Genomic DNA, 286,233 nt, shown 5'->3' on the forward strand with positions numbered 1-286,233 from the left:
ACTACTTGGGTCAGCCCACCCTTGTAAAGGGATTCGTGACCTAGGAGATGGAGTGAGGTCTTGCAGAAGTGAGAATAAGATCTTAGAGGAGTGCAAGCCTTGGGGGCTGGAGAGATGGCTCTGCTCGAAAGAACACTTCCTGTTCTTGCAGAGAACCTGAGTTCTCTTCCCAACAGCTACATTATGGAAGGCTCACAATTGCCGACAACTCCAGTTTGAGGGGATCCAGTGTCCTCTCTTGTCCTCTCTGTCCCCACAGGCACACCTGTGTAACTGTGGACTTTTCCACCTAGCCTCTGTTCCCTAAAATAACGACTCTGAGACTTAATTACACATGAATAAATGCCTAGGCCAATAGCTTTAGCTCATTTCCGCTAGCTCATAACTCAACAATCCTGTTTAAACTAGTCCAAGTCATGCCACGTGGTTAGTTACCTCTCCTCAGGTTCATGCAGCTGTCACCATCAGTGTTCAGGGGGTGGGGGCTAGGCAAATCTCTTGCCTATTTCCCAGAATCCTCTCTTTCTCTGCCGCATGTCTTGCCTTCTAATCCTGCCTCAGCTCATTGGCTATAGGCTTTTGTTTTTATATTCCACAGAGTACATCTTACAAGAGATTCTCTCTACATATCAGCATACTCCCATAAACACGTACTTTAAAAGTGAATATAATATTTTGGAAGTAAGCCTGATCCCTAATATCTTCTTTCGCATTGATCTCTGACTTGCTCTGCCGTGATGTGTCACCTCCCACGTCGGTCACCTTCATCGTGGTCCTGCCTGGCCTTGACTTTCAGCATCCCAGACTACTAGGTCGATAAATCTGTTTGCTCTGGGAGGTGTTCAGTCTTGTGTATTTTGACACAGCAACACTAAACAAACGAAGGCACAGGAGATCTCATAACAGACTGTGGTTGCTAATTCTCCTATCCATGATCTCCTGCCCATGACCCTAAACACGTGGTCACTCCCTGGGTGACTATTCTACATCCATAAGGGGAACCTCAGGTGGGTAATGTTTTAACAGTTTGTGCTTGATTCATGCTTCAGTGCAATAATATATTTTTTTTCAATTTTTGTATGCATTTGTGTTGACAAGCCCATGCACGCCACAGGACGTGTGGGAAGGAGGGAGGCCAGCCTCCACTAGTCAGTTCTTCCCTTTCTACTCTGCGGGAGTTGGGGAAGTTGAACTTCAATTGTCAGGCCAGGTGGCAAGCTCCTTCAGCCAATGAGCTATCCCCCTGACCCTGTTTCTCCTTTGGAGGGGCTAGATAGGTGTTGACGGGATTTCTCTGTGTACTAGCCTTGGCTGTGCCAGAACTGACTTTACAGTTTAACTCACAGAACTCCACTTGCCTCTGCCTCCTGAGTGCTGGGATTAAAGAAGTGCGCCACCACTGCCAGCTCCACCTCCTCCTCCTCTTCCTCCTCCTCCTCCTCCCCTGCCTGCACGTGTCTGTGCATCGTGTTGGTGGTTCATAACCACCTATAACTGCAGCGCTAGGAGATTTGCTTCTTTCTTCTGGCCTCTTTTTTTTTTTTTTTTTTTTAAGATTTATTTAATGGTTGTATGCTGTCACTCTCTTCAGTCACACCAGAAGAGGGCACCAGACCCCACTACTGATGGTTTTGAGCCACCATGTGGTTGCTGGGAATTGAACTCAGGACCTCTGGAAGAGCAGTCGGTGCTCTTAACCGCTGAGCCATCTCTCCAGCCCATCTTCTGGCATCTTAAACACACACACACACACACCACAAATAAATCTTAATAAAAGTCCAGCCGAGCAGTGGTGGCACACGCCTGTAATCCCAGCACTCTGAGAGGCAGTGGCAGGTGGATTTCTGAGTTCGAGGCCAGCCTGGTCTACAGAGTGAGTTCCAGGAAAGCCAGGGCTACGCAGAAAACTCTAAACCCTGTCTTGTTGGGGAAAAGTCCCTGTAATGCAAACTCAACTGCTTCTGGTTTTGGTTTTAAGAAAAACTGGGGATCTCATCACTCGTGAAGAGGAAAGCTAATAAGAGTCTCGTTACCCCAAATACCCCAACCACCCCCCACCACCGGGAAGGGCTCAGGTGCTAAGGAAGGATGTTCTAGAAGGCCAGCTATGACTAAGAGCTAAGTGGAAGCTGCTTCCTCTGGGAACTGAGATGGATACCATCCAGCAGAGTGAGGCTAAGCACCGGGTGCTCTCCAGTGTCAACGCTGCTCAAGTATTTTTAAACTGCAGAGACTTTTATTGATTTAACCAGCTGAAGACGGAATGAAGGCGGTGGAAAATTGCGAAGACGTCTCTCATTAGATGGGGCTCCCCACCCCCGCCACTATATATTTAGAAGGTTTTTGTTCAATATGGAACAAACCCCTGAGCTTCTATGTGTGTTACGGGCAGAATGGTGTCCCTTCTTCTATCCCCAAAGTCAGGGTGAAGTCCTAATTGTGGAACCTGATAATAGACTATATTTAGGATTTCCTTTCTGCCCTCACCCCTCTTCCCCCTCCCTCCATCCTTCCTTCATCCTGTGTTTTATTGTGTGGGTGGGTGGGAAGGGGCACGTGCGCACAAGCTAGCACACAGGGGTGGAGGTCAGAGAACAATTCGTAGGAGTCTTTTCTCTCTGTAGGTCCCGGGGATCAAACTCAGGGCACCAAGCTTGGTGCTGGCACGTTTACCTGCTGAGCCATCTTGCAGCCTGTCTTTATTCTTGATGTGGGCTCTTGCTGCCTGGGCTGGCTTGGCCTGAAAATGAGTCCCTTTGCTTCAGTTTCTAGGGTGCTGATCATTCTCCCTCATCCAGAAAAAGCCTCCCAGGGGCCTCATCTAAGCTACAGATCTCTTAAGAAAAGGTAAATGTGTGCACAGGAACATAGGTGCCCACAGAGGCCAGAGGCCAGTGCTGTTTCACCCTGGAGCTGGAGTCCCAGGTGATTGTGAGCGGCTCAGCGTGGGTGTCGGGATCTGAACTCAGGTCCTCTGCAAAAGAAGTATGTGCTCTTAACCAATGAGCTATCTTGCCAGGCCCCCAGAGTTCATTTGTTCTTTTTAAACTGTTAAATTTTAGCTGGGCAGTGGTGGTCCATGCCTTTAATCGCATTTTGGAGGCAGAGGCTGGCAGATCTCTGTGAGTTTGAGGCCAACCTGATCTACAGTGTGAGTTCCAGGACAGCCAGGGCTACACAGAGACACCCCATTTTGGGGGGGGGGGAAGAACCACCTTGTGGGTGTGCTGCATATGTGTGTGCTGGTGTAGTGCTTGTTTAGGTGTCATCCTTAAGAATAGCATCTACCTCCTTTAAAACAGGGTCTCTCCCTGGCCTGGACTCACCAATTAGGCTGAAGTAGGCTGGTGTAATACCATTGAACCATACTCCTAGTCCCTCATTAAGGGACTGGAGGGCAGGACTCTACCACTGAGCCACGCCCCCAGCCCCTCCCTGGAGGATTCCAGGCAGGAGCTCTCTCCTGTTGAACCACACCCTCCACCCTGTGCACATGAGCACTGCAGTTTCTCTTCATATTTGCCAGGACTTGATATTATCAATGTTATTGCCTTAGTCTTTTTTTGTTTTTCAAGACAAGATTTCGCTGTGTATCCTTGGCTGTCCTGGAACTCGCTCTATAGATCAGGTTAGCCTCGAGCTAGGCCTGTGTTGCTACCACCACCACCTAGCTGTCTTAGTCATTCTAACAGAGGCTTAGTGTTACCTTATTATGACTTTACTTGGCCTCTTCCCAATGGCCAATCATATTAACATTGTGTATCCACTTTGTGTAAATACCTCATCAAGTCTTTATTACCTTGACTCCCCTCCATCCTTCCCATCCCCTCCCCTCCCCTCCCCTCCCCTCCATCCTTCTCACCACCCTCTGTTCTCCCTTCTTTTTCCTTCTCTTCTCAGGATTCCACTCAGGGCCTTTCCACACGCTGACGTGTGGTGCCAAGCCCTTGTGGGATTGTCTGGCACCGTTTCTGTCACTGTGATAAAAATGATTTGCCAACCTTATTGTGGTGGTGCATGCCTTTAATCCTAGCGGGGGGTGGGGGAGTGGGGGGGCGTGGGGGGTAAATGTAGAGGCAGGAGAATCTCACTGAGTTGGAGCCCAACCTGGTCTACATTCTACATAAGAAACTTCAGGCTTTTCTGGGAGGCAGAGGCAGGCAGATTTCTAAGCTCGAGGCCAGCCTGGTCTACAGAGTGAATTCCAGGACAGCCAGAGCTATACAGAGAAACCCTGTCTGGGGGTGGGGGGTGGGGGGGTGGGGGGGGGAATCCAAGCAAAACAAAACAAAAATTTCAGGCTAGCTAGAGCTCCATAGGAGACACTATTTCCAAAAAAACAAAGAAACCCCAACCCAACCTAAACAAAACCGCCAACAAAAGGTCACTCAGGTTAAACTCAGGTTAACTCAGGTTAAACTGGCTCAAGATTTCAGGTGACAGCCCTGACAGCCCGTCGCAGCAGGCGCACGTACGTAGAGGTCAGAGTTGCTGCTACATAATCTAGGCTGACTTTGTCTTGCTCTTTGTGATGGCCTTCAACTCTTCCTCCTCTGGTCTCCACATCTTGAGCAACAGAAGTACACAGGCTTGGCTCAGAAGTATATAGGCTCCATGCGGAATTCTGTAGTAGTGGGTGGGGATGGAGTCTAGAACTTCCTGCATGCTAGGCAAGATCTCTCGACTGGGCTACAGTCGAGTGTTGTTGCTATGTTGGTCCCAAATTCTTTAGCTCTTCAGTACTGTGGATGGACCTTTGCACATTGTAGGTAATAAGTGCACCCTACCCCAGAGGCCAATTCCCCAGTCCTTTTATACATTCATTTTGAGAGAACTCTACTTGGGAGACAGAGGCAGGCAGATCTCGAGTCTGAGGTAAGACTGATCTATAGAGTCTCAAAGTTACATAGTGAGACCCTGGAGAGAGAGAGAGAGAGAGAGAGAGAGAGAGAGAGAGAGAGAGAGAGAGGGGCTGGCCTCAAACTTTGGCTCTGGAGACCTGGTATCATGGCTTTGCACCACCATGCTTGGCCCTTAATATTTCTTCAGATATGAGCAGAATCCCTCCATGAAGCTGTCATGCCGGGAGATTTCCTTTTGAGTTTGAGGCTAGAGTTAACAGAGCAGGGTTTGTTTTTTTTTTGTTTTTTTTTCTTCCTCTGCACAGTTTCACGTATCTCTGTAGCCATGGCAATGATCCCTGGTCAAATTCTAAGAACTAAACTAGAATCCTCACAGAGAGATTGGTAAGACGTTCTTTTCTGCGCCCAAAATAGAATCAAGAGGGATCAGGCTATAAACCAGTACTGAGGAGTACACCTGTAACCTTAGCCCTTGGGAGGTGGAGGCAGGAGGATGAGATCATTTGAGCGACATAGTTTGAGGCTAGCTGAGCTCCACACAACCACGTGGCAGAAAAAGATGGACTGAGGGCTGGAGAGAGGGTTCAGTGGGCAAGAGTGCTTGCTATGCAAACGTGGGGCTCCTAGTTAAAATCCCCAGCATGGTGTACAGAGCTAAGCATGGCTGTTTGCACGACTATGACCCCAGGATGGTGGGGGCAGGGGGCAGGAGTTCGTAGGGGCTTGGCGGCCAACAGTCTAGCTCTCGCATGTAATGCAGTGAGACAAGGCAGTAAGGTGGGACAGTCGATGTCCTCTCCTCATGGGCATGTGCAACTGCACACACGTGAGCGCATACAACAAACACATCTCCAGGAATTTAACAAAACAATGAACTAGGGTGCCTCAAAGCTCTGGTCTGGGTCTGGGATGTCCTTAGAGGCTCACATGTTTAAGAGTGGGAGCCGATGAACTTCTGGAGGCGGGGCCTGGTTGGAGGAAGTCCATCCTTCAGACCTCGTGGAGCACCCGCTGTCCACACTGCACGAGGAGAGCGCTTTGTCCCCTACCTGCTTCCTGGCGTGAGTGACCACTGTCTCAAACCAAAGCAGTCAAGAGAAACCTGAGCTTGAATACACTCTTCCAGTTGACGGTCTCTGGTATTTTCTTGAAGTAACAAAAAGCTAACACAGCAGGTTTACTTAAAATTTGTGATGTGTGTGTGTGTGTGTGTGTGTGTGTGTGTGTGTGTGTGTGATTGTTTGGCTGTGCATGTAGGTCACAGGACAATTGGAGGCACCAGGTTCTCTCTCTCTCTACCATGTGGTCCCAGGGATCAAACTCAGGCCACCAGGCTTGGTGACAGGTGCCTTGACCTGCTGATACTTCTCACTAGTCCTTTGTATGTGTATACAAATGGCTGTGTACCCACATTTGCAATGCAGAGAGCCCTGCTCGACCACTTTCAGCCTTTTGCCGTGGAGACAGGCTGTCACTGACTCTGGAGCTGGGCTGGCACCTGACCAGCCCCAGAACTTGTCTCTACCTCCACAGCACTGGGCTTACACACTGGGTTACAGTGTGCCCTTGACTGTGTTTATGTGGCTTCTGGGGATTTGAACTCAGATCCTCCTGCTTTTGCTGCAAGCACTCTTACCCATAGAACCATCTCTCTAGTCCTACAGCATGGTTAAAGAAGACATGAAGAGATACTATACTCACTTATGGCTTTGTATGGGACTTTGGTGGTCACATAACAGGCACAGGACCAACTCCAGTGGAGAATCTTGACTCTAGGACTCAAGTGACATTTCCAGGACAAGGACATCCTGAACTAGCCCCTGCAGTGTGCACTTGACCCCAGCACCCTCCAGCCATTTATGTCTTTCCTGCTGTCTAAATTGAGTATATCTGCCGAAGTAATCATAACTGTGAAGCTACTTGCACGGGAGTTTTGTGTGGGGGGGGGGGAGAATACAAAAACAGAAAAGACATTGAGGGAGGGGAGGGGAAAGGATCGCCTGAGCACACGAGCGTGTGTACACACACACACACACACAGATATACTATTGTCCTGGGACAGGAGAGGTGGCTGACTGGGTAACAGCACCTATTGCTTTTATATGGGACTGAGGCTCAGCTGTCCACGCCTGCGCCGTGACCCACAACCATCCATAATTATAATTCTAGGGAATCCAGCCCCCTCTTTTGGCCTCCATGGGTACCAGGCAGTGGTTATACACACATGCAGGCAACAAAACACTCACACACACAAAAGTCTCTCACAAAAACCATATAAAACGTATTCTCCCAGCGAAGACACAGGTACTCCTCAAATGGTACAGACACACAGGATAGTTCCGAAGGCACCTGCTGGCTTCAGGGAACTTTGTAGATGACAGAGAAAGGCATTTGTTTTCTGGGAAAAGCTTAAAAAGAGAGGAGCAGCTGATACTTATTTTTCTCATAATTTCACGGAAGCCTGAAAAGGGAGGCACAATGACCAATGTTATATTTGGTGTCTGTCACAGCGCTATTTCCAGAAGAGACAGAAAGATGGGACAGTCTGGGCATTGTGGCAGTGTGCAGAGGTCTGCGAAGTCTCCACTCCCGAGACAGCCATGTCACATGACCTAGCGGCATTGTTGTATGATGCATCAAAACCGAAATCTCATTTGAAATTAAGTTTTGCATCAAGGGTCATTATCGAGAACATGATTTCTTTCTTTTATAAACAAAATGGTTCCAGGAATACACTGTGGATAAAAGAATCATAGCTTAAAATAAAAGATTGTTAGACTCTGTCTATACTGGGATTTTTGCGCAGTTCCTGATGTTAATTTTTGCTTAGTTATTATTAATATTTCAATTTCTCTCTCTCTCTCTTTTTTTTAGGTTTCTTTCTTTCTTTTTTTTTTTTTTTTTTTTTTTTTTTTTTTTTTTTTTGAGACAGGGTTTCTCTGTGTAGTCCTGGCTGTCCCGGAACTCACTCTGTAGACAAGGCCGGCCTCGAACTCAGAAATCCGCCTGCCTCTCCCTCCCAAGTGCTGGGATTACAGGCATGAGCCACCACGTGTGGCTTTTTTTGTTGCTTTAATTATATTATGTTTCATCCTTTTTTAAAGTCTAGTATCTTGTCCCTGTGAACAACTGGTCACAAATAACAGCTCACCAAGATTATTTTCAGCCTCGGAGCGACTCTCATTAGCTCCAACTTAGCCGCCTGTTTTTCACTGTGTGAATTTTGAAACAGTAAAAGGGAGAGCAATTGTATCAGATAACAAAGCAAATTACACAGTAAAATAATTAGACATTGGAGCAGGTTCAAGTAGATTCAAGGAAAGTAGCCAACTCGAACAGGAATTTAACAATGAAGGCAGAATTTCAAAATAGTTGGAAAGAGGTACTCATTAGATGGCGTTGAAACAATTGGATAATCATGGGAGAGAGGGGAAGAGTTGATACTTCTACTTGGATCCAACCCAAAGCCTTATATATACTAATTATGTGCTCTACCACTGAGCCACGCCCCAGCCCCACACTGAGGGATTCTAGGCAGGGGCTCTACCATTGAGCCACGCCCCCAGCCCCTCACTGGGGGATTCTAGGCAGGAGCTCTACCACTGAGCCACGCCCCCAGCCCCTCCCTGGGGGATTCTAGGCAGGGGCTCTACCACTGAGCCACGCCCCCAGCCCCTCACTGGGGGATTCTAGGCAGGAGCTCTACCACTGAGCCACGCCCCCAGCCTCTCCCTGGGGGATTCTAGGCAAGTTCTTTAATAAAGTTGAAAAAAATGTTAAATTAATCAAAATAGTGTATGAAGGGATGTGAGCATACGCAGGGAAGGCTGGGCAGGGCAGCACATACCTGTCATCTCAGCGCAAAGGAGCTGGAGGCAGGAAGAGGAGGCTCTAGGGCAGCCATTGATGCTCGGCTGGTGAAACGCCTGTGCAAGCACGAGGGTCTTGGTGTGATCCTTAGAACCCTGGTGACGTTCCTTGTAAATCAAGCAGAGGCGGGCAGATCCCTGGGGCTGCCTTGACCATCCAGACTGGTCAGCTCGGTGAGCTCCAGACTGGAGAGAAACCATGACTCAAGACCCAATGTGGACAGGGTTGGAGGAGCGACACCCACGGTTGGCCTACCTGTGCACACATTCATGTACACACACATGTACCCCCCAGAACCCTCCGCAAAAGGCCAAACACATTTTTAAAAGAAACAAGTATGGCCTACATCTTGAGTCTGGATCAAATTTATTCAATACTACAGTGTTTGTACTAGTGGGAACAGGCCAAATATATTATTTAGAAGAAAGATTTCTTGCCAGGTGGTGGCGGTGGCACTCATCTTTAATCCCCACACTTACACTTGGGAGGCAGAGGCAAGTGGATCTTTGTGAGTTCGAGCCCAGCCTGGTCTACAGAGCATGTCCTAAGACAGCCAGAGCTACATAGAAAAACCCTGTCTCAAAAAAACCAAAGCCAGCTGGGTGGCGGCGGCGGCGGGCGGCGGCGCACGCCTTTAATCCTAGCACTTGGGAGGCAGAGGCAGGAGAATTTCTGAGTTCGAGGCCAGCCTGGTCTACAGAGTGAGTTCCAGGACAGCCAGGGCTACATAGAAAAACCCTGTCTCAAAAAAACAAAAACAAAAACAAAAACAAAAAAACCCATAATAAATAAATAAACAAACAAATACAAAGAAAGGAAGGAAGGAAGGAAGGTAAGAAGTGTGGCTGAGTCCGGATCAAGTTTATTTAACATTGTAGCACTTGTACCAGCAGGAACATCGACTATTATGAATACAAGCCAGTTTCCTAGAGGCTCCCCGCCTGCTTTTAACACTGCTGCAACATCCCAGAGGGCGTGGGAGGAGTCAGCTAGCATCCCATGCACCCTGGCTACTTCCCTTACAACAGAAATCTACCAACAACAGTGACCCCTTGAGGGCTTTCAAGACCACGAAACTCATTCAACGTCAGAGAATTCACACTGGAGAAAAGCCCTATGCTCGCAAAGGTATGTCAATGAATCCCTTTCCCAAGCGCCTCCAAGAACCTTTGGTCAGAATGCTAACCTACCGACAGTCTCAGTTCATTCATTTCAGAAGGGATCAGCTAAGTCATCTGGCCCCTGAATTAGTTACAAGGGACGGCCATAGCAATGCACAAGTCCGGGGTGAGCTGAATGTTTGCTCGGAGAGAGAGAGCTACAAGAGAAACTGGCAAGAAAAACCACGCAGAGGTGGCCCAGTGCTTCTCATCAGAGAACACACAGAAAAGAAATGCACCCATAAAGGTTGTGGGAGAGGCTTGACTACATCACCCCATGGCTGAGTGGTGTAGCGCCCTCGTGTGGAGGAACAGGGAAAAGCTGCTGTTCTCTTCATTGGATTTAAGAGAATACTGAGCTAAGATCTCTATAGGGAGGTTTTCTGGGGTTGGGGAAGACTGGTTTAAAGGTATTAGCTGTAGCAGTAGCACAATGGTACTTGGTACAGTGAGTGGGACAAGTCTATGATCCCAATGGCTCAGCAGGCTAAGCAGGAGGAAGAATGTGAGTCCAAGGCCAGTCTGGGCTACAGAGTGAGATTCAGGCCAACCGAGGCAATTCAGTAAGACCTAGTCTCAAAATCAAGTCAATCTAGAGAGCTGGGGATGCGTCTCAGCAGTAGAGCCCCTGCCTAGAGTCCCCTATGGAAGGGCTGGGGGCGTGGCTCAGTGGAAGAGCCCTTTCCAGAATGTGTGAGGTCCAGAGCTCAATCTACCGCACCTTACATACAAAGTCTGGTGATGGTGGGGTGGGGATGTCATTCTTTAACTAGGTACACATTTAAACGTTTTCTTTTTGCCCCCAAGCCCATATTTCATCACCATGATTTTTTTTCTCTCGGGAGGCACATCTCCCTCATTCTCTTTACAAGCTGAGACTCGCTTTGCTAGGGAGCTATTAGCCCTAGCGTTAGCCATGTACCATGTGGGGCACACAAGGTATTGCACTGAGGGCTGCTGTCAGAACCTGCGTCACCGCTTCTCAGTGACTTAACACATCTGTGGCTGGGTCCCGTGTTATTCTGAGACACAGCAGAGGGAGGGCAGCTTTCTCTAGTTTGCTTATAATGGGGTAATGAGCATTTGTCAGCCTCACTTCAGGCACCAGGAGAAGCCTGGATAATTTTTTTTTTTTTTTAATTTAGAAAACTGTTTCCAAGCGGAAGGAGCAAAGCCTTGAGTTCAGCTGCTCCAATGATCTTGGATTTATCCTCCAGCCTCCACTTCCCAAGGGTAGGATGGATTACACGCATGCGCAGGCGCCACCACTCCTATGGGGTACTGGGGATCTAAGTGTGTGTGTGTGTGTGTGTGTGTGTGTGTGGTGCCTGCAAGCGCTCTGCCAGCTGAGTCCCACCGCCAGTCTCCTTGTCCACCCCCCCTCCCCAATGCTTAGCTGCATGAAAGGAACTCGGGTTGGTGGTGTGAGCCTCTGGCTCCTGCCTTCACTTGAACAAAAGGTAGAAGAAAAAAGGGGGGGGAGGGGAGGGGAGGGAAGGAAGAAGGCCACGCCCCGAGGGCAGAGGGAGGCAGCAGGTACGGGTTAGCACCGCCTCCTCCCAAGGGGACCATTTTCAAACAACGCCTAGGCTGTCTCCTGAGTAGCACCCCTTGCACCTACTGGCTCGGGCTGCAACAAATTGCTCCAATTCATTGTTCACAGCAGCCAGGTAGAGACACGGTCTTAGAATTGATAGACATCCTGCCTAACCTGGCTTCTCGCTCTTTGGGCATTAATACTCCACTCTACTGAACCCCCACCAATGTTTTTTTTTTTTTTCCTAAAAGTTATTCCTCAGCTCTGTCTGAGAAGACCTGGGCATATGGAAATTTCTAGAATTATTTATCTTTCCTGGTCTGGGCCCCCTGGGCCTGAGGGGGTCGGGACTAATCACTGGGGTTGTCCTTTTGGCCCGTGAAGGATCCTGCCTTTTTGTTGTTGTTGTGACTCCTGTCCATTTCCTATCATCTAAGCAAGATTTCGAGCACCAACACTTAGAAAGAAAAGCAACCTGGGTTGTTTTCTCCATTTTAAGCCGAAAGAAAGATCCACAGGGTAGCAGTGAGGGCAGGGACGCTTTATGAAGAACTTAGGAATGTTTCAGGCCCCAAGAGAAGGATGGAACCTAGGAGACAGCAGGCTTACACAGCAATCAGACTGGAAGGCCATGGTTCCAGTGTAGACATTGTGACTCAGCGGTGCCACCAGGGACCCTAGGCTCCTATCCCCTATCCTGTCATCCCCAGTTGGTTGTCTCCCCTGGGTCTTGTGGGCTCATGGATTCAAGGTGGTCCCAAACATCTCTCCATAAGTGTATTAGCAGGATTGAATCACATGACTACCACTGGGTCAATCAATAGCAAATGCAAAAAAAAAAAAAAAAAAATACAAGCTTGGGACAGTGCTACATTGCATCACTGCGAAGATGGGCTCCCCTGAGCTCCAGGGCCATAGGAAAGCTTAGTCCAAGCACTCTCTTCTTTTCCTCTGTTCCAAAGAAAGGTTTATCTTCTCTTCTTCCACAGTAAGTGGATTTTCTCCGTATCATAACTTTCTCCTTCATTGTGATTTTGCCCAGAACATTCAAAGCTCCAGTATCGTCTTGTTACATACTATCAATCTGTCTGATTTAGGTTCAGACTTCAAAGTGGGACAGGGGCAGGAGGAGAATCTAACTAGCCTGACTGCATTTCCTTCCATTTTTGAATCAAATGACTTCAAAAGTTCCTGGCCAGCCTATATTAGATTCAGGTCCACAGACTAGTAAGCGCATACGGAGGTAGAATCTTGTAGTACACGGACGGTCCACTGCCATCTAGGTAGCACTGGTTAGAAGTAGAATAGGGAAAGCAGAGTGCAATGGAAAAGAATATAGATAGTGTGGGCTGGGATTGCCCAGATGGCAGAAGCTGAGGCTGCATTTCTGAAGAGAGTGGACACACAAGAGAAGGGGCCTGTGTGCCACTGCAGACATCTGAGCCCCGGATAACATCACAGGGACAAGAGGAACCCAGCTCGCACACAGAACGGAGGCTCCAGACAGAGCCCGACTTGGACCATGTCCACTATTTCCAGCCAATCTAGTGGGGGTCCCAGACGTGGTGGAGCAGAAATCAGCCATAGCAGTGCCAGAGTCGATGGCATAACCAGAGGCTCCTGCATCTGCCCTAACTCAAGAATCCCCTCAATTCCCACAGCAGATATGCTAGTGTCTGCTGGCAGGAAGCTCATGTCTCTCATGGGCACATATGTTCCTGGAGAGCATTAGATAGGTTTGGGCAGACCGAAGATGAGATTGTGGAAGCAGTACCATCTTCAAAAGGCCACAGAGTCCAGAAAGCGGGCTGCTTACCCCAGCAGACGGAAGTGAAACTCCTGCAACCCAACACTAGGACTTTTGAGGTCACAGTTGCGGGGAAGGTCTAGATTTGAGGCCTGGCTCCTCGACTCGAGTTGCATGGATCTGAGTGAGCTGAGCCAAGCTCTCTACATCTACTTCCCTCAGCTGTAACAGGAAGCCACAGAAGACTTATTCCAAAGCTTGTTGAGAAGATTCAATGAGACACCGCCAGGGACCCACAGGTCACCGTGAGCACTTCCGGGTTAGGTACTTGTAAGAGAGTCACACAGATGGGGGTGGGGGGGTGACAGAATGACAGTCAGGGACCTCAATGAAGACACAGCTGGCTCAAAGGGACAGCCTGGAACCCTGCTGTAACCTCAGAAAGGGAAGTCGGGCAAGGAGAAAGGCAGCCTAGGGTCTAGATGGTTTGTTTGTTTTGAGAAAGGATCTCAACTATGATGCCCAGGCTATCCTCAAACTCACTTTGTAGCCGAGGATGACTTTGAACTCTTGAGTGCCCTGCCTCACCTCTATCTCCTAAATGCTGGGATTACAGGTGTGCGGACAGCAAGGGGGAGTGTTTACAGCTTTCTAGCCTAATGCCCTGAGTGCCAGGTGCCCAGGAGCCTAGTGCCCCCTGCAGAATGGATGTAGGATTACCGTTCATCCCAGGCCTTGGTTCCTTCAAGAGCCCACCCCCTCTCCACTTCTGTCTCCTCTACCTGTTTGCGCTATTTCTTGTTGAATGTGGCTTGGGACAGTCATTATCGGTCCAACTGGAGGCGCTGTTCTAGAGACTCAGCACAGATCACATCCTAGCAACACTTTTCCAGGGCCAAGGTACAGAACACTGGAGACAACGGATCCGAATGTGGCCTGCCAACATGTTCCCAAGTACTGGGATTACAAGAATGCACCACCACGTCTGGTTTGTGCAGACGGGAGCCAGGGGTCCTCTGCGCATGCTAGGTAAGCACCTTACCAATTGAGCTACGTCTCCATCCCTTAACATACTTGTTTTAAAAGAAGGTTGAAAGGGGGCTGTGGCCATAGGTGAACTCGGGATTTAGAGACATTAAGGAATGTTCACAGCTGATGAGGAAGGGGGTGGTTCTATCCTTGGTGGGACCCAGAACTCAGCTGTATTTGGAAAGGAAGGGATGTGACCTTCGCCTGGGGCCCCCTCAGGGACAACTCAGTGTCCCTCCTTCATGTCTCTGTGTTACCTTCATAAACTGTCTGCCTACTAAGTTTGGAAGTTACTGTTTCCCCGACAGGTTACTGTTTCTCCTGCTACAGGAACTGAGCCTGCAGACCTGAGGTCACCCTGAGGGTGGTTCGTGAGCCAGCCTCTCCTGCAAGCTGGGTGTGGTGAGTTGACACAGCAGTGCCCATTCTTGCTTAGTCACCAAGTGCCCCTTCCCAAGGTCACTCCTATGTCCCAGCACAACTCTAACCAGTGACATCTTTGAGCAGAGGTGAGGGAACAGGGGCTCCTGCCCCTTTATGGATTTCTGAGCTAATCTGGCTGGGCTGCCTGGTGGCGAGGCTCAGGGCTAGAGTGGAAAGTGTAGCAATAAGAAATCCCCTACCGCCCTGTGTGAAAACCATCTGGAAAAGGAGAACTTTCAGAGGCAAATGGCTAGAGCCATCTCCCGACACCAGAGTCCGTAGTGACACGCGGTTACCAAGGCCGGCCCTTCTCTCAGTGTGTCGCACTCGAAGGCTCCGTGGAGAATGCAAACGACAAAACATGGCTCTCCTTCAGATATTGTCTGTCAGAGAAGAAGAAGAAGAAAGCAGGTATAAATAGACCATAGATGAAGAGAGAGCTTCTGTAGACACCAAATCCCCACAGAAATGTGTCAACACCAAATCCTCACAGAAATGTGTCAACGCATAGGTTCATGGAATCCTGGAGGGCTTTCGGGAAGAGATAGGCTTTGGGCAGGTTTGAAACATAGAGAGGCATTTGCCTCTTACCTATCATTCCAGCAAGCAGTAGGCTGAAGCAGGGGGACCAGTCTGGGTTATATAGGGGGTCCTAGGCTATATAAGAAAGGTAGCTGGTGGCTGGAGAGATGGCTCAGCGGTTAAGAGCACTAACTGCCCTTCCAACGGTCCTGAGTTCAAATCCCAGCAACCACATGGTGGCTCACAACCATCTGTAATGGGATCTGATGTCCTCTTCTGGTGTCTGAAGACAGTGACAGTGTACTCACATACACGAAATAAATAAATCTTTTTTTTTTTTAAAGAAAAGAAAGAAAGAAAAGAAAGGCAGCTGAACAAACCAAAGGAAACAGGCCACGTCGCTTCAAGGTCTCTGTGTCAGTTCCTGCCTCCAGGTTCCTGCACTGAGCTCCTGCCCTGGTTTCTCGATGATGGACTGAGCCTGTGGGACAAATGGTCTCTTTGGTTCCCCAGTTGCCTTTGGTCATGGTATTTATGACAGCGACAGAAAGCTAACTAGGACTCAGCCCCGTCCTCACGCTGGGCCACACTCTGCCCAGACATTCCGATCGGACTCAGCAGAAAACCAACGAATCTGCGCAGCAGTGGGAATCTTTGTACGCTATGAATAAGGGAAAATTTCCATTCACTCCGTAATTCATCCTGGAGCGACTCCCAATGAATGCAGGGAGGGAGGAAGCTCCTCGGAAAAGGCAAGCAGGCACAGAGAGGAGAAAATCACAGGGCGGATGCAGCTCCCGAATAGGCTCGAACCCACGTCAGAGCTCATCGCCCTGGAGCGCATCACTGGAGAGAACGCACGCACATCCTCCGCGTGTGGAAGCGGAGTTCCGAGGGGGCCCCACTGCACCCAGCGGCGTCAGATGTGCCATTTGGAGAGAGAGCCTTTGAATGGAATGAATCGGGGGTGGTAATGGTTCAGGGGACAAATCAAGTCTTATTCATCAGCTGAAGGTTCCGGTTGGAATGAGGGCGGATGCGAATCACCCATCGATGACGAACCTCCGGGGGCGCTCCGATCTCACAAGACGGGTGGGCACCAAAGAAGCACCTCCCCTCCCAGGACAGTGGGGAGCACTTATGACCTACATGACAGGGGAGGCCGACTCAGGTAGTCTTGAGGGCCCCCCGTGCTTGTAGCAGCAGACAAGACACACACACACACACACACACACACACACACACACACAGAGAGAGAGAGAGAGAGAGAGAGAGAGAGAGAGAGAGAGCCAGGTGTGGTGGTGCAGGCCTACAATCCCAGCACTTGGGAGACTGAGGCAGAAGGGTCGGGCTGGTATGTGGCTCGGTGTGAATGCAGGGAGGGAGGAAGCTCCTCGGAAAAGGCATCTTGCCACTATGAAGGACCTGAGTCCAGTCTCTGGGTCTCACCCGGAGGAGAGAACCAACTCCTACAAGATGACCTCTGACCCCCATACCCATACAGTAGGATGTGCCCTACCCCCAAATAAATAGCTGTAATATTTTTAAAAAAATTGTTTAAGTAAATAAATAAACTAGTTACTATGAAGAAAGAGTTTGGGTCAAGCCTGGGCTACATAGAGACCCTGCCTCAAAACTGGGAATGTAGTTGAGTTAGTAGAGTGCTTGTCTAGCATGCTAACCCTCACAGAGCCCAGGCTAGCCATGCACTTTCTGGAAAGCTTTTCCCTGCTTTTCAGCGAGGACACCTTCCCAGAAGTCTCGTGGCTTCCATGGTGTCAGATGATGTCATTCTTCCCTCTGCTCCCCTAGGGCCCTGCCTGCCTTCTAGAATGGGAGCCCCGGGAGGGAGAGCCTGGGCCCGGCTTGTCTGTCCATTCCACAGTGCCACGGCGCCTGGCTCCCCTGCGAGGCTCAGGATCCGGGGTCCTGGGTCCTGGGTCCCATCTGCAGCACCACATGAACCCAGCACAGAGATGCATTCCCGTGATCTCAGCATTGGGGGGTAGAGACAGGAAGGCTGGGACTTCACGGTCGTCTGGGACTGTATGTTAAATGAACACAGTCTGGGTGATGTGAGACCCAAGGCGGGAGGCAGGCAGGGAGGGAGGGGAGAGCAGCAACACGAAGGCTAGACTTAAGGAGTACTGGTGCCTTTAGGACACAGAGCTCCAGAGGATACACAGGCCTGCACAGGGGACCCTTGGGGTCCACTAAGAGCCCCCAACCCTGCACATAAGTGGAGAATCTAGGCTTGTGCTTCCCGAAGTTTCCTTCTCCCTCTGGCCACAGGCTCTCTTCTTAGCCTCTCTCCTCTTCCTTACTCAGTAAAATCTCGATCCTTTTGGTGTTTTTTTTTTTTTGAGACAGGGTTTCTCCATGTAGCCCTGGCTATCCTGGAACTCCATCCACAGACCAGACTCTCCTTGAACTCAGAGATCTGCCCGCCTCTGCCTCCCGTGTGCTGGGATTAAAGGGGTGTGCCACCACTGCCCGGCTCTGGGTCCTTTCTTTAGTTCCTTGCCTTGGTCTTGTGAGGGCTCTTAATGCCCATCTCCAGGAGCCCTGCTTGCCTGTGACAGGCCCAGCCAGCCGCGTGTTCCAGCACTGCTGTGGAGGGTTTACCTGCAAATATCTTCAGGGCAACTGTGCTATCCGGTGCTGGGATACAAGGCAGAGAAGGAAGGGTCAGTTACAATGTGGCCAAGTGCTCTTGGGGTCCTAGGGGGTCCCTGTGTCCCAAGGTTTCAGCAAAGGGTTTAAAAGAGAGAACTGCAGAAGAAGCTGGGCCTAGTGGCCCGCACCCGTGCGCCAGCCAGGCTGCGCTTGGTTTCTCTGGAAGCTCAGAGAAGGACTTTCTACATATCGGAAATAAAACTCGGTGTGGTGATGCAGGCCTGTAGTTCCAGCACTGTGGAGGCTGAGGCAGGAGGATCTTAGTTCCAGGCCAGCCTAATACAGCTAAATGTGGTGGCTCAAGACTGTAATCCTAGCATTTAGGATGGTATTGGGAGGAGGATCAGGAGTTCAAAGCCAGCATCAGCTATGTAGTGAGTTTGAGGCTGGCATGGGTTATGTAAGGTCCTATTTAAAAAAAACAAAACAAAACAAAACAAAACAAAACAAAACAAAACAACAGAAAGCAGACACAAACAAAGGCACAAAACAAACAAACAAAAGAGGAATATGCATAGCTTGTGGGAGGCAGAGCCCACACGGGAAGTTCCTGAAGACATACCTTAGACTAAGCCACATGGTCTCTCAATCACCACAAGGGACAAGGAGCCAGAACTGGTAACACCTCTACTCAGGATGTGTTTCTAGTGACTCTGGGGACATTGGAAAGCCATGTGAAATGGGAAGGTCAAGGCTGGTGCCTGGGCGGCTGTCTGAAGCAGAGCGATATTCATGGACAAATATCGCCCTCTTGTGGCTCAGAGCAGTATTGCCCAGAAGAGCAAGATGGCCGGCTCATAAATACAGGCAAAAGCTCTTCTCTAGTAACCCCATTCAGGGGTTGTAAGGCTCTAGTGGCCTAAGAATCCTCTTTTTAGGGTGATCAATGGGAAAGATACATAAACACACACATGCATTTCATCTGTTCAGCAAGTGTTCCACGGGTACTCAAATGTCACCCAGGATTCTTGTAAAATAGCAATAATAAAAAGTTTTCTCACACTAATATTTTAGCTTTTGTTCACAACAGGGAAAATGCAATACAAAAGTAACAAAGAAGAAAAATGGGCTGGCGAGATGGCTCAGCGAGCAAAGGTACTTGCTGTGAAAAGTCTGATCCACAGTCAGAAAAAGCCAACTGCTGAAAGCTAGCATGTGCAAGCCTTCAGACACACACACACACACACACAGAGAGAGAGAGAAAGAGAGAGACAGACAGACAGACAGACAGACACCCTTTCCAAACATACAAAGATAAGAAGCAATAGATCAGTGGCCGGAGGGGGTACCCAGGAGGAGCCAGGCTGCTGTGAGCCCACCAATCAGGCGGCTCCTGGTTTCCTTCCACACCAGGCTGGTCACAAAGCTACAGGGGGCTGGGGATCCACACTAACGGTCACCCACTGGTCCTCTCCGGTTGGTTCCTTGGGTTCCTTCAGCTCACGACCTGCTGAGGGGCGGGGCTGCCTTTCCTACCGAGTATGTAAACAATAAAGCATGTATGGTTGCAGCCAGGTGGCGATCGCACAGCCTGTAATCCCAGTACTCGGAAGGTAGAGGCAGGCAGGTCTCTGAGTTCCAGGACAGCCAGGGCTATAGAGAAACCCTGTCCTAACAACAACAAAAAGTGCTGTTGCAAATGTGTATGCGTGTGCGTGCGTGTGTGTGTGTGTGTGTGTGTGTGTGTGTGTGTGTGTGTGTGTGTGAGAGAGAGAGAGAGAGAGAGAGAGAGAGAGAGAGAGAGAGAGAGATGCATATGGAAATACATAAACAAGCTCTGAATAAACAGGCTTGTCCTAGTTCAGCTGTACAGAGACTCCAGTCTAGATTAGGAAGGTGAGTCAGAGCCTTGTCATGCCCGCAGGGACCTGGGGCCAAGGCTTCCATGCCCAACCCTGGCTAACCCCTATCAGCATATCAGCTTGGTCATTCAGAGGGCATCTTCTTAGATCAGAGGACATGGGTCAGAGTCAATCTGCCATCAGGGTGAACCAGCAGTGGCACAGGGCCAGGTACAGTACAAGGGACAGGGACTTCTGATGCTTGGGGTCCTGTCATCTGAGGTGTCTAGTCTGTGGCCTCGTCCATGCAGCTGAGCCCTTCAGGGAATCTTTGACTTCTCACCGTCTCATCATTTGGCCCAGGAGGGCCTTGAACTTGTGGTCTTCCTGCTTCAGTTGCCTGAGTTCCGTGATTTACAAGTGTGTGCCATTATGCCTGGCTTCCAGCAAAATCTCAGTCTGTCAGTCTGTCTGTCTCTGTCTCACTGTCTCTCTTTTCCTTCTCCTCCTCCTTTTCCTCTATTTTTCTCTGAGGCTGGGACATCCCATGGCACTCTGGCTGGCCTAGAACTCACTATGAAGATCAGGCTGGCCTTGAACTCACAGAGATCTACCTTCCGGTTTCCTAAGTGCTGGGACTGCAGGAACGCACGCCACACCCATCTCCCAGCAGCCAGCACAGCCCTGGCGATGGTCTTTTTACAGTCTCTCTCTGAAAGTTCCCTGCGGAACAGGTGCATCTTCAAGTCAAGCCTACAGCAAGCCTGCGGTCTCCGGATGGGGTGTTCCAGGGACCGGGCCCCAAACATGTTGTCTCCGCGACTACAGCACCTGTGGGTTACTCCTAAGGGTGCTTTTCTGCTGGGTCAGACAGCGGCAGGGGAGAGGGGCTTCCCACAATCTGTGGAATTACTGCTTGAATTGGAGATGTCCTCACATTCTGAATGATCGGTTCCTGGCTTGGGCTGCTGTTTTTAGATCCACTTTTAGGTGCTGTGTGTGAGGGCAGGCAGGACACATGAGTGCTGGTGTTTGAGAAAGCCAGAGGAGGACATCAGAGTGCCCATGAGCTGCCTCACGTGGGCGCCAGGAGCCAAATTCAGGTTCTCTGCAAGAGCAGGAAGTGCCAGTCAGTGCCAGGCCATCTCTCTAGCACTTGGCAGTGCTCTGTTGAAGGCTGTGGAGATTTTAGTTGGAAGGACCTGGTCTGTGGAAGTACATTACTCCGAACAGGCCTTTGAGGATTCTCCTCACATCTGGTCCCAGTCTATTCTGTCTCTTCCTTATCTACCACTGTGAGGAGTCTTTGCCACACTCCTCTGCCACTGTGCGCTCTGCTGTGCTCTCCCTGTTTGGTGAATTGAACCCTTGAAACCAGCAGTTCTCAGCCTTCCTAAGGCTGCCTGGGACCTTTGATACAGTTCCTCATGATGTGCTGACTTACCCTGGACCATAAGGTTATTTTCATTGCTACTTCATAACTGTAATTTTGATACTGTTATGAATAGTAACTTAAATATTTGTTTCTTGATGATCTTAGGTAAGCCCTGTGAAAGGGGTCATTTGACCCGAGGGTTTACAACCCACAAGTTGAGAACTGCAGCTCTAAACCACTAGTCTAAAGAAACCCTTCCTTTCTGTAGCTGTTTTCTGTCAGACAGTACCTTTTTAATCTCTCTCTCTCTCTCTCTCTCTCTGGATTTGTGTGTATGTACGCCATTGTGTGTGCGGGTGACCCCAAAAGTGAGAAAAGGGTGTCAGATCCTTTGGAGCTGGGACCCAAACCTGGGTCCTCTGCAAGAGTGTCAAGTGCTCCTAACCACTGAGCCATCCCACCAGCCCCCGTCAGGTTTTGGCTGTGGGGACAACGGAAGTCATTCACACTCATGGCACAGCACTTTCTCTCAGGCAATGGAGGAGCAGCACTGTTGAGAGGCAGAGCCTGCCTCTCCTGTCCCCTGGCAGCCAAGCCGTCCAGCAGACCCCTCCGCACCCTGCTAATACGGAACCCCTCCCTCAGACCCTCTCAGGCATTAGGCACATGTGTCATACAATGGGTCTTCTGACTGGAACGAGGGACTTACCTGGTCTGGAAGCTGGGTCGCTCTTGCCTCCTTCAGAGCTCTTCCCTCTTCTTTTCTGCTTGGAGTTAGTTTCCCTTCCATGAGATCCCGAGGCCAACAGAAGGTAGAAGACCATGCAGGGGATGCTCTTCCACAGGGGCGCTGCAAGACTTCCCCAGAGGGTCTGCTTGAGGTCCCCTCACAGGATTAACTTTCAGACAGCTGCCAAGGTGAAGTAAACTCTTAAAAACATAGAAGATTCTTTTTTGTTTGTTTGTTTGTTTTTTGAGACAGGGTTTCTCTGTGTAGCCCAGGCTGTCCTGGAACTCACTTTGTAGACCAGGCTGGCCTCGAATTCAGATGTGATCCTGTTACCTCAGCACAGAGACCCACGAAGAAGCCTCACCCCGGACCCAGAGGACCTGCTGCATATAGTATAAAAATGACATCTAAGTTGTATAATCATACGGGATCAGGGTTTTTGTTGGTTTGCTCGTTTATTTGCTTATTTACTTATTTAAAGATTTATTTATGAAATGTATGTAAGTACACTGTCACTATCTTCAGACACACCATTAGAGGGCATCAGATACCATTACGGATGGTTGGGAGCCATCATGTGGTTGCTGGGATTTGAACTCAGGACCCCTGGAAGAGCAGTCAGTGCTCTTAACTGCTGAGCCATCCCTCCAGCCCCCTTATTTATTTAAGACAAGGTCTCCTGTAGCCCAGGCTGGCCTTTAACTCTGAACAACTAAGGAGGAAGCATGCTTTTTTTTTTCTTTCTTTTTTTTTTTTTTTTTGGTTTTTTGGATTTGGTTTTTTGGAGACAGGGTTTCTCTGTATAGCCCTGGCTGTCCTGGAACTCACCCTGTAGACCAGGCTGTCCTCGAACTCAGAAATCCGCCTGCCTCTGCCTCCCAGAGTGCTGGGATTACAGGCGTGCGCCACCACCGCCCGGCTCTTTTTTCTTTTTTAAGACAGGGTTTCTCTGGGTAGCCCTGGCTGTCCTGAAACTCACCATGTCAACCAGGCCGGCCTCAAACTCAAGAGATCCGGCTGATTCTGTCTACCAAGTGCACGACCATGCCCAGTACCGAGGATGCTCTTGAGCCTCCACTCCTAACCTCAGGACTGCAGGTGAGTACCACCCTGCCCCGTTCATGTACTACATGGGATAGAACCCAGGGATTCCCATGCTAGACAAGCACTCTAGACTGAGCTCTAGCCCCAGCCTGTAGTTAGCGGTCCATCATCCTATGTCACAGCCAAAGCAAGAGATGGACACTTTTTTGTTTTGTTTTGTTTTTGTTTGACACCAGGTATCACTGTGTAGCCCTGGCTGGCCTAGACCACTCTAGATAGACCAGGCTGGCCTGGACCACTCTAGATAGACCAGGCTGGCCTTGAACTCCCAGAGATCTGCCTGCCTCTGCCTCTGAGTGCTGAAATTAAAGGCACAACCCACATAGCTTTTTAGAAACAAACTATTTTTAAAAATGATTTATTTGTGTGCATCTGTGTCTGGGTATCTGTGTAGAGGCAGGGACTGGGGCTCATGACGTCTCAGCTAGGCTGGGAGCTGACAAGTCCCAGCAATTCCCCTGTCTCTGAGTCCTTCCTTGGGGCTAGGGTTGCAGGCATGAATGAACTTGGCTTGTTGTGCAGGTGCTGGGCTCTGAACTCTGGTCCTCATGACTGAATGATAACTCTCAACCACTGAGTTATCTTTCCAGGTCCTTTTTTTTTTTTTTCCCAACTCCTAATCTTCCTGCCTCAGTCTCCCAAGTTACAGGAAAACACTGGGGCAGTACCACACCCGGCTGAGGGTTAAAAAGCAGGTTGTAAACTATGACAGTCTTAGTAAGATTACAACTTATTTTCATTTTCTTTTCTAGGCTCATTTGATGTCTTTTTTCACACACCTGGTGGGGGTGGGGCAGTGGAGATAGGGGATGAGGAAGGAGGAGAGCTCTGAGGTAAGGGAGGTGTGAGGGGTTTGGGAGGAAGACATTGAGCTCTGCTGTGGAAGGTGTGGCTGGCACGTGCTGGGGAGGCTGCCTGATGGGGTGCTGATCAATGACCCCCCCAAGGGCAGAGTCCTACGAGGCAGTCAGGGAACAGCTGCCCCTGTGAGACAGGGTGGAACACTGCTCATAACTTAGGAGGACTCTGGTGGCTGCGGTGGAGAGGTCTGGGTCAACTGCAGGATCATCAAGGGTGTGTATGAGAGAGGGCAGGGGTGGGGTGGGGTGGGGGGTGGGGGGGTGAAGCTGGGCTTGATTCTGCTGCTGGGCAAAGAGCGAATACAAATCATATATAGGAATGAACTGAGTGTGTGTGTGTATGTGTTTGTGTGACTCACACTTGTAACCTCACACTTCAGGAGCTGAGGCAAGATAATTACAAGTTTCGGGTCAATCTAGTCTACACAGCAAAGAAACAAACAAAGAAACAAACAAAAAACAAATAGAAAGAAACAACAAAAACAAAATCACACGTAAATTATAATAAAAAACAACTATGTGTTAAGCACTCTGTAATTCACAAAGTTCTTTTAAACCTACTACTTATTTAATATATTTTCTACGCATCAAGATCAAATCCATGGCTTTGTGTGTACTAGGCAGGGGCTCTACCACTGAGCCACGCCCCCAGCCCCTCCCTGGGGGATTCTAGGCAGGGGCTCTACCACTGAGCCACACCCCAACCCCTCACTGGGGGATTCTAGGCAGGTGCTCTACCACTGAGCCACACCCCAACCCCTCACTGGGGGATTCTAGGCCCACTGAGCCACGCCCACAGTCCCTCACTGGGGGATTCTAGGCAGGGGCTCTACCACTGAGCCACACCCCAACCCCTCACTGGAGGATTCTCCGCACATGTTCTATCCCTGAGCCACACCCACAGTCCCTCACTGGGGGATTCTAGGCAGGGAGGGGCTCTACCACTGAGCCATGCCCCCATCCTTGTCTGTTATTTTATCTGATACTCATATATAGAGAAACAGAGGCTCAGCCAGTGGTGGTGGCGCACGCCTTTAATCCCAGCACTTGGGAGGCAGAGGCAGGCAGATTTCTGAATTCGAGGCCAGCCTGGTCTACAGAGTGAGTTCCAGGACAGCCAGGGCTATACAGAGAAACCCTGTCTCGAAAAAAACAAACAAACAAACAAACAAAAAACCCAAAACAAACAAACAAAAAAAAAAGTAGAGAAACAGAGGCTCAGAGAAGTTCATGGACTTGTCCCAGTGTGTTCAACCCTGCCCAGGGAGCCAGAGCCCGATCCTAGCTAGTGGCTGTGCATCACTGGGCTGGGCAGGTGGAGAGAGGCTCTGGTCAATGACATGAAAGTCACTGAGAAGCTGGAGATTTCCACACACCCAGTGACTAGTACAACAAATGCTGCTCCAGGACTGGAGAAAAGTCCTGGCTACATTATGTGTTGAACCACAGGTTGGTCCCGATGGGGTGTGGCTATGGTGGCTCTCATCTAGTTTTATCTCTGTCAGAGTTTCACTATATAGGTCAAACTGACCTCAGACTCCCACCAATAAATACCTTTGCATCACCTCCCAAAGTGCAGGGATCACAGGAGTGAAACCCCACACCTAGCTAGAGTCTACTGTGTCCAACCCCCCCCCCCCCATCTCTCCCTGGAAAAGGCTTTCTTGTGTATTCTTGAGAAAGGAGCTAGCTGGCTAGCACACAGGGAACTCACAGAGGACACAGCCACATAAAGAGGACAGACAGGAGAGCCTCCACACTCCGGTGATCACATCAGGACCAGGCTCCACACAGATGTCCAGCATTTGGAGTGGGTGGGTGGGGGGTTCAACTGATTTTCAGCCTAGGGCAAAGGGGGCACAGACTCCTGTGGGTCCTGCTCTTACCAGGGTTCTAAGAACACATCTGAAGCTGATGATGCAGATCTCGTTTCTATTGTAGAGGTGCAGCTGTGTTCCAGAAGCTTCCTGAACTGGAGGCCATGAGGAATGGTAGAACCTCAGGAGCTCTAGAAGAAACAAGGATCATCGGGTAGACTTGTGGCCCCTTTCGTCTTACCTTTCCTCCTCTTTCAAGATTTAGCTGGGCAAGTCCTTGAATTACAGGCTAAGGACCCTGAGGGGGTTTTGTTTGTCTTATGTAGTCCAGGCTGGCCTCAAACTCACTATGTGAGTCCTGATCCTCTTGCTACATCTTCGAGTGTTGGAATCACAGGCAGGCACCGTCTTACCCCGCACATGCGGTGCTGGAGGTGGAACCTGGGAGTTCTGTGTATGCTAGGCAAACATTCTAACTGCACCACATCCTCAGCCCTACTTTTAAATTCTTGTTACACCCACACATAGACCAGGCTGGCCTCGAACTCAGAGATGTGCCGGCCTCAGTCTCCCGAGTGCTGGGATTAAAGGTGTGCACCGCAACGCCCAGCTTGTTTTTGGTGTTTTTGATAGGGTCTTTCCACAGAGCCCTCACTGGCCTGCTTCTTACTTCGATAGTCAGGCTGATCTTGAACTTAACGGCATCTTCCCACTTCTGCTTCTGGGCTCCCCGCCCCCAGCCCCCCCCCCCCCCGATGTACTTTTCTTTATTGAATATTTCCTTTTCATTACTTTGTGTGTATGGTTGTGTGGGCATATCCATGTGTTTAGGTAGCCATGGAGTCCAGAAGAGGGTGTCAGATCCCTTGGGCATGGAATTACAAGGGGTTCCTAGCCACTCATTGTGGATGCTGGGATCCGAACTCAGGTCTTCAGCAAGAGCGGCCCAGAAGGGGGCGGGGGGGCGGGGGGGGGGTAGGGCACACCTTTAATCTGGACAGGCTGGGAAGATGTCATGTAAGTGATCTCTGCATATGAGGCTAGCTTGGTCTACAGAGTGAGTTCTAGGACAGTCAGGGCTACACAGGGAAACCCTGACTCAACAAATAAAAACTACAAACCCAAAACACAAAGAAAACCAACCAAACAATAAAACAAAAAACAGCTTTCTGGCTAGATAAGAAATGTTAATAGACTACAAATACCTACTACTAAATAATAACAAAAATTATAGCCTTATATAAACGATCAAAGACAGGGCTCCAGTAAGTTTAGTAGAACACTTGCTTTGTATGTGAATATCCCTGGATTCAATTCCTACCCTGAGAAGGGGTGGGGTGGGGAGATATAAAGGAAAAAAAATCCTTCCTAATCTTATCTCTCAGACATAATCTAAATTAAATTATTCAAAATTTAATATTATAGCTTGAAAAACTAGAGAGCTTTAAAGGAAATGTCATTTGCATACACATTAAGGAAGTGCATTTGGTCTGGGGATGGGGTGCGGTGGGATGGTCTCTACAAGCGGCTGAGGTGGAGTTCAGAGCCCACGGACAAACGCTGGCCCTTGTGTAACTGCAGGGGCCAGAAGTTATTACTCTCAACTTCATTCCCTAGAGTCTCTGAACTTGAAGGGAGGCTAGGCGGGCGGCTCCAGCGATCCTTCCTCGCTAGGGTCTCTGATCACACAAGTGGGTTGTGTGTCCGTGCTCCCTTTTTGGGGGAGGGAAGTGTTCCCGGGGATTCGAGCAGTTCATGATTGCACAAGTTCTCTTACCCCTAAGTTATCTCTCCAGCCCATGGACAGCATCTAATTACTCCAATCGGACCCCTTCTATGGATTCGCTGACCTAGGATCCATTCTGCTATCGGACCAAATGAAGGAACCTAGACGGTTAACCCAGAGGCACATCACCGGGGTTTTCAGGACCGGAGAAGTGTCCTGCGCGACGCCCGGTTCAAGGCCGGGCTTCCTGCGCATCCAATCCCGGGTCTGATCCTGATTTCCCCTCCTGAAAATCCTCACCGAGGAAGGCTGATCCGAGCCACGAACACCTGCGGAGCCACGGTTCCCGCCGCAGACTCCCAAGTAACGGCAGCTTGCTCGTGCCTAACTACATTTCCCAGAGCTCTAAGCGGCAAGCCCGTTAGCGGGCCGGCTGGCTGGGCTCGCGACAGAAAATTCATTGGCTCCGCGGTGGCCGGTGACCAGCAAGGTGAACAAACGCAGATCTGTCGCTAACCCTTACAGCTTTCACCCTGTCCACGCGCTCACCACCACCTGACGCTCACTTCTGATAGGAGGAGGCAAAGCAAGACAAGCCCTTGCCGGTAAGGGAATCAGAACTACAATTCCCAGAATGCTTCGGTATGCACAGCCTCCTGCTTCGCGGAGTAGCTGCGGTAGGCAACCGTTGTTGCCAGAGACTATTCTCAGATTATTTGGGCTCCGGAAGCCAGCGAGTGAAGGAGCAGAAGCCAGATTAGGGGTACGATAAAGGACAGAATACAATATTTGACTTAAATAATTCTGACGGATGCAGTGCCATTTTTTTCTTCCCACGGATGCTTAGGGCCAGAGCAAAGGGCAAACAGCCCTTTAGGAAATGAAAGAGAAGCTGCCACAGGAGCTATGGGAAACGTAGTCCATTGATTACTAGCCACGCCTTTACGGAGAATTCAAACACAGAATTTGCCTTATAAGTACTTAGAGTAAATACTCCTACAGTCCCTTTTTATATTTACCCTCGGAGTCGTTTCAGACACTGCATTTCCTAAGTGGAGCTTGTACCTGGCTAGCCTGTCTTCAGCCATCTTCCTGTAAGGTTTGTTGTACACAAAAGTAGGCCAAAGGAACCTGTGGCTAATACGATTAATACAAACTTCATAACCTATACTCTGGTGCTCTGGTAGGATATCTTAAAAACTACTAACGGCTTGTTCTGAGCTAACCTTCAAACTAGATGGCCACTCCAAAACACAAGAGGAATACAAGGTCTGGTATGAATCTTACACATTGAGAGATGGTTATTAAAGAGACTGGGATCCCAAGAGACAATGCCAATCACCTGACCAGAGGGGCAAGACTGAAGTTTGGATGACTGATGGCCTTTGTTCTAAGATCTGCTGGGTAGCCCATGGGATCAGATGCCCTCTTCTGGCCTGTGTGTGCAGGCCACATGCTTGTGTGTGTGTGTGTGTGTGTATACACGTGTGTGTGCAGTCCGGAGACCCACACCACCAGCTTTCCTCAATCACTCTCCCCTCTATACTTTGGAAATAGGGTCCCTTACTGTATCTTTAGCTCACTGGTTTGCTAAACTGGCTGGCCAGCAAGCCACTGAGGTCCTCCTGTCTCTGCCCCCCACCCCCAGGAGTGCCTCAGTGCCTGGCTTTCGTGTGAATGCTGGGAATCCAAACTCTGCTCCGCAGACATTTTAGCACTAAGCCATCTCTCTTCTCTTTGTCATTCACACACACACACACACACACACACACATACATTTAATGAGACTCATCGTGGCTGTGGGGACCTGTCCATCTCTGACATTGCAGGCCCACCAGCCACCATCACGCCACGCTGCTGCACATCGAGGATGTGGATCTGAACTCAGGTCCTCATGCTCTCACAGCAGATGCTGTCTTGACTGAGCCATCTTCCCAGCTCCCGAAAGGATATATACTCTTGATGTGTAGTTGAATCAGGTTTCTACTAGTAGAAACTTGACACAGAACTCTGGTTAGACTACAGATGTAGAAGATGAGGCTCATTTTGATTTTCACAGGTTGAGTATCTAGAATCTCTAAGTAGACCTGGCCTGAAGAATAAGTCCACATCGAGGCTTTGGAAACAAGAGGCATGTTTGCAAAGTCTGTATAAAGAACTGCATAGAGACCCTCAGCTTTGTAGGCAGAGCACTTGGCTAGCAGGAAGACCTGGAGCCCATCTGCGGTGTCACTTAAGTGGGGCGTGATTGTGGCGGCCTGTGAGAAGTGAGGGCAGAAGGATCAGGGATTCAAGGTTATCCTCCGCTACATAGGGAATTTGAGATCAGCTTGGGCTACACAGGACTCAATAAATAAATAAATCCCAAAGCCTGAACTGGAATGAATTGAGAGAGAGCAGAATGGATAAGGTGTTTGTCATCTCAGAACGCCAGGAGCTTTCCCTTCTGCAGTGGGAACAGTTGACTGTAAGTGCAGCAGGAAAAACGATTCCCATCCTAACACATGGAGTGCCATTTCACTGATAGCACAGACACATCAAAACCATAGATGATTATTTATATTAAAGGCAAGAATGCCTTCCCTCCTTGTGTGTGTGTGTGTGTGTGTGTGTGTGTAGGCAAGCACTTTACAGCTGAATCATTTGTCCCTACTTTGTCCCTCGGCCCGCACTGGCGGATTCCAGGCAGGCACTCTACACTGAGCCATATTGTTAGCCTTCCTTTGGAGACAGTATCTCACTTAAGTTGGCCAGACTGGCTTTGAATTTTCTCTGTAGACCAGGTGTTCTTTTCCTTTCTCCTCCTCCTCCTCCTTCTTCTCTCTCATGTGTAAGAGTGTTTGCCTGTGTGCATGTATGTGTAGCACATGGGCACACTGCCCACAGAGGCCAGAAGAGGCATCAGCTCCTGTGAAGGTGAAGTTACAGTTTGTGAGCAGCCAAGAGGCTGCTGGGGACCAAACTCAGGTGCTCTGTAAGAACAGCAAGCATGGCCGACTCACCAATCCATCCATTTAGTTTTGGTTTTTAAAATAAGAGACCTAGGGGCTTCATTGTCATGCACCACACACACAAACACACACACCTTGGGTACAGTCTGTTAAAGTAATTTAGCTGATCTTATACATAGAATATAATGATCTCCAGGGTCTTTGGCTGATCAACTTTAAGAAATGGACATTTGGGCTAGAGAGATGGCTCAGCGGGTAAGAGCACTGAGTGCTCTGCCAAAGGTCCTGAGTTCAAATCCCAGCAACCACATGGTGGCTCACAACCATCTGTAATGAAATCTGATGCCCTCTTCTGGGGTATCTGAAGACAGCAACAGTGTACTTACATATAACAATAAATAAATCTTTAAAAAAAAAAAAGAAATGGACATTCAAATTAATGTGTAAGCTGGCCATCATTTTCTATACAAAGGTCAGTGATTCAGAATACCCCCCCCCATCACCTCATTGGTTCAAAGAAACATGATGCTACTTTTCCTGGAAGATACTTATAAACCATTTTCTGACTGGGTTCTTATTCACTCTGCTGCTTTTCCCAGTGGTGTCAGTCAGTTTTCTGTTACTGTAACAAAATACCCGAGGTGAGGTTAAGTTTAAGATAGAGAAGGTTGCGCTGTGGCTCATGGTTCCCCAGGTTTCATTTGGTGGTGGCTTGCTTAGGCCTGTGCTAAGAGACACACCATGGTGGAACCAGGAGGTGGGGCAAGTCTCCCCCAGTGGCCACAGAAAAGCACACGAGAGACCGGTCGCCCATGATCCCCTCAGAGGACATGCTCCTGTTAGGACTGACCTTTCAAAGGTGTCCGTCGTCCAACAGCACCAGGCTGATGATCAAGCTTCTCTAACACTCGGTCCCTTGGGCCATTTAAGGTTCAGATTATAGCACCATGGTGGCTGCTGCCTTAGTAGTTCTGGCCTCTCAGGGTGACACTTACAATCCATGTCCATTGGATCATAAGAGTGTCAAGGGCAGAGGTCTGGGATCCAATCCTATCCCTGTCTCTCTTGCTAGGTCTCCTTGGACTAGATGGGTGGTGTGGCCACAGACAGAGGAGGGCAGGCAGCCAGGAGAAGCCAACAGTAGTGGGGAGAGGGTCTAGTGCTGGCACACACCTTTAGTCCCAGCACTGGGGAGGCAGAGACAGATCTCTGAGTTCATGGCTAGCCTGGTCTATAGAGTGAGTTCCAGGCTAGTCAGGGCTGGAGAGAGAGAGAGAGAGAGAGAGAGAGAGAGAGAGAGAGAGAGAGAGAGAGAGAGAGAGAGAGAGAGAGAGATCTCAACAACACTTCTTCCCCCAAAGATTTGGACCCAGTAGGTGTCAACTTTGAACCTATGGAGTAGTCTCAAAATGAGACAAGAGATAGACGTGGAGTTCTTTATTTTATTTTTATTTTCTGTGTCTCTGCGTATGTCCGTGCATACTTGTGGCCATGCTGAGGGTGTGCGTGGGGTGGGGTGGGATGGGGTCGGGACAGTTTGCAGGGGTTAGCTCTTTCCTGCTGCTCAGGTCATCAGGCTGGCCAGCACCCGCCAGCACCCACCATCACCCGCCAAGCCATCTTACCAGCATTGCTTGTTACTGTTAGTGACTCCATCAAGTCACAAGAACGGGAACTGCGGGAATGCGGAGCCCAATCTTGGGGACCTCTGTCACAGTATTTTCACCAGTGGATCTCATAGATCCTGGTTTTTGCTTAAACGAGCAAAAAGTTTCTAAACAGAAACTTCCAGGGTCTCATGTAACCCAGGTCAGCCTTGAAGTTGTTATGTAGCTGAAGCTAACGTGAAGCATGTATGTCCTAGCAGCCGTGAGTACAAGCATGTGCCAATATAACCAGTGTCCTTTTGTATGTGAGTGCATGTGTGTGCACATGCATGTGAAGACCAAAGGACAGCCTTGGTAGTTGGCCATTCAGACACCACATTTTTCTGTGTATGTGCCTCGGTGCGTTTGTGTGTGCACACACGTGCCTTCAGGGGCACACTTCATGTTTAAGTCACGGTCTCTAGCTGAACCCAGAGCTGGCCTATTCCAGCTCGTCTGGCCAGCCAGCTTGTCCTGGGGATCGTGTCTTTGCTTCTCTCCTACTGGGATCACAGGCAGCCACCATCCTTGCCTGACATTTTGTGGGTTCTGGGACTCTGAATCCAGTCCCCATGCCTGTGCGGCCAGGAGACTGGCCACTCAGCCGTCTCACCAGACTACATCTTTATTTCTGAGAAAAGATCTTGCATGAGCCAGAGGCTTACAGAACAGCATAAGCTGGCTGGCCAGCACGCCATGGGATCCGCCTGTCTCTGCCTTCCAGGCTGAGGGCATGCCACAGTGCCCAGCTTTTTCACACAGGTTTGGGGGACTGAACTCCAGGTCCTCAGGCTAGCGAGCCAAGCGCTCTACCAACTGAGCCGTCCCTTAGCCCCCAGTATTCCTTTTTAAAGACACTTTGGATTGACTTTTTTCTTTTCAGTTCTAGAAATGGGATCGAGGGTCCCCTACATGCTAAGCCAGTACTGTTTCTCAAGCACACTCCTAACCGAGTGGGTTCTGAGCACGGGATCTACCGTGGAGCCACATAACTTGCCCCACTCCTTTGTTGTTTTTTTTTAAAGTGATTTATGTTTGTGCGCAGTGTGAATGTGATGTCCCTCAGAGACTTGGGCTCCCAGTTGATGGCACAGTTTAGGAGGTTTAGGAGGTGTGGTCTTGCTTGAGGAATTATGTCAGCAGTGGTGGGCTTTGGGTGTTCAAAGACTAATACAATGGGCACTCGCTGTTTGTTCTGTCTGGTTGTGTTTGTAGTTCAGTGCGAGCCTGTTTCCTGTCCCTGCTGCCACACCTGTCTCTTGCTACCAAGGCTTATCTTGATGGACTACCACCCCTCTGAAACTGTAAGCCTAATAAAGTCTTGGATGGGCTGCCTTGTCGGTGTTTTATCACAGCAACAGAGACGTGTCTAATACAGTATGTGTGAGCTGTATGTGGGAGGGACCCTGGGACCAGAGGAAGGCACTGGATCTCCTGGAATCAGACTTAGGATCACAGCTGCCCAGTGTGGGTGCAGGGATCTGAATTCACGATCACATAAGCAACAAGTGCTCTTTACCACAGATCCCCCTTAAACACTCCATATTGTGTTTGTGTGTTGTATGTGTTATGAGGGTACCGTGTGACCAGTGGAGACAGGACAGCTCTGTGGGGTCAGATCTCTCTCCTTCCGCCTTTAAGTGGGTTCTGGGGGTTGAACGTGGGTTGTCAGACTTGGCGGCTAGTGAGCCACCTCAGTGTCTCTGTTATCAATCCTTTTACAGCCAAGCCCAAAAGCAGCAGCTCTATCACGTGTCCCCTCTTCACTAGGGGACACCAGAGATCAAGTCACCTGTCTGCTTTGGGCCACTTCATCCCACTAATCACCAGTAAACAGCTCAACTTGAAAATACACGGAAGGATACGTTTATGCATGACGGCTGAGACAGGGAAGCAGGGCAGCTGTTTGCTTCTGGAGAAGGGATGAGATAAGGGCTCCCTATGTAGCCCAGGCTGGCCTTGAACTCTCAACCTTTCTCCTACCTCAGCCTCCTGAGAGCTGGGATCACCGGGCATATGCCACCAGGCCTGACTCTTCCTGAGATCTTCTGAATGATAAGGAACACTTGTGCTGCCATAGGAGAGGGGCGTGTCAGCGGCTGGGTGGGGTGTCAGCTCTGCCTGGGGACATCAGTGTCCTTTGGGAGGCCGTGGCACACACGCACAGGGACACTAGGTGATGATTAGCATCTCCTCGCGGTCTCTGCTCTCCGACATGGAGTTGATGATGCTTTTTAAATACTTGATGAATTCCACCCGGACCTCCTCGGGGTCTTCCTCCAGATTTGAGTGCACCAGCTTCAGCTTGTTCAAGGGGGGAGCTCCAGGGGGAAAGGAGGCTAATTAGGCTTGAAGGTTGACCAAGGGACACTTTCTAGCTGGTGGCGAGCCAGGCCAACCAGGCTTCTGGAACACCGCTTTTCTGCTTCTTCTCCCTCCTCCCTCTTCCTCCTCCCCCCCTCCCTTGCAGGTCTTGCAATGTACCCTGGGCATGCCCAGAACTCCGGGTCCTCCTGCTCAGCCTCCCAGTGCTGCGATTAGACGCTTGTGCTAGCACATGCAGTGATGTGCTGACCGTCTCAAGTCTTAACCTGGTTTTAAGAAACTGCCCTTAGCTGGGTGGTAGTGGTGCACACCTCTAATCCCAGTGATTGAGTAGATCAGGAAGTGGAGGCAGGTGGATCTCTGAGTTCGAGGGCAGCCTGGTCTACAAAACAAGTTTCAGGACAGCCATGGCTACACAGAGAATCTGTCTCGGAAAAAAAAACAAACAAAAAAACAAAACACAAAACCCCTGCCCCTTTGCAATAGGAAAGCAGGCACTGGTGGGTCCTTGTTTTGGGTTTTTGTTTGTGTGGTGCTAGAGAAGGAAGCCAAAGCTTGTACATATTAGAAAAGTGCTCAGTCACAGAGCTGTACCCTGCCACATCACTGGGGGATCCTAGGCAGGGGCTCTACCACTGAGCCACGCTCCCAGTCCCTCACTGGGGGATTCTAGGCAGGGGCTCTACCACTGAGCCACGCCCCCAGTCCCTCTCTGGGGGATTCTAGGCAGAGGCTCTACCACTGAGCCACGCCCACAGCCCCTCACTGGGGGATTCTAGGCAGAGGCTCTACCACTGAGCCACGCCCCCAGCCCCTCACTGGGGGATTCTAGGCAGGGGCTCTACCACTGAGCCACGCTCCCAGTCCCTCTCTGGGGGATTCTAGGCAGGGGCTCTACCACTGAGCCACACCCCCAGCCCCTCCCTGGGGGATTCTAGGCAGGGGCTCTACCACTGAGCCACACCCCCAGCCCCTCCCTGGGGGATCCTAGGCAGGGGCTCTACCACTGAGCCACGCTCCCAGCTCCTCCCTGGGGGATTCTAGGCAGGGGCTCTACCACTGAGCCACGCCCCCAGCCCCTCCCTGGGGGATTCTAGGCAAACACATTACTGCTAATTCATGCCTCTATGAAAACCTGTCCTGTGGGGGGGGGGAGTAGGGTGGGGGTGGGGGTGGTGGTGGTGGTGGTGGTGGTGGTGGTGGTGGTGGTGGTGGCACACGCCTTTAATCCCAGCACTTGGGAGGCAGAGGCAGGCGGATTTCTGAGTTCGAGGCCAGCCTGGTCTACAGAGTGAGTTCCAGGACAGCCAGGGCTACACAGAGAAACCCTGTCTCAAAAAACAAAACAAAACAAAACAAAAAAACCCAACAAAAATAAAAAATCCAAGGTGAATGGCTTTCCTGAGAATGACACTTAAAAGATCGATCTGTTGTCTTTAAATACAGGTGGACCTATGCTTGTGCTCACACATATGTGCGCATACACACACACACACACACACACACACACACACACACACACACGCGCGCGCGCATACAAGCTTCAAACACTGAAGACAAAAAGCAGGAGAAGAAAGTCCAGGGTGCTTACACAAAGCCAGGCTGCCCTTGTCTCCTGCGGAGCCCGGTTTGTGGTGGGCCACAAGCATGCAGTGACTGTCTTGGAGGAACTGCTGCTGGACAAAGCAGGAATACCACATTTCTATTTCCTTTAGGTGGCTTGGAATGTCAGCGTTGAAGACGATCACCACTCCATGAGCATCCTTCATCAGGGCTGGCCAGCAAGATTCAAACCTGACATGTGGAACGGAAGTCAGGAGAGAGCTGTAGGGCACCCTTGATTCTCAATGTTTATTTTTGTTATTATTGTTAATATTATTATTACAGCATTAGGGGTTTTACACAGTGCAAGTGCTCTACCACTGAGCCACGCCCCAGCCCCTCCCTGGGGATTCTAGGCAGGGGCTCTACTACTGAGCCAACCAACCCTGACCCTGATTTTTGTCAGTCACCTGTTAAATCAGAGCTGTGTTAAAGGAAACTCACTTAGAGTCACCACCACAGTCCCAGAGCTCGAACTCGCAGCCCGTGCCTTTGTTGTTGCTGGTGACGTGTGGGTTCTCAAACTCTAGGATCCTGAAAGTACAAACAGCACAGCAGGGCCCCCGTGGTGAGGAGGCGTGCTTCACAGCCCCGGAGGGAGATGGAGGATGCTTCACAGCTGCTTCCGGGACTTGTGGCGCAGGCTCACCTCACACCTTGTGTCGGGTTATATTCAGTGATGTCCGAAGACTCGGTGAGAAAGTTGGCCAGCACCGTTTTGCCGCTCTGTAAAAACAAGAGCAGATAGCGCTGAGAGCGAGACCACACAGGTGCCTAGGGAGCAGGAAGGCAGGTTCCAGGCTAGCGCTGGCTGCTCGGTGTGGCCGGATACTGGCCCTGACTCCTTGCGACCCCGAGGACAGAGAGCAGGCTGTTTTGCCTTAGCACAGCGGGAGCAGCTTGGATTGGGACCTAGCATGCCTTTCCTTCATGGTACATGTTAGCTTATCTGAGGACAGACAGCCAGAAACCACACAACAGCAGCCACACCCGGGGTGAGTGTGTGTCCCCCCACCTCCCCTGCTTCTCTCCACAGCTTCAGCCAGTCAGTCTGTTAGAGATACGAGGTTGTGAAGAGAATCAAGGTTAGCGCTGAAACCTAGGTTTTTTGGACTCTTGGCTGACTGGGTTAGCAACCCACTTCTCCTTATGTATTATGTTAGTAATCATCTTTCCTATAAAAATCATCTTTCCTATAAAAAGTCAACAGGGCAGTAAGACAGCCTCTCTGAGCCCTCTACTCAAACCAAGTTTCTACCTGTCTATCCATCCTTCCGTCCAACCACCCACTTACCCTGCATCCATCCATCCATCCATCCATCCATCCATCCATCCATCCATCCAACCACCCACTCACCCCATCCATCCATCCATCCATCCATCCATCCAACCATTCAACCACCCACTCACCCCACCCATCCATCCATCCATCCATCCATCCATCCATCCATCCATCCACCCATCCAACCACACACTCACCCCATCCATCCATCCATCCATCCATCCATCCATCCAACCATTCAACCACCCACTCACCCCCATCCATCCATCCAACCAACCACACACTCACCCCATCCATCCAACCATTCAACCACCCACTCACCCCATCCATCCATCCATCCATCCAACCACCCATTTACCCCATCCAATCATCCAACCACCCACTCACCCTCCCTCCATCCACCTGTCTACTCAATGACCCACTCACCTCCATCCATCTATCCATCCATCTGCCCAATTCAAACACCCACTCCCCCATCCATCCAACCACTCACCTCCTCCACCCACCTATTACTCAACTACCCACTCATGCCCATCCATCTACCCACCGTAGCTATCCACCCCCCACCCATCATCATCCATCATCACCATCCATCCATTTTACCCATCTTCTCAACCACCCACTCATGCATCCATCCACCATCTCTCATCTCCCATCTCCCCCTCAGAGCAAGGATCTGCTCTTAAGATCTTCTCTGTATTTGCACCATCCTGATATGCCTGAATACTCCTGGCTATAAAACAAGGGTCCTCTCTCCTCAGAAGTCAATCTCTCAAACTTGAGTGAGCCCTGGTAAAACTCTACAGGATGGGAGAAATGGATGGGGTGAAGAATAAAAGGGAAAGAAAAGGAGAAGGGGTGGAGAGGTTGAGGGGAGGCAGGAGACTCAGGAGTCCAAGATCATTCTAAGCTATACGAGATCCTGTTTCAAAAAACCCCCAGGCCACCAAGTAACCAAAGACAAAGCACAGAACTCTCTGCAGTTATACTCTGTTCTTGAACCTGCTTGCTTAGAGGTCAGGACTTGCTATGTAGCTCAGGCTGGGCACCAAGCTCCCTGCTTCAGGCTTAGAAATGATGGAATGGAGTGTGTATCGCCAACCGCAGCCTTGTAACATATTCTGGAAACTTTCTCCAAACTACAACCATGCTCTCCATTTTATTTTATTTTACTTTATTTTATACAGGGTTTCACTGTGCAGCCCTGGCTGGCCTGTAACTCACTATATCCGTCAGGCTGAGCCTCAACTCAGATTTACTTGTCTCTGCATCCTCAGTGCTGGAATTAAATGCACACAGCGTGATGTCCAGTCTGTGTGTGGGTCTGTGCGTGTTGAGTGCCCGTGCCCATGGAGGCCAGAGGTGTCAGGTCTCCTGGCACTGGAACCCATAGGCAGTTGTGAGCCAGCTGGCACTCCGAGTTCTGAACCAAGCCATCTTTCCAGCCCCTCGTTTCTTTTAAGCCTTCTCCTCTCTGCCCCAGGCTAGCCTCAAGACCACTATGTGGTCCAGACTGGCCTCAAACTTGTGGTGACCCCTCTCTTGCATGCTGGGGTGACAACCCCTCTCTTGCATGCTGGGGTGACAACCCCTCTCTTGCATGCTGGGGTGACAACCCCTCTCTTGCATGCTGGGGTGACAACCCCTCTCTTGCATGCTGGGGCGACAACCCCTCTCTTGCATGCTGAGGTGACAACCCCTCTCTTGCATGCTGAGGTGACAACCCCTCTCTTGCATGCTGAGGTGACAACCCCTCTCTTGCATGCTGAGGTGACAACCCCTCTCTTGCACGCTGGGGTGACAGGCCTGCACCACCACACATGGCTCAGTCCTTCTGTGCACACTTAGCAATTTCCGTACCTCAAGATTATATATATATTTTTCTCTGACAGGTTTCACGTATCCCAGGCTGGCTTCAGACTTGCTATTGTAGCGGGGGTGGGGGGAGCGGTGGGGTGGGTGGGATGGGTGGGGTGGTGGCCTTGAACTGTCAATCATCCTGCCTTTAGCTTCCAAACGCTGACACTGAGGTATGTATCACCATGAAGGTTTTATATGATGAAGAGGATTGAACCCAGGGATTCCTGTATTCTAGGCAAACATTCTATCATCCAGCCACACCCCCAGCTCCTATTAAAAACATATCTTCACCATATAGTCACCCTTATAGTACAGTGGTTCTCATGTTTGGTCCATGGGCTAATTACCTCGGATGAAGATCGTATTATTAAAAGTTACTGTGTAGGACTGGAGAGATGGCTCAGTGGGTAAGAGCACCGACTGCTCTTCTGAAGGTCATGAGTTCAAATCCCAGCACCCACATGGTGGCTCACAACCATCCATAAAGAGATCTGATGCCATCTTCTGGTGTCTGAAGACAGCTACAGTGTACTTACATATAATACAGAAATCTTAAAAAAAAAAGTTACTGTGTACAAAATCTGAATTCTTATATTCTTCCCAGACCTGAGGCTGAAGTCGGTGGATCTGGAATTCAACTCCCAAGTCCCCATATTGAAAACACCCAGTTGTCTAATTCCATGGACATATTCCTTTTGCACGGAAGGTTCGGAGGGGGAGTCATGGGGCGCCTCTCATTCCTGCAGGCCTTGAGATCTGGGTACCTCAATATTCTCCTCCACTACTTGGGTGGGACGAACTGGATAAAGGCCTGGCAGCTCCTCTGGTCACGGTAGCGCCCGCTGTCGCCCTCAGTGGGCTCGCTGGTACCAAGTTGCACCTCCTGGGAACAACCCCAGTTCTAGGGAGCCCCCAAACCCCGGCTCACCTCGCAGGGGCCCACGAAGAGGATCTTAGCCTTCAGCATCGCTGTCCGTTAACAAGAACCCGGGGAAGGCCACCGCCAAAGCGCTCTGAGCTCCCCGCCGCGTCCGCCAGTCTGGGCCGCACGCTCTGATTGGCTGACCGGTTTCCACGGCGACCGGGAACAGCTGCGCAGAAGTCTAGGAAAGCCTCTAGTTCCGGTAGTCTGGAAAGCTATGGAAGCTGAGGAGGACCAAAAGAGAAACCGCAAAGCTGGGTCAGCTGACTGCATCCTGAGCATTCTGAAAGGGATAGGGGAGTCAGGCTCTAATCTGCTTCATTTCTCCCGGTCTTCCTGAACCCTCCTTGGATTAAGGGAGCTGCTAAGCGTGGCTGGAAAACAGGACCGTGGTTTTGTTTTCCTTTTATTCCCGCGGGTGGATGGTGGAGATTGAACTCAGGCGTTCATTAATTCTAGGCAAGGGCTCTGTCAATGTAGATCCACCTCGCTATGTAGATCTGCTGGCCTCGAACTCGCAGGTATCCACCTACCTCTGCCTCCCAATTTTAATACCACTAAAAGCATGTGCCACCGCTCTCGACCCCCAACTATCTATCTATCCTTCATCTATCTGTGTGTATGTGCGTCTGCCATGATACATATGTGAAGATCAGAGGGCAAGCCTTAGGATTCCCACCCACCATCAGGAGTCTAGGATCCATTTCAGGTGGTGGCTCCGGCCTTTACCCGATGAGCCACTCTCCAGCCCGGCCATCATTTATTTTGATGGCGAGATTGTTCTTGGCCATGGGGAGCTTCTTCAAGCCAGTGTCCGTGTTCTTTTGACATTTCGATCATTCTCTGAGTTTTTTCCATATTAAAAAAAATGGGCTGGGCAGTGGTGGCGCACACCTTTAATCCCAGCACTTGGGAGGCAGAGGCAGGTGGATTTCTGAGTTCGAGGCCAGCCTGGTCTACAGAGTGAGTTCCAGGACAGCCAGGGCTACACAGAGAAACCCTGTCTCGAAAAACAAAAAAAAAACAAACAAACAAACCACATATGCCCACATGCACACACAAGGGTGTATACAAAAGTGCAGGTGGTTGTGGAAGACAGAAAGAAGTGCCCCGGAACTAAAGTTATGGAAGGTCAGTTGCCCAAAATAGGTGCCGGAAACCTAACTCAGGTCTTCTCCGAGGAGAGTAGTAAGTGCTCTAACCGCTGATCCATCTCTCCAGCCCCGTCTTTCATACTTTTTAGTGCCATTGTATTAGTCGCGGGTGGTTAATTTTGTTCTTGGCCCAGAGTGGCAATAATATATTATATACATTCTTCTGCATGCATTGAAAAAAAAAGTTTCAAAAGACAAGAGACTCCCTCAGAAAAATCATTTCTTTGCACAACCTGGAAAATGTGAAGGGAACTTTGTGCTCCTGACTCTGAGCTTTAGGAGAAGTTGGTGTCAGGTCGCTGGGCAGCACTGTGTTCAGTGTCTGTGTTTAGACACTGCTGAGCTCCTTTCCCACCTCAAGTCTCCTTTTCAGATGAGACACAAACTATACAGTGTGGAAACCTTGCCGGGTATATATTCTTATAGAGTCGTGTGCGTGCGCTGTGTGTGTGTGTGTGCATGCGTTTGTATGTGCTTGCATGTGTGTATGTGTGTGCATGTGTGTATGTGCGTGCATGTGTGCATGCGCGCGAGCATGTGTGTGTATGTGTGTATGTGTGTGTGCGTGTGCATGCGTGTGCATGTTCGTGCATGTGTGTATGTGTGTGCATGTGCGCGCGCGCGCGTGCGCACACACATATGCTCCCCTCTCTGTGCTCCTGTGGAGGACAGAGGTTGGCTTTGTCTATCTCCCTATCACTCTCCACCACCACCGCCCTCTTAGATAAGTCTCTTAGTGAGCCTCGAGCTCACTGTGCCAGCTCCCGGGATCCCATCGCCTCTTCCCCCTCCAGTGCCGCCGCTAAGTTTTTATATGGATGGCAGGGATTAGAACTCAGATCCTCATGCTTGTACAGAATCTCTGCCATCTCCAGAGTCATGGAGCGTCTAAGCTGGTACTCGGAGATAAAGTGTGTGCTTTAACTTTAAGGAAGAGAGAATAAACGAACACAGTGTAAGGAGTCTGTGTCCAAATCGATAGCTGTAAGGAAACGAGCCACAGGCGTCGTCCAGTGCTCCAGCCCCCCTCCCTTTCTCCGGTCTTTCTCGGGGTGTATTCACGAATGTGTGTATACATGTTTGTGCATGTGTGTGCCTGTGACGATACATATACATGTGAGCCAGGGGTAAGTGTCTGGTGTCTTCTATCGCTCTCCCGCCTATTTTTTCCCCCAAGATCTTTTATTTTGCTTGCTTGTATGTCTGTGCATCATTTGTATGCAGTACCTGAGAAGGCCAGAGGAGGGCGACAGATTTTTTTTTTCCCACCTGGAACTGAAATTACAGCGAGTTTGTGAATTGCCATTCGGGAATCAAATCCTGGTCTTCTGGAAGAGCAGCCAGTGCTTTTAACTCTTGAGTCATCTCTCGATTCCCGTCACCTTAAGTTTTGACATAGAGTCTCATACTGAACACAGAGCTTACTGTTTCTGCGATCTCGGCTGATCAACAGTCACTGATCTCACTACCTCCCTAGTCCTGAGACAAAGGATGTTTGCCCCTCTGCCTGGCTTTCACACCCACACTAGGATTGAACCCAAGTCCTCATGCTTGTGTAGTAAGCACTTACCCACTGGTCCACGTACCCAGCCCTCCCATCTCCCCTCTTATGCGCAAAAAAAAAAAAAAAAAAAAAAAAAAAATGCACTGTCTCCTTTGTGTACAGGGATGGCGTCCACTCCGGTTCCGGCTGGTCCAGAGCAAGCCCAGGCTGCTTCATCCTGGGTGTTTATTTACACCCAGGGAAGAAGTTGCAGTGTTTTCTGTCCTTTAACGTTCTAGAAAAAGTCAGGCATAGTGTGCATGCCCGTTCTATTCTGGCACGCAGAGGCAGAGGCAGGAGAATAACCATGAGTTCAGAGTCTTAGCTATATAAAAGTTCAAGGTCAGCTCTGGGTGCGTTAGACTTCATCTCTAACAACACACCCACAAATGGGGTTGCAGAGGTGGCTCAGTAAAAATGGTCATCACAGAAACAGGAGAACCTGAGTCTGTCTCCTTAGCACTCGTGCGAAATGTCAGGAGTGGCGGCAGGCGCCTGTGACCCCGCTGCTTGGGAGGCTGAGGCCACAGATAGATCCCTGGGATCGAATGGCCAACTAGTCTTGCTGAATCAGTGGGTTCCAGGTTTCTTGAGTGGCCCTGTTTCTAAAAATAAGGTGGAGGAGCTAGAGAGATGGACCAATAGTTAAGAGGGCTTGCTGCTTTTGCGGAGGACCAGATTTTGGTTCCAAATGTGGTTTTCTGTCGCCTGTAATTCCAACTTCAGAGCATTCAGCACCCCTTCTGTCTCCTCAGGCACCAGCACCCGTGTGCATGTGTGTGTCGTAGTTTGCTTTTCTTCCTTTCTTTCTTTTGGGGGATGGGGATTGGGGGGAGGGTTCAAGAAAGGGTTTCTTCTCTCAGTAGCCCTGGCTATCCTTGGAACTCTGTAGCCTCCAGTTCAGAGGTCTACCTACCTCTGCTTCTTGAATTAAAGTTTCTATAGCTGTGGTAAAAACCAAGCCGGGCGGTGGTGGCTCACGCCTGTAATCCCAGCACTTGGGAGGCAGAGGCAGGTGGATTTCTGAGTTCGAGGCCAGCCTGGTCTACAGAGTGAGCTCCAGGACAGCCAGGGCTACACAGAGAAACCCTGTCTCAAAAAAAAAAATAAATAAAAATAAAAAAATAAAAAAATAAAATGCCTTGGCTACCTCCGTGGCTGAGCACACCTAAGCCTTCCCCTGCTACCTCAGGCCCAATCAGGGAAGTGGCCAAGGGCACTTACACAGTCTCAGAAGGATGGTTGGCTTTATCTCCCGCTGCTCCTGCTCCCATCCTTCTACGCCGATTCTGCATCCTCGCCAGAGCAACGCTAAGGGTCCCGCCCTATGCCCAGACATTGGTCGTTGGCATCTTTATTGATTGATCAAAAAACCGATTGCAGGCAAGGCCCTTTAGCATTTGGACATGCAGATTCCTGACTGAATCAAAGCATTGGAACCAATGTCCAGCACAGTACTTAATCGAGTACCTCACAGGCGTGGCCACAGGTCAGTCCGATGTGGACAACTCTACAGCTGAGGGTCTCTTTTCCCAGGTGACTCTAGTTTGTGTTAAGTTGTCAAAAACTAACCAACACACACAGAGAGATTGAGACAGAGACACAGAAACACAGACACAGAAAAAGAGAAGAAGGGGGAGGAAGAGGAGGAGTAGAAGAAGGAGAGAATAAATCTTTAAAAAGAAATAAGGTGGACGATGGTAGAGTAAGACCCTGGGCACTACATTTGGCTTCCACATTCATGCATGCTCACAACACCTGCATACACACATGTACTCATTTACACAACACACACACACACACACACACACCCCAAACCAAACTTGGAAAAATAAATTCCAGTTCTTTGAAGGGCTCCATTTATGTTTGCTACACAATAGGTACTTAATACAAATTAATTCTTTTTTCTCTTTCAATACATACCATTGCAGAAATCCCTTGCATATATCTTCATTGACTCCAAAGGCTTCTTTTAAAAGGTTTGTTTATTTTATGTATATGAGTACACTGTAGCTGTCTTCATATACATTGGAAGAGGGTGTCAGATCCTATTACAGATGGTTGTGAGCCACCACGTGGGTGGGTGCTGGGAATCAAACTCAGGACCCCTGAAAGAGTAGTCAATGCTCTTAACCACTGAGCCATCTCTTAAGCCCTGACTACAAAGTTTTAAAATATGTTTCTATGTGTACATGTGTGAGTGCAGGTGCTTGTGGAGGCCAGTAGAGGGCGTCAGAGCTTCTGCGGTTTACAAGCAGTTGTGAGCTGCCTGTGGTGGGTACTGGGAACTGAACTCACGTCCTCTGCAACAGCAATAAGTGCTCTTAACTGCTGAGCCATCTCTCATCCACTGGCCCTTTATATCAATTTATATAAACGTTTAAGTTAATGACAGTGAATGTTACTTTAGTCTTGCTAAGGTGTTTTGGTTTTTGTTTCCAGGTGGGAGAATTAAAAAGGTGAAGTGTTTAACTTTTCTTGGCTATACACACTATTTGAGTTTGGGATTATTATTTCATTAGAAATTAAGATTTTCATTTTGTTCAGATGAGGTTGACTTCCTGTGTGTGCTACATGCCTTGGTCCTGAGGGACACTGTGGCATCAGCAGGGGCAAGGGTTGGAGGGGTTCAGCTTTGTTTCCCTGTGATTTTGTGATCAAAGCCATAAAGTCTCTCACTTGAAAAGAAGGAAAGAAGTTTGACGTATTTTAAACCCTTTCTATGAATTGTTGAAAAGACTTATTATAACCACCAGTCATAAAATTCTGTCATTTGAGCTGACCCTTCATGGTCCAAATGACTGCACGTGCGGTTTTTACAAGCAAAGAAAAGACTGTGGATTTCCTATGACTTGTGAGGATTAAAATGGCCTTCAAGAATTTCTTTGTACAGCACAGAGGTATTCAACCTATTCACTTCAGCTCTCAAAGACAGAGATGGCCGTGTAATGGTTCTGTAACCTGGATCTGTTTCATTCTGTAACTATCTGTCATTCTTTAATGGGCTGGAGAAGATGGCTCAGTGGTTAAGAGCACCGACTGCTCTTCCAGAGGTCCTGAGTTCAATTCCCAGCACCCACATGGTGGCTCACAACCATCTGTTATGGGATCTAATGCCCTCTTCTGGTGTGTCTGAAGAGAGAAATGGCATACTCATATACATAAAATAAAAAAATAAAAACAATAAAAAGAAAGTGGGAGGGGTTGCGGGCATGGCTCAGTGGTACAGCATCTGCACTACCACTGAGCCACGCCTCCAGCCCCTCCCTGGGGGATTCTAGGCTGGGGCTCTACCACTGAGCCACGCCCCCAGCCCCTTCCTGGGGGATTCTAGGCAGGGGCTTTACCACTGAGCCACGCCCCCAGCCCCTCCCTGGGGGATTCTAGGCAGGGGCTCTGCCTGTGCTATACTCCTAGCTCTCTTTTCAGTTTAAAATTAATTAAATTAAATTAAATTATTTATTTTAAGACAGGGTCTTACTATGTAACTTTGGCTGTCATATGACTCGGAACTATGTAGGCAAGGCTAGCCTTGAACTCACAGAGATCTACCTGCTTTCATGTGCCACCATACTTGTCTTTATTCTTTATTTAAAAACAGGATTTCTCTAAGTTGCCTAATTTTGACCTCTAACTTTGACCTCACCCTATAGCACAGATTGGCCCTGAAGGTTTTTGTTTGATTTTGTTGCTTTTGGTTTTCAAGACAGGGAGGGTTTCCTAGGTACCAGCCCTGGCTGTAGACCCTGTTCTGTAGACTATGCTGTCCTTGAACTCAGAGATTCACCCGCTTCTGCCTCCTGAGTGCTGGGATTAAAGCTGTGCACCACCACTGCTGGCCATTGGCCTTGAATGGTAGGGTTGCACCACCAGACCCGGATCAAATGTCTTCATAGAGATATTGTTTGGCTGGGCAAGATGGCTCCTCCCACAAAGTCGCCAAGTCTGATGGGCTGAGTTCCATCTCCAGGACTCAGATGATGAAGAGAGAGAACTGATTCCTGAGAGTTGTCCTCTGCCCTCCACGTGTGCACGCCCTTATTCATATATACCCATACAAAAATAAGACTTAAAACAAAACGAAATATTTTAAATACAGAACTTGCGCAGTTGTTATTACTAATATTATCACATTTGATGTATTTGTGTACGTGTGGTTGTGCACACTGTGGCACTTGTGAGGTCAGAGAACACCCTGCAGACTCAGTTTCCATCCAGACCCTGGGGGTCCAGCTGAGGTTGTCAGGCTCAGTTGCGGTGCCTTTACCCATCTTTAGCCATCTCATTGGCTCCTTGTTTCTGTCCCAGTTAGGCTGCTCCAATTTTCTCTCTGCTGGATTGTAAAATCTTGATCTGATGATGACTTTTTCAAAATGTAACTGTTGCTTTTAATTATCTGCTACTTGCTACAAATTATGGTCTCTTTTCATCTTTTTTTTTTTTTTTTTTTTGGTTTTTCTAGACAGGGTTTCTCTGTGTAGCCCTGGCTGTCCTGGAACTCACTCTCTAGACCAGGCTGGCCTCGAACTCAGAAACCCACCTGCCTCTGCCTCCCAAGTGCTGGGATTAAAGGCATGTGCCACCACCGCCTGGCTCTTTTCATCTTTTTAAAGACCAGAGTCACTGTGCGGAGCCCTGACTGGACTGGACAGGACGGTGCTCCACAGGCTGGACTCCAATTCACAGAGATCACCTGCCTTTGCTTCCCAAGTGTGGGGATTAGAGGTATATGCCACCATCTCACCCAAAGTCACTGTGTTGAAAACTACCTACAGAGCTGCATTTCACGGACCAGTGCGTGGATGAAATCTCTTGAAGAAAAGTCCTGTTCCTTATTGACCAGCCAGGCTGAAGGAAGACATACTTGGGTGGGGGGCAGGGCTCAATGGGTTGGTTTTGTTGGTCCCTGGAAGAGAGAGTTTGTAGGAAATGACTCCTTTCCCACACAAAGGCATCCAACCACCTGAGCAGCCTTAATTCATCAGCCTTAATCTCTGAGAAGCCCCTGGGAACCAACCCAAACACTCAGCGCTTCCTGCTTCCCGAATCCCTATCTTCAAAGCCTTTGCCCCTTCGCTGCTATCTGGTCTACATTCACAATGGGGTTTGGACAGGAGACAGGTTTCCTCATGCCTGAGGCACATGGTAAAGGAAAGTCGAGCCAGGGGCTGGCAAGCCTGTGGCTTTGCTCCACTGGCGGCCCCTGGGAAAGGCACTTGCTAGGCTGTGATCCCTTCTTCCTCCAACCTCTGTGAAGAGCTCAGTGGGAGGTTAAGGTTCAGTCATGCCTCTAGTCTGCAACCCAACGGAATCCATCTTCAGCTCTGGGCAGTTTTTACTTTATTGTTCTGTTTTCTTTCATTCTATTTGATTTCTTTTTCTTTCTTTCTTTCTTTCTTTCTTTCTTTCTTTCTTTCTTTCTTTCTTTCTTTCTTTCTTTCTTTCTTTCTTTCTTGTTGTTTTTTTTTTTTTAATTTGCCTCCCCCCTCCCGAGACAGGGTTTCTCTGTGTAGCCCTGGCTGTCCTGGAACTCACTCTGTAGACCAGGCTGGCCTCAAACTCAAAAATCCACCTGCCTCTGCCTCCCAGAGTGCTGGGATTACAGGCGTGCACAATCACTGCCTGGCTTCTATTTGATTTCTGTTCTTTTCAAATTTTACTGTATTCCAAGGGTTGTTTTTGTTTTTGTTTTTAACTGAGACAACCCTGGCTACCCTGGAACTCACTCTGTAGACCAGGCTGGCCTCAAAGGCAGAGAACCTCTTGCCTCTGCATCCTGAGTGCTGAGATTAAAGTCATGCATCACCATACCCAGCATATTCTTATTTATTGCATTTTTATTACTTATCTGTGTGTGTGTGTGTGTTGCACACACACATACATGCTGGGATACACATGTGAAACTCAGAGGACAACTTGTAGGAGTGTGTTCTCTCCTTCTTCTACATGTCATGCAAATCGAATTCAGGCAGCCAGCCTTGGCAGCAAGTGACAAGTGCCCTTACCCACTGTGCCATCTTGCCGGCCTCAAGTTCACCACATAGCTAAGAGTGACTTTGAACTCCCGATGTTCCTGTCAACACCCCTCAAGGGCTGGGATCCCAGGGTTATGCAGTCCTGGGGATAGAACCCTACATGGCAGGCAGGTGTTGTGTGAAATGAGCCACAGCCTAGGCCCTGTTTTCTTTCTTCTAAATGCTAGACTTTGGGCAAGGGCAAGTCTATCAGAGCCTTTGTGAACCTGGGCTAGTAATCCACGGGTCAGAGCTTGGGTTCTACGTATGGGTTCCAGGCTTGAGCAGGACGCAGGACTCGTAAAATGAGGGTTGGAGTTTGAACTCCAGTCCCCATGACTGCATAGCAAGCGCTCTTAGCCAGCCAGGTCTCCACTGCCTTAGATATTTAAAAAAGTTTTTTTTTTTGTTTTTTTTGTTTTTTTTGTTTTTTTTTTTCCGAGACGGGGTTTCTCTGTGTAGCCTTGGCTGTCCTGGAACTCACTCTGTAGACCAGGCTGGCCTCGAACTCAGAAATCCGCCTGCTTCTGCCTCCCAAGTGCTGGGATTAAAGGCGTTCGCCACCACAACCCGGCAAAAAAGATTTTTTAAAGTCTTTTTTTGACTTTTGAATCATTTGTATTTATGTGTGTCTCTGTGTATCTGTATAGGTGCAGGTACACAAGAAGGCTACAAGAGGGCGTCATATTTCTCCTCCCGCCCTCCCCCCCAAATCTGGAGTTCCTGAGAGCCACCTGACAAGGTGCAGGGAGCTGAAGTCCTGTCCTCTGCAAGAGCAATATGCACTTTTAACCACCAAGCCTTCTCTTTAGCCATTCTGCATTAGATTTTTACAAATGGGAAATTTTGGCCCGAGTCCATAATAGCATACAGTTTGTATTCCCCGGGCCACTCTTTCTGTAGAAGAACAGAAAACCCCAGAGGAAAAGCGTGTAGGATTGTTGTGAATTAGAAGCTTGGAAGAGCCAGGAAGTGGCTTGATTGCGCTGTGTGTAACAATCAAACCAATTAACGAAATACGCTGCAAAGAGCTGGTTGCTCCAGGGAGGTTTCATATGTTAGGAGAGAATCTCTTTGAACATCCTCCGTTCTGTTCGTGGTCCAGCTGCAAGGGTGGACAGGATGCGGGGCTCCAGGATGCCAGACAGATCGTAATTCAAGGCATGCTCCCCTCGAAACGGACTTTGTAAGCAGAGCGAAGGATGCAGGGACAGACGGACACCTTTGGCCCCCTGCGAAATGACCCACCGGAAATCCAGGTCCCTGCCATGCCTGCTGTCAGTCGGTTCTAAGAAAAGAGGCTTGACAGATTGGGATTCCTTAAGTGAAGACTTTTCTTCGAGGCTGTGAAAAGGATTCGTCAAATTGCTTTTGACAATGACCGGGAAAGCAAGAGAAGTTAATTTGAATATGAGGAGTAGACGAGGCAACGCGGTTCTGGCCAGATGGCTGCAGGCGACTCTTGCGTTCATATGGGACGTGTTATGGGCTCCGGGGAGAGGCTGGGATGCAGGCACTCCCGGGTCACCCGAGTGTGCACGCTGCGGCAGCTGAGCCCGTGTGCAGAATTACCCGTGTAACGGCCATGAGAGCTGTAAAGGGTTTTGCAACTTCACCTGAACTTCATTGAAAGAAAGAAAAAAGAAAAATAGTCCGGTAGAGTTGTACAGAGCCATTTTGAGGTATCGTGTCCCATGGTAGGAACTTGACATTAGCCAAGGACAATTCCTGGCTTTGGGCAGGAATCTGACATTAGGGCCTAATAGGGAAGTAGGTTACAGCAGGAATTTTTATCCTAGGGTGGAGTGCTAAGGTGAACTTCTCCCAGCCTTTGTTGATCCTGCTCTACCTAGGGTGGAGAAGCTCAGAGTGAAGGTTAAGTTCCTTGTTCCTCCCGGTATACCAATTCCTGAATAAGCAGGTGACCCACCCAGCTGCCTGAGCAGTCAAGCCAAGGACCTTCAGGCAAAGCCAGCCAACTTCTGGGGAACTCAGCCCTGAGTCTGGGGGGAGGGGCTTGCCCAAACTGTTAAAAGGCCTGACCCCCATTAAAGTTGGGGCCTCGATCCGTAAAATATCGTCCTGGCCTCCTTCTTTCTCCCCTTCCCCATCCATCCCTCAGCGTCTGTTCCAGGAACCCAGTTCGTAGTAGCTGCAGGCAGCTACGGAATACAACATGGAGTGGCACACACCTTTTTTCCAGCACCCCGGAAATGGAGGCAAGGGAATCTGAGTTGGAGGCCAGCTTGTTCTACAGAGTTCGTTCCAGGACAGCCAGTGCTGCACAGAAAAAATCCCACTTGAAAACAAATAAACAAACAAACATACAAAAATGAAACAAAAATTTTAAATACTGATTTGTGTTTGTGTGTGGATGAACGCATGTGTGTACAGTGGTGTATGTGTGGAGGTCAGAGGACAACTCATAGGAAATGGTTCTCTCCTTCCTCCATGTGGATCATGAAAATTTAACAGGTTGTCAAGCTTGGCAGCAAGCCCCTTAACCCTCTGAGCTATTTTACTGGCCCCTCATTTAAAACAGCGTAGGCAGTAGGTATCACTATTGGTGCCTGTGTGTGTGGTTGTGGTGTATACACATGGAGGAGTCAGGGGAACATCTCAGGCCTTGTTCCTCAAGTGCAGTTTAAAGAATTGTGTGTGTGTGTATGTGTGTGTGTGTGTGTGTGTGAGAGAGAGTATGTATGAGTGTGTGTATGTGAGTGTATGTGTGAGTGTGTGTGTGAATATGTGTGTGTGAGTGTGTGTATGTGAGTGTATGTGAGTCTATGTGTATGTGTGTGTGTATGTGTGAGTGTGTGTGTATGTGAGTGTATGTGTGAGTGTGTGTGTGAGTATGTGTGAGTGTGTGTGTGAGTATGTGTGAGTGTGTGTATGTGAGTGTATGTGTGAGTGTGTGTGTGAGTATGTGTGAGTGTGTGTATGTGAGTATGTGTGAGTGTGTGTATGTGAGTATATGTATGAGTGCGTGTGTGTGAGTGTGTATGTATGTGAGTATATGTGTGAGTGTGTGTATGTGAGTATGTGTGAGTGTGTGTATGTGAGTATGTGTGAGTGTGTGTATGTGAGTATATGTATGAGTGCGTGTGTGTGAGTGTGTATTATGTGAGTATATGTGTGAGTGTGTGTGTGAGTGTGTGTGTGAGTGTGTGTGTGTGTGTGTGTATACATGCCATGAAGCACATGTCGGGTGAGAGCATAGCTTGCAGGAGCAGGTCAGGAGTTTGTCTCTCCCTCTCCAGATGGGGTCCAGTTACTCAGGAGTCGGGCATCAACCTTGGTGACCAAGAAGCTTTATCCATTAGGCTATTTTGCCAGTCTTCAACTTAAAAAAAAAGTTTTTTTGAAACAGGGTTCCCCAAACTCTGTAGACCAGGATGGCCTGGAACTCACCTGCCTGTACCCTCCAAGAGCTGGGACTAAAGCCATGTGACACCATGCCTGGCTTCTTTCTTAAAAAAATTAATTAACTGACTAATTAATTTTATATGTATGGGCGTTTTGCCTGTATGTGTGTCTGTGCAGTGTGTGCAGAATCCAGAAGAAGGCATCAGATTCCCTGGAACTGGAGTCTCAGACAGCTATGAGGTACCATGTGGGTGCTGGGAATTGAACCAGGGTCCTATGGAAGAGCAGCTACCAGTGCTCTAAGAAAAAAAAAAAAAAACCAACCCCCCCCCCCAAAAAAAAAACCCAAAAGAAAACAAAGTAAAAAAAAAATTAATGACTGAGCCATCTCTCCAGTCCCACCTGGCTTCTTTTTACTTAAACATATTTTATATTATTATCATTAGTGTGTGCATTCATTCATGTATGTGCGTGTGTGTGTGTGTGTGATCCTAAGCATCTGGCTGTTTCTCATTTGGTTTTGATGGTGTCTTTTACTGACCTGCAATTCTCAAGCAAGTGATGGTGGCCAGCCAGTGAGCCCAGGGAACTGCTTAGGAGAGAATGCACCTCTTACACGCAGCGGACAGCTTCCCCCTCCCTTGTTCTTTCTTCACTGGGAATGTGAACAACTGATTTTCACCTCTCCAGCTCTGTGTGTGTGTGTGTGTGTGTGTGTGTGTGTTTATTTCAATTTTAATTAAGTGCATTTGTATGTATATGTATGTGGCTATGTGATACTGAGTAACATTAAGTTATCAGTAGCCATTTTATTAAGTGTGATAGTGATGTTGTACTCATGTGTTTGTGTGCAGATGCCGTGGAGAGGCCAGAAGAGAGCACTGGATCTTCTGGAGCCGGAGTTAGAGGTGGTTATGAGCCCTCGGATGTGGGTGCTGGGAGCTGAACTTGGGTCCTCTGAAACAACAGTACAAGGTCTTAACGACTGGGCCATTTCTCCAGGCCTCCAAATTCTTAACATTTATGTAGTTTCTTTCCCTCCCTCCCTCCCTGTCTACTTCCTCCCCGCTGTCAGTGTGTGTGTGTGTGTGTGTGTGTGTGTGTGTGTGTATAGGTCAGAGGACAACTTTTGGGAGTCAGTTCTTCCCATCCCCGTGCAGCTTTGGGGCGTTTAAGCTCAGGCCATCAGGCTTGGTGGCACTTTCACCACCTGAGCCATCCTGATGGTTCCGAGTCTTTTTGCTTTGTTTTTTTTGTTTATGTTTATTCGAGACAGGGTTTCTCTGTGTAGCTCTGGCTGTCCTGGAACTCACTCTGTAGACCAGGCTGGCCTCGAACTCAGAAATCCGCCTGCCTCTGCCTCCCAGAGTGCTGGGATTAAAGGCGTGCACCACCACCACCCCCGCTGGTCCGGAGTCAAAATCTTCAGCCACGCCCAGCCTCGTTTTGTTTATGTACCGCCAGGCTCTCTGCTTTCCTGGCGTTTCTTTCTCCTTGTTGTTTGTTTGAGACCGGGTCTCACAGTGCCAGGGGGCCTTGAGCTCTCTTTGAACCTTGACCCTCCTGTCCCCATCTCCCAAGTGCTAGGACATGGGATGAGCCACTACCATGCCCAGCCAGTGCCTCCAAATGCCAGGCATCACATCATCACCACAGCTACACGTGCTTCCAAGAGAGACGCTTCGCGCAAACAGAGCCCAGCACCATTATCACACTTAATAAAATGGCTAATGTTGTCCTAATGTTATTCAGTCCTAAGTTTGTCTTCAAATGCCTCTGCCGTCAAGATGCTTTCTGTTGATTTGTTCAAGATTAGGACCCGAGCAAAGGCTTTCTGTCTGTATTTGGATATGACTGTACACATGTTAATGTGTGTGCACGTGTGTGCACATGTGTGCATGGACGCTCCAGTGAACGTGCATAAATGAGTGTGTGCTCGGGCACACATGTGCCATGATGCTCTCGCTCATCACCTTGACTGAGACGGGAGCCTTTGTTTACTGCTCTGAACCCCACATCAGCTGGCCATGAGCGTCCAGAGTTTCTCCCATCTCCTCCTTCCTCTCTACAGGAGCCCCGCCATTCCAGATGTGCAGTAGAGCACGCAGCTTTGCATGGGCTTAAGGGCCTCAGCTCAGCAATTCAAGATTATGTGGCAGGGTGCTTTACCCACTGTGCCGTCTCCCCAGCCCCAGAGGTTCTATTTTTAAAGTCTCTCTGCTTCATTTTAAAATCCTTAAAAAGTTTTGCAATGATTTTTAGCTTTACAGAAAAGTCATAGCCGGGCAGTGGTGGCACATATCTTTAATCCCAGCACTTGGGAGGCAGAGGCAGGCGGATTTCTGAGTTCAAGGCTAGCCTGGTCTACAGAGTGAGTTCCAGGACAGCCAGGGCTACACAGAGAAACCCTGACTCAAAAGACGGAGGAGGAGGAGGAAGAGTTGGAGGAGGAGGAGAAGGAGGAGGAGGAGGAGAAGGAGGAGAAGGAGAAGAAGGAGAAGAAGGAGAAGAAGGAGAAGAAGGAGAAGAAGGAGAAGAAGAAGAAGAAGAAGAAAAGAAGAAGTAGAAGAAGAAGAAGTGGAAGAAGAAGGAGAAGAAGAAGGAGAAGAAGAAGAAAAGAAGAAGTAGAAGGAGAAGAAGAGAAGAAGGAGAAGAGGAAGAAAAGAAGAGGAAAAGAAGAAGGAGAAGGAAGAGAAGAAGAAGGAGAAGGAGAAGAAGGAGAAGAAGAAGAAGAAGAAGAAGAAGAAGAAGAAGAAGAAGAAGAAGAAGAAGAAGAAGAAGAAGAAGAAGAAGAAGAAGAAGAGGAAGAAGAAGAAGAAGAAGAAGAAGAAGTTCTCATCTACTCTCACCTGGTTGTCCCCTGATATTAAAATTTCACATGATCATTGTGTATATGAAGATATTCACAAAATGAAGAGATTGTGACTGAGGCTGGGTGATGGCTCAGCGGTTAAGTGTGCTACTGTTTGGCTTTCTCATAGGACCCAAGTTCAGTTCTCAACACCCATATCTGGAGGTTCACGACAGCCTGCAACTCCAGGGGGTCGAATACCCTCTTCTAGCTTCTGAGAGTAGGGCTCAATGTCGGATTCCTATTGCTTGGCTCTCCAGAGGGTCGGAGTTACAGTGGCCTGGAGGAATGTTGTTAGGAAAATGTGGTGGGATAGCCCCACTCTGGTGACTTGCCACTCCGGGCCAATACAGCCCCATAGCTGTATAATCCACATGCACCTTCTTGTGTGTTAGCAAGTGTATGCGTGTGCACACACATACAAATAATACAAAATTTAAACAATAACCTTTTGTGTTATTGTTTTAAAGAGGTTGTGCCTGGTATGGTAGTGCACACCTGTGATGCTACCATTCAAGAAGTGGAGGAACGTCAGGCAGTGGTGGCGCACGCCTGTAATCCCAGCACTGTGGGAGGCAGAGGCAGGCGGATTTCTGAGTTCGAGGCCAGCCTGGTCTACAGAGTGAGTTCCAGGACAGCCAGGGCTACACAGAGAAACCCTGTCTCGGAAAAAAGAAAACAACAAAATCCCCAAAATAAAAAACAACAACAACATAAAAGATGTGGAGGAAGGAGGGTCTGCTCGAGGTCAACCTTGGCTACATAGTAAATCAGAGTCCAGCCTGAGCTAAATAAGACCCTGTCTCAGAAACACATAAAAAGCCTGAAACGATGGAAGTGGAGAACCTTTCACTAACTGAAGAAATCTAACTGAAAAAAATTATGATTAATAATAAGCAAACAGACCACAAATATACAAGAACAACAACAAGAAAACCCACAAAGAATAGTTTAGAGTATAAATCCATGGGGAAATTGATGTTAGATATCTATTCATAGGCGTTTAAAAAAAAAGGTTTTTTACTTATTTAATATGAGTACACTATCGCCATCTTCAGGCACACCGGAAGAGGGCATCAGATTCCATTACAGATGGTCGTGAGCCACCATGTGGTTGCTGGGATTTGAACTCAGGACTTCTGGAAGAGCAGTCAGTGCTCTTAACCCGCTGAGCCATCTCTCCAGCTCTCATAGGCACTTTCCAAACTAGATTATTATTTTATGCCTTTAAGTTTTGTAGTTGATAAAGACTTGAAATTACAAAAAAACCAAACAAACCCAAAAAACCTTTTAATGAGAGAGAGAGAGAGAAAAAGCAACTGGAAAAGGAGAGGCTAACATTGATATATATTTTATTTTATTGGCACAAAGTCTTGCTGGGTAACAGAGGACAACTATTAACTACTTTACCTGTTGTTGTGATAAAAGCACCCTGACCAACTTAAGAGAGAAAGGGTTTATTTGACTCACAATTTCAGATTATAGCCCAGCATGGCAGGCGCAGCAGGGGCTTGAGAGACCTAGTCACATGACAGCACAGTCAAGAGCAGAGAATAACAAATGTTCACAAGGCAGAGAGTAATGAATGAATGTATACACGTGCATGTATACTCGGGCTGCCTCCATTCTGATATAACCCAGGATCTCTGCCTAGGGAATGGTGCCACCCACAGTGGGCTGGGGCTTCCCGCTAATCAAGACAGTGCCTCACAGACCTGCTCGCAGTCCAACCTGACCAAGAAAATCCTCATTGAGACTTTCTTTCCAAGTGGTTTCAGATTGTGTCAACTTGACAATCAAAAGTAACCATCACAATGACCAACCAGTTCACCGTCTTCTTGTATCTTTGTAAGTATTTATTTTTTGAGATAGTCTCAGACAGATTATTAACTTGTACTATTTTATTTTATTTTATTATTTATTTTATTTCTTTTGGGGGATGGAGAGTCACGTAAATCTAGGCTGGCCTCAAACTTGCTGTTTTGCCAAGAATGACCCTGATTGGATCCTTCTGCCTCCCCCCCCCCCCCCCAGTGCTGGGATTACAGGTGTGATCAGAACACCTGATGTACCTGATGCTAGGGATGGAATCCCAGGCTTCCAGCATGCTAGGTAAGTCCTCTACCACCTGGTCTCACCCCAAACTCTCAGGAGCTGTCTTCTGGGCATCTAGTACCCTCTAGGCACTAGGCAAAGACTTCTACCTAACAGAAGTGCTTAGCAAAGGAGCCATTGCTTTCCTAGGTGCTGGGTGGAGTTTTGGGGGAGTCCCAGCAAAGAAGAAAACTCAAGACAGGCTCTTCCGTGATACCCACAGTCGGGCTTGTGGTTTTCCACAGTCAAGCACAGAGTACCGGGTGCAGAAGCAAGAAGCGTTCGGGTTTGGCTTTTGCTGCTCCCCGCGGGAGTGCCCTCCAGACCATTACCCTGTTATTCTGAGACCTGAAACAGTTGGGAGCCGGTGGTGCATCAGGAGAAAGCAGAGCCTAGACTTTGCTCAGCCTTCCCGAGACCTGCGCGGAATCCGTGTCTGTTATGGGGCAAGCTGGGGCCGATGGTGGTGGTTGGGAGAGATTCCTGTTTTAGATTAACAGTGAGAGGTATCATGCCAGGAGGTCACTGTTTCCCTTGGCCTCGGTTTGTTCTCTATTTACTTCTCCGTGCAGCGGTTCTGCTGACTTCAGCAAAAGTGAACGGTTGCTTTCTGTGGCTGGAGAGGATGCTGGTGCGATTTTCTTATCAGAAGAGCTGGCAAGCTAGTATTTGCAAAAACTGCTTTCTCTCTAATACCTTTCCTTCCTTCCTTCCTTCCTTCCTTCCTTCCTTCCTTCCTTCCTTCCTTCCTTCCTTCCTTCCTTCCTTCCTTCTCTTCTCTTCTTTCTTTCTTTCTTTTGTTCTTTCTTTCTTTCCTTCTTTCTTTCCTTCCTTCCTTTTCTTTCTTTCTTTCTTTCTTTCTTTCTTTCTTTCTTTCTTTCTTTCTTTCTTTCTTTCTTTCTTTCTTTCTTTCTTTCTTTCTTTCTTTCTTTCTTTCTTTCTTTCTCCTTTCTCTTATTTTCCTCCTCCTTCTCCTTTTTCTTTTTTTCCTCCTTCTTTCTTTCCCTTTCTCTCCCCACCCCAGTCTCCCTTTTTCCCTCCTCCTTCCTCTCTCCTTCCCCCTTTCTCTCTTTCTCCAAGTTTTTTGGTTGTTTTTGTTTTGTTTTTTAAATTCTGGGCCTCATGATTCTGCCTCAGCATCCTGACTGCTGGGATGACAGGTCTACACCACCACATCCAGCTCAAAGAATAGTTGTAGTTTGTTGCTGTTGTTTTCTTGTGGTGCAAAGGATGAAACTCAGTCCCCTTGTGTGTGTGTGTGCTAGCCAAATACACCACCATGGAGCACATCTCCAGCTAGGATCAGAAGCAGGCAGATCAGGCTTCACAAAGAGCACTTGTCCAGCGAGTTCGAGGCGCTGGTCACGATTCCAACCCCCAACCCCTCACCCTACCCCGTTTGCAGAAGCAACGGGCTCTTCCTCAGGGAAGGAGAGGAAAAGTAGATCCTAGGCAAGTCACTTCTGTCTGTCAGTTAGGGACACTGCAAGCTCTGGCTCGCCCACGGAGGGCAGTGTTGCAGGAGGATGAGGATCTAAAGGGTGCGTGCATGTGTGTGTGTGTGTGTGTGTTTGTGTGTGTAGGCCAGATGACTGTGTAGACTTTCTCATGCATCGCCTACTTTGCTTTTTGTGACAATCTTTCACTGGGACAGGGATCCTTCCTTCGGTCTAATGCTGGGATTACAAGCCTGCACTGCCATGCCCTAATTTTATTTATTTTCATTACATTTTATTTATCGAGTGCATGTGTATATGCCCTGGTGTATGTGTGGAGGTCAGAGGATGACCTGTGGGAGTATCTCCTTCCATGTTTGTGGTCTGGGGATGGAGCTCGGTAGGTCAGGCCTGGCTGCCAGCACCTTACCCACTGACCTCACCAGCTCCCAGTTAACCTTTTGCGGGGTGGGGGTGGGGGGAGTTAATCTAACTCAATTCCTTATGCTTTCAAAGCAAGCGCTGTACCAGCGCCCGTATCTGCTCTCTCAGCTCTAGGTTTTAAATGTTAGATTTCTGGAGCTCTTGGAAAATGAACAATGGCTTCCTCCTCTCCGGAAGTTTTCCCATGTATTTCAGGAATGCTGGGAACAGAGTTTTGAAACACAGACAAATGCCCGTGTGGAGAACTGATCAGAGGCCCCTGGGGGCAGCGCTGCGGGGGCGGGACTGGCAGCTGTAGCAACAGCAGTTGTGAACATTCTAGTTTAGAGAATGCATTTGTGTTTTGCTGGCTTCTCCCAGGACTCCCAGGCTGCTGGAATGTCCCTAAATTTCTGCTCAGCACTTAGAGAGTTTATTCTTTATTTTAAAACTTTGTATTTGTCTGTTGTTGTTGCTGTTGTTTTTGTTATTTTCCAAGACATACATAGTCCAGGCTGGCCTTGAACTCACTATGAGTCTGAGGATGACTCTGAGCTCCCGATCTTCCTTTCCCAATCCCCAGATGCTGGGATCAGAGGCAGGCACCACCACACCCAGCTTTACTTTCCCTTTAAATGGAATTCTGACTGGAGAGGTGGCTCATGGGATGAAGGCGCTGCCGATCCTGACACTGCCACTTAATCCCTGGGAGCTATGTGGTAGGAAAAAAGAACGAACGGTCACGAGTTGTCCTCTGACCACCGCCACACATGTGGTTTGCTAGTGCTCTGACCTCTCCCCCCAATAAAAAATTAATCATTGAAAAAAAAGTCATATAAGTCACACCTTCTCAATAGGATTTCCTATTTTTGTTTGTCCCTGTGTCCCGAGTGCTAAGATCACAGATATTTACCATCATAGAACAACTACAATGACAACAAAAAAGATATACCAGGGGCTGGGGATGTAGCTCAATTGATAAAGTGTTTGTCTGGGGTTAATGAAGAGTCTCCAGTTCATTTTCCAGCGTCATGCACGAGCAAAGATGTGCATGTGAGTTTGGACCTCTGTGTTCTGCATGTGAATCTATTGGCTGCTTCTACCTGTTGGGATACCACGTGGCCTTCAGTTAAATAATAATACGCGCTAGTATTTATTGATGGCTATAATATTTCAGGCACATGGTTCCAAGTACATTGTCGGAATAATTCATTTGATCCCCTCAGCAAATCCATAAATTAGAAGCTGTTAATATTATTTTGCTTTAGGGAGACAAAGTCTCATGTAGCCCAGGCTGGCCTAAAGTTCTTTATGTAGCCAAGGATGATCTTACATTTCTGACACTCTTCTCTCTGTTTTCTTTCTTTCTTTCTTTCTTTCTTTCTTTCTTTCTTTCTTTCTTTCTTCCTTCCTTCCTTCCTTCCTTCCTTCCTTCCTTCCTTCCTTCCTTTCTTTCTTTCTTTCTTTCTTTCTTTCTTTCTTTCTTTCTTTCTTTCTTTCTTTCTTTCTTTCTAAGATAGGGTTTTCAAGACAGGGTTTCTCTGTGTAGCCCTGGCTGTCCTGGAACTCTCTCGGTAGACCAGGCTGGCCTCAGACTCAGAGATCTGCCTGCCTCTGCCTCCAGAGTGCTGGGATGCTGGGATTAAAGGTAGGTGCCACCAAGACCAGGCTCCAAAGTCGCTCCCCTTAAAAAAAACTCAGATGCAGCACCACCTAGCAGTGGGGGATGGGAGCGTGAAGAAAGCATCTGTGGTATCTGCTCTCCCTCCCCCAAAGAGAACAGCTGCTGCTGAGGCCCAGTGCACAGCGCCAGCTGTGCGACCTTAGAGGAGTCACTTGACCTCTGTGAGCATCCTTGCCTATAGCAAATCAAAAGAATACGCTCACCGTGCCTGGTCTACGAATGTCATAACGAAAGCCTTGCTCTTGTTTGCCAATTAATAAAAATTACCTTAGAAAACAATAACAGGGGCTGGAGAGATGGCTCAGCGGTTAAGAGCACCATCTGCTCTTCCAGAGGTCCTGAGTTCAATTCCCAACAACCACATGGTGGCTCACAACCATCTGTGATGGGATCTGATGCCCTCTTCTGGTTTGTCTGAAGAGAGCAACAGTGTACTCACATAAAATAAATAAATAAATGTTAAAAAAAAAAAAGAAAACAATAACGACATGGCGTGGGCCCGCAATCTAACCTAGCACACACACAGCCTTGAGCTGCCATCTTGGCACTGCATGAACTAGGCGTGGTGACACATTCTTGTAATCCCAACAATCAAGTAAAGGAGACACGCCAGGCACAGAGGTGCACACCTTTAGTCCTGGAGCTTGGGAGGCAGAGGCAATCTGGTCTGTGAGTCTTTGTCCAGCTTGGTCTACAGCATTAATTCCAAGACAGCCAGGGCTACACAGAGAAACCCCATTTTGAAAACTCTGAATGAACCAGAATGCAACTTCAAAGAGTTGTGTGTGCCCACTGCAGTCTTGGAGACAGGAGTAGGTTGATGACATCAGAGCATGACGCCATCTACTAAGTTCACGCTGGAGAAATGCACAATCGGATTATAAAAAAAAAATTACCTATAAAGCTCATGCTCTTGTGCCTCTCTGTGGGGTGGATGCGTGTGCTCCTGCGGGTGTGTTCATGTGTCTATGACGACTAGAGATACCTTCCTCTATTGGGATTACATCTTACTTTGTTTGTTTGTTTGTTTGTTTGTTCCCCCTCCCCCAGACAGGGTTTCTCTGTGTAGCCCTGGCTGTCATGGAACTCACTCTGTACACCAGGCTGGCCTCGAACTCAGAAATCTGCCTGCCTCTGCCTCCCAAGTGCTGGGATTAAAGGCGTGTGCCACCACCACCTGGCACATCTTACTTTTGATTGCATTGAAGTGTGTGTGTGTGTGTGTGTGTGTGTACACGCGCGCGTGCGCGTGTGCGAGCTTCTCTTCATCTACCACTTGAGACCTGAGGCTCAAACTCAGGTTGTCAGGCTTAACAGCAAACACCTTTATCCACTGAGCCATTCCCCAGTCCCACATTTTACAGATGGAAACACCGAGTTCCAGATCTCAGTGAGCCCTAAATCTTTCCTGGGATGTACCCTGTATGACAGCAGATGAGACAGGAAACATGGACATGCTCTGTTTCCACAGGCTGGAAGCCTGTACTGGCTCTCCTGAGTGCTGAGAAAACTCTTGAGATGATTCAACCCGGCCAAGAGTGGGTAACCTCCAACCTATAAAATGCCTTTTATAGAGAGGCTATAGAACATGCCTGTGCTTAAGGGATTACAGTAGAGGATTGGGGAGAGAGAGAGAGAGAGAGAGAGAGAGAGAGAGAGAGAGAGAGAGAGAGAGAGAGAGCATGCTAGGGATCCAGTCTATACGCTTGTACATGCTGGGCAGGGGCTCTACCACTGAGCCACGCCCCAGCCCCTCCCTGTGGGATTCTAGGCAGGGCTCTACCACTGAGCTCCGCCCCCAGCCCCTCCCTGGGGGATTCTAGGCAGGGCTCTATCACTGAGCCACGCCCCCAGCCCCTCACTGGGGGATTCTGGGCAGGGGCTCTAACTCCAAGCTACATCTTCAGGGATCTCCCCCCACCCTCTGTCTATCTGAGACTGGTTCTTACTATACAGTTCAGGCTGGACACAAAGCCTGGTTCCTATTGCTTGGGGCTGGAATTACAGTCCCTCACACCATCTGGCTGTAGGACTCTTGTTAGGAAAATGTTAGTCCCGCACTCTGGTGACTTGCTACCTGGTCCAGTGTAGCCCACAGAGAGATGAGCCACACATGCCTTCTAGCATGGGTACCCCAACAGATCACACTCAGCTCTCTTTATTCTTCCCTCAATTGCCCACCCCGTCCCAAGATTCCGTCCGATCCCAACTTAGTTCTTTCGTCTGTTACCAACTCTTGCTACGTAGCCCAGGCTGGCCCATCCTCCTGCTTCCAACTTCCTAGGGCTGGAATCACAGGTGTGCAGCGCCATGCTCCACCTGGCTCTGTTTTATTCTGCAGATCGCCCATCCTTCCGGAGTTCTCATGAGTCTTGGAGGCCGGGCTAAGTGTTCACGGGGTAGATAGCTCCCTCGTGGGATGTGTGACTTAAACCTAGGACCTTTTTGCACACTCCCCATCCATGTCTCCCTCGAGCTCTGAAGGATTTGGAGGACCTGTTCTATGGGGACGGGCGTTCAGCGCCTCCTCCGAGGAATCTGAAGAGTGCTCCATGGCCACTGGCTACACCCAACAGATGATTAGGCCTCAGCCCCCTCTTCCCCCGGATTTGAAAATACTGTCTTCCAACCCTCCCTCCAGGCCTTGACTAATGAAAAAGACCAGAACATTCCACCCGGCGGTCAACTGGCCTGTGCCGGGTGCTACTGTGAGAAGAGGAAGTCCGTTAGTACTTTCTGGATTATTGCTCTCTCGGGGGTTCACTATGAAGCGTAGGCTAGCCTCAAATTCACAATCAACCTGCGACGTCTTGGCATTATGGGGGTGCATCACCACACACTAGGCTTAAGTGTGTGTGCATGTGTGTGTGTGTGTGTATATGGGGGTGTGTCTTAGTCAGGGTTTCTATTCCCACACAAACATCATGACCAAGAAGCAAGCTGGGGAGGAAAGGGTTTATTCTGCTTACACTTCCATGCTGCTGTTCATCACTAAAGGAAGTCAGGACTGGAACTCAAGCAGGTCAGGACGCAGGAGCTGATGCAGAGGCCATGGAGGGATGTTTCTTACTGGCTTGCTTCTCCTGGCTTGTTCAGCCTGCTCTCTTATAGAACCCAAGACTACCAGCCCAGGGATGGCACTACCCACAAGGGGTCCTCCCGTCCCCCCCCCCCCCCTGCTTGATCACTAATAGAAAATGCCCCACTGCTGGATCTCATGGAGGCACTTCCCAACTGAAACTCCTTTCTCTGTGATAACTCCAGCTTGTGTCAAGTTGACACACAAAACCAGCCAGTACAGGGGGGTTATGCACACTGGTGTGCATGGGTATGTTGAGGCCAGAGGGGCAACATAGGGTGCCTAGCTCCACCTCTCTTGGTTTTATTACCTTCAGTCAGGGTTTCTCTCACTGAACCTGGAGTCAGGACAGAAGCCCCAGAGTTGGAGGCTCTAGGGATCTGGTTAAATGCCCTGTGTGGCTTTTTGTATGGATGTCAAGTTTCGGTAACACACACTTTTATCACAGAACCATCTACCTAGCTTAACTTTCCTTGAGCCTCAGATTCTCCCTCTGTGAAATGGACTTCTCACAGTGTCATGGCGTTTGATTAAAGACTGGGTACGGAAGAGGGACTGAATTCTCCTCCACCCTGGTATGGAGAGTTCAAAATGTGTATAAGAGCCCACAATGTTAAGATTTGGTGTTTGGAAACATGTGCGTCCCTGGGGCACCCTCCCCCCGCCCCCCCAGTTTGGTAGACGCCTCCTCAGTCCCGGACCGCTGAGGGTTAAAAAGAAAGACCCACGCCCCCTTTGACTGCGCAGAGCCCACCTCGCTGAATTTGAAAAGGCGGCCCTGGAGAGGCGTGGGCGCCCCCCCCCCCCCCCAGACGACTTCCACCTCGGACCCTGACTTCACATCACCGGCTGGCTCCCTGCGCTCCAGCCTGGGGCAACAGGGTCAGTTCAGCCTCCTGATCGTCCCCGGGCTCCCCGGACCCTAGGTCCCCGCGGGAGAGCCTTGCAAAATGAAGCTGGTTTTGCTGTTACCATGGGCGTGCTGCTGCTTGTGCGGGTCGGCGCTGGCCACCGGCTTCCTCTACCCGTTCCCGGCAGCAGCCTTGCAGCAGCACGGCTACCCGGAGCAGGGCGCCGGCTCCCCCGGCAACAGCTACTCGAGTCGCCGGTGAGTAACGCTAGTAGCCGGGCCTGGGGGCGCAATGGTTGGATTCAGGGACGGGGTTGGATTCACGCTCGGAAGAGCCGTGACCCGATACTAGTAACTCAGGACAGTGGGCCAGGGGCGCGGAGGGTTGGATCCAGGGACATGGGGGGGGGGCTGTGAGGAACATTGGCCGGGTGCTGGGGGGAGGTGCGGGGGGCGCGGAATAGAGGACCAAGGACTGGATCGAGAGACTGAGGGGTCCCACAGAAGCGGTGGTCGAATGTTAAGAGAGCAGAGGCTCGACGGCGTGGGGGCCAGATCGAGGGACAACAGGCGATTCGAGGAGTTGAGGTCTGCTGGTTGTTGGGGTGGAGAAGCATCGAGTTTGGGGCGCCGCCGAGCTGGATCGCTGGGCAGTGGGGATTCTGAGGCGCAATGGCTGGGTGCTGGGGGCGCAGGAGCTAGATCAAGGGACAGTGAGGACTCCGAGGAGGGGTGGCTGGGTGTTGGGAGACTCAGGACACGGGAGGCGTGAGAATTAGAGCCAGTGCGCTCTCTAAGGCGCGGAAACCCCGTGCTGAGTGCTCTGTGCTTGGGGACGCACCACAGAGGTGAAGAAGCGAAATGGCCCAGTGATTGTGAGGACATCCGGCTTGTACCACGAGCCCTGGGGGGCACGGAGACTGAAAACGACATGGGAACAGTGGGGTGGCCTCCGAGGCACAGTAGCCCGGTGCTAAGGACGCAGGCCTGCGGACTACGGACGCCTGGAACGCAGGACCATAAGGAGTCTTGTGGTCGGATGCAGGGAGAGGGAATGGATATTGTGATCCCTGGTGACCCCGGGCCTAAGGAGTCCGGGGCGCCAACTAGTGTCAGAGGGGCTCTGGAAACGCGGGGCCCCAGCTTTGGTGGTCTCCGGTCCCGCCTACTCCGTCCTTTCTCATCATTATTTTTTTGCCCTGTGCCCATCGGCCCTGGGCTTCGAATGGAGATGGCACCGGTTGCATTCGGGAGTCGTAGAGGGAACTCCCGGGACTCACAAGACTTCGGGTTCAGCCCCCACGGAGTTGACGGGCTCACCTGCGTGGCCTTGGCTTTGTGTTTGTTCCACAGTTCCCAGAGTTACCAAGGCCATGAGTCGTTTTGGCCGCTTGGCGACACTGGAGAGCCCATTCCATTTGGTCTTTGGGGGCCCAAGAGGCCGAAGAAAGTTTGGCTGTCCCATTCACTCTGGGACAGGGTACCCACCCCGATCCCACGGCTCCGCTGTGGGCTTGGCGGAGGCGCGGGGTCACGCAGCCCTCCGTGCCTGGACTCGTTCTCTCCTCCCATCCACCGCCAGGTGGCGCGCTGTCCTCCTCCGATGGTCGAGCGCGGTTTCACTGGTATTTGAATTCTCAAAGAAAAGGCAGCGCACCCCAATAAATGTTACTGAGTTGTTTGCTAATCTTACAGAATTTACCTTTCCCATTTGACGATCTCTCCAATCTTCTCATCTGTACTAGCTCCACGCGGTGTATTTTGATCCTCACACCATCACAGGATTAAGGAATTAAGTTACTATTTTACTGCTCTTGCAGAGGACCGGTGTATGTTTGGTTCTTAGCATCCACTGCAAGGGTCTCCCAGCATCGCCCCCCCCCACCACCCTGCCCACATCTTCAACATCAGGCATCTGAGACTCTCTTCTGGCCTCCAAGGGCGGGTACTGCACTCACACATGGGCGCGCGCGCGCGCGGACACTCTCTCTCTCTCTCTCTCTCTCTCTCTCTCTCTCTCTCTCTCTCTAAAAAAATAAAACTGTCTTTTAATTTGGGAGTCTCACTCTTCGAGTTCAGTATCAACAGGTAGGATTGACTGCCATCTTCGTTGTCCAAACATGTTCTGTCATCGTCTGCCCTGCCCCCACCCCACTTATGGAAGCTAGGAACTAGATCCTAGGTCCTGTTGTCGGTTTGCCTGTGATTTTATTTTGTTGGGAAATAATTTTCTAGAAGCTGCTGTTGTGAGAGAGCTCCGGACACCCACGGAAGTGTGGACTGTGCGCACTTCCATATGTGAAGTTAGCAGTAAGCAAGCTGTGGAAGTTGTAGACCATTCTGTATTAAGTGTGAGCTGTGATTCCATTTTGGAACAAAACTGAACAGCGGTGCTGGGGATTCAAACTCAGGGTCCCCACACTTGTGCAGCAAGCTGCCTTAGCTATAGAGCCCTCTCTCCCTTTAAAACTTAAAATCTGGGATGGAGTCTCACTAAGGTGCCTGGGCTGGTCTTATACTTGTGTAGCACAGGCTGGCCTCAGTCTGGTGACCCTTGCGCCTCAATTTCTAAAGTAGCTACAGTCACAGGCATGTACTGCTTTGCCTGCCTTGGAAAGGAGTTTTTCTGTGTGTTTGTGATACTGGTTTTGAGCAGTTATTGAGTATAGAGAGAGTCTAAACTAGAGGACTACACACACACACACACACACACACACACACACTTCCCCTCATCTCTAGATTTGCATCTCGGGATTCAGCCAAATTTGGATAAGTAGATACCAGACTCAATGACCATGACCGGGAATTTTATCAGCATTTCCTAGCGAGGGGAGCAGAACAGTTTGTGCTGGGAGCCATGGCTGCTTCATGGGTGGAGGATTTCTTCCCTCTCCTTTGCCAAAGTTTGCTTGCTGGGGCAGGAGAGGTGGTTCAGATGGAGCTGCAGTACTGAGCTACTGTGCCTGCAGCACCAGGAGTTGGGAGGCTGAGACAGGGGGATGCCTGGGACTTGTTGGTCAGCAAGGCTAGCTGAGTTATTGAGTTCCAGGTTCAGTGAGAGACCCAGTTTCAAAAAAGTAAAGTTGAGAGCGATAGAGAAAGAGACCCGGCCCCGACCTCTGCCTGCTATACGTTGCACACACACCCCAAAATGCGCACACACACCCCAAAATGTGCACACACACAAGTTCACGTGAAACTTGATTGCCTTCATTTTACTTGGAAATATTTTCCAAGAAGTTTCTATTAAAAGGATTCTCCAAACACACACAAAGGTTTGCCGGTGCTGGGCGGTGGTGGCGCACGCCTGTAATCCCAGCACTTGGGAGGCAGAGGCAGGCGGATTTCTGAGTTCGAGGCCAGTGGGTTTCAGGACAGCCAGGGCTACACAGAGAAACCCTGTCTCGAAAAAAAACAAAAAACAAAAAACAAAACAAAACAAAACAAAAAAAAGGTTTGCCTGCAATTCTATTAGGCAAGCATTCTACATCCACTGCCCTTTATTTCTATTAAAAACATAAAAAACCACCCTGCTAACTAATTCATATGTGTCTGAGTGTGTACCATCTGTTATGTGTGCTGTGTGAGTATGCGTGTTTGGATAAGCGTCCCTTTTCATGCACATGTGATGGCCAGAGGAGAATGCCCCAGATCTGTACCTCTCTGCCTTATTTTTCCACAAGATAATCTCTCACTGAGCCTGGAACAGGACTGGTAGCCAGCGATGCCCAGAGACCTTCCTGTCTCTACTGAAGTCCCCAGTGCCCTCCCCTGTGCAGGGCTTAAAGATGTGTTCCCCCATACTGGCGTTTTATGTGGGCCCTGGGGATTCAAACCCAAGTCCTTGTGCCTATGCCGCAAGCCCCCTTAACCACTGAGCCCTCCCTCTCCAGCTCCCTTTTAAACTTCCTTAATCTGGGGGTAGGGTCTCTCTAGAGGGCTTTGGCTTGTCTTGGACTTGCTATGTAGTGCAGACTAACTTTAGTCTTGGGATCCTCCTGCCTCAGCCTTCCAAGTCACTGGGATTAAGGACATATACTGTTATGCCTGTCTTGGAACGTAATTATGTGTGTGTGTGATATACTTTTTAAGTCATTAATTATTATATGGAAAGTCCTGGAGCTAGACCAGTGTCATACAGCCCCTCCTATGAATCTATAGATTTGCATCTGTGGATTCAACTAACTTTGGATTTTGTGTGTGTGTGTGTGTGTGTGTGTGTGTGTGTGTGTTGCTGAGAAAGGAACCCAGGGCCTCATGCAAGGCGAACTCTACCAGATGAGCTATATCCCTGGTCCTTCTGTTCTGTTCTTTTCTGTTCTGTTCTCTTTTATCATTTTTATGTATGCATGGTGTGCATGTGCAGGTAGGTGTATGTTTGCATAGACGCAAGTGCACATGCATGTGTGTGTATGTGTGTTTCTCTTACATATGAGTGCATGCTGTCAGGACTCACCATCACCACTCTTCCGTGTTATTTATTGAGGCAGGGTGTCTCAATCAAAGCCAGATATTTACTGAGGCAGGGTGTCTCAATCAAATCCAGAGCTTGCTGATGTGGCTGGTCTGGCTACCCAGCTTGGTTTGGGGATCCCTTGTCTCTGTTTTCCAATGCTGTAATTACAGGCTGGTCACTATGCCACCTGGCATTTATGTAGGTTCTGGAGATTTGAACTCCAGTTCTCGTGTGTGTGTGTGTGTGTGTGTGTGTGTGTGTGTGTGTTTTGGGGGGGGGCATATAGTATCTAACCACTGAGCATCCCTTTGACCCTATTTTGCTTTTTAGAAATAGGGTTTCATGAAGACACCAGACAAAACACCTGGGTATGTACAGAAAAGGGGAAATCCTGTTCCACCCCTGGTCTCTCTATCTCCAAATACCACCGTCACACTATAGAGCTGTAAGGATCTATCACTGATGTCGTCTGAGCCCTCACGATGCAGATCATCAGTCCGTGTTGGCTCTTCAATCACCTGTTAGAAGCCCAGCAGGGATCTCTGTGTTGGAGTTGCTTTAAGAAAACTACAAGAAAGCCCCTGAATTTTTGGAAGGCCATTTTAAGTACAGTCTTAGTGATCTGTTGACAGTCTCTCAGTATCCTTGCCACATGATATTGTCCCAGTGAATGGCCTTGTACAAGCTGTTTAATCTCCCAGAACCTGACTTCTGCTCCGTAAGATAAGGATCCCATGGAAACCATGGTGACCATGAGATGCTGGCAGCAGAAGGAGATGCAAGGATTTGGGGTTTTGACAAATACCCATGCAACCTCATTCATTTTGACATGTTCCCGATTGCTCATGTGTGTGCACATATCCACATGTTGATATGTACGGGAGTTCACACATACGTTCAAATGCCCCACTGCCTTTGTGGTGGACAGAGGATAACTTTGTGTATCCTTCCTGAGACACCATCCATATTGGTTTGTTTTGTTTTAAAGATTTGTTTATTTATTTTATGTAAGTACACTGTAGCTGTCTTCAGACACCCCAGAAGAGGGCATCAGATCTCATTACCGATGGTTGTGAGCCACTGTGTGGTTGCTGGGATTTGAACTCAGGATCTTCAGAAGAGCAGCCAATGCTCTTACCCTCTGAGCCATCTCTCCCTATACTTTTTTTTCTTTTTTTAAGAAAGGGATTCTTACTGGCCTGGAACTAAGTAGGCCAGGCTAGCTGTCCAGTGAGTGCAAGTATTTGGTCGTTTCCCTGGCACAGGAATCTTGAACATGTACCGCCGCCGCATACGGAGTCCCCTCTCCCCTCACAGGAATCTGAGGATTATTGCTCTTGAAAGGCAAACACTTTACTGACTGTCTCCTATACCCCCCCCCCCTTTTTGTTTTCACTTTTCAATTACAGGACCTCATATAGTCCAGGCTAGCCTCAAAATACTCAAGCATGACTCTATGCTCCTGATCCTCCCAGGGTTGCGAGTGCCCATTCACACACCTGCTTCCTGCCCTGCTGGGGATTGAACCCGGGGCCTCTTACAGGCCAGCCAGGTGTTGCACAACCTGAACTCCATCCCCAGGCCTCTCACTTATCTTCGTTCCCAGCTCCCATCCGGAGAGTCAGAACTGCTCAGTCACTGAGATAGCCTCCTCTGCCTCTTGCTACCAGCCATTGTCCCTTACCCTACTTCAGGCTGGCCAGCCCTACCAGAGGGGGAAGGGCCAGGCAAGTGCTAAGTTCTCTCTCTCTCTCTCTCTCCCTCTCTCCCTCTCTCTCTCTCTCTCTCTCTTTCTCTCTCTCTCTCTCTCTCTCTTTCTCTCTCTCTCCCCTGCTCATTTTTTTAAAAAAGGATTTTATTTATTTATTCTTCAGACACTACTGAAGAGGGTATCAGATCCCATTACAGATGGTTGTGAGCCACCATGTGGTTGCTGGGAATTGAACTCAGGACCTCTGGAAGAGCAGTCAGTGCTCTTAACCTCTGAGCCATCACTCCAGCCCTCTTTTTTTTTTTTTTTTTTTTAAAGACAGGGTTTCTTTGTGTAACCTTGGCTGTCCTGGAACTCACTCTGTAGTCCAGGCTAGCCTCGAACTCAGAGATCTGCCTGCCTCTGCCTCCCAAGTGCTGGGATTAAAGGTGTGCGTCACCAGCATCCAGCGCAAGCTCTAAGCATTTCTAAATCAAACTTCAGTGGTGCCGACTGCTGTAGGTGTTAGGGCTTCAGCGTCCAATACATCACAGAGGGAGTTAGGAGGCACGAGCCCCTTAGCATCCTCTCAGAGACGAGGAGGGGGAGCCTTACTTAGGGAAGACATAGGTTACTGTTCTTGCAGGATTTCAGTTGTGGGTCTAGGAAACATGATGGCTCAGTGCTCGCTAGGCAAGTCCTTGGCCCTGAGTTCAAATCCCCAGCAGCTGTATAAAAAGCTGTCATGGCCATGCGTGTGGCTGTGATCCTAGCACCCTGGCAGGTAGAGACGTAGGCTCCCTGGTGCTGGATTCCATGCTCACATGTGCGTGTGCACACGTACCCTTCCCCACACACAGAAAAGAAACTCGATTACATCTTGGCTCAGTGTGCAAAGTTTTGGTCCATTTCCTGACTGTCTTCTGTGCAAATGGGTGGAGCACACGAAGAACCTGAAACCGTTTTGTGTCCCACTGGGAAATCGTCTGGCAGGTCTGTTTGGGAAAGGTTCTGAACCTCAATGTGACAACAGGGCTGTACCCCCACTCTTCCCCCCTCCCCCTCATTCTATCTCCTTCCTGCTCTTTCTGTCTCCCTCTCCATCTCTACCTTCTCAGGAATGGTGAGCATTGAGGACTTCTCCCAGTACAGTGGCCAGGGCCCCACTCTCAAGAGGTGGAGATCATTTGGAGGTGGCTGGTTTTCTCTTTCCACCATGTAGGCCCAGGTATTGAACCCAGATCTCCAGTCTTGGTGACAAGTGTCTTTACCTGTTGAGCCACTTAGCCAGGCCCTGGCTTTTTTTTTTTTGGAGGGAGGTTGGAGGGGTGGGGATGGAAGAGGATTTCTCTGTGTAGCCCTGGCTGTTCTTGAACTCTCTCTGTAGATCAGGCTGCCCTGGATCTCAGAGATTCACCTGTCTCTGCCTCCAGAGTACAGAGGTTGAAGGTGTGAGGGACCATTGCCAAGTTAGTCCCTGTTTTGTTTTTAAAAATCTGAGTTCTGGGGGTCAAACTCAAGTTCCCAGTCTTGTAAGGTAAATACTTTCATGCCTGAGCCATCTCCCCAGCTACTCGATATTCTTCTCTTTAACTTTATTAGTGACATCTGATGGAACAGTGAAATACCCTCTGATGACCTGAGTATCCCCTGAGGAGATAGGCTACCTCTTGCCTGCCCCTGCCTGGCCTTTCTAAGATGGTATTGTGTAACGCTATTTCCGGAAAGATGAGAACAGACTTCTACATACCCAAAATATAGAACCAGGGGAGACCCTAGCAAAGGCACAAAGTCCAACTTGGTGAACCAATGAGTTAATTGTAGTTCCTTATCACAGGAAGATGGGTGAGGAGTTCATTACAAGAACATGAATAATTCGAGACAGCTGCATCCCTGAGAGCATGCGCGATGGCTCCTGAAAGATGGAGCTCTCTGGGTAACTTGCAGGCAGAGCAGCAGGCTGGGTCGTCCCCTCTCCTCAGCAGTCTACTGCTTATAGAGCCTTGGTGGGGAGGGGCATTGTGACTCTGTTAAATTTCAGGAACTTCCAGAGACTTGTGTGTTTCCTTGTTTACTTCCTGAGTTTTCAGAAGCCTCCCTTTTGAACCTACTGAGTTTTAAAGAGCTTCACTCAGGATGGAGTATTGAAATTGGAGGAAAGTGCTACCCAAGAGAGCGTTTTCTAGTCTCTCACTCCATCTTGGAGCCTCTCAAGTCTACCTTGGTTTCTTCCCTCTACCTCCCACTGAAGGCTATTGTCCCTGGGTTTTAGATGCATGGTTCAGGGAGATAAGGGAAAGGGCTCTCCAACCCAAGGCATCCTGACTGTGGTCCCTGCCCTGAGCTGGCAGTGCTCGGGCACACTCAGGGAACGCCTTACTGGAAAGTTGTCGTTTAGCTTGTCCCTTGCATTCCAGAGCAACTGTGATACCCTTGGTGGCTTGGAGATCCTGAATCACCAGCAGGACTTCTCTGTATGGGGCCTCCCACAGTGGGCCTGGAGCCCCTGGCTGGTGGGAACTTGCCACCACAGTTAGTGGTGGCACATGGGCAGAAACACATGCCTTGGAGTTGGTAAAAAGGGGGCCGTAGGTGCACACACCTTTCACCCAGGACTGGACACCTGATTCTTTTTAAAATAACATTTACTGGGGCTGGGAAGATGGCTCAGTGATTTAGAGCTTGGTCTAGCTGAGGACTGGCGGTCCATTCCCAGCAACCCTGTGGGGTAGCTCACAACTGCAGTTCAGGGAATCTGGCGCCCTCTTTTGACTCTACTCCTTCAGTTATCCACATATGCGAGAAGACAAAGAGAGACACATACACATACACAGACTTTTTAAAAAAAATCAAGTTACATTAATTAATTGATTAATATTAATTAATGTATGTATGTATATGTGTACATGCATGCTATGAAGTTTGTGGAAGCCAAAGCACAGCTTGTGAAAGCTGGTGGGCTCCTCCCACCATGTGGGTTCTAGGTATCAAACTCAGGCTCTCAGGCTGGGTGGCAGTCACCTCCACACACCTAGCCATAACACGGCTAGTTTTTGAGACATTGACTCTGATTGAGCCTGGAGTTCACCAGTTCAGCTGGATTGGCTGACCCGTGAGCCCCAAGGGTTCTCCTGTCTCTGCCTCCTCAGAGCTGAGACTATAGGAATACACCAACCACACTTGGTCTTCTACTTGGGTTTTGGGGAGCGAGCTCAGGCACCCATACTCCTGCAATAAGCACTTTCCTGACTAAGCCATTTCCTTCAGCACAGGATTAAAACAACAACAACAACAACAACAACAACAACAACATATTTTAAAGTCACACAGAATGGTCTCCATAGATGTATCTGGGCTTGGGGGAGTGGGGTAACCTTCCCGCAAAGCCCTAAGGTTTCTGATTCTATTTCTTTTCTGTATTCCCACAGCTTGCCTGTTATTTTAAAAATCTGTTCCCAGAGAAAGCATCGCTGTGGCAGTAAAAATCCCTGTGAGCTTCTCTAGGCTCTTGTTGGCCGCACACCTCATTGCTACTTGGAGAGTGTGTGATCTGGACACAGACCAGCCACCCCTGGGGTGGCGGTGACCCGAACCTCCATAACGAACTGCTAGAGGATTTTCAGGAATGTTCACAAATAGTGCCCAAGGGAGCAAACCTACACACCATATAGTGTTCTCTGAGGCTCTTGGGGGTCCCGCCCTTCTGGCTGCCCCTCCCTTTGGAATAAGCAACATCCAGTCCAGATTAACTGGTCTTAATTGTGGACAGGTGAGTCCTCTGGCTTCTTGTCTGACACTGTTAACTTGAGTTGGGAGGGTCAGAGCCGCCAAAGTTCTGGCAGCCCTTACAAGCCATGAACACCAGTCCCTCAAACTGTCAAAAAAAGGCAACCCAATAGTGAAAACAGAAAAAGACTAATTCAGCGTTGGTGAGATGGCTCGGTGGACAGAGATGTTTGCGGCCAACCTGAGTTCCCACATGCTGGGAAGAAATATTAACTCCTGTAAATTGTCCTTTGACCTCCACTCATGTGTCATGGAAACATGCACGGTGTGTATGGCATGTGCGGGAATTCTCTCTCTCTCTTTGTGTCTGTCTGTCTCTCTCACACACATACATGTGCATGCACATGTGCACACAAACTACATGCCAAAAAGAAAGAGATTTATTCAGCTGGACATGTGGGGAAGGGGAACACAGAGGTCCCTCCATCCCAAATTCTATTCCATTTAAGTCAGGGCAAAAGGTATGTATGGCCAGCTAAGCAGTCCAGGTCAGGGTGTGCTCCCCTCCCCTCCCCGCCCCCATCACTTACCTATCATTGTCTTGGCTCCAGTCTCTCCCTCAAAGAGAGTTTCTACCTCTGACCAACACCAGGCTCCAGCTCTTCTCCCAGCAATTCCTGGGGAAATTCCAGTTTTTTGGGGACCATTGTTTCAATAACCCTATAGCCAAAGGAAGGGGCACAAGTGTCTCTTTAAAATATCTTTACAGGGTAGTGGTGGTGCATGTCATTAGTCCTAATACTCACGAAGCAGAGGCAGGTGGATCTCTGTGAGTTCAAGGCCAGCCTGGTCTAGAGAGTGAGTTCCAGGACAGCCAAGGCTACACAGAGGAACCCTGTCACAATAAAACCTAAATAAACAAACACACAAATAAATAATAAATAAAATATCTTCGTTCCTAGCTGGCGGTGGTAGTGCATGTCTTTAATTTCAACACTTGGAAGGCAGAGGCAGGTGGATGACTTTCAGTGTATGGAGAATAGATGACAACCTTAGATTTTTCCTTTTCACCTCGTGTGTTACGTGGTCTCTTATCTGTCACTGTTTAAATTGGCCTGCAAGGTTCCAGGGTTCTCCTGTCCCCACCTATCAGATTGCTGTAGGAACATCAGGATTACAAACACGTCCTCCTGTGTCAGGCTCTGTACGGGTGCCAGGGATTTGAACTTGAGTCCCTGTGACATGGCAGGTGTTTTATCCTCTGAGTCATCTCCCTGCTTAGAGCCTGTGGATGATTCAGGCCTTCCATGGCCGTAGGATGTTGCCTGAATTCTGACCTGACGCCCGATAGAGGGTCCTGGTGGGCTGACAATTTGTGTTTTGTGGGCACCCCAACGCTTGGGTGGTTTCTTCCTGATTTGGTTCCACCCGACTACAGCTAGGCAGGTCACCTCTGGCTTCGGGCACGTCTGTCTTTTCTGCTCCCCTGGAGGGCCCTGTCTACAGTCCTCTCCCGGGGTCCCTGTGACTGCCTTGGCCATGTGGCTGGTCCTTGGACCACAACAGGTCGTGACATTTCTGGGCACCTAGTTCTGGGGTGATGCGATCCTGGGGAAGGTGTCCGCCTTGTCCCTCTCCTTTGTTTTGCACTGTTGATGACACTTCACTCAGACCCTGGGAATTTGTTTGTGTGCATGAGAGTGTGGCGCCTGTGCCTTCGTGCTCTAGAGGCCAGAGGGGGACCTTGGGTACGCTGATCTATCCTCCCTATCTTACTCTTTTCAGTGCTCTCTTGCTGAGCCTGCAGCTAGGAAGGCAGCCAGCAAGCCCCAGTGATTCTGGGATCTCACCACTGGCCCAGCACTGGGTAGGGGTTGGGGGGCGGGCAGATGGCCATGGCCACGCCCAGCTTTCTACTTCAGCCAGGCCGGGTAAGTATCTGAACTCAGGGTCCCACACTTGCGTCCCAAGCGCGCTCCTGTCCACTAAGCCATCTCCCCACAACCAAATTATAAATCTCTTTATTCCTTGAAAACCTAGCGACCTGAGTTCCATTTCCATGACTCACATAAAGGTGGAAGGAAAGAACCAGTTTCATTCACACACACACACACACACACACACACACGCACACGCACACGCACACGCACACGCACACGCACACACACACACACACACGCATGCACGCACATACACACATGTACACATACATATAAAGTAATAATAAAAAGGTGGTCTTTTTTTTTTGAGGCAGGGTCTCTCTGTACAGCCCTGGCTGACCTCCAAATCACAGAGATCCATCCCCCTGCCTCAGCCTCCTGAGTGCTGAGATTAAAGGCCTGTGCTATCAGGCCCAGACTATTTTTGAGAAATTGTTTTAATTATTTTAAAGTCTGATCAGGTGGTTTTCTAGGGCTTTTGATGGAGAAAATTTTATAATCCTGCGTGCGCACGCGTGAGCTTTTGTATGTGTGCGTGTACATGCGAGTGTGCCTGTGCACCAAAGCCTTGTTTGACTCAGGAATGCTAGAACCCACCACGTGACTACTAGAAAGTTGCGCTATACCTGCCAGTCAAGCTGAACTTCTGAGTCTCCTGCCCACACTGCCTGAGTGTTGGGATTACAAATACATGTGACTAAATCCAGTTTTATCTTTTCTTTTTAAATTTTTATTTATTTGTTTGTTTGTTTTTGAGACAGGATGTCTATGTAGACCAGGCTTGCCCAGAACCCAGTATACAGACCAGGTTAGCTTCAAACTTAGAGATTCATTCGCCCAAGTGCAGGGAGTAGAGGTGTATTCCACTATGCCAATGAAATTTATCTTGTTTTTAAATATGTGTGTGCGTGTGTGCATCTGTTTGTATGTATATGTGAATAAAGGTGTTGGATCCCCTAGAGCTGGAGTTATAGGTGGTTGAAAGCCTCCTGATGTGGGTGCTAGGGACTCAGGTCTCCTGGAAGGGACACTGGGATATCTCCCTAGCTTCTGCTTCCAGTTTAATGTGTTTTTAAGAATCAAACCTAGGACTTCATGCATGGTAGGCAAGCACTCTAACCGCTGAGCCTAACAGGTAATGTAGGAAGGACTGAGCAAGCTCAGGGCTTGGACTAAATCAAAGCCCTGTTCTGAGCTGTCATGCTGGGGATGGAACCTAGGGTCTTAAGTGAGCTAGATAACCACTGAGCCACGCCCCAGCCCCTCCCCGGGGGATTCTAGGCAGGGGCTCTACCACTGAGCCACGCCCCAGCCCCTCCCCGGGGGATTCTAGGCAGGGGCTCTACCACTGAGCCACGCCCCCAGCCCCTCACTGGGGGATTCTAAGCAGGGGCTCTACCACTGAGCCACGCCCCCAGCCCCTCACACTGGGGGATTTCCAAGAAAGCTCCTGACCACTGAGTCATGCCCTAGCCATAGCAGTTTCTTATTAATTCAGTTTCGATGGACAGAACTGCTTCGTTCACTCTTCAGGCTGAGTTGTGCAGAACGCTGATGAACTCACGAGGCTAGAAATGAAATGGGGCTCTCAGGAGCTGGGAGCCACGGCACCCTGACAGTGTGAGGGGGTCCACCTAGATCTTTGCAGGAAACAAACGGCTCACATCCACTTTTGTAAAAAAAAAAAAGAAAGAAAGAAAGAAAAAATGTTTCTCTTTCCACAAAAGCGATAGCACTGGAAGCTGTCTGCCTGCTAGTTCTGGTCCTGGAACAGCTGCACATGGGGACAGCTGTCTCAGCTTCAGGACACAGGATCTACCGGAGATTAATAACAGAGCCGAGCCAAGCCCATGGGGAGCAGAGCCGGCTAGGGTTACCTTGCACCAGGAAGTGTGCTTGCCCTGCTGACAGCGGGTGGGGAGCCTGCAGGATGGATGGGATCTTGGGGCGCCAGGGGATGGCTGGGCAAGTCAAACCCACCGGCTGGCCCTGCCAAACCCACCTCCCACCCCTTGAGATGCAAACTGATTCTCCCAAGAGCCTCTGGCTTCCTCTGGATCTGAAATCCTGCAAGAGCTGGTCTCTGCGAAGTCTGTGAGGAGCCAGAAATGGAAGCCAAATGTTGGTGTCAGGTAGAGGAAGCTGGTGGGTGTCTGTGGCTCAGCAGGCCAGGCAGCTGTGAGGGCGCAGGCTCCTGGGGCCAGGACAGATGTGTAGGTGCGACTTCACTCATGTTCTATTTTTAAAAGTTCTGGCACATGTGCATGCATGTGTGCACACCAGTGTGTGGAGGCCAGAATGCAATCGGGAGTGCTGCTACTCAAGTTTATATTTAAAAAAAGGGGGGGTTATTTTTAGTTTATTGATTGATTTAAGGACCGTGTGCGCGCGTGTGCATTATGTGTGTGCACAAGTGTGTATGTGTGCATGCCTACTTGTCTATGTGCACTATGTACATGCAGATGCCCGCAGAGACCAGAAGAGGGCGTCGGATCTCCTGGAGCTATAGTTACAGGTGGTTGCAAACCACCGGGTGTAGGTGCTGGGAACTGGCCTTGAGTTCTTTGTAAGAGCAGGGAGTGCTCTTAACTACTGAGCCACCTCTCCAAGGCCCCTCCTCCAACTTTATTTATTTATTTGTTTAATTAACTGATTAATTAACTTGAGACAGAATTATCCACTAGCCCATAATTCACAGGACAAGCCAGTCTGTCTGGCCAGCAAATCCCAGAGATCTGCTCGTTTCCGCCTCCTCGGCTCTGAGTTACGGTGCACACCAGTACTCCTCACAGTCTTTTGTTTTATTTTGTTTTCTTACATTGATTCTGGAGATGAAGCTAAGGTCTTCCTGCTTCCTTATGCACTGAGGTATCTTCCAAACCTGTGATTCTGTACATGGGTGTATGTGCGTGTATGCATGTGCATGTGTGCCTGTGCATGCTTACACGTGTCTATCCCATGATCTTGCTTGCTATATCCATGTAGCCCTTCTGGCTGCAGAATGTTGCTGCTAAGCTGGCGGTTGGGTGAACATCTCTTCTCTTCCTGGCTGCTTTCTTGGGCACGCGTTCAGAGAGAGAATTGCCCAATCATAACGCCTTTCTCAGTTTTCCGAGGGCCCGTTTCACAGTAGCTATGACATCTGTCCCTATAACAGTGAAAATTTGTTTATCATTTTCTGTGGTTTTGGTTGATACTACCTTTTAAGAATAGAACCCCACTTTCTAGTCCAGGCGGGCCTTGAACTCATAATCCTCCTGCCTCAGCTTCCTGAGTGCTAAGATCAAGGCATGCATCGTCATCATCATCATCATCATCATCATCATCATCATCATCATCATCATCTTTTTTTCCCCCTGAAAGTGGGGCTGGAGAGGTGGCTCAGTGGTCAAGAGCTCTTTGCAGCTCCTGCAGAGGGCCCAGGTTCAGTTCCCAGCACCTCCACAGTAGCTCATAACTGTCTGTAACTCCAGTTCCAGGAAAACCAATGTTCTTTTTTGGTGACTACAGATACCAGGTATGTAAGTGGTACATAGACGTACATACAGGCAAATACCAATGCACATAGACAAATAAGTACAATTTAAAAAGACTGTGTATGCAGTGTGTGTGTGTGTGTGTGTGTGTGTGTGTGTATGAACGTGGAGGCCAGAGGTTGATGTTAGGTTTCTTTCTTTATCCCTTGCCACCCCCCCACCCCCACCGCTTTTAAAAGATAAGATCTCTACCTAAATCTGGAAATTGGTGATTGATTAGTTAAGGCTGGCCAGCAAGCTCCGGAGATCTTCTGCTCTCCATGCCCCAGATGCCTGGGTTCCAAGCACTTGCCCTGTGCCTGGCTTTTATACCTCGGTGCTTCTTGTCCAAGCTGCAACAACCCCCTCTGACTGAGCTGTCTCCCCAGACCCCATATGTTTTCAATTTTGACATAATCAAATTTATCTGCTTTTTCTTTTGTTGTTTGTGTTTTTAGTGTCATAGCCAAGAACCTCTCACCCAATCCAATGTCATGAAACTCTCCCCTGTGTTTCCTTCTAAGAGTTTTATTATTTTTTGTCTTGTATTAATAAGACCTTTATGGGTTGGGTTTTTTTTTTTGTTTGTTTGGTTGGTTGGTTTTTAATTTTTAAGACAGGGTGTTAGGAGCCCAGGCCGGCCTTGAATTCTCTGTATAGCCGAGGCTAGTCTCAAAATCGTTACTCTCCTGCTGTAGCTTCTCAAGTGCTGGAATTAAGATTGAGCATAGACCACCACAGAGATTGAACCACCAACCAAAGAGCGTGCATGGGCTGGACCTAGGTCCCCTGCACATATGTAGCAGATGTGCAGCTTGGTCTTCATGGGGGTCCCCTAACAATTGGATCAGGGGCCGTCTCTGACTCTGTCGCCTCCCTTTGGATTCCTTTCCCCTAGCTGGGCTGACTGGTCTGACCTCAGTGGGAGAGGATGTGCCAGCCCTGCTGATAAGCCAGGGCAGGTTGGCACCCATGGGGAGCCCTTCCCTCGGGGAATGAGAGGAGGGGGTGTGAGGGTGAGACTGGGGAGAGAGGCTGCAATCCGGAGATAAAGTGAATAAATAAACAAAGAGAAAAAATTAAAAGATTAAAGACGAGCAAACGAAAAAGGAGTGAACATGGAGCCTGTGTAGATGCACACACCCTTAATTCCATCCAGAATGTGGGTGGCAGAGGCAGGGGGCTCTCTGTGAGTCTGAGGTTAGCCGTCTGTACTCAGTGAGGTCCAGGGCAGCCAGAGACGCACAGTGAAACTGTCTCAAAAACACACAAACCAACCCCAGACCACCTTCCGTTTTGTTTTTAGTTTTTGCTTTTGTTGTTGGTTTTGTGTGTGTGTGTGTGTGTGTTGTGGTTTTTTGGTATTTTTCGAGACAGGGTTTCCCTGTGTAGCCCTGGCTGTCCAGGAACTCATTCTGTAGACCAGGCTGGCCTTGAATTCTGAGATGTGCCTGTCTCTGTCTCCAAAGTGCTGGCATTAAAGGCGTGTGCCACCAGGCCTGGTGCAAGATACCCTTTCTCTGTTGAAGCTGACAGAGAAGGATCAGCAGAGCTGTGTTTAAAACATATGATGTTACACCATTGAGCCGTAACTTCAATTCTTATTATTTAAATTGAACATTTTTGGAGACAGTCTCAGGTAGCGTACACTATCATTGAATTCGCTAAGTAGCAAAGGAGGACCTTGAAATTCTAATCCTTCTGCCTCCAATGGCCAAGTACATTTGGTTTTATATAATGCTATGGATCGAACCCAGTGTTTTATGTATGTTAGGCGCTCTACCACTGAGCCACACCCCTCAGTCCCTCCCTGGGGGATTCTAGGCAGGGCTCTGCCACTGAGCCACGCCCCAGTCCCTCCCTGAGGGATTCTAGGCAGGGGCTCTGCCACTGAGCCACGCCCCCAGCCCCTCCCTGGGGGATTCTAGGCAGGGGCTCTACCACTGAGCCACGCCCCAGTCCCTCCCTGAGGGATTCTAGGCAGGGGCTCTACCACTGAGCCACTCCCCAGTCCCTCCCTGAGGGATTCTAGACAGGGGCCCTCCCACTGAGCCACGCCCCAGTCCTTTCCTTGTGCAGTTTTCCTCCTGATGATGCATTTGAGATTTGTCTTCTTGGATCCTTTGCTGTTGAAGTTGAATTCTCATCTGTTCAAGATCTAAAGTTAGACTGACAGTTTTGGAATTGGCCTTCGCCAGCATCCCAGATCTGTCTTTGGACCAAGTCTCTCCCTTACGCTTCTCGGTGGCATTTCATAGCCACTGGTTTCTTGCTTTCCTCCCTCAGTGAGCTGGAGGATACTCTTCAGTAGCTTTCTCAGAGCTCTGCTGAACCACAGCAGAGATAAAGGCTAGTGTGTTCCTGTGAATTCACAGCTACTGATTTTTGCCTTTGTATAAATTTATGCCTTTTATATTTAGTTGCATTTGTTTGTTTGTTTAGTGTGTGTACACACATGCGCACATGTGTCCATGCCATGCCATTTGTGTGGGGTCAGAGGAAAAATTGCAAGAGTCGGTTCTCTCTTCCCCTATGTGGTTTTCGGGAATTGAACACAGATTGTCAGGTTTGGTGGACAACACCCTTTCACACTCAGCCATCTTGCCAGTCCTTGCCTCCTTTCTTGCCAACATAGCCATGAAGTAAATGATATGTGTATTTTAATGTGCACGCACATGTGTTGTGTGTGTGTGTGTGTATTCTGAGTGCTGGGGGCTATGAAGTATCTGAGGCTAGGGACATCCACAGGATCTAAGAACCAAACTGTGTAGGGATGCAAACCTCAGCCCAAGGATGGCATATGGCATGTGGGTAGTGGGATGTGGGTGGAGCATTTGCCTGGCATGCATGAAGCCCAGCAGTGCTGAGGCTCTGAAGAAATCCAGGCATGGTGGCACACACTTGAAATTCCAGATCTTGGGAGATGGAGCCAGGAGGATCAGCGGTTCAAGGCCACTCTCCAGACACAATGTGTTCAAGGCCACTCTCAGCGGGATAAGTGAGACCCTGAGTTAACCAACCACTAAAGGAGATACTGGTGACCCACGAGGACAAAAGGAAGTCTCTCTCTCTCTCTCTCTCTCTCTCTCTCTCTCTCTCTCACACACACACACACACACACACACACACACACACACCACTCCAGCTCTCCCCATCTCCACCCCACTGTCTCCTGGCTCTCAGAACTGAGACCCTCGCTCCTTACCAGGGGTGGGTCTGTAATCTCAAGGGTCCCATCTGCACTCTGCCCAACCAGGACAACGGTCCAGCAGCATTATCATTTTTCAAGGTTGTGCTTGTGTGTCATACGCGTGTGTGACTGTTCACGTGGAGGCCGGAAGTGGACATGGGCGGTCTTCCCCAGTCCCTCTCTACATTTGATTATTACTTTTGAGACAAGGTCTCTCACTGGGTCCGGCTCTCCAGTGGCTGTGACCACTGAGCTCCGGGGATTCCTCCCTCTACCCTGACCTGCTAACCGAAGCCTTTTGTCCTGAGGTCAGTGCACAGTCAGGCTGTGGTAACTGGACCCTCGGAGGCTGGTGACAGAGCAGCAGGAAGGAAGGGGGGATGGGCCCCAGCCCTCTGAGAGCCAGAGCAGATGGTGAAGAAAAACAAGGGCTTGTTTGCCTCTCTGGGGCATCCGGTTCCAACACAAGGCGGGAGTATTTCTGGCTGTCGCGTTCACTCACAGATGACTGTGCGTGTAGAGAGTCGGTCACCTTCTTTTCTCTGGGTGTGTACTGGAGCCTGATTGAGAGCCTTCTTGTTTATATTCCGAAGGATCTGGTTTTGTCTGGGCTGTCAGTTTTTCCAGGGCAGGGGCCATGACCCGCCCCGAGGCCCAGAGGGACCTGTGCAGCATCAGTCAAGGTCCTGTTGAGTGACGGCAGGGCCCGGGGAAATTTCCAGAGCAGAGGGGAGCCATGTCTGTCTCGCCCATCCGGTCCTTACAGATCTTCCCTGAGACTTGGGAAGGGGACACTTTTTACATTTAGACTCTATTTATATTTACACGTTTTCAAGGCCTACGCGATGCTGCAGACTTAAGTGTGGAAACAAGAGCTCATTGCTGTAGTCTGAAAAGAAAGATTAAAAGAATAATCCATTCCTCTGATTAGCGAGTGTGTATGTGTGTGGGCACTTGTGCCGGGACACACCTGTGGCGCACTGAGAATGACTTTCGGGGACTTAGGTCTCTCCTTGCACCATATGGGTTCTGGGGACAGAACGCAGGTTGTCCAGCTCAGCAGAAAGCATCTTTATGCACTGGGCCATTTCAGGCTGCTGGAGTTTGGCTTGTTGGTGTGTGTGCTTGCTGTGGGAGTAAGGGCTCTTTGTCTCAAGAAAGGACTTAGCTAAAGTCTTACACCTAGAGAATGGCTGTGCCAGGCAGGGCTGGAACTTATGTTTTGGTATGAGTTGTTTTGTTTTTTCTTATTCCAAAATGTAGCTTTCATGTCCTCCAGGCTGGCTAGGTAGTCAAGGACAACCTTGAACCTCTGAACCTCCTGCCTCTAGCTCTCAGGTGTGGGCATTCGGGCATGCCTGGTTTATGTGGTACTGGGAATCGAACCCAGGGCATCCTCAGTGTGGAGCAAGCACTCAACCAACTGTGTTCCATGTCCGGCTCAGAGTCTGGGTTTCCTGGCTTCATGTGCTGCACCTCCTGCCTCTTTACATCTTAGAGCCTGCATGGGGATGGATGGAGCGGCAGCCTGTCTCAGATACAGGGTATCCTCGCGCTAGGGAGATGATGGTGGGTGGGGAAGGGGCAAAGTGCTTGCTGTGTAAGCATGGGGACCTGAGTTTGGATTCCCAGCATCTATGTCAAAGCTGGGTGTGGTGCTGCTTGTCTAGAGCCCCGGTGTTTACGGCGTGGGATACAGAGACAGGGCAGAACCCTGAATGTACTTGGCTAGTCAGTCTAGCCAAGGCGATGAGCTTTAGGTTTACTGAGGGTCTGTGTTTTTAAAAAGGTGGAGAGAGATTGAGGAATGTCTCACAATTTTGTATGTATGTCTAAGAGGAGATGGACCTACTTTTCTATGTAATAATTGTAAACAGTGCAAAACAAATGTCCTATTTTTAAAAAAAATCCAAATCTTTAAATGAGGCTATTCTTAATACCAAAATGCTAAAGAGAGGGAGAGGGAAAGGGAGGGGGAGGGGAGGGGGAGGGAGAGGGAAAGGGAGGGGGAGGGGAGGGGGAGGGAGATTGACCTCTGGATTCCATGAGCATACGTACTCAAGGGCATGCACACACACACACACACACACACACACACACACACACAATGGTAGAAAAAATGAGGTGTAGTAACATTTACATATCCAGAGACCATGTCATTGAAAAGGAATTTATTACTTACAGATTCTAAGAGGAAAGGGTGTGACATGGGGGACACAGAGGTAAGGCAGGAGGCAAGGAATGGAAAGATGGTTCAGAGGGAAAAGGCTGATGGACCTGACGCCAGAGTTCAACCCCTGGGACCCACATGGTAGAAGGAGAGAGGAGACAGGCTGTCCTCTGACCTCCACATGTGCACGCACGCACATATGTGCATATAAAACACATGAAACGAAATGAAAATGTTATAAAAGGAGTAACCATGCACGCAGTTGTTAGGGGGGGTCCTACTTTACTGATGTGGACCTCAGATGCTATCGGGGTACCTTGTTCTTGGGGAGACTTGACACAAATACCTATTTACTAAAGATAGGAAACCATTGACAGACCAGAGAAGGGACATGACCCCAGTCCAGAATGCTGAACTAGTGAGTTTATTGGGGTTACTTACAGGAGCATGGGATGACCCAAAGGCCCCAGCGTCACTGAAAGCCATGGACGTTGGAGCCCTGCAGGAGGGGGAGGAGGGGGGAAGAGGAGGAGGAGGGAGAGGAGGGGGAGGGAAAGGGAGGGGGAGGGGAAGGAGGAGGAAGAGAAGGAAGGAGGGGAAAGGGGAAGGGTAGGAGGAGGAAGAGAAGGAAGGAGGGGAAAGGGGAGGGGGAGGAGGAGGAGGAAGGGGAGGAGGAGGGGGAGGGGGAGGACGAGGAAGGAGGGGGAGGAGGGGAGAGAAGGGGAGGGGAAGGAGGAGGAGAAAAAGCACTTTTAAGACGTCACTGGCTGGAGAGATGACTCAGTGGTTAAGAGCACTGACTGCTCTTTCAAAGGTCTTGAGTTCAAATCCCAGCAACCACATGGTGGCTCACAACTACCTATAATCCGATCTGATGCCCTCTTCTGGTGTGTCTGAAAACAGTTACAGTGTACTCACATACATAAAATAAACAAGCAAAATCTTAAGAACAAAAGAAAAGAAATAAAAAGAAAAAATGTTTAAAAGGAGAAAAAAAAATCTTTAAAAAAAAAAAAACTTCACCGTTTCAAATGTGCCATTGTGAGGTTCCCCTCTACAGGGATAGAAACTTATCCCAAGGAATTCTAGCCCAAAGCCTGGCAAAGTCTCCCGGGATTGATGAAAAGAAACCTTTCTGGTAAAGGAACTGCAAGTCATTAGCGTTCAGATTTTTCATGGATGAGCCTAATTCGGCGCACTCTGCAGCCTGTGATGGATTTAATTTTCTGTTTGATCCCACAGAGAAACCCACAAGCAAGAGCGGGTGGTGGCTTCTGGGACTAGGTGCGGAAGCCCCGGCTTCTTCTGCGCTCTGTGGGAATCGCCCTCGCCGGGTCTGCAGGGGTTCCTGGAAGGAAAACCCTTTAATCAGGGAGACTGCAGGGTGTGTGGCATGGGAAGGAGGGTGGGTTGGAGGATGGCTCTGCAGGGACGAATCAAGAACTTAAAACAGTTGCAGATTCTCTGGGTGATTCTTGGTCTTTCTTGTGGTAGTGGTGGTGGGGCCCCCATGGTGCCGGTAGGACTTGGGCGAGGCAGCCTGGGGAGAGGAGAGGGGAGAGGTGGGCTCCTTGAACCTTCCACCAGGGGGACATCTGCCTTTAATCAATGCTGAGAACAAAGGGGGGCAATTAATTGCCTGTAACAGACTGAGGGCGGCTCAGATTTCTCCACAGTCTGCTGCAGTGGGGGCAGGGGTCTCAGCTGCCCAGGCCACTCTGCCTGGGGAGGCGGCCGGAGAAAACATACTGATGCCTGTCGCTGTTCAGGTCCTGTCCTCTTACCTAAATGCCTCTACCTGCCTTCCTATAGCCTCAGGCCAGGGCTCCCACACCAGCCCAGTGTCCCAGTCCTTCTCTCATGGCTCCGTTCTGACCCAGCCCCCGCCTTCCTTTGCACGCCCATGGTCCAGCCGCTCTAGCCTTACCGAGCTGCTCCCTACGCTTCGGGGGCTTTTGGTTTTGTTTTGTTTTTCCAAATTCTTATTTTGTTCGTGGGAGATAGAATAGGGTGGCCCTCATCCATCCATCCGTCTGTCTATCTTGCAGGGCTAGGGATGGAATTCAGGGCCTGTGTATTCTAAGTCCTCTGCCTAGACTGCCTTCCTGCCCAGTGAGGATCTAAGGCTTCTCAACCTGTGGGGCGCGACCCCTCTGGTCTAAGGCAGTGCTTCTCAACCTGCGGGTCAACCCTCTCACCGGGGTCACACCTAGGATCATTCTGCATATCCGATATTTACATTACAATTCATAACGTAGCAACATTGCAGTTAGGAGATAACAAAAATAATTTTAGGGGTTAAAGTTAGGGGTCACGACAACATGAGAAAGTGTATTAAACAGTTGCAGCATTAGGAAGGTTGAGAAGTACTGGAATATGGCTCAGTGGTAGAGCCCCTGCCTAGAATCCCCCAGTGAGGGGTTGGGGCGTGGCTCAGTGGTAGAGCCCCTGCCTAGAATCCCCTAGGGAGGGGCTGGGGCATGGCTTAGTGGTAGAGCCCCTGCCTAGAATCCCCTAGTGAGGGGTTGGGGCGTGGCTCAGTGGTAGAGCCCCTGCCTAGAATCCCCTAGGGAGGGGCTGGGCGCCTGGCTTAGTGGTAGAGCCCCTGCCTAGAATCCCCTAGGGAGGGGCTGGGGCGTGGCTTAGTGGTAGAGCCCCTGCCTAGAATCCCCTAGTGAGGGGTTGGGGCGTGGCTCAGTGGTAGAGCCCCTGCCTAGAATCCCCTAGTGAGGGACTGCCAGTGTGGCTTAACTGTACAGCATTTGCCAAGAATATGCCATCGATGGATTGAGGACATGGCTTCATTGTTATGAAATATAGAATTCCATGTTCAGTGAGAGACCCTGTCTTGAAAAATAATGTGGAAAGTGACAGAGGTCGACATTTTGACGTCAATCATCGGTCTTCATACACTCACGCACGGGCGGGCACCCACATGCACAGACATATTTACTGCCCCTCTGCCAATTAAAAAAAAAGCCACGCGAGATATTTACCCTCTCTGTATCCTGGAGAGCAATTCAGTTACCTCCCTAACTGTTATCACCTCCCAGAACGGCGTCAGCTTGCTCACAGAGATTCCACAAGGAGCAGTGTGGGCTTTTGATCCAGGAACCCTTGTTAGTCACTGTTGACAAACTGTGGAGGAGAGAGTAGGTATCTCTCACTGAGGCGGGGTGGTAAGGGGAAGGCGTTATTTCTGAAAGCGTCTGTATGGGATAGAAGTCTGGATATGGACCTGCCTGAGTGGGGGCAGTTGGGGTCCTGTGTTTCAAGATGCAGGTTGTCAGAGGACCAGGCAGGACTCAGTCATGGTGACTTCAGGAGGGATAGGTCCACTTCTCTCTCCACATCTGTATTTATCAGTGTGTATCCTAAGCCAAACCTGGGTTGGGGAGCTGGGCACCAAAACTTAGGGATCTGCCCACCAGAAGTGACAGTTGGAAGGAAGGGACACAGAAACACCCTTCCAGTTGACACCACCTGGCTGGAAGTTATCACAAAGTCTCTGTGGACCTACAGAAGATCCCCACTGTGTCAGATGTTTGCAGGGTGAGCCCAAGACGAATCCAGTAGGATGAACCTCCTCGGACAGTGGAAACATGTCCCCAGAAATCTATTTGCTTGGTCCTGTTAGCTTTTACCTGCACAGCTTCTGGAAGAGATGTCACAGTGTTCCCCCCTTTTATTCGCACATCAATGCGATGGTCTCTGAAGCTTCTCCCAGCTTCAAGGCAGTTCTTCCTGCCCTGTGGGCTACAGGAAGATGAGAAGGATCCCAGAGAGGGCTAGCTCCATACAAGGTCACACAGTGATTGCGCTCTGCAGCAGGACCCTAACACAAGGTTTTAGCATCAGCTGTAGAATCTTTTTGTTGGTTTTCAAAACAGGGTTTCTTTTTGTAGCCCCGTAGACCAGGCTGGCCTCAAACTCTCAGCAATCCACCTGCCTCTGCCTCCCAAATGCTGGGAGCTAAGGAATGCGCTACCATGCCCAGCAGCTAAAGGATCTTAACGTGTTCGGCCATATCTGAATTCATAGGTCGAAAGTTTCAGGAACCACCAGATGTGACCACCCTCGAAGAGTCAGGGAAGAGAAGCTAGGCTTGGGGAGAAACAAAAGGCCTCAGAAACAGCGGGATTGATTCTGGAATTTTTATTCATTCTCTCATTTATGTGAATTCTGGGTATCTGAAACATAGCCCCCCACACTTAGTGGCAAGTGCTTTAACCAGTGAGCCATCTTCCCAACCCCACCTTAATTTTTTCAGACAGCATCTCTCCATGAACCTGGAGATTACTGGCTTGTTAGGACTAGCTAGTGACCAAGTCCCAAGGATTCTTTTGTCTCTGCCTGACGCGAGCACACACACACACACACACACACACACACACACACACACAGCCCCTGCTGGGATTTACAGACATGTGCCAGCACACCTGACTTTTGTATATAAATTCTGGGAATTGAATTTAGGTCCTCTGGGCACCTTATCAACTAACCATCTCCCCACACATAAAAACCATTTAAAACATCTATTTATTTGGTGTGTGGGGGGGGCTGCAACTACCGCAGTGAGTAGGTAGAAGTCAGAGGATAACTTAAGGGGAGTCAGTTTCCTTCCTCCTTACAGGGACTCAAACTCAGGTCGTCAGGATTGGCAGCAAGCCCATTTACCCACTGAGCCATCTTTCTTTTTCTTCTTGATTCTGGATTCTGCTTTGGTTCCTTAGAGTTCACAGCCCTATGGTCTCACACTGACCTCTGGGGCTCACGTCTCTGGGTTTAGGAGCTACAGCCCACGTGTGTTCCCTGCTTCTGTTATATCGCATTAGACTCAGTTCTCTGCTCCAGGCTGTGGCAATTCAACTGAAGCTTTCCGTTTCCTTTAGTGTATTTGCTTGTTTGTGTTTTGTGCACACAAGCACATGCACATGTGAACAAATATGTGTATGCGTGACTGTGTGAAGGCTGGGCGTGCGTCTCAGCTGTCATTCCTCAGAGGCTGTCCATCCTGGTTTAGGGTCTCTCAGTGGCCGGGCACTCAGCAGGTAAGTTAGGCTGACTGCTCAGGGAGCCCCAAGATCCTTCAGCTTCCCCAACTCCAGGATTAAAAGCTTGTGTCAACATGTCTGGTCTTCCTTCCTTCCTTCCTTCCTTCCTTCCTTCCTTCCTTCCTTCCTTCCTTCCTTCCTCTCTTCCTTCTCTCCTTCCTTCTCTCTATCTCTAGCTCCCCCCTCTCTCTCCCTCCTTTCTTTCTCTGTTAAGATTCAGTTAGAGCCAGGCGGTGGTGGTGTATGTCTGTAATCCCAGCACTTGAAAGGCAGAGGCAGGCGGATTTCTGAGTTCGAGGCCAGCCTGGTCTACAGAGTGAGTTCCAGGACAGCCAGGGCTATACAGAGAAACCCTGTCTCAAAAAAACCAAATCCAACCCCCCCCCCAAACAACAACAACAAAAAAACCCTCCAAAAAACAAACAAAAAGATTCAGTTAGTTGGTTTTGGTTTTGAGACAGTGTCCGATGTTTTTTCTCCTAAGGAAAAGGATCAGGATGAAGTCAGTTCTGATCCACACCCTTTGATGGGAGTGTATTAATTATCTTGGGTTCTTCATGAAGACTCAGTGTTGGGCCACTACAGAGATGTCACAGGCCATGAGGGGTTTGCCATGAATGCCTTGGGGCCCGAGTTTGCATCCGCAGTACCCATACAAGAACAGGATGCCAGGCGCGTATCTGTAACTCCAGGGCTGGGTTGGTGGGAGGCAGGCAGAACTCTAGAACTTGCCACCCAGTCAGTCTAGCTGAATGGCTGAGTTCCAGGTGCACTGAGTTCTCAGTGAGAGAACCACCTCAAAACATAAAGTAGAAGCTGACAGGGGAAGAACATCTGATGCTGACCTGTGGCTCCCACATGCATACATGTTACAACATACACAAGCACACACCTCCACATACACACATGTATGGATACACATGTACACATGTATACCAGCACACACATACCTCCACATACATGCACACATGTACACCAACATACACACATACCTCTACACACAGACACATGCACATATACACATGCACACACATAACCTCAGAGCCAGAGGAAACATACTTTGCTCAGATAATGTCCAAGAGTGCCAGTCATGCATATATATACATACACACATGTACATATACACACATATATACATATATACATACATATACATACATATACACATATATATGACTGCACAGTAGCTGTCTTCAGACATACCAGAGGAGGGCATTGGATCCCATTACAGATGGTTGTGAGGGAATTGAACTCAGGACCTCTGGAAGAGCAGTCACTCCATCTCTCCAGCCCCAAGTTCCAAAGATGTATGTGTATGTGTATGCAGGTGTGTGTGTGGACTGTGTGCACATGAATGCAGTGTACTGGGAGGCCAGACAGAGTCCCGGGAACTGAAGTTACAGGTGGTTATGGGATATTGTGCTGGGATCAGAACTCAGATCCTCTTCAAGAGAAACAAGGACTTTTAACTGCTGATCATTTCTCCAGTTCTATTTTGTTAGGCATCCTCAAGTTCCTCTGTGTGTCTGGGTCCATCTTCAAGGGAGTGTCATGGCTGGAATTATTCTGAAGTACAGAAAGACTTGGGGTGTGTGGGTAGGCAGTGGAATAACCCCCCTCCCCAAGAAACAGAAGACACAGGTGGCAACACAGGATACAGGGATTCTAGGAAGGAGGCCATGGTGGGCCTCAGAACCATGAGATCCTTGGATAAACTGTCATATTTTGTTTCATTTTAGTGTGTGTATGTGTGTGTGTGTGTGTGCATGCATGCAGGTCAGAGGTCATTGTCAGTACCTCCCTCAATTGCTCCCCACTCTATTATTTTGATATTCTGTCTCTCACAGAACCCAGAACTCACTGATTTAACTAGACTGGCCGCAAGCCCTAGAGCTGATCCTGGCTGTGCTGGCTTCCAGGTGTACCCTGGGCTTGGCGATGTTTCACGAGGGCTTAGTGGTTGCAGACTTGGGTTCACACGCTCCCCTAGCACTCGCTCCACTGCCCGAGCCACCTCCCCAACACTGATGAGCCGGGTTTTCAAGTCTATCTGGAGAGGCCCAGAGCCCTCTTTCTCTGTTTTGCTGTCTTGATTGTTTTGGGCCAGGTTTTGGTTGCTGGAAACCATTGACAGCCCGTGAAAGTATCAGATGTCTAAAGGAGATGATTCAAACCATTGGAAAATGTTTTCCAATTTGCAGTTCATTTTTCTGTGGAAATGACGTTGTGTGATCCGGAAGCGGCCAGACTCTCTGTTCTGGTGTCTGTGGGATGGGTTCCAAGGTTGGGCATTGTCCTCAGACTGGCAGTAGATTATTTAGAATAGAATCACATCACTGAGTCCTTTTGGTAACACAAGAGTGGCAATGTAGAACCCATGCTGTATCATGATGAAAGAAAAGGGAGGGGTGCAGATGACAGAGCTCAGCAGGTACAGGGGCTTGTCACACAAGCCCAGAGACCGGAGTTCAATCCTCAGGACCCACATAAAGTTGCTGCCTGACCTCTACAAGCATGTCATAATGCGGGCCCAAGCTGTGAGGAGAAAGCCATTCATTTTGACTGGTGGTTTCAGACAGTTCAATCCATCACGGTGGGGACATGTGGCAGAGAAGTTCCTTTCACACTGTGACCGACCAGGAAGGAGAAATTGACAGGAAGTAAACTGTGATAATAACTCCCACACCCGGTCCTCAGCGACCTACTTCCTCTAGCTAGGTTTCTACAAGCTTTCAAAATAGCGCCACTACCAAGATTTTTGAATTTTAGGATGTAAAATGATGTGTCTTTGTGTGTGTGTGTGTGTGTGCATGAGTGAAGGTACCCTCAGAGGCCAGCAGGGGGCGCTAAATCCTCTGGAGCTGGAGTTTCAGCTCTTCTTTCTTTTTTCTTTTTCTTCCTATGGCATTTAGTGTCTTCTTTGCACCTGAATTGCTGTGAAATTTACTATAGTATCACTTAGTGGAGCCTTCCATAGGTTGTGTGTTTCTTCTGGTGAATTTTCTATACTCTCTGTCTCTTTCATTTTCTTCATTCCCTCCTCTTTTCTTCTCCCCACTTTTTTTCTGTTAGAGTCTTACGTAGCTCAGGATGACCTCGAATTTGATGTGTAGTTGAGAATGACTTTGAACTCCTAATCCTCCTGCCTGTACTTCCCAAGCACTAAGATTACAGGTATGTGCCATCAAACCTGGTCTCTTTGTGTCTTTCTTTTCTCTAGACAGCGTTGCTCTGTGTCTTAGAACTTGCTCTGTAGACCAGGCTAGCCTTGAACTCCCAGAGATCTACCTACCTCTGCCTCCAGAGTCCTGGGATTAAAGCTGTAGGCTGCTGATGGTGAGCTTTTTTTTTTTTTAAGGATTTATTTTTGTTTATATGTATTCTGTGTGTGTGCCACATGTATGTGGTGAAATCCAGAGGGGCGTCAGGTTCCCTGGAGTTGTGAGTTGCTTGATGTGAGTGCCGGGAACCAAACCAGGACCCTCTGGAAAAGCAGTGAGCATGCTCCGCCACTGAGCCATTCCTCACGCCCCTATTACGTGGTTTACAGAAAAGGACACACTGAGAAGCCAGGCCTGGCTCACCTGGAAGCTCTAATGCTCCTGCCTCAGTTTCTCCAGTACCTAGAGTCCAGGTGTGTGCCAGCATGCCTGGCTTACTTCATTTCTAAGAGATCAAAAGTTTTCATCCCATAATTTTACAGATGGTTCATTACTTTAGCTCTTTGAAGATATTAAGTTTGTGGAAGCTCTCTCCATGATGAAGAGTGTGACTCAGTCAGTAGAGTACTTGTCTAGCATCCCTAAAGCCCTGGGTTCGAGCCCAGCATCATACGCCAGGATAAATTTGTAATCCCAGCACTTGGGAGGAAGAGACAGAGGGATCAAAAGTTACAGTCAATCCTTACATACATACCGAGGGTGGGGCCAACCTGGGCTACATGCGACCCTGTCTTTTAAAAAAAAAAATGTTTTCTCCATTTATCTGCTTGGTTCCTCTGTTGTTTTTCCTTGTGATTTATTGCCTGTTGAGTTGGTGCCTTTGCCTTTTTTATTTTCTCTTCAAATAATTTAAGTCTTCGCATTTGTTTGTTGTTTGTTTTCTGTGTGTTTACTTCTGTTTATTGATACCTTGACTTTTGGCACACTGGTGATTTGGGCAAACCAAAAAAAAAAAAAATGGGGAAAGAATGTGCAAATGAATCTAGCTATCTGACCTTGAGGGTACACCGAAGGTCAATAGTTTCTTTCTGAGTCTATGATGTTATACAGATAGTCCAAGCTGGCCTTGAACTCACTGTGTTGTTCAAGATAGCTTCAAACCTGCAATACTAATTAATACTGTGGGCATGTACCGCCACTCTCAGCTACAAAGCCGGATTCTTTTGTTGCTGTTCTTGTTGTTTCCAGTTTTCCAAGACAGGGTTTCTCTCTGTAGCTCTGGTGGTCCTGGAACTCTCTATCTCTGTAGACCAGGCTGGCCTCAAACTCACAGAGATCCACCTGCCTCTGCCTTCTGAGCACTGGGATTAAAGGCATGTGCTGCAAACACTACCACTAGGCAGTGCTTGATTCTTGGTACCAGCAGGGATAGAGACTTGACTATGGTTACCCCCTTACCACTGCTACCGCGCTCCTGCACCGCTACTGTGCTCCTGCACTGCAGCACTGAGACTGCGCTCCTGCACCGCGACCGCCTTACCCTCTGCCGGTCAGTCACCCGGGTCCCCTTACACACTGACCACATGTGTTGCTCCCAAGCTGCCCCCGTCATTAGTGCTGGTCCCGCTGGCTGCAGATTTCCGGCCGGGATCTCCACCTCCAAATTACTCCCATCTGCTCTCTGTCTCTCCCGGATGCCTCAAAACGTCTAGCCCACTGCTTCTCATTTTCTAATGTGGCTGGGGACTTATTTTTAGCTTTACAATTTCTAGGATCTGGTGGTAGGTGGAGGGGATGGGAGCATGTTCCTGCTGGGTATCGCAGCCCAGTCTCCACATTGGTCTGCCCCCTTCCCACCTCTGCAGTCCTTGTACAGCTCTCCGTTCCTCTTACGGCCTGTAGCCAGTCACTGTCCTGATGAGTCAGTCATACATACCCTTGTTCCCTCCCTGGGGGATTCTAGGCAGGTGCTCCACCACTGAGCCACGCCTCCAGCCCCTCCCTGGGGGATTCTAGGCAGGTGCTCCACCACTGAGCCACGCCCCCAGCCCCTCCCTGGGGGATTCTAGGCAGGGGCTCCACCACTGAGCCACGCCCCCAGCCCCTCACTGAGGGATTATAGGCAGGGGCTCCACCACTGAGCCACGCCCCCAGCCCCTCACTGGGGGATTCTAGGCAGGGGCTCTACCACTGAGCCATGCCCCCAGCCCCTCACTGGGGGATTCTAGGCAGGGACTCTACCACTGAGCCACGCCCCCAGCCCCTCCCTGGGGGATTCTAGGCAGATGCTCTCTCTACCACTGAGCCACACCTCTACTCTCTCAATGGGGAGTCTCGTGCTCTGCCACTGAGTTGTGGCCCCAGCCTCCAGGACAGGCCTGGGTTGTTAGGTCCAGCTCTCCTGATACTTCTAGTTGTACAGGGATTTCTGACATGCGTCTGTCTCTAACAGACTTGCTCTGGCCCACGTTATCCTTCTGTGCTAATGCTATTCCTTGATTAACTGCAGTTAATGGATTGATCTTTTTGGTGCTTTCCTGGAGCAGGCGGTGCTCTGTTCCTGTAGCTCCTGGTGCTCCGCAGAAGGTTGGGCCTCTTCTGTAACCAGGTCCTTCTCTGTAGTGATTTAGTGGCATGGTGAGGTTGAGTCTTCTCCACGGAACCCACAGGTCAGTGCCTGAGAGGACACCAGGGCTTAGAGCCTGAAGTGCTTTTTCCTCCCCTCAGTCCCTGACAGAGGGTCTCTGATAGTTCGTCTTGTCAACTTGACAGGCTCTAGAAGTGCCATGGAAACAAAACTATGGCTATGTCTGTGGGGGAGTCTCAGCATTGGATCAACCCAACTGAGACTGTGGGCAGGTCCTTGGGGCAGCAGTTCACACTGCCTTCACAGAGGCGCTTGCAAACAGCTTGTTTCCTCTGGATTATTCAGTCCCTGACCCCAGACCACTGGATGGTGCCGCCCATATTCACAGTGGGTCTTCCCACCTCAATTAAACCTCTCTGAGAAGCTCCCCAGATGCTCCCAGAGATGTGTGTCCTAGGCGATCCTAAAGATTAACCTTTACAGGCCAGACACACACACAGTTCAGTGTTAGCTAAGAGCTCATCTGGGTGTGGTATCACAGGCCTTTAATCTCAGCACTTGGGAGGCAGTGCCAGTAGATCTATGTGAGTTGGAAGGCAGCCTGGTCTGTGCTGCAAGTTCCAGGCCAGCTAAGGACACACAGTGAGACTGTGTCTTGGAGATGTTGTGCAAAGAAGCTAAGAGTCTGAAGGAAAAGGTGTGCAGTAGAGTAAGGGAGAAAGTACCAATTATTAGATATTGGTTTATTGCTGGATGGTGGTGGCGCACACCTTTAATCCCAGCACTCTGGAGACAGAGGCAGGCAGATCTCTATGAGTTCAAAACCAGCCTCATCTACAGAGCAAGTTCCAAGATAGCCAGGGCTACACATAGAAACCCTGTCTCAAAAAACCAAACAAACCAAGAAGAAAGAAAGAAAGGAAAGAAAAAAGGGAAAAGATATTGACTTATTTAGTTATTTATTTAAAAATAAAGGGAGGGAGGAAGAGAGGGAGGAAGGGAGGAGAGAGGGAAGGAGGGAGGGGGAAGGGAGGGGGGGAGAGGCATCTTTCCATGCCTTGCCTTCCTTGGGAAGTTCAAATGGGCTGGTATGTAAGTTGTTACCCATCTCTATTGAAAAGACTGTGGTTCTGGCCTCCCATTTGATTTCCAAAGGGCATTCTGGAAACCCTGCATGGATAGAAAGGGAAACCATTCTGTTTGCCCAGCAGGACATCACTTGCTGAGGAAACAGAATGGCCTACAGGAATGTCTGAAACAAGGGGTCATCGCCTGTAACCTGCTGATGCTTCTGCAAAATCTCACTTGCTTACCTACCCTACCTAGAAGCCTCCCAGGAGCTATCCTAGCTTGAGACTTGCTGGTTTTAGCAAACCCCATGAGCCTCAGGGCTGGTGGGGAAACCATCGCACAAGGTGAAGAATGAACCCTCGGTCAGCACCGGGCCAAACTCTTCTAGAGTCTGACCTTGTGTTTTCTTCTTCTTCTTCTTCTTCTTCTTCTTCTTCTTCTTCTTCTTCTTCTTCTTCTTCTTCTTCTTCTTCTTCTTCTTCTTCTTCTTCTTCTTCTTCTTCTTCTTTTTGGTTTTTGGTTGTTTTTGGTTTTTTCGAGACAGGGTTTCTCTGTATAGTCCTGGCTATCCTGGAATTCACTCTGTAGACCAGGCTGGCCTCGAACTCAGAAATCCACCTGCCTCTGCCTCCCAAGTGCTGGGATTAAAGGCATGCGCCACCACTGCCTAGCCTGTGTTTTATTCTTCTTATACAGTTAAGCATAGAAAACTCAGGGAAAAGGTTACCATGTAACAATTATCACCACAAAGCTTTAGGCTTAGCTCCAGAGAAACTCCCTAGCAGAGAAGCAAAGCCCTTGACCTTTACAATAAGAATGAGTTCTATAGGCAGATGAGCAGAGCTCGGGGCTTGGGGTCTAGAGAGGAAGGAGCAGTCCTAAGCACTAGGACACATTCTATTGGTAGACAGTGCAAACCTCTTTCATAAGGATGGGTTCTAATCACTGGAGATGAGGCTGAGGATCAGGGGGAGGCTGGCTCCTGACAGAATAGCTAAGGGTTGCCGGGTTGTTTGACCATTCTGGCATTCCAGGTGACCCGCTCTCTTGATTGACAGGTTTCTCCTATGCTTCCTCGAAACTGTGTTCTTTGCGCTCGCGGTATCGCTCTTCCATTCTCATCGATGTCCGAGCGCTTATTCTAGAAAGAGCCCCACAATAGGCTCCAGTCCAGGCCTGATGATGACAGTCAATATCGATTGTCAAGTTGACAGAATCTAAAATCAACTAGGAGACGTCATCTTTGAGTAGGTTTCCAGATTGGGTTCATTGAAGTGGGAAGACCCAATGGGCGGCACCATCCCCTAGGCTGGGGTCCTGGACTGCATACAAAGGAGACAGAGAGCTAAGCACCAGCACGCTTCTCTCTGCTTCCTGACTGTAGATACAATGTAACCAGCTGCCTCAGGTTTTACCCGCCATGATGGGTTGGACTCTCAGACTCTGATCCCAAATGGACTTTCCCTCCTTCCCTTCCCTAAGTTGCTTCTGTTGGGAATTTTATCTTGACAGTGGCCCCCCCTTTCCCATAGCATGCGCTTCTACACTGCCTCTGGGCCCTCTGGAAGCAGCCAAAGCTAACACAACTGTTGCTGTCCCCACAGGCACTGGTGCCATCACACCGTGACGAGGACAGTGTCCTGCCAGGTGCAGAACGGCTCCGAGACAGTGGTCCAGCGAGTCTACCAGAGCTGCCGGTGGCCTGGGCCCTGTGCCAACCTCGTGAGGTAAAGGCACCCAGGGTGCCCGGTTCTGCCTTGCCTTTCTGTTCCCTCGCATGGTGTGACCCAAGGGGTTCAGGGGTTGGCTGCCTTCATGCTTGGAAGGGAGAGTTGGGCACAGATTCTATGAACAGGGAGTGTGGCGTACATGGCGCTACGAGAGGGACATGCTCCTACCTGCAACAGTGTCACTGTTTGGGATTATTGCCGATGCTTGGGGGAGGGGACAGAGGAGATGGAGAGGGATGGTGAGGCTAGCGAGGAAATAAATTAAATTATGGGCTTGGAAACCTAGCTTTTAGAGCTGCCCCTTAACTGCCACGCCCACTCATGGCCACACCCTATTTCGACACCCCATTTGAGGGCACATTCCACAGCCAGTCTCCTCATAGCCTCACCCTCCTACAGTCACTCTTCCCCACAGCCACACTCTCCCACAGTGGTGCTACCACAGCCACCACCTCCAACAGCCACGCCCTCCTGTGGCTCTGGACTCTCACTGACACACCCTCCCAAAACACGCCCCTTCAAAAAAACCACACCCCCACACAGCCCCATCCCTCAAGCATGCCCATTCCCAGTTATCCTTACCCTCTCACAGCTCGCTAGCTCCACCTTCTCACAGCCCTGCCTTCGTAGAGATTTCCCTTGATGTCTCTCATTGGCTGGGATTCGTCCAGCAAGCCTCCGTTTTCCCTACCTTAAAATGGAGGGGACAGAATACTGCCTCGGATATTGCAGGAGGAGGAGATGAGGCTACAAGATGGAAGTCCCGCAGGAACCTGACTTCCAATCAACTCTGAGGCGGAGGCTTTTGATAAATGGCGAAAGGCTTAGGAGCCAACTCCAGGGACTCGCTACCCCCCTTCCCCCCCCCCCCCCGCCCCCGTTGCTCCTGGTGCGGTTCAGGCCCGAGCAAGCTGTGTGTCTGCATTCCTCACCCTGAGGTTAGGGAAGCGAATGCTCGCAGGACCCCCACCCCATCCCGAGCTGACTCCAGCCTAGTCTTTCACTTAGAATCCCACTAGCTCAGCCTGGCCACGTTTCAACCGCAGCATTTACATAGCAGCGTTCAGGTTTCCGTATTTCTTGTCTGTTTCGCCTCCCCATTTTTCTGAAGTTGTGTGGGGCCCAATTTTGATTCTCCCCATCCTTTGAAGCATTCCTGGGCGCCTTGATTTGTGTTGGCATAGAACCATGGTGGAGAAAACAGAATACAGAAGGCACTTCGATGACCTTGGGATCAGTTGCAAATTGCTTTCCTTGGTCCGCCATTGCTTTCTGCATGGTAGTAATGTCACTTCAATCTCGATCCTGGGTCTGCCCTGGACAGCAAGGGGCTGGAGACCTGGCTCAGTGCTTGCCTGGAATACATAGGATCCTGATTTCCATCCCAGCACTGCACAAACTAGGCATAGTGGAACATGCTTAGAATCTCAGTGTTCAGAGGTGGAAGCAGGGGGATCAGAAGTTCAAGGTTCTCCTCTGACACATTCAGGGCTAACCTTTGCTACATGAAACCCTGTGTCCAAAATTAAAATAAAAAAGGGTGGGGGGGGGGAAGAAGAGAAACAGAGAGAAAGACAGATAGACAGACAGAAAAAGAGACAGAAATAAAGAGACAAAGATAGAATGCTCTGGGGAAGGTTGGTTGGGTGCCTGTAATCCCAGCACTCAAGGGCTAGGGCGGGGAGACTGAACTTCAGGCCAACCTGGGCTACACTTCAAGATACTGTCCCAAAGAAAAAGATATTAAACTGAGTTTGGGAGGTGGATCAGTTGGTAAAGAGCTTGCTGTATAAACAGGAGGCCTGAGTTCCATCCCCAAAACCCCTGTAAAAAAGCTAGGCACAGCGGCGCAGGCTGGTGAGCCCAGCACCGGGCAGGCTGAGCAAGCTGGACCCGGCTGCCCTCTGGCCATCTGGAGGCACAGCGCCAGATGACTGTGAGTTACCTGGGGGTGGCAGTGCGTACATTTTGGGGGGACATGACAGGTATGAGGGCAGAGATGACACTGAGCAGGGGGGAACTCAGAGCAAGAATTTGACATTTTGCTGTGGGTGGAACCAGAATAGGGCCTGACTGGGGACATGGCTCAGTCATAAAGCGCTTGTACCTGAGTTCCATCCCCGGAACCCCGGTTAGACACGGGTTGGTGGTGTACACGCATAACCCCAGCTTGGAAGGGGCAAGACATTTGGATCCCCGAGGCTGGCTGGTTAGCCAGCCTGGAGGAATTTGGCAGGCAGGTGAAAGACCTTGTCTCCAGAACAAAACCAACAGGGATGACTGACCGGGCTTCCGCACACATCCATGCATGAGATATTGGTGCACCCAGCTGCTGCCCTGCTAATTAAAGTCCAAGTCTACCATTGACCGGATAGCCTTCTGAGCTCGGCGCAATACGGAGGGCCCCCTTCACTGGCCGGGTTTCCTTATCGCCAACCTTGTCTGGGGAGTTCAACTCCCCCCCCCCCCCCCCGCCATGCCTTTATCTGCAGAACTGGTAGCTTTAGTTAGATTACAGGTTCAACTGCCTCTCTCCAGATAAGAACCCATTCAGCTAGATTCACCTGAGAAATGCTTCCCCAAGCTAATGAGGCATTTTGGTACCTAAAGCCTTCAGCCAACGACCTGTGCCCATCCTGCATGTTTCTATCCCCAGTCTCCCAAAACTATATAAGCCCTGATCACCCCAAGTAAGGTTGATCTGCCTCCCTGTCCCTGGCCTCAGTGGGTCATCCTCCCCCAACCCCACCACCACCACTGAGAGAGAGAGAGAGAGAGAGAGAGAGAGAGAGAGAGAGAGAGAGAGAGAGAGAGAGATGCAATAAGTACAAATTTAAAACAAGCAAGAAGGAGAGATCTATCTGAACACCAACCTCCACCCTCCCCTGCTCCCTGACAACAGGCTCAATGAAGGGGCCCAGCTGCCTTTGGCCCCTGAACTGTGAGCCCAGACCAACCCTTCCTCCCTTGTGGGTCAAGTGCTATGACCCAGCACTAAGAAAGACCTGGAGGCAGAAAGGACCATCTGGGCATCCTTGCTCAGTGCCTCAGTTTCCTAGTTGGGACAGGGGGGTGACCCCTATTCCTTGTCTTGCTTTGGAGTGGGGAATAGGCTTAGCTTGCATGTGTCCCCTGCAGCCAGTGTCAGGTGGTATTGGACGCTACCCTCCGGTGCCCCACCCTCCGGTGCCCCACCCTCCGGTGCCCCACCCTCCGGTGCCCCCAGGCCTCTCTCAGTCCACTATTGGCAGTGGTGGGCTGGGCTCAGGAGGTCTGCCAGACTCCGGGAGTCACAAGGGCACTGGGCGGGGGCGGCGGGGGGGCGTCGGCGGGGGTGGGGTAGCTTTGCTTCACCAGCCTCTTCTGCCCTTGGCGGGCTCCTCAGCTCCTCTGAGGTCTTTGATGGCATTCCAGCCGACCTTTTCCAGATGTGCTGAGTGGAGGCTGTGGAGGAACTCTCCAGGGCTGCATCTGCCCCCTCACTCTGCCTCTGCCAGACGATCCCCTGCTGGCCGGCCTCCTGCTTTGGTGGGGTTGCCTGCTGCTTAGGGGGCAGACGCCTGCCAGGCTAAACCGAGCTCTGATTTAAATACTTTAAGATGTGGGATTGCCTTCCTGTCCCTCCTCTTCCTCCTCCCCCGCTGCATTCTATCCCCCTCTTTCTCCTTCCCTCCTCTCTTCTCCCCCTCTTCCCCTTCTCCTTCTTCTTCTTCACCCTGACTGTGGAAGCTCAGAGGCTCTCTTGTCCAGGCGATGGTCCCCACCTCCGTGGACCCGAGCTGCAAAGGAAGCAGCTGTCTGCTGGGTCTGTGGTCTTTTCCCTGTTGTTCTTGGTGTGTATGTGTGTATGTGTGTAGGCACGTGTGTATATGCACACAGAGTCCACAGGTCTACCTCAGGTCGCACCAGAGTCACCATTTTGTTTTTTGAGGCACGATCTCTCATGTAGCCTGGCACTTGTCAATTTGGTAGGGCTAGCTGGATAGCAGGCCCAGGTATCCACCTGTGTCCACACCCAACAGTTAAATTTACTACTACTACTACTACTACCACTACTACTACTATTACTACTACTGCGTGTGCAAATGTCCAGGCCAGAGGACAGCATTAAGGAACTAATTCTCGCCTTCCGCATTTGGATGGGCTCAGGAATTGAAGCCAGGTCTCCAGGCCTGTGTGGCAAGCCCTTCACACACTGAGCCATCTTGCTGGCCCATGGTCAGCATTTTCACATGGGTCCTGGGAATCAGGTTCTGGTCCTAATTGTTTCAAGCACTTTACCCACTGAGTTCCCTCTCTCTCTCTCTCTCTCTCTCTCTCTCTCTCTCTCTCTGTGTGTGTGTGTGTGTGTGTGTCTCTCTCTCTCTTCTGTCTCTCTGTCTCTCTGTCTCTGTCTCTCTGCCTCTCTCTCTTCTGTCTCTGTCTCTCTGTCCCTTTCTGTCTCTCTTCTGTCTCTGTCTCTCTGCCTCTCTCTCTTTTGTCTCTGTCTCTCTTTCTCTCTCTGTCTCTCTTCTGTCTCTGTCTCTCTGTCTCTCTCACTGTGTCTCTCTCCCTGCCTCTCTCTCTCCAGCCCCCACCTGATTTCATTGTTGTTTTTGAGACAGCTCTTACTTAGAAGCCTAGGCTGATGTCAAACTCACAATTCTCTTGCCTAAGTTGGCTGAGGCTACCCCTTTTCATCTGACACCGGGGAAAGCCAGAGACCAGAGACCCCCCCAGCCCCTCCCAGCACCCCCCAGCACCCCCCTACTGCAGTGGACCTCCCCCTCCCTCCCTGCTGGTCCTCCCCCTCCCTCCCTGTGGTCCTCTGCTCTTCACCAGGAGGTAATCTCCTTCCCTCTGAGCAGCGCCTGTTTCCTGGTTAGACTTTGCTGCCCCCTAGCCTGCTCCTCTTCCCTGTGCTCTCTGATGAGGAATCAGAGGACCAGACAAGCAGGGGGCCTGGAAAGGCGAACTGGCCAGTGTGAGAGGGAGGCACAACTCTTTAGACGAGGACTTAGGGCTCCTATTAAGAGATCTCATATTGCTGCAGGGAGATGCCCTTTTGAAGGCCTCTGCTCGTCCATGTCCAGTAATTGGGAATCTCACCCCTGATGGGATCTCTAACTGGACCTGAGCTAGGCTGGCGGCCATTAGGCCCCAGCATTCCCCTGCCTCGACATACCATACCACAGTGCTGAGATTAGGGGTCCAGGCAGCCAGGCCCGGGCTTTGTACTTGGATGCTGGGGATTTGAACTCAGGTCTTCATGCTTGCACAGCAAGGACTCTTATTCACTGAGCCATCGCCTAAGACTCCAGCAAAGAGCTTTGATACATCGCTTGGCAGACATGAGCACACTCACTGGTCCCATTGGGGGCTTGAGTCTGTCAAATGTATGTCACTTTGAGCCTCATTCTCTTCTGAGTGTCAGGTTTTTTGTTAAGTGAGGACATTTGTCCCCGCCAGGTCCCTCTTTCTCAGTCAGCAGTCCTGACTCCCTTCCATCCCTTTCCTTCCTTTCTGTCTGGGCTCAGGCGGAGATCTCTCTTGAAAGCACAACTTGGGGCAGGTCTTCTCCCAGGGAGAAGTTCTCGCCACCAATCACCTGTGTTTGCTCTCTGGGACCTACGTGGCAGAAGGAGAGAACCGACTCCCGCAGGTTGTCCTGTGACCTGCGCACACTGTGGTGTGTACACACACCCAGACACACAGAAAATGAACAAAGCTGGGACAGAGATAGCTTCCTCACATGGCCTGGTACTGGCTGCTCACCCACACATCCGCCTTGTCAGCGTTTGTCCAGTGTGCTGAATAGTTTTATGTCAACTCGACTGGAGCTCTAGTCATCTAAGAGGCAGGAACCTCAGCTAAGAAAATGTCTCCATAAGACCCAGATGGAAGGTATTTTCTCGATTAGTGATTGCTGGAAGAAGGCCCAGCCCATGGTGAGAGGTATCACCCCTGGGCTGGTGGTCCTGGGTTCTATAAGAAAGCAGGCTGAGAAAACCACAGAGAGCAAGTCAGTCAGCAGCACCCCTTCATGGCCTGGGCATCAGCTCCCGCCTCTAGGTTCCTGTTCTGTTTGAGTTCCTGTCCTGACTTCCTTCAGCAATGGATGAGGATATGAAAGTGTAAGCCAGCCGGGCAGTGGTGGCACACGCCTTTAATCCCAGCACTTGGGAGGCAGAGGCAGGTGAATTTCTGAGTTCAGGCCAGCCTGGTCTACAGAGTGAGTTCTAGGACAGCCATGGCTACACAGAGAAACCCTGTCTCAAAAATAAATAAATAAACAAACAAATAAACAAAGAAAGAAGGAAGGAAGGAAGGAAAGAAAGAAAGAAAGAAAGAAAGAAAGAAAGAAAGAAAGAAAGAAAGAAAGAAAGAAAGAAAGAAAATGTAAGCCAAATAAACCCTTTCCTCCCCATCTCACTTTTGGTAAAGGTGTTTTATCACAGCAATAGTAAGGCCAAGCCAGACAGCCAGAGTCTTACTACGTGGCCCTAGTTGGCCTATAACTTGCCACACAGACCAGACTGGCTTTGAATTCTCAGAGATCCGCTTGCTTCTGCCTCCTGAGAGGTTCCAGCCAGACTCTGTAAAGTCTTACAGACTCTGTAAAGACAGCTGCCTCCTGAGAGCCTGGGGCTAAAGGTGTACACTCCAACGCCGGGCTCCCTGTTCAAGATATCGATCTCTTTGTCCGCACAAAACAGGCTGTTGGGAATTTTTTGCTGATGGTATTGACACCTTACAACCAAGTTCTCTTACAAGAGGTGTAGGAGGGGAAGAGGGGGGAGCTTGTCGGCTCTGCCCAGGGGACAGAGGTGCTTCACCCGAGGGAACTCTTGAGTTTCACTGTGAAGGATCCTTGAGAAGTAAGAATGGTGTTTAGGGAGAGGAGCTTTTGTGTACACGACCAGGTTTGACGGGGATGGGGGGGGGGGGCGATGAAGCACCCCTAGGTTCCGTCTTCGGCGGGTAGGTAGCTCACAAATTCATACTGAAGCCCTCTGGATATCCTGGAGACTTAAATTGCCCGTCAAATTTAGCCTTGCTCGGCCAGGCTGGTGAAACAGCGCCACCCACTGGTGGAGACTTTGCTTGTCGTTGCCGTAGGCTAGGAGCTTCACAGAGTCAGAAGGCCACCAGCCAGGGGAGTGGCACAGAGAGGGCCAAAAGGTAGCGGTACTGGAGGATCAAGCTCTCCCCCCTGCAGTCCGGGGGGGGGGGGGCTGAAATCAGCAGCCTCAGGCAGCTTCTGGAAGGAATAGTCTGGCACCGGATGGCCAGAGCAGAATAGCTGGGTCCTGGACCGAATTCTTTGGCTCAGTCCACGGGCATCCAGTATGCGCGCTGTCCAAGTTGCTAGCACAGCTTTCTGCCTCAGTTTCAACATGTGCAAGCCTGGAATGATCATGGCCTCTATCTCTTGACATACTCTACATATAAACCCCTCAATTCACCGAATTAGGGCCAGCAAGACGGCTCGGCAGGGAGACGTGCTTGCTTCCCAGCCTGAGGACCGGAGTTTGATTCCTGGGATACATTAGGAGGAAGGAGAGAGCAGATCTCCCCCCCCCCCCACGTTGTCCCTCCATGAATCTCTCCACGTGTATTGTGGCACATGCTCAGTGCTATCCACACAATAATAATGAAGTATTTTTAAAATACTCTGTTTAGGGGTAATAATTATTTTTGTGTACATGCACACATGCACTTAATGCTGTTCACATTTTTAAAAATTTAAAGGTTTTTTAAAATTGTTTTAAATGAAGTATCTGATGTACGTCTGAGCGTGAGTATGTGCACATTAGGTAAGCCTGAGGTATTGGATCCCCAGAGTGGGAGATACAGGCAGTTGTGAGCTGGCCCATTGTGGGTGTTTGGAATTAAACTCAGGTCTTCTGGAAGAGCCGTACATACTTTTGACGATCGAAGGATCTCTCCGGTCTCTGAGAACATGCTTATTTTATTTTGCATGTGAGGGTGTTTTGCTTGCATGTATGTATGTGTACCATGTACATGTAACACCTCAGAGTTCAGAAGAGGGAATCTACGTCCTGGAACTGTCCGTCCAGATGGTTGTGAGCAGGGTGCTGGGAACCGGATCTGGGCCCTCTGCAAGAACAGCCAGTGCTCTTAACCACTGAGCCACCTCTCCAGCCCTCTGGTCACCTGTTTTTGAGGCAGGTCCTCTTACTGGCTTGGAACTCAGCGAGTGGGCTAGACAGGCTGGCCGGCGAACCTCAGGGGCTCTCCTCTCTCCACCTGCACCGGGCTGGAATTACAAGTCAGTGCCACCAAACCGGGCAGTGGTGGCACACACCTTTAATCCCAACACTTGGGAGGCAGAAGCAGGCAGATTTCTGAATTCGAGGCTAGCCTGGTCTAACAGAGTGAGTTCCTGGACAGCCAGGGCTATACAGAGAAACCCTGCCTCAAATACAAACAAACAAACAAAAGGAAAAAAACCCAACAAAACCAAGTCCGTGCCACCACACCTGACATTTTTACATGGCTGCTGGGGATCAGAACTTGGAATTTCATGCTTGACCAGCAAGTGTGTCACTAGCTAAGCCACCCCTCAGCCCTGGGTTAGGCTTCTGACCAGTGCTGTCATTTAAAATGCGGACTGCAGTACCTCTCAGGGGCCAGAGGCTGGGAGAGAGAGACGCAGTGTGTAGAGGGAGCCGCCCCACCCCACGCAGAGCAGGGATGTGGAGCTAAGCAGTGGAGCCCCTCTGGCTTGTGGAATGCTCACGGGGCACGTCTTGGAGGGGACGTTCAAGAAGCCCCCCAAGTAGAGCCCTCTTCCTGAAATCCAATTTTAGAAATGGCTGTGATTTGTGAGTTTTCCTGTCAACAGGGTGGCTCCAGATGCTGCCGCCAATTAACTCGTCATTTCTCCATTTGCCCATTAAATCACCCCATGCCAGTGGATTTAAATGTTTGTGAAGCCAAGCAGTGCTCTGTGGAAGGGGGACTGGGGCAGATATGTTAAGGCAGAAAGCTGGAGTAACACACACAAGTACGGACTTGGCGATCTTTGGCCATACAGATTTTGTTTTGTTTGTTCTTTTGTTTTGTTTGGTTTGGGGGGGGTTGTTTTATTTTGTTTTGAGGCAGGGTCCCACTATGAATAGCCTAGGCTGCTCTCAGACAGGAGCACCTCAAACTTTAGCCTCCCCTTCCCCCCCCCCCCCCCCCGTGCTGGGATCGCAGCTGTGCACCATAACACTGGGCTGGGCTTGATTTCTTTCTTTCTTTCTTTCTTTCTTTTTTTTTTTTTTTTTTTTTTTTTTTTTTTTTTTTTTGGTTTTGTCGAGACAGGGTTTCTCTGTGTAGCCCTGGCTGTCCTGGAACTCACTCTGTAGACCAGGCTGGCCTCAAACTCAGAAATCTGCCTGCCTCTGCCTCCTTCGGAACTGGCTCTCTCCTTCCACCGTGTGAGTCTGGGGCAATCAGACTCAGGTCACCATGCTTACAGAAAACTGTTTTACCCATCATTCCATTGCACCAGCCCTTTAAACTCACTTTCTGAGCCTCAATCTGGAGCTTGCCGATTTGGAAGTCCCCCGTCTCTGCGCCCCGCCCCGAGGGCTGGGTTCATGAGCGCACATCCCTACCCCTGGCATTTTAACGTACGCTCTGCGTTTTGAACACACGTCTTGTACATGCAAGGCAAGCACTGTAGCGACCACGCTGTCCCCTCAGCCCTGCTGTGAACCTTCTTGATGTGCCTAGGCTGGAGTGTTTCAGCCGAGCAAGGATTCTAATGTGGCTGTCTGAACTTCAATCAAAATGCATTTGCTGAGGTTGAGCACCATTCTGATCACAGCGACTCAAAATTCTGATCTTGCTCACTCAAAACTGTGAGACACTTCTCCACAACAGCTGGGTGTGCTTGGAGAGCGAGAGAAAGACAGGGATGAGCAGGCTTGGTGGTACGTGCCTGGGTGAGCAGTTCAGATACTCAGAAGCAGAAGCCAGAAGACTGCATGTTCAAGGCCTACCCCGGGACAGTATAGAATATGTTTGATACCAGCCAAGGCAGCTTAAAACCCTGTCTTAAAAAGAAGGCTGAAGGTGTTTAGTGGGAAAATGCCTGCCTAGAATCCCCTAGGGAGGGGCTGGGGGCGTGGCTCAGTGGTAGAGCCCCTGCCTAGAATCCCCCAGGGAGGGGATGGGGTGTGGCTCAGTGGTAGAGCCCCTGTCTAGAATCCCTCAGTGAAGAGCTGCGGGGAGGGCATGTCCCAGCGCTATACTACCTGCTTGGTAACCTCTAGTGAGAGGTTAAGAGAAGGAAGAAGAGTCTGGAAGAGTCTCTGATCCCTTCCTGGGTCTCTAGGGCTGGTGATTTGTCTCTAACCACAGAGTCAATGAGCACAAAACTGAAGCGACAGGTTCACTGTTCTGCTGGCCTCCCAAACTCTAAGTCGGCCCGGTACCTTCAGCAGTCAGTCTAGGGTGGATGGGCAGGAGCGCATGCCCCACTGACCGCGTCCTTGTGTTAGTTACAGGACTCTCATTAGACCGACCTACCGGGTTTCCTACCGCACGGTGACTGCGCTGGAGTGGAGGTGTTGCCCTGGATTTACCGGAAGCAACTGTGAGGAGGGTAAGTAAGAGTTGGAGTGCTAGCCATCTAGGCTGTAAGGGCAGTGGGTGTTTCTGTCCTCACCCCCATGTGCCCTGTGCCCGCTGGTTTCCTTTCTACGTGCTTTGAGAACTGCTTTGAGAGTTCTTTACTCTCCTAAGGATCCCTGAGCCCCGTGCTCCGAGCAAAGCGGTTCGCCATGCTTGTGGGTCCCGACTTGGGTTCCTATTTACACTGGTTGGACGGGAAGCGGGGAAGCCTCAGAAGCTATGGTCTCAGAGAGGGAATTTGATTTACAGCCCGTTTCTTTTTCTGGCTCTGACACATTCAGAACTGGAACAGGTTCTACTAGCTGTTTGTGGCCAAACAAATGCAGATAAAATTTAATCCAATACGAACGGGCAGACACCAGAATGCCGAGGTGTATGTAGCTCCCCTCAGTGTCAGAGGAAAGGTTAATTATATAAAAAGATATAACTTTTGTGTATGTGTAGGTAGGTACGCATCAATGTGTGCATATGTGGAGATCAGAGCTTGACACTGGAGGCGTCCACCTCATTTCTTTGAGACATGGTCTCTTACTGAGACCTGGGGCTCGCTGATTAAGGTAGACTGTAGGGTGGCTGATTGGACAGTGAGTCACAGGAATCCCCCTGCCTCCAGCTCCCCAGTGTACACCAGCACACCCAGCTTAGTGATACTCGGGTCAAGACCTTACCACACGACCCTCCAGACCCTCAAATGCATTTTTCATGTCTTATATTTATGATAAGTATATCTGTGCATTGTCCTCTTTTTTTTAAAGATTTATTTATTTATTATATGTAAGTACACTGTAGCTGTCTTTAGACACCCCAGAAGAGGGCATTACATCCCATTACAGATGGTTGTAAGCCACTATGTGGTTGCTGGGATTTGAACTCAGGACCTTTGGAAGAGCAATCAGTGCTCTTAACTGCTGAGCCATCTCTCCAGCCCCCTGCATTGTCCTCTTATAAGTCAAAAGGCATCTATTCGCACTCAGTGTTAAAGCCTAGAAGCACCTAGAATGACATCTTTCAAAGTAGCCTCCTATCTCCCTTTGGCAAAAATCAAAAGGAGAGGCTGGAGAGATGGCTCAGTGGTTAAGAGCACTGACTGTTCTTCCAGAGGTCCTGAGTTCAATCCCCAGCAACCACATGGTGGCTCACAACCATCTGTGATGGGATTCTATGACCTCTCTGGTGTGTCTGAAACACACTAGAATCGTGAATGTATACACACATGTACAGCGTATATGTAACATAAATAAATCTTTAGAAAAAATATCAAAAGAAACCCAAAAAGTGGTAACAAAAACAAAACTTGAGACTTTGTGTGTGTGTGTGTGTGTGTGTGTGTGTGCACTTATGTACCGACCCCGTTCAGTGACTTTCAAGGACTTCTCTTCTTGTGGACTGATGTTCTATAACTTTTTGTGGTTGTGGTGTATGGAAACACACATCATTTATTAGCTAAACGTCTAATATATTTGAGTTACCTCTAGCTTTTGCATAGCATCGCTGTAAACATCTTTTTAAAATGAAATAAATTTCCATATACTTAAACGTGCAAATGTTTATTTAGTTATTTGTATATACACATCTCTCTATGTGTGTATATGTGTGTGTGTGTGTGTATGTGTGTGCATATGTATGTGAGGGTGCGTGTGCCTATGAGCAAGCGTGGAGATCCAAAGAGGGCACTCAATTGGGGCTGGCTTACAGTCACAGAGGCTCAATCTCTAATCATCCTGGCAGGAAGCATGGCAGCATCCAGGCAGGCACGGTGTTGGAGACGGAGCTGAGAGTTCTGTGTCTTGATCTCCTCCTGTCTTCCAGGCAGCTAGGAGGAGGATCTCAAAGCCCACCCCACAGTGACACACATGTCCTCCGACAAGGCCACGCCCACTCTAGCAAGGCCACGCCCACTCTAACAAGGTCATGCCCACCCTAACAAGGCCACACCCACTCCAACAAGGCCACACCCACTCCAAGGCCACACCTCCTAATAGTACCACCCCCACTCCCCCTCCCGGGGTTAAGCATAGTCAAACTACCACACCATCCTCTATCAGTTTCTCTCTGCTTCTTGCAACTCTTTCCTTCCTTCCTTTTCTTCCTTCCTTTCCTTTCCTTTTCTTTCCTTTCTTTCATTTAATTTTATGTGCATGGGTGTTTTGATTGAATGCATGTTTGTGTATCATGTGCACACTTGGTGCCCACAGTGGCCAGGAACGGGCACCTGGAACTGGAGTTCTGGATGCTTGGGAGCTGATATGTGGGTGCTGGGAACTGAGCTTGAGTCCTCTGCAAGAGTGGCCTGTGCTCATAACCGCTGAGCCATCTCATGAGCTTCCCTCCTGCCCCCCACTTCTGTGAGGCAGGGTCTTTCCCTGGATCTGGGAGCTCATCTTGTGTTTTCTCACCTTGACCAGACACTCACAAGCCCCATCCATCTTCCCACTCGGATCTTTATGTACCTCCTTGTTTGCTTGTTTGGGATACAATGAGTTTCAGCAGAGAGCAGAGCTCACCCGAAGCTATAACCCTGAAGAAAATGCCAGATGCTATGCTACACCCAAGAGACAGCATCCTGAAACACTCACACCTCCCTCCAGCTCAAGATTTTACTGTCCTTCTGTCCCCTTCTCTGAGGTGTTCCCTGAGCCTTGGAGAGGGTGACAAGTTGCTATTAAATTGAAACAATATTAGCCTTGCTCTGGAATCAGCCTAGATGTCCTTCTGCAGATGAACGGATAAAGAAAGCATGTGTACACGTAGCGAGGTTTTATTGAGCCACAGAGAAGAATGAAATTCCGTCGTTTTCAGGAAATGAATGAGGCATAGAACTTCACGTTGAGCCAAACCAGCCAGGCTCTGAGAGGCGATGGGTAGATGCTTCCTCTCACGCCCAGAATCTAGATGGCGTGCTGTGTTTGTGTGTGGAACCTGGAGGTAGACAAAGGGTGTCAGTCTCAGGTTCTCTCCGCCTTATTTTCTGAGCTGATGCTGCAGCCTGGCGAGCTCCAGGAATCTCTGCCTCTGCCTCTGCTGCTGCTGGGATTTCAGGCATGCATTGCTGTGTGCAGCTTTTACCTGGGTGCCGGGATCCAATGCAGGTTCTCATGCGTGCAGAGCAAGAGCTTTCCGGACTTATCATATCCCCAGCCCTTCAAAGACATTGCAAGAAAGTTTCTGACTCAGGCGGGACCTGGATGTTCATTTCTGCCAAGGCTGACTACAAAAGGCAGGGACTGAACATGAATAGAACTGTGGTTCTATTCTCTCTCTGCTAGGTCTGATCTGAGAGTGAGTCCACAGGGCTGGAGAGATGGCTCTAGGTAAGGGTGACTGCTGCTCTTGCAGAAGACCAGAGTTCCGATCCCAGCACTCACACTGGGTGGTTGCCAACTGCTTATAACTCCAGCGACGGGACATTTGACATCTTCTGGTCAATTTGAGCTCTGCACATAACGCATGAGCCTGCCCAATTCACACAGCTGCACATCTAGATAAACAAACAAACAAAAAAAAAAATCCCAGGTCCCACCAACAGGTGGCCCTCCAGGGAGTCACATCCGTGTTCCTCACCTAGAATAGGATACAGTTGAGAAGGGACTTTCAACCCAGGGTCATACACTGTCAGTGCAGGGAACATAGGGAAACCGAGACTCTGAGGCAGAAAGAGAGTTGGTGTCCAACACAGAGCTGGAACACAGCTCTTTTTTTTTCCTGCCTAGAATTTTGAAGGTCCAAGGAAATCTCACCCAAAGTTATCACAGCCAAAGCCTGGCCTGAGTCTGTCCCCAGCATGCAGGGTGGCAGTGTCCCCAGCAGCTCAGAAGCCAGATCTCATTACCAGCCCTCCTCTCATAGCCCACCGCTCCACAGCCCACCACCCACCAGAGGTAGGGGAAAGAAAGGTTAATAGGAAACGGGTTATGGACCTGTTTAGAAACAGTTCTTTGGTGCAGTTCCAGTCTTTGCTATCAGCAGCCCAGTCCAGTCCACTAGCAAAACACCAACACAAATCAGCAGAGGCAGTCCAGACCACTCGGCAAACACTAAACACGAATCAGTAGCCCAATCCAGAAGAAACCGAGAAACTCTGCAATCAGCATGAATCTGAGCGAGCTGCTGGAACACCACCAGAAGTTCTTAGGTGAGTTTCCCTCTTCGAAGCAAAGATCAGCCAAGAAAGCAAGGCAAACCCATGCCACACAGCATCAGTAGCAAAAACCAGCATGGGCAAAGCCCAGTGGTGACCAGCAAAGAGATGCAAGGTGAACCAATGCAAGAGCACCACCCACTGTCCATTGGGTCACACTTACATTCTTTCCAAACATCAGGTGCCTCTCAGGCATCTGCTCCAGAAAAACATCACATATCCCTTCACCAGGCAACGTCCAGAAAACCACCCTGTGTCTGCTTTAGCAAAACATCCTCCCATAAGACAGTCTACAGGAAAACATCACATGTCACAACTGAGTCTCCAACAAAACCATAAATTCCCACTTCAGGGGTGCTTGTTGTGGTTTGAATACTAAGTATCCCCCACAGGCCCACATGTTTTAACACAAGGCTCCCAGCTGTGGCACCGCTTTGTAGACTGTGGGACCTTTAGGAGGGGGAGACTTGACGGAAGAAGTGAATCATACAGGATGGGGGTCAGGATAGGGTGAGCTGGTTTTGGAGGTTTGGGGTAAACTTGCCTCTCTGATGGGCAGACTAAACAATGTCTACCCCCACTCATGACATCCCAATAACAAACCAAAGTTCCATTCCACTAAAGCTCACCCCAGGGAACGAATGAGTTTGTTAGGTTTACTTATAAGTCATGGATGAAAGAGGAAGCCAGATGTTGGAGCATGGGTGACCCTAAAGAAGTCCCACTGGAAGGTCTGTACCCAGCGTAGATGGTGACTCCCATGGCTGCTCAGGTGAGCCCCTTCCTCTATTCTTTCTCAGCCTTCTTACCCTAGCCCCTCCCTGAGATCCCCAAGGCCACTTGGAATTAGAGCAGAACTAGAAACAAACAGCTGTGTAGAATGGAAGATACTCAGATGAGGGTCCGATGCCCCTCCCCACTACATCATTACAGAATGCCAGCACTCAGCAAGCACAGTCATGATGACCTCGTGTTTGCAAGCACATCTGGTCCCTACAGTGATGGTGGTTGTTTGGCTCAAGACCGTCCTGTGGACCTAGTTTACAGCCCACTTCCTGTCTACTGTCTGCTTCCTGTTCCTCTGAGACCTGAGGAAGCCGGGACTCCCAGCTGCACATTCCTACTACCACCTTGGAGCTGTTCGCCTCCAAGCCTTCATCTCCGTGTTAACTTTATCTCTTGAAACCAGGAGCCAAAATAACACCCTTTTGTCTTAAAGAGCTTCTTGTAGGGTATTTGGTCACAGCAAGCAGAAAAAGTAACTAATGGAGTGTTCTAGGGATTTGCAACAAGTGAAGCGACTCAACCAGCTGGAGGTAAATTTAACCTAAGTGTGAACTGTCCTCCCCCCTCCAGCTGGAAACAAATCTAGGATGGAAATGAATCCCCAGGGTTCCCCTAAGGGGCAAGGCAGGCCTGGGGCTGAGGGTTTAGCTAGGGCGTCTAAGCATGGAGTTGGTTGATTTGGGTCCAAATGAGGCTACCCTTTCACCCCACAGAGCTCTGCATATAAGCCTGTTTTTATTTTGAATGGCAGAGCATTCAAAGCCAAAAGGAATTCTCCCGGGAGGGGCTGAGGTCACCCCTGGCCAATCTGCAGAGCTCAGCATTTTAGGAGAATGATTCCTAGTGAATCTGAGGAGGTTTTTATGGCTTGTCTTCCGTGGCTGCCATTAAATTGGGACATAAGCGAGTATGGCGGGTTTTTTTGTTTGTTTGTTTGTTTTTTGTTTTTTGTTTTTTGTTTTTTAATGTATGGCAGACTTAGGGGTTCCAGGTACTGCGGTTAGACGCTCATGTTGCAAAGATAAAGGGAGAGTTTGGGCATCCCTAGGTGCAGGGTTACAAGATGTACCTATATGAATAAGTGGAGGATCCGATGTTAGAAAAGAACTTAACTGAATGTATGTTTGAATTCCTGTAGAAACCACAAGAGATAGAGGTTGGTGGGTGGGGGTTCTTCAAACTCCAGGCTTGGCCCTCTGGCTTCTATTTATTTTCACAGGACCCTGCTTCCTGGATATTGCCATGTTTCTTTTTTTTAAAAAAAATCCTTATCTCCTTCCTCCTAGTTCCTTCCCATTAGTGCCTTTTACCATCGAGAGAAGAATATTAAGAGCTGGGGGCGTGGCTCAGTGGTAGAGCCCCTGCCTAGAATCCCCCAGGGAGGGGCTGGGGGCGTGGCTCAGTGGTAGAGCCCCTGCCTAGAATCCCCCAGTGAGGGGCTGGGGGCGTGGCTCAGTGGTAGAGCCCCTGCCTAGAATCCCCCAGAATCGCCATACCTTCTCAACCATGCCGGACTTCATCCCTTGAACCAAGAGCCTAAGTAAAAGCACTCCCCTTTTAGAAACAAGGAGCCCAATTACTACGTGGCCTTATACAAGCAGTGACTTCATTCACTGAAGATTCCAGTTCTTTGTTTAGGTTCTAGTCCTCACAAGTGAGCAGCAGAACGCATTCTATACAGAGAGGCTCATTCCCTGGGGAAGACTCTGAGCGGCCGTGGTATTAATAAGGTGCTTGTGTGTGCAGGTGCGCGCGCTCATGTGCGAGCATCAGGTGCGCGTGCGAGCATCAGGTGCGCGCGCTCATGTGCGAGCATCAGGTGCGCGCGCTCATGTGCGAGCATGCCTCTAGCGGCCAGAGGACAATCTTGGCTGCCTTTCCTTAGGTGCAGTCGACCTTGAGTCTTTTGTTGTCCTCGTTTGCTTTGAGACATGCTCTCCCACAGGCCTGGAACTCGCCAAGCAGTCTGGGGTTGAGGCTGTATTAATAAAAACTCAGCGGGCAATGCTCTCCTCGCAAACACAAATGTCTGGACTTTCATTCCTAGTATCACATAAGCCAGACACAGTGGCATATGCCTCTAATCCTGGGTGGCAGGAAGATCAAGAGCCCAGGGTCATCAAAGCAAGTTTGAGGACAGCCTGAGCTACATGAGGTCCTGTTTGAAAACAAAACAAAAGGAACAACAATAACAAATGGTATTATTATTATTTTATTATTATTGAGACAGGATTTCACTGTGTAGCCCTGGCTATCCTGGAACTTGCTCTGTAGACCAGGCTGGCTTTGAACTCACAGAGATCTGCTTGCCTCTGCCTCCCGAGTGCGCTGGAATTAAAGGCATGCACCACCATGACCCAAGAAATTTATTATTTATATAAGGTCCTGCTAATGTCACCGGGGAAGTTGAGGCTGAGGGACCAAGGGGTGCCAGGTTGACACAGTGAAGGGGACATTTCATAGGACCTGACTGCTGTCAGTCAGTGCATGTGTGCGTGTGTGTGTGTGTGTGTGTGTGTGCATGTGCTTGCATGTGTGCATGGGTGTGTGTGCATCTGTGTGCATTTGTGTATGTGTGTGCTGTACATGTGCATATGTGTACTTGCATTTGGAGGTCACCTTGACTGGTTCTTCAGCTGCCACTCACCTTGTTTGCATGCATGTGTTATATGGACATGTTCAGGTGAGAGTGTGTGTGTGTGTGTGTGTGCACATGGAGGTCACAGGTCAACGGCAGGATCTTCATCCACTGCTCCCCATCTTGGCACTGCCTCTCACTGAACCCGGCACTTGCTGATTCAGTTAGGCTGGCGGGCCAGTGACCTCCAGCTCTGCGTGTGTCTGCACCCAGTGCTGGGGCTACAAAGACACGTCACCACACCTGGCTTTTCATGTAGGTTCTCGGGATCAAGCTCAGGTCCTTATGCATGTATGACAACTACTTTACTAATGAGAGGCCTCCTTAAGCCGAACCCCCGCTTCTCTTTTTAAGTTTTCTTCATTTTTCTATGTGTATGTGATGTGCGTGTACACATATATGTGTTTGTATGTGTGCATGTATGTGGGGACCCAAGGTTGACGTCAGGAATCATTCCTTCCACCCTGTTCATCGAGACAGAGTCTGTCAATCAAATCCAGAGCCAGCTCGCTCTAAGGACCCTCATCTTTGCTCTCCAGGCTGGAATTACAGGTGGGCTGCCACACCCACCCTCATTGTGGATTCTGGGGATTTGAACTGGTCCTCTCTCGTGCTTGTGCGGCCATCTCTTTAACCACTGAGCGGTGCTCCCATCTCCATCCCCCGCTACTCCTCCTCTGACACCTCCTTCTTTAGGGTCTCTGGTAGACTGAGCCATGGTGAGGACACAGGGCCAGTATCAGTGCTGTGGGGGATGGGGGCAGGGAGGGAGGAGTAAGGGGAGGATGGGCCGAGTCCCTGTTGGCTCAGCCATCTGCTTCCAGTCAGCAGACACGCTGGCTTCATGGACGAGCTCCTAAGTCCATGATACCCCATCTCACCCTGAGCCTGTGATACCCCATCTCACCCTGAGCTTATGATACCCCCATCTCACCCTGAGCCTGTGATACCCCATTTCACCCTGAGCCCGTGATACCCCATTTCACCCTGAGCCCGTGATACCCCATCTCACCCTGAGCTTATGATACCCCCATCTCACCCTGAGCCTGTGATACCCCATCTCACCCTGAGCCTGTGATACCCCATCTCACCCTGAGCCTGTGATACCCCATCTCACCCTGAGCCTGTGATACCCCATCTCACCCTGAGCCTGTGATACCCCATCTCACCCTGAGCCTGTGATACCCCATCTCACCCTGAGCCTGTGATACCCCATCTCACCCTGAGCCTGTGATACCCCATCTCACCCTGAGCCTGTGATACCCCATCTCACCCTGAGCCTGTGATACCCCATCTCACCCTGAGCCCGTGGTACCCCATCTCACCCTGAGCCCGTGATACCCCATCCCACCCTGAGCCTGTGATACCCCATCTCACCCTGAGCCTGTGGTACACCCCCTCCCACACCCCACCTGAAGCTGGTTCAGGCTCCTGATGGGGTTCTGTTATCAGATCTTTGCCCACCTTTCGCCATGCTGCCATGGAGCCCCGTGTCACATGAGCCTGCACATGTCACCTGCCTGACTTTTTAAGGAAAGCTCTTGCTCAGCTCACAAAGCACAGTGTGCCTTCTGGTCTATGCACACATCCTGACACTTAGCCCTTCCCGCTGTCACTTGCTTGGCAATGGGCTTTTCATGGAGCGGGACAAAGTATGTAGCTGTCCCCTGCCCATGCGAGTCTATCCCACAGGGACCCTGTGTGTGCCTTCACTGTCCAGAGCCAGCTCATGTCACTCTAAGACAGAAGACAAAGGTTGTCCTGGGTTGTCCTGGGATGGCTGACTGTAGGGTTCAGAGGTCATTAGTGTCCCCCAGTCACCGTCACTCCCATGGGACTCTGGGCTGATTTAGAACCTGTCTGCGTTCAACAGGAAGGACCTTTGTGGTAGAATACTTTGTTGCAGTTGCTTTGTTTTTTCTTAAACAGGGCCTCACTGAGTAGCCCAGGTTAGCTTCAAACTCAAAAACCTGCTGCTATAGCTTCCTGAATTCTGGACCACAGGTGTGTATCATGGCACGAAGTGTCAGAGAACTACTGTCCCCTCCCTCTTCCTCTCTCCTCCTTCTTTATTGAGGCAGGGTCCCATGCATCCCAGGCTGGCCTCGAACTCTCTTTGTAGCTAACGAGGATCTTAACCTCTGGCCATCCTGACTTCAGCTCCTGAATGCTGGCATGCACCAGATTGTGTGGGTCTGAGGATGGGACCGAGGGCTTCTGCATGACAGACCAGCACCAACTGAGCCAACTCAACCCTCGGGAAAGATTTTTAACATTCAAATTCATCTTCCAATTATTTCAATTTCTTTTCCTGGGGTCTCCATGACTGTGTGGTCAATGGTCCACACAGTATGATGATACTGCTTCCAAGGGACCTCCTCACCTCTCGCTTGAGGGGACACAAAGATTGCAGTTGGGGTTGGTCCTGAGCTCCATGGAGGCCTGGAAAAATCAGGTGCAGGTATTGGGGTTGGGATTCAGCTGGAGGGACTGTGTACCCTGTTTTCTGGAACTTCCCGATGCCCCCATACTCCTGGAAGCTGTTGAGAGGAGAGCTTGAGTCTGTTCCCCCAGCCTTCAACCATGGAACGGATGCCACAGAACTGTGTGTGTGTGTGTGTAGGGGGGAGATTTATGCTGTGGCGGGACCTCCTGGGAGGCTGCATCAGACGGCTCATGGCCCCCAACCCCATTTGAAGCTTTTTGTATCTGGTCTTTAAATGTGTAGAAGGATTCTCTCTCTCTCTCTCTCTCTCTCTCTCTCTCTCTCTCTCTCTCTCTCTCTGTGTGTGTGTGTGTGTGTGTGTGTGTGTGTGTCCTTACTCCCTTGAGACCTGGACCTAGGCTGAGAGCCAAGAACTGGTAATCCTTCTGACTCTACCTCCTTACTCAGGGATAGAGTTATAGATATCCCAGCTTTCTGTGGGTTCTGGGGTCAGATCCCCATGCTTTCTGTGGGTGTTGGGGGTCAAGTCCCCATGCTTTTTGTGGGTGCTGGGGTCAGATCCCCGTGCTTTCTGTGGTCTCTGTGCTTGCACAGAAAGCACTTTACCCACTGAACCACCCCCAGCCCACTTTCTTTTCCATTTGTTTTTCTGAGACAGGATCTCATGTAGCCCAGGCTGACCTCCATCTTGATATGACCTTGGATTTTTGATCCTCTATGTCCTGAGTGGTGGGATCATAGGCCTGTTCTGCCATGCCTGATTATACACAGCACTGGAGACGGAACTCAGGATATCATGCATGCTAGGCAACTGAATCATGTTGTGTTTGTTGTGTTTGTTGTTACTTTAGCAGAGGTTTTGGAGCCCATCTCAAATTTATACATAGCCAAAGATGGCTTCCTCCTGATCCTCTTCCTTCTCCCTCTCCAGTTCTGTGTACCACCATGTTGGTTATACACAGTGGATTACACTTGTGTACCACCATGTTGGGTTATACACACTGGGTTACATTTGTGTACCACCATGTCGAGTGATATACACTGGATTACACTTGTGTACCACCATGTTGAGTTATACACACTGGATTACACTTGTGTACCACCATGTTGGGTTATACACACTGGATTACACTTGTGTACCAACATGTCGGGTTATATACACTGGATTAGGAATTTTCCCTTTCAGATTATGGATGCTTTGGGCTGTAATTGACCCTAAAACCTTGGTTATCTGTGTGTGTGTCCATGTCTGTGTAAGAGCTTTTATATATGCATCTTTCTCTTTTGAGATTATATTTGTTTTTATTACATGTGTATGGCTATTTGCCTGAAGATATGTCTATGTACCTCATGAATACAGTATCCAAAGAAGCCAGAAGACAGTATCAGAACCTCTGGATCTGGAGCTGTAGATGAGTGTGAACTACCATGTGGGTGCTGAGAATTGAACCTGGGTCCTCTAGAAGAGCAGCCAGTGCTCTTAAGAACTGAGCCATTTCTCCAGCCTCAGCCATATACACATTTTTCTTTCCTTTTATCTTTTTAAAGTGTTTTTTGTTAAAATTTTTATTGATACGTGTTTGCCCATGCATGCTCGTGCCATGGCATTTGTGTGGTTATGTGTGTGTGGTGTATGTGTGTGCATGTGTATGTGTGTAGTTTACGTGTGTGTGTGTGTGTGTGTGTGTGTGTGTGTGTGTGCAAGACAGAGGTTAACCTCAGATGATATTTCTCAGGAGCCATCTAGTTGGTTTTTTGAGAAAAGGTTTCTCATTGGGACCTGGGGTAAATTGGTAGGCTGGTTGACCAGCAAGCCCCAGGCATCTCCCTGCCTCTGCTTCCCCTGCACTGGGGTTATAAACTTGCCCCATGATCAGGCCTTTCATGTGGGTGGTGGGGACTGAACCTGTCAGTTTTTATCCATATATCCATCCATCCATCCATATCTATCTATCTATCTATCTATCTATCTATCTATCTATCCATGCATATCTTTCCGTGTGTCTGATTTATTTACTTATTACTTCAACTCAGGACCTCACACATTCGAGGCAAGTGTTTACCATGGAGATGTAGTCTCAGCCCCAACTTCCTCTTTCACTTGGGTTCAGGAACCTCAGGGAGATGAAGGCCTTAACAATTGGCTGTGACCTGGGTCTCAGCTGGTAGCCTTTGCTCGGGATGGCAGTGGTCACACACAGTTGGTTTTTAAAAGCCCCCCAACTGAGCTCAGACCTGCTGCGCAAAGGGGGTGGGTGGAGCGGGGGGGGGGACCCCAGCAGGGGCAAGTTTGCTACAGTCTACCCAGCTTCAATTTCCTTATCTGTAAAATCGAGGCTGTGCAAGAATCCTGCAGCCCAGATGTTTCCAACTCCTGGTCCTCTCCGACCTGGCAGAGCACCTCAGTAGGCATGCCTGCTGTTTGCAAGGAACTCTGGTTTAAGTTTAAAGCCTGCTTCCCAGGCCTCTGGTAGTAAGAAGCCACGCAAGACCCAGAAATGGCTTTGCTGTCTTTGAAGCAAATTATGACGGAAGTAGCAATTATGACGGAAGTAGCCTTGACAATCCCAGACTCCCTTTCTCTGAAACGGGCTGAAGGTTACATGTGCCGGCTGAAAGAATATCTTTATAGATAAAGAAATGGCCAGCATTATGTTTCCTTCTGGCATCAGATTCAACTGTGATGGTTAATGCGCTTTAGCAGTTTGACAGGATCTAGAATCTCCCAGGAGACAACTTCCGGGCATGTCTATGAGGGAGTTTCTACTTTCGGTTAATTGAGTTAGAAAGACCTGCTCTAAATGTAAGCAGCAGCGTTTTATGGGCTGGGAGTCCTGGACAGAATAAAAAGGAGAAAGGAGACGCTGGAGCGATGGTTACGAGTGCATCTTAGTCAGGGTTTCCATTGCTGTGAAGAGACACCATGACCAAGACAGCTCTTATGAAGGAAGACATTTAATTGGGGCCGGCTACAGATTCAGAGGTTCAGCCCATTATCATCATGGCAGGAAGCACGGCAGCGTGCAGGCAGACACGGCGCTGGAGAAGGAGCTGAGAGTTCTGCATCTTGATTTGAAGGCATCCAGGAGAGACTAGCACCCTCAGGCAGCTAGGAGGAAGCTCTCCTGCAGTGGGTGGAGCCTGAGCATAGGAGGAGCCCTCCAAAGCCCACCCCCACAGTGACGCACTTCCTCCCACAAGGCCACACCTCCTAACAGGACCACTCCCTCTGGGCCAAGCATATTCAAACCCCGAACAGCGCTTTGACTCTCAGCACCCGCATCTGGTGGCGAGCATTCAATTGTTCCAGGGATTCAGGGCGGGGGAGGGGGTGTCTCTGTCTGTGTCTGAGGGAATGTATTTGGTTCGTGGCTTCTGGTTCTCCACAAAAACTGCAGTGATGTCTGACTCTAGAGCCCGGGTTGTCCTGGAACACTTACGTAACCCAGATAGTGAACTCAGGAGCCTCTTGCCTCAGCCTCCCCGATGGTGAGATTCTAAGCACTGCCACGCCCATCTCTCTAAGCACGTCGTTATGCAACAGATGTGCCTTAGTTAGGGTTCCTATTGCTGGGATAAAACACTATGACCAAAAGCAACTTAGGGATGGAAGGGTTTATTTCATGTTACGGCACGTAGTCCAACATCTAGGGAAGTCAGGGCAGGAACTCGAGACAGGAACTGAGGCAGACAGAGGTCATGGAAGAATGTTGCTCAGCCTGCTTTCATCCGGGAGTAGCAGCCGGTGTTGGCCCCACCCACTGAGAGCTGGGCCCTCCCACATCAGTCATCAAACAAGAAAACACCTCACAGGCTTGCTTACTGGCTGTAGCAACACGTTCCTCCCACAGGACCCTGGCTTGTGCCAAGTTGTCATAACAACCAGCCAGCACCATATGCAGAGGTCAGGCTGGTATTCATGCGTCATCAATACGGCTGTCTGGAAGACCGGGGAAATGGCTCAACAGTTTTGCTTGCCTTGCGAGAGTCAAGACCTGGTTTTGGACCTCTATAAGCCATGGGGAATAGCTGGGCATGGTGGCATGCACTTGTGACTCCAATACCTAGGAGGCAGAGACAGGGGGATTCCTGGAGCTTATTGGCCAGCTATCTTCATAGCTATGGTAAACTCCTGCGGGTTCAGGGAGAGATCCTGTCTCAAAACTAAAGTGGAGAGTGACTGAGAAAGACACTCATCGCAGGATCTGACCTCCACATGCATACACATGCCTGCGTATATAAACACATATACACAATATATACAATAAGTGAATATATATATTACATATACATATGTACATAATATACATAATATACATAAGTGAATATATGTATATTACATATAATACATATGGCCAGCAAGATGGCTCAGTGGGTGAAGGCGCCTGCTACCAAGCCTGGTGACAGGAGTTTCATCCTTGGAATCCACACATTGAAAGGAGAAAAACAATTCCTACAAGTTGTCTTCTGACCCCCACATGTGTATTCTGGTACAAACACATCTCTGTCTGTCTCTCTTTCTCTCCAAACATAGTAAGTAAATAAATAAATATAAAGATAAATAGAGGCCAAAAAAACAGCGCAGTGGTTAGAAGTACTACTGCTCTTGTAGAGGACCTGGGTTTGGTTCCTGGCGTCCAAATGGTGACCCACAACTGTCTGTAACTCTACTTCCAAGGGATTTGGTGCCCTCTTCTGGCCTTCCAGGAATCTGACACACAAGGCACACATAAAACCCATATAGGCACACACAAGCACATTAAAATTTTTTTTTTTTTAGCAAATAAGATTTAAAAGATTCCTGTGTGAGCTTTAGCTTTGAAGCAAAAGGCCAAGGAAGCCCTTGTAGCTAGGAGTGACATCCTGTGACACTGGCCCCCTAATGAGGGCTCACACAATGGCCTTTTCCTGTCACTCAACTTGGGGCTTTGCCACAGTGATGCACCTGAACTCGGTGGCTGGAGTCTCATGGTGGTCACGTGTGGGTGCGTGGGTATGATCGGTCATGAAACTATGTGATTCTAGTTCATGTGAATCTCATGTCCCTCATGTACCCTCCAGCAGGACAAGGGACATCGGCGGTGAAGACAGCCTCTACTTAGCCAACTGTCATGCTTTGCAGTCGGTTTATGAAATGCCCACATGCTCTCAGGAGCCCTGGAACCCCAGAACCCACGGCTCAGATCCTCACCCCTTCCCCCAGCTAACGGGTCTCAGGGGCTTCTTCTAGGGAGTTCCCAGTTCTGTGTCCTAGGGAATGCATTTGGCTCTTGGTTCCTAGTTCGCACAAGAACCCCCTGAATGCTCTTGACAGCCAAACATCGCCTGCAGTCCCCAGTGTGGGTTTGGAATGTTCCAGAATCTCATGCCTCGCTCTGCCTTTTATAATGCAGCCATTTATTGCCTGGGACTCTTGTTAAGCACTTACTTTATAACTTTGCAGCTTTCTTGCTGCTTCCTTAATGGCCTATATATTTGTCTTCCCGGCTGGGCAGCGTCTAAGCTGTCTGAACGGACTCCTTCTCTGATCCTTTCGGCTTTGTTGCTTGAGTGTTATCGGGACATCCCTATCCTCACCTCCCACGCTCAACCCGGGGCGCTCAGGGTTGAACTCAGAACCTCATCATTAAAGCAAATGCTCTACCACTGAGCTGCACCCCCAGCCTCTGACTTAGGGGTTCCAGGCAGGCACTCTGCAACTGAACTTCCCCCACCCGCACCGTACTTAATGCCTGTTGACCTAGTGAGATCTAAATTCATTGTAAGCCGAGCATTGCCTGTATGTTGGCATGTGTGTCTGGGTGGGGTATACCAGCTGTGCCTGAAGAATGAGTGCGTCGCGTCTGTAATGACCGTGCACATGTTTGTGCGTGGGTACCGCTGCGCGTTATGTAGACGTTCTCTGTTGTGGGGTGACCTCGTCTTGACACGATCAGATTCACCACAGAAAATGCGTCTAGCTGTACCTGAGGGGTGTGTCTGGCCACGGGCCACCTGGAAGCTGAGGCGGGAGAATAGAGGGCGGGGTCTTTCTGACAAATCAGTTCACACCTCATTCGCTGGTCTCACGGAGCACTCCATCCATGGCTGGCGTCGTCGTCCGGTCGGGTCCTTCCAGGAGTGAGCAGTTCGCCTTTTCCTTCTGCGGGGAATCCAGTTTTCTGTCTGGGCAGAGGACAGTTCCCAGAGACACCCTCCTGCATGAAACCAGTCCGCACGGAGCACCGCTGTGATTCAAGTCCCAGTGCATGTAGCCCGTCACTGGGGAGGGGGCTCTGCCGGGGGTCCAGGGCTCATCGGCCCTCCCTGCTGCTGAACCAGGGCTGAACTAAGTAACTTCTCCCTTCCCTCTCCCCTCTCTCCCTCCGCTCCCTCCCTCCCTCCCCTCCCCCTCCTGTTGTTCCCCCTTCTGCTCCTTTTCGTTCTCTCCTTTCTTTCTCTCATTCTCTCTTCTTCTTTTTCATCCCTACTTTTCTACTGAGAATAGCAGGTTGTTTTTGTTTTAATTTTTATTTTTTCATTGTGTGTGTGTGTGTGTGTGTGTGTAGGTCAGAGAACAATGCTCAGGAGTTAGTGCTTCACCATGTGGGTCCTGAAGATTGAACTCAGGACATTAGGGTTGGTGGCTGGAACCTTTATTTGCTGAGTTCTGTCTCTGTCTCTTTCTGTCTCCATCTCCATCCCCCTTTTCCTCTCCTGGTTTCACTCTGTAGACCAGGCTGCCCCCAGCACACCACACTGTCTCTCCTCCGAGTGTCGTGCTGTGTATACCTCAGCCACTTTGCCTTCTTCTCAGTTGGCAGCCATTTTTTTCTCTTCTTTTCTTTTCTTTTCTTTTCTTTCTTTCTTTCTTTCTTTCTTTCTTTCTTTCTTTCTTTCTTTCTTTCTTTCTTTCTTTCTTTCTTTCTTTCTTTCTTTCTTCCTTTCTTTCTTTCTTCCTTTCTGTCGTTTCCACGTTAGATTTCTTTATCTTTGTCAATTTCTATCTTTGAACTTAATCCCTTATGTCACCTCAGTGGGGTTTCAGGAAAATGTGGCATTATCTGCCATCCATGCCAAAAATAACCAAGAAGGGAACCATGGAATGTCCCCTTGCAGAGGCAGGTCACCACATGGGGCAGTCGGGCATAGCCTCCTGACATCCTGATGGTAATATTAAACTCTTAATTTTTAAACCTTATGTAAGAAATATTTCTGAGCTAAGAAGCACATAAAACACCCCATAAAATACTCATATACCAACCGCTGAGATTAAATAGCTGTTAGCATTATGTCATATTTGCTTCAATGTTTCCTTGACTTTTATTTTGAAAAAGTCCAGGGCAATGTATTTTTCTTTTTGAGACAGGGTCTTGCTATGTATACCAGGCTGTATAATTGTAACTGTATCCTGCATACTTTTCCTTTTTAATTTTATTTTTATTTAAGAAAAATAAAAAAAAAGATTTAGCCAGGCATGGTGGCCCATACCTTTAATCCCAGCACAGAGGCAAAGGCAGAGGCAGAGGCAGAGACAGAGAGGCAGAGGCAGAGAGGCAGAGAGGCAGAGAGGCAGAGGCAGAGAGGCAGAGGCAGAGGCAGAGGCAGAGAGGCAGAGAGGCAGAGACAGAGAGGCAGAGGCAGAGAGGCAGAAGCAGAGAGGCTGAGGCAGAGAGGCAGAGGCAGAGAGGCAGAGGCAGAGGGAGAGGCAGAGGCAGAGGCAGAGGCAGAGGCAGAGGCAAAAGCAGAGGCAGGTGAATCTCTGTCTGCTCGGGGTCAGCTTGATCTACAGAGAGCTCCAGGACAGCTATGGCTATGCAGAGAGACCCTGTCTTGAAAATAAAACAAAAAAGATTTATTTATTGTTATTTCATATAGATGAATATTTTGCCTACATTATACACACACACACACACACACACACACACACACACACACACACACACACACACAGTGCTTTCAGAGTCCAGAAGAGGCATTATATCCTCTGAAACTGCAGTTACAGACAGCTGTGGACTGTCACACAGGTGCTGGGAACTGAACCCAGGTCCTCTGCAAGAGCACCAAGTATTCTTAACCACCCAGCCATCTCTTTAACTTCCTCTGTGTACGTGTGTGTGTGTGTGTGTGTGTGTGTGTGTGTGTGTGTGTGGCTATGCCACAGTACCCCTGTGGAGGTCAGAGGACAAATTTTGGGAACTGGTTCTTTCCTTTGAGCACGGAGATCTCAGAGACAGAACTCAAGCCTCAGACTTGTCCGCAAGCCTCTCTACTGGCTGAGCCATCTTGCTGGCCCCTCCCTCTTCTTTCCTAAGCAGAGCACTAAACGTACAAGAAGCGTGTATCTTTCTCAGGCAAAGTTTTGTGCTTTTGTGTCATATATAAATTTGTCTAATTGAGCCAGGAACGGTTTTACATGCCTGTAATCTCTGTAAGCACCAAGAAGGTAGATGTGGAAGGATCTGGAGAGGAGCTCAAGGTCATCCTTGACTGTAGTGAGTTCAAGGTCAGCCTGAGACACCTGGAGCCTTGTTTTTGTTTGTTTTAAAAAGATGGTGAAGTTTTGCTGAAGTCAACTGTGCACAGCTTGCTTTTTCATGTGAAATATTTGTGAGGTCCATCCACATAGATTCTCTCTTCTCTGGTTGATTTTTAATTGCTTTATACTATTTCCCAGCTGATGAACTACAGTCTGTTTATCTGACACTTACTGAAAGGTAGTTAATTTTCTTACCATCGTGAGTGGAATTGCAGAGAACAACTTTGGAGCTTTTTTGGTTTGATTTTTGCTTTGAGACAGAGTCTCTCAATGTAGCCTTGCCTGTCCTGGAACTCATTTTGTAGACCAGCCTGGCCTGGAACTCATAGAACTCAGTCTGCCTCTGTCTCCTGAGGGCTGGGATTAAAGGCGGGCATTACCTAACCTACTCAACTTTGGGGTTTTGTATTCATAAACAAAAACTTCCAAGGCTGAACTTTATTATGTTTTATTTGTAATTTTTTGTATGTTTGTGCGGTGTGTGGGTTTGCATTTGTCTGTATATATGCATGTATGGGGGTATCCACATGTGTGTAGATATGTGTGTACATATGTAGGATGTGTGTGCACATGTGTGTGAGTTTGCATGCAGGTGTATGGGGTATGTGCATGGGTGTGTACACACATATGTAGGGTGTATGTGCACACATATGCGTGGGTATGTGCAAGTGTGTATGTGTGGGTGTTTGTACACGTGTGTGCAAACATCAAAGATTGATATGATGTGTCTTTCTTGATCATTTTTCACTTCAGTTTTTGACACAAGGTTTCTCACTGAGCCTTGAGCTCACTGATTGGCGAGGGAGGACCAGAGGTCTGCCTCTCTCCTCTCCCTGAACTCTGGCTTTCAGATGTGCACTTCTGAGGCTGGCGTTTACCTGGGTACCAAGGATGTGAACTCAGACGCTGTGCCTACGTGTCACACACTTTCCTCACTGAGCCGTCTTGCCCACTGCTGTCTCTAACCCTGGTAGACACTGTCTGTTCCTCTCCAAGCTCACGAGCCAACTTCCACTCTGCCAGCAGTGAATACGAGCCAGTCACAGGCTTCCTAATTTTTAAATTAAAGTTTATTTACTTATTTATCTGTATGTGTGTGCATGTGTTTGTATGTGGGAGCACATATTGGTACACATGTGGAGGTCAGAGAACAGGATGGAGTCTGCTCCCTGAGGGACCATGAGGGTCCTGGGGATTGAACTCAGATCCTCAGGCTTGGAAGCAGACATCTTACCTGCTGAGCCTCTCACTGGCCCCAGACTGACCAAGTTTTGTCGACTCACTGATGAGAGGTTGGAACACATTTTGAAATCTGCACATTTTTTTCCTAGTTTTCTTAGTTCATTTATTTATTTATTTTTATCAGATATTTGCTTTATTTACATTTCAAATGGTATCCCCTTTCTGTGTTACCCCTCCGAAAACCCCCATTCCCTCCCCCACCTCCTGCTTACCCCCCACCCAATTTCCTGACTTGCCTTCCCCTATTTTGGGGAATCGAGCCTTCACAGGACCAATGGCCTCTCCTCTCACTGATGTGTGAAATGGTCATCTTCTGCTACATATGTAGCTGGACCTGTGGGTCCCTCCATGTGTACTCTTTGGTTGGTGGTTTAGTCCCTGGGAGCTCTAGGGGCACTGGTTGGTATATATTGTTCCTCCTGTGGAGCTGCAAACCTTTTCATCTCCTTGAGTCCTCTCTCTAGCTGCTCCACTGGGGACACTGTTCTCATTCTATTGGTTGGCTATGAGCCATGGGTGTTTTGATCCACTTTCCAATAAGAATCAAAGTATCGACACTTAGCCTTCCTTCTTCTTGCGCTTCATGTGGTCTGTGAGTTGTATCTTGGGTATTCTAAGCTTTTGGGCTAATAACCACCTATCAGTGAGTGCATACCGTGTGTGTTCTTTTGTGACTGGGTTACCTCACTCAGGATAATATTTTCTAGCTCCATCCATTTGCCTAAGAATTTCATGAATTCATTGTTTTTAATAGCTGAGTAGTATTTCATAGTGTAAATATACCACATTTTCTGTATCCATTCCTCTGTTGAGGGACATCTGGGTTGTTTCCAGCTTCTGGCTATTATAAATAAGGCTGCTGTGAGCATAGTGGAGCATGTGTCCTTATTACACATTGGAGCATCTTCTGGGTATATGCCCAGGAGTGGTATAGCTGGATCCTCAGGTAGTTTTATGTCCAATTTTCTGAGGAACTTGCAAGCTGATTTTCAGAGTGGTTTTACCAGCTTGCAATCCCACCAGCAATGGAGGAGTGTTCCTCTTCTCCACATCCTCTCCAGCATTTGCTGTCCCCTGAGTGTTTCATCTCAGCCATTCTGACTGGTATGAGGTGGAATCTCAGGGTTATTTTGATTTGCATTTCCCTGATGATTAAGTATGTTGACCATTTATGTAGGTTTTTCTCAGCCATCTGATATTCCTCAGTTGAGAATTCTTTGTTTAGCTCTGTACCCCATTTTGAATAGGTTATTTGGTTCTCTGGAGTCTAACTTCTATTTGCAGATGATATGATAGTATACCTAAGTGACTCCAAAAATTCCACCAGAGAAATCCTAAACCTGATTTCAGCAACTTCAGCAAAGTGGCTGGATATAAAATTAACTCAAACAAACCAATAGCCTTCCTATATTAAAGGATAAAGAGGCTGAGAAAGAAATTAGGGAAATGACACCGTTCACAATAGTCACAAATAATATAAAGTATCTTGGTGTGGCTTTAACCAAGCAAGTGAAAGATCTGTATGACAAGAATTTCAAGTCTCCAAAGAAAGAAATTAAAGAAGATCTCAGAAGATGGAATGATCTTCCATGCTCATGGATTGGCAGGGTTAATATAGTAAAAATGGCCATCTTGCCTAAAGCAATCTAAAGATTCAATGCAATCCCCATAAAAATTCCAACTCAATTCTTCATAGAGTTAGAAAGAGCAATTTCCAAATTTATCTGGAATAACAAAAAAAAAAAAAAAAAAAAAAAAAAAAAAAAAAAAAAAAAAAAAAAAAAAAACCAGGATAGCGAAAACTATTCTCAACAATAAAAGAACTTCTGACAGAATCACCATCCCTGAACTCAAGCTATACTACAGAGCAACAGTGATTAAAAACTGCATGGTATTGGTACAGTGACTGGCAGGTAGATCAATGGAATAGAATTGAAGACCCAGAAATGAACCCTCACACCTATGGTCACTTAATCTTTGACAAAGGAGCTAAAAACCATCCAGTGGAAAAAAAGACAGCATTTTCAACAAATGGTGCTGGGTCAACTGGCAGTCAAATTGTAGAAGGATGCAAATTGATCCATTCTTATCTCCTTGTACAAAGCTCAAGTCCAAGTGGGTCAAGGACCTCCACATAAGATCAGATACACTGAATCTAATAGAAGAGAAAGTGGGGAAGAACCTGGAGCAAACATGAACACAGGGGAAAATTTCCTGAATAGAACACCAATAGCGCTGGGTGGTGGTGGTGCACACCTGTAATCCCAGCACTCTGGGAGGCAGAGGCAGGCGGATTTCTGAGTTCGAGGCCAGCCTGGTCTACAGAGTAAGTTCCAGGACAGCCAGGGTTATACAGAGAAATCCTGTCTCCAAAAAACCAAAAAAAAAAAAAAGAAGAAGAACACCGATAGCTTATGCTCTAAGATCAAGAATTGACAAATGGGACTTCATAAAACAATATACATAGAAAATAAAATAAATAAATCTAAAATAAAATAACCCTCTTAGTCTACCGATTTCTCTATCCTTTGGGAGATAGTCTCTCATTATCTCTGGCCTCTGTAGCTGCTTTTCAAAGGTATTCCCAAATGTCTTTGGAGGCAACTCTTTCTTTTGTTAATTTGCCACATTTTGTCTTTGTCTTTGTTGTTTGGTGATTGTCTGTGTATCAATCCATGACAATTGGATTGAGTGGATCTCATGACAGTCTTTGGACTACAGGCCAGCAAGATAGTCCAGTGGCCAAAGGTGCTTGCCACCAAGCGTGATAACTTGAGTTTGATCCCCAGAACCCACATCCACATGGTAGAAGGTGAGGACTGACTCTCAAGTTGTCCTCTGATCTCCACACACGTGTTCCCCCTCACCCAATGCAAAACAAAAGAAATAAATGTAATAATCTTTGGAGTGTGGAATAAAACACACACTGAGCAAATGCTCTACCATTGAACTATGTTGCACAGTCCTTGGTTATTTGGGGGCAGGGTTGTGCGCTAAAATTCATGATCCTCCTGTCTCAGCCTCTGGGATCTGGGAGTGCAGTTATATACCATTAAACCCAACCAAGGATACAATTATTTTCATGTGAATGTGGGCTACAGTATGTGAGCACATGTGTGAATGTGCACACATCTGTGTGGGCATGTATGTGTGTGTGTGTGTGATATACCTAAGTACATGTGCCTGAAGTCCCGAGGTCAGCATGTGATATCTTTCTCAATCACTGTTTACTTCATTTATAGAAGCAGGTCTCATACTGAACAAAACACTTACCAATATGGATGCTCTAGTCAGCCAACATGCTCTAGGGCCCCATCTCCACTCCCACCCAACTTTTGGAATCTGAACTCCAGCTGTGGATCCTGAGCCTGGGATGCACTGGTCAATTACACAGCATGGCTGCCAAGGGCTGTCTTACAAGACCCAATACACGTCTAGAATCACTTTCCAAAGACAGGCACACACTGGAGGTGTAAGTTAGGAGCTTGGGAAACAGCTCAGTCAGTAAAGAACCTCCCTTGCAGGCATGGCTACCTGAGCCTCATCCTCACACTCCACATTTAAAAAAAAAATCTGGGCATGGTCACAGACACTGTCATCCTAGTTCTAGGAAGATCTCTGTGAGTTCAAGGCCAGTCTGGTCTACATATCAAGTCCCAGGCCAGCCAGGGCTACCTACTGAGTCCTTGTCTCAAAAACAGAACACACAAAATACAGAACAAAACTTAAAACTCCACAAACCCATATGGGTGGTGTCCACAGAGTAACGGCCTCTGTTGTCCTCTGTTCTCCACACATACACAGCGCCCACACTCCAGGGCACCTGCACTCACACAAACATGTCAGTGTGACCTATGCTGCAAGGGACACCGAACTTCACCCAGGATACAGGCTCGAGAGATAATAGAAGGCTGTGGTCCCCTTGCCTATCCTTCTTTGTCCTGGTTGGCCATCTTCCTTTTCTGTGGCCACTCGTGTCTAATAGTTGCCTTGGTCACTTTATTTCATTCATCTGTGCCCTGAAGAGACCTATCTAGAAGTCTTAGTCAGAGTTTCTATTGCTGCAATGAAACACCATGACCAAAAAGTAACTTGGGAAGTAAAGAGTTTACATGGCTTATACATGCATGAAGTTCATCACTGAAGGAAGACAGGGCAGGAACTCCAACAGGGCAGGGACCTGGAGGTAGGAGCTGGTGCAGAGGTCATGGAGGGGTGCTGCTTACTGGCTTGCTCCTCTTGACTTGCTCAGCCTGCTTTCTTATAGAACCCAGGACCACCAGCCCAGGGGATGACACGTCCCACAGTGGGCTGGGTCCCCTCCCCCATCAATCACTAATTAAGAAAATGCCTTACAGCTGGATCTTATGGAGGCATTTCCTCCACTGAGGCTCCCTCCTTTCAGATAACTCTAGCGTGAGTGTCAAGTTGACATAAGACCAGCCAGCACACATAAGTTACTTTTCTCTTGTAACAAAACGCCTGAAAAAGCATCTTAGGGAAAGAAAGGGTCTGGAGAGGTGGCTCAGGGGATAAAAAAGCGCTTGCATGCAAGCCTGATGGTATCAGTTTCATTCCTGGAAGGCAGAGTGGACAGAGAGAACTGACTCCCTCCCGAAAGCTGTCCTCTGGCCTTCACATGCATGCTGTGGTATGTATGTACACACCCCCTACACTATACACACAGTAAATACATACATACATACATACATACATACATACATACATACAATTAAGGAAATATGAATTTACTTGGGCTCCCATTTTGAAGATCATGGTAGGAAAGGATGAAGGCAGGAGCAAGGTGGCTGTTACATTGTGTCCACAGTCAGCAATCAGGGAGAGATGTTACATTGTGTCCACAGTCAGCAATCAGGGAGAGATGTTACATTGTGTCCACAATCGGCAAGCAGGGAGAGATGTTACATTGTGTCCACAGTCGGCAAGCAGGGAGAGATGTTACATTGTGTCCACAGTCAGCAATCAGGGAGAGATGTTACATTGTGTCCACAATCGGCAAGCAGGGAGAGATGTTACATTGTGTCCATAGTCCGCAAGCAGGGAGAGACGCTGCTCCAGCTCCTCTCACTGTGTTTTCTTATGAAACTCAGAACCCCAGGTCACATCAAGGGTAGATATCCCCACTTTAACTGCCTGATCTACTTAATTTTGTAAAAGAAGAAAAAGAAGAAAGAGAAGGAGGAGGAGGAGGAGGAGGAGGAGGAGGAGGAGGAGGAGGAGGAGGAGGAGGAGGAGGAGAAGAAGAAGAAGAAGAAGAAGAAGAAGAAGAAGAAGAAGAAGAAGAAGAAGAAAAGGAAAAGAAGAAATGTATTTGTATGTGGAGGTCAGAGAACAACTTGTGGATTTCATTTCTCTCTTTCCACCATGTGGGTCCTAAAGGGATTGAATTTACCTTGTGAGGCTTGGCGGCAAGTGCCTTTTACTCAATGACCCGTCTCACCAGCCCTCCACTAACCTAATCTAGATAATCCTTCATGGACTCATGCAAAGGTCTTTTTCTATGGTGATTTTAAATCCCATCTCTCTGATAATTAAGATTACTCATTACTCATTGTTGAGACAGATTGCAACGTCTAACCTGGGTTGGGGCTGGGGAGACGCTGCACTTGGGGTGGGGTGGGGAGTAGCCTGAGGCAGCAGGTAAGGGGCACCTGGGGTGGGTCTCCATCTCATACTGCATCCATGTGGTCTAGGATGGCTGCATCTTCTCCCTGTGCTCCTGATGTTCATCTCTGATGGCAGTACATAGGAAGCAAAGAGGTCTCAATGGAGCTAAGTTTATATCTAGGCTTCCAAAGTCCATCTTTACCCTTTGAAGTTGAGATCCTCTGATGAAATCCATTCCTGAGCCTGGGAAGAATCTATAAAGGATTGCATGTTTTTGAGGGTTCTAGAAAAGTCTGGAGATTCATCTTCTGAGGGTAGTACGATCCCTACTACACTGTCCAGTGGATCCTCTCTATACTTTATAAATCATGTGTGCGTGCACATGTGTGATGTGTGTGCTCACCTGTCTGTGCACATGTGAAAGACAGAGGGTTAGGCCAGGATGTCTTCTCCAAACCATCCCATAGAACAGCAGCTCTTAGTCTTCCTCATGCTGCAACCCTTTTAGGGCAGTTCCTCGTGCTGTGGTGACCGTCACCCATAAAGTTATTTCTATTGCTACTTCATAACTGTAACTTTGCTACTGTTATGAATCCTAGTGTAGGTGTGTGTTTTCCGATGGTCTCAGGTGACCTCTGTAAAAATGTCCTGTGAACCCCAAGGGGGTCTGGACCCACAGGTTGAGAACCACTGCCATCTAGGCACTGAGTTGAATTTTTGCTTTTGTGTCATACTCTCTGGGAGGCTTTCAGTGTCCTGTTCCATCCCCCTTGAGGGTTGCAAGACAACTTCAGCGTGGTCCCGGAGCAGAGCGGGAACTGAAGCGTTGACCCTGAGCTAGGAGTCTTCCAGGGGAGGGTTGGAGCCTGGGCCCCTGTCAGCCTGCTCCGCCTCTACCGCCATCCCACCGGCAACTGCAGGAACTGGCCCCGGTCTGCATTTATGGAATTCCTGTCTGCAAAAGCCTCACAGTTGTTTTCGATTAGCGTACAAGTCGACATGCGTGTAGAACATCTGCTGTTAATCCACGTCCCGGTGGAAGGGAGATGCCAACACGTCGTTTATTAGGCACGTCCATCCCATAATGTCCTCGCTCTGCCTTTGTCTTCCATGGAGGAGGCCGTAAGGGTTCCAGGGTGTCTTTTATTTGGCTGCAGACCATGTTTCCTCCCGCCTAACGGGATCAGGACGGAATGGATTCCAGGTTGTTAATGTATGCTATTTTGGAAGCGGACTCTGCGGCTATTCATTCTGAAGTCTCTGGGCAAGTAGCCAGCTCATGTTCGCCCCCTGGTCATCGCAGCCGGCATCAGAAACCTGGGTCCAGTCCTCCGGGGAAGGGCAGGGGGCACTGGAGGAGTGGGAGGAAGGAAACCCATATCCTCAACTCCCAATTTTAAGGGAATTCCAGTGAGAGGCGGGTAGGTGGGCGGGGCGGGGGCGGGGCTCGATGATGGACAAAGGAGCCTTCGGAGTCCCGGTACTGGGCAAGGAGGAGGTGACTTGACTCAGGTGAAGTTGGACACTACTTCCAGAGCTACCGGAAGGGCTGCAGAGAAGGCTCAGTGGATAAAGTGCTGGCAGCACAAGCGTGTGGGCCTGGGGTTTGATTCCCCTCGGTGGACACATCTGCAACCCTGCCATTGGGGAAGGCAGAGAGGCTGATGGATCCCAGAGGCTCACCGTGGACCAGTCCATCTAGCTGAATCAGCCATCTCCAGGCTCAGACAGGGCTGCTCTCTCAAAGATATAAGGTGAAGAGTGATTCAAGAGAGGGCCAGAGTCAGCCTCTGGCCTTCAGACGTGTGTGTGTGTCCGCGCGCACGCGCGCGCGCCCGCGCCCGCATACACACACACGCGCGCACACGCACACACACAGACCAAAATAGAGACAGACAGATACACACAAAGACAGAGACAGAAACAGACAGACAGACTGAGACAGGTGGAAACAGACCAAGGCAGACCAAGGATAGAAACAACAGACAGCAGAGACAGAGAGACAGAGATTGTGGAAGGAGGAAGAGGAGAAGAGAGAGGGGGAAGAGATCTGGAAAGACCCAGAAGAATCTTGAGGACAGAATGCTGTCCCAGAGTGTCCCCAGCCATAGTAGATTCCCTATAGGTTTATAAGCAGTGACTTTTCTTTTGTTTTTGTTGTGTGTATACCTGTGTGGTGTGTGCCTATAGGCATGGAGTGTGTGGAAGACAACGGTTTGAGTTGAGACGTCTTCCTCCATCCCTTAAACACAGTCCTTTTTGAGACAGGTTCTCTCCCTGAACCCGGAGCTGGCTGCTTCCTCTAGACTGGCTGACCACTCAGGACCGGGGCTCCTTTCCAGCTCGGGGGTTATAAGCACATGCCACCGTCCTCCGCGTTTCGACATTCTGAGGATTGAATTTATGTTCCCTTGCTTTTGAGGCAGGTGCTTTGTCAATTGAGCCATCTCCCCAGCCTAGTAGGGATTTCAGTATCACAATGTGGGACTGACTCTATCGGTCAGTATGGTAATGAGGCATGTGCGTGCATGTGTGCATGCATGTGCTTATGCATGAGAGGGGGGGGAGAGAGAGAGAGAGAGAGAGAGAGAGAGAGTGAGAGAGAGAGAGAGAGAGAGAGAGAGAGAGAGAGCTAGATAGTAAGCAGTCCAACCACATCCCAGAGAAGCACGCATCTGTGGGAATTCTCTCTGATAGGGCCCTGAAGATGAGGAATCATCTTCAGTCACACATATATGTTCACCTCATCCTGAGCCAGAGCACAGACCTCACCCTAGGCCTTTGGGACCACCAACTAATGTGGCCCCAGGGGAAGGGATTCCCCGACTTTTTGCTTCGTGCTGTGGTATCCAGTACTCTCTCTAACCACCCTGGACTCCTTGGACACTCTCAGGGAGACTTTTGTAGAAGTTGGGACTTTGGACAAGACTCATTGCTTGGGGATATGCTCTTGAGCCTGGTAAGATCTGCCATATTCACATAAAGACCTGAGACCCCGGACCCAGTACTCTGTGCTCCCAGTGTCCCCAACCCTCTGCAAGCCATCCCTCTGTTTGGTCATTCTCCACCTGAGGGAAGGTCATCTCTGTTACAAGGTCTGGAGAAATTCTGAGTAGGAGAGACAGCACCTGAGGCGGGTCACAAAGCAAACCTGCTTGTCACCATCGGGCTACAGAGTGGCTTTTACATTGGAGACTTTTTGTTGCCACTGTTCCTGTCTATGTTGTCAGCTCAGCCTAGTCAAGTCTTAAATAAAATTAGAAGTGTTAGGGCAAAGATAGAGTCTATTAGTAGAGTACTTGCCTAGCATGCACGAAGCCCTGAGGTCAAGGACCAGAAAAGTAATCATCATCATCATCATCATCATCATCATCATCAAAGACCAAGAGAGAAGGCTTCAATGCCACAATACCACTGGGCAGCATAAGGTAGTGTGTCCCGTCTCTTATTATAATTATTTCATGTGTCTGTGTCTGTGTGTGAGTATGTACACATGAGTGCATGTGCCCATGGAGGCCAGAGGCGTTTGAACTCCTGGAACTGGAGTTACATGGTGTGGTGGTTTGAATAGACTCATATATTTGAATGCTTGGCCACAGGGAGAGGCACTATTAGGGGGTGTGGCCTTGTTGGAGGAAGTGCGTCACTGTGTAGGCGGGCGTTGAGACCTCCTAAGCCTAAGCTCCGCCCAGTGCAGAAGGTCGGCTCCTCCAGGCTGCCTGCAGGAGACAATCCCCTTCCACTACCTGTGGCTCAAGATGTAAAACTCTGAGCTCTTCCAGCACGGTGTCTGCCTGCACGCCGCCATGCTTCCCGCCATGATGATAATGGACTGAACCTCAGACTCTGTAAGCCAGCACCAATGAAACACTGCCCTTTATAAGAGTTGTCTTGGTCATGGTGTCTCTTCACAGCTATAAAGCCAAAACTAGGAGCCATGGGATAGTGAGAGTCACTCTGTTGCAGATACTGGCGACTGAACTTAGGCTATTTCTTTTTAAATGGTCTGTCTGTGGGTATAGGTGGCATGGTGTATCTGTAAAGGTTGGAGGTCCACCTTGTTTGAGACCAGGTCTCTTGTTCACTGCTAAGTACTCCCAGCTAGCTGGCTTGAGGGCTTCTGGGATGTCTATGGTCTCTACCTCACAGCTCTTCGTAGGAGTGCTGGGATTGCAGATGTGTACCACCGTGCCCCGCTTTTTTGTGGGCCTGGAGGATCCAACCTCAGGGTCTCACACTTGGACAGCAAGCCCTTTGCCCACTGAGCACCTCCCAGTGTCTCTTTAATAGGGATAAATTGTATTTAAGATGAAACTATCTGCAGCTTACCATCTTGAAGATACAGTTCTGTTGGTGATACAGTTACGAGGGCTCATATATATATGTGTGTGTGTGTGTGTGTGTGTATGTATGTATATATAAAGCTAGAGTTTTGTGGTGGTGCATGCATTTAATCCCAGCAAGTACTTGGGAGGCAGAGGCAGGTGAATCTCTGTGAGTTCGAGACCAGCCTGGTCTGCACAATGAGTTCCGGACTGGCCAGACCTACCCAGAGAAGCCCTGTCTCAAAAAAAAAAAAAAAAAAAAAAATCAAATGAAAGCAAACCACCCAAAACCAAAACAAAACACAGATGTAGATTCCATGGATTTAACAGAATCTTCTGGCCTCTGAGTGCTCCTGTGCTCCTGGGTACACACCCACACACCCACGCACACAGGTGTGTGCACTGTCTGTTAATTAAAATAAATCTGGAAACCAGTTAAAATGATCAATTTCATCTTATTTTCTCTCTGCGTGTACCTGTGCATATGTGTGCAAGGAGTGCGTGCTCATGGGACAGTCAGTCAACCTCAGGCACAAGTCTTCAGCCATTGTCCACGTGGTTTAGTCTTTGAGACAGGGCCTTTAATAGAGCAGGAACTCATCAAGTAGGCTAGGCTGGCCGGCCAGAGAGCCTTGAGGCTCGTCCTGTCTCTACAAGCTCAACACACAGACACACACACACACACACACACACACACACACCCTTCCTCCACCTCCCACTTCCTCCCCCTCCCGTTCCCTTCCTCCCCCCCCCCCCCACTGGAGTTCAAGGGCATATCGCCTTGCTGGCTCTGTTTTTGTTTTGTTTGATCTGGTTTGGTTTGGTTTTTGAGACAGGGTTTCTCTGTGTAGTTCTGGGCATCCTGGAGCTCACTCTGTAGACCAGGCTGGCCTCAAACTCAGAGATCTTTGACTCCCGAGTGCTGGGATTAAATGTGTGTATCACCACCTCCTGGCGATACAGCTGTTTTTGAGTGGCCCAACACAGGACTTGGAGCTGAACTTGAGTCCTTTGCAAGGCCGTCCTAAGCCGCTCAGCCATCTCTCCCGTTTGCTGAGTTAGTTTAGCTACTTTTAAGAGTGTGATTCAGAATCACCAAGCGCATTTGCATAGCAGATTCAACTGTCACCACTGGCCGGCTGTCTCCAGAATGTTCCCACCACCCTGATTAAAGTTTTAAGGAGGGGAGGGGATTACCAGATGTTCTCTCTCCAGCACACCCTTCTGTGTTATCTCCCCCTTTTATGGTCTTTTAGCAATTTTATAACCCTGTGAAGCTGTACGACTGTCAGAATCACTGTGCACGACCCCGTCCCCATGCACGCCCGCTAACTGCGTCCTGTGGAATGTTCTCGCTTGCGCCCTGGGGGATGTGCCTGGTTTGCATCTATTCATCTGCTCATTTTCGCATTCCTATAGCATCTGCCTTCCCATAGTTCTATGCGTCTGCCTTTGGACTGCTTACGGCAGGCAGCTCTCAGGCTCTGGCCCTCTTTTAGTTAAGAAACCGAGTTGAACTTTTACACTGGTGTGAGAGCTTCGTTTTGCTTTTATGAGGATTGGGAGTGCGTGAGCACGTGTGCTCACAGGTATGTGTGTGTGTGTGCATGCTGTGCATGACTGTGTGCATTCATATTTTTACACATGTGTGGGCGCACATACACATGTGTGTAAATGCATGTGGTGACCTGGAGTTGACATTAGAGGCTACCATCTCTTAACCCCATTCCTCAAGGCAGAGTCTCCTAGTCAACCCCAGAGCTTGCCGGGAAGGCTGGTCTCTCTAGCCAACTTGTTCTGGGGATCCCCGTCTTCGCCTTCCGAGGCTAGAATTGCAGTTGGTCCTCTGAGACTTGCTGACCCTTGTGTGGATTTCTGGGATCTGATCTCTGGCCTTCAGAGTTATACTGCAAACGCTTTAACCCCCGAGGCATCTCCTCCCGCCCCTACTCTGTTTCCTTAAAAAGCTTTATTCACATTACTTTTATTTATGTTCTATGTGTGTGCCTGCATGAGTTCATGTGCACCATATGTGTGCGCGTGCCGGCAGAAGCCAGAAGATGTCAAGCAGTTGTGAGCCGCCCAGTGTCGAGTGCTAAGAAGCCGGGTCCACTTCCACAGCAGCGCACGCTGCTAATCGGTGTGTTATGTTTGCATTCACCACCACCTTCCATTTTGAGACAGGGGCTCTCAATGGCCAGTAGCTCGCTAAGGCTGGGATGTCTGACCCCTGAGCCTCAGGAATCTGCATGTGTCTGTCCCCACCCTGGCACTGTGATTATATATATATATATATACACCCCCGTATCACCACGCCCAGCTTTTTAAATGTGGGTTCTGGGATTACACTCAGGTTCATATACTGGCAGGGCAAGTGTGTGGGCTGCTTCCCCAACACTGTTCTGATTTTGTTATATAGTCTCACACAGCCCAATCTGACTTTAAATTTAAAGAGGCTGGCCTTCAAAGGCTCATCTTCCTGCCTCTTCCCAAGTGATGGGATTCTAGATACATACTCCCTCAACCCAGCTGAGGGCCAGCAAGTTTAGTCTCCAAATTGGAGAAGCTATAGTTTAACCCCTGAGAGTCTCTGTCTGGAGGAGGACAGACGCTGTAGCTAGGCAGCTGGGGACAAAGATGCCGCCCCCACGCCCCTCCCCGGTCCCCCTGTCTTTGGCACCAGTCTTGCAGGGAGGCATGGCTTCTATTTGATAGGTGAAGAAGTCAAACAGCTGGGTTGGAGCCCAGACCTCCTCAGCTGTGGGGAGGACAAGGCATAGAGCCCTCTCAGCTGTCACAGTTAAAGAACGAGGTCCCAGACAATATCCGTACTCTCCCCCACTCCGGGAGCAAGCGATAGTATTACAGGGTCAGCTAGCTAGAGTTAAAGGGCACTTGGGCTGGAGGGATGGCTCACTCAGTCACATGCTCACCTTACAAGCATAGGATCCTGAGTTTGGTCTGATCCTCAGACCCTCCAGAAACGATCTGGGTGTAGTGGGGTGTGCCTGGAATCCCAAGACTGAGGAGGCAGAATCAGGTGGCTCCCTGGGTCTCACTGGCCAGCCTGGCTCAATCAGTAATGAGAGACCCCCCCCCCCGCCTCAAAAAGCAAGGGAGATAGCACCTGAGGGTGACAGCCAGAGTTGAATCCTGTCCTCTACGTGTGCATATATGGGTGCACCTTGCAGTGCACTTACATACAGGAAATGTATGTACACATGTGCAGAAACACACACACACACACACACAGAGAGAGAGAGAGAGAGAGAGAGAGAGAGAGAGAGAGAGAGAGAGAGAGAGAAAACAACTTGCTTCACTGTACCTCAGGGCTCAGATTAGCAAACCTGGTGTGTGTCCTGGTGCGTTGCTGACCACCCTTGGACGGACTGTGAAGTGTGGGTGAATATAAACGCTGCCTCCATTGAAAGATGAATGTACGGAGTCTCAGAAAGGTCAAAAGAGAAGCCCTTGGGTTTAGAGAAATGGTTCAGTGGTTAGCAGTGTTTACTGCTCTTGCAGAAACCTGAATTGTGTTCCCAGCACCCATGTTACAGGCATCTTCCATCTGCCTGTAACTCGGACTCCACGAGATCCCATGCCACCTATAAATGTACATATTCCATTTTGGGGGGGCTCTTTTTGTGTCTCTCTGTGTGTCTGTCTGTCTTTCTGTCTGTCTGTCCCTCTTTTTTCCCTATGCATAATTTAAAAAACAAAACAAAGAAAAGTCTGGTCTGGGGTCACAATCACAGGCCGGTGGCCGTGGCCTTTTCTTCCCAGTGACCTGGAGAGCAATCGGGCTGAGTGTAGTTTGCTACACTGAGGGGGGCTTGGGGCAGGTCCTTCAGCAACTGGGCCTTTGTTTGCTTCATGAGAAATGAAGCTATTAAGAGGGAAGAGAAGAAAAATAATGACAAAAAGCATTTGCTAGGGAAATGTAAATAATGCATGCTTTTGTTTGGTTCAGTTAGTTGGAAAAATGCATTTTCTTTTTACTCTAGGGGGAGGGGTAGGGATTTGCAGACTTGGTTTCCTCTCCAAACTATCTCTGAGCAGGCAGGATACGTCGCATGTGAGGAAAATAAGCATCCCCGGGTCTTGTACATGGTGGGCCCTCCCACACTCCTAGCAGGCTCCCAACAAGGAGACCAGGTTTTATTATGTAACCCAGGCTGACCTGCAACTTCCTCTGTAGCCCAGGCTGATCTCAAACTTGTGGTCCTCCCGCCCTAGCCTTGTGAGTGCTCCACCTTACAGACTTAGAATTTTAGTTCTCATCAAGTTCACGTCCGCTGATTTATTTACTTATTCATTTATTTTTCTATGTACGTGTGAGTGCATATGTATGCAGTATGTATGACTGTATAGGCACACGGATGTGGAGGCCAGAGGCAACCCTCAGGAGTCTGTCCTTAGGAGCACCACCCACCTCTCTTCAGAGTCCTCACTGGTCTGTAACTCATCAATTAGACTAAACCGGCTTAACCTTTAGTTCAGAGGTGACTTTTTCAGGCTCCAGAGGCCCACCTGCCCTTGCCTCCCCCGTGCTGGGATCAGAAGTGTATGCCACCATGCCTGGCACATTCCTGGGTATCAGGGACAGAAGTCAGCTCCTCGTGTGTGCAAGCGAACTCTTTATAGGCCGAGCTATGTCTCTAGCGTCCGCCAAACCCTGATTCCTGGCCTCAACCCCTCCTGAACCCCAGTTGTGAACCTGAGTCCCAGAGTCAGATCCCTCAAGGCTCTTTGACTGTATTTTCAGTATCTTGAATAACACGTGGTTTGTGCTCGGCAGACAAGTCGGTTCTCCGGGGTTTGCTTGAATGGGCAAACGAGAGAATTAAGTCCAGGAAGGTATGGCCAGGGGCCAGGCCTGGCTCTCGAAGCTGCATTTGTTTTGTGAGACGGACGTGACTTGGCTTTCCCCCACGTGGGTGATAAGCAGCATCTCCACAGGTTTCCAATCGAGACCCAGTGCTGACCCCCGACGCCCCCAACGACTGTAATCCATCTCCACCCCCCCCTGCAGAGAGAAGCCAGGTTTTCTTATGCCTGGGTTTTCTCCGAGCCTTTAGACTCTTCCCTTCTGGGAAGGGCAACAGAAGAAAATGCCTCAGTGTCAGAAAATCTTCAACCTGATGCTACTCTGTCTCTGTGGTGGTGGGGAGAGACCTGGAATATTAGTGTATTAAAGAGGCATTACACGATTACCTGAGAATGTCCGGCTTTCAGAGAGACACCATCAGCCTTCAGCTGTAATCGCTGAATATAGGGGGTTATAAATGTATCTACCATGATGTCATGAATGTAGCCTACATATCAACCCGCCCCAGGGGCTGCAAACACTAACAAGCGTACTGACCTGATTTCTCCTCTGTTTGGGATGGATGGCGGGGAGTATACGCCCATGTGTGCAAAAGCAAGAGTTGGACATCGGGTATCTCCTACTGTCTTTTATATCTTAATTTTTGAGGTCACCAGTTAGGTTAGACTGCCCAGTGAACCCTAGAGCTCACCCTGTCCTTGCTTACACCCCTGCCCCCACACTGCTGGGCTTACAGTCATGCACAATCATGCATGGCTATGTTTTAGTGGATGCCAGAGATCAGAACTCAGTTCCCTTCCCATGCTTCTGTAAAAGACACTTTACCTATAGCGTTGTCTCCCCACCCCCTCGATTTCCCTTTATTTATGTTTAAGAGAGGGGCAAAGGCTCACGTGAGCTGACTTGTGAGCCAGGGTCACAGGACTGAAACTAGGCAACAAGGCAACATCTGGGAGGCAGGCACCATGGATGCTTAGAACGAGTGGCTTGTGCCACTGCTACCAACATAGGCTGGCCACCCTGCGTACACACCCTGGTGTCACTTTCTGTTTTATTGGTTACCCGCAACAGGGCTTCTTTCTGTCTGAGGGCTGGGAGGATGGCTCAGTGACTGTGGACCTTCAGGAGTAAGCCTGAGACCACCCTTAAAGTGACACGTCTGTAAGCTCAGTGTTCCCAGGGTGGGACCGGAGACCCCTGGAAGCTCATAGGCTGGCTAGCCTGGTGTACACAGTGGCAAACACTTAGAGATCCTGTCTCCCAACAAGGTAGAAAGTGAGAACCAACACCTAAGGTTGGTCTTTGGCCTTTACATGTGATACAGCACACACGCTCTCCCACTCACACAACAACAACAACAACAACAACAACACACATACACACAGACACGATTTTGTTTCTAAGGAATTTTCTGAAGCACGTAGCCATGCATTCTGAACTGCTTGAGACCTGTCCCCACAACAAAGGCTGCTGTCCTCCTGTCCTGCTGTCTTGCTGTCCTGCAGTCCTTTGGAGACCCAGGTTGCAGGCAGATTCCCCAGGGTCCGCAGAGGAGGAGGTTTGGGGGTTGGTTGTCTTCCACGCTGCACCCTGAGAATCTGGTCCCTATCAAGCGCTTACCGGCAGAGCTCGAATCTGTTCACGAAAGTTTTGACAGGGAGATTTCACTTTGGAGTTCACGTTCCGGAGGCGGGTGTGTGTGTGTGTGTGTGTGTGTGTGTGTGTGTGTGTAATGATTGTGTCTGAGACACAATGCTTTCCAGACTGAAGGTGCATGTGCCTTTCTCAAGGAGGATGGGCTACGGGCTGTCAGCGCAAGGGAGGCTTCCGGCGGAAGCTGCCGAGTAGGGAAACGCCCAGACCGCTTTCACCCCTTTGATAGATGCAGGACGATGCTCATCTGCAGCTGGTCCGTCTGTGGCTCCCATCCCCACATCCTTTGACTTTAAGCTCCTGTTCAGGTTGAGGATAGAGGCAGAGTGCTTGGCTACTGTTCTAGTTGTGCCGTTGCTGGAATAAACACCGTGGCCAGAAGCCACTTAGGGGAGGAGAGGGTTTATTTCAATTTACCCTCCCACAGGTACCAGTACACCACTGAGGGAAGTCATCAAGGCAGGGATGTGGAGCCGAGACCATGGGGGAGACCGCTTCCCGGCTTACTCACTGGCTTGCGTTCTCCTAGCTTTCTCAAGCAGCCCTGACCCATCTACCTAAGGGATGACGCTGCCCACAGTGGCTTGGACATCAATCAGCCATCAAGACAGTTCCTCAGAGACAGAGCCACAGGCCAGTCTTATCTGGGCACTCCCCCAGCTGAGACTCCCCCCACAAGAGGCTGGGTTGGATCAAGTTGACAACTGAAGCTGACTAGGACTCCCAGCATGTCCTGAGAGGCCCCGGGTCAAATTCCCAGCACTGAACAAACAGACAAACACACAAACACCCTACTTTATATTATTTTAGGGACTAGGAAAGATGGCTCAGCGCCTAAGAGTGCTTGCTGTCCTTGCAGAGGACCTGAGTTCCATTCCCAGCATCCACCCCGTGGCGAAACTTAGAAGCATCTTTAATTCCAGTTCTCGGGCACCTGACAGCCCCCTTCTGGCCTTAAGGGGTACTGCGCTCTCATGTGGTTACTCACACACAGGCACAAACACTGCACAGGAGAGTGAGAAAGAGGCAGTGGGGGGAGGGAGGAGATGGGGGAAGAGAGAGAGAGAGAGAGAGAGAGAGAGAGAGAGAGAGAGAGAGAGAGAGAGAGAGAGAGAGAGAGAGAACCTCTTTAGAGCTAGCTGAACAAGGTACTAGCAGAACCTTCTAGAATCAGAGCCCTGGACTGAGTGTGGACAAACTTGGGGCGTGTATGTGTGTGTGTGTGTGTTTGTGTGTGTGATACCTCAGCATACTTGTAGAAGTCAGAGGACAACCCCAGTGCCTCTCATCACCTCCTGCCTTGTCTGAGAGGAGCACCTTGTTCTGCAGATGGGGAAACTGAGGCTCAGAAACTAAGGGAGGCCCGATCTGTCAGTGGCTGGAGAGTCACAGAAATCGCACCAGAAAGAGAGCTCTTTCATGACCACAGGACACCCCCAGGGTCCTCCTCAGTACCTTATTTATACCCAGGACTAAAGCACAGTTAAGCCAGGTGGGCAGAACACACCTGTAATCGAAGCCCCAGGGGGATCTGGAGTTCAAGGCCAGCCTGGGTCACCTAGTAAGGCTTCGATCTCAAAGGATCGAAAAAGATCTCTCTGTTATATACTGTGTTGCTCACTTTTCTCACAGCTGGGTAGCTAGCCTCTTATGGGGTGGGGGGCTCAGATCCTGAGATCTTGGAGGAGCAGCCCCCCTTTCAAGCACGCTCACAGAGGGCTGTCTAACCTCTTCTTGGGCAGCTCTAGAGATGGGTTCTCTCGCCCTTCTGTGTCCACTCAGCTGCAGGTCACCCCCTGAGGAGGTAGAGGCCTGGCCCACATGAAGTCTGCCCAGGGGGGCTGAGTGAGGAAGTCCCATGTGTTTGCTCTGCCTTTTTGACAAGAAGTCTAGACCTTCCCCTCCTCCCTCTCTTCTACTTCCTCCTGTTCCTCACACTCTTCTCTCCTCTCCCTCCTCCCACTCCTCTCTCCTCTCTGTCCTCCCATTTCTCTCCTCTCCCTCCTCCCCCTCTTCCCAGTCATCCCCTTCTCCCAATCCTTCCCTCCCCCCACTTCTCTCCTCTCCCTCCTCCTCCTCTTCCCCCTCCTCCCACTTCTCTTCCTTCTCTTCCTTCATTGCAGCCTCTCTCTTTTTTCTCTTCCGCCTCCCCCTTGCCTTTCTTTCCTTCTTTCCTCTCCTTCCTGTCTCTTTCCTCCCTCACTCCTCCCACTTTCTCCTCTCATCTTTCCTACTCCCCTTCCTCCCATCTCTCATCTCTTCCTTCCTCCTATCATTTTCTTCTTCCCTTTCCTCTCCCTCTTCCCCTCCCTCTTCCTCCCCCTTCTCTTCCTCCCCCTCTCCCTCCTCCTCCCCCTCAGAGAGCTGTTCCGTTCCTCTTTGGCTTCCCAGGTGGAGCCTGTCTGCTCTTCTGCAACCTTGTCTCTGCACCCACCACTAGAAGAAGACGGGACCTTGGGCCAGATGTACAATGGCCTCTTCATCACAAAACCTTTTCCTGATATTTTTTTTCTCTCTCTTCCTCTCATCGGTTTTGGGACTTCCTTACAGAACTGGGCCCTGGCCCTAAGGACGTTGGGGAGTCCACACCCTCATTTCTTCCTGAAACAGAGCAGTGGCTCTCAACATGTTCCTGGTTTGGCACACCTTAGAAACCTTGGCGGGGGACGCCATGTGAGACAGTGCCTTTCAAACGTCCTTGCAAAGGAATCACCTGGGGGTCCCACCTGGGGGTCCCACTGTAGCAACAATTCTGAGTGAGCAGGACTGGGACAAAGGCTGGGAGCCCGTGTTCCCCCCCCACACACACACAAGAAGTCCAGAGTCAACGTACTGGGTCTTCTGGCTTGTTATTACATTGATACCTCTGCTGTTACGGCCACACTGTGTGCTAGGAGCTGCCTAGAAGGACAGAGTCTAGTAGGAGGGCCTCTTGCTGTGGGAAGCCACAGGGGCAGAGGTTGGAGAAGAGAGAGGTGGCCTGGTAAAGGCTTGGGATGGGCAGTGGCCATCCTTGTCCTTGGAGAGACCATTACTTTAACTGTACCAACTACAGAGGCCTGTCTCCATCAGGACATTATTTGGGCTTAAGATGGGCGTGGGTTCCAAGACATGGATCACGCAGGAGGCCTGAGCTGGTGCTTCTGCTGCCACAGAGCTGAAGGGTGGCAGGCGGCTTTGGGCTAAACAGAGCTTTACCTAACTCGCCTGCTCCAGATGACAAATTCCTGGGTCCTTGTAGGTTCACTGCCCTGTGTAAGACGGCAAACCCTCTTTACCAAAGCTCGCCACTGTCTCTTAGGTCTAGAGACAAAGGTCCCCTTCCTTTCTATTAAATTTTTATTTAGTTTGTGTTGAGGTAGGATGGGTAGGGGTGGGTGCGTGTGTCACGGCACACATGTGGCGGTCAGAGGACATCTGAGAATTGTTGTTTTTTTCTTTTCCTTCCATCTTGTGGGTCCCCGGGATCAAACTCAGATTGTCAAGCTTGGCAGCAAGCCCCTTTAGCCACTGAGCCATCCCACCGGCCCTGGCTGCCTCTCCCACCTGAGGAGATTCTGAATTGCAGATTCACACCTTGCCCAGCTCCAAGTCCCGGTTGACAGCGTTTCCATATGCGGGGAAGATGTTGATGCTGAGGAATGTGATGATGGGATCTGGGAGGCAAAAAGCCTGCCCCTCCTGTCACCTCCTCCACCCTTCTGCAGAGCCCAGTGAGGCTCAGCAGGCAGGGAGGGGGGCTTAGGATGTTTTTACTTTCTCATTTCAAACTCGAGGTCACTGAGCTCAGAGGAATTCAGGGAATTGCTCAAGGTGCCTACATGTGAAGCTCTGAGCTTGGATTGATTATTTATTTATTTATTTATTTATTTATTTATTTATTTATTTATGGTAAGGATAGAATCTAGGGTCTCATGTATCACTGAGCCACACCCCCAGCCCCTCCCTGGGGGATTCTAGGCAGGGGCTCTACCACTGAGCCACGCCCCTAGCCCCTCACTGGGGGATTCTAGGCAGGGGCTCTACCACTGAGCCACACCCCCAGCCCCTCACTGGAGGATTCTAGGCAGGGGCTCTACCACTGAGCCACGCCCCCAGACCCTCCCTGGGGGATTCTAGGCAGGGGCTCTACCACTGAGCCACGCCCCCAGACCCTCCCTGGGGGATTCTAGGCAGGGGCTCTACCACTGAGCCACGCCCCTAGCCCCTCACTGGGGGATTCTAGGCAGGGGCTCTACCACTGAGCCACACCCCCAGCCCCTCACTGGGGGATTCTAGGCAGGGGCTCTACCACTGAGCCACGCCCCCAGACCCTCCCTGGGGGATTCTAGGCAAGGGCTCTACCACTGAGCCACGCCCCCAGACCCTCCCTGGGGGATTCTAGGCAGGGGCTCTACCACTGAGCCACGCCCCCAGCCCCTCACTGGGGGATTCTAGGCAGGGGCTCTACCACTGAGCCACACCCCCAGCCCCTCACTGGGGGATTCTAGGCAGGGGCTCTACCACTGAGCCACGCCCCCAGACCCTCCCTGGGGGATTCTAGGCAGGGGCTCTACCACTGAGCCACGCCCCCAGCCCCTCACTGGGGGATTCTAGGCAGGGGCTCTACCACTGAGCCACACCCCCAGCCCCTCACTGGGGGATTCTAGGCAGGGGCTCTACCACTGAGCCACGCCCCCAGACCCTCCCTGGGGGATTCTAGGCAGGGGCTCTACCACTGAGCCACGCCCCCAGCCCCTCACTGGGGGATTCTAGGCAGGGGCTCTACCACTGAGCCACACCCCCAGCCCCTCACTGGAGGATTCTAGGCAGGGGCTCTACCACTGAGCCACGCCCCAGCCCCTCCCTGGGGGATTCTAGGCAGGGGCTCTACCACTGAGCCACGCCCCCAGACCCTCCCTGGGGGATTCTAGGCAGGGGCAGGGGCTCTACCACTGAGCCAAACTATATCCCAGGGTTTTTGTTTTGTTTTGTTTTGTTTTTTTGTTTTTGTTTTTTTTTTTAGATAGAACATCACTAAATTGCCCAGGTTGACCTTAAATACATTCTTTAGCCTGAGCTTTTGACAGCAGGACAGACTCAGTGGCAAAGTACTTGCCTAACATGCATGAGGTCCTAAATTCAATCCCATACCACAAAATCCACCTACCTACCCACTCATCCAGGCACCACCCATCCACTCATCCACCCACTCACCTACCCACCTACTCATCTATCCATCTACCGCCCACCCCACGCCCACCCAGTCCATCCACTGGTCTACCCACCTATCTGAAGAAGGGGAATAATGACGAAGAGTCGTGCGCCACCATCTACTCAAGAGAAACCTGCTGTTTGTCACAGTGGCTAAGAGAAATCCTGGTCAGGGTCCTGAGAGGAAAGAATTTCATGTTCCAGAGAGACCCCAAATCAAGTTGGCAGGAGGGAGAAACTGAGGCAAAGTGCTAAAGAACACATATGGAGGGTGTTGACAATGATATATAAGGCACTCTCCAGTGCTGTAGAACAGCAAAGAAACCTCAAGTTCCAGAAGAAACCAGGCCCAGCCCCACCCTCACATTGCCTGCCTGGGGAAGCAGAGAGTGTGAGAAATCGAGGGGATAGGTTTGGGGGCGTGGGGGTTCAGCAAACGCAAGGACCTGAGTTCAGTGCGTTTCCTGTAAGAAACTGGGTGTGGTGGTGTACACTCATAATCCCATAGCTGGTGGAAGGGGGGGCGCGGGGGGCGGGGCATGGTGAGGCAGGGCGTGGCAGTGTGGGGCGGGGCCGGGAGGATCCCCTGGGCTCATTGGCTGACCTACCTCATCTAATTGGTTAACTCTGGGCCAATGGAAAATCCTGTTTCAAAGGAGATGGATAATGTTCCTGAGAGTGATACATGTGGTTGTCCTCTGGCACATACACACACACATGCACGCACGCATGCACACACGCATGCACACACATGCATACATATACACACGTATATACACACACACGCGCGCGCATACATGCCTACATACATGCACACACATGAGCGCGCACACACGCACACATACAAACACCCGCGCGTGCGCGCACGCACAGAGACAGAGAGAGATCAAAAAAAGAAGGGAGTGGAGAGATGGCTCAGCAGTTAAGAGAACTTGCTGCCTTTGCAGGGCATCCGTGTTCTGTTCCCAGCACCCACATAGTGATTCACGGCCCTCTGTAGCTCTGATTCCAGGGACCTGACGCTCTCTTCTGGCCTTTTGGGCACTGCATACATGTGATGTGCATACATTCAAGCAGGCAAAACACTCAAACACATTAAAAACTAATTTAAAAAGAGAAGAGAAAAAAAAATAAAGAAATGAAAGTTAAAAAAAACTAAGACAAGTACATCTTTAAATTTTATTATTTATTTACTTAATTATTCATTGTGTTTGTGCATGTGTGCGTGTGTGCGTGCGTGTGTGTGTGTGTGTGTGTGTGTGTGTGCCCTCACATGACATGGCACACCTGTGAAGTCAGAGGACAACTTGTGGAAGCCAGTTCTCTCCTTTCACCTTGAGCGTCCTGGGGATCACATTCTGGCTGTCAGCTTTGGCAACAAACGACTTTACCCATAGAGCCATCTCACCAGCACCAAATAAACTCGTGGATGGGGTGGGGGAACAGGCCAAACAGCTAAGGGATGGACAGGACTTGTCTGAGATGGCCCAGCATCCTGACATACCAGACCCTAAGTCACCATTGTAGGAAAGAGCCTTCCGCCCATCTTGCTCCAGTTCTCCTGCCTCTAAGAAGCTTGTGTGTACATGTGTGCATACAGGATGTGTATGCATGTGTCCATGTGTCCGTGTGGGATGTGTGCTGCACATGTGTGCTTGTGCATATGTGTGTGCACATACGGGATGTGTGTGCATGCAGGATGTATGTGTGTGCATGTGGGATGTGTGTGTGCATGCATGTGTCTGTGTGCATGTATGTGCATGCACACATGTATGAGCATATGAGATGTGTGTGCATGTGTGCATGTGGGATGTGTGTGTGCATGCATGTGTCTATGTGCATGTATGTGTGTGCACACATGTATGAGCATATGAGATGTGTGTGCATGTGTGCACGTGGGATGTGTGTATGTGCATGCATGTGTCTGTGTGCATGATGTGCATGCACATGTGTATGAGCATATGAGATGTGTGTGCATGTGTGCATGTGGGATGTGTGTATGTGCATGCATGTGTCTATGTGCATGTATGTGCGTGCACACATGTATGAGCATATGAGATGTGTGTGCATGTGTGCATGCGGGATGTGTGTGTGCATGCATGTGTCTGTGTGCATGTATGTGCGTGCACACATGTATGAGCATATGAGATGTGTGTGCATGTGTGCATGTGGGATGTGTGTGTGCGTGTGTTTACATGCAATGGACCACACGTGGGAGTCAGTAACTTCCTCTCCTTCCATCTTGTTTGAAATAGAGCATAAGCCACCAGGCTCACCCGAAATCTCTTGTGCCCAGCTTTCTCAGTGGATTCTGGGAATCCAAACTCGGGCCCACATGCTTGTGAGGCAAGCAAACAAGAGGCCACATTCTTGAGCTGTCTCCTATCCTGGAGGTCAAAACTCTTGAGTTGCCCGTCCGTCTGTCCTTCTTTTGCCTGTTCTGCCAGGCCAGAGAAGATCATGGCTCCTGTCAGAGGTCAAAGTCTCTAGCCGGAAGCACATTTACCCTCAGGCTTTGGGACAGATACCTCAGTCCTCGGCGATGGGACCCTCAAAGCTCTGCCTCTGTTTCCTCCGTGCTGGTTCTGGCTGCTAGCGGCCGGCAGCCTCTGTCTCGGGCATATTGCAAGCACATGTGCTTATATACTTAGGCCTGTTCACAGTAAGCCAGCGCTGAAAACCACATTAAGAATGAATCTGAGGAGAGGGAGGCACACTGTGACATGCTTTATTTTATTTTCGTTCGGACCTGGAAAGAAACGCGTCTTGGCTGCTAATCAAAGAGGTGGTGGGGGCCTCTTAGCAGAGACCAAATCCCCCTGCCTGTCTCTCGGGGCAGTGGCTCTGGCTTGAAGCAGTTGAGAGAGAGTCCCCCTCCCCCCACACCGTGGCTGGTCTATCAGCTGGACCTTTTCATGTCAGCCTGGGCTCTCCTTTCATGGGACATCGGAGCCCTCGCCTTTGCTGTCCCAGCTCATGTTCCATTCTGCAGAAAGGGATTCTGGGGTAAAGGGCTAGGGGTGGGGTCAGGGAGACCAGACGGACCTCCATTGACTTCTGGAAATTCAAACCCTTTTCAGTCACTAGGGCTTCATGGAGAGCCTATATTTAAAGACCTTGGTCCAGGGGGGCTGGTGGGATGACTCAGGGGGTAAACGTGCTTGCTTACAAGCAAGAGGACCTGGGCTCGGATCCCACGTAACAAGCCAGGCACGGTCCCTGAGTTGTCTTTAACTCCAAGACTGTGGAGCATGGCTGGGGCTTGTAGGTTGCTATGCTAGCTGAGAACACAAGTATCCGGCTTCAGGGAGGGTCTCTGACCCAACTAATCAAGGTGGGAACAAGGCATTCTTCCCTGGGCTCCGTGTGCATGTGGTGTGCACATACACCACACTCATGCATGTACACACCCCCCAATGCACACACAGGCATAGCAGAGTGTGTTTGTGATTTCTGCGCCGGGGAAGCAGACACAGGACTTACCGGCCGGAAAGTGTAATCTACTTAGAGAGTTCCGGTTCAGTATGAGACCCAGTGTCCAATCAAGGTAAACAGTGCCTGAAAAAAGATGACAGCTGAGGATGTCCTCTAGCTTCTGTGTGCCTGCCATGTGTGCAAACACGCACACTCACATACACACACGCAAACACACAAGCACATATATGCACACACACAAAAATAAGATCTTAGGTAAGGAAACAGACCATGATTCCAAGCCCCACTGTGGTGGGGTGGGGAGGCGTTCTGGCTGAATCTGGACCTGTGCTGTAGAATTTGCACCAGACCTCGGAAGAGCCTCAGACAGACAGATGGAGAGACAGACAGCAGCCACAGCACACTAAGACTCATACCCCTGCATCCTGACCCTCTCAATGTCCAGCATCCTTCCTACGTTCTCCATAGTCCCTCCATCCCCCCACAATTGAGAAGCTATGCACTAAGCTGTTGCTGTAGCTCAATTAGGAGAGGGTTTGCCTAGCATGCCCCAAACCCTAGGCTTCATCCCCAGCACCACATAAAACTGGGCATAGTGGCACATATAGACTCATGCCTATAATCCCAGCATGTGCGGTATATCCAAGACGATCAGGAATTCAAGGTCATCCTCAGACACAAAGTCAGTTCAAGGCCAGCCTGGGCTACATGAGAACCTGCCCCAACAGAGTGAAACAAACAAGTTACTTCCCTTTAGTTCCCTAGAAACACTTCTGATTCTTGCTTGGTGACAAGCACCACCCGGTCTAACCCATTGGCTACTGAATCTGAACTCTCAAAGCCCCGGTTTTTGGTTGTTGCTTGTTTGTCTGTTTTTGTCTGTTGGTACCCTATTGTTCTGCTGTCTGTGGGGCCCCTTAAAACCACCTCAGCTGCACCAGTGTCACCCCATCAAGAGTAAGCTGTCTAAAACGGAAAGGCAGCTCCACTCTGCTTGGATACACGCCAAACAGCAACCATTCGCGAACACAGATGTCTTTGTGCAAAGAGAGCAAAGACAACCTCTCATAGAGGTGCGTGGCTGCCACCTGCTGGACGGATATGGTACTGACCATATAAAACCAAGGCACCTGGCTGGGATTGTACTGGTCCCGCGCCTGGATTCAGTAACCTTGGACCCGCCCACATCTTCTCTTCCAATGACCCGGAGCTGTTGCTCTCTCACTAAGGGCGTGTGAGCATAGATCGCCATGTAGAGTGCCTCAGAGACAGAATCCCACCTGTGGGTCAGTTAGTGCAGTGCTTACCCATAGTTCGGGAGGCCCTGGGTTCTTCTGTCCAGCACCGTAGTGCACACCCATAATTCCTTTACTCGGGGTGGGGGGTAGGGTGGGGGAGAAGGCAGAAGGATCAGGAAAATAAATTGGTCCTTGGCCACACAGGGGGTCCAAGATCAGGTTGACCTTACTGAAAGACATTTTCTAAAAACAACAGCAAAAAACCAAACCCAAGCTCCAGTTCCACCAGACTGCTTATCTTTGAAGGACAATCAGTTTTCTCACCTATAAAATGGGAATATTGGTAATACCTTCCTTGTAGGGACGTGGTGATGTTTATCTGGGTGAATATTTGTGAACTGCTTAAAACAGGCCTTGAGGATCTAGGGTATAGCCCTGTGGGATCTCACTTGCCTAGGAGATATTCAGCTAGCCCTGATTTCACCCATTGCATTGTCATACATAAAAGTATATATATTAATATTATTGCAATTCAAATGGAAATTACTATTAATATGTTTTATATATTGATGTGATATGTAAAGAGCCAAAACAGAAGCTATATGCATAGTCAATAGTTACATAGATAGCTAAAAAACATGATAGGTAGATCTGTAGATTGAAAATAGATGATAGATAGATGATAGACAGATGATAGACAGACAGATGATAGATAGATGATAGATAGACAGACAGATAGATAGATAGACAGACAGACAAGGAGACAGATGATAGGCAGATAGATGATAGACAGATGATAGACAGACAGACAGGCAGACAGACAGACAGATATGTGACACATGATAGCTAGGGCCTGACCCATTGCAAATGCTATATTAATCCTGTCCTATTTTGAGCGCCCATCTGTCTTCGTCTTCTTTGCCGGCATCCCCCTGCTGGAAGCTCTCTACCCCATCCCACCCTGCCTCTTAGACTGGCTTTCCCTTGCAGCTCTGAAAGTTTTTTTTTATCTCAAACTGGGTGGCACCCCTCCATTCTGCCTCCAGGCTGACCCCAGTCCCTGGATGCCTCCTAAGGCAAAAATCTCACAGCAGCTGCCTTAGGCCCCCAGATGCCCTTTTGTTTGTGGAGATGTTGTGTTTTGAGGTAGCTACCACGTAGCTGAGGCTAGCCTTGAACTCATGATCCTCTGGCCTCAGCCTCCCAAATGCTGGCATCCCAAGCATGCACCATCACGCCTAGCTTTAATGTCTTCTGATGCCTTGTTTGGCTCTGAATTTCCAGGACCTAGTGTAACTCTGATCTCAGAAGGGAGGGCCTGGTTCCATCCATTGCTCGTGATACCTATACCTATGTCTATGTATGTGTCTGCACCATACTGACATCTACATCTAAGTGTGGCTGTCTGCAAAGCGCTATCTATGTAAGCATGAGGATCGGGCTTTGATATTCAGACCTCACCTGATGGCTATGACTGTGTGTACTTTGTGAATCCAAGGCTGGGGGCCGGGTGGGGGGTGCAGAGAGACAGGTGGATCCCTGGGGCTTACTGGTCAGCCAACCGAGTAATTGTCCTGCCTCAGGTCCCAGTGAGAGAGAAACCTGATTTCAACAAAACAAGGTAGACGGCTCTGGACACACACACACACACACACACACACACACACACGTATACACTACATGAATACACATACACATGTGCACATATGCACACAGAGGCCTGGCCTGAACTGACCACCACAGAGATCATTGCTGCCTTCTCTCGCTGCGTTAGTAAGATCCCATCTCAGACATGAAAGAACTCTGAAATATCCACAATGACCTGATGTGCTGGCCCATCTGCAGCTCAGGACATTGGCCGTTGAGGTTAAGTCGCTTGGGATGTCTCTGCCCGGTAAGGGTTTCTACCTGGGTTCTAGTCTAACATAGCTGATTGCAGATATGAGGTTGGACCAAGATTAGGTTGGGTTACAAGTTCCTGCTCTGAATCCTCTCCCCCAGAGGACTGGAGGACTGTACACTAGAAGTCCAGTGCTCCGGTTCCATTTCTGTTGATGTGATAAAACACTAGGGAAGGAAAGGGTTGTTTGGGCCCTAGAGGTCACAGCCCATCACCGAGGGAAGTCCGGGTGGGCGTTCAGGCAGGAACTAGAAGCTGAAACCATGGGGAATGCTGCTCGTTCACTCGCTCACTCACTCGCTCACTCGCTCACTCACTCACTCGCTCACTCACTCGCTCACTCACAGGCTCACTCGCTCACTCACTCACAGGCTCACTCGCTTGCTCACTCACTCACTCGCTCACTCACTCACAGGCTCACTCGCTCACTCACTCGCTCACTCACAGGCTCACTCACTCGCTCGCTCACTCACTCACTCACAGGCTCACTCGCTCACTCACTCACAGGCTCACTCGCATACTCACTCACAGGCTCACTCGCTTGCTCACTCACTCACTCGCTCACTCACTCACAGGCTCACTCGCTCACTCACTCGCTCACTCACTCGCTCACTCACTCACTCGCTCACTCACAGGCTCACTCACTCACTCACAGGATCACTCACTCACTCGCTCACTCGCTTGCTCACTCACTCACTCACTTGCTCACAGGATCACTCACTCGCTGCTCACTCACTCGCTCACTCACTCACTCGCTCACTCACTGGCTCACTCACTCACTCGCTCACTCGCTTGCTCACTCACTCGCTCGCTCACTCACAGGCTCACTCACTCACTTGCTCACAGGATCACTCACTCACTCACTCACTCGCTCACTCGCTCACTCGCTCACTCACTTGCTCGCTCACTCACAGGCTCGCTCACTCACTCGTTCACTCACTCACTCACTCGCTCACTCACTCGTTCACTCACTCACTCACTCACTCACTCGCTCACTCATTCGCTCACTCGCTCGCTCACTCACTCACAGGCTCACTCACAGGCTCGTGCTTAGATAGCGTTCTGGCATAGCATAGCATCCAAGTTCACTTGCCCAGGAAATGGAGCCGCCCACAGTGGGCTGGGCCCTCTTATACAATTAACAGTCAAGACAACCGCATACAAACATATCCGCACAGACCAATCTGATCAGGGCAAGTCCTCAACTGAGACTGCCTTGTCACCATGTCTATGAGGTGTTGTGTTGACAGGAAAAGCTAAGATGACAGGTGTGGCATCAGCAGACCAGGACCAAGTCCCAGCTCTGCCCCTGGCTTCTGCGCAGTCACAGGAGGGTCGCTAACCTCTCCAGACAGCTTTGCCAAGCTATTTTCTGCCTTGGGGAAATGAAGAGTTTGTAAACTGACTCCAAAGACAAGCTGTCCTTCTGAGGAAGCCTGGGGAGAAGTATCCATGGAACGAAAGTCTCTAAGAAGCTCGGGTTGTCCCTTAGAAGGGAAATGAAAACCCAGGATTGAATGGTTGAATTTCAAACGAGAAAGGGCACTGTTTTAGAACAAACATGGTTGCCTTCAAACAGGAAATGGCCAGATTTAAACTGGAAATGGCCCTATTTAGAGTCAGAAACAGTGTTGTTTAAACCAGAAGTATGGTTGCTTCATATCAAGTTCTGTTCCTTCTGCAATGTATCTTTCTCTGTCATTTCTGAGGTAGAGCTCTTATACACAAAACCAAAATGCCTAGGAAATTCAATTTGGATGGCTTTCTCTTCTGCCTAGCTAAAGGAGAAAGGTGGTTTTGTTTCTCTGGAATTTGGGGGGAAATGTATTGGTTGAAGACCCTAAAAAGAGATGGGGTCCAGCCAGCCTGGCGAAGGATGTTCTGTCCCCGGTTTGAAATGTATACCCTCAGCATTTTGAACATTTTGGGTTTTCAAGCTCAATTGATAAAGTCTATGCAAACATAGACTCTAACTCCAAAAATTTGAGACATTCTAGTCCTAAGTCATTCATCTAAGGGAGACAGGACATGCAATAACAGGCTTGTCTGGATGGTTTTTAGAATAGCTTACTGAGCATAGAGTCACATAGAACAAAATTAAACACGTCAAGGTGACTTGAACTTGTTTCGTTGCAGTCACTAAATTGTTTGTTACCCGTATCTTGTCCTAAGCTATTTTGGGAATTTTGGTTCTTTCTAAGCATCTTTTCATATGTTTGTTGGAGAGAGAGCTATACAGAAATGTCTTTTAAATTTGAGCTGTGGGGGCAACTCAGTGGTCAGGAGTGTGTGATGCTCTTTCAGATGACCTGAGCTCAGACCACAGCAACTATGTCAGTCCGCTTAAACTACCTCTAATTCCAGCTCCAAGGGATCCAGCGCCCTCTTCTGGCATCTACAGGAATTGCACACACACACACACACACATACACACTCCTCCTCCTCCACCACCACCACCACCACCACCACCACCACCACCACTGCCGCCTGCACAAATCTCTTTTTTTTAATTAAGCTGTTTGCTTTTTTGTTGTTGAGCTATATAAGACAGGATCTGAATATTACATGCATATTACAATGTCATCGGTCACATGACTTGTGAATATCCTTCCATTCCATAGCTTTGTCTTTCCACTCTCTTTATGATATCTTTAGGCATGCAAGAGTTTTAATTTTAGTTTTGTTCTGTTTTAATTTTAGTTTTAGTGAATTTCCTCTTAAATGTTTTTAAATGTTTTGTCCATACTAGACTTTCTTTTTTGTTTGTTTGTTTGTTTTGTTTTTTCCAAGACAGGGTTTCTCTGTGTAGCCCTAGCTGTCTTGGAAATCACTCTGTAGTCCATGCTGGCATCGAACTCAGAAATCCACCTGCCTCTGCCTCCCAGAGTGCTGGGATTACAGGCGTGCACCACCACCACCCGGCTAGATCTTTCTGTAAAGTTCTGGTTGATCTAGTACTCTGTGTGTAGCTTAGATTCTTCTGGAACTTGTGGCAATCCTCCTGCCTCAGTCTTTTGAGTGGTAATATTTCAGGTGTGTGCCACCATTCACAGTTGACAAAAGTGAGTTCCAGGTTCAGTAATAATAAACCGGAGCGGCTGGAGATGGCTCTGCAGTTAAGATAAATTCCCAAAATGCAACCTGTGTCAGGGACCTCACAGCTACCCATTGCTCAAGCTCCAAGGGCTCTGAAGCCTCTGGACTCCAAGGGCATTTGTACTCAAGTGCACACAAGCACACAAACAAAATGAATCCCTTTTCTTCTTTTTCTTTTTTTAAGTAAGTTGGAGGGAAGTGATTGAGGCAGACACTCGGGCATTGATTTCCAGCCTCTGCACTCATTCACACGCAAATAAAATTACAAAAAGAGGGATTTCATTAAGTAAACAAGGTCAAAGTCTTAGTCTTTAGGGGTCATGTACCCCATTTTGCTAAGAATTAGACAAAGCCATCTGTCTTGTTTACGACAAGAGTCTCTAGGAGACTCTTGCTTATCGGGTTGCTAGCGTGTCCTGTAATCTTGTGGAATCTAGATCTTAGGTCTTCCAGATAAGAAGGTAGGATAGACAGGGAGCCCTAATCCTTGCTGGGTCTTGGTCCATGTGGGGTAAATGGCGGTCTGCTCTGCTCTGTTCTGCTCTCTCCTCCTCTCCACACCCCTTTCTTTGTTTCCCTTGGTTTGGTTTTATAGAGACAGGGTCTCCTGTAGCCCAGATTAACCTGAACTCACCTCGATCTGAAAGATGTGCTGGCATTACAGGCATGCACCCATTCTTTTTCTTTTATTTTTTCCTTTTTTTTTTTTATTTGTTTTTTTTTTTTTTTTTTCGAGACAGGGTTTCTCTGTGTAGCCCTGGCTGTCCTGGAACTCACTCTGTAGACCAGGCTGGACTCCAACTCAGAAATCCACTTGCCTCTGCCTCCCAGAGTGCCAGGATTACAGGCATGCGCCACCACCGCCCGGCTGGGGATGCTTTTCAACCTCCCAGGCACCCCTTGTCTCCTGGGTGGGTTAATTTTAAATGTCCACTTGGCAAGTCCTAGAGTCACCTGAGAAGGGAATCTCATTCGAGGGCTGGCCCAAGCTAAATTGTCTTGTTGGCCTGTCTGTAGGGGATTGTCTTGATAGTTTGTTGATGTCAGAATAGCCAGGCCCCTGTGGGCAGCACGATTCCCTAGGCCTTGACCTAAAGAAAACTATCTGAACAAAAGCAAACCAAAAGCACAGGGCATTAAGTTCTCTCTGCTCTTGACTGGGGATATGTAATGACATTCAATTTCCAGCCTTGACTTCCCTGCTGTTTATAAACCATACAAACTTCCTCTCTCCCCTAAGTTGCTTTTTTGGTTAAGATATTAGATCACAGCAACAGGAAGGAAACTAGAAACGCACCCACAAGGGCGGTCCAGCCCTTTCTCAGCTGGATTTGGGGGACAGATACACTTAGTCCAGGTGTGGTAGCTGTCCACTGAAGACCCCAAAGAAGGGCCACTGAGATAGCTCAGCGAGTAAAGGTGCGTGCTATACCATCATGATGAACTGAGTTCAGTCCACGGAACCCAGGCAGGAAGGAGCGAACTAACTACGGAATTATCCTCTCAACTCCATACACAATAATAAATCAAAATTTTAAGACACCCCTCCCCCCATGCTTCCTTTGAAGAGAAGAAACTGGGTGGAGGGGTGGGGACAGCTCGAAATAAAAGCTCAGCTTGCTTTCTGTCAACCAGGGGCAGAGCGGGCATCTCTTTGTTCCAGCTGGGAATTGAGACTGAAGCAAGACCCCAGTGAGGGAATGACGGAGGTGGGGGATGGGGGTGGGGTGGGGGATGGAGGGTGGGGATGGAGGGTGGAGGATGGGGGTGGGGTGGGGGATGGGGTGGGAGTGGGGGTGGGGATGGGGTGGAGGATGGGGGTGGGTGGGTGGGTGGAGGATGGGGGTGGAAGATGTGGGGTGAGGATGGGGGAGGGGAGGGGTGGGGGATGTGGGACCGTCAGTCTTCTTTTGCTTCCTTTGCTCCTCCCCACAAGCAGAGCTTGTGCCTGCTCTCCACAGCTGGGGCTGAGTCACCCAAACTCTTTTCTGATCCATTTTCTGGCCCCCGTCCCTATTTTCTTTGGACATCTGAAGTGTATCCTAAATTTCTCCTGCCTAATTTTAGGCTCTGGGAACCGAAGCCAGATGGTGTCAGACCGAATTTTTGTTGTCATTGGTCTTTCTAAACTGGGCTGTGTCACCAGTTCCCTGCAGCTGTCTATCCCATGGGGCGAGGTGTGGGGCTGGGAGATTCTGGGGTCCCCAGGGCTCACAACCTTAGAGCTAGGAGCGCGGAGGAGCTCCTCTGTGGGAAAGGCTGTGTTATTCAGTGTGACCTCCACAGAACCCCCGGGACAGTCCTTTAAAGGCAAAAGGCAGTCTTTGCTCATTGATAAGTGGTGTGTTAAAGACCTGCTACAGGGCTGTGGGTGACGTTCTTGCTTTGCAAGCTTGAGGACCTGAGTTTAAATTCCTTCAGACTGATGGTGGTAGGGGAATCTGGGCATGCTTGTAACCCCAGGACTAGGCAAGAAGGGACAAGAGAATCTGGCCAGCCATCCCAGGTGCATCAGTGTGTCAGAGACCAGTGAGAGACTCTGTCTCTACAAACAAGATGGCCAGTGAAGTGGTTCAGTGAATATGGACACCTCCTGGCATGACCCAGATTCAATCCCCAGGAGCGACTGTTGGAAGGAGAGATCTGACTTCCTCTGACCCCCTCCTATGTGCCACATGATACACACACATGCGCATGCGTGCACGTGCATCCACTCACATGCACACACAGGCATCTTCCTAATATGTGCACCTGCACACTTGAATGTGCACACACAGAGAAATAATGAGAGTCAAAGGCAGACAGCAGGCAGGCAGACGGGCAGTGGGGGTCTCCAGCTAGCTAGGCCTACAGCCCGGGTGGAACCATGAACCACCTGTGCCGTTTTGACCAAGCTATATCTCCTTCCCGATTCATAGTCCTTATCTTAAATCACATTTGCCCTCTCTTCTCACTACCGGTGGAGGATACTTGGAGCCCCACCCGCACCCCCACCCCCTTGCGTCTGTGTCTGGCCTGCATCCTGCAGTCTTTAATCCCATGAATCGTCTCTGAGCCCTGTGCCAGGGTGGGAGGGAAGCCTTCACAGACACTATGCAGTCTGCGAGGCGTAACTCAGTTTGCTGAGTTTTACCTGGTGTTCACAAGCCCTGGGCCTGATCCCTAGCACGGCGTAGATCAGGCTCGGTGGCGCATGGCTATAATATAAACCCAGCACTTGGGAAGTCGGGGCTGGGGGATTGTGAGAGCAGGATCATCCTTGGTCACACAGCGAAGTCTGCCCGGGCCACACGGGACTCTCTTTCAATAAGATAATACTAATCATCATAATAAGTACTACTAATATTATGAGGAGAAAAAGAAGAAGAGATGGAGGAGGAAGAGGGAAAAGGACAAAGGAGGAAGAAATGGAGGAGGAAGAAGAGGGGGAGGAAGAGGAGGATATTTGAGCCAGGCACTGTGGGATAGGTCTGTAATCCAGCACTTGGAAGGCTGAAGCAAAAGGATAGAGAGTTTAAGGCCAGCCTGGGCTACAGAATAAATTTACAGCTACCCTAGGCAACTTAGTGCAACAGTGTCCCAGCAGTCTGTCTTGGGTCAAAGGGATCATTGTGAACGCTGTCGATTGTCCTTCAGGTGTACGTGTGTGTGTGTGTGCGCATGTGTCTGAGTGTGCCCACCTGTACACATGTGTGGAAGCCAGAAGCGGCATCTGGATCCCCCTCTACCTCCCTCTGCCTATGATTCTGAAGCAGGGTCTCTCTCTCCCAGAAGCAGGGGCTTGGGTTTTCTCAGCTAGGCTGGGAGCCAGTAGGACTTCACAGCCTTCCCCTCTCAGTGCCCCCTTGAAGCTGCTGTTTCGGGCATGCGCAGGATGCCCGGCTGCTTACCTAGGTTGGTATCCGATCCGGTCTCCACGAGTGTGCAGCAGGCAACATCAGTCTGCGCTTAACCATCTCCCCGTCCTAGCAGGCACGTGCTCTTGAAAGAAAATCTGTGGTGCACGCCTGTGATCCCAGCACTTGGGAGGCAGAGGCAGGTGGATTTCTGAGTTCGAGGCCAGCCTGGTCTACAGAGTGAGTTCCAGGACAGCCAGAGCTACACAGAGAAACCCTATCTCAAACAAAACAAAACAAAACAAAACAAAACAAAACAAAACAAAACAAAAAACAAAGACAAAGAATCTGTAGGCCGGGAATCCTTGGGGCTCCTGCAGCCTGAGGATAGGACCCGGCATGTGCTCTGATTTCTTGCCTTGGGGAACTGTGAGTGATGGTGTCTTGCCTGTGGACAGAGACACTGGCCTGGGGGCTTTCACAGCTTCCTGCTGTCCCAGTGATGATGACTGAGTCCCTTCATGTCCTCAGAATGTTCTAAGCCAGGCTAGGGGGTGGTGGGGAGAGGGAGGGGGCGGAGGAGAGGAAAGAGGAGAAGGAGGGGAGGGGAGGGGAGGAAGTGATAGAGTGTTCTAGCAGCCTGGTGTTTGGCTTCGGGCCTCTGGCTGTGTGGAGGGCTTTTCTGAGCCTGCACAGCAGGTAATTGAAGTGCATCTTGGGATTCTTCTCTTTTGGTTATAGAGTTTCTGGCCAACTTCAAGTGCAGGTCTGGTGGCCGCTGCACACCGTTTGGCTTGGCACATTAAACTCTCCAGAAGGTCTCTACTTGAAGAGCCGGGATGTTGCTCAGTGGGTAGAGTGGGTGTGGAGCATGCAGAAAGCCCTGGCCTTATTCCTGGCATCACATATCTTGGTGAGGAGGTACACACCTGCAATCCCAGTACCTGGGAGGCTGAGGCAGGAGGATCATGATTTTACAGCCAGACTGAGCTACTTAGTACAATACCACCTCAAAATGAAACAGCAAAAGCAACCAAACTGAGCAGAACCCAGTGGGTACCGTGGTCACTTCACACAGGAAGGACCCAAGTTTGGATCCTTAGAAGCCACATAAAGAGCCAAGCATAGCTTTTCTTGAAATGTACATGGTGCCCCCAGACAGACTACCAATGATAACTAAAGACACTATTCCATCAACTTAGTGAACCAACGAGTTTACTGGGGTTAGCATAGGAACTGTGACAGCTGCTTCGCTGAGAAGCCCACCCCAGCCTGGGTGACAGTTCACAAAAGCTGCATTCCTGAAGCGCTCTGAGTGGCTCACAGGCAGCTCAGGGAATCAGACTCTTCTTCGGAGGACTTCCTGTATATATGACCTTGGGCAGGGCCTTAGAGAGTCTGTTGAGTTTCAGGGACTTCCGGAGACTTGTGAGTTGCTTGTTTCCTGAGCCTTAGAGTCTCTATCAGGGATAGAGTGTTTCAGCTTGAAGGCCAGAACCACACAACAGGGGCTCACACTCTGCTTGAGAAGCAGAGACAGCAAGACTCCTGGAACCTCACTGGCTAGCTAGCCTGGCCTGCATGGTAATGTTCCAGGCTAAGGAGAGACCCTGCCTCAAACAGAAGGTAGAGGGCATCTGAGTACTGACACCAAGGTTGTGTTCTGACCACCACACATTCACCTACACACACACACACACACACACACACACACACACACCACTTTATTAAAGGCCAGTGAAATGGCTCAGTGGATGAAGGTGTTTGTTGCCAAGTCTGATGTCCTGAGTTCAATCCCTAGGACCCACATAGTAGAAAAAGAGAACCAACTCCTACAAATTGTTCTCTAAGTTCCACACATGCACAGTAGCGTGCACACACACACACACACACACACACAGAGCCATGTACAGAGAAACACACATAATTGAAAATAAAAATCACTGAGTTTTATTTAGTTGGGAGGTTTCTTTTCTTTGTTTGTTGTTTCTTTCGGAGACAGGGTTTTACCATGTAGCCCTGCCGGACTTTAAAGCTATGATCTTCCCACCTGGGTCTTCCCAGCGGTTTTATGACAAGCATATAAAAAAGAAAACACGAATTCAAGTCAAACCAAGATGGCTTCTCACCCTCCCCGGTTTGGCAGTGATGCTAAACCCCAAGACAGCTGCCTCCCTGAGCTCCGGGGACCAGGCAGGGCACACGGGGCTGGAGCTCGCAGGTCCTACTGCTCAGGCTCGGCTTGAGCTCCCTTGACAGCAGGCAAGGGGAAATGGGCAACGGCCCGGCAGCCAGGAGAGCCGTGCTGTTAGTCTTCGTGTTTGTATGTGCGGGTGGAGACTGGCAGTTGACATCGGGCATCTTTCTACACTGCTCTCCGCCTTAGTTTTAAATATTTCCTCGTAATTACGAGTATGCGTGGGTGTCTGTGTGGGAGCTCTTGCGCATGCATACAGTACCCACAAAGGCCAGCAGAGGGCGCTGTTATCTCTGCATCTGGAGTTCTAGGGGACTGAGAGCCACTGGTGTAGGCGCTAGGAACCAAACTGAGGTTCACACTGTGCAGCAAGCCATCTTAACGGCTAAGACATTTCTCCGGGCCCTTCACCTCTCTCACTGAGCCTGGGCTCACTTAATCCGCTAGGCTGGTTGGCTGCTGAGCCCCCGGGCGTGTGTGTGTGTGACCCTCCGGTTTCTGCCTCCCCAGCGCTGGCGTTCAGGCCATCATGCTGAGCACTATTAGCACATGGGTCCAGGAGCTCGAACCCAGACCCTCATGTTTGCAAGGCAAGCGCTTCACCGACCGAGCCATTTTCTCAGCCTCTCCTTTGGGATCGTACTCCTTAAGCTGCCCGTGGCTGGATCCCTTCCAAACAGCCAACCACAGCGCCAGGAAGAGCTAGGGGGCAGGAGAGGTGGACGAGGGGACGAAGGGACTCTGATAAGCTAGCCATTTTGCCCTTCTCTTGGGCTTCAGTAGACTCTCCCCTGAGGAATTTGCAGGTCCCCCATCCCCCACCTCATCCTTCCTGATCCTCCCACGCTCCAGCCCAGCTGTGAGCAGAGAGCCGGCATCCCACACAGAAGCAATTCCCTCCCGGCCCCCGCAATTCTTCTACCAAGGTCCTGCTCCTAGCCTGAACTTTCTCCCATCTAACCACTTGGTGAATCCAGCTGGGCTCCCAGAAGCCCCTGGGGGGTACGAAGGGGCGGAAGCGTCCCTTGTTGCCTTAGCAACCCCCAAGCGGCAGGTGTAGGTGGAAAACCAGGGGTCTGGATTTCCAACTTACTAACTCTTCCTGAGCGGTGTGGTCTCTCTTCTTCTTGTCTTTGCATTAATTGCGAGGATTCTCCAGCTACAGGAGAATCCTCGCAATTGGAGCATGGAAAAAGTACTTTTCGAAACGTTATAACTTGCATGGTAACCATTATATAACTGTAACCATTTATTCTTGCTAGACTATAAATAGTTAGAGGGGAGAGGGGGAACAGGGTTTCCGCTCTGCCGGCCACTACTCAAATGCCACAAACCAGACAGACTTTCGACACATCGGTTACTCCTAACCAGCGGAAGGTCCTCACCATGGTGAATTTTCCTTATCATGAACGTAGCGACTGAGCATCCAGGAGTTAGCGAAGTTAGTTGTCAGCCTTCCCTCCTGCTCAGTTGGCCAGGGCAGGATCCAGAGGGATTGAGTTAAACTGTTGGGCACCCACGGAAGATATTGCACAGAGGCCTTTGTTGTTCAAATGTGGCGCTCGGGTTTATTCGTTGCGTTTATTGGGGGGAGGGGACTTCACCTGCGGAGGTCAAAGGACAACTCAAAGAAGGCATGTCTCTCCTTTGGTCAACATCAGACTAGTCAACAAGTACCTTGTCCTGGTGATGATGACGATGACGATGATGACGGTGGTGGTGGTGGTGGTGGTGGTGGTGGTGATGTCAACTTTACACAAGCTAGAGTCATCTGAGGAGAAAGAGGCACTAATTAAGAAAATGCCTCCCGAAGGCCCACCTGCAGGCTAGCCTGTAGGGCATTTCCTTAATTAGTGATTGATGAGACCCAGCCCCTTGCGGGCGGTGTCAATCCTGGGGAGGCGGGGCCGGACTGTACAGTGAAGCCGGCCGAGCAGCCACGAGGAACACGCAGTAAGCAGCCTCCGCCGCGGCCCCTGCATCAGCTCCTGCCTCCACGTTCCCGTCCTAATTTCTGCCTTGACTTTTCTTCACAAAAGCTCGAAGCTGAATAAATCTTTCCTTCTCAAGCTGCTTTTGGTCACGATGTTTTATTACAGTAATAGAAACCCCTAACTATATCTCACCAGCTCCTCAGATGTGTGTGTGTACACGTGCGCGCGCGCGCGTGTCCGTGGGCGCATGCAAGGAGGCCAGAGGACCTCAACTTTCATTCCTTACACACATTCCAATTTTTTTTAAATTCTTTTGTTTCTTTTTTGGAAGCTCAGTATCTCTCCCTCCTGCTTAGAATTGACTGACTGGCTAACTGACCAGGGAATCCCAAGGACCTATTTATCTCTGGGATTACAAATGTGCATCACCACGCGTGGGCCAGGGGATAGAGGGCAGGTCCTCATGTTTGTGTGGTAAGCATTTTACGGCTGAGCCACGCCCCCAGCAAGATTCTAGGCGGGGGCTCTACCACTGAGCCACGCCCCCAGCCCCTCACTGGGGGATTCTAGGCAGGGGCTCTACCTCTGAGCCACACCCCAGCCCCTCCCTGGGGGATTCTAGGCAGGGGCTCTACCTCTGAGCCACACCCCAGCCCCTTCCTGGGGGATTCTGGGCAGGGACTCTACCACTAAGCCGCATATCCAGCTCTCTTTATTTTGAGACAGCGTCTCACTCAGTTGCCCAGACTGGCTTTAGGTTCTTCATTCCACGCCTCAGCCTAAGTAACTAGGATCTCAGGTCTGCCCTGCCAGGTCCCAGGTCAGTTCGGGTTTCTTCTGAGTCTGACACTCTTACTCCTAGGACCTAGAGACCAAGGGGAGTAGGTTAGCGCAGCATACCAAAAGGATACAACTAGCTGTGGAGACCAGGTTTCCTTCCTTCCTTCCTTCCTTCTTTCCTTCCTTCCTTTCTTTCTTTCCCCTTTTTTCTTTCTCTTTCTCTTTCTCTTTTTCTTTTTCTTTCTCTTTCTCTCTCTTTCTTTCTCTCTCTCTCTCTTTCTTTCTTTCTTTCTTTCTTTCTTTCTTTCTTTCTTTCTTTCTTTCTTTCTTCCTTTTTTGAGACAGGGTTTCTCTGTGTAGCCCTGGCTGTCCTGGAGCTCACTCTGTAGACCAGACTGGCCTTGAACTCAGAAATCCGCCTGCCTCTGCCTCCCAGAGTGCTGGGATTACAGGCGTGCGCCACCATTGCCCGGCTGTACCAGGTTTTCTAAAGAAATAGTTTGCTTCTCTCCAGGAGATTGAGAACCTTCAAGCTTTTACTTTTTGTTACATTTTGTTTATTATGTATCCTGTGCACACGCATGCGCATATATGCCTGCATATGGATGGAGGTCTGAGGACAAGATTGAACTCAAGTGTTAAGGTTGGTAGCAAGTTCCCTTACCCACGGACCCGTCCTGCCAGAAAGAACCATAATGTTTTAAAGAAAATGAGACCAGAGCCGTGAGCATCTCCACTTTACAGACAGGTAACAAAACCCAGAGAGGTTAGTTAACTGATCAAATGTCACACAGCCTGAGGAAAACCTAGGCAGTCCGAGCTCATAACCACCATGACTGCCGGATTCAGGCTTTGACCTCAATGGTGGTTGATGGGATTAGATACGTTTACTCTGAACACGGGGCCTTATCATAGACTTGACAGAGACGCTGACCAGTGAAGTGCCTTCACTGTAACATCTGTCCTCTCCTTGTTAGCCTCTGGGCCCCCTCAGGCGACTGGGAGGGAATATTCCCTCCCTTGTGAGCCTCTCTCTCACGGCATAAGCCAAGACAGATGAACTGCAGCATCAAAGTCATCTTTATGTCTGTCTTAAATCCCCGTGGCTGTAACCTGAGCCCTTATGCTGTGTCTGGGTGGAAATGGACAGCAGCTGTGGTGGGAACCGAGCAGCTGCTAGGGGAGGCACTTCCTGTGCACAGCAGGAAGTTCCTGGGGTGGGGGTGGGGGGAGAGAGGTTACCAAGATCACTGGGACAGCCAGCCTCAGAGATGCAAGCCGCCCTTTTAGGTCAGCTGAGGGTCTCCTGGGTGGAGCGAGGGAGGGCAGATCTCTCTGCCTGGAAAACCGTTGAACAAGGCAGGGAGGCCTGTGTCTACCCAACCCTGCTCAGCTCCCTGCATAATAGCTTGTCCACATTCTATATTCCAGCCTCCTCTTGTGTTTATAATTAGGGATGGTGATGATGTTGGTGATGATGATTTGAATGATAAGAATTGAATCCAGGGGGGTTGGAGAGATGGCTCAGAGGCTAAGAGCACTGGCTGTTCTTCCGAAGGTCCTGAGTTCAATTCCCAGCAACCACATGGTGGCTCACAACCATCCGTAATGAGATCTGATGCCCTCTTCTGAGGTGCTGAAGACAGCTACAGTGTACTTACATATAACAAGTAAATAAATCTTAAAAAAAAAAAAAAGTCGGGCAGTGGAATTGTAAGCCAAAATAAACTCTTCCTTCTGTCAGTTGTTTAAAAAAAAAAAAAAGAATTGAATCCAGGGTCTTCTACATACTAAAAAGTGCTTTACTGATGAGCCACGCCCCCAGCCCCTCCCTGGGGGATTCTAGGCAGGGGCTCTACCACTGAGCCACGCCCCCAGCCCCTCCCTGGGGGATTCTAGGCAGGGGCTCTACCACTGAGCCACGCCCCCAGCCCCTCACTGGCCATTCTTATTCAAGTAGCTTCCCAAGTATCTGAGATTACTGGTCTGGACCATTATGCTGGACTTCTGATTTGGGAATCAATCTTTTTCTTTTTTGTCTCTGTGTCTCTCTGTGTCTCTTTTTGTCTCTCTGTCTCTGCCTCTGTCTCTCTCTCTCTCTCTCTCCTCTCTGAGTATGTGCAAGCCATGGAACACGTAAGTGGAGGTCAAAGGACAACCTCAGGCATTGTTTCTTACCCTGCACCTTGTTGAGGGAGGTTTCCTGCTGGCTGTGCTCTGTGGATGCCACACTAGCTGGCCTGAGAGGATTTGTGGCTTCTCCAGTCTCTAACATCTCCCTAAGAGAGCTGGGATTATGGGTACGATACCACATCCAGATTTATGTAGGTTCTCAGAATGCAAACCTGAGTCCTCATATTGTGACACAAGCGTTTTAGCCATTGGGCCATCTCTAGTAGCCCGGAGATCAGGGTTATCTGTAACTCGGGCTACCATGAGCAAGACTGCTACACACGTCCTCATGCATGCCTTCCCATGAATGTATGTATTCATTCTGTTGGACATGTTAGTCAAGTTGGCTTATAGTTAGACCTATTAGAAAGGGACAGAAAGGTTTTTCTTATAGGTTTATTTATTTTCTTCATGTATATACGAATACACTGTAGCTGTACAAATGTTTGTGAGCCTTCGTGTTGTTGCTGGGAATTGAATTTAGGACCTCTCCTCGCTCTGGTCAGCCCCGCCTGTTCTGTTTAACCTTGCTCACTCAGTCCCTGATCGCTCCAGCCCAAAGATTAATTTATTATTATATGTGAGTACACTATAGCTGTCTTCAGACACACCAGAAGAGAGCATCAGATCCCATTACACATAGTTTTGAGCCACCATGTGGTTGCTGAGATTTGAACTCAGGACCTTTGGAAGAGCAGTCAGTGCTCTTACCTGCTGAGCCATCTCGCCAGCCCTGGTCAGAAAGTTAATTTTAACAGTGGTTGCACCATGAGCTGGTGAGATGGCTCGGTGGGTAAAGGTGTTTGCCACCAAGTCTGGTGATGTGGTTTCAATCCCCAGACACACAGGGTAGGAGAGCACGGACTCGTGTAAGGTGTCCTCTGAGCTCCACATTCGTGCTATCACAGGCACACACACACAGTTCCTACACAAATACTAAGTACATAAGACATTAAATAATTCAAAAGTGACTGTGCACTGCCTGTGAGGTGTGAGGTTCCCAGATGCTCCGACCCTCCCCCGGAACATTCCGTTCATCTATTTAATTTTTGCATTTGTCAGTTATAGATCATGAACTCGAGCCTTTCATACGGTCATTGGGTATTTGAAGATCATCTATTCAAATGCATTAGTTAATGTTTCATTTCCGTGGCGTCAGCTGTGGTTCACAATACTTGATATACACAACGTAAGGAATGAAAATGTTATTTTGCCTGTTGGTGTGTGTGTGTTGATGTATGTGTGCACATATTGGTGTGCAAGCCTGGTATTATATGTGTGTGTTGGTGTGTCCATATTGGCATGTGAGCATGGTAGTGTGGGTATGTTGATGTGAGGATGTTGGCTTTAGTGCATGTTGGTGTGTGCGCCTGTGGGTGTGTGCACATGTTTGTGTGATCATGTTGGTGTGAGGATGTTTGCTTGTGTGCATGTTGGCGTGTGTGTGTGTGTGTGTGTGTGTGTGCGTGCGTGCTGTGGAGGCCAGAGATCAACCTCCGCTGCTGTCCACTTCAGTTTTTATAAATTTATTTTCATTTTACGTGTAGGAATGTTTGTATGCATATATGTGCACCATGTGTGTGTGCTGCCTGAGGAGGCCAGAAGAGAGCATCATGCCCCCTAGAACTGGAGTTAGGAACAGTTCTGAGTCACCATGCCGGTCACGAGACTAGAACCCAGGTCCTCGGCCAGAGCCCTGCTGTGCCTCTTCTCTCCAGCCTCTTGGTTTATTTTTTTATCTTTATCTTTTTATTTCATATACTGTTATTTCTCAGATGCCATTCATGTTTGCTTTCTGAGACAGGGTCTCTCGGTAGCCTGGGGCTTACAAAGTAGGCTAGACTGTCTGACCAATGAGCTCTGGGGACGTCCGGTCTGCCTCCCCCAATGCTGGAACTATAATCACCAGTGTGTGACTTTTTATGTGGGCGTGGCACATCAAATTCCCCACATTTGGACAACACAGACTTTAGATAGAGCTATCTCCCTACCCTCTAGTTTTGATTGAGACAGGGTCTCATATAACCCAGGTTGTCCCTAAACCTTCCCAGTAGTCAATAACTTTGAACTTCTGATCCTCCTGTCTCTGCCTCCCAAGTGGGAATGGAGTCAAGGACTTTCTCAATGCTGGGTGAGCACTCTACTTGTTGAGCTGTAGCCCCAGTCCCCCATGTGTCCTGGCTAGTTTTGTGTCAACTTGATACGAGCTAGAGTCATCTGAAAGGAGGGAACCTCAGTTGAGAAAATGCCTCCATTAGCATCCAGCTATAGGCAGCACTGAAGGGCATTTTTTTAAATTAGTGACCGAGGGCAGAGGATGCAGCCTATTGTGGGTGGGGCCAACCCATTGTGGGCGGGCCCAATCCATTGTGGGTGGGGCCATCCCTGGGCTGGTGGTCCTGGGTTCTATAAGAAAGCAGGCTGAGCAAGACACAGGGAGCAAGCCAGTAAGCAGCACTCCTCCATGGCCTTTGCATCAGCTCCTGCCTCTAGGTTCCTGACCTGTGTGAGTCCTGTCCTGACTTCCTTCAATAATCAACAGTGATGTGGAAGTGTAAGCAGAGTAAACCTTTTTCTCTCCAACTTGCTTCTGGTTATGCGTTTCATCACAGCAGTAGTAACTCTAAGTAGGACGCCACGGTTGTCCATTAGAAGCCTACCACGTTCCTTCTTCAACGTGGAGTCAGAAGCCACCAGATCCACTCGAGCAGGCAGATGCCCTCAGAGTGTCAGTAGCCCCGCCCACAATGGAAGTCTCCAGATCAGGAGCTCAGAGTTGGAACTCGGACTGGGTATTTGAATCCTGGTCACCTGGGTTTGCATCTCAGGGGCCGAGGCAAGAGTCAAAGTCCAGGAGCTGCAGCTCCATGGGTAGAGTCCTTGTTTGAGGTGTAAGAGGCTCTGGCATCCGTCACCAGTGCTGTGTGAAGAGGGCGTGGCTAGTGTCATTCTCAACTGCAAGAGTTCAAGGTCAACCTGGCCTACACAATGTGACTCTGTCTCAAAAAGCAAATGGTGGGAAAGAGAGAGAGAGAGAGAGAGAGAGAGGAAGAAGGAGGAGAAGGGGAGGAGGGGAGAGGGAGGGAGAGAGAGAGAAGGAGGAGGAAGAGGAGGAAGAGGAGGGGAGACATATGATTAGGAGTGTGTCATACTGCTTGCTCAAGTCTGGTTTCTATTGCTATGATAAACACCATGACCAAAAGCAACTTGGGGAGGGATGTTTTATTTCAGTTTACACACTTTGCAGTTCCCTCATGAAGGGACCTCAAGCAGGAACCCAGAGGCAGGGACTGAGCAGAGTCCATGGAGGAAGGATGCTCGCTGGCTTGTTCTTGGGCTTATGCTCCACTGCCTTTCTCAGGGCATCCTGGCACCCAGAGCAGGCTGGGCCCTCCCACACCCACTGAGGGGCCTGAGCTCCGTTCCCAAGGCCTACACTAAGTGGCTCATAATGGCCTATAACTTCAGTTCTAGGGGAATCTGACACATACACATAATTAGGGGAAAAGATGTCAGGGAAATCTCTGAGTTCAAGGCTAGCCTGGTTTATATAGTGAATTTCAGGCCAGCCAGGCCCACATATTGACACCCTGTTTTAGAAAGAGAAAAGGGGGAAGGAGGGACGGAGAGAGAGAGGGAAAGGGGGAGAGAGTCAGGAAAAGGGGGATAAGAGGGGGAAATGGGGGATATTAGACACCCCTTGTCCCCTGGCTTCCCCCAGCCCATACAGCAACTCTAAGGAGGTAGAGATGGCCAACCCTATTTTTAGATCAGCAGCCTGAGCCAAGATGTTACATCACCCAGAAGTTCTATAAAAACAAGGGGGAAACTTGCCCACTTCAATGCAACTATTTCTGTCTGTCCTCCTCTTCTTCCATCCCTGGCTATCCATCTTTTATATAATTACAAACAGCATGCAGATCCAATTTTGTCCATCTCTTTATATAGCACTGATTTTTTCCCATTTAAAAACTGCAGTTGTGTCATTGGGCTGGGGTGTGGAGGATACACACAAAGCCCACGTGAAGCTCTGGGTTTAAATGCAACACCAGAACCAGCATTTTCAAATTGTATCATATACGGGGGAAAGTCAGTTCTTCAAGGCTTTAAGCTTTTTAAAAAGGGAAGTGTGTGCCAGGATGTAGCTCAGTTGGTAGATGACTTACCTAGCACACACCCCCAGCACTGTCATCCCAGCCTTGCAGAAACCACACCTGGTGGCACCCACCTGTAATTCCAGCACCTAGGCAGGAGGATTAGTTAGTTCATCCTTGGCTCTGGAGTTCAAAGCCATGTTGAACTCCCCGGGGGTGGTGGTGGGTGGTGGTGCATATTTTTGCATATTTTTACATATTCATGTTTTGTGTTTTCTTCTCTCTAGTTTGCTCTCTGGGTGATGTTCATGCTTTACCATCTTTCTGAGAGAAGGCATGTGGGGTATGAGTACATGTTTAGAATGTGCATGTCTAAAACCAAGGTCTTCATTGCAGGCTCAGATCTTTTGTGATAGTTGTGCTGGGTATAGGATCTTAGACAGAAAATTATCTTTCTCAAAAGAACACTGGTGGCTTCCACTTCCCGCTCCACCTATTTCGTGCTGTTTAGGATTCCAACACTAACCTGAATCCTAACATTTCCCACAGACTTCATTTTATCTTTGAAAACATTTATTATTTTCTACCTCCTAGAGTCTAATTTTTTGTGATTATATGCCTTTTAAAAGATTTGTTTCTCTCTCTCTCTCTTCAATTTTCACACTTTCCCCTTACAATGTTGTAAACATATTCCTATATTTCAATCCTTTATTGAATTTTCTGTCAGCTTTTTAAAATTTTCACTTCTGAATGTGCACTTTTGTTCTCTTGATGTAATAAAATGTCACAACAAAAGCAACTTGGGGGAAAAAGGTTGTTTGGGGTGTTGGGTCTGTGTTTTTTTTTAAACTGGAGGTACATCATGGGAGAGAAGTCAAGGTAGCAGGAACTTGAATCCACTGGTTTATATCCCACCTGCATGGGACAGCAATGAATCTTCCAGTGCTCAGTTCACCGGCTCTTTTATACAGTCTGGATTCCTGCCCAGGGAGCAGTCTCATCTGAGCTCAGTGCGAGCCTTTCCACCTCTGTTAACGTAGCCATGATAATCCCCGACAGGCAGATGCAGATGTCTGACTCCCAGGTGATCATAGGTCCTGCCAAGCTCAGGGCCTGTGGGTTGGCTCACTGGGTGAAGGTGCTTGCCACTAAGCCTGAGAACCTGAGTTCAGTCACTGGGACATACATGGAAAGAACAGACTCCTGCTAGTCATCCTCTGACCGCCACACGTATGCAGCACATGTGCCCACACACCCAGATGCACACACAGAGCAAATAAGTGTAAAAATCAGTCACAACAGGGATACAGTATCTCATAACTCTCTAAGGGTACTGAATAAACTGAAAACACCGTGATTTTTGCTTTAGGGTTTTGGAGGACTCTTTGTTTGTTTGTTTGTTTGTTTGTTTGAAGATTTATTTATTGTATGTACATACCCTGTAGCTGTTTTCACACATACCAGAAGAGGGCATCAGATCTCATTACAGATGGTAGTCAGCCACCATGTGGTTGCTGGGATTTGAACTCAGGACCTCTGGAAGAGCAGTGTGTGCTCTTAGCCACTGCGCCAACTCTCCAGCTCGTTTGGGTTTTTATTTTTGTTTGTTCTCTTCTGTTTACTCATGCTCTGTTCTGAATTTGTGTTCTTCTCTCCTGGTCCTTGTGTCTCATATTTATGTGTCAAATGGTCGTTGGGCATGCCAGGTTTGTCCCCTTAAAACTTGGGGCTTCTCTGTGCGAAGGTCCTGCCTTGCCCAGTCATGACTCCTGCAGGTCAGCTTTCTCGGGCTGCTGGGGTTCCCCAGGAAGGAATCTTACTGCGGCAGAGCCCTTGCTGCCTTTCCTGGGAGCCACCTGCTGGACAAGTGTTGGTTTATTAGCGTGAGGATTCCTGCCTTAGCAAGTGTAGCCAGTGGGAACCTTCTCTCTTCACACCCTTCCGCCAGCGCAGACCACGTGCGCACAGCGCAGCCTAGCGTTTGTCCCGAGGCTTTCCTCTCCCTAGAGCTTTGACAATGGATGAAGGAAGCTATTCTGTGTCCAGACAACCGCCTAAGGCTGTGTTGCTCCCCTCTTGGCAATGGCGTCTTTCTACTTGAGCCGGAGCTGACGTTTCTGAGAATGAAGATGAACTGTGAACCAAGGGAAGAGGCAGGAAAGCATGTTCCCATGACTGGAAGACTCAGAATAGATCACATGACGCCACCCGAAGAAGAACTATAAGCTATGTGGGAAGGACTGATTAGATTGGATGGATGGAGTATGGTCCAGAGAGAAGGGCCATGGCATAGCTGAGGGGTGTGGCTTGGTAGAATGAGGTGCGGCTCTATTGAATGGGGCGTGGCTTAGTTGAAGGGGAGGGGTTTGGCTACGCTGAAAGGAGGTGTGGCCAGCAGGAGGGGTGTGATACCATGGGAAGAGATGTGGCCCAGCTGTAGACAGCATGTTCTATTAGATGGGGCATGGCTCATCTGAAAGAGCATGTGACCTAACTGGGTTTTGTTTGTTTGTTTGTTTGTTTGCTTGTTTTCGAGACAGGGTTTCTCTGTGTAGCCCTGGCTGTCCTGGAACTCACTCTGTAGACCAGGCTGGCCTCAAACTCAGAAATCCGCCTGCCTCTGCCTCCCAGAGTGCTGGGATTACAGGCGTGCGCCACCACCGCCCGGCTGCGTATGACCTAACTGTAAGAGCGCATGTCCCAGTGGGAGGGACAGCTCTAAGGGGTGGACAGCTGGAGGGACTGTGATTCAAAGGAAGAAGGTATGGCCTGGCTATAGGAGGTAAATCCTAGGTGTGAGGCTCAGCTGAAGGAGATATGGCTGGGTGTTGAGGGCGCTTATGCTAATGGAAGGAATAAGGCTTAGCCAGAGGGAGTGTCTGCCCAGTGGAGGGGGCGGGGCCAAGCAGGAAGGGCGTGTCCACGTAAGAGGGGGTGTGGCATTAACTGTGGGGGTCGTGACTCACCTGTAAGAGGCTTGTCCCAGTGAGAAGTGTGGTGGCCCGAATGGTGATGTGGCCCAGCTGTAGGGAGTGTGAGCCGGGGGGAAGGGGCGCAGTCCAGCTCCTCAGCTTCATGGCGTCCTTAGGGTGCTGAGGGCTGGGAGGAGCTGCAGGGGCAGTAATCCTGGCCAGGACTTGGGCTTTTTCCTGAGGGCCATGGAAGTTGTTCAGCAAGGATGACCAATAGAGGGAAGTCCTCAGAGACTCCGTGGAGGAGTGGGAAGGAGGGGGGGGGGAAAGGAAGGAGGAGGAAGAGGAGGAGGAGGAGGAGGAGGAGGAGGAGGAGGAGGAGGAGGAGGAAGGAGTCACTTCACTATTGTGTGGCTGGCAGCAACAGCTAGTCTCCTGGGCTGGGCACAGCAGGCTCCATGCAGCAAGGTGATGAAGGCTGATATATGGGAACTAAGACAGGCCGCTCTACCTTCTGCTGACCCTCAGGCTGGGGAAACTAGGCCCCTCTAGGCTGCCTGTTCCTGTTACCCTCTCCACAGAGGGCCCATTGGGGGTCTATGACTAACACCTCAGAGTAAACTTCTGCTGTCTTTTTAAACTCCCTCCTGTAGCCAACTCCTACCTTATCATCAAAGCCCTTCTCAGAGCCCACCCTCAGGAATCCAGCCTCATGCAGGAGGTGAGGGCTGAGCTCTGAGAGTACAGCCACCACCAGCAGGTAGCAAAAGGACCCGCCCACTCCTATCTTGCTATGGGTGGGTAGCCAGTGTGTTAGTGAGAAGCTAAAGGTGAAGGGGGACCTCAGCAGTCTGCTCAAGGCCCTGGATTTAATCCAATGTGAACCCCTTTTTACAGGTGGGGCAACTGATGTCCAGGGTCTCAGTATGTAGCTCAGGCTGGCCTTGAACATACTATGTAGTCCAGGCTGGCCTTGAACATACTTTGTAGCCCAGGCTAACTTCAATTTGCAGTAATTGTTCTGTCCTGGAATTATAGGAGTGTTGTATTAGTCTGGGTCCTCTAGAGTCAAAGAACATATGGGCAATCTGTATATAGTTAGGGAATTTGTCGATGATTTACAGTCTATAGTCCGTTCAACTCCCCAACAATGGTCAGCAGCAGCTGTGAATGGAAGTCCAAGGATCTAGCAGTTGCTCAGTTCCAGGAGGCAAGCAAGCAAGGAAGAATGAGTCTTCCTTCTTCCAATGTCCTTATATAGATCTCCAGCAGAGGATGTAGCTGATCTTGAACTCAGAGATCTCCTTGTCTTAATCTTCCAGAATTCATAGCCACTATGCTTCAAGATCTCCATGCCAAGATCCAGGTCAGAAACTTATATCTCTGAGCCTCCAAATTAGGATCATAGGTGAGCCTTCCAATTCTAGATTGTAGTTCATTCCAGATATAGCCAAGTTGACAACCAGGAATAGCCACTACATGTGTGCTACCATGCTTAGCCACCTAGTCTCCCCCTCCCTTCTCCCCTCCCCGTCCCTCTCCCTCTCCCTCTAGGGAGGGACTAGAGATCAAGTGGAGGTCAGATGACAAGTCTATAGGCTCTCCTTCCTCCTTATTTTAGATTCTGGGAATTGAAAAGGTAAACAACCTTTAGCCAGTAAGCCATCTTGCTAGTCCCCTGGCTAGCCTGAAAACTTACAATCCTCCTGCCTCTACCTCGCCGTCTCCCAGCGTGAGCCACAATGGGCCACTTTATTTATTTATTTGTTTGTTTTTTTGGATTTGGTTTTTTTCAAGACAGGGTTTCTCTGTATAGCCCTGGCTGTCCTGGAACTCACTCTGTAGACCAGGCTGGCCTCAAACTCAGAAATCCTCCTGCCTCTGCCTCTCAGAGTGCTGGGATTACAGGCGTGCACCACCACCGCCCGGCATCCACTTTATTTTTTGAGACTAAGTTTCTCATCGGCCTGGAACATAGCAAGCTTGGTAAGCTAGGTGCCCAGTCCGCCCCCGAGGCCCATAGATGGGCTCCACCTTCACGCTTGTCTTTTTAGGTGGCCCCTGGGGGGTTGATCTACAGTGCCATGCTGTAAGGCAGGCACTTTCCTGAGAGAGCACCTCCCCAGCCCTGCCTGGAGCACTATAGCTCATGGAGATCAGCAGATTATCTATGTTCTAGGTGCTGGGCAAGTCCTTTCCTCTTGGCCTGCCTTGTGGAATATTCGGGATGGTCTAAAATCTTTCAGAATCCCCAGAGTTGAGGCCTGCATCTTACTTAGGGCTACCGAGGCCCAGAGCAAGGCAGATGCGTCGTTGGGCCGGTCCCAGAGCCAGGGGACAGGACCAGCTCCACCTACGCTGCTCAGTAATTAGAACAAGTTAAACAAACTGGCTTTAACTGCCTGTTGGCGACATATTCCAGGGGAGCTATAAACCAACCAGATGTGCAAGGCCTGCTCAGACTGGTACCACGGGGTGTCCAAGATGGTTGGGCCTCTAAGACGCCCTCCCTGAGGCTGGAAAGTGGGACATACCTCACCCACCCGGTATCTTCCAAGGGCCAAGCCACTGTGCACCTGCCAAACAGAAAAGCCAGAGCAGACTGGGTTGGGCCTAACACATTTCCAGAAACAGGTCCCTGCAGACCCTAAGGTTCCCTCCCTCAGCTGCCCTGGCCAAGGATCTTATTTGTAGCTCCGGACCCTGGAAACAGCCCCTAGAAACCTTTAGAAGCCTCTGGAACATGTCATTTGCCCAGATCACTAGCCAAGGCACTAGCTTACCCCACGCCAGGCCCACTGTGGCCTTCTGGCTGTTGGTGGTGGTGGCCCCCTGGGGTGGGGTGGGGACCTCCTCGTCTGGGAAGGGAGTGCCAAGGCTCAAGGTGAAAATCACTTTGTAACACAGGCCAAGCAGGGTGTGGCGATGCATGCTTTTAGTCCCAGCACTTAGGAGGTAGAGGCGGGGAGTTGTTCACAGTCATCCTTGGCCTCATAATGAGTTCAAGGCCAGACTAGACAACGCAGAACCCTGCCCCCACACACACAAAAAAATAAAAGTCCCAGTTGTCCTGAGGCTGCCGGACACCAAAGAGTCCCTACAGATACGCACTGTCCTGCTGAGCCACAGCCCGCCACAGCCGTTAGAGCTGTCAACTCCACATAGACAGCAGAGCCTGGGGGAGGAGGGTCGGGAGCTATGGGGGGGGGGGTCTTGTAGGGAGAGGGTTGGGAGTTAGGGTGAGCGTGGGCAACAGGAGATGGTGGGACAGGCAGGCAGGGCTAAGGAAGACACACTGGAGAACGGATGAAGGATGGGAGGAGGAAGTGGGTGGAGATGTGGGGGCGGAAGAGGATAATGGGGAAGAACGCATGGGGGATGGGCATGGGAAGAGTAGGCAGATAGGCAGGCAGGGGCAATAGGAGACAAGGGTGGAGATGGATGGGGGCTGAGGTGTGGGAGAAAGGTGGGGAGATGTCTGGGGAATAAGTAGGGGATGGGTAGGTGAGAATGTGGGAGATGGGTGGGGGATGGGCTGGGGCGGGTGGGGGATGGGCCGGGGTGGGGTGGGGTGGGTGAAGCATGGGTTAAGGGTAGGTGGAGCATGAGTTGGGGTGCGTGGGGAATTAGGGGTACGTGGGGAATTTGTTAAGGGTAGGCGGGGAATGGATGGGTGGGCATGGGACTTCAGGATGGGATGGATGAGGATTGGCTGAAGAGGACCCAAGACAAGGCTGGAGTGGTAGACAGATGGTCCTGTGCTCCTTGGTTCTTGCCCATCCTGTTAAGGGACACCGGAGTCCTCTGCACCCCCCCACCCCGTTCCTCCCCCCCCCACCCCGTTCCTCCCTCCCCACCCCGTTCTTCCCCTCTCCCCGGCCCCCCCCCCCCCCGCCCCGTTCCTTCCCTCCATGCTGCAGACCTTGTTTATTTACATACACACTAACATGCATTCGTATGCTCTCCCTGAAGATAGCTTCAGCCCCATTGGCTGGGCCCATCCCTGACAGGACCCTTCGCTCTCTGCTCCAACCGCAGCAGGGTCTAATGGCCGTGACCTCCTGCCTCCTGGTTTCCAAGGATGAGACAGAGGCCCTGACTGCATCCGGCCTCATGAGACGCTTAAGGCGCAGGCATCTGCTGAGATAACCTCTGCCTTTTCTCTCTGTGACTTTTCCCCCTTTACCTCTAGTTCCCCTCTGGGGAACATGTGCATTTAATCTACCATGTTTAACCAGGAAAAACCACCTCCCCCTCTTGCTTTTCCTTTGTAAAGTCCTGTCTGGTTCCCACCTCGGATACTGTACACATTCTTCATTCCTCTCCTTGTGTTAATATTCAGTGTTTACCCTTCCGGCTTTAATCTGTTTTATGTATCAGAATGACAGGGTTTTATGGAGAGGGGAAAGAGAGTTCTTGTTCCTAAAACTTGTTTATAAACCACTGATGTGGAGCAGCCTGGGGTAGGAGGGAGGGAGTGTGTGTGTGTGTGTGTGTGTGTGATGCGGGGAGCGCTCCATGCAAGACATATAGTTCCTTCCCATGAGTCACACAGGGCTGGGAGCGGGAGGTGGGCCGGGTGCCATTGTTCTCGCTAAGTGGTTTTTACTTTGAGCCTGGAGGGTAGGAGTGGGGATGGAGGGCAGCCCGACTCACCTGTTCTCATAATCCTGCTGTAACAGACACTTAGGACTGAGCCAGGTGGCACACGCCTGCCTGTCACTCGAGCCACTCTGGAGCCTGAGGCCAGGGGTGCAAAGTTGTAGACCAGACTGGACTACAGAATGAGTTCAAGACTAACCTGAGCAACTTAGCGAGACCTTGTTTCAAAACACAGTGTAAAAAGAGACCTGGGGCTGGGGCCCAGTGGTAGAACACTTGCCTAGAAGCCTTCCTCCAACCTGCAACAAGGAGCTACGAATGTAGTTCAGGGGTAGAGCCCCTGCCTAGACTCCTCCAATGAGGGGCTGGGGGCGTGGCTCTGTGGTAGAGCCCCTGCCTAGACTCCTCCAATGAGGGGCTGGGGGCGTGGCTCAGTGGTGGAGCCCCTGCCTAGAATCCCCCAGGGAGGGGCTGGGGCGTGGCTCAGTGGTAGAGCCCTGCCTAGAATCCCCCAGGGAGGGGCTGGAGTATATATTACATATCTCTATGGTAGAGCACTTACTCTAGTCCAACCCTCAGTATCCCCAAAACAAGACAAAGCAACAGTTGGATACTTGGGACTTCATTTGCTAAAAAGCACAGACTCCTCACCCAGGTCTACTAAGTACAAGCAGGCTGGAGGCCTGGTATCTCTGCCTTTATCTCACTTCCATCCTTTACTCTGGGTCAGCTGCTCCCTCTGCTCGGAGGTCCATTTATCACTCAGGGACATCCATCTAAAACTTGGTGATACCTGCTGAGCTGGCTTATTACCGTCCACAGTGAAGGGTGAGATTATAGTCACGGGGCACCTTACTGTCAGCATCTGCACCCTCCTGTTCCAGACCACGCAGAGGCTCCAGTCACTGTGAACCCGTAGTCATGGGGCTGGAGCGATGGCTCAGTGGTTAGGAGCGCTTGCCATCCTCGTAAAAGACAGAGTTCAGTTCCAAGAACTCATGTTACAACTGCCTGTAACTCCAGCTCCAGGAGATATGGCGCCCTCTTCTGGCCTCTGTTGGCACCTGCACTCACATGCATAGACACATAGACACACACACACACACACACACACACACACACACATAATTGAAAATAAAATAAATCTTTAAAAAAAAACATAAACCTACAGTCACCTTGAATTCCAGAAAAAAAGTGGGACGAAGGCCCTGAGTCCCCACAAACAGTTATCCACTGTTCCCCTCAATATCTCCTCAAGCAACAAGAGCTTCCTTTGGACCGCTTCGCATAACCAGAGAGCCACCAACCAGACCCCACCGTGACCGGAACTGCTTAATTACACACAGCTCTCCGTCCTCCCCTAACCCTTTCCCTTAAGCCAAGAGCTCAAAGGCTGACACAGAGTCACGTGACCGCTTGCTCCATTCCTCTTCTCACTGCGCATGCCCAAATCCCCCCCCCCCACCGCGCGCCTTCTCATTTTTGCTCGTCTTCTTTTTGCTATATTTTTTTGCTATTCTTATTTTGTTTTATTTCAGTGCATGTGCATGCATGTGACACGTGTTCACGCGTGTGTGCGGGTTCGTGCACCTTCGCATATGCTTTCAGAGGCGAGCGGAAGTCATCAGACGTCCGGTTCTGTCACCCCCCTGCCTTACTCTCTTGAGGCAGGGTCTCTCACTGAACCGTTTCGTGAGTGGGCTATGGTCCCCACAGTACTGAGGCTGCTGGGATTACAACACCTCCGCACCATGCCTTTTTTTTTTCTTTACATTTTATTTATTTGCGTGTGCACATATGTGTGCGTACAGAAGTCAAAGGACAACTTGTAGAAGTTGGTTTTCTCCTGTGAATGTGTAAATCCCGGTGTTTAAACCCAGGTCACCGGGCTTGGCAGAACGCACCCTTAGCTGCTGTGCCAACCCATTGGCCCTGCACCTGGCTTTTACAAAAGTTCTGGGGATTTGAACTCAGGGCCTCCTGCTTGCACACTGAGCCACTTCGCCAGCCTTTACTTCTTGGAGATGGAGGCTTATATAGCCCAGGCTGGCCTTGAACTTTCCATCCTCTTGCGCCCCACCCCACTCCGGACTGGACCTAACACTCATTCCACCAGGACTGCCCGCACCCCTCTGCACCCCTCTGCACCCCTCTGCACCCCTCTGCACCCCTCTGCACCCCTCTTGCACCCCTCTGCACCCCTCTGCACCCCTCTGCACCCCTCTGCACCCCTCTGCACCCCTCTGCACCCCTCTGCACCCCTCCTGGAGGCCGCTTGCACATCCTCTCAGCAGCAGTCTCTGTCCAAGGCCCTGGAGTCAGACAGCAAAGCCTCCCAAGGCTCAGGGCATCTGTTTCTCCAGAAGGAGGTTCCTGCAAATCCAGGCTTTGAACTGGGTAAAGAACAGAGAGAGGGGCTGAGAGACAGGCCTAGGGGTCTAAAGCGATCAAAGCTCTCCAGAGTGTCTTTGAACGTCTCCTTTCCACATTAAAGAGCTTTGGTCTGGGGAGACAGACGTAAACAGACAATTAAAGTCCAGAGGAGGTGAGGGCCTGGGGGAGCGTTGTGACTGGTGGCTGTGTGTGTGTGTGTGTGTGTGTGTGTGTGAGAGAGAGAGAGAGAGAGAGAGAGAGAGAGAGAGAGGTAGCTGTGCAGCCCAATCTGGCCTGGAAGTTGTTCTGTAGGCCAGGCTAGCCTGGAATTCTCAGTGGTCCTCCTGCTCAGCCTTTTAAGTACTGGAATCGCTATGAGTCGCTATGCACAGACCAGAGGGTGGGGGTGAGGTGGGGTGGGGGGTTGTTTTTAGACAGGGTCTTCTGTATCAAAGGCTGGCCTCGAACCTGATCCATAACTGGGGTGACCTTAAATGTACCTGCTGCCTCCACCCCTCGTGCTGGGACCCCAGGCCTGGACCACACCTGGTTTTCAGTGCTGGAGGTAGAAGCCAGGGCTTCACGCGTGCCCGGCAAGGGCCCTACAAGCTGAGCCCTCTCCTAGTCCGCAGAAGGAGCCTTAAAACCTGCAAACCTGGTTTTCACCTTCCTGAGGCTCTGTCAGCCACCCACAGGCTTCCGGATACTGCCAAACTCATCTCCCAGGCCCCCCTCCCCCCCAGTGTGAGGACCCAGTGCTGGCCACCTTGTCACCCCACCTCCCCCAGTCCCCAGATGGGATAGAGTTGCTCATTTCTGTCTTCCTTCCTGTCTGGGTCTCAGCACATAGCAGCCACCATGCAGCCTTTCGACCTCCCAACCCAGGCGGTAGCTGTGGCGCAGGCACAGCAGGTTGCAAAAAAAGGAGAGTGGGCCTCAAGGATAAGGTTCTGATGGGTGGATAGGAGTTTTCCAGGCAAAAATTACTTAGAAATTTCTTGCCTGGCTGTCCCCTCACAGATATCCTGGCGCCTGGCCTCCCTCTCCTGCGCATCTATCCATACTGTACCTTCACGTTGTTTTCTCTCTTTCTCTTTTTTTCAGAATGTATGAACTGTACCCGGCTTAGCGACATGAGTGAGCGGCTGACCACCCTGGAGGCCAAGGTTAGATCGGCTTGGTGGCCTGGGGAACCGACAGTGAGTGGGGATGGAGGGTCGTGAGGCACGCACTGGATATGGCTGAAGAAAATCCCGTGGCAAGGAGCCAGCCTGGTCTCGGGCATTGAGAACTACTGGGTCGTCGTGGCTCTGTGTAGCCTCAGATGGACCAGCCTCCTGAGATAGGAAGAGGGAGATGAGATCCTCAGGGAGTGGCCAGTGGAGGGTACTGTCCTCCCAAGGCATGCTGGGAGGCTGGGTTACCGAAGTCGGTCACCGTCTCTCCAAAGCTGCTCTTCCCAGTTAAGGACCTGCTCGGGACTGGGCACAGGGGAACTTATAGTAAGAAACTTGGAGGAGGGACTGCCAACCAGAGGGTCCAGCCCTGGCCCCAGGGACAGAAGAACTTGTGGCTTGAGGCCTCCCCCGTGCAGAGAAAGGGTGCAGGGAACCCCGTACATAGGACAAGTGTGCTCGTTGGCCGGGTACCTGCACAGGCATTGCGGTTCCACTGGGGGTGGGGAAGTGTTGTTTGACAAGACTTTTCCTGGGGAGACACAACATTTGTCTACTCACCCTAGGTAGGGGGCCCAAGACAAGCCAAAGTGCAGCTCGGTGAGCCAATGAGTTTTGTCGCGGTTATTCACATAATACAGGCGAGGGCTTATTTACAGGAACAGAAATGGCTCAAAATGCCTCACCAAAGCCCAGCACAGTATGCATGACAGTTCCCAGAGCCGGAGGCCTGGAGTCCACGGCAGCCTGGAGTCCGCGGCAGCCTGCAGGCAGCCCCGCAGGGTAGAGTAGCCTGTCCAGGGGATAAGACTCTACCTTTTGCTTCCTCCTGGGGGCGCTGTAGAGCACACGCTCGAGTCTACCCACCTGGGAGCTTCCAAACCCTACTGCTTTCTTGCTCTCCGCTGGCCGAATTTCCCTCAGAGTTCACTCTGGTCTCCCGTGGCCTGCCCGCCTTTCATCCTGGAATACAGTGTGTCTGTGGCCAGAGAGCAGGGGACAGGATCCACGGTGCCTCGAGCATGCCTCTCAGAGGGCCATACTCTGTTCCCACCACACCCAGAGCTGGGTGATGATGAGCAAGGGCCTGGGGAGGTGACAGAACCTTTGAAGGGAATAGGGACTTCTGCACTGACTTCACTGTCCAGGGAGAGCTAGCAGGGATAGGCAGGACTCTGAGCTCCAGAAAGAGAGGGGGAGGGGGAGGGGGAGGGAGGGAGGGGGAAGGGAGAGGGAGGGAGGGGGAGGAAGAGAAAGAGAGGGAGGGAGAGGAGGAGGGAGGAAGGGAGAGGGGGAGAGAGAGGGGTGGAGAGGGTAAGGGAGAGGGGGAGGGAGGGAGGGAGGAAGAAGGGGAGGAGAGAGGGAGGGAGGGAGAGGGGGAGGGAGGGAGAGGGAAGAGGAAGGAGGGAAGGAGGGAGAGAGAGGGAAGGAGGGGGAGAGAGAGAGAGAGAGAGAGAGAGAGAGAGGAGGGAGATGGAGAGAGTCCCTCCAGGGGCCTGCAGAGGGAAGACCCAGCCTCAAGTTTCCGTTTGCATCACTTGTCAATGAGTCAAAATTCAAGTGGTGCAGGCTGGGGAGATGGCTCAGTCAGTAAAGCACTTGCCTCGTGGGCATGAGGACCTGGGTTCGATTCCCAGCACCGATGAAAGAGCTGGGCATGGCAGTGTACGCTTCTAACCCCAGTGCTGGGAGGGGGAGACAGCCAGATGCTTGGGGCCGACTGGCCGGCTGGCCTAGGTGAGCCCCAGGTCCCAGAGAGAAACCCTGTTACAAAAACCAAGGTGAGCAGGACCTGAGATTACCCTCTGACCTCCACACACATGCGAGTGTGCCCCACATACATGATACATGTGTGCGCAGTGATGGGGACACTGAGAATGCTTGGGGAACAAGAAGAGTATGGAGGACGCCCCGACCCTAACCCTGTCACTCTAGAAGCTGGAGCAGGAGGATTGTGAGTCTGAGGCTAGCCAGAGCTGCGTAGCAAGACTGTCAGAGAGGGGAAGGAAGGAAGGAAGGAAGGGAGAGAGGTAGGGAGAGAGGGAGGGAGGGAGGGAGGGAGGGAGGGAGGGAGGGAGGGAGGGAGGGAGGAAGGGAGGGAGAAATATTATGCCTGAGCTACATAGTAAGACTCTGTCTAAAAAAAAATGAATGGATAGATAGGCAGACAGACAGACAGACAGACAGACAGACAGACAGACAGAAAAAGGATGGCTGTACCAGTGGGATGGCTCAGTGGGTAAGTGTACTTGCCTCCAAGTCTGATGACCTGAGTTCAGTTCCTGGCATCCACATGATAAATGGAAAGAATCAGCCCTTGCAAGTTGTCCTCTGACTACAAGTGTACCCCATCACACCTTACACACACACACACACACATACACACACACATGCACACACACACACGCGCGCGCGCGCACACACACACACACACACACACACACACACACATTAAGGGTCAGGTTGTGGGGGGTTATGCAGAATTTAGTATTCTCGAAGTCCCAGGACACACACAGTTTACTGTAATCAGACCGTGATGTGAGTAGGCGGGGTCTCCAGCCCAGGCCCAGGGCACTGTTGAGAGCTGAAGTCAGCATCACTTCGGGGACTTGAGGGTGTGTGGGTTGGAGAGCTTAGAAAGGGCGGGTAGGATGTTGGGGAAGGAGCCGGGACAAACGTCTTCCCCTAAGGTTTCAGAGCCGGGGAGGGAGGCTGGTCTGATGGGCATTTTCCAAAGCTGTAGCAGGGTTTGGCACAGAGGAAAACCTGATGGTTTGGTCTGGCTCCGGGTCAGCATTCTGGGTGTCGAAAGTCACAGCCTTTGGGGGCCAGCTGTCTCCCTGGCACCTGGCTCTCATACAGGCCCTCCGGCTGAGAGCAGTTCCCCCCCCCTCCCCATTTCTCACTCCCCTTGCGACACAGAGCCTCAGCAGTATAGGTTACAACTGCCAAACCTGCCCTCTGCCCTTCAGGCCGGCAGAGTGACCGAGGGACCTCGGGGCACCATGAAAGTGCCAGCTCCAAGATGGGGTGGGGTGCCCAGAAGCTCGGGGCATGATACCCCAGGAGGAAGCCTGAATCTGGGGAGCCTGGGGCCCACCCTGGGGCAGAGCCCAACTCCTTAGCCCAGGTTGCTTAAAACAGACCCGTGAGTGCTCAGGTAAAGGCTGAGGACTCTCGAGTCACCCCACGCCGTTTTCCAGCTGCCTGTCCGGTGTTCAGGGGTCTCCTGTCCGAGGCAGCCTGCCCGAGAGCCACGGGGCAGAAGCCTGGAGCCTTCTCACATATGACTACTGCGTGGTGGGGCCCGGAGAGATGGCTCAGTGGTTAAGAGCACACACACCCTTGTCCTCTCACATGGCCTAACTTCAGCTTCATGTGCCAGAGACTTGTCCCCTTGCTCATCTCTAGGACCCTGGAGGATGCTGGGACATAGTACATCCCAACTACTTATCAACTGCACCCCGAGCCTGACCTTGTTTAATGAACAACACAACTCTGTGTTCTCAGTAACCAAGCAAAAGTGGGGACCAGCCTTCTTCCCCATCCCTAACAGAGGCTTCGGGCTGTGAGGTTCCTGTCACGCCAGGCTCGTGTCCACTGCGCTGAGTCACCCATCCCATGCCACCCACAGACATACATTCCTTCCGTTACTTCCCCTCCCCTTTCACGGCGGCAGCATCCCAGCAGTAGCCAGAGCTCTGGGAAGCCACAGGCTCGAGCAGGATTCAGAACCCTCCCTTTCTGGTGGGAAATCAGGGAGGGGTGGCGGGGTGTCTGGAGATCTGAGGTTGAGATCCTGGTTTGACCTCCCGCTCATGGGGTGACCTCAGAGGAGTTACTCGCAGTCTCTGAGTCTTGATTTCCAGGTCACATATGAGGAAGATGCACAGACCCTTCCTGGCTCAAGGATCAAAGAGAGTGACTTAACTGAGTGGCCCTGGCGCCAGGTAGTGAGGAGTCCCAGGTAGCTGAATTGGAAAGGCATACATGCCTCCCATGAAACCTCAGGCTAGCCAGGTCCCAGGCTAGAGAAGACGTTTGTCCCATTGATTTCCAGCATCAGGGGGAGTAACAGGGTTCCCAGATGTACCCCTCTGTCCTAGGACCCAACAGACTCCAGACCTGCAGACCACAGCAGGCGTTGCCCTGTTTTCAGCCCAGGTATACAGCGCCCCCTGACGGACTCTTCAGGAATGGCTAGGGCTCACTGGGTTTTGGAATTTTGATGATGATGATGAGGAGGAGGAGGAGGAGAAGAAGGAGAAAGAGAAGGAGAAGAAGAAGAGGAGGAGGAGGAGGGCTGGAGAAATAGCTCAGCACTCAGTGATCTTTCTGAGGACCCAGACTCAGATCCCAGCATCCTCATCACAGTGTACAACCCTCTATACCGCCAGTTCCAGGGATTCTGATGCTCTTTCTGACCTCGTGATGCAAAGACAGACATGCAGGCAAAATACTCACACACATAAAATAAAAACAAAAAACTCCAAAAGAGTCAGCACACAAAGTTATGGGTTTCACTATGGTGTTTCCATATGTCACTTGAAAACTTTAATCAAGGGAAAGAATTCCAGGCACAGGCTCCCTGAATTTGCCATCTTTGAGCCCCAATGACACTGAGAGGAGGTGGCAGGGCCTGGGGTACTGAGGAGCCACTGTGCCAAGAGGACAAAACCAGCCATGCGTACCTTCTTTCCTGACTATCTATCCACTTAGCCAGTCCTCCATCCATCACCCATCCATCTAACCATCCACCCATCCATCCATCCACCAATCCATCTAACTAACCATCCATCTAACCATCCATCCATCTACCCACCCATCCATCCACCCATCCATCCATCCAACCATCCATCCAACCATTCATCCATCTAACCATTCATCCATCCATCCAACTATCCATCCATCTACCTATCACCCATCCATCCATCCACCCATCCATCCATCTAACCACCCATCCACCCATCCATCACCCATCCACCCATCCATCCATCCATCCATCCATCCAACCATTCATCCATCCAACCATTCATCCATCCATCTACCTATCACCCATCCATCCATCCATCCATCCATTCATCTTATCCACCCATCCAACAACTATCCATCCTATTTTTCTCTCTGTCCATGTAACCATTCACAATTATTCCCCAGTGAGGGAATCTGAACACTAAGCCTCAGAGAGAGGGGACAGGGTGCACAAAACTCACCATGAGCAGCAGACACCTGCTTTCAGGGACCATCAGGGGTCATGTCATGTGTCCCTGCATACCCATGACCCTGTTCTGCTCAAACAACAGCAACACTAGCACACACACACACACACTCATACCACACTCACACCACACACACACTCACACCACACACACACACACACACACACACACATAAATGTCTCATGTAGCCCAGGCTAGCCTTGACCAGGCTGGCCTTGAACTCTTAAACTCTTAATCACGACCTCCCAGACACTGGGCACACTGGTGTTCCCATCATGCCCAGCTTTCTTTTATATTTTGTTAATTTTTTTTTAAAAACATTCTGTCTATATGTTTGTGAATGTGCCGCAGGGACATGCACATGCCACAGCACACATCTGAAGGTCAGAGGACAATGGGCGGGGTCAACCCTCTCCTTCCACCATGTGGGGCCTCAGGGATCGAACTCAGGTCATCAGGTTTGGTGGCAAGCACTTTTAACTTTCTGAACCATCTCTCCAGCCCATCCACCAAGCTGTATAAAGTGGGTATTATATTTTCATGTAATTTTAATTGTATTCAATTCAAGAGAGAAGGAGTGGGAGATCCTGACTGTGAGAGAAAATATGCAGTATTTGTCTGAGTCTGTGTTATTTTGCTTAACATAATGTTCTCTCTGAAAATGGCATTCGTCTTGGTGACTGAATAATACTCCACTGTGTATCTGGACCCCGTTCTCCTTATCTGTTGTCTGTCCCCGTCCTGGCTGGCTAAGGCCTGACTGTCCACGCCTCCCCGGCCAGGTCCTCCTGCTGGAAGCAGCTGAGCAGCCTTCAGGTCCGGACAATGACCTGCCGCCCCCGCAGAGCACTCCACCAACCTGGAACGAGGACTTCCTGCCGGACGCAATTCCCATTGCGCATCCCGGGCCCCGGAGGAGGAGACCCACAGGGCCAGCTGGTGAGCAGGGCGCACAGGGGAGGACTCTGGCCAAGGAATGAGGTCAGAGTGGGCGCCCAGGGCCTCTACACATAGGCCACACCCTGGGCTCCTGGGTCTAATTTGCTCATGTGGTGTGCTGAAACTTGAACTAATTACTTTAAAAAAAAGATAAATTAAGCATAATATTAGAATTTCACATTCTTCTTGAAAATGGTGAAAAATCTAGTCAGTACTGGAAGCAGAAGTCTGTTATCCTAGCTACCTGGGAGTCTGAAGGAGGTGGATTGTAAGTTTAAAGCCATCTTTAAAGACATCTGAGCCACCAAGTGAATTTAAGGCCAGCCTGGGCAACTAAGCAAAACTCTATCCTGTTTCAAAGTATAAAGGGGGCTGAGCATGTGGCTCAGTGGTAGAGCCCTGCCTAGAATCCCCCAGTGAGGGGCTGGGGGCGTGGCTCAGTGGTAGAGCCCCTGCCTAGAATCCCCCAGGGAGGAGCTGGGGGCGTGGCTCAGTGGTAGAGCCCCTGCCTAGAATCCCCCAGGGAGGGGCTGGGGCAGGGCTCAGTGGTAGAGCCCCTGCCTAGAATCCCCCAGGGAGGGGCTGGGGGCGTGGCTCAGTGGTAGAGCCCCTGCCTAGTGTTTGTGAGTACCTGGAAGATTTATTGCATCTCCCAGGGTGGCAATAAATACAAAGAAAAAACAACAACAAGCCCTGGAAGCATGCAGCCGTTCCTAAGACACACGGAGCCCTACAGATCCATTTTAAGCTCTGTGGTCCAACTCCTGATCCTCCTGCTTCAGCCTTCTGTGTGCCAGAATTTAGACCTGGGCTATACTATTCTGGTTTCTCGACAAAAGCAAAAAATGGCCTTTCTATAGCCTCTCCTCGGAGGCTCAGTCCTTGTGGCCAGGCTGCAGAGTGCTCTGATGTTCGTGGCCGGCACAGTTGCAGTTCTCATGCCGGCTTGTCCTGGTGTTATTATTTTTTTGTTAGAGATTTGTTTATTATTATATCTAAGTACACAGTAGCTGTCTTCAGACACACCAGAAGAGGGCATCAGATCTCATTACAGATGGTTGTGAGCCACCATGTGGTTGCTGGGATTTGAACTCAGGATCTTTGGAAGAGCAGTCAGTGCTCTTACCCGCTGAGCCATCTCTCCAACCCCCTGGTGTTCTTTCAGTTGCCTGATGAAGCGCTCTAAACCAAAACCAGCTTAGGGAACGTTAAAGGTTTATTTCATCTTATAAATCAGTCCACTTCTGAGGGAAGGCGGGACAGGAGTGGGAAGCAGAACCCACGGAGGACTGTTGCTTGCTGGCTTCCCCACAGCCTCGTGCTCATCTCGCTGTCTTAGATCCAGGACCACCTGCCTTGGGATAGCGCCACCTCACGGTGGGCTGGCCCCTCCGACATCAATCACCTGTCAAGATAGCCCATCACAGACAAGCCCCAGGCCAGTCCTATCTGGGCGTTTTCGCAGCTGAGACTAGCTTGCCAGCTGACTCGGGGCTGTGTCTAAATGACAGAGCTAACTAGGACAAGTGGGTAGTGCTGGCTTCAGGCTGCATACCATGGTGGTGATGGTGATGGTGGTGGTGGTGGATGTGGGGGTGAGACATCCTTCAAGGTGGGTCACGGTCCCCACTGTGTCCCCACCAGATATTTTGATAAGTTCACAAGTTTACATCATGTGTCCTCTACCACTGTCTACCTTCTTCCTCTGACACGGGGTCTCTCACTGACCCTGGAGCTAGGCTGGAGGCCAGCAAGCCCCGATCCTCCTGCCTCTGCCACCCGCCCCAACAAGTGCCGCCTTACAAGTGCAGGCCACCATGCCAGGCTGTAAGTGTCATTCCCAACTTTATCAAAGCACGTGAACCGCAAAGTGAGAGATAGCAACTAAACCTCAGGCAAGTTAGTAAGTGCCTGGAGGTCCTGGGACTATGATCTAGTCCCCTCTTTCTCCTCTCCTAGTGAACCCCAGGATTCACCTCTAGAGTTCGCACACCTGCCCCTGATCCCAGGCCCCAAATCTACTTTGTTACAAAGTTTCAAAACTCACTGATGCTCTCGGTTGGAACTTTATCAGAGAAAGTGAAGTTCCATGAATGGCCAGCAGGTGGCAGACATGCCCCACTAATGCTGACTCCTGGGTTTCCTAGCAGGTGGCAGACATGCCCCACTAATGCTGACTCCTGGGTTTCCTAGCAGGTGGCAGACATGCCCCACTAATGCTGACTCCTGGGTTTCCTACCTCCATGAGGTTTTCCAACAAGAGGTTCTTCTGGGAATCCTCCAGCTCTTCCTCACAGGCCAGAGTCAAATGCAAGCTAAATGCTGAGTTGCGTGCATGGCCCTCAGCTGACTTAGCAGTGAGACAAAGTCCCACTGTGTGACCCAGGGGAGCCTTGAACTTATGATTCTCCTGCCTCAGCCTCTTACGTGCTGGGATGACTGGGCCTGCTCCGTGGTTGCACACTCAGGCCTCCAGAATATTTTAGGAGGTAGTGGTTCATGGGGAAGGCCTGACCTCGCAGACTCTCAGGGAAGGCTGGATTCAGCTGCCACAACTGCAGTTCCAGACCCTGGGCAAGACCATAGCAGAAAGAAACAATGTGGACAAAACAAGCTACAGTTTGACTCCGTGACTGGGAGTAGAAGGCCATACCTCTCTGGTTCTCAGTTTACCCATGTGTAAAAGAGGAGAACAACCTCAATTACTGGCATCACAGACAAGGAAAGACAGCTTGTCAACTCGCATGACCAATATAACCTGGTGCTGGGGGCATGGCTCAGTGGCAGAGCCCCTGCCTAGAATCTCCCAGGGAGGGGCTGTGGGCGTGGCTCAGTGGTAGAACCCCTGCCTAGAATCCCCCAGGGAGGGGCTGGGGTTGTGACTCAGTAGCAGAGCCCCTGCCTACCACTCATCTGAGCACACAACCCATGTGACCAGAACTGGAACCCCCGTGGCATCTGAGTCCACAGTGTTCTCCCATCATTCTCTCCTCAGGACCTCCAGGACAGATGGGACCACCTGGGCCTGCAGGGCCTCCAGGTTCCAAAGGTGACCGGGGCCAGACAGGCGAAAAGGGCCCAGTGGGACCTCCAGGTAATGAGCCCTTGTCCCCTGGAGTAGAGACAGGAGTTTGCTTTGTACCTGAGCATGGGTGGCATTTTGTGTACCCTAATCTTGCTTGCTACCCCAAATTCATCACCCCCTTCTCACCTTCCTCCTCTCCCCAACCTCAGAGGCACTGCAGGGACAAGAGTCTACAGGGACCTTTGGGTGGGTGTGGTGCTGCTAAGGCCCAGGGGTTTGTTCCAAGCACCTGAACTGTCACCCAGGAATCCCATGATCCCCTGCGTGCTGCAGAACACTAACGCCTGCTCAGGACTGGGTCACCTTCTGACCTTGCTGCAAAGCTAAACTACTCCCGAGTCCCAAGACATCTATCTGACTGGAGCCTGCGCTGATCCCACTCCTAACTCATCATGTCCACCCTCTGCCGTCCCTGTGCCAGAAAGAGGAAGCAGTCCCATTAACCTGCCAGGAGAGCTGTGGGTCCAGCGACTTGTCACTGACTGGACAAATGTCCTTGGCCACTCCTCTTGCCTTCAGGGCCATAGTTCCCTTGTCTGTAACATGGCAACTGCCAGTCTCACCTAAAGCCTTTGCTCTCCACTGTAGGTCTCTTGGGGCCACCAGGACCACGCGGGCTTCCTGGAGAGATGGGGCGCCCAGGTCCACCAGGCCCTCCTGGCCCAGCAGGCAGTCCTGGCCTCTTGCCAAACAGTCCCCAAGGCGTCCTCTATTCCCTGCAGACACCTACAGACAAGGAGAGTGAGTACTGGGCGTCGGCTCCGGTCGGGTGTGTGAGCCAAGCTGTCTGTTGAGGGAATCTAGCTTTCCGCCAAGGATCCCAGAGAAACGGAGGTCCACCAGTGTCAGGGACCATCCAGGAAAAGGGGCGTGGTCCTGAAGAGGATCCCACCAATGTCAGGGACCATCCAGGAAAAGGGGCGTGGTCCTGAAGAGGATCCCACCAATGTCAGGGACCATCCAGGAAAAGGGGCGTGGCCCTGAAGAGGCTCCCCTTCATGGAGACCATCTCCAAGCCTGCTCTTGGTCCCCCCCAGGCTTAGCTCACCAGGTCTGACCCTCCCCCCCCCCCCCGGCCTGCAATCAACTCTACTAGCGGCAAGGCTCCCCCACCAGGGATCACTCCTGAAGCTTTTCCTTCCCCAGGGTCTCTCACTGTAAGATACCCAACAGGTGTTTACTGACACAAAAGGGACAAAGAGACCTGCTTGTTCTCAGGGGCCTCAGTGTGACCCTGTGCGCCCCAGACCACAAAACACACCGGCTTTGTGGGGACACAGAGCATGGGGTCAGAGACTCTGGGTCTCAGGGACCAGAGTGAGGCAGAGCGCCAAGGAGGAGAAGTCTGGGCTAAGTGCTCTAACCCTGGTCTTAACCGCACCCTAACTCTAGCCCTGGGGTTATTTAAAAACCTTGGAGGAGCTGGGCATGGTGTCACACGAGTAAACCCCAGCTCTCAGGAGGCTGACACAGTAGACTCAATGCTAACTTTAAGTCAATCTGGGATATACAGTAAATTCAAGACCTGTCACAGCTATACAACGAAACCCTGCCTCAAAAGAAAAAAAAAAATACTTATTTTTTCAAAAGTATGTCTGGGAGCTGGGGGGTGGTGGCGCACGCCTGTAATCCCAGCACTATGGGAGGCAGAGGCAGGTGGATTTCTGATTTTGAGGCCAGCCTGGTCTACAGAGTGAGTTCCAGGACAGCCAGGGCTACACAGAGAAACCCTGTCTTGAAAAAACCAAATCCAAAAAAAAAAAAAAAAAAAAGTAAGTCTGGGGCACATGGCTCTGCTACGGAACTCCTGCCTAGAACCCCCCAGGGAGGGGCTGGGGCGTGGCTCAGTGGTAGAGCCCCTGCCTAGAACCCCCCAGGGAGGGGCTGGAGGCGTGGCTCAGTGGTAGAGCCCCTGCCTAGAATCCCCCAGTGAGGGGCTGGGGCGTGGCTCAGTGGTAGAGCCCCTGCCTAGAATCCCCCAGTGAGGGGCTGGGGCGTGGCTCAGTGGTAGAATACTTACATAGTATGTATGAAGCTTGGGGTTCCATTTCCAATACCTTATAAACAGTTGTATCAAAAAGAGTACACTAAAGTAAATTTATTGTATTTATTTAATGATACGGACATGCGACAGTTTAGGTGTTGAGGTCAGAGGGCAACTCGTAGGAGTCAGTTTTCTCCTTCTACTATGCGGGTCCTGGGGACCAAACTCTAGTCATCAGCCTCAGTAGCAAATGCCTTTACCCTCTGAGCCATCTTGCCAGCCCCAAAAAATAAAATCTTGAAGAAGAGGATGGTTGGTGACATGATTGACAGAATGGGTCAGTTGTTGTGGAAACAGGGTTGGGGAGACCCCTGTTCAGTACCCCATATACATAACACAAACCTCCCTGGGCACTGATAACTGTTTCTGAATCCTGGCTTCCGTTTCCCCGGCTGTGAAGATGGGTGGCCATACTCCCTGAGGAGACTAACAGCACATAGTTTCTGAGCGCTTGTAGTAAGAGGCGGGCTCGTCCCAAGGCATGATGGGAGTCCAGGTGCGGTCGAATGCTGCCTGGTGGGGCCGGGAGCCCATTCTGACTTGGTCGGTAGCCTCGGCTTCCTTGAAGAAATGTTCCTAGTTAGGGAGAAGGTAAATGATGGAGAGTGGCCAATGACCCTATTCCTCAGCCACCAGGAGCCCAACAGAGGATCCCCCTCGCTGAAGTCCATGCATTCGGGTGCATGCGTGCGCGCACGTGCGTGTGCGTGCTCGTGCGTGTGCGCATGCGTGTGCGCGTGCGTGCGTGTAAAGGCCAAAGGTTGACATTGAGTGTCTTCCGCCATTGCCCTCCAACTTGCTGTTTGGAACAGGGTCCCCTACTGAACCTGGGGCTTGCTGATTGCTGACTGTGTTGGGATTACAGGCAAGCGCTACCATTCCCAGCCTTTATGTGGATGCTGGGAATTCGAACTTTGACTTTCATGCTTGTGTGACAAGTTTTTAAACCACTGATCCACTTCCCCAACCCTTACTCTGAAGGCTGAGCAGTTCAGTGTGTCCATTTGCACACGGTGTGTGTGTGTGTGTGTGTGCGCGCGCGCGCGCGCGCGCGTGCGCTGGATCCTCAGACTCAGCCTCTAGATTGGCTCCCCCACCCCGCCTGACTACTGGTCATTTGACTCTCTGCAGATGGAGGCTCCCAGATGAACCCTGCTGTTGTAGACACAGTGCTGACTGGCGTCCCAGGTCCCCGGGGCCCCCCAGGTCCCCCTGGTGAGTAGATTCAAGATTCCTTTTTTGGGTTTGTCCTGAGTACAAAGGTCTTTTTTCCTACTTTTTTTTTTTTAAGGACAGGGTATCATGTAGCCCAGGATAACCTTCGATTTCTGGTCCTCCTGCCTCCAGCTCCCAAGTGCTGAGATTACAGATGTGCCCCCAGTACACCTAGTTTATGCAGTGCTAGGGACCAACCTAGTTATGCACTCTGCCTATTTTCATCCTTAGCCCTGAGCCCAGGTCTTGGGGAAACTGAGGTCCAGTTGGGCAGCTTATAGTCTCCAGTTGGATCTGGAGCCTGAGGTAAACCCCCATCCCCATCCTGACACAACTGGACACATCAACTCTGAACAAATCTACTAGAACAGGACAGTGGTGGCGCACGCCTTTAATCCCAGCACTTGAGAGACAGAGGCAGGTGGATTTCTGAGTTCGAGGCCAGCCTGGTCTACAGAGTGAGTTCCAGGACAGCCAGGGCTACACAGAGAAACCCTGTCTCGAAAAACCAAAAAAAAAAAAAAAAAAAAAAAAAAAAAAAAGAAAAGAAAGAAAGAAAGAGAGAAAACAACAACAACAACAACAACAACAACAACAACAACAAAAAGAACAGTACAGATGTCTGTAAGAAGTGGTCCCAGGCTGTCCTTGTGGAAGCCACAATGAACCGGGAACCATGCAAAAGCAAACCAGGGCCAGGCTGGGGCAGCAGAGGAGACTCGGGACCTTAGAGGAAGGCACAGCTTGTGTGTACAGTGGGCAGCAAAACTGAGATCTCTATGGGAAGAGAGAGACTGGGGATTCCCCATACCTCACAGACCTTCTGTGTACACAGATGCACATGCCCTGCCCCAAGGGTCCCATAAATGAACAGATTAGAAACACAAGTGGACACCTCCTGGCTGCTCACCTCTGTCCTGGAGTCAGAAGCCATGGCTCAGTGAGGACCTGGGGCGTGGCTCAGTGGTAGAGCCCCTGCCTAGAATCCCCCAGGGAGGGGCTGGGGGCGTGGCTCAGTGGTAGAGCCCCTGCCTAGAATCCCCCAGGGAGGGGCTGGGGCATGGCTCAGTGGTAGAGCCCCTGCCTAGAATCCCCCAGGGAGGGGCTGGGGCGTGGCTCAGTGGTAGAGTCCCTGCCTAGAATCCCCCAGGGAGGGGCTGGGGGCGTGGCTCAGTGGTGGAGCCCCTGTCTAGAATCCCCCAGGGAGGGGCTGGGGTGTGACCCAATGATAGAGTCACTGCTTAGCATGCACAAGGACCTGGGTTCCCTCTGCACTCTTCTGTAGAATGGAAGAAAGCAATGGTGAGAGGCAGCTTTGGAAAGGAGATGCATTCACACAGAAGGTTCTATTTGCGACAGGTTAGGCAGCAGATTCTTCAGGTTCTGAGGACTTCCAGGTGACATGCCACATCTCTGCCATGCTTGGGACACAGAAATGGTGTTTGTTTTGTAACTAGACGGTGGCCTGGTGTGTGTTCTCCTGAGGTGGCTGTTTGGGCACGCTCTGGTGAAGGCTCCCACAGGCAGGAGCAGTGAGGTCTGTGCAGATAAAAGGGTTGAAATCCTGGCCCTCAGGACCTCCCCCAGGCTGTTGGGGGAAGTGAGCATGAAACCCATGGTGGCCATGAGCAGGGGCTAGCCCACACCAGCAGGGGCTAGCCCACACCAAAGTTATATGTGGAAGAGGTAAGGAGAAGTCCTGGGGTTCTTCTTAGCCAGTGCTGCTAAGAGATCTAGGAAGTAATCATAGGGAGTTTGTTCATCAACTGACGGGAAAAAACATCACGAGCGGAACCTTCCAGAAGGGCATCTGCGGGGTGAGGTGAAGAGGGCCTGGTGGGGACTTGGGAGTGTTTCGGTTTCTATGCTGTTGCTGTGACAAATACCATGGCCAAAATCAGCTCAGGGGAGGACAGGGTTTATTTCTGTTTCCAGGGCATAGTCTGCCAAGGCAGGAACCTGAAACTGAAACCATGGAGGAAGTTCTACTTGCTGGCTTACAGGTTCAGGCCTGGACCACTTGCTTAGGGAATGGTGCCACCCACAGTGGCACCATTGCCTACATCTGTTAACAGTTAAGACAATCCCCCAGGCATACTCACACACCAGTCAAGTTTGGGCATCTCCTCTCTGGTGACTCCAGAACCATCTCTATAACTATATAAGGATGCCCAGAATTGGTGGGGGCTTCAGGGGTCTCTAACAGCATTTTGAGACAGGGTTTCTCTGTGTAGCCCTGGCTGTCATGGAACTCACTCTGTAGACCAGGCTGGCCTCAAACTCAGAAATCCGCCTGCCTCTGCCTCCCAAGTGCTGGGATTACAGGCGTGCGCCACCATCGCCCAGTCCTAACAGCATTTCTAATGTGTGATTCAGATGGGCATGATGGACAGCCATGATAAACAAGGAAAATGGATGGAGTCTGTCTGGGGCTGGGTCAAGGTTTCCAACTTGGCAGGGGACAAACAAGCTGGGCTGGGACACTCTGGATTAGCTCCCCGTTCCATCTCCTGGTCTCAGGATTGGGGTAGCCATGTGGATTAGGAATGGAAGGACGTGGGTGGGTAGAGCTGGACGTGTGAAACCCGAGGATGGGAAGTCTGTACTATGTGAGTCTATGATGTCCATTCATTAAACGTCCATTTCTTTTTTTCCCTGAGACAGGGTTTCTCTGTGTAGTCCTGGCTGTCCTAGAACTCACTCTGTAGACCAGGCTGGCCTAGAACTCAGTAATCCTCCTGCCTCTGCCTCCCAAGTGCTGGGATTACAGGCGTGCACCACTACCGCCTGGCTCAAACTTTCATTTCTTACCAGTGGGGAAGAACCCAGGGCAGGGTCAGGATGCTGGGAATGTCCCTGTTCATATCTGATGGGGGACCAGTGGCCTTTCCTGACTTCAGGTATTCACCAATGACTTTACCCATAGGTCCCCCAGGACCACATGGTCCCCCAGGACCCCCAGGAGCACCTGGATCCCAGGTAAAGACACAGCCATTTCTAGTGTACTATGGGGGCAGTCTCAGGTTTGGCACGTATAAACCCTGGATCAGCACATACACGACCATCCTCCTGCCTCAGTTACTTGTAGGTTTTTCTGCCCAAGTGCTCCCATTTCCCTCCTCTTCATGATGCCCATGCTTGGCACTGCTTCATTGTACAAGGGATTGGACTGAAGGCTCACCCAAGGCTTAGTACCAGACTTCGGCTGTGGGCGGGGCTGCAGACCCAGTCAGCTCCCACGTTTGAACTTCCAGTTTCCTCTTCTGCTGGGATCCAGCGTGGGTGGGTCCAGAGATAGAAAACATCCAAGATGGGACCACACCACTGATTTTTTTTTCCAGGGCCTGGTAGATGAGCAGGTTGTGACAAGGCCATCTGTAAGTATGGGTTGGGCACCGGGAAATTGGGGGCCATGTCTGCACTCAGCTCCATAGACATAGGCTTGTCTATCCTAACTAGGGAAGGGATCAGAAAGCACGACCCAGGTACAGCCTGAGCTGCCTCACTAGGAAAGGGGTAACCTGGAGGTGGGACTCCTGTCTGAGAGTGTGACAAGAGAGGAAATGGCCTCAAGTTAGGGCTTGTCCTGGGAGGGTCTAGTCACAGCTTATACACGAGTTAATATACCAAGTGGTCTGGAGTTTTATATTAATGCTGTGTTGCCCAGGGTTAAAGATTCACCATCTGTATAACCAGAAAGATCCCTTTGGTTCTCTGGTACTCAGACAGCTGGAGTCCATGACCCTTTTAAGACACAGGATTTATGGGTCTCAGCTCCAATCTCCAAGACCAAACAAAGAGGCTAATATTTCATGTTCAAGCCACAGATCAGGTCAGGAGGTGGAGAATGGATCTCTTCTGAGTACCTACTGATATACTGTCATCATGTATTCACACCTCACTACCACATATACAGACTACGCTTTATTACACTGGCTTATCAGAACACGCAACTGTGGTTCAGAGAGATTAAGTAATTCCCAAAGCCACACAGCACAACCGTGAAGCTGGGATTTGAACTCAGGAACGACAAGGCTTGCTTCCTCCCATGCCTCTGACCAGTGGCAGCACCAGCTTTGACAACACTTCTAGGACTCAGAGTAGTTGAAGCCCCTGCTCAGTATTAATCTACTTAATCTCCTTCATAGCAGCAAAATAGGTATTATTACTAGTCACCTTTTAGAGGTGAATAATATAGGCACAGAGAGGCTAGTATTGCTCAATACCACGAAGCAGTCATTGACCATGTATGTGTGATGCCATGTCCATGATGCTGGTTCTACTGGCCCCATTTTAGAGACAGGGAAATAGAGCCCAGAGACAAAGGCAATTTAATGAACAGTTACAAAAGCTGACACCCCGAGTTCCAAGCCCATGTCGCCCGTGTTTCCCAGCAATCCTTGGGGTGACTCTACATACCTCCCTATGGTGGACTGAACAAGTGATGCCCTGGTCTCACCCCAGACTGTCTTCAGTTTCTGCTTGTCCCCGAGGGTGGAGAGGTGCCCCTGCCCCTACCAATGTCCTGACCATGAGACTTGCTTCCTAGGGTGAGCCCGGTGTGAAGGGAGAAGAGGACAAAGCCACCAACGCAGAGGTAACTACGGTTGTTAACAATGTCTCCTGTGCTAGAGGTGAAGGCCAGGCACCCAAGGCCAGCCCTGAGCTGGGTACTGGCTGCCAAGGACAGAGTCCTCCTTTTATCTCTGGTAGTTTCCAGCTCAACAAGGTGGCAGTGTGACTACTCTTGCCATTGTGGGCCAGCTGCAGCTGGGGTGACTGAGCCTGGATGCTGGGATGGGAGGGGCATTCAGGGGCGGGCATTCAGGAGGGGCTGTGGGGGCGGGGAATAAACACGTGGAGAAGACACTGACACTTAACAAGCCCTGGTCACAAAGCGCAGTCACCACGATGACTTAGTGGACCTTGTGCTGGTGGATGTGGGGTTCAACGGGTGGAAGAAGGGGGTTCAAATTGGAACCCTAATGGAGGAGGATAGGAATGGGAAAAGACTGGGGCAAGGAAGTGTGAGCTGGGACAAGAGCCTGGGGCGGGATTGGGGGCGAGGGTTGGGAGCGGAAGAAGACGGGGAGGGGTGGAGGGAACCGCAGTGCTGGGGTCCTCGGAGGAAGCTGTAAACACAGGACTGCTGGGCATGCCGGGGCTCTGTTGGTAGAGTACTTGCCTAGCATGCGTGAATTTCAAGTTCAAGCCAGCATGGGCGAACTGTGACCTTGGAAGACTGGGCTGAGGGTCGGGTGGAGGGCAAAAAACAACTAACAAAAACAAAAACAGTCTGGGAAGGGAAGTGCCTGCTCAGGCGCTTCCTGTATGTGCCGGAAGTATGCCTGCGGCAGGCTTTTCAAGAATCAGTTGGGAGATTTGGAGCAGGGTGGAGGTCCGGGCTACAGGAGTGAGTCTGAGCCAAAGGAAAAATCCCAGTGCTCAAGACGCTGCCTCAGGAAAAGCACAGGTTCAAGACTAACCTGGGACATATTAGGGGACTTTGTCTCAAAAACAAAATAAAATTTTTAAAAAAAAGCACATGAGGAATGGAAGGAAAAAAGGAAATTAGAGGAGAGAGGGAAAGAGAGAGGAGAAGGGAGAAGAGGGAGAGAGGAGAGTGGTACAAAGGGGAGAAAAGAAGGAAGGGAAGGAAGGAGGGGAGGGGAGGCGGAGGAGAGGACAGCTTTCTGGGTCTCTGACTCAGAGACCCTGAAGACCCAGAGCCTCTTCCCCAGCTAGGAGGCTTGGATTCTGCACACAGCTGCCTTCTCTCTTCTGGTGGGAACTTCACTCTAATTATCTAATAATCACTCTTTGACTCCCCTTGACTACGAACGCAACAGCAGACTTCCATGTTCCACAGGCAAAACTGCACACCAGCCCTGACACCTGCCCTGTGCTGCTCTGGGGTGGCGGCCTTACCCCCTTGGCCACCTGGTATCGCCTCTGCCTTGGTGTCTCTCAGAAGTCAGCAGCCTACTTTGTGTGGTCACATACCTCCACAAACGAAGCCACATGAGAAGGTTCTGGAAATGTTCCTGGCACCAGCTCCTACCAGCAGTCTGGGAGGCTCAGCTGCCCCTAGTCTTTTTCTGGCTTGACCCAGTCTACCCCCCAAAGCAGATCTGGCCAGTGCTCTCAGATAGACCATCTAGGCAGGTGTAGACCTTGGTGTTCACCCGCAGGCCTCTGAGCCGGTGATCTAGCCTCTTGGTGTTGTCTGGAAGGTGTGTGTCCTGGGTTGATTTCCGTCACTGTGATAAACATTGAAGGATGGATTTGCAAACTTTCAGTCTACAGTCCATCATCAGGCGCAGCCAAAGCCTGTAAGAGTTCTTCATAGATCCTGGGTTAAAAATGGTCCAATATGGTATCCAGCAATTGCAAACTTATCTTCCATTCATGAATGAGGTTTCATTCTGCTAGCATCCTCGTTATGAAAGAAAAAACCCTCACTTTTAAGACACCTGATTTCCCGCTTTGCTCTTGGCCACTGTATTTTAGGTTTTACATCAAAGCAACCATCACCTAACCTAAGGTTACAACGGCTGACACCTACATTCCCTTCTAAAGGCGTTATGATTTGGGCTCGTACATTCAGGTCCACGATCTTTTTGAGATCATCTTTTACATGGTGGGAAGTAGAGGGACTGTTGGAGTTTGAACTGTGACTCTCCAGAATAGATGATGAATCGGGGCAGGGGAGATGGCTCAGCGGCTGAGAGCCGGTTGGTTTGCTTTCTATTGCTGCGATAAACACCGTGACCTAAAGCAGCCCGGAGAGGGAAGGGTTAATTTCAGCTTCCGGGTTCCAGTCCATCATCAGGGGAGAGGCAGGAGCTGAAGCAGAAACCATAGAGGAGCGCGGCTTACCAGCTGGCTCCCCATACATTGCTCAGCCGACTTTCTAATACAATCCAGGACAACCTGCCTAGGGGGTGACACCGCCCACAGTGGGCTCTGCCTTCCCACATCAGTCATGTCAAGAAATGGACTAATTGTGAGCCACAGACTGGCCTACAAGCCAATCCGATGGAGGCATTTTCTCAATTGAGGTTATTCTTCCCAGACAACTCTAGCTTGTGTCATATTGACAAAAAAAACCCCAACAACCCCAAAACAACAACAACAACAAACAAACAAAATCATCCCAGGGCATGCTGGGAAGGAGCCCTTAGAAAACCATGGCAGGAGAAAAACAGGCTTGAGCCCACCAGGTCTAGCGTAGAAGCCCAGGCCAGCAGTCCATGCTGTGTAACTGCGGGGATGCTTCTGACTGGATTCTAGGGTGTTCCTTGGTGAATCCTCTTTGGAGCACCACTGTGGGAGACACAGGGCTGTGAGGATGTCCGCTGTGTCTGCACAGCCCATGCCCACCCCAGGCTGACTGAGACCCTGAACCTGGCCTCTCATTCCCACCAGGGAGAAGGCGTGCAGCAGCTTCGAGAGGCCCTGAAGATCCTGGCGGAGAGGGTCCTTATCCTGGAGCACATGATCGGGGTCCACGGTGGGTAGCAGCTAGGGGCCCCACGTTCCTAGGACCTGCCACCTCCATGGGGCTGCTAAAGCCGTGTGGCCCCTGCTTCAGGGACTCCACCATGTTATTGTCAAATTGCCTCTCTGATGTTGCATCCTCATTCCCACGTGTGCCTAAGAACAATAAGTGTCTAAGCCCTAACTCCCCTGCATCACAGGGGATGACCAGCCACGCCCAGCCACGCCCAGCAGGCCAGTCCCTCCACCTGCTGACCCCTGGCTCCCACTTCAGGACATGCTCCACATCAGAAGCTGTCCTGAGCCCTCTTTATCCGTATCTTCCTTCTCATCGTGGAATGAGTTTTCCCTGTGTCTTCCTGATACCCTGGAGACCCTTTGTACAAGCCGGGGGGTGGCTGGTGACTCTGCGGGGTCTGGAGCGTAGGCCACTTGCTATTGGCTAAAGGACGAGTGGGCGGGTGCAGAGGTATGAGGAATGCAGACACATGGGAGGGCGCCTAGGTGGATGGGTGAGTGGGAGAATGCGTAGGTAGACAACTGGATGAACAGGAATGATGAATGGGAGGAGTAGGTGGATGAGAGAATGGGGAAATCAATGAATGGCAAAGTGAATGAACGACGGCATGACTAGATGGGTGAATGAATGGGAAAGAGGATGAATGAATGGGGAAATGAATGGGCACCTGGGTGTATGAATGGGGGAACAAATTAACAGATGAATGAATGAATGAGTGAATGAATGAGGGACAGAGCCTATTTGCCTCCTCTCACTGGAAGCAAGGGCACTGGGGACACCTAGGCCGCCTCGAGCAACGCTTCCTTCTGCCCTCCTTCCAGATCCCCTGGCCTCCCCTGAGGGGGGCTCTGGGCAGGATGCAGCCCTGAGAGCCAACCTGAAGATGAAGCGAGGAGGTCCTCGCCCCGATGGTACCCTGGCTGCCCTGCTGGGCCCTGATCCCGCACAAAAGAGCGCAGACCAGGCTGGCGACAGGAAGTGAGAGTCTCTCTCCCTGTGCGAGCCCAGCCCTGCGGCTGCTTCCTGAAGACTCCCCACGTGGGACTGGGCATCAGGCAGGGCCGATTGTGGAGGACACTGGGAGCTTGGGGTCCCTGGAGAGAGATGGTGCTCCCAAAGGCACGACCCAGGCTTCTTTTGCCCCTGCCCCTACCTCCCACTCCCGCTGGAGACGGGGGCTGGGTGGGCGTAGGAGAATATCACAGTTCTCAATGGCTGAGCCCCCCCCCCCCCCCCCCCCCCCGCTCTGTCAGGGTCAGGGCCAGCTCAGGTGCTTCCCCTATATTGTCTCATTTAACCCTTAAAAGGTAGGTCTGTGATTCCCACTCAGCCTGGGGACCCATGTGCAGAGGGTACACATGGCCCAGATTCTGGATGTGGGGATTTGGGGGGTAGATTTTAACCCGGGCCTCACTGTTGCTGAAGCCAATGACCCGCAACTCTGAGGTGTGACCCAGAGGATTCCTGAGGCAGCTGGGCTGCCGGGCAGGGCCACCTGGAAAGACGTCCCAGCGCAGGACTATAGAATTTTGGGCCTGCCTCTTTTCCTCTGGTCACTTCCTTAGGGCTGCGGGTAGGGGTCAGCTTCCCAGAGGGGACTTTGGGGCCATGAGGGAGGGTCTCTGAGAATGAGAAGGGCAAAGAGCTTTGACTCTGTTTGGCGATGCCCCGTGATGCCTCCCAGTCTTACTGAGCCCACTGGCCCCTACCTGCCCTCCGCCAGAGAAGGGAGGACCATCGAATGAGACCATCCAACCAGGGTGGGCCCTGCAGCCTCCATCGTGGCCACTCTTTCATGGCTATCTCCAGAGCCTCCTGCTTTGATGGACAACACAAATCCGTGTCCCCTTAACAGAGTCAAACTGCCTGTATCCTAGGCTTGCTAGAGGCCATAGCCACACAGGGGTTTGAGGCTGGGGTCCGGGCAGGTTCCACAGATGAACTCCTCCATAGCCGTGAAGGCCTCTCAGGCTGGTGCTTGGGCTCTTACGACCCACCTACCCTGGTGCTCCTCTAACCGGGTCATGGCCCCGACACTCAGAGAATAGAAAGTGCCACCCTTGGGTATGTGTCCCTGCCTGTCAGGAGTGACCATCCCTAAGGTTCTTGGTGCTTATGCAAGGCTGTGACCTGATCCCACGGGGCCCCGTAGGCTCTCCCTGAGCTATTCTCTGTCTCCACCAGGAGGTGATCAGAGACCTGTGATGTTATTTCAAATAAAGGTGCTCTCTCCACTGTGGTCTTTCTGTGGCTTGGCAGCTGTGGGGGAGGCTGGACTGCACCCAAATAATTTGTGCCAGAAAACCGATAGACAACTGTGTGCTAGCTTCAGGGTGACTTTAAGGTTTCTGAGGCAGAGGAACCCAAGAAAGCAGGACAATGAGGGGAGATAGCCGTCAGAAGTGGCCGTTTGGAGCAGCCCAGGCGGCTCCATTGGTAAAAACATTTGCCACCAAGCCTGGTGACTTGAGTACAGTCCTCAGGACTCACATGACAGGACAGAACTGACTCCTGCAGGTTGTCCTCTGACATCCAGATGTGCATTGCTCCACGTAAAGGAATCAATATAAAAAATTAAAAAAAAAAAAAAAAAGCCAGGCGGTGGTGGTGCACGCCTGTAATCCCAGCACTCTGGGAGGCAGAGGCAGGTGGATTTCTGAGTTCGAGGCCAGCCTGGTCTACAGAGTGAGTTCCAGGATAGCCAGGGCTACACAGAGAAACCCTGTCTCGAAAAAACCAAATCCAAAAAAGAAACAAACAAACAAAAAAAGAAATCAATATGTCTATATTTTAAGATGGGGCTGGAGAGATGGCTCAGCAGTTACTGCAGCTGTCTGCTTTTGCAAGAGGATCCAAGTTCCATGCATGGCAGCCACGTTGGGCACACAACCATCTGAAACTCCAGCTCCAGGCTAGCCAGTGCCTTCTCCTGGCCTCTACTGTTATCCCCATAACGAACACATACAAACTTGAGAAGGAAAAATACACACACACACACACACATGCACACACGCACACATACACATGCACATACACACACACACACACACGCACACATACACATGCACACACACACACACATGCACACACACGGACACGCACACACATACACATGCACATACACATAAAAACAAAGTAAATTTTTAAAAGAAAGAAAAGAAGTGGCTGCTTACTCTCTCCACCGAGGCCAAATTTGAGCTAACTTAGGGCCTCTGCCCTGCAAAGCAGAAATGTGCTTTGTTTTTTTCTTGTTTTTGTTTTTGTTTTAAATGAGATAGGGTCTCATCACGAAGACTTGGCTGACCAGGAATTCACTATGTAGACCAGACTGGCTTTGAACTCACAGAGATCAGCCTGCCTCTGCCTCCTGAGTGTTGGGGTTAAAGGCCTGCGCCGCCATGCTATATGGCTGTAGGCAAAGGGTTAAAGTGAGAGGTGCCAGGGTTGCATGACTCTGGGCGGGTGTGTTTAATTAACACCTGCTTCCCAACTGGGACAGCTCAACAACCTAAAGACTGATTCAGGCAAGCTTATCTTGATAAGTTTGATGAGTTCATGAGGGGGAAAGTACTGACAGCTCCACTTCCTCCTTCGTAGCTGTCAATCACCCGCCCACCGAGCTCCGCGTTCACAAGGCTCTGAGTGGCAACAGAATTTGCTCTCGCTCTAGTGTCAGATACACTCAGTGTCAAAGCGGTAGTGGTGACCTCAGACCACATAAAATGCAATAAACCAGACTATGCGGCCGGTGAGGAAAGCACTTGCTGCGCAAGCCTCGGGACCTGAGTTCAATCCCCGGAAGTGACAGAAAGGTGACATGAGAGAAGCAACTTGACGACGTTGTCCTTTGACAACTCTGACTTCCGCACGCACTTCGTGACGTGTACAGCCCACGATGCATCGCATGCACACAATAATAATAATTTTAAAGCTCAGAATCTAGGAATACTATCCATTAATATGGTGTCTGCCTTTGCTCTTTCAAGGAGTCTGCTGGTCTCGGCAATGTCTATTCGTGGGAGAGACGGCCTTTGTGATATTTTGGGATGTGGAACAGCTAAAATGTGGCTTGCTGTGAGGCAGAGTTATTCTGACTAGGGTTTAGACTGTTAGCACTGCACCCCTTACCCTGTCTCCTGTTCCTGCCCAGATCTGGCTTAGCAAATCAATTAATTCCTTCCTAGAACCCCAGAAAAACCCAAATGCTCAAGAAGCAAAGTCCCTAGGTCAGGGTGGGGTCCAGAATAACCGCTGAGTCACTATAGACCTTGGCACCATCGGGTTCCTGCTGTGCGCCTGAACCTCTCCAAACCAAAGCTGACACCGGCTGACACTGAAACCAGAGTTCAAATCTAGTAAAGAAGATGGACGTCAAATATTCAGGTGATGGGGAAAGCAGAGGCTCTGAGCTACAGCGTCCGGAACCAAAAGCTAAAGATGAGAGAGACCGAGAGACACACAGTTGGGAACTTGACCTGCCTGATCTGGAACGTTGGGTGTGGTTGGTTGCAGACCTGGTGGGTGTGGTTCCCCTCTACCCGCGTGGTCCTGGACCTGGATGGCCTAGGATCACTCAGCACTGGGAGACTGGGGGAGGATGTGTTTGACGCTGGACTTTGACAGGGAACAGAGTGCTCAGGAACGTTCTGGATGGAGAATGGCACGCTCCTTTGTTCCTTCTGAGGGCAAGAGACACAGAAACCTCCTCGCCTTTCCTCCAGTCCCTGCATGTGTATGCGCTCCGGCAAGGGGGTTTGGGGGGAGAGGTCCAGCCTTATGGCTGAACACAACATCTTGGCTGCATATTCCACAACCAGAAACCCCACTTGACCCTCCACAGCCTCCAGCGAGTGCAAACGCTCAGGGCCGCTGATCCTGAGTAGGTCCCACCTGCATCCTTCCTTCTCAGCCTTCCCCCAAACCACAAGGTATAGGGGTGGAAACAGCCAGCCCTGGGTCCCAGCAAGGGTAATAAAGGTATAGCCAGGGTGCCCCAGCCAAGCTGGTGACTCACTCGATCCAAAAATCACCTCATAGCTCACCCTTCCGTGCTCAGCTGTGGATGTCCAGGTGCAAGAACATGTCCTCGTCCTCAGTCCCCAGGCTAGCTAGTGCAACACAGTGAGCCACTGTACCAGATCCCTGACCCCTCCCTGACAGGACCTGGGCCATGAGATCACCTCCTGTCCAGACCCCTGTGGCAGTGTGAGGAGGAGCGGGGCCAAGAGCGGGATAAAGGCTTCCCAAAGCAGCAGAGTCAGAACACAAACTCCTCCCCACCCCGAGAAGAGCCAGCACCTGCAGTTCCAACCCCAGGCTCTCACAGACCTGCTTTATGGAGAGTTTCACGAGATTTTTCAATTAATTGAATTCCCAGGGAGATTTACTTCCAATGTTATTAATAAATTCTAATGCCGCCTATAACTCTCGATTGCCAGTTAATTAACTTGCAATTGGCACGTTGTAAAAGGCAAATTAAATACCTTTCCAGGCGGGGGCTGGTGAGGCGGATGAGCCTGTCAGGTGTGTTGAGATGGAGAGCTGGGGTACACGTCCCCTCCCTCTACAGCTGATGAGTGACAACCGTGTGTCCAGCATCCCCAACACTGGAGGAGGGTCACAGGGTCTCCTTCAGGGTTCCGGGCACCTGGGGTTGATGTTGGTTACCGCTCCCGATCAAACACGGCAAAGGGCAGTTTGGTCATCTCTATAGCTCAACAAGTCCCTTGGAATCTGATCCATCCAATGTTATTCTGGGGATATGTCGGTGACATAAACAGTTGTTTACTTTGTTTGAAACAGGGTCTTTATATGTAGCCCAGGCTACTCCAGACCTCATTACATAGCCCAGGCTAGCCTCGATCTTTCAGTCCTCCTGCTTCTGCCTCCCAGTTGCTATATTATCTCATCATACCCTACTTTCCTCTTGACAGGATTTGTGGCCCAATTAGAATTTCAGAGATTAGCTCAGCTGCTAGATCTTTGCCCAGCGTGCACGAGGCTGTGAGTTCAATCTCCACACTATATACCTCGATGGCACACAGCTACAGTCCCAGCACTAGAGAGATGGAGGCGGGAGGATCAGAAGTTCAAGGGCATCCTCAGCTACATTACCAAGTTTTAGTCAACCTGCCTCATATCTGGCCAAGGAAGATCTACGGCAGGGGAATACTGGCTTGGTATGTGAGGATGTTAAGAGAAGCCTCAGGACTGAGGGGGCTGCCGGTGAAAAATGAGCTCTTGGGAGACAGTGGCGCACACTTGTCATCCAAGGACTCGGGCAGAGGCTGGAGAATCCAGAGTTCAAGGTTTTCCAGGCAACATAGCAAGATGGCATCTGTCTTAGTGTTTCCGTTGCTGTGAAGAGACACCACAGCCAAGGCAACTCTTATAAAGACAAACACTGAGTTAGGGCCGGCTATAGATTCAGAGGTTCTGTCCACTATCATCAAAGCAGGAAGCACGGCAGCGTGCAGGCAGACGTGGTGCTGGAAGAGGAGCAGAGGGGTCTACGAAGGGCAGCCCGTGGATGACGCGTGCTCCTGTCTCTGCACAGGCCTGCACAGCAAGCGGGGCATAAAGTCGGGGGATTCAATGGCCCAAGGCAGAAATCCCAGAGTGGGAAGAAAGGTTTTGTGGCCTGAGGCAGAGGTCACATGTCCTGCAAGTGAAGAGGTGCTCAGAACCTCGATGGGCTGTTGCTGCGCCAAAAGAAGCACTATTTCTACTAGGTCCTCATTTTTATGTCATTTCCTCTTTACATTTTGCTTATCTTATGTGTATGTGTGTGTGTACACCTTCCATAATGCTGTGTGGAGGTCAGAGGCCAACACTCAGGAATCAGTTCTCACCGTCTACCCTGTGGGTTCTAGGGATTGAACTCAGGTCATTAAGCTTAGCCACAAGCGCCTTCACCTCTAGAGCCAGCCCAGTGACCTTGAGAATTCATTTTCAAACCTGACCATCCCACGTTTACATTGTGATGATGTCATGATTTTTTCTTTTGAATTGAATTGTGGCAGTGTACAGAGGTGTGTGTGTGTGTGTGTGTGTGTGTGTGTGTGTGTGGTATATGTGTGTGCGGTATGTTTGTGTGTGGTATATGTGTGTATGTGTGTGTGTATGTGTGTGGTATATGTACATGCGTTTGTGGTATATGTGTGTATGGTATATGTGTGTGTGTGTATGGTGTGTGTGTGTGTATGGTGTGTGTGTGTGTGTGTGTGTGTGTGTGGTGTGTAAAGACCAGAAAACAACCTTGAGTATCATTTCTTTGGTACCGTCCACCTTGTTTTGTTGAGTCTGAGTCTCTCGCTGTCATAGGAGCAGGCCAATTCAACTAGCTGGCTGGCACCATGATCCTCCTGTCTCTGCTTTCCCAGGAAATGAGTTACAGGCACATGCCATCATGCCTCACTTTTTAAAGTGGATCCTGGGGATCGAACTCAGTTCCTCACCCTTGTCTGGCAAACACTTAACCAACAGAGCTATCGTCCCCCTATGAGAAAGACTAGACGATGTGTCTCTATCAGGTACGATGCGTGTCAAGACCACGCTGAACTCAGCCCTTTACTTCATAAGCAGGGAGGCTTTTAATGCATTCCGGTTGCCATGGTGACCACTGGTCTCAGTTTCCTGAGGTGGCTTTTGCAGATCTGAAAGGGAAGAGTTGGAGTGTTTCAGAAGTGCTACCAGGACATTTGGTTAGCTATTTGGAAGGAAATAAAATTAGCTCTTTCCTTCACACCATCTATCAATATCAACTTCCAAGGATTTAATGAATTAAATATACAAGGGGAAATTTCATTAAAAAATCAGCCCAGGGCCAGGGACACAGCTCAGGTGGCCGAGTGCGCCCCTAGGATGCCCTGGGTTCCGTCCTCAGCACCACGATGACCACGTGCAGTAGGGCACCTGTGATCCCAGCCCTGGGCAGTAGAGGAGAAGGGTTAGGAGTCAAAAGTCATTTGTGCTTATGTAATGAGCTTGAGGTCAACCTAGGGAACAGGGGGCCCTGTCTCAATCACAGCAAACACCAGCCAGGAGGTGGTGGTGGACACTTTTAATCCAGAGCTTGGGAACCAGAGGCAGACAGATCTCTGTCAGTTTGAGCCCAGCCAGGTCTACAGAGTGAGTTCCAGGACAGCCAGGGCTACACAGAGAAACCCTGTCTAAAACAAAACAAAACAAAACAAAACAAAACAAAACAAACAAGCAGAGAGGTTTTTTTTTAAAGATGCATACAACGTTGTTCTGCCTACATATTTGCCTACAGGCCAGAAGAGGGCGTCAGATCCCATTATAGATGGTTGTGAGCCACCATGTGGGTGCTGGGAACTGAACTCAGGACCTCTGGAAAAGCAGCCGGTGCTCTTAACCACTGAGCCATCACTCCAGCCCCTGAGATGTTTTAAACATAACAACATTTGAAGCCTGTGGTGGTGGTCCAGGCCTGTCACCCCAGCACCAGGGGGCCCAGGCAGGAAGGTTGACAGTGGGAGGCCAACCCGAGATACTACTGAGACTCTGTCTCTAACCCCCCAAAATCACCAGGAAATGAATGAATGGATGAGTAGAAGAAAACTATCCAAGGTTAAGATAGAAAACAAATTCTGTTTATAGTGAGTGCAGTGTCTGTGGAAGCCAGAAAAGTGTGTCATATCCCCTGGAGCTGGAGTGACAAGCAGGTGTGACCAGCCTGAGGGGCTGCTGGAAGCCGGACTCAGGTCCTCTGCAGGAGCCCAGTCAAGATAGAATTTAACCAGGAAGCTAAATATCAAAGCACTACGGTGGTTTAGTGGGTAAGGGTGCTTGCCCCCAAGTGGGACAACTCAGGTTCGAGCCCCGGGACCCAAATGGTGGAAGGAGGGGACAGGCTCTGAAGCAACTCCTCAGACAGCCACACTCACATGGTGGCACACAAGAACACACAAAACAAGCGAATGTTGAAAACCTAAAGCCCACAGCCTCGTCTGTCACTATCCAACTTTAAAACACTCCAGCCCACCGCTTCGCGCAGATCCTACCTCCACTAGCAGGGGTCCCAGGCGCATCCCTCTCCATCAGTCCACCATGGCCACTCGTGCTCTTTCTGTCTCTGCAAACTCACTGGTACAAGATATTTCATATAAACAGAATCACATAATGTGTGGGATTTTGTGTGTGACCTTTTTTTCCCCCCTGAGACAGGGTTTCTCTGTGTAGCCCTGGCTGTCCTGGAACTCACTCTGTAGACCAGGCTGGCCTCGAACTCAGAAATCCACTTGCCTCTGCCTCCCAAGTGCTGGGATTAAAGGTGTGTGTCACCACTGCCTGGCATGTGCCTGGCTTCTATTAGTATGTCTTTTTAAAAATTTTTTAAATTATTTTTAAATTATATTTATCCACTGACAGAAGCTGCTAACCACTCACCCTCAGTGTACTCTGAGGATCCAGCTGTGTTTCAGTCTGTATCAAACGCCGCATCCTTTTTCCTGGGTAAATAATATTCTATTGCGTGGATATGTCAGAGTATGTTTGTTGGTTCACCTTTTGATAAGACATTTGCCTTCCTTCTTCCTTTGGACTGTTGTGAACAATACAATGACTTACCCATTTGCATGACTGTTTCCTTTGTAAAATACTTCTTACTTATGTGCATGTGTGTATGCACTCATGAGTGTGTACAGGCACCTGCACACACTGTGTACCAGAAGAGGGTGTCAGATTCCCTGGAGCTTGGGTTACAAGTGGTTATAAACCACCAGGTCTGAGTGCTGGCAACTGTACCCAAGTCCCCTGTAAGATCAGGAAGTGTTCTAACTCCTGAGCCCCGTGTGTGGCTTTGTACAGATGTGTTTTTGCAGCTCACAGACATTTTTCTGATGTGGCTGGAGTGACAAAAGTCCCCCACAGGCTCATGCGTTTAACCCTCTGGTGTCCAGTGGGTTCTGCTGCTTTGAGAGACCGTGGAACCATTAGGGACTGAGCCTCACTGTAGGGTGGAGGTCTTGAGAATCTAAACCCACAGCCTGTCAGCTCTCTAGCTCTTTCTTGTTTAACTAAGATGTGAGGGAAGTGAGGTGTTCAAGCCCCGCCCCTGCCCCGCCCCATCCCGGGAGCTGCCTTTCAAGCTCCGCCCCCTGCACCCCACCCCCATTCTGAGAGCTGCCTTTCAAGCCCTGCCCCTCCCCCATCCCGGGAGCTGTCTTTCCCTCCAGGGAAACAGAGCTCACTGTTTCCCCCACTGAGTTGCTTTTATCAAGTATTTTTCAGTCTGAGTGACAAGAGAAGTAACTGATGTAGTTAGTGCCTCCAAGGGAATAACTAGTCCCAACTGTGTGACCGGTTGAGGAACTGCCAAATGAGCTTTCAGAGGGACTTACAAGGTTTCACAACCACAACCGCACCCTCATCACAATGCGTGCTATGATGTAGGGTTAACCATTAATTTTTCTGTTAATTATGTATGTGTGAGAGAGCCCATGTATGTGCAGACATGCAGGAGCCCACCGAAGCCAGAGGCCTAGGATGTCCCAGGGCTGAAGGTGGGTGCTGGGAACTGATCCCGGGTCCTCTGCTAGAGCAGAAAGCGCTCTAACCACTGAGCCACCTCTCCAGCCCCACCATTACATTTTTCTGTTATAGACTTCCTTGTGTATGGGAGGTGCTGTTGCTGTTCTGATTTGCATTTTCCCAGAGACTGTTAACTCCATTGTTCTTCTTTGATGAAAAGCTGATTGAAGTCTTTTCCCCGCAGTAGGTCTCCACCTCACAACATATAAAACATTTAACTCCAGACAGATTATAGACCTTGTAATAAGACGGGCGTGAATAGCAGAGGCCTCTGATTAGGCAACGATCTCTTTGCTCTAACACCAAACATGCATGCAGCTTATGGGCTGAGGTTTGACTTGGCGTGTTTGTAATTTTATCACTAGCTTGTAAGAGTTCGTCACGTATCCATCCAGATGAAATACGATTCAATATCATCTTCAATCTTTGCAAATATTTTCTCCCATCTTATGGTTCAGTTTACATTATGATAGTGTCCTGCATGAAAAGCCCTCTTGTTGAAGGAACTCGATTTGTTCTCGGTCGTTACTTGAATCGTTAAGTGCTACATCAAAGAAGCCGGCAGCTAATCCAAGGTTACAATTACTGACACCTACATTTCCTTCTAAAGGCTTTATGATTTTGGCTCTTACACATATAGGTCCGTGATCTTTTGAGTTCATCTTTTATGTGGTAGGAAGAAGGGAGGGGTCTGTTGGAGCTTGAACTGTGTCTCTCAAGAATATATGATGAATCAGAACTGCTAGAGAGATGGCTCAGCAGCTGACGGCACATAGTGCTTGTCTCAGTGCGCTTTCTCTTGTTGAGATAAACACTGTGACCAAAAGCAACCCGGAGAGGAAAGGGTTAATTTCCATCCTTAGGGAAATCCAAGGTAGGAACCTGGAGGCAGGAGCTGAAGCAGAGACCATGGAGGGGTGCTGCTTACTGTCTTATTTCCCATGCTGGGCTCATCCTGTTTTCTTATAGCACCCAGGAACTAACTGCCTAAGGCTGACACCGCCCATGGTGAACTGTACCCTCCCACAGCAATCATCTCTCACAAGAATGAGCCACACACTTGTCCACAGGTCAACTTGGTGGAGGCATTTCCCCAACTGTATTTCCATCTTCCCAGGTGACTTTATCTTGTGTTAAGTTGAGAAAACAAAACCAACGAACAGTTAAAGCCAATGAAGACAGTATCCAGCTGTGAAGGCTAGGGTATCCACAGCACTTCGGGGATGTGTACATTAATGTGCACAGGGCCTTCTTGAGTCTGGGCACTTCTTGGAGCTTTCAAATCTCTCCAAGGAGTCTCTTCAAGTTTTCTTTTTAAAGGCTTTCTTTTTATAGCGGTCGTAGGATTGAACCTAGGGTAGCAGGCATGGGAGACAAGAGGTCTTCCACACAGCCACAGCCCAGGGCTCCTTCCCAGACTTGGTTTAGCCTCTCCTCACCCTGGCTTCCTCAGGAAGTTGCAAGCTAAATGGTTGCAGGTTCTGACAAGTGCCCCGGAGCTACAGACGTTCACAGAGTGAGCTGTGAGTCAGGTCAGAGCATTACCATCCTTGCAGGATGGAACTTTCCAGGAAACTTCCAGAGAAATAAAACAGTATGCACTCCCTGGGGACAGGACTGTTGTGGGGATTCTAAGTCTGTGAGTCCTTCCCCACCGGCGGCTGCCATGGGAACTGGTCTCCCAGCCATCAGAGTTGTGTGAATATTGGCTTCCAGGCCCGTGCCAGAGCTGTGGAATAAGTCAAATCAAACCAGCACAAGGCTGACCTGTGGTAACAGCTCACTGGGTAAAGACCTTGTTGGGAACGGAGTTTGGATTCCAGGTAACCACGATGCACGTGTGCGCGCATGCGTGCATGAGTGGCACATGCGTATAGCAGTGTGCACCTGTAATCTCAGTGCTCAGTAGATAGAAGCTGGAGAGTCCCTGGGGTCCCAGAGCCAACTCATTAAGTTGATGAGCTCCCAGTGCAGGTAGAGGCCCCGCCTTACAAGGCAAGGTGGAGAGCTGACTGAAGATGAGACTTACCATTGACCTCTGGCCTCTAACACATGCATAGGCATGAACACAAACACCTGAACATATATACATACAAACCTCACTCATGAACACACACGAAACCCATAAAATATGGTAATCTTGCTGTGGTTTAACTGTACACATTTTATTCAACTCTGAGTATGAGTGTGTGTGTGTGTGTGTGTGTGTGTGTGTGAGAGAGAGAGAGAGAGAGAGAGAGAGAGAGAGAGAGAGAGAGAGAATCTGATGCTGCTGTCTTTGATTGCTTTCTATCTTACCTACTGAAGCAGAATCTCCCATCTGACACCACAGCCTGCTGCTGACTGGATTGGTTAAGCTAACCAGCTGTTCTGGGGACTCCCTCCCCCAGCTTCTCCCTCTCATAAGCTGGGATTGCAGGCCACCATGCCCACTAGCATTTAAGCAGGGACTGAGGTCTGAACTTCACTTTTCACGCTTACATAATGAATCTTTGCTAGCAGCGCCCTTTTCCATGTTTTAAATGCACTAATAGTCTCTAGGCATGGTGGCCAGGCCTTTAATCCTAGCGTGTGGGAGGCAGAGGCAGGGGGTTCCCTATGAGTTCAAGGCCAGCCTGATCTGTAGCAAGCTCCAGGACAGCCAGGCTGGAGTGAGACCCTATCTCAAAAAAAAAAAAAAAAAAAAGAAAAAGAAAAAGAAAAAGAAAAAAAAAGAAAACAATAGAAATGTTTGACTTCTGGGGGCTGGAGAGATGGCTCTGGGGTTAAGAGCACTGACTGCTCTTCCAGAGGTCCTGAGTTCAAATCCTAGCAACCACATGGTGGCTCACAACCATCTGTGATGAGATCTGATGCTCTCTTCTGGTGTGTGTCTGAACACAGTCACAGTGTACTCATATTAAATAATAATAGATAATATTAAAAAAGGAAATGTTTGACTTCTTGAAAGGTTTTAGCTACTTTTCCAGAGTTATGAAAAATTGATTTTGACTGTTTATGTTAGTGTTTACATCACCTTTGCAAAGGAGCAGATTCCGGGCATGCTCACTTCGACCTCCTGGGATAGATTTTATGCATCAAGTCGCACTGAAAGTTGGCCATGACCACTCGTTTACACACTGCCTACAGCTGCTGGAGCACAGCACTGGGCGTCAAGGAGCAGATGCAACAGAAGCCATGTGGGCTGAGAACCCTAAGATACACGTTTGCCAACCCCCACAGCAAGATGAGAAAATGGCTCGAGGGTTGGAAAGGAGTGTGGAGGGGACCCTGAATTGTTGCTATTCCGACATTATTTTGCATTCAAAAAACCTGGCAACTGGGAGTGCAATTTGGTTGGTTGAGCTTGTGAGACTGCAAGTTCCTACCTCAACACTGGAAGGGAAGAGGGGCAGAAATAGAGGGAGGGAGAGAGGAAGGGAGGAAGGAAGGAAGGAAAGGAGGGGGAAAGGAAAGGAGGGAGGGGGAGAGTAAGAGAGGGAGGAAAGGAGGGATGGAGAGGGAGGGAGGGAAGGAGGGAGACAGGAAAGGAGGAAGGGGAGGAGAGAGGAAGAGAGGAAGGGAGGAAGGGAGGAAGGAGGGGAAAAGGGAGAGGGAGGGAGAGAGGGAAGAAAGAAGGAAGAGAGGGAGAGAGGGAGGGAAGGAGGGAGAGAGGGAAGGAGGGGGAGAGGCAGACAGAGGGAGGGGGGATGGATGAAAGGGTGGGGCAGACGGCATCCACATCAAGACACTTCCAACGGCCTGTGACTCCAGCTCCAGGGGATCCAAGGCTCCCTTCTAAGTCCTCTCAGATTCCCACATAGTGCACATTGTACACAGAGACACACAAATTAAGTACATTTCTCTTTAGTAAGAGGGCGAGAGGAGGGGTGAGGAGGCAAAGGAAGGAAGGAAAGAAAGAAGGAAGGAAGGAAAAATTAAAAATCTATGAGCAACAGCTTCAAGGACTTGAATACACTAGGGTGCAAAACTCAGCCACAGGACCTGTGTGTCCAGTCAAAGAAGTGTAAGCATTTGCCTCCGTCTCTCTCCTATGGAGAACGACAAAAGCCTGGGAAGACACAAAGCAGCTCTCTGCAGACCGAGGAGGTCAACTGAAGAGGGACATCAAAACTCAAAGAACAGGCGACCGAGATGGCTCAGCTACCAAGCCTGAGGACCTGAGTTCAATTCCTGGGGAGCACACAGTGGACAGAAGAAACCAGCTCCCACGAGTTGCTCCTCTGACCTCCACAAGTGTGCTGTGGGGCACACACACGTGCACACACAGTAAATAAATAAATAAATAAATAAATAAATAAATAAATAAACAATGTGATTTTTAAAAGTTTAAGCAAGGCATGGTGGGGTGCACTTTATAAAGCTAGGATGGGGGTGTGGAGACAGGGGCATTCCTGGGGTTCACTGGCCAGTCAGCCTAACCTACTTGGTGAGTTCCAGGCCAGGGAGAGACCCTGCTTCTTTGGGAGGACTTGGGGGAGGGGTGAATATCGTCAAAACTTATTGTGCAAAATTCTCAAAGAACTGCTTAAGAAAAATCAACCTCCCCTGGGGAGGGGGGGAGCCCAAGGTTAACAGCATGCAGACTCACATACACCTGCTCACATGCATGTAAACATATGCATACACACATATGCATACATACACACATACACACATACACACACACACACACACACAAAAGGAAATACAAAGACTGCCTGGGAGAGGAGGAGACTGGTAGAACACCAGCTATTGCTGTCATGTGTACCAAGCTCAAGTCTAGGAAAAACATCTACCAACGCCCCCCATTCTCACCCATCTTCCAAGCTCCAAGGTCAGAGCTGCCAGGGTGGGTATTAGACTGGCCAGGATCTACCTCGCTGGGACCCGGGCAAACATAGCAGTTAAGTAGTCTGTCTTCCACCGAATGGGGCTCCAGCCAAAACTCATCTTGTTTGGTGGTCAGGTTGTGCCAAGCACGGCCTGGGATGCCTGGGTAATAGCCAGGATAATGGGATAGGAACTATTTATGGGGGTTACGGAATGCCAGGACGCTGTGGTAAGGGCTGTGCATGCGGTGTCTTGTATGCCTCGGGACTCCTTGCCAGGTAGTTAGTTACTGCACATTTGGGGGGGGGGGGGGGGAGAGAACTGAGGCAGACAGGCGAGGCAGCTTGCGAGGCCACTATTGGTCCACCTGCATAGATCAGACCGTCCTGGGCCATCCCGCGGCTCATACGAGACAGAGCTAAGAGGATAAGAGACTGGGCACACACCTGTCAGCCATCCTTGGGAGACAGAGTCTGAAAGGCTAGTGACTTCAGGGCCTACATAGCAAGACTCTGTCTTAAGGGGGCTTGGAGTGTAATCCAGTCGGTAGAGAGCTTGCCTAGAATACAGGAAGCCCCCGAGTTGCATCCCAGCGCTGCAATAGCTGGACACGCCTGGAATTCCAGCATTCTGGAGGTGTACGTGGGAGCATCAGGAGCTCACGGTCATCCTCGGTCATTTGCTGAATTAGAGCCCAGCCTGGGATGCATGAGACTCGAAAGGAATAAGGGGTGGAAGAGAGAGAGAGAGAGAGAGAGAGAGAGAGAGAGAGAGAGAGAGAGAGAGAGAGAGAGGAAGAAGAAGAGGAGGAGGAGGAGGAGGAGGAGGAGGAGGAGGAGGAGGAGGAGGAGGAGGAGGAGGAGGAGGAGGAGGAGGAAGAGAAGAAGAAGAAGAGGAGGAGGAGGAGGAAAGGAGGGAAAGAAATTAGGGAAAGGGACGGAAGGAAAGAAATCTGGAGGGAGGGAGAGAGGAGGGAGCTATGTCCTGTCCTCACCCCACCGCACCCCTGCCTTATCTGTGTGCAGCTGCCACGCTTCTGCTGCTGGCGCGCCAGGCGCCGGCGAGGCCCCCGGCGAGCACGATCCTGTCCGCACCCAAACTGGTGCACAGGGCCCTGATCAGATCCCATTGGTCAATGTCTGCTTCCGAAAGCCCAGCCCCGGGAGACCATGAGAAAGCCTTGAACTTCACTCTGCCTCGGCCCTCTCTACAGATTCATTGCTGTGGAAGGTTTTTCTTCGAGACAGGATGGTTCGGAAGACCATAAATTCACATCCAGATGCCCGTGACGGATAATAAACTCGGCTCCAACAAGTCACTCGAGTGTCTATAAATCTTGCCTGTGTTTCCCTCCCCAGAGCCTGTAAATCAGGAGCTATCTCTGCCTTCTTCCCCCACAGTCCCATGGCTCCAACCAGCCATCCATTACTTAGCAGGTGCCATAAGGGACAGCTAGCCCCCCACACTGTCTTCCTGTCCCCAGCACGTCCATCATGTGGCCGACCCTGTATCCTACCATCATCCTGGGGGGCCCAGTGTCTGCTGAGTCTTAGGACCCTCCTGAGCAGTTCTCAATAGCGGAAAGAAGCCACTTCTGCCCCCACATCCCAGTTCACACGAACCTGACAGCTGTGTAGCAATGTGCCATTCCCCCAGGGGCTAGGGACAGAATTCAGTACCTTGCACTTGCTAGACAGATGCTGCACCACTGAGCCACGCCCCCAGCCCACCTTAGGGGATTCTAGGCAGGGGCTGCACCACTGAGCCACGCCCCCAGCCCTCCCTGGGGGATTCTAGGCAGGTGCTCTACCGCTGAGCCACGCCTCCAGCCCCTCACTGGGGGATTCTAGGCAGGGGCTCTACCACTGAGCCACGCCCCCAGCCCCTCCCTGGGGGATTCTAGGCAGGGGCTCTACCACTGAACCACGCCCCCAGCCCACCCTAGGGGATTCTAGGCAGGTGCTCTACCGCTGAGCCACGCCCCCAGCCCCTCCCTGGGGGATTCTAGGCAGGTGCCCTACCACTGAGTCACACCCCCAGCCCCTCCCTGGGGGATTCTAGGCAGGGGCTCTACATTGAGCCACACCCTCAGTTCCTCACTAGCTCCAGAAATCCAATCCAATATTATGGGGATGAGTGATCCTAGGTCAAGATATGTAAAGGGTAGACTCAAGGCCACCTGGTCAATCATCAGCTAGATGAGGACCAGAACCCAAGCACAACTTTCCTTCTCTACCCCTTGCCTGTCTTTTCCTTCCTCTCCCCTCCCCTTCCCTCCTTCCCTCCTCTTCCCTCCCCTCCCCTCCTCTCCCCTCTGCTCCCCTCCCCTGCCCCTTTCTCCCTAGAATGACTCATTTTGGTTCATGGTTAGTTATAAGGAACATCACAACATTTTCTCAAAGCAAGTCACAGAGGCCAGGCATATCTAGACCTCAGCTTACCTATCTGTAAAATAGGATTAGGTTTCACCCATCCACTCTACAGGCAACAAATCTCTTGTGGTCTAGGCATAGGGATGGAGGGAGGCTGTGAGTCATAGGACCCTCCCCTGTGATTTAAGCACAGTTGTATCCCTGGGACTTTGGCTGCAGTCGGGGTCTTGTGGGGGGGGGGGGGTCAGTCCTGCCCCACAGGGACTGTGTTTAAATCTCCCTCCTCCCATCCTAAGGATGAGATCTGAGACTTGCCAGGGCAGAATTTTGTTTTTCCATCTCTCATTCTCCAATAAAATACCAAAAATAAAAAACAATCATGGCTTTCACCTGGGAGGACTCAGCTTCCATCTGGGAGGACTCAGCTTCCATCTGGGAGGACTCAGTTTTCACCTGGGAGGATTCAGCTTTCACCTGGGAGGACTCAGCTTTCACCTGGGAGGACTCAGCTTTCACCTGGGAGGACTCAGCTTCCATCTGGGAGGACTCAGCTTCCATCTGGGAGGACTCAGCTTCCATCTGGGAGGACTCAACTTTCACCTGGGAGAACTCAGCTTTCACCTGGGAGGACTCAGTTTTCACCTGGGAGGACTCAGCTTTCACCTGGGAGGACTCAGCTTTCACCTGGGAGGACTCAGCTTCCATCTGGGAGGATTCATCTGAGCCTTTCTTTCACTTTCTCTCCACGTTCATCTTTACACACTCTGGTCAGGGGACCCTGTGGGCAGGTCGCAGGTGATATCATCCAAGGCCCTTGAGTTAAATGAGGGATCCCTTCTTTATATGTTGAGGTTAAACATGGGGGCCTGCCTGGAAGAGGAGGTGAGGTACGCACTGGACAGATGGAAATGCACTTGGGCCCAAAAGCAAAGAAGCAGCATTCACATCAGAGGGAAGAGATTGATTGAACAAAGATGGAGACAGGAATGGACTAGCAAGCTCTGGAAGCAACTGCAAGTTTGGAGAGGCCAATTTGGGACTGAAGGGAGAACGGATGACCCAGGGGAAGTTTTGAAAGCCAGGCTCAGGAACCTAGACTTGGAGGCCAGTCTGTTTATCACCAGGCAACACCTCTTCCAGGCAGCCCACCGGCCTTGTTCCAAAATCTCAGAGAAGAAGGGACACTAGAGGTCCTTTCTGTGACACTGCCCCATCCTGTCCCATCGGAAGCAGGACAGTCCTTCAGCTTCCTGGGCAAAGATGCTTGGGGGGGGGGGCGGAATCTGAAAGAAATGTTCACATAAAAATGACTCCTTAAAAAAGGAAATCAGTCAATCTTTCCATGATTTCTGTAGACAGCAACCAGGAACATGCATATTCTATTCTTCCTACATGGACAGGGATCAAAGAGAATGAAAATCTTTTTACACGAGAGAAACAGGGAGGTCTCCTCCTTCCCTCAGAAGCGCCACGCCCCACGGCCTCAAGTGAGGGCCACTTCTTTGCATCACCCACACCCTGGGCATATCAAAGGACGGCCTCTAAGAAGGCTGGAGCCCAGCTGCTGGAGGGTGTGCACCCCGCCCCCCCCCCCTCTCAGTGGGGCCAGTCCTATTTAAATGGACCCTAACTGTAAAGTGGGCAGCACCACGAAGTCTGCAATTCCCCGGAGGAGCTAGGGGGCGCTGTGGGCACGTAGACACACACGGGGACCTCCCTTGTCCTGGCATGACCCTACCAGCCACGATTTGTAGAAAAGGTCTGGGAGAGCGAGTTATCAGGCCTCGCCCAGCAGTGCACCCACTGGGTGCACAAAGTTCCTGGGGTCAGAGGTATGTCTATCTCAAACCGGAAAGGGAAACCAGGAGTTTGGTGCAAAGGCCTTCGCTCCCAAGGCCTCTGGCACACCCCTAGACAGAGCGCTGGGCACCCCATCCAAGTGGAGCTGAACCCCTGCCGCCCGCCCCGCCGTGGCCCAGTGCCAGCCCCACCCCCAGCCCCCCGCAGGCAGCACTGAGACGATCCGGCTAGACGGGCTGCCATCTTGGCACGTCCCAAGACGCCCCGGGGCCTCGGGAGCTTCAAAAGGAAAATGAGTGTTTCTTACCAGCAATTAGAGGAAATTATTTCAGATAGGAATCTTGTTTCATTATCTCCTCATCCTTGTTTCCCAATCCCCAGCCTTTGATTCCTTTCTTCTCCGGGGATTCTCAGAAGACTGGGCTCTAAGCCTGGCCCGCCTTCCGAGGCCTAATGAGCGCCACCGTGCTGCACCTGGCGCCCGTGGAGGCCACTTCTGAAGCTGTGCCTTCACCCCAACCCGCGGTCTCCCAGGACGGCGGAGGGCAGCGCCCGAGGTGGGCAGTCGTGGGTGGGCCCTGGCCCTGGCTGCTTTTCCGCTGCCTTAGGGAGGCGGGACCCGGGACCACAGGCCCGGTGGGGGTCATGCTATTTTGTGTGGATCCCTGCCCAGGGCTCTCTGGATGGGTGAGAGGGCTGATGGGGGCCTGGATGGGAATTGGTCTATCCTGTCATTGTGGGGACACCCTCCACCTCTCACGGATACATTCTCCCTCCCCCAGCCTTGCCCAGCCAGTGTCACAGGTAGGAGCTGGGTTGGTGACCTGGGTCCTACACAGCCTTGGCTTGTCGTCAACAAGGTCTTTCTTACCTGCCAAGCAGTCTCTCTGCCTCCTTTCCCATGTAAACCCATAATGCCACCCGTATTTAGGCGAAACCACCACCCTGAGCTGTTCCCTAGCTATCCATGAGCTGGCTCCCCAGGGACTGGGCTCCATTTCCTGGTCGCCCAGCACCAGGAGGTCCAGGAGGGAGTGTCCTGGTGACTACCGCAGTCTGGATAAATGAAGGGGGAATCACAGGGTTAATTAGAAGAAACACCAGGAGGGCTGGTGTGTACCGTGATCGCCACACAATGGTGGGGACACTAGCTTGATCCTTAGGACTGACGGAAGAAAAACTTGAGAATACACAGCTGCTACCTACTTACTACTGGGGGACTGGAGACAGGAGGATTCCCAGGAGCTTAACTGACCAGCCAGGCTAGCTCAGCCAGTAAGCTCCAGGTCTCAGGAATAGCTCAGACCCCAAAATAAGGTGGGACAGCCAGGGGGCCGCATTTGCCGAAGTGGAAGTGAGAACTGCTCCCCAAGTTGTCCTCTGACTTCCATGCGCATGTCAAGGGGTGCACACACACACACACACACACACACACACACCACCAGCAGGAGCAAGGATTCAAAAGGCCCATCTATGCTCCAGTCACTCCCCATGGTGTGATTAACAAGGCCCTTTACCTTGCTAACCCTCAGTTTTCTATTCTGTAGAATGGGACTGGTAAGTGGAACCCTCTTCCATTGTGATGATAAGTCACAGTAAAGGAGTTGAGGGTGATCTGCAATTGTATCAAGAGGTGATGTCCTTTCTAACCATCCCTCTACTCATCCATCCGTTTACCAACAGATTTACCCATCCATCCTTCCACTTACACACCCATTCGTCCATCAGGTGTCCATTCTATTTATCTAACCGCTCACATCCGTTTCATGCCTGCCCATCCATCCAGTTAGGTCTCTGCTCACCCATCCACTGGTCCATTCATTCATCCACTCATCCATTGGTGTGTGCATTCACACACACACACACACACACACACCTACTCGATGATCCATCTATCCAGTCACCTATCCATTATCCATCCATCCATCGATCGGCCCACCCATTTATCCATCATCCCCTCACCCACCAAATGATGCTGTGGTCTGGACAAGTCATTCCCTTCAAAAAGGCTCAATCAACTGGGGTCACATGTTCAGAATCTGCTTCAACCTTTAGGAGGTGGGATCTAGCTTGAGGACGTGGGCCACTGGCGGCCCTCTTAGTGGGTATCTTGAACTTGCCCCTTCCTGTCTCTCTCTGCTGTCTTCCCACCGTGATGTGAACAGACTCTTCCTCCACACACTCTGCCACAGTGAGGCTCTGCTCAAGGACATGACAAGAGACGCCCACGGAGGTCTCTGAAACCATGATCCAAATTCCCTCCATCCTACAAGCTGCTTCTCCCAGACATTTGGTCACAGCCATGCAGAAATAGCCAACACGGAGGGTGTCTGAGTGTGCGAGGAGACAGGAAACAACGGTTACAAGACGATGTTTTGTGGGCTTTTGGTGTTCTTTTGTTTGTTCTAGGTTTTTGTTTTGGTTAATGTTGGTGTTGGTGGTAGGGTTGTTGTTGTTTTGGGGAGTTGGGATGGAGGCAGAGTTTTCTCTGTGTAGCTCTAGCTATCCTGTCCTGGAACCGTCTCTGCAAACTAGGCTTGCCTCAAATATTCTCCTGCATCCACCTCCTAAGTCCTGGGATTAATCCAGCACTTGGAAGGTAGAGACAGGAGCATCAGAAGTTCAGGACCATCTTTGGCAACATGTTGAGTGTGAGGCCAGCCTGGGCTACATGAGATCTTCACACACACACACACACACACACACACACACACACACACACACACACACATTTGGAGCTAGAGTTACAAGTGATTGTGAGTCACCAGATTTAGGGGCTGGGAACCCAACTCCAGTCTTCTACAAGAGAAGCAACCCTTCCTAACCACTTGACGCATTTCTCCAGCTCTAATATAAATACAGAGATGATCTCCCGTATACCAAGCTGACTCTGAGCTCACTGGGGAGCTAAGGATGACTTTGAATTCCTGATTCTCCTACCCTCACCTCCTCAGTGCTGAGATGGAATCCAGGGATTCCTGCCTGCTAGACAAACACACCACCAACTGAGCCTCATCCTTAGCCAAGGTTGTTTTTTTTTTTTTAAAGTATTCATTTACTTAAAAAACAAAAAAAAAAGTATTAGTCATAGGAGTCTTTCAAACAGTTGCCATCTTGTTGGCTTTTGAATAAGTCATCAGGTCTGAGTGCCTTCCACAGGTTAACATGGCCAGAAATAATCCAAGTGTGAGGACACAGGCCTCTAACCCCAGAACTCGGTAGGGAGGAACGTGAGTTCAAGACCAGCCTGGGCTACACTGAGACTCTGCCTTCCTCCCTGCCTCTATACCTCAGGTCACCCCTACTGCTGCAGAGGGGCGTGCAGGCTGTTCCCCCTGGGGGTCCTCTCCATGCCCCTCACCACCTCTCTCTTTTTACCTGACCAATGACTTATTCACCTCACACTGGCCGCCTATGCCTGAGTCCCCAGGGCAGATGTCAGGGCCCAGCAGCTTACAGGAGCTGTCACCCCAGCCCCCCAGGGTGCCAACTGTGGATCACAGCTTGGATCTCTAGAGTGGACATCCACTCCACTAGTGGACCTGCCAGCTAAGGCTGGTGCTGCAGAGACATCAGCTGGGGCTCATGAACAGGTTTGGAGCCTATCACAAGTCACTCTCGGAAACACCCGGCCCCCGGCAGGGACCCAGCACTGATGATACTGGCTTTAGGGAGAACAAGAGGCCTAGTCGAGCATGGTCCATGAATAGAGACGGCCACTTTAAGGCCCACGATGTCATGGAGACCAGACAAGCGGCCCCTAGAAGTCTTTGACGACCTAGTATTGAGGACATAGTTACAGGCCTCAGGGGCTCCTGGGCCTGACTGACATTCTGCTGTGTAAACAAACACTGGGGTGTTACTTACCGGGCAGTGTGGATACACCCGACCTGCCCCCTTTAGGGGTGCCCACAGAGGTAATCAGTCAGTTCTGGCAAAACTGTGGCTTGGCGGATAAAGGCACTTGCCGCCAAAACCGGATGATCTGCGTTTGATCCCTGGGAACACACATGGCGGAAGGCTAGATCTGACGTGTCCTCTGATCTCCATAGACATACCATGACATGTGTGTGAGCATGGATAAAGAATAAATGTAAAGATAAAACAAAACAACAATAGCAGCAACAACAACAACAACAACCCCTCACTGGTGGCATTAGATACCACCCAGAATGTGTCCACCTGGAGCTAATGTCAGAGAAACTTTGCTTCTAGACTGACGTGTATCTGCATTTTGTCCCTTGATGGAAGCCAGCACCTCTGGGACCTAAACAGGACAGCTGGAATCTACCAAAACTCCTTTGTCCAGAAACTGCTGGAAGCTACACTTCAGTGAGCTCCGGGGTCATCCCAGGAGCCCGTACTGACCCATACGAGAGGCCACTGAGGGACTGAGGAGAGGTGGCTGGGGGAGGGGGCTTGTTTTACAAGCATGAAGTCCTGGGTTCGCTCTCCAGAATTCACATAAAAAAACAAAAACAAAATCTACCTCCCCCCACCAAAAAAAAAAAAAAAAAAAAAAAACTGAATGTGGTGTTGTGTGCTTATAATCCAAGTGCTAGGGAAGTGGAGATGGGGAGGGGGGGTTCCCTGTAGCTCAGTGGCCAACCAGCCTAACGTAATCAGTGAACCCCAGGTCCTAGCGCAAGACCCTGTCTCAAACAAATAAGGTCTCGGCAGTGTCTAAGAAATGATACCCAAGGTTGACCTCTGACCTCCACAGTCACGTGTACACATATGCAGGCACACTGCACACACAATCACATGCTCTCCACAAGAGCACATCACACACACACATGCACACGCACACACACATGCACAGGCACGGAACCCAGATAGCTAAGCAACCAATCCCCTCTGCCCTCTTGGGATAGCTCCACAGCTCCACCCCCCGAGGAACCGCTCACAGCCTCCATTATTTCCAGTCCTCCCTGGGCACGTGCTGGCTGCTGGCGTCTCCCTGTGCTATCAGTGGCCTCTGTTGCCACCTTCGCAGACTGGAGTATGAGCCTCCTGTTTGTCCCCGCTGGGGAGTCAACGCTGTCATATATATTCCTGGGGCCTTGAAGGAGACTCCTAACACTGTTCACAGGACCGTTCGCCGCTGACTGGAGGTCCCAGATCCTGTCTTCTGATTCGGGAAGCCTCGCTCAGTCCCTCTCCCACCTCTTAAGGAGCCGCAGCAATGGCGGGCTGGCTGCTGGCTCCCGGCTCCCGGGCAGCCTAGCTTCCTTCTCTAGTTCCTCTACCCTCGGGACTCCACAAATTAAGAGTCACGCCATGGGCTGTTGACAGATACAGCCTTTGCATTCTGAACATGTCACTCTTGCCCAGCGTCTTTCTGCTTCCTGTCCACCACCGTCTACTTTCTGACATCCCTTGGCTTCTTGTCCACTCTGATGTCAACTGCTCTCTGTCGCTAGACCTTTCCCACCGTGACCACACACCAGAGTCTCTGGTCAGCCAGAAGGCAGCAGGACAGCACCCTACGATCGATCAGGAAGACAAGCAGCAGGGTGCCTAGGCCAAGTGTTAGTTTGAATATGGAATCCCTCCCTAGAGCTCCCGGTAAAGCCTACACCCCCAGGTGGTGGCACTACTTGGGGAAGAGGAGCACTGTCGGAGGCGGGGCTTATCTGGAGGAAGTAGGCCACCGGAAGTGGGACCCTAAAGGTATTTTGTTTCCGGGGCCCTTTTAAGGCTCCAGCAAGAAGAAGACATGGAGACGGAGCTGGGGGAGGCGAGGAGGGGTGGACACAACTTCCAAGAGAGGTGGTGGGGTATCACCACGCTAAATCAGGCTGGAGTCCAGGATGCAGAGTCACCCACTGCTTGGGGATGGGGTGAGGGATGAGAACTGTCCTGGGCTCCTGGTTCCCATTGCGCGCCCTTTACCTTCTCACCTACAGTATGGTGAGAAGCAGAACAGGGCTTAGACAGCAGAAGCTGCCAAAAGGACCGTGACAATTCACCTGCCACGCAGGAAGCCAGCAGTCACAGAGACAAGAGCTGTTCAGGACCCTGAGCTCTCCTAGCGACAGATCCGGAGCCAAACGGGGTTGGTTCCTTCCTCCCATGGTCATTGTGCAGGTTGGCTTTAATTATCAACTTGGCGCATCCCAGAGTCACTTGGGAAGAGCGTCTCAGTGAGGAACTGTCTACATCGGATTGACCTGTGGGCATGTCTGTGGGAGATTATCTTCACTGTGTTAATTGCTGTGGGAAGACCCAGCTTAAAAGCGGAGTAGTCGGCACCGTTTGGGTCCTGGACTGTTTGAGAGTAAAGAAATCAGGCTGAGCACTACGCCCGAGAGTCTCTGCCTGTCTCTGTCTCTGTCTCTGTCTCTGTCTCTCTGTCTCTCTCTCTCTCTTCTCCTGACTGTGGATGTGACCAAACCAGCTCTCTCGGGTGTTCCTGCCCCTGTGATGTCTCCGTAGGATGGACGACAACTCTGGAACCATGAGCTGAAATAAACTTTTTTCTAAGTTGCTTTTGACAGAATATTTTTATCACAGCAACAGATGAAACTAAGAAGTGGGCGGTGGTGGCTCACGCCTTTAATCCCAGCACTTGGGAGGGCAGGGGCAGGAGGATCTCTGAGTTCGAGGCTAGCTTGGTCTATGTAGGTCCAGTAGGACCAGGGCTACACACACACACACACACACACACACACACCTGTCTCAGAAAAGAAAGAGAGGAGAGAGAGAGAAAGAGAGAGAGAGAGAGAGAGAGAGAGAGAGAGAGAGAGAGAGAGAGAGAGGAAGAAGCGTCCTTCTCATGGGAACTGGCCAGGGCTCTAAGGCAGAGGCTAGATCAGGCCTTGTGCCATGGTCCTTGGAAACCCCTGAGGCAAAGATGCTGAAGGCAGATGAATTTGTGGGAAAGTGTGCATCCAGCAGGCTTTGGTAGTTTGGTGCCTTCAATCCATGTATCATTGCAGCCTCTGTCCATCCCCTGGGTATCTGTAAAAGTTCCTCAGTGTCCTTATTGCACGAAGTTAGAGATGTAATTACAGGGCTGTAATGCAGTCTTGTGTGCACGCCGTGGAAAGCTTAACGACTGCAATACAAGTTTGCAGCTGTTTTTAAATGCATGTTTGTGTATGTGCATGTAAAGATGCATGTCTGTGAGGGTGAATGCATGAGCATCGAGAGGCCAGAAGAAAACCTCAGATGTTCCTCAAGGATATTGTCATATCTATCTATCTATCTATCTATCTATCTATCTATCTATCTATCAGACAGTGTCTCTCATTGGCCCCGTGCTTACCAATCAGGCTAGGCTGTCTGGCCATCACGGCTCAAGATCTAACCTGTCTCCACCTTAAGCACAGGTCCCGGTGCCTGGCTTTTTACATGGGTTTTAGGGATGGGACTCAGGTCTTCATTGTTTGCAAGGCAAGCTTTACTGACTGAGCCCAGGCCACAAGCTATTTTTTTTTATTTTTACAGGAAACCTAAAGAGGTTAAGGCTGTGATTCAGCAGTAACTGAGGCAGCCGCAACTCGCATTCAGACTTGCTGGCCTCAAAATTATACTTTAAAACCCTGTGCTGTGGCTGTGTTGACTCTAGAAGCCTGGGAGAAACAGAAGCCAGGCAAGGTGGCACAGAGACCAGTAGATGGCGCTGTGGAGCCACAAAAGCGGTCTATGTGCGGTCCGTGCACCCGAAGCCGGGCTCCAGGCTCTGTAGCAAGTATCAGCTGAGGGAGTGCGCAGGGTGGTGGGTGGGTAGGACATTCATCCTTCTCTCTGGGGGGCGATATGAGGATTCAAACAGGTAGTCAGTGACCTAGAGGTAACATGGCCTAAAAGACTGTACTGAGGCTTTCTGACCCTATAAACCCCCACTGAGATCCCAGATCTGTAACCCCATGCGTCATTCTCCTCAGTCCCAACCAAACAAGACACAGTAACTCTCTGAAGTTTGATGGGAGCCAGACTTAGCTTGTCCCCACCCTTGTGGGTGGACATTCCAATGAAGTTGAAGGCACAAGCTTTGAAGCTAAATTCTGGATTACCATAGCTCCACATGGCCCGTTTCTCCTACCCCTGCGCCCACCAGCCACTCCCATCCAGTGTCCCCGTGGCACCAAGAAGTCTGGGTCCCAATGCCCCACCCTCCCAAACATAGACATTAGCACCCAGCACCCGGTCTTGGGTAAGGACGTAGGAGGGCAGCAGCTGGGACTGGAGCTGGCTTCCGAGCCTTGTCCCGGAGCCACTGTGTGTGCCCTTTTGTCCCTGCCTGCTGTGGACTCCATGATTATAGCTGGCTCATGAAAGGTTAGGAGGGCGCTGCGGACCTCTACCTTACTGTGTGAGGAGTGTCAGAGCTGCCCAAGAGTTGTGTCCCTACCCGGCCACCAATATAACGCTGTCTACTGAGGCAACTGAGACAGACTAATAATAGTTACACAAGTCGAGGATATAAAAATAAAAGTATGCCATGACCCTGTGATGATACTATCAGGACACTGGACCCAGCCTGTTCTCCATCCCCTAATCCTATCCCCTTTGGCCACCCCACCCCCACACCGTCCAACCATGGGGTCAGGATGAGAGAACCAGGGCCACAGCAAACTGTGAGTGAGGATGAGGCACTGACTGTGGGTGTGGCTTCCAAAAACTTCAGGGAATAGCCAGGTGTCGGGTGCAAAATGCTCGTCTCCAGGGCCCTGAGCGGGTATTTAATTCACCAGGAAGTTTAGTTTACAAGAGCAACCTGGAGTTTGTCTTTCTGTAAGCAGCCACAATTCCCTGGCTCCAACCTGACACTGTGGGGTTCAGGATCGAATCTCACTACTGAAAGAAGTTGGGCTCATGGAGCTGGACAGAGTATGGACTTCTTTTCCAATGAACCCAGTTTAGTTCTCAGCATCCAGAGCAGACAGAGCCCTCTTGTGGCCGCTATGGGTACTGCACTCACGTGCACAGACACACACCCTCAAATATGCATTCATTTACATAAAAATAAATCTTAAAAAAAAAGAAATTTAGTGTTGAGACTAAAAAGCTGATTCAGTTGAGAAAGCATGACAGTTCTGGAACCAGTGTTCCAGAAAATTCTAAAATGTTCTCTTTTAACAGTCTCTCCAGCCAAGCAGTGGTGGCACACACCTGTAATCCCAGCACTTGGGAGGCAGAGGCAGGCGGATTTCTGAGTTCGAGGCCAGCCTGGTCTACAGAGTGAGCTCCAGGACAGCCAGGGCTATACAGAGAAACCCTGTCTCGAAAAGGCCAAATCCAAAAAACAAACAAACAAAAAAACAAAAACAAAAACAAAAACAAAAACAAAAACAAAAAAAAACACAGTCTCTCCAGGACCTCTTCTCTAGAACTTACGGGCAAAACCTCAGTAATTTCTGTTCCACTTTCATGATATTTTTATTTTAATTAATTAGTTTACTTTACATCCCAACTACAGTTTCCTTATTTCTCCTCTCTGTCCTGTTCTCCCCACCCTCGCCTCCATTTCTCCTCCCTTTCTCTTCAGAAAAGGGGAGGCCTCCCACGGCTATCAAGCAGCCTTAGCATATCAAGTTGCAGTAAGACATGGTGCATCTTCTCCTATTGAGGCTAAGTGAGCATCCCAGTCACAGGAAAGGGTGCGAAGGCAGGCGACAGGGGCAGAGACAGCCCCTGCTCTCTCTGTTAGCAGCCCACGTGAAGACCAAGCTGCCCAACTGTAACATCTGTGCAGAGGACCTAGGTCTGTCACGTTCATGATTCTATTTTTTATTCTCGCTAAATATACATCCATCTTTTTTACTAATATCAACCTGTGGATAGCCATTTGTTTTAGTTGCTTGGAGTTGCTCTTGTAAACTAAACTCCCTGGTGAATTAAATACCCGCTCAGGGCCCTGGAGACGAGCATTTTGCACCCGACACCTGGCTATTCCTTGAAGTTTTTGGAAGCCACGCCCACAGTCAGTGCCTCATCCTCGTTCCTAATTTGCTGTGGCCCTGACTCTCTCATGCTGACCCTATGCTGGTTGGACAGGGCGGGGTGGGGTGGGGCAAAGGGGGAGAGAATTGGGAGATGGAGCGAAGGCGGGGTCCAGCTCCTTTTGGAGTGGTAGTGAGCAAACCCACGGTCCTCACGCATGTTCTACGACTGAAATGTGCTCCTAGCTGTGCATTATTTAGCTTTGAGATAGGTCTTCATGATGCAGCCCCGGCACAGCAAAAATAAGGAGAGGGAGACAGGATGGAATTCCTGAGTGCCCCAGCAAGGGCAGAGCGGGACTCACTGATCAACCGCTTTGCCTAGAATCCCCCAGTAAGGGGCTGGGTGTGGCTCAGTGTAGACCACTGCCCTAGAACCTCATGACTGAGCCCTTACTTACCTAGCGTGTAGGGACTCTGGGTTCCATTTCCCGGGCCATCAAAAAAATATAGCGAGATATAGTCAGCTCCAAAGTTGCTATGGAGACTCTATAATGGGGGGGGGCTCGTGTCAGGCAAGGTCTGTCCCTCTCTGTCATGTGGTCCCACCCCTTAGAGGCCCCACCCTCTTGCGGTCGGCAGAAGCTCCCACAGAGATTCTCGCTTGCTCTTGAAGGGCAGCTCCAAACCCCTGGGGTTCATCCTGGAAGGGCCTTCAAAGGCCTTGGCCATACTTGATTGGGCGCCAAGACAGAATCTGCTCTTGGAGACAATTTAGCCAGCCACACGGGTGGAAAGAATGTTCCCCGTTCTCTTAACAGCGACCCCCTCTTGATTTATATGTGGGGCCACTGTCCGAAGGCCCCCGGCGGATGGATCTTGAGTGGAAAATGAGAGGCCGAGAACCAGGCGTCTGGCTGGGCTAATTATCCTCAATGAGATACAGCTGGCTGGGGGAGCGCGCTGAGGCCCAGGGCAGGGCCAGCTCCTTGCCCCAGCTCTCTGGGGACCCAAAGGCCTGTTTGGGCTTGCAGCCCATCACCTACTAGGTCTGGTCAGGGTTCATCGGGCATTGTAGGAGATCCAGTTTGGCCAGTTTATAAGAAAAACAGAAGAGTGACTTCAGTCTTGGATTCGCTGCTACCCTGAGCCATGAGAGTCCCTAAGACGCCAATATACACCTGAGTTCACTCTTCTTATGGGGAGACTGAAGACCAGACTGGCCAGGTGGGCTTGGTGAAGCCCAAGGGAGGGCTCTGGGTGCAGTACCAGCTTTGGCCACATGGGGCACATGACCGTGCAGCAGCCTCCAGGGTGCCTGGCTGCAGTCCAGAAGAGGCTGATTCTCTGGGTATCCTAGGGTCGGGTAGACCCTGACTCTACCATATACCAGGCCTACCATGTACCAGACCCTACAATGGGGTCTAGGCGCATTGTAGTAATCAGAACTCCACTTGAATCCCACTCTTTTGGACTTAAAATTCCCCAGCAGAAGAACCTGGTGGGCCAGGTCGCTGTCTCAGTAGAGAAAAGGTGTGTGCTGTCCATGAGCCCGACAACTTTATCCTAAGGAAGGACAAAAACAACTTCCGTATGTGAAACAACTTCCTGACATCCACATGAGCCTGCAAACAGATGTGCGGGCATGACACACACACACACACAGAGTAATAATACACATTTTTAAGTATCTGATTTTCGGAAAGGGCCTTGACCTGTTGCAGGTGTCAGGGCTGAGCTGGGGAATTCTAGGCAGGGGCCCTACTACTGAGCCACGCCTCCAGCCCCTCCCTGGGGGATTCTAGGCAGAGGCTCTACTACTGAGCCACGCCCCCAGCCCCTCCCTGGGGGATTCTAGGCAGGGGCCCTACTACTGAGCCACGCCTCCAGCCCCTCCCTGGGGGATTCTAGGCAGGGGCTCTACCACTGAGCCACGCCTCCAGCCCCTCCCTGGGGGATTCTAGGCAGGGGCGCTACCACTGAGCCACGCCCCCAGCCCCTCCCTGGGGGATTCTAGGCAAGAGGCCCTACCACTGAACCACGCCTCCAGCCCCTCCCTGGGGGATTCTTGGCAAGGGCCCTACTACTGAGCCACGCCTCCAGCCCCTCCCTGGGGGATTCTAGGCAGAGGCTCTACCACTGAGCCACGCCCCCAGCCCCTCCCTGGGGGATTCTAGGCAGGGGCTCTACCACTGAGCCATGCCCCCAGCCCCTCACTGGGGGATTCTAGGCAGGGGCTCTACCACTGAGCCACGCCCCCAGCCCCTCCCTGGGGGATTCTAGGCAGGGGCTCTACCACTGAGCCACGCCCCCAGCCCCTCACTGGGGGATTCTAGGCAGAGGCTCTCTACCTCTGAGCAACAACAATGCAGACATGTTTTTACTATTCCCTTTGAGAAAGGGTCTCATAAGTTCCTTTTTAAGTCAGTGCGGTTTTAGCTGGTTTTATTGATCACCACCTTACTCTGGCTCGGAGACAGGATGAGGGAGGAATGAAGAGCTAGGAAGGTGAATGCCCCTCCCACACGCACCTCCTCTTTAACCTGCAGGATCCCCTTTTGACCTCTGCACTGGCTGCCCCCTGTCCCCAGGGAGCCGGGACCCCTGCAGTGTGGCAGGCCCAGCTATCAGACAGAGTCTCACATAAGGAGGTGTCACAGACCGCCCGAGGCGCCCACTCCCTGTAGCCCTGGCTCTGTCTCCTTCTGTGGGACACAAACAGGTCTGACAAGTCTTCAGTGTAGACCGGGCTCAGCTCATGACTTCCAGGAAAGCGAGTCTTAGAAAGCACGGGGCGCCAGAGCAGGGGTAGAGGAAGGATTCTTCTAGAAGCCTTAGCCGCTTCTCCAGTAGCCCACTCACTTGTGTCCCAGGCCAGGAGCCACAGGCTGATGGGGAAACCTCCTGCCCCCTCTCCTGAGGGATCCCTATTTCCTAAGTATGTCTGTCTGTCTGTCTTGCCCTCTCCTCCACTCACTCCTCCTCCTTGCTTTCTTTATTGGTCAGGTTGGCCTCAAACTTGCACTCTTCTTGGACTGAACATTGAATGTATGAGACGAAATAAATCTGTTCTCTCTGAAGTTGTTCTCAGCCATCTTGTTACAGGGGCGGGGGGGGGGGGGGAATAGGGAGCCCATGTAGTGTCTTAGGAAGTAAACGCACAGCCGGGCTGGGCCGTGGTGGCGCACGCCTGTAATCCCAGCACTCTGGGAGGCAGAGGCAGGCGGAGTTCTGAGTTCGAGGCCAGCCTGGTCTACAGAGTGAGTTCCAGGACAGCCAGGGCTACACAGAGAAACCCTGTCTCGAAAAAAAGGAAGTAAAGGCACTTGCTCCCAAGGCTGGCACCTTTATTTCATCGCCAGGACCCAGATCGTGGAAGGAGAGAAGTAGCCCCCCATATGTCCTTTAACGTCTATGTATATACACCCCCATACAATAAAGTAACTCTTATTTTCCAGTGTTCCCTTGCAGGCTTAAGTTTAACACACAGAGGGAGGATATGTGACCTTTGTCGAGATCTCTGTCCCCAGAATCTTCTTCTGTCCTCTCTCTGATCTCTTGGCATCCTCAGTGGTGTCTTCTGGTGAGCAGACGTTTTTAATCACAATGAAGTCCCCTTTAGCTCTGTCTAGTCCATCTTTGGTGTCATGCGTGCGAGTAGAGAGTTCTCTGCCTACGTTTCTAAGGTCCCTGAACCCTTCTCTCCTCCTCCCTCTGCCCGGCTCCGGCCAAGTTTCTCCCTCTGTCCCACCCTCCACCCCACTCACACCCTGTCCCAGCTTTGGCCCATCTGAGACTCTCCCCACAGTCCTCATGACCGACCCTCCTGCACATGAACAACCCAGTCTCATGCAAGAGACTCAAAGACGCTAGGTGCTCAATAAAACCCCCATCAATGAAGTCAATGCCCTGTGGTCCAGATGGGGGGCATTAAAACTGTCCATGACTTCTAAACATCAGCTCATCAGGAACAGCTGAGCCGAGCAAGGGAACCAAGAGTTTTGGAAAAACTAGCGTGGAAGGGAATGTTTCACTGTCTTCCCAACAAGAGTGCTAACCACGCAAACATCACCCAGACACACATCTCTGTGTTATTTATTCCCGCCTCAGCCCCGGACTCCGGGGGAGATGGAGACTGTTTCCTAACCTATGCTAGCCCTGCACTGGCCCCACCCGCCCACCCCATCTTCGCTGACTCCAGGTACAGAGGAGACGCATCTTCTAGTCCTTCTCCTCGCCGTGTGTGATGACGTAGCACAGATTCCTGTAGTCTAAGTTGCCGCAGACGTCTGGCGGGAAAGCTGCAAACATCTGCTTGACCTGGGAAAGGGAGCAGAGGGTTAAATGGGGGCTAGGGGAAAAAAGGAGAAGTCAGAACAATGGATCTATGGGAATGTCCTTCCCCCCAAAGATCACCCTTACCTCCTCCTCGCTGAACCGGTCAGCCTGGGTCATCAGCTTTTCCTTAATTCTGTTGGTAGAGAGAAGCCATCATGTCTTGTGAAAAAGCTGTCTGAAGTTTCTGGGGAGCTCTAGCCCAGATGATCCCAGTCTAGGGCTGGTTCTCTCAGCCCCAAGGCGTCTCTTTGACCCCTAACTGCTTCTCTTGCAACCTGTACTCACCTAGCAACAACCAGAAACAGATGGAACATCTTGAAACTCCAGTGTTTCCCGTGCTGTGCTAACAACTAATCTTAGACTCCTGGGAGGAGTCCTTTGTCTTTGTCAGAAAGTAGAACTCAGGGCCTAAATGATGCAAGACAATGCTCTACTGCCCCTCACTGGGGGATTCTAGGCAGGGGCTCTACCACTGAGCCACGCCCCAGCCCTTCACTGGAGGATTCTAGGCAGGGGCTCTACCACTGAGCCACGCCCCCAGCCCCTCACTGGGGGTTTCTAGGCAGGAGCTCTACCACTAAGCCACGCCCCAGCCCCTCACTGGGGGATTCTAGGCAGGGGCTCTACCACTGAGCCACGCCCCCAGCCCCTCACTGGGGGTTTCTAGGCAGGGGCTCTATCCTCAAGTTGTATCCCCAGTCTTCACTACTTTCTGTTTTGAAACGTCTTACTAAGTTTTCCAGGTTTAACACAGATTTTCTCTAGCTCAGGTTGGTCTTGAATCTCCTGCCTCAGTTTCTCGAGTAGCTGGAATGACTAGCCTGCCCCCACCACCATCACCACCACCACTATCTTTTCCTTGATGCCTCCTCCAGCTTGTGGTTTTGGCTGTTTGTGTTTAGCCTTCAGGATTTCCCAGACTACATCGTACTGTTTCAGGCCAAGAGCATCATGGGAAGATGTGATCCAGTCTTCTGGGACATCCGTGCAAGAATCCCTTTTATCTAGTGAGAAACCAAGGCTTGGGAGGGCTTCTGACTTCCCTGCCACTCCAGAGGGAGGCTGTGACAGGGTTGGGGCCTGTTTCCTTGGGGTCCAGGAGAACAGTGCTGGAAATGAAGCCTGCACCCAGTTCTTCGTGATGATTTACATCCTTCGCAACTGGGGAGGGTTTGCAAGCACTGGGGTTCTGTGGCAAGGATGGGGTCTGAGAGCTAGGCAGAGCCTCTGCTGCCAGGGCGTCCTCTGGCGCCATTGGTAGCAGGTCCTGGTTAAGGAGCGACACATATTTTCCATTGTTTATTACTATGGGACAGTCACAGTTTCCAGGTTGCCAAAGATGGGGACTTTGCATAGACTGTGTTTCGACCAGATCCATTTCTGTGGCCTATCTGGCCAGCAGCCCTGTCTGCTAGGTTTCCACAGCCCAGGACTGTTCCTTCCATTCCCAAAAAGAGTCCCTCGGGGACACTCCTTCCCTACCCCCACCTCAGTCCCATCTTCATAGTGGTGGGCGGTGACATGGTCCCAGTCATGCTGGGAGGGGAGTTCTCCTGGTACCTCTCTGAGTCCTCAAGATTCAGGAATGAGCCACAGACCCCTGGGTGGGGTTTGGGATTGATGTACCCTTGGCACTTTGGTGCTCCCTCTGCACCACAGGGAGCCTGACTCACAGCCTTTGAGGACAGTATGTAAGAAGACACATGAACATCTATCTCCACCAGACTCCATCTGCCCTCTCCTCCACCCCATCAGCACCTGAACTCCTAAAGAACAGCTGTCACCCGATACCAGGCTATCCTTGAGAGGGAGGGAACATCTCACCAGCTAGGGCCACCAAAGAACCAGCGAAGTTTGGAAGGGGGCATCTTGGAGGTTGACCCAACTTCCAGGCACCAATGTAGACTGCCGCTTCCCGGCCTTGGGTCTTCGTGCCTTCTGCTCTTACTAAGACATGTATGTGCCCATGTGTGTACGGAACAGGCCACCAGAGCAGAACCCATCTCTGTTAGGCTAGCCCAAGGGCCTGCGGGACAGCTGCTTAAGGCCACTTCCCACCCAGGCGTCCCAAGCTGAGCTGGGCAGTGACGGTCCCATCTGGCACTGTCCTCTCCCCAACCCTGGCTTCGGAATCTCTGTTTGCCAGGCCTTCCCTTTCCACCCCCATATCCATGGGCCATAACCATCTCCTCCTCTCCCTCCTCTCCCTCCACTCCCTCCTCTTTCTCCTCTCCCTCCTCTCCCTCCTCTCCCTCCTCTTTCTCCTCTCCCTCCTCTTCCTCCTCTTCCTCCTTTCCCTCCTCTCCCTCCTCTTTCTCCTCTCCCTCCTCTCCCTCCTCTTCCTCCTTTCCCTCCTCTCCCTCCTCTCCCTCCTCTCCCTCCACTCCCTCCTCTTTCTCCTCTCCCTCCTCTCCCTCCTCTCCCTCCACTCCCTCCTCTCCCTCCTCTCCCTCCTCTCCCTCCTCTTCCTCCTTTCCCTCCTCTCCCTCCTCTCCCTCCTCTCCCTCCACTCCCTCCTCTCCCTCCTCTCCCTCCTCTCCTTCCTCTCCCTCCTCTTTCTCCTCTCCCTCCTCTCCCTCCTCTCCCTCTTCTTTCTCCTCTCCCTCCGCTCCCTCCTCTCCCTCCTCTCCCTCCGCTCCCTCCTCTCCCTCCTCTCCCTCCTCTCCCTCCTCTCCCTCCTCTCCCTCCTACTGCTCCCCCTCCAGGCTATCCATTCCCCAGCTCAGCAGCCATACACACTAAACCCTGATTCATCCTTTCTGTTCCCACATCTAGATAACATTTCTGCCTTAGGTGAGCCAAGCTGGACTCCTCCTTCAAGGCTCTTCCCAATCCCTCTTCATCCCCAAAGCTCAGAAGCAATCCTTGACCCATACCAGACTGCCCACTCACTTCCACACATAGAGAGAGGGGAGCACCAGCTCAGGAGGGAGGACCGGTTTACCAGGAGGAACGGCTGGATTGGGGCAGGGGCCTCTAGCCACCGGATGTATGTTTGCCCTGCTCAGCTGGGTTCTGAGGTGAAGAGGAGCCAGGGCTGACGCCCACCCTGACTCAGTCCTTAAAACTTACAAGTCAGCCTTGACGAAGCCTTTTCCTTCAGTGTCAAACACTTTGAAGGCGTGCAGTATGGTCTCTTCTGGGTCCGTGCCTATGGGTAGCACACATAGGACAAGAAAGGGTAGTAAGGGCCTCTCAGAAGTGGTGCTGAACTGGGCAGGAGTTAAGAGACAGTGAAGGTCTACAGCGCCTACTGGGCCACGCCCCCCAGCCCCTCACTGGAGGATTCTAGGCAGGGGCTCTACCACTGAGCCACGCCCCCAGCCCCTCCCTGGGGATTCTAGGCAGGGGCTCTACCACTGAGCCACGCCCCCAGCCCCTCCCTGGGGGATTCTAGGCAGGGGCTCTACCACTGAGCCACGCCGCCAGACCAAACTTATTTTGGTCACTGCTTTCCTCAAAGCCATAAAAGTAACACAACAGAAACTACTCCAGCTGCATCATTACTCAACACACTGGCCCACCTGTCTCTGAGTGGCCCAATCCTGAAGACATCTGCAATGAGCTCCAGCCTCAGCCCCCAAGCCCAGAGCTCTTTTTTTCTTCACTCGTAGCCACTGTGCCTAACTCGAGTCACAAAAGAGTCTCACAGTTGCTGCTTCCTCACAGAGCATTAAATATCAGCTTTGAGACCCCGGACAAGTCGCCTAAGCTCGCCGAGTTTTCGTTTCTTCACTTACGAGGTGGGAACAATTGTCAGGAGAGTGAAGAGTATAGTAAATGTTCTTGCAAGGAGTCCATTGCAGTGGGGCAGGTTGTTCACAACTAAATGTGTGTAGTCCACTTAGGTTCTGTGAAACCTCCACGCTCTTAAGACAGTTCCTATTGCACCACTTTTTTGACTTTGAAGAACATTGTTACCAAAATAAACTATTCTGAGGCTCCAAGTGTGGCTCAGTGGTAGAGCACCTGCCTAGAATCCCCAGGGAGGGGCTGGGGCGTGGCTCAGTGGTAGAGCCCCTGCCTAGAACCCCCAGGGAGGGGCTGGGGGCGTGGCTCAGTGGTAGAGCCCCTGCCTATAATCCCCAGGGAGGGGCTGAGGGCGGGGCTCAGTGGTAGAGCACCTGCCTAGAATCCCAAGGGAGGGGCTGGGGGGCGGAGGTCAGACCCTTATTTGTCTCCTCTGTCAGACTGCTGTCTACTGGGAAGGAGAGCATTGTCCCCTCTGAACAGGTGATTGGGAGCCAGTGTACCCATCTCAGGTGGACTTAGGAGCAGGGTTGTGGGCAGCCCTAAGGTAGAGAGGCTAGAAGGGTGAGGGGGGATTCTACTAAGGGCTGGTTAGAGTCTCAGCCTCCAGGGCCACAGTCTCCCAATTTGATCATTAAACTAAAGACCCCTGTGTCTCTCTGAAGAGTCCTAGAAGCCAAAGCTGGTCTGCAGTTGGCCCCCACTATCATCCTAAGGACTAAGCCCTGGAGTGCATTAGCTCTGGGCTGGCTGTGGGACACTCACCTCAGCCGTCCACTCCCTGCCTTGTCCCCAGAGAGAGCCTCTGCTCTGCGGCATGGAAGGCCCATAAAAAAGCTCGGCACAGTGGCTGCCTGCCATTGTGGGTAACCAGAGGATAGTCTTCTTGTCTTAATTAACTGCCACCATGGTGCCTGTCACAGCCCACTGCCCTCCCCGTTGCCAGCTTCTCACGCAACCCGAGATAAGTTTGCACGACAGTCTCAGCTGGAGCCCCAGGCCTGGAACCCCAGCAAAGATGAGAACAAGCTGCAGTTCTGGGTCCCCAGAGGCCCTCGGTCATCAGTCTCCTCATACAGAAAGCAAGCAGGCACAGCTAAAAGTGGTGCCCCCCTCCTGTTCATCCCCAATACACTTCACATCAGGGCTGGAGACACCATCGTCGGGCTCTACCGCCAACCTATACCTCAAGCCCCTCCCCCGGGGATTCTAGGCAGGGGCTCTACCACTGAGCCACGCCCCCAGCCCCTCCCTGGGGGATTCTAGGCAGGGGCTCTACCACTGAGCCACGCCCCCAGCCCCTCCCTGGGGGATTCTAGGCAGGGGCTCTACTACAATAGCAAGGCACTGAAAGCATCCACCCACACATCATCAGTACTCCCCCTGTGAGGGTAGCTAGATCTTAATCTTAAAGGCAAAGGGCAGCCGCAGCGCAGGATTTCCCACTCAACCACGGAACCCTCAGGCTCAAGGATGTGTTTAAAGGGGAGCTCCCGGGGGCAAAGGGAGAGGGAAGAGAGATAACCCATCTTCAAGGCCCAGGCTGAGGCTATGTCTCAGGAGTGTGGAATAGTTAGAACCCCGTCTGTTCTGTATCTCTTACGGGATACCTGAGGCAGGTACCATGAACTCACTGGGCCTCCTTTGATTCTTCAACCCTGAGAAGAGCTCCCTGGTCCTTCCCCTGGGGACCGCAGTGACTCCACGATAGGACAAGGCAAGCAAACCCCTCTAGCGATGGGATCAACCACAGTTGATCTGAGAAACTCCATTCTCTTTTAGCACCCCTCTGCCTTGCCCGCACGTCAGCAGAGGCCAGAGAGGCAGGGCAGGCAGGCAGAAGGGGAAAGGCAGACTAGGAGGAGGGCAGAGAGGAAGGGTAGGAAGGGGGACTGGGAGGAGAGGGGGCGGGCCGGTATTATCCTGACAATGGGCAGATGAATTACGAGGGTGAGGTTTTACAGTGATGCACTGTGCGTGCAGAGGTGGAAACTGAGGCAGGGTCCAGGACAGTGTACGCAGCCTGGGAGCCCAGGCGGGTCTCAGTCCGTGGTTACGCGAACAGAAGGGCCAAGCAGGTGAGTCCATCTCCTTCTGGTTCCCAGCCCTTCCTTAGGCCCCAGAGAGCCTCGCGCACCCTTGAGTTTCTCCCCAAACATGGTCAGGAAGACTGTGAAGTTGATGGGCCCCGGAGCTTCTTTCACCATAGCTTCCAGCTCCTCGTTCTTGACATTTATGCGACCTGGAGAGGGGGAGGGGAGGGTGTAAGGGGCCTGGAGGGACAGGGTCTGGAAGAAGTCAGGGGGAGTCCTGCTGCCTCTCCCGCTTCTGTGGGTCAGCCTGTCTCCACCTGGCCCAGTCCATCCATTAGGGAGACTTGGGGGAGACACTGGAGTCTACAGGCTAGTGTTCCATCCCTCCCCCTTCCCTTCCCCCCCCCCCCCCTTAAGCTTTCTGGAAAGCAGAGCAAGACTCTCTGAATCTCCCTTTCACAGATTAAAAAAAAATGAAACAAAAACACACAAGCAAAAAAAAAAAACCAAAACAAAAGCAAAAGGGAGTTTAGAAGAAGGAGGAGGAAGAAGAGGAAAGAGAAGGAGGAGGAGGAGATGGAGGAGGAGGAAGAGGAGGAGGAGGAGAAGGAGAAGAAGGAGAAGAAGAAGAAGAAGAAGAAGAAGAAGAAGAAGAAGAAGAAGAAGAAGAAGAAGAAGAAGAAGAAGAAGAAGAAGAAGAAGAAGAAGAAAGACTGCATGGGGAGCCTCAGGTCTCATGCATTCCTGGGATGCTGCAAGATTCCAGTGGACAATCAGGTTCCCAGAAACCCAAAACTCCACCCGTATTGGTACCACCTTACTTCGACCACCCTAGCGCCTCTAAACGCAACTTTCGACTGTTTCATTTTGAGACAGAGTTTTGTCCTGTAATCTAGGCAGACACTGAATCAGAAAACCACCTGCACCGGTATGATAGTGGGGATTACAGTCATGTACTGTAGCACCTCTTTGACCTCTCACTACCCCAGGGCCTTTGCACAACGTAAAAAACAAAACAAAACAAAAACCTTAAAATGTCTTCCCCTAGCCCCCAAGTCCTCCTGTTGCATTGGGAACCTTCCCCTCCACGGGGCTTCCCAGTTCTCAAGCCCCTCACTATGGCTGCCTTGGCCCACCCCCTTCCCCACCGCAATCATTAGCTCCACCCTAAGCACCAAGCTTCCCTTCCCCAGCTGATGCTCTACTCACCCAGTGCAGCAAAGGTGTCCCTCAGGTCCTCCTTGTCAATGAAGCCATCGCGGTTCTGGTCCATGATAGTAAAGGCCTGATGGAGACATTGGCTCTGAACCGCCAGGGCCACCCAGACCAACAGGTTCCCACCCTTCTCCCCAGGGTGTCCTAGGCTGTCTGCAGCAGTAGAAACCTCAACCTGGAGCCAGGGAGCGCCCAGAGCTCCAATTTAGTATCGTGCGCACTGCATCCTGGGAACTGTAGTCCACCCTCTCTGAACCTCTACCCTGAGTGCTTTGGGACTCCACACTCATCCTCTCACTTAAAGAACACAACGACCCAGACAGAGAAACTGAGGCTCAGAGATGGAAACTGGGACTCAAAAAGAGACACTGAGTCTTGGAGATGGAAATTGAGGCTCAGAATGGAAAAGGCATTTCCACGGGTCACACAGCGAGTTCAGGCTCGGATAAAGTGTAGAGTCACCGAGGCTGCCTTGAGGACCTTGAGGAATGACGACAGTGTGGGCAGCCACGGTGGGCTCCTTGAAGAACCTCTGCGAATCCCGGTAATCCTCCTGTGACGGCCCGTCTTTATTATTGTTAATATGGCTGGATTTAAAATCACCAAGGAAACTTCTCTGGGCACATCTGTGAGGGGTTTTCTAGACTAGGGTGAGGTAGGAAAACCCAACATCCCACGGGCTGGGTTTTTGAATGAAACGGAGACTCAAGCTGAGCCCCTGGCTGCTGGTGTGTGTGTGTGTGTGTGTGTGTGTGTGTGTGTGTGTGTGTGTGTGAGACAGCTCATGTCCCTGCCCCTACGCCTTCCCCAACCCTCACAGACTGTATCCCCGATTTGTGAGCCAGACTTAGGGAAGCTTTCGTTCCTTAAATTGCTTTTGTGAGGCATTTTGTTCCAGCAACAAGAAATCTAACTAATATAGACACCCAGAGTCCCCAGGATCGCAGGGCCACCGACCAACCTCTTTAAACTCCTGAATCTGGGACTGGTCGAACATCGAGAAGACATTGGAGCTGGCTGTGCCTTCTACTCTCTTCCGGGCTCTTCTGGGTGCCTGGGCACAAGAGGTAAAACCTTGTAGCCATTGTCTCTTTCAGAGGTCAGCAGTCACCAGTGCCAGCCACGGGTCCCTGAACACCACGGTCCAGGGAACATTACCCTTCTTCCCCATACATACAGCAGGCTGAAAGCACTGGACAGAGTTTCACAAGTGTCAACTGGAGAGGACCCAGAGTCACCATGGAGACAACCTCTGAACACGTCTTTGAGTGAGTGTCCAGATTAGTTCATTGAGGTGGGAAGGCCCCCCTAACAGTGGGTGGCATCATCCCATGCGCTGGGGTCCTGAACTTGAATAAGGAGAATGAACTAAGTGCCAGCGTTATCTGTTTCCCAGCTGCAGATACGGTGTGATCAGCTGCTTCACGCTCTTGCAGCCTTGACAACCCCACCAGATGCTGGGTGGTTCCCTCGCACAGTGAGCCAAAGCAAACTCCTCCTCCTTCACCTTGCTTTGGTAGTTTGTTTTTGGTTTTGGTTTTGTTTTCACAGCACAAGAGAAGTAACTAATAGAACAGTCTTCCTGTTCTCAGTTCCGGGGAGAAGTCTCTAGAGTGTCCACTGCACAGGGTGGGGCAGCTGTTCACGACCCACCCACCCACCCACCCACGCCCAGGCTTCTGATGCAGGTGGGGTCAGATGGGCTCTTTTCTATCCTCAGCCCTTGTGTGGGGGAGGGGCTTCTAGATCTCCTGCCACCAGTCACCATCCACTCTGTTGTCCAGCTGCTAAAAGTTTCCAGAATGTTCCTAGCATGCTGTCTCAGCTATTAGTCCTGCAAGATTTGTTTCTAGATGGGATCTCAGAGCTCCCTGTCCACTCCTGTGAGGTCCCTTCCCCCACCCCAAATGCACTTTGAGCTGCCTGTCATCCCTAACATCTGGTCCATTGTGTGTGTGTGTGTGTGTGTGAGTGTGCATGTGCGTGTGTGTGTGTGTGTGTGTGTGAGTGTGCATGTGCGTGTGTGTGTGTGTGTGTGTGTGTGTGTGTGTGTGCGTGGGGGGGTTAGAGGACAGATTTCAGTGTTAGTTGTCTCCTTCCATCATGTGAGGGATCAGAGAGATTGAATATTGAATTCAGGTCATGAGACTTGGCAGCAGCAAGCCTCTCACCGGCCTGGCCATTTCTCGGTTCCAGTTTTGAGACAAGATCTCTTGTTGGCCTGAGCTTCCCTATTCAGCTAGGCCAGCCAGCTAGCAAGCCTCGGTGACCACCATCCCTGTGTCCTCAGGGTTGGTGTTTCCTCAGCACTGGGTTTGCAAGCATGTGACACCACAACCCACTTTTCCCCACCTGAGTTCTGGGGAATCAAACTCAGGACCTTATGTTTACAGAGCAAGCCTGTTGCTAACACAGCTCTCTGCCCAGCTCCTTATAAGTGGCTCTTAATGTCAGAAAGGAACAAAAGTCTGGGCCCAGGGTCCCTGCCAGACAGCAGCCATCTCCTAGACCCCTGGTTGGGTTTTCCCCAGCTTTGCCCACACTCACTCTAGCACCTGTGTGGTCTCCCCTTTCCCTAGGGCTCCTGGGCCCACGTCAGGAGCAACAACGCAGCGACTTATAATTAGCTTTTACTGGGTGCTAGTCTTGAGTAATCCTTTGAAAGAGGGGGGAGGCTAGCAAAGAGACCACACGTGGGATGCTCTAAGCCTAGGAAATATTTACAAATCCCTTCAGATATCATAAAGAAAAGAACTCCCCTGTGGAGTTCATCTCTCGTAATTACATATACATTTCCCTCTGATTAATAAAAAATTATCACTTCCGTCAGCAGGATATTCCTCTAGTTCTCAGAGCTGTAGCACCCCCCCTCTACACACATAAACACACACACACACACACTCACACACATACACACACCTACACAGGCTTTTTCCACCCTGGCCTTTCGGGTCCACCTGGTCACAGGCCCTCCTAGAGGCTAAAAGCCCTGCAAGGCAGGAAGGCTCACCTTTATCTGGCTTGGAAGTTCAGGTTCCTATTGCACCTCTGAAAGATAAGTTTTATTCTGAAGGAAACAGTCCAAGAAAGAAGGGGGTCACCCTGACCTGGATTTGCACCCTGGCTTTTGTGATAAGAAAGGCAGATCACAAGACTGGGAAGATTGGGTTAGAGGGTAAGAGTGCTACCTGAAGAAGCAGGAAGGCCTGACTTCAAATTCTCAGAACTCTGATGAAAATCCAGGTGCATTTGCCCCCCACCTGTAACTCTAATGTTAGGGAGGGTGGAGACAGGGCATTGCTGGGGTTTGCCCTGCTAGGTCAACTCCAGGGTCAGTGAAAGACCCTGTCTCAAGGGACTATGGAGGCCAGTGATAGTTCAGGACAACTGACATCCTTCTCTGGCCTCTGCACATGTACACATATACACGCATGCACGCACTCATGCACGCACACACATGTGCAATTTACATTTTTTAAGTCTCTGTTTCCCTGCTTGTATTAACCTTTGTTTTTCCTATGTCCAAATTTATTTTTTCCCTTTATTAATTTACCTCCTAGTTGCTGCCCCCCTCCCCGTCACCCACTTCCACAATCCCTGCCCCCATCACCCCTTCCCTTCTCCTATGAGAGGGTAGAACCCCACTGGGTATCTCCCTACAACCTTTTTTTTTCTTTTAAACTCAGCATCTCATGTAGCCCAGGCTGGCCCCAAACTCATTATGTACCAAAGGATCTTGAGTTTCTGATCCTCGTGCCTTCCCCTTCCATGTGCTGGGCTGAGAGGCACGTGCTGTCATGCCCAGTGTACATGGTGCCGAGGATGGACCGCAAAGTCTCCTGGACGCTGAACAAGGGCTCTACTGACTAGGCCACACCCCCAGACCCTCTGTATTTATAAAACCAGGAATAATTCCTGCCTCAAAACATTGAATGAAGCCGGGTGGTGGTGGCACACGCCTGTAATCCCAGCACTCTGGGAGGCAGAGGCAGGTGGATTTCTGAGTCTACAGAGTGAGTCCCAGGACAGCCAGGGCTATACAGAGAAACCCTGTCTTGAAAAAACCAAATCCAAAAAAACAAAACAAACAAAAACAAAAACAAAAAATAAAAAACAAATCCAAAAAAAAAAAAATCAAATGATTACAAGGTACCTGCTAGTCTCTAGCAAATGCCTAAGTCTAGTCCCTTCCTTGTCCCCAAAGAGCTTATAGTCCTGTAGGAGAGAGGGCATTAATAGAAAGTGATGGAAGGAGGGACAGGGGCTGGAACATGGAGGCAGGGGACAGATGCAGGGCCTGAGAGGAACCCACACCTCTAGCACAATTACAATTTGAGCCACTCACTGCCCAGCAACAGGAGCCCCATCCTCCCAGTCAGAACAGAGCCCCAGATCCTATGAAGCTGCTAAAGCCAGATCACTCATTACTACTCTCCACGATGGTCCTCCGTACGCCGCCCCGCCCCTCCCCCCTTACCTGAATCAAAGAACATCACCAAATCAGAACCCACATGGATGAGAGGCTGTGTAGACAGCTCAGTTCGTACAGTGATTGTCTCGCAAGCGTGAGGACCAAAAGCCATGTAAAAATGCAGATTGTTGGTGGCGTGAGCCTACAATCCGTGTAGGCAAGAGAGATCAGGAGCCCTACGGCTCAGTGGGTGGCCAGGCTAGTCCAATTGGTAATCTCCAGTTAACAGTGAAAGACTCTGGCTCAAGCAAGCAAGCAAGCAAGCAAGCAAGCAAGCAAACAAACCAAAAACCCTACGTGGGCTGGGCGTTGGTGGCACATGCCTTTAGTCCCAGTGCCTCAGAGCCAGAGGCAGGCTGATCTTTGATTGAAAGTAAGCCTGGTCTCAAGAGAGAGTTTCAGGACAGCCAGGGCTATGCAGAGAAATCCTGCTTCAAAACAAACAAACAAAAACAACCCAAGATGAACAGCCCTGAGGAACAACATCAGAGGTTGAGTTCTGGCCTTTACACATGGGTGCACACACATGAGAACGCATCCAAACACGCGCCGCATGCAAAAAAGAAGCCACGAGGATGAGATTGGACACCCATGAGATGGATACCCAACAGAGGCAACATGGGATGGACCAAGTCTGAGTACCAAAGTCACCCCCACCCCACCCCATAGCTGCCAACCGAGGAACCCAGTGAAGGGAACAAGGTCAAAGTTGAGAAGGGAAAGTCTGAAATCACTCAGAAGGTCCAAAAGATGAGACTCGAGGTGAGGAAGGAGGGCAGGACTGAGGTTGGAGCTGGGAGGGGAGCAGACAGAGGCCCGGAGCCAGGATGCTGGGCTCTACGAGGACTGTGGAGGTGCAGGGAAGACGGTCCCAGCCTACCATGGTCTGGCGTGCCTTCGAGTGCTGTGGCGGGTCTAGGGACAGCTTGGGGTGGCTCTTTAAATAGTGCTCCTCTAAGCCAGGCATCATGCCAGGTCTAGATAAGAGTTTGGAAGGTGACTAGGGACAAGATGAGGGGCATTCAAGTTGGGCATCTCCCCGGGGATTGTGGGGAGTGGGTGGCAAAGGCCACCCATGTGGCGACTGTCTAAGCCATGGGGATCTCCGACATCCCTAAGCCAACTGTTTTCTCTCTCGCCAAGGGACCATGGACCAGGAAGGGGGCGAGTGGCCAAGGACACGCCAAGTCAATGTGATCAGCCAACTGGGAAGGCTTGGCGCTGGATCCAAGAGGGTCAGAGGGCTCCTGGGAGCCGAGGCACCCTGCCAGCCGGGGTCACTCAGAGTAAAGATGATGCGTGTCAGGGGTCTCGGGAGGACACCTCTGGGATACGCAGCCCTCTTGTGGAGACAGTGGGGGATGATATCATAATGTCACTACCTCCAATATGCTTTGGTCTGGCCCCCAAAGGTCCCTCAACCAACGTGACTGCAGTCAACTTCTGGAATTCAAAAGCCTCATGCCCCGCAAGTCTACAGATAGTCAAGTCCTTTATATAGAGGATGTGGTATTAGCCCTGAGCCTGGATACTTGTATGTAATTTTTAAAAATTAATTTCTGGGCTGGGGATTGAATTCACAAGCTTCAGTTGCAGGCAAGGGCTCTGTTGCTGCCCATGCCCTTTATCCTTTCCTAACACTTCTGAGCACATGTGGTTGAAGCTATGCATGTAGAACTGTGGCCACACACTGCTCTGTGTACACACTGGAGGGCCAACCTTATCCACCCCAGCCCAGGGCCACCCCCTCAGAACTTGTAAAGCCAGGAGTGCTGATGGCGCAGGTCTGATCCCAGCACTTGGGGTGTGAAGGCAGGAGGGTCCGGAGTTTAAGAATGGTCTGGGCTACAAGAGAGCCTGTGGACGGCTAGAGATGCATTTCAGTAGTGCAGCATAGAGTCCCCCAGTGACGGTGATGGTATGGCTCAATAGTGGGAGATTTGATTAGCATGCACAAGGAGCCAGAATCAGTCCTCAGTACAACACACACAGACACACACACATACACACAGGCACACACATGCACACACACACACATGCACACACACACACATGCATACACATAAGCACACACACAAGCACACATACACATAAGCACGCATGCACACACAGAGACACACACACATGCATGCACACCCAAGCACGCACATACACACACATGCACACACACACTCACATACATAAGCACACACACACATAAGCACACACACAAGCATGTACATACACACATACAAGCACACAAGCTCATCTCCTGGATGAGAATCCACACAGGTCCAAGAATTCTCCCTCTGAGCCAAGCAAAGCCCACACCTGTCACCCACAGCCTCCTCAGGTGACCAGGGTGGCTCTGGTGGCCCCAGCTCAGCCGTAAAGGCAGCCCCAGTCCATCTAGCCAAGTAGGCTGCTGCGTGGGAAACTACATGTGATCAGCTGCCAGGGCCAGAGGGCTTGGCTCAGGCCGTGCAGCTGCGGGTCCCCAATCTGGAGGGCTTAGCTGTCCCCGGAGCTGGCCTCAAGCCTGCCAGCCCTGGTACGGCTGATCCCTGCCTTGAGGAGAGAGAATGTGACACTAATCAAACAAAGAGTGGCTGACATTTATAAACCAGAAGGTCACACCAGGTCTTTGGAGTCAGATTCAATCTCTCTCTCTCTCTCTCTCTCTCTCTCTCTCTCTCTCTCTCTCTCTCTCTCTCTCTCTCCCTCTGCCTCCCTCTCTCTCTCTCCTCTCTCTTCCTCTTCTCTCTTTCCTCTCTCTTCTCTTTCTTCTCTCTTTCCCCCTCTCCCCTTCTACCCCTTTCCCCCTCCCCCCCTTTCACAGAGTCTCATTGGGCAGTTCTGGCTGGCTGTCAACTCACTATGTAGACCAGGCGGGCCTTGAACTCACAGAGCATCATCTGCCTGTCTCTGTTTCCCAAGTACTAGGATAGAAGGCGTGCCCTACTATATCCTGGCAGAGTTCATCATTAACCCACTTTCCAAGTGACAAAAATCGAGAGACCAGTGGGCTAAATCACCCATACGCACCCTCACAACTCGTATGGCTGGTAGAAGGAAGTGACGCTAAGAGAGACGCCCTTTCAAACGGATTAATAACAGAGCTTCTAGAAGATCCTATCCGTACAAAACGCTCCTCTCCTTACACTTATGCCTTAATCTTCTGGGACTAAAGATGACTGTCCATTTTCTCTGCTCTTCCACGCCCCCAGCCCCTCACTGGGGGATTCTAGGCAGGGGCTCTACCATTGAGCCACGCCCCAGCCCCTCCCTGGGGGATTGTAGGCAGGGGTTCTACCACTGAGCCACGCCCCTAACCCTGAGTGGAATAGTCTAGGCAAGGGCTCTACTACAATGCTGCTGATTCTACACACAGACCCCAGCCTGGGGGATGCTAAACAAGTTCTCTAACACTGAGCCACACTTCCAACTCCTCACTGGCCTTCCACCCACATCGGAGGCCAGGTCCCTCCACGTCACCCTCAGAGAACCCCAAAAGAGCCATCATGTACTCCGCAGTCGTTCAGTAGGTCCTGCGCACTGAAGGTGACCCTGGCTGAGGCAGAATCCCTGGATGCCAAGCTTAGCCCACGACTGACTGGCAGGTGGGTAGACAGGCTATGTGACTACAGCAGTGCTTGCTCCTATCTGAGGGTCCGCGTGGCTCAGGCAGCTGCTCTCTGTGCCAGCTGCGGGGTAATGTCTTTCCTGGCCAGGTCATCTGGGCTCTGGACTCAATGACGGAGGCCATGATACCATCCGGCCTCTAACTTTGAAAAGCCCGGGGCAGATCTGGGCAAGCAGTGTGCTCACGGCCTGATCAGAGGACTGCCTCGAGAAATAACAGGGGCCCTCCATCATAGCTGGAGGCTTGTAAATGACAAGAAAGTACAGAGAGGCGTCTGGGGAATAGTCGCCCTCAGAGGGACAGCTGTTGCTCAGACCAGTCCAAGCCAGTAGGAGCAGGTGATTCCACCTCCACCTTTCAACCCTCTTTCAATCCTTCCTAGTCCCTCTCCCTCCCTTTTCCCTACCCTCTTGCTGTGTGTGTGTGTGTGTGTGTGTGTGTGTGTGTGTGTGTGTGTGTAAGGTCAACTACAAAGGTTCCTCAGGATCTGCCAGCCAGCCTATTATTTTTGAGTCTCTCACTGGCTTTGACCTGACCAACTGGACTGGGCAAGATGGCCACCAAGTCCCAGGAAGCATCCTACTCCCGCTTTCCCAGAACTGCGTTACAAATGTATGTTACCATGACTGTGTTGTCACATGGGTTCTGGGAATCACATTCAAACCTCACGTTTGCATGGCAAGCATGGAATTATCTCCAAACCCCCTGCTAAATTCTTACCTCCCAAGGTCAACAGGCTATGCACCTTCAACCTCAGCCAGCCCCACTATGCTGACATCTACTGTTCCTCAAAACCTTGTTCCTGCATGGTGGCACAGGCCTGCCATCCAGCTATGTAGAAGACTGAGGAAGGGGCGTCATGAGTTCAAGACCAGTTTGGGCTACATAGGGAGTTCCATGTCGGGCTGAGCAAGTCAGGGAGATGTTGTCTCAGAGTGACAAGAAAAAAGAGGAGGAGGAAGAGGAAAAGGAGAAGGAGGAGAAGGGGAAGGGGAAGGGGAAGAAGAAGAAGAAGAAGAAGAAGAAGAAGAAGAAGAAGGAGGAGGAGGAGGAGGAGGAGGAGGAGGAGAAGGAGGAGGAGGAGGAGGAGGAGGAGGAGGAAGAAGAAGAAGAAGAAGAAGAAGAAGAAGAAGAAGAAGAAGAAGAAGAAGAAGAAGAAGAAGAAGAAGAAGAAGAAGAAGAAGAAGACAAGAAGGAAGGGTGGGTACAGCTCAGTGGCAGGCTGGACTCCCAGAACCTTTATTCATTGACACAGTTTTCCATGTTTCAATTGTCCGACAGATCCAAGGAATCCACTGGGGTCCACCACTGTCATGGCCCCAGTGTGTGAAATTTTGCCAGCTGGTAAAGTTGTTTTGGAACGTTGTGGAAGCAGAGGAATATGGAGGCTGTCTCCTGGAGGTAAGCTGTACGCTGAGGACAGAAGGGAAGGAGGATGTTAATATTTAAAGATATCACCTTCACTGAGCCACGCCCCCAGCCCCTCCCTGGGGGATTCTAGGCAGGGGCTCTACCAAGGAGCCATGCCCCCAGCTACCTTTTTGTTGTTTGTCTGTGCAATTGGTATCCTTGTTAGCTTTCCCTGTCAACTTGGCACATCCCAGAGTCTTAAGGAACTGCAGAGATCAATTGGCCTATAGGATGGTCTGTGGGGAGTTGTCTTGTAGTGGGTTGGCCTGATTCTGCTTGTGTTGTAATGATAAGTGTAGGTCGCCAAAACTGCTTGCCCCAGAGAGTCCGCACTAGATGCTAAGTGACCCTGCCCCTACTTAGTTGCGATTGGTAAATAAAGATGCCAACAGCCAATAGCTGGGCAGAAAAGACATAGGGTGGGGTTTCAGTTTCGCAGGCTTGGGAAAAAGAAGGTGCAAGAGAGGCGGAAGGAAAACCTACTATGGCTTAGCTGAGCCGTGAAAACGTGGCCCTGAGGGCTGGCTAGTTACAGTTACGTTAGTAAGTAATGACTTGGGGTTATCGATAGGAAAGTAGATTCTGATAGCCTGCCCAGCTATTGTGCTGTTTAAGGCATATTAAAATATAAAGTGTGTGTGTGTGTGTGTGTGTGTGTATCAGGGAACACAATAACCAAAGTGGAGTAGAAGCCCTGGGTCGAGTTTTAAATCGTGTTTACTGCGTTGTCTTGATTATCTAATGATGTACGTACGAGGGCCCAGCCCACTGTGGGCGGGGCCGCTTCCTGGGTAGGCGATCCCGGGCTGTAACAGAAAGCTGCCTGAGTGTGAACCTGGGAGCAGCCTCGCTCCCTGGTTTCTGCTTCAGCTCCCTGCCTCGACTTCCCTCAGTAATGAACTGTGACCTGGAAGTGTAAGCCAAATAAACCCCTCCCTCCCCCAGTCGATACTGGTCAGAGTGTTTTCTCTAAAAACAAAACAAAACAAAACAAAACAAAACAAAAAAAAAACAGAAAGAAAGGCAGAATGGTCCTGTGAGCCAAGATCTCATGTAGCTCAGGCTATCTTTGTACTGCCAAGGATAGCTTGAGCCGCTAACCCTCTGCCGTCCCCTCCTGAGTGTTGGGATTACATGTGGGCACCACCACATTTGTCTCTCTGATTCCTGTTTGGCGCCATGCGAGAGGACGCCCCTTACACGTGTCCGTTATCACAGACAGGAGCCAGTCTCCTCTCCGATGCCTCCCTGCCCTGATGGCTCTACATCCCATGAATCTGCAAGGCCTACTCAATCTTTACTCTCTTAAGCTAATTCTGTCCGTTTGATGAGAAAAGCAGCTCACACGGTATCTTTGCCTCCCCTTGCCCCTTTAACAAAGAACTCACCTCCCAAGCTTGTTATCAAGGCTGTGCAGATCAGCAGAGACCCACTGACCACTGCAGTAGAGAACCCGTGCTCAATGTCCCCAGGGTTGGGGACATTTTAATGACCTAGTTAGACAGCGCTGGTGGAGTGTATTTGTGATCTAAATATTTGTTGATGACATTCTGAGTGCTTGTCACCGTGCCCTGTGTGGTGACTAACACCAGTTGTAGTGTTATTTTTATAACTAAGAGTAACGGGACCGGAGAGAGAATGCATAGCCTTGCAGACGTATCTCCATGGGTGGGTGTCCCCACGCTGGGCCTTGAACACAGAGGGTTCAAGGTGAGTTTTGGTTGTGGGATAGAAGGAAAGGCAAGTTTCTGAATGCTCTAACATATCAGTCCATAGAGGTGTGAAGTCATATAGCATGTGAGTTCATGGTCAAATAGGGAGACACAGATCCTGGAAGAGCAGCCTCCAAGGCCCATGGGAAGCCCTAGCACCTGAGAAGCTGAGGCAGGGGGATTAGGAGTTCAAAGCCAGTCTAGGTTACATAGTCAGACCCTTGCCTCAAAACAAAAAACAAAAACAAAAAAACAAAAACAAAAAACAAGAAACAAAAAACCTGCAACAATAAATACATGACTGGAGAGATGACGCTGCCTGAGTTTGATCCCCACACAAACAAACCAGGCACGCGAGAGCACATGCATTATTCCAACTGGCAAGAGAGATGGGCAGATCCCTAGGACTTGCTGGTCAGGCAGCCAGGCTGGATCGGCAAAGTACCGGGCAAGGGAAAGGGCCTGTCTCTAAAACCAAGACATAGAGTTACTGAGGAAAGCACTCAAGGTTGACATCTGATCTTGCATGTGTATGCATGCGCGCGCGCACACACATACACACACACACACACACACACACACACACACACACACACGTGCATGCTAACAATGTCCCACAAACCACAAAGAACCCAGAGAAGAGTTTCCAAGTCTGGCATCAAGCCTCCATTTCTTCTGGTTTAGACTACCTCAGGGGCTCAAAGGGGTAGGCTGATCCTGCCCGTTTCTCCTTAAGGCCATCAAGCCACAGCTATTTTTACAGCAGGATGTCTGTGGCCACAGGTCCTTTGAACAGACCCCTCTCGCGTGTTTCTGTAGTATGTATATCCCGGCTTAGCCTGTCCTTGTGTGGCTGCAGCTATAAAACAGGCATGAAGCATTTTAGGAGACATTCTTCTGGTTTTAAAGGCTGCCTTGCCTAGTCTAATGAGAGGAAGCTTCTTGCTGGGGATAAGGGGCGGCTGGAAAGGAGGGACATAAGAAGTTTGGGGGAAACCCAAAGCAGCCTCCAATTGTCCTCAAAGCGTTCCCTCGACCGTCCCCTGGTAATTAAAGAGATGACAGAGGAGAACAGTCACTTCCTGTGGGATGGGAGGGAAGGTTGGGGGAGAAAGAAAGAAGGAATAGGTGACTCCAGGCAGTGTTCTGCCTGGACTAGGAACGGTTAGGTTGGGGTAGCTCCTGACCAGACTTAGCCTTTGACTCCTACTCAGCTTCTGGCCTGCCAGGAGCCCAGGGAGTCTCCCAAGGGTAGCCACAGGACTATGGGAGGCATCTTCTCTGAATACACAACAGACCTGAAGCCCAGAGGTGGGGAGAGGGTCTGCTCTGGTTTCCCTTCTGTTGCTGTGACAAAACATTCTGATAAAACCAACTTGGGGAGGAAAGGGTTAGTCCATTTTATACTTTCAGGTTGGTCTATCTTCAAGGACAGGAATGGAAGGCAGAAACCTAGAGATAGGTAGGTAGGCAGGTAGATAGATAGATGATAGATAGATGATAGATGGATAGATAGATAGATGATAGATGGATAGATAGTTGATAAATAGATGTGATATAGAGGTGATAGAGATAGATAGCTGATAGATAGATATATAGATAGATAGATAGATGATAGATGAGTAGATAGATAGTTGATAGATGTGATAGAGATAGAGGTGATAGAGGTGATAGAGATAGATAGCTGATATATAGATAGATAGATAGATAGATAGATAGATAGATAGACAGATGATAGACAGACAGACAGACAGACATTATAGACATGATAGACAGATAGATGGTGTCTGAGGGTCTGACATATTTTTACTAGAACCCACAAGGGGCAGAAGAGGACAGGAGTTACAGAGGTTGTGAATCAACCTACATGGGTTCTAGGAACAAACTCAGGTCCTCTAAAAGAGCTGAATAGGCTCTTAACCACTGAACCAACTCTCCAGAACTTCAGCTAGCTTTATTACATAGTCTGCAACCACTTGCCTAGAGAATGGTGCCGCCCATAGTGGCTGGACCCTCCTACATCAATTAATCAAGATAATCCCTCACAGACAGGTCCATGGCGAACCCAGCCAAGGCAATTACTCAACTGGCTCTTTCCTTTTAGATGATGCTAAGTTGTGTCAAGTTGTCGATTAAATTTATCACAGAGTCAGAAAAGTGGTCAGTCATGGCTTTTGGTGTTTCCTGCAGAGCCAGCCCACATTGACCCTTGGCTATAGTGATCCCCTGGGAGCCATGTTCATCTTGGTTTGAGACTGTATTAGTTACCCATGCCAATATGACAAAATGCGTGACAGAAATCTTTGGCTCACGGTTTCAGAGGGGTCCAGTTCATTGCGCTGATAGGCAGAGTCCCCACATGGTGATGAGCCGGGAAGCAGAGACAGAACAAGACTGGCTGCAGGAGCCCGGGATAAGTTCCAAAGCCCAACCCCGTGACCTGCTCTCTCCAGACAAGCCCCACCTCTAAACGTTTGACATCCTCCCCAAACAGTACTGCCTGGTGGAGAACAAGCAGTCAAACATGTAAGCCAGGAGCGGGGGCTGGATGGGTGAATGGGGGGACTGTGTGTCCCATCCAAACTGCAACAGTCATACCGCTATCTTGTCTCCTACCAATGACCACTCAGGATTTGCCATCATGCCTCTTTGTGTTTGTCTGTCTGTTCATCTATCTGTTTTGAGTCAGTACTTCCTGTAAGCTGGTTTCCATTTCACTATATAGTCAAGGACGGCCTTGAACTCTTGATCCTCCTGCCTCCAGCTCTGGAGTGCTGGGATTATAGGTTTGTGCCACCATTCCTGTGCTTTATACAAGAGAGACAAACAATCTACCAACATGGTTCCTAAGGAACCTCCATGGGCTAGCACATCTCTGGACCCTCTAGCAAACCTGCAGGATGACAAAGGACCCAGTCCACGCTATTCATGAAGAAACTAAGATATATCATCACGTAAGTGTTGCTACTTTGTTTCCAACCCAATTCTCCAGTAAAAGAAATCTCAACTCAGCCTGGTGGTGGTGGCTCACGCCTGTAATCCCAGCGCTCTGGGAGGCAGAGGCAGGCAGATTTCTTAGTTCGAGGCCAGTCTGGTACCTGGTCTACAGAGTGAGTTCCAGGACAGCCAGGGCTACACAGAGAAACCCTGTCTCGAAAAAACCAAATCCAAAACAACCAAAAAAAAAAAAAATTCTCAACTCAATCAGTAACAAAACAATCTATAAACCTAGATTGGGGAGATCTCCCACTACACTATATTTCCACCTATATTATCCCATATAACTTGTTGTTTCTCCAGGCCACAAGCTTCTCTCTCTGCAGTAGCTCTGGAGATCCCTCTCCCCTGTAGCTCCTCCCATCCTGTTGATCCTCTTTAGCTCCGTAGCTCCTCCCCCTTCCCAGCGATCCTTTTCTCCTCTCCAAACTCTCAGCTCCTCCCCCTTCCTCCTGCCCAATCATTGACTCAAGCCTTTATTTGAAAAGTTAAAGTTGGGAGAAGGTTCACAAGGCAACTCCTCATCTGCAGTCCCTCTGAGGGGTGGAATTAGCATCAAAATACAAACCCAGGGCTAGCCACAACACATAAGGACTGGGACTTGTGTGTATCCCACTTCATAATCAATCTGTTCACGTCCTGGGATGTGGTGGGTATCATTACAGCCAGACTTCTCACAGACCATACTCAATTGTCACCGCTCTTGAGGGTGAAGAATGTCTCAGCAGCCAGGCAGTGGTGGCGCACGCCTTTAATCCCAGCACTTGGGAGGCAGAGGCAGGCAGATTTCTGAGTTTGAGGCCAGCCTGGTCTACAGAGTGAGTTCCAGGACAGCCAGGGCTACACAGAGAAACCGTGTCTCAAACAAACAAACAAACAAACAAAAAAGACAGAAAGAAAGAAAGAAAGAAAGAAAGAAAGAAAGAAAGAAAGAAAGAAAGAAAGAAAGAAAGGGCTCAGCAAGTAGAGGTGCTTGCCACCAAGCCTGATGATCTGAGTTCAAATCCTGGGACCCACATGGTGCAAGCTGACTCCAATGAGTTACCTTTGGCCTTCCATACACACAAAATAAATAAATAAATGTAAAAAGAAAAAATAATATCACTGCTCTGGTGACTATTTATGGTCATGTGGGGAACCATTCCACAGTGTGTGCCTGTAATCCCAGTACCCTGGAGACTGAGGCAGGAGGATTGAGTTCAAGGCCAGCCTATCTTAAACAGACAGACAGACAGACAGAATCAGCCCACAGCACAACAGGATGTTTACAGGAGCTGTGGGTTAGAAAATAAGAAATAGCTTAGAAAAGACAATGGGGGCTGGAGAGATGGCTCAGCAGTTAAGAGCACTGGATGCTTTTCCAGAGGTCCTGAGTTCAAATCCCAGCAACCACACGGTGGCTCACAGCCGTCAGCAATTGGGATCTGATGTCCTCTTCTGGTGTCTGAAGACAGCGAAGGCATATACATTTAAAAAGAGAGAGAGAGAGAGAGAGAGAGAGAGAGAGAGAGAGAGAGAGAGAGAGAGAGAGAGAGAGAAAGGAAGAAAGAAAGAAAGAAAGAAAGAAAGAAAGAAAGAAAGAAAGAAAGAAAGAAAGGAAGGAAGGAAGGAAGGAAGGAAGGAAGGAAAGAAAGAAAGAAAGAAAGAAAGAAAGAAAGAAAGAAAGAAAGAAAGAAAGAAAGAAAGAAAGAAAGAAAGAAAGAAAAAGACGACAGACATGAATGCAGAGCGTCCCACGGGAAGACAGGTGACAGTCATCTGGCGGTATGAGCTGGCTACCTCTCTCACTCGTGTGTCATTGGTTCACAGCTTGACCGTACAGTCTGCCCTGCTAAGGAAGACATGGTAACCGGAGCAGGAGGCAGCTGTCACGTGGCATCCAGTCAGCAGAGAGATGGAGGGTGGCGCTGAGTTCACTGTCTCCTTTGTGTTCAGTCAGGGACACAAATCCGTGGAATGGCTCCACCCATATTCAGGTTGGGTCTTTCTACCTCAATTAACCCAATCCAGAAACTTCCTTAAAGACATGCCCAGATGCCTGTTCCCATGATGATTCTAGATTCTGTCAAGCTGACAAATGACATCAACTATTACAGGCTAGATCATATATGTTTAATGTCTGGGCGTTGTAGGCCGACCAGGACGCTATGGCTTGTGCTTCCTTACAATATGGCTGCCTCTTGGTAGGCAGACTCCTCTTATGGTGACCCACGGCTGAAACACAGATGTCCCGGAAATAACATTGGAAGCACCTTGAATTCTGTGACCTAATGTCAGAAACCACATGGTGACACCTGATACTTCTGTCTTCTCCCATTGGTCAATGTGACGACTATGAGAGCCTGCCTGCCCAGTGTTGTGAACAAGAAGGAAGGCTGGGGCTAGCCTGAACTTGAACAACCTTGGAAAGTGATGTTGGATCACAGATCTGACAGGCCAAGGAACAGAAATTCAGGACCCACCCAGAGCCACGCCAGCCCAGGAAGGACAGGAAACGACCACGTGTGAGACAGTAGAGTCTACAGCCAAGAAAGACTGTGCTTAAAAGGGGACAGAGTGGGAAAGAGGGGTCTGGTCCTGTTGTGATTTAATTTTTTTTTTTTGAGACAGAATCATGCTAAATTGCCCAGGCTGGCATCAATTCACTATGTAGCCCAGGCTACCCCTGATCTCCTCATCCTCCAGCTTCAGCCTCCCGTGTGCAGGGGCTTCAGGCACGTGCACCGTGCATAGCTCTGTTATTGCTTCAACCTGAAATTCTCTCTGTCAGGCCTGCGGATGTGACTCAGTTGGTAGAGTGTGTGCCTTGCATGTTCCGATCTCGGTTTGACCCCCAGCCCCAGCCCAGCACCATGTTCCCCCACCGTGGTTGCACCCCAGTAATTCCAACACTTGGGAGGTAGAGTCAGGAAGATTGGAAGTTCAAGGTCATCTCCTTCCACCTAGTAATTCTGTCTCCATGAGATCTTGTCTTCTTTCTTTTATTTTTTTCAAAATTTTTATTTATTTTGTTTTGAAATAGGTCTCAGAATGTAGCCCTTGCTAGCTTGGAAAGTCCCCCATTTAGATCAGGCTGCCTGCCCTCTAACTCACAGAGATGTGTGTGTGTGTGTGTGTGTGTGTGTGTGTGTGTGTGTGTGTGTGTAAGACTATCTTAGATATCAGATATCATCCTCAGGAGACTGTTTCCCTTGTCTTTTGAGACAATCTTATACTGGCCTGGAGTTTTCCCATTGGTCTGGGCTGGTTACAACAAGCCCCAGGAGCCCCAGGGATGCCCCCACCCCCCCATCTCTGCCTTCTCAGTGGTAGGATTACAGACACACACCACTAAGTCCAGCTTCTGTATGTGTGTGCTAGAGACCAAACCCAGACCGGCCCCCACCACGCCCCCTCCCTCTGTGCTTGTAAGGCAAACACTATATCAACTGCGCTTTTGATTTTGGGGATTTTTCAGACAGCGTCTCATTCTGTAGTCCAGGTTAGCCTGAAACTCATGCTGTATGGTCTAGAACTCTCCAGAATTCACAACGCTCCTGCCTCGTCCTCCCAATGCTGACAGGACAGTGAAGTACCATTGTATCCAGGTCTTGACTCTCTTTGTCTTCCCCCAAGAACCAGGCGGACCTCACTCCTTGGGAAGCTGGGGAAACTGAGGCCTGGAATATTCGAGGGGCCACAGTGTTCCTAAATAAGCCCTCCCATCTCAAAAAGGAGCCAAACAGCCCTGGACCTCAGGACTATCCCTGTTACATCCTCCACACGGGCAGCTCAGGCAGGCCAGGCCTGGGGCCTCCCCAAGGCCCACAGACTGCCAAACAGGGCCAATTTGCTTTACTAATGGGAGGTTTATGCCGCCCAAAGCCTCCTCCCACCCTCCCCTGGGGGCCCCCAGCTGACAGCCACTGAACTGAACAAACCGTAATTATATTGAGCCACATCCGCCCTCCTGGCTGAGCGATTAGCCAAGTCTCCAGGTATGGGGAAGCTTACACCCGAGGCTGGTTCTGGGTGCGGCCAGCCACCCAGCCCCTTCACACCCACAGGTGAGACTCTTCTTCCCAGGTACAGACTCCTCCCTCAGCCTGACCTTAGGCCACTCCCTGAGCCTAGCTTCCTATCACTGGGGCCTAAGCTGAGAGAGAACAAAGTAGGAGCTACCTCCAGGAGGCCTGTCCCCAGCCCACAGCTTTTACCTCAGAACAGTTTTGGATTAATGGAAAAACTGCAGAGACTCTACCAAGATTTCCTTGTCCCGGCCTCAGCTAGTTTCTCCAGGTTATTAACCCAAACAAGCTCATCCCCAGAGCCACACCCCCAGCCCCTCACTGGTAGATTCTAGACATCTGGTCTACCACTGAGCCACACCACCCCTCCTTTTACTTCTTGAGGCAGTATGGCCCGGTGGCACAAGCCGTTCATCCCAGCTGCTCAGGAGGCTGAGGCAGGAGGGGCTCAAGAATGAATTCCAGGCCCGCGGAGTGAATTCAAGGTCATCCTGGGCAATCATCTAGTGAGCCCCTAAAGACAATCTCAGTCTTTGCCTTGCATGCAGACAGAGACAAGATGATTAAATCACTGCCGATGTCCTATAAAAAGGCATCGCTGTTGCTAGAAAGGCACGGTCTTAGATAGTTTGCATTGTTTGTGAATATTATTGAGATGTGATGTTTGGAGCTGTACCACCTGTCTTGGGACCAGGTGAGGGCCTTAAACATAAAAGGCAAGTGCCCAACGGTGGTGGCTGCAGTGGTGGTGGCGGCGCGGCTGCGGTGGCGGCGGCGGCGTTACTGTTTCAGGAAGGGGGGGGGGGCACAATTGAAGCCATCACAGAATTATGAATCTCCTTTCTCAGGTCCCACTTTGTTTATGCCGTTCTTTTGGGTTGTCCTGCTACTCATAGCCAAACACAATGGGGGCGGGGGGGGGGAGACAGAGACAGAGAGACAGAGACAGAGAGACAGAGCACTCCCACGCATGAACACAGACTAGATGTCCGCCTCATTCTTGTGGACGCATGGGAAGCCAGAGGTCAGCGTTAGCAGCCTTCCTCTATTGACCTCTGCCTTATGATCATAACCTTTAAAAAATTTTAAGTTTAATTATTTTACTTTTATGAGAATTTTTGCCTGCCCGTATGTCTGTGTATCACGAGTGCCTAGTGCCTGTGGAGGCCAGAAGGGGGCGCCCGATCCCCGGAACTGGAGCTGTGAATGGTTGCGAGCCACCCTTGTGGATACTGGGAACTGAACCTGGATTCTTTACCAGAGCAACAAATGCTTTTAACCGCCAAACCATCTCCCCAGCCCTGCTTTAATTTTTTTCTTACAGGTGTCTCTCACTGAGCCTGGAGGTCACTCAAGTAGTCTAGAACGGCTAATCAGCAAGCCCCAGGGGTCTTCCGGTTGCCACCCCTCACCACCGCGAGGGCATAGATGCATGCCACAGGTCCTACTCTTTATGTGAGCGCTGGAGAGCTGAACTAAGGTCCTCATACTTGGGCACCAGGCACTTGAACTGCTAAGCCAGCTCCCCAACGTGGCATTTGAAGTTGGGTCTCTCGCTGAGACTAGGAACTCGCCAGTTCAGCGAGTTCTTACAAACGTGTAAGACCATGCTCGACGTTTTATGTAGATTCTGGGGATCAGACTCAGGGTCTCACGCTTGCCAAGCACGCACTTTATAGACGGCCATGTCCTCGGCCCCCAAACACAATCCTCAATTAATCAGAGTACTTTGGGGGAACCTTCACCTTGGAGGACAAATTAAATGGACTCTAGGAATTTCCAGCTACTGAGTCTAGGAATTTGGGGGGGCGCGCTCATCACTTCCTCCTGAGGAGGCTTGCTACCAAGACTTACCTCAGCCTCCTGCCCAACCCCCTAACAACAGCCTGGTGCAGAGGCTGGTCCTCCTACCTGCACCCCACGGGGCCACCCTGCATATCCATTCGGCCTCAGGGCCCCACCCACTCTGCTGTCTGGAGGAGCAAAGGTTTGCCTTTCCGGAGAACGAGCGAGTGTCTCTGCTCAGCCTTGTTTACAGTTGTTGAACTATTTTCGTCAAATTAATTAAATACATGCTAAATCTTCTCCAATTTGTTGAGCAACAAATTAAAGATGCTAAGATCGCGAAACGCACACAAAACCTGTTTGTTCCGATAAATACCCACATGACAGCCCCGAGTCACGTGACCTGGAATCCACTTCCAGGCACCCACTGCAACAGGTCAGAGCTCTGACCTCCCCCACAATTATCCCCTCCCCCTACCCTTCCCCCCCCCCCCCCCCCCGCACCCCCAGGCCAGGGCTCCCAGGATCCATGGCTTCCCATGTTTTCTTATCCATTGTGCAATAATTATGTGTGAGTGTGTGCGTGCCTTCATGTGTTCGTGTGTGTGTGTGTGTGTGTGTGTGTGTGTGTGTGTGTGTGTGTAAGTCAGAGGATAGCCTCAGGTATTATTTTTTTTCAGCCATCAAACAGACTAAGCTAGATGGTTTTTGAACCCCTGGCTCCACCTCCTCAGTTCTGGGATTACAGGTGGGCTCCACCACTTGGGGAGAGGGGTGCTAGGTTTGGGGGGTTTTGTTGTTGTTGTTTGGTTGGTTGGGTTTTTTGTTGTTGTTTTTGTTTTGTTTTGTTTTGTTTTTCCAGACAGGGTTTCTCTGTGTAACCCTGGCTGTCCTGGAACTCACTCTGTAGACCAGGCTGGCCTCGAACTCAGAAATCCACCTGCCTCTGCCTCCCAGAGTGCTAGGATTACAGGAGTGCACCACCACGCCCGGCTGTGTTTTTTAAGGAGCATGTGGTCATTTTTAAGACAAGATTTCTCAAAAGCTTGTAGCCCTGGCTCTCTAGGAACTCACACTGTAGACCAGGCTGCCCTCTAACTCTAAGATCCATGCCTGCCTCTGTCTCCTGAGAACTAGGTGTGCCCTACCATGCTTTTTTAAAAATCCACCTTAAAAAAAAAAAGTGAGGTCTGGGAATCAAACTCAAGTCTTCATGCTTTCAGAGGAAACACTTTGCCAATAGAACCATCCTCCAGCTCCTGCAGCGTTGACTCTTGATACACAAGACAACACCTTCTGGAAACACAGAATGCAGGTACCAACCAGGCTCACACACCTTGGGATGTTAGCCGCCCATCTGCAGTCTGGGTAGGTGACCACTGTGCACACAGGATTTGCTCCCAGCCCTGGGCCCTTGTTCCAGGCAAGGCCTTGACTGAAGAAGTCACAGCAGTCCAAAGCACTGCCCTAGGAGTCCTCTGTGCTCTGGGATGTATGTCAACATTATCAGCTCCTTAAGCCGTCTCCCCATACATACACTGTGTATCCCCCTTGTCCAAAATAAGCAGTCCACCTCCATGAATCTTCTTTACTCTTTAGGGGCTAGAGGGATAGAGATGCCATAGGTGTCCCAATGAAAGACTAAGTTCAGAGAGTCCTACATGCACATGCCTGTATATCGCATATTTAGAATTGTGCAAATATTACGTTATCAATTTTACAGCAGTTATATATAAATAAATATTATACACATATAATATATAATAAGGCACTGTGAATAATAGTCAGTGCATTGTGTTGTAGGGCACCAGAACTTATTTCTCCCATCTGACTGTATTTTTGGACACATTTTATTAATCAATTCTCTTTTCTCTAACCACTTTCTAGTCTTAATTATTATTCTACCTTTTCTTCTTTGAGATCAACTTTTTTGCTTCTATATGAGTAAGAATATGTGATATTGTTTTTCTGTGTCTGAAAGCCGTGTGCTAACAAGGTCTGCAAATGACCGCATGCTTGGTTCTAGACCCTCCACAGTAGAGGCTTCTGGGCTCCAGCAGGAGCTCAGGTGTATGGATCACCTGGGAAGAGAAAGGAAACGGAGAATGAAGAGTCGCAGAGCATGGCGGCTATGTCTGTTCTATACCCAGCTAAACTAGTCAGCAACCCTGCCTTTCCAAGGAGGAAATGGGATGCACAAAAAATGGCCCAGGAGAATGACAAAGAGTAGTTCTGGATGACAGGATCCAGATTAGAAAAGAGGATAGGGAAGAGAAGACAGCACTGAGAAAGAGTCCGGGGAGGATGAGGGATTCCATAGATTTGATAGTTTTCTTGACACATTAGAACAACTTAAGAGGCAATAAATGAAATCTGGTCATGGTGGTGCACTCCCTTAATCCCAGACCTCAGGAGGCAGAGGCAGGCAGATTTCTGAGTGTGAGGCCAGTCTGGTATACAGAGCACGTTCCATGACAGCTAGGGCTATACAGAGAAACCCTGTCTCGAAAAACAAACAAAAACAAACAAACAAACTTAGAATCTGCACAGAAATAAGAGCAGTAGAGGAGGGGGAAACACAACATCAAACTAAAACCCTGCGTCTCCAACCACTGAGCTTCCCAGTGAACACTACTCATAATCATAGCAACAAACGCTGTTTATTTCCAGTTTTCCTAGTCTGCCCATAGATGTGGCTAGAGAAGGCCTAACTGAGGTTAAAGGGGAAATATTTCCAACCATAGCAATGGGAAAGTCCAAATGACAAATGTAGGCAGGGAACATGGAGAAAGAGTGGGCATAACTGCAGTGCACACTGGTGGTTTTATTGTGGGCAGCATGGAGTTAACACATGACGTCATTCCGGGGCCTTTAAAAAACGGAGGGTCAGAGAAATGGCTCAGTGGTTAAGAGGACGGGCCGCTTTTCGGAGGGCATGGGTTCAATTCCCAGCAACCATATGGTGGCTCACAACCATCTGTAATGGGATTTGATGCCCTCTTCTTCTATGTCTGAAGACAACTATGGTGAACTCAAATAAAATAAATAAATAAATTTTAAAATGGGGGACTGGAGCTGAAGAGATGGCTCAATGGTTAAGCATGCCTGCTGATGTTCCAGAGGACCTGGGCTCGGGTGTCAGCACATCCCGCAGCTCCAGCGCTGGGACATCTGACATTCCTACACTTCGCATTAATAATAATAGTAATAATAAAAGTAATAATAATAATAATAATGTCTTTTGAAGAAATGGTGGAGTGATTATTTTGGAGGGGAGTCAGGAAGGGGAATAAGTTACATTCACAGTCCCCTGACAAGGAAGTCTTTGGGCACCAGTGTTTATCATTTCATTGTAACAAAATACCTGATACCAACTTTTTTTTTTTTTTTTTGTCTTTTGGATTTTTCGAGACAGGGTTTCTCTGTGTAGCCCTGGATGTCCTAGAACTCACTCTGTAGACCAGGCTGGCCTCGAACTCAGAAATCTGCCTGCCTCTGCCTCCCAGAGTGCTGGGATTACAGATGTGCACCACCACTGCCCAGCTGATACTAACATCTTAAATAAGGAAAGGTTCAGCCTGACTCAGGGTTTCAGTCCATTGCTAGCTGGCTCCGTCGTCTTGGGCCCGAGGCAAGGCAGAGAGCAGCAAGGTGAGAAACGTGTTAAAACGGTGGTGTACAGTTCATGGAAGACAGGAAGCGGAAGGAGGAGCAAGGCGGGAATGACAAAGACAAGCCTATTGAAGCTCCGCCCTTCATGACGCACTTCCTCTGGCTGGGTCCCGCCTCCCGTAGCTTGATCACCTCTCAGTTCTGACTTGGATTTTCTTTTGGCAAAGCCAGGCCTGTGCCGGGTAGAGACAGGAGGCCACGCTCTGCTTTAGTCATTGTTTCAGGGGCCCCCAGGAATCTCTGTGTCTCTCTGCCCCTGTCTCTCTTTCTCTGTCTCTCTTCTCCCCTCTTCTGTACATATGAATGACTGTATTTCTCTGTGCATGGGTGTTTATGTGTGTACAAGCGCACATAGGTGTACATGTGGGAGAAGGCCAGGGGAAACTCTTGGCTGTGATTTCTTTGATGTTGTCCACCCCTTGGGTTGCTTCGGTTTTTGTGTCTCATGGCCTCAAATACACCCTGTAGCTAAGCATGACCTAAAACTTGTGATCCTTGTGCCTCCCATCTCCCAGCGGCTGGAGTTAGCGGTATGAATCAACATAGCTAATGTCTATGGCACTAGGAATCCAACCCAGGACCTTGTGTGTGCTGGACAAGCACTCTATCAATTTAGCTACATCCCCCATCTGTCTGTCTTGTTTTATTGAGATGGGACCTTTGCTGGCTTTGACCTCACCAAATTGGCCGTGCTGGCTGGTCGGTGATCTCTAGGTGTATACTTATCTGTAAGTTCTGGGCACACCGCAGCACATAGCAGCACACTTGGCTTTTTTTTTTTTTTTAATGGGGATGAAATTTAGTTCCTTCTAATAAAAGCATGTTACACTTCAATGACTGAGCCGCCTCCCCAGCCTCTTATCTGGCTAATTCCCACGCACACATTTCTCCAGGTTTCTCAAAGTCCTCACACCGATACGGAGATAGCAGAGAGGTGAGCTGGCTTTGGGGCAGTCGGCTGCAACACAGTACGAGACCCTAAAGCCATTTTCCTATAAAGGCATGGAGTATAGGAGGACCCAGCTGTTATCTGCAAACATCTACCAAAGAAGAGGATGTCACTGGGCTGTGATCTCTGTCCCAGATTGCTGACCAGTGGGTGGATGGCTGCAGAGAACTAGAGGTTCAAATACGGAAGCCAGACAGAGGAGTGAATTCCCTGCCGGAAGGGGTGTGTGAATAGAGACTGTGCAGCGACGACGGGGTTTGGTGCGAATCCAGCATGGGATAAGGAATTTCCCCAATTACCCCAAATCCTGAGGGGGGAAAAAGGATAAAAGCAATGGTCTGCAGGGAAGAGGAAAACAGATTCGTGGCCAAAACAAGGATACCAAGATGGCAGTAGTTATGGGGTCAGTGGTTCATGAGGGAGATGGAGATGTTGCCTAGACTGTCGGAGGGAATAAATACCACCTGAGGAGAAGCCCAACTTCAAAGGAACCAATTCTTCTTTCCTACCAATGAATCACGCTGATTCAGGCTACCACTGTGGTTTTTCTGTTTAGAGAGAAACTCTGTATCCCCACAGACTGGGCTCCCTTCTGCTTCCCTGCCTAAGGCCTTGGGTGAAACTCTTGTGAAATGGACTGAATCTACGAAGTGCATATAGTTGCTCCCTAGACCCTGCCTCTCCATCAAAGAACTTGAACAGTATATGATACGTTGAAACCCGCTGTCTCCAGCTGGAGAGACGGATGGACAGACAGGTCGGTAAAGCAGTTGCTGCACAAGGAAGAGGATCTGAGTTCGAAACCCAACCCCCATGTAAAAATGCAGTGCATGGAGGCACGAGTCTAAAACTCCTGCATCAGGCAGAGACCAGCAGCTTCCTGCGGCGCAGTCTAACCGAATTGGTGAACTGAAGGTTTGGTGAGAGGTCCTGTCTCAAAACAATGCAGAGAGTAGGTAGACTTCTGGCCCCGTGGGAACCCGCCCGTGAGAGCATGCGCAGATACTGAACACACCTGCACAGACATGCAAAACAGGAGGGAGAGGGGAGAGAGAGAGAGAGAAGGGAAGGAGGGAGGAAATGGGGGAGACAAACAGCAATATAAAAAGACAAAGAGACTTGAGGCTTCCTTTATGTCCTTGCTGGACGCCACTGTCTCCAACGTCAGGTTAATTAATTACTCCCTCGATCTGAGAAGCCAACACGGTATCCGCCGCACCCTGATCGAAGCGAGCTCACTTCTCCAGTTCTGCAGTGACTTCTTCTCTTCTCCAAAGAGTGTTCGGAGCCACAGATTCACGCGTGCTGGAGACTCAGACACGTGCGCTGTATTTAATGTGTTCCTCCCTGTGGACTCTGCCCGGCGCCCGCTCCGGAACTCAGTGGCCCTGCTCTGTCATTTCAGAGTTTTTTTATTTGGATGTGGCTGGATTTTGGAGGTGGGTGGGTGGGACCTGCGTCTCTCACTGGATGTGTAGAGGAAAAATGTCCTAGGAAGAAACAAAGGACTGAATCAAGGTCTGCCCGTGTGCACAGTGCCTGCTAAAAGGGGTCCCCATCAGCTGAATAAAACTTCATTCCTCCTCTTCCTCCTGCACCTCCCCTTCCTCCATCCTCTTCTTCCTCCATTATCTCCTCCACCTTCTCTTCCTCTTCCTTATCCTCCTCAGTCTTGGCTCCTGATCCTCCTGCCTCTGTCTCCCACATTCAGGGACTACAGCTGTGCCACCCTGGCCAGGGTACATTTTCCAGGCCACACAGCAGTAGGAGACAGAGAGGTTTACAGGAGCCTTCCTGACCACTGGTCAGTTGGCACCTTTTCAGTCTTCAAGACCCTTCCTAAAATCCTCCAGGGAGTGGCTGGGGGCGTGGCTCAGTGATAGAGCCCCTGCCTAGAATCCCTCAATGAGGGGCTGGGGGCGTGGCTCAGTTGTAGAGCCCCTGCCTAGAATCCCCCAGGGAGGGGCTGGGGGCGTGGCTCAGTGGTAGAGCCCCTGTCTAGAATCCCCCAGTGAGGGGTTGGGGGCGTGGCTCAATGGCAGAGCCCCTGCCTAGAATCCCCCAGGGAGGGGCTGGGGGCGTGGCTCAGTGGTAGAGCCCCTGCCTAGAATCCCCCAGTGAGGGGCTGGGGGCGTGGCTCAGTGGTAGAGCCCCTGCCTAGAATCCCTCAATGAGGGGTTGGGGGTGTGACTCAGTGGTAGAGCCCCTGTCTAGAGTCCCCCAGGGAGGGGTTGGGGGCGTGGCTCAGTGGTAGAGCCCCTGTCTAGAATCCCCCAGTGAGGGGTTGGGGGCGTGGCTCAATGGCAGAGCCCCTGCCTAGAATCCCCCAGGGAGGGGCTATGGTGTAACTTAATAGAGAACCTGTCTGTAATACCCCAGTTTGAGGGTTAGAAGCATGGTTCAGTGGTAGAGCATCTGTGTGGATCTGACAATACTGAAAATACATACATACATACATACATACACACATACATACATGCGTGCATGCATGAAAAGTGTGTCTGATTACAATGTTCAACCCCCACCAGAAAGCAAACAAACGCAGTCTTGCATCCTTGCCCTGTGTACCCTCTGTGTTTCTTTCCTCTCCCCGCCTCAGTTTCCCCATTTGCAGAGTACAAGTCCTAGCACCCGCATTCCAGGACAGGACTAAGGATTCCAGGCGGATCCCAGATCCTGATCCCCTGTGTTGTTATTCCAGGCGCAAGCTAGAAAGCCCCACCCGTTCCCAGGACAGCGGTGCTGAGCCTGTCACCGTGCTGAGCCTGTCCCGAGATAATTTAAGAGGTCTGGGCCAGGGAACTGTCCCTAGGAACAACTGCTTTGTCGCTTTGTCCCTTCTATGGCCCCAGGATAGATCAACCTGCAGCTGGGCTGCAAGGACTCTTCCCCAGGTGTTGCCGCCACCAAAGTGCCTTGTATGCTCTCTCTCTCTCTCTCTCTCTCTCTCTCTCTCTCTCTCTCTCGCTCAGCCCGCCACTCTAAAAAATGACTCCCAGGCAAAGAAAGCAGACACTCTGGGCTATAAATATTTCAGGGCAGAATGAACGTCCTTCCCGAGCCCGGCTTGCAGTATATATTATTTATAAAACCATAACTTGAGTTGAAAGGTAGTGGGGAGGAAAAAAAAATAGACAATCTCCAGTCAGATTCAATGGGAAGTGGGAGGGGAGAGATAAGTGACTGAGCGATACAAGGTCACGGGAGGTCATCTGGCCACACCCACCATGGTTCCTGCTTCTTCCAAAGGAGGCTGGCTGGAGGAACAATGAAAAAAGGCCCTGGATGTGGGCAAAAGAGTCAAACGGCCAAGAGCCAGCTTGCTTCTCGGGGTTCTTGTCAGTGAGTCTTCCGTGGAGAGGAAAGGAAACCTGTGTGGGGGACGGCATGCACAGGAACCAGAGGTCAATGTTGCTGTTTTCCTCAATAACTCTGCACATTATTATTATTTTATAATAATTCATTGCCTTTTTATTTATTTTGCATGCATGCCAGAGCAGGAAATGTGGAGGCCACTCTCAACTCTCACTCTTTTCCAAATTCCACCCAGGGATTAAACTTCTGTCACCAGCACGTTCACCTGCTGAGCCACCTCTTCAGCCCTGCACCTTGTTTTGTGAGACGGGATCTCTCACTGAACCTGCGGCTCACTAATTGCCCGAATCAGCCGGCCAGTAAATCCCAGGGGTCGTTCTGTCTCTCATCCCCACAACACGGGAGTTACAAGCACCAGATCAGGCTTTTACGTGGGTGCTCGGGATTTGAACTCAGGCCCGAGTGCTTATACAACCCCACTTTACCGACCAAGCTGTCAGATCCCCATAGCCCAAGAAAAGAAGTATTTCCTCGAAGTTGCTAAGAGAGATGGGGGTTTGTCAGGAGGGAACAAGCTGAGAAGGCTGCCCCCCAAGGCCATTGTGTGAGCCTCCTGTTTCCACACCCTGCCCTCTACCCATTAAAACAAATAAGGAGAAAATACTGGATGAGTTAATTTGCTAAAATAGACCCAAATGAAATAGCTGATTACATTTTTCCCCAAAGGAAACTTGAGTTAATTTGGCCGGTGACTTGTTGCCTGGCTGCCAGTCCCAACACACACAGGAGGGGGTGTGGAGATGGGGGGGAATCTACAGGGGCCAGCGCAGGCAGGCAGCTCTCTGTGACATCCCAGAGGTCACATTCCCAGCTGTGAAATGGACCGATGACAGCGTCCAGTCGGTGACACTCCCCTGCCAGCTGCTGTACATGCTCCGAGATGTTTCTATTGCCTTCGGTCTGGAAATAAAGCTTGAGGGTCACACAAGCCATTGATGGCCACAGCTGACGCCGGCGGTGGTGCACACCTGGAATCCCAGCTCCTGCTCATGTGAGAGGGTCATGAGTTCAAGGCCACAGCGAGACGCAAAACATGGAAAAAGAAGAGGCAGGAAGTATGGGGAGAGAAGAAAGGAATGAGGAAGGAAAGAGAGGGAAAAAAGAGGGATAAAGAAGAAATGGGAGGAAGGAAGGGGCAAGGAGAAGAAAGAGGGGAAGGGGAGAGGGAGCAGACAGTGCCGGTCTGCCACACAGGAAGCCCCGGGTCCCACTCCCAGCCCCGTGCAAGCCCTGGGTGATAGCACATTCCTGTAAGCTCATCAGTTGGGGTGGAGGCAGGAGGATCACATGTTCAAGGTCATCTTTGACACCATGGCAAGTTGGGGGGCAGCCAGCCTGGGCTACATTGAGACCCTGTCTCTAAATTGAACCAATGAAGGAAGGAGAGAAGGAAAAAGACGGAAGGGCTATAGAAGGCAGGCCTGGGTGGCCTCAGTGCCTGTGGAGTGTGGTCAGACCCATAGAGTGGCCCTGATGGACTCTTCTGGGCGACTTCCATCTGGCCAGGAGTCGATGTGTCCCAGGAGGTCTCGTCTGGCCTCCAGGAGGAATCATCTCACTTGCTCTGCAAGTGGGTCACCCGTTACTGTTGGAGTCCCTTCTCCAATGTAGGCTCTACCCCGTGTCCCAAGCAGACCCAAGGCCCCATGAGCCCCCACCTGCTGCTTGAGCCCAGATCTACTTTCCTTCCCGGCCTATCTCTCAGACACCCCGCCCCCCCCCCCCCAGAGGGAAGCCTTTCCAGCAGTCCCAGCTGGGCTCCGGTCCCTGCTGAGCCTCTCCTATTTTCACATCCCCTCCTCTGCCCAATAAAACAAATAAGAAGGAAATACTAGACAAGTTAATTTGCTAAAATGGACCCAAATGAAATAGCTGATTACATTTTTCCCCAAAGGAAACTTGAGTTAATTTGGCCGGTGACTTGTGCCAGGCTGCCAGTCCCAACACACACACACATCCAAACAGGGCTCCTCCCAGGGCCAGTTGGCAGCTGCCCTGCCCCATGCAGGCCGCAGTCACCACCCAATGGGAGGTGAAGGTGGGGTGTGGAAGGCAGAAGCGCCTTGGGGAAACACTGTCAAAGGTGCATACATGCCCTGCACTGAAAATGCAGGCATACACACGCATACACAAATAGGCTCATACAGACTAGCTCACAGTGCACACACCCAAACAAACACACACTCACAAACACACTCATGCACAGACATGCTCAGAGCATTCATTCATTCATCCAAGCACACACACATCAAAGTCTGCACACACACACACACACACACACACTCAGTCATGCTTGTGCACAATTTCCAATGCTCATGCCCAGAGAATGCACACACTCAAATACAAACACACTCATGCATACATTGCAAGGGGACACACATACACACAAGCATACACAAACTCATGAATATACACCCTTGTGTTTGCACACATTCAAAGCACACAAACACAGGCACATGCACCCCCATGCATGTACGCACAAGGCATGCACAATCTATAGGCTTCCCATGCATGCATACACACTCAAAGCATGCCACACACATTAGTGCACACCTCTCAGAGCATGTACACACAAGCACATGTACTGCCAGTCACTCACATACACAGAGCATGTGCAGTTACACAGGTGCATGTTTACACACCCACATACATGCACGGGTGTGTCTTACAACTGCACTCCAGCTGAGGACACATGGCAGGATGACTCAGTGGTTGCATCTGCTGCAGACCGATGCTGCTGAAATCCATAAGGCACTCATTACTGGATCTGGGGAGGTGGCTCACTAAAGCGCTGGCCACAGAAGACCAGAACTTGATCCCAGAACCCATGTAAAAAAGGCAAGTATTGTGACACTCAATTCTTTTTTTTTTATTTGGTTTTTGCAAGACAGTGTTTCTCTGTGTAGCCCTGGCTGTCCTGGAACTTATTCTGTAGACCAGGCTGGCCTCGAACTCAGAAATCTGCCTGCCTCTGTCTCCCAGAGTGCTGGGATTACAGGCATGCGCCACCACCGCCCAGCTGTGACACTCAATTCTAATCCCAGCACTGGGAGCCAGAGGCAGGTGGACACAGGCTGGCCAGGCAGCCCAGACAAATCTGTGAACTGTAGGCCAGAGAGAGAGAGACCCCGGTCCCAAAAATAAGATAGACATCATCCTGAAGGGTAATACCTGAGGCTGACCCCACGAGCACACAAGTGTGCACCTTTGCACATGAGCATCACACAAACACACACGCAAAATCCACAGGCATACATCCATGTGAACACTCAATACACATTGAAGTCTGAGAAATGAAATATATATATATATAATCTTTTTTTTAAAAAATCTTTAAACAGAAAAGTCCACACACAGCATGGTCTTCATGTCTCCTACTGGGGCACCTCACACTTCCAAACTGATGTCATGAAGCAGGGGAGCCCTTCAAGTCCTCCCATCAAGAGGGGGCCCTCGGAGAAGATTTTCGCCCTCCCTTGGATCCAGCTAGGCGCCTGTGAGCTAAGAAGAAATACCAAGTATGAAAAGCAGGCGCCTCCCAGACCCTACGAGCACAGGGGCCGCAGTCACACACCCCTAAAGTGAGGTGTGTTTACACCCACAGGCACGTAGTAAACAAAGATCCACAAGTACACACACACACACACACACTCACACACATGGCCACACAGACACACACATACACAAAGACAGACGCTCTCACATACAGACAGAAGCCACACACAGCCACACATATAGACACACTCACATACAGACAGAAGCACTCACACATAGCCACAATATAGACACAGACAGACAGACAGACAGCCGCACACAGAAACATGTACACACACATAAAGACAGACATACTCACAGACAGACAGATACACCCACACAAAAATGCACACTCACACATAGCCACACATACAAACAGGCAGACACACACTCACACACATGGCCACACACACACACAGACAGCAATTCATTCACATGCTTACATGCACACGGATACATACTTGAAGGCCAGCATTCATTCACAGAGTCACCCCTGTGCAGGGAAAGACATTCACACACAACAGACAGACACACTCACACAGACAAACATGCAAACACACTGATGCCCAAATTCACACACACAGACACTCCCTGAGTTATTTTTCCCTCCTCCTCTTCCTCCTCCTCATCCCCCCTCCTCCTCCTCATCCCCCCCTCCTCCTTCTCTTTGTTTCTCATCATCATCTCCTTTGTACTAGTCTCTCGTAGCCCAGGCTATCCTTAAACTCATTATGCAGCCAAGAATGGCTTTGAATTTCTTTTTTTTTTAAAGATTTTTATTTATTATTATATCTAAGTACACTATAGCTGTCTTCAGACACACCAGGAGAGGGCATCAGATCTCATTATGGATGGTTGTGAGACACCATGTGGGTGCTGGGATTTGAACACATGACCTTCGGAAGAGCAGTCAATGCTCTTAACTGCTAAGCCATCTCTCCAGCCCCAGGCTTTGAATTTCTGACCCTCCTGCTTCTGACTCCTGGGTGTTGGGATTACAAATGTGCACCAATGCCTGGCTGCCCATGTTTGTCTTAAAGGATACTCTACTAGGAAGTCGAGAACCAAGCAAGCGCCCCATGGACACTAAAACCCAGGTCAGGCTGAAAACAGGCTAAGACTAAGGTCGGAGATATGGCCAAAGTCGTTAGCACTTACCGCCGCTCCATCCACTTTGTCCTTACTTTGTCCTCTACGGGTCAGGAGCCAAGGCACAGGTGAGGGACCCAGACCCCCATCTCTCCCTTTCTGCTCTTTTTGACCAAGAAACTGGAAGTTAGACCAGTTTCCACAATCACCACTAGGTGGCGCTCCGCTAACGAAGATCTGAATGGACCGCACGGCAAGGCCAGCTCAGCCAGACCAAGGCCGGCCTCCTCCCTGCAGATGTTCCCTCCGCCTAAGTCACAGTGCCCCAGGTCCTCAATCTCTGTGTGTCCCAGCCTCAACTTCCATTTAAGGCCTGACCCACTGCCTCTACAGAGGCAGATAAATGGAAGAAGGGACAAGATTAGCTGATGGCCACTCCCACCCAGGCGGTTCATATCCACTCTGCCTCGCTAGTTTCTAGAATGGAACAGAGGCAGGGTCAGGACGGGGCTCATCGGTAGAGTCGCCACCTTGTAGGTGCACATACCTAGTGAGGGGCTAGGAGCCCGGCTCAACAGCAGAGCACCTGCAAAGCCCTGGATCCTAACTCCAGCACCCAAAATTAGTGAGTGAATGAAATTAAAAGTGGGATTGTTACAGCCAGGCATGGTGGCAGCACTTGGGAGGCTGAAGTGGGCAGAAATTGGATTTTAAGGGCAGCCTGAGCTATGGTGAGAAAAAATGTCAGTAAGCAATAGTGACTCAGTTTCCCTCTTTCAATTCCCCTGGGACAGCACTACCTGGCATCTACCTTTGCCCTCTCGGTTTGGGGGCAAGTTTCAAAGTCCATAGAGGGATGGGAAGACCTACGCTTTCCACAGTACCCAAACTAAAGGGTCAGAGGCCCAGGTCCACCACTGTGCTAGCCTCATCCACGGGAGCAGTTTTAATTTATTGCGTCTCACCGCAGGAGCCACACAGTATCCCTTCCTCCAGGAAGGCTTTCATGATTGACTCCTAAGTAGAGGCTTCAGCTGGATCTTCTACAGTAGGAAGTCCCAGGCCACAAAGTACTGTGGACTCAGAAGGTCCCCTAGTCCTTGGCTCAGACACATGGTGGGCTTGGCCAGTTGTCAGTGACGGGCTGTAGGGCAAAGATAGAATCATGACACGGGGTCTTGGGAAAGCCTGTGAAATGTCATACACATTCCGTTGACACAGGTGTGATTAGAAAGGCCTTTAGGGTAGGTGTCTTAGGGTTTCTATTCCTGCACAAACATCAGGACCACGAAGCAAGTTGGGGAGGAAAGGGTTTATTGAGCTTACACTTCCACACTGCTGTTGATCACTAAAGGAAGTCAGGACTGGAACTCAAGCAGGTCAGGAAGCAGGAGCTGAGGCAGAGGCCATGGAGGGATGTTCCTTACTAGCTTGCTTCCCCTGGCTTGCTCAGCCTGCTTCTTCTCTTATAGAACCCAAGAGCACCAGCCCAAAGGTGGAACCACCCACAAGGGGCCCTCCCCCCTTGATCACTAATTGAGAAAATGCCCCACAACTGGAACTCATGGAGGCACTTCCCCAACTGAAGCTCCTTTCTCTGTGATAACTCCAGCCTGTGTCAAGTTGACACATAAAACCAGCCAGTACAGTAGGTGATGAAACCTACCCGAAGAGAGGTAGTTTTCATGTCATCTCATGAGGGGAACCTCACTGGCTCAGAGAGGTCAAGTGACTGATAGAACATCACACAGAAGAAACCACACAATGCAAGATTTAGCATAACAAAGGGAAAGAGGAGGGAAAGACTAGAATTAAGAAAATACATATATGCACACATGTATTCGTACATACATACACTCACTCCTTAGGGTAGTCCAGATGCCACCTTTAGTATGTGTCAAATGCTATCTCCTTCCGTAAGACTCACCCCTGGAGACAGGCCCTATCTGTCACCCTGCCATATTAGCCTTGAGTAACTGCAGTGATACAGTCATGGGGACAATGGCAGCAGTGATGAATGTCCCTGTTTGTGTAGAGGTCAGCAGGGCTGGGTCAGGCTGGGTCAGCAGGGCTGGGTCAACTCAGGCAGCCTCCCGGCCTCCAGCCCCTGCAGGACTCCAGAAGTCCGTGGGCTCAGGCTGAGAGTCCTGGGGCACGGGGCAGATCCAGACGGGAACCCCAGGAAGGCACAAAGGCTGGATTGAGTTCTGCACTGGCCTTGAGAGTCTGTGTCCTTGCCCCGGGAAGCTCTGGGTCCTGCTTGGGGCTTCATTCATACAAGGGTGGGCTGCCCTCACTGAGCAGCAGAGAGTGGGGGGGGGCATAGAGATAGAAACAGAGAGGGCATCTTCCCATGGTGAAGACCACCCAGGGATGTGCTCCAGGTCCCTCCTCCCACTCCCTCCCTTTCCCCCTTCGTTTCCTTTCTCAGTGCAGGTCACTAATCATTTACCTGAGGCATCCTCCTCCTCCTCCTCCTCCCCTTCCTCCTCCTCCTCTTCCTCCTCACCCCACAAACCAGCCAGACCAGCCACAAAGCCGGCCAGCGGCCAGCACTGGGGCCAGGTCCTCAGGTGCCAGGTTACCCAGCCTGTATCACAAGAAGCAACTCTCCTCTCTTGCTCTTCTTCTTTCCCTTCTAGAAGCCTGAAAAAAAATGCCAGTCCCAGCTCCCAGCTCCCAGCTCCCAGCCCCCTTGACATCTGCCACATGGGTGTCTGGTACCAAAGCATCCTTGGACGAGACAATATGCTAAGACTCTCCTTAGACCAGGTGTGGTGGCACACACCTTTAATCCCAGCCCTTGGAAGACAGAGGTAGGCAGCTCTCTGAGTTCAAGGCCAGCCTAATCTGCAGACTGAGTTCTAGGACAGCCAGGACCACTCAGCGAAACCCTGTCTCAAAAAAAAAAATAATGAAATAAAAATTAATTAACTTAAAGTCTTTGTGGAGTCTCTCAGAGACCGTTTGTTCAAAGGTTGACAGTTTCCGGGGTTTAGCACAGGGAGAATCACAGCAGCAAGCCTGACATTCCCACAAACCACTCCATCAGGTCCCAGGCAGCCCCAGGAGAGATGCAGGTGACACCAGCATCCAATTGACCTAATTCAGACACAGGCCACACCAAAGCTGACCTTTGAGCCTTCCCAGGGGACAGGCTTTGCCCAGTTGTGAGTGTGACTGCAAAAGGGATGTCCGGCTTGCTTGCATGAAATGCCTGCTACAAAATTAATCGATTCATTAACTAAATTAATTCAAATAAAAGCATCGTTCAAGTTACCTGAAGTCTAGGCAGACATGAAGCCTTATCCTCCTGCTTCAGTCTCCTGAGGGCTAGGATTAGAGGTGTCATCTAGTCAAACATTTTTATTTCAGCCAAACCTATATTCTGTGTCTCTGTGCTTTGAAGTCACCATTCTCCTTACCCACCAAACGAATCGATAAAGTGCCCAGGGCCCAAGTATTAGTAAAACTTTCAAAGACTATCCAACCAGCAAGCCACTCTTTCAGCAATATGTATTGGTTTTGGTGATTCTAGCTCAAGGAAACCCAGGGCCATGGACAAGCTAGGCAGGTGCTAGATCTCTGAGCCATGCCCCCAGCCCTTCCCTGGGGGATTCTAGGCAGGGGCTCTACCACTGAGCCACGCCCCCAGCCCCTCCCTGGGGGATTCTAGGCAGGGGCTCTACCACTGAGCCACGCCCCCAGCCCCTCCCTGGGGGATTCTAGGCAGGGGCTCTACCACTGAGCCACGCCCCCAGCCCCTCACTGGGGGATTCTAGGCAGGGGCTCTACCACTGAGCCACGCCCCCAGCCCCTCACTGGGGGATTCTAGGCAGAGCCTCTACCACTGAGCCACGCCCCCAGCCTCTCCCTGGGGCTCCATCATTCTAGGCAGGGCCTCCATCACTGACTTATTCATCCCCCTCAAAACAGAAGTACTTATGCTGGCCAGAATCAGGGAGCTCTAAACTCAGTGAGAGACCCTGCCTCAATATACAACAATGGAAGAGACCTGACATCAACTTTGGGGCCTCCACATGCACTCTGATACACACACACACACAAACTCACACATGCACACATATACACACATACACACACACCACACTACACACATACATACACACACACCACACACACACACACACACACACACACATACACACTTTTAACTAAAAGGAAAACCCAGGAGTTAAACCCTCACCAGTACTTCCTAGTCTCTAGCCTGTCTGGTAATTCACCTGTTTGTTATGCAGGAGTTCCAGCTGTTTGGGGTGCCCAGAGAGAAGAATCTGTCCTCCCTACCATCACCTCTTCAGGCTGCTCTGTCCAAGGGACTTCAAACAACTAGTGACATCACACCCACCGTCGAGCAGAGAGGAATGAGTGTGTGCTGCTCACATGCTGGTTCTCTTGCCTTGGCTTCCCTGGTTTCCCCTGCTCTTGTACGGTTCACAAACCCCTGTGGAAGGATTGGTGCCACCCACAGTGTCCACACGAAGTCGTTTAATTAAGATAATCCCTCATGGACACGCTTACAGGCCAACCCAAAGAAGACAATCCTTCATTGAGACTCTCTTCCCAATTGACAAAGCAAGCCATCATGAAGGCCAGGGCTCTGCTCCTGTGGCTTTTAATGTGTCACATTGGGTCTGATAATTGTCATGTATGAACGCTTAAGAGAAGATAAATCGCTAACTCTTCCGTCCATTCAAAAATGCACCGGTGGGCGTGTGGAGTGATAGCTCAGTGGTTAAGAGCATGAACTGCTCTTTCGGAGGACCTGATTTGATCCCCATCACCGATGTCAAGTTGGCTCACAGCCAGCTGTAACTCCAGCTCCAGGAGATCCGTTGTACTCTCCTGGCCTCTGAGGGCACCAGTAAAAACTACAGAACAGCAATACCCAGGTAACAGGCACAACGCAAGGCTCCAGAGGCATGTTGGGATCTAAGTCAGCATGGCTGCCGGCCCTTATGCAATGGAACATACGTGCAGGTAAGGACATAGCCATTGTAGCCCAGAGCCATATAGCATCCCACAGGGCAGGAAGGATGCTTTGGGCCACACAGAGAGAGTCTGACTCAAGCAGAGGTCAGGAAAGGCTAAAGAGCAAAGGGATCTCAGAACTGTTACCTGAGTGTTAGCCAGAACAGGGTTCATGGGAAACGGGGTCCCTCTAGGGCAAACAGAACATGCATATGAGAGCTCAGGCTAGTGGCCTGGAGCAAAACGAGGGACGGTCAGCTCCTGCAGCTTCTGCAGAGTCCACGTCCGGGGGCCTGTGTGCCAATGGTCACAGCGACATGGGTTGTACCTTGGGACAAAATGTCAGCTCTTTTCTCTCCATATCTCCTGGTGTCCTCAAGCCTGGGAAAGCTCCTTCCCATCATCAAAATTCCTTCCCATCATCCTCCCTAAACACTTCGGAGACTCGGACACTGTATCTAGGTTGATTTAAAAATGATTTTGGAGCTGGGCAGTGGTGGCACACGCCTTTAATCCCAGCACTTGGGAGGCAGAGGCAGGCGGATTTCTGAGTTCGAGGCCAGCCTGGTCTACAGAGTGAGTTCCAGGATAGCCAGGGCTACAGAGAAACCCTGTCTCGAAAACAACAACAACAACAACAAAAATATCATTTTGGCTTTTGGATTGTTGACACTTATTGTTTGACTTGAGTCTTTGGTGAGGGTTTCTATTGCTACCACAGAACACCATGAACAAAAGCAAGTTGGGGAGGAAAGGATCTATTTGGCTTACCACATTGCTGCTCATCACCAAAGGAAATCTGGACAGGACAGCAGAGTAAGAACCTGGAGGCAGGAGCTGATGCAGAGGCCATGGAGGGGTGCTGCTTCCAGGCTTGCTCTGCATGGCTGCTTTCTTAGAGCACCCGGGACTACCAGCCCAGGGATGGCACCTCCCGCAATGGGCTGGACCCTCATTGATCATGAATTAAGAAAATGCATTACACCTGGATCTCTTGGAGGCTTTTCCTCAATTGAGGCTCCTTCCTCTCTGAAGACTCTAGCTTGTGTCAAGTTGATATACAAAACCAGCCAGTACAGGTCTCACTTAGAACACGATCCGCCATCTACCTTGGTGCTCACCTATGAGGATGCCCCGAAGGCCTCTTTTTCTGGACTACGTCCCTGGAAACTGTCAACTTCTTCAACCACGGCATGGTCCCCTCATGAATGTTTGGATGCAAAGACCAGCCAAGTTCCTTTGCTTTGCCTACTAGAAACTCAGACATCCAATTATCAGGCAAGCAGCCCCGGGCCACGCAGCAGTTATAACAGGCTGACTCACGACTGGCAATTATTAGTGGAGTTCACCCATCCATCAGTGTTGATTGCTGTTAAGGTCTAACTGGGAAATTCCTCACCCCTCACCTCTGACCCCCGGGCTCAGCCTCCCCTCCTCCAGCAGGGGGCGCTGTGTGGGGAGGCAGTTAATCACC

The 286,233-nt window shown here is 50.3% G+C and overlaps 3 protein-coding genes and 1 long non-coding RNA gene across 7 annotated transcripts; 1 reads left to right on the plus strand and 3 right to left on the minus strand.

Moving 5' to 3' along the window:
* Positions 1 to 9,572: 9,572 nt before the first annotated feature.
* LOC127672839 (uncharacterized) lies at positions 9,573 to 27,688 on the minus strand. 2 transcript variants are annotated; one of them, XR_007975029.1, is made up of 4 exons: positions 27,520 to 27,688; positions 25,563 to 25,684; positions 21,692 to 21,892; positions 9,573 to 15,011 (listed from the first exon to the last, which is right to left on the minus strand). It is a non-coding gene; the product is annotated as an uncharacterized LOC127672839 (long non-coding RNA). The 2 variants fall into 2 exon arrangements; XR_007975030.1 differs by lacking the exon at positions 9,573 to 15,011 and adding an exon at positions 17,668 to 17,811.
* Positions 27,689 to 31,631: 3,943 nt separating this feature from the next.
* Positions 31,632 to 39,932, minus strand: Ift22 (intraflagellar transport 22). The gene is made up of 5 exons (XM_052168612.1): positions 39,814 to 39,932; positions 36,393 to 36,469; positions 36,188 to 36,277; positions 35,733 to 35,935; positions 31,632 to 34,137 (listed from the first exon to the last, which is right to left on the minus strand). The coding sequence occupies exons 1-5, from the start codon at positions 39,850 to 39,852 to the stop codon at positions 33,989 to 33,991; spliced, it is 558 nt and encodes a 185-aa protein (XP_052024572.1). The 5' UTR covers positions 39,853 to 39,932; the 3' UTR covers positions 31,632 to 33,988.
* A 24,344-nt stretch (positions 39,933 to 64,276) lies between these two features.
* Positions 64,277 to 207,597, plus strand: Col26a1 (collagen type XXVI alpha 1 chain). Of its 2 annotated transcripts, none has more exons than XM_052168716.1 (13): positions 64,277 to 64,559; positions 98,466 to 98,588; positions 109,088 to 109,191; positions 186,289 to 186,350; positions 192,361 to 192,517; positions 195,513 to 195,611; positions 196,191 to 196,343; positions 198,778 to 198,861; positions 201,788 to 201,840; positions 202,203 to 202,238; positions 203,411 to 203,458; positions 206,290 to 206,374; positions 207,202 to 207,597. In XM_052168716.1, the coding sequence occupies exons 1-13, from the start codon at positions 64,402 to 64,404 to the stop codon at positions 207,360 to 207,362; spliced, it is 1,323 nt and encodes a 440-aa protein (XP_052024676.1). In that variant the 5' UTR covers positions 64,277 to 64,401; the 3' UTR covers positions 207,363 to 207,597. The 2 variants fall into 2 exon arrangements, with proteins under 2 accessions (XP_052024676.1, XP_052024677.1); XM_052168717.1 differs by having other exon boundaries at positions 109,094 to 109,191.
* A 32,398-nt stretch (positions 207,598 to 239,995) lies between these two features.
* Myl10 (myosin light chain 10) lies at positions 239,996 to 248,599 on the minus strand. 2 transcript variants are annotated; one of them, XM_052168703.1, is made up of 7 exons: positions 248,322 to 248,599; positions 248,106 to 248,198; positions 247,139 to 247,214; positions 246,034 to 246,138; positions 243,219 to 243,297; positions 240,231 to 240,279; positions 239,996 to 240,128 (listed from the first exon to the last, which is right to left on the minus strand). In XM_052168703.1, the coding sequence occupies exons 2-7, from the start codon at positions 248,139 to 248,141 to the stop codon at positions 240,030 to 240,032; spliced, it is 444 nt and encodes a 147-aa protein (XP_052024663.1). In that variant the 5' UTR covers positions 248,142 to 248,198; positions 248,322 to 248,599; the 3' UTR covers positions 239,996 to 240,029. The 2 variants fall into 2 exon arrangements, with proteins under 2 accessions (XP_052024663.1, XP_052024662.1); XM_052168702.1 differs by having other exon boundaries at positions 248,106 to 248,599.
* Positions 248,600 to 286,233: the final 37,634 nt, after the last annotated feature.

The sequence above is a fragment of the Apodemus sylvaticus genome, chromosome 22 (genome assembly GCF_947179515.1).
Source record: "Apodemus sylvaticus chromosome 22, mApoSyl1.1, whole genome shotgun sequence".
NCBI classification, from domain to species: domain Eukaryota; kingdom Metazoa; phylum Chordata; class Mammalia; order Rodentia; family Muridae; genus Apodemus; species Apodemus sylvaticus.

What these genes read in the sequence shown, in the direction of transcription:
- Ift22 (XM_052168612.1), bottom strand. Translation starts at nt 39,852, where the DNA reads ATGCTGAAGGCTAAGATCCTCTTCGTGGGCCCCTGCGAG. An exon ending in AACCCGACACAAGGTGTGAG is followed by an intron (nt 36,278 to 36,392) that starts GTGAGCCTGCGC and finishes TTGTACTTTCAG; the next exon opens with GATCCTAGAGTTTGAGAACC. An exon ending in GACTGTGGTGGTGACTCTAA is followed by an intron (nt 35,936 to 36,187) that starts GTGAGTTTCCTT and finishes TCCACATGTCAG; the next exon opens with GTTTGAATCTTGCTGGCCAG.
- Col26a1 (XM_052168716.1), top strand. Translation starts at nt 64,402, where the DNA reads ATGAAGCTGGTTTTGCTGTTACCATGGGCGTGCTGCTGCTTGTGCGGG. An exon ending in CCCTGTGCCAACCTCGTGAG is followed by an intron (nt 98,589 to 109,087) that starts GTAAAGGCACCC and finishes TCCTTGTGTTAG; the next exon opens with TTACAGGACTCTCATTAGAC. An exon ending in CAGGAGCACCTGGATCCCAG is followed by an intron (nt 201,841 to 202,202) that starts GTAAAGACACAG and finishes TTTTTTTTCCAG; the next exon opens with GGCCTGGTAGATGAGCAGGT.
- Myl10 (XM_052168703.1), bottom strand. Translation starts at nt 248,141, where the DNA reads ATGTTCGACCAGTCCCAGATTCAGGAGTTTAAAGAG. An exon ending in GGACACCTTTGCTGCACTGG is followed by an intron (nt 246,139 to 247,138) that starts GTGAGTAGAGCA and finishes CCCCCTCTCCAG; the next exon opens with GTCGCATAAATGTCAAGAAC. An exon ending in GTTTGGGGAGAAACTCAAGG is followed by an intron (nt 243,298 to 246,033) that starts GTGCGCGAGGCT and finishes TGCTACCCATAG; the next exon opens with GCACGGACCCAGAAGAGACC.